General features: G+C 39.3%; 14 protein-coding genes, 2 long non-coding RNA genes and 1 other non-coding gene across 25 annotated transcripts in view; 11 read left to right on the top strand and 6 right to left on the bottom strand.

Moving 5' to 3' along the window:
• Positions 1–552, bottom strand: part of LOC120106212 (uncharacterized protein At4g14342) — an 18,677-nt gene extending 18,125 nt beyond the window's left edge. Inside the window, exon 1 of the mRNA XM_039119136.1 lies at positions 55–552. The gene's annotated coding sequence lies outside the window, so the exon portion shown is untranslated. The remainder of the gene's footprint in view (positions 1–54) is intronic.
• A 4,971-nt stretch (positions 553–5,523) lies between these two features.
• On the top strand, positions 5,524–6,929 carry LOC120106211. The gene is made up of 2 exons (XR_005508412.1): positions 5,524–5,781; positions 6,593–6,929. It is a non-coding gene; the product is annotated as an uncharacterized LOC120106211 (long non-coding RNA).
• A 3-nt stretch (positions 6,930–6,932) lies between these two features.
• LOC120106210 lies at positions 6,933–10,436 on the bottom strand. The gene is made up of 2 exons (XM_039119134.1): positions 9,915–10,436; positions 6,933–7,820 (listed from the first exon to the last, which is right to left on the bottom strand). Exons 1-2 carry the CDS (start codon positions 10,347–10,349, stop codon positions 7,764–7,766), a joined length of 492 nt encoding a protein of 163 aa, XP_038975062.1. The 5' UTR covers positions 10,350–10,436; the 3' UTR covers positions 6,933–7,763.
• A 2,847-nt stretch (positions 10,437–13,283) lies between these two features.
• Positions 13,284–18,353, bottom strand: LOC120106213 (two-component response regulator ORR24-like). Its single transcript, XM_039119141.1, has 2 exons — positions 17,653–18,353; positions 13,284–13,288 (listed from the first exon to the last, which is right to left on the bottom strand). Exons 1-2 carry the CDS (start codon positions 18,242–18,244, stop codon positions 13,284–13,286), a joined length of 597 nt encoding a protein of 198 aa, XP_038975069.1. The 5' UTR covers positions 18,245–18,353.
• An 823-nt stretch (positions 18,354–19,176) lies between these two features.
• Positions 19,177–21,142, bottom strand: LOC120106209 (two-component response regulator ORR24-like). The gene is made up of 3 exons (XM_039119133.1): positions 20,497–21,142; positions 20,022–20,174; positions 19,177–19,776 (listed from the first exon to the last, which is right to left on the bottom strand). The coding sequence occupies exons 1-3, from the start codon at positions 20,642–20,644 to the stop codon at positions 19,361–19,363; spliced, it is 717 nt and encodes a 238-aa protein (XP_038975061.1). The 5' UTR covers positions 20,645–21,142; the 3' UTR covers positions 19,177–19,360.
• A 9,253-nt stretch (positions 21,143–30,395) lies between these two features.
• On the top strand, positions 30,396–72,362 carry LOC103698126 (callose synthase 5-like). The gene is made up of 43 exons (XM_039119132.1): positions 30,396–30,501; positions 30,599–30,845; positions 30,961–31,061; positions 32,263–32,384; positions 32,480–32,576; positions 32,791–32,901; positions 33,049–33,177; positions 33,290–33,382; positions 36,852–36,943; positions 37,042–37,168; positions 37,276–37,413; positions 37,496–37,572; positions 37,661–37,704; positions 37,800–37,963; positions 38,040–38,145; positions 40,682–41,016; positions 50,358–50,410; positions 50,499–50,559; positions 50,671–50,752; positions 50,838–50,887; positions 51,015–51,101; positions 59,395–59,517; positions 59,619–59,713; positions 59,807–59,891; positions 59,971–60,131; positions 60,541–60,664; positions 60,818–60,912; positions 61,009–61,129; positions 61,204–61,355; positions 64,408–64,517; positions 64,639–64,764; positions 64,839–64,907; positions 64,990–65,179; positions 67,871–67,982; positions 68,107–68,226; positions 68,321–68,436; positions 68,736–68,819; positions 69,637–69,749; positions 69,863–70,092; positions 70,364–71,161; positions 71,276–71,326; positions 71,404–71,589; positions 71,866–72,362. Exons 2-43 carry the CDS (start codon positions 30,635–30,637, stop codon positions 72,094–72,096), a joined length of 5,772 nt encoding a protein of 1,923 aa, XP_038975060.1. The 5' UTR covers positions 30,396–30,501; positions 30,599–30,634; the 3' UTR covers positions 72,097–72,362.
• LOC113460919 lies at positions 64,836–64,917 on the top strand. Its single transcript, XR_003383699.1, has one exon. It is a non-coding gene; the product is annotated as a small nucleolar RNA J33 (small nucleolar RNA).
• Positions 72,363–76,061: 3,699 nt separating the features above from the next.
• Positions 76,062–83,046, top strand: LOC103695879 (succinate dehydrogenase assembly factor 1A, mitochondrial). Of its 4 annotated transcripts, none has more exons than XM_008777315.4 (4): positions 76,062–76,259; positions 76,412–76,471; positions 81,192–81,532; positions 82,205–83,046. In XM_008777315.4, exons 3-4 carry the CDS (start codon positions 81,278–81,280, stop codon positions 82,310–82,312), a joined length of 363 nt encoding a protein of 120 aa, XP_008775537.1. In that variant the 5' UTR covers positions 76,062–76,259; positions 76,412–76,471; positions 81,192–81,277; the 3' UTR covers positions 82,313–83,046. The 4 variants fall into 4 exon arrangements, with proteins under 4 accessions (XP_008775537.1, XP_026656496.1, XP_038975058.1 ...); XM_026800695.2 differs by having other exon boundaries at positions 81,192–81,536; XM_039119130.1 differs by lacking the exon at positions 76,412–76,471 and having other exon boundaries at positions 81,192–81,536.
• A 12,877-nt stretch (positions 83,047–95,923) lies between these two features.
• On the top strand, positions 95,924–97,675 carry LOC103695882 (zinc finger protein 3-like). The gene has a single exon (XM_008777319.4). It carries the CDS (start codon positions 96,192–96,194, stop codon positions 97,089–97,091), a length of 900 nt encoding a protein of 299 aa, XP_008775541.3. The 5' UTR covers positions 95,924–96,191; the 3' UTR covers positions 97,092–97,675.
• Positions 97,676–105,621: 7,946 nt separating this feature from the next.
• Positions 105,622–115,376, top strand: LOC103696389 (homogentisate geranylgeranyltransferase, chloroplastic-like). Its single transcript, XM_039119140.1, has 14 exons — positions 105,622–105,778; positions 105,916–105,960; positions 106,116–106,158; positions 108,465–108,687; positions 108,787–108,870; positions 108,965–109,039; positions 109,228–109,311; positions 109,539–109,628; positions 110,547–110,648; positions 110,780–110,875; positions 111,829–111,900; positions 111,996–112,091; positions 112,226–112,330; positions 115,053–115,376. Exons 1-14 carry the CDS (start codon positions 105,622–105,624, stop codon positions 115,098–115,100), a joined length of 1,320 nt encoding a protein of 439 aa, XP_038975068.1. The 3' UTR covers positions 115,101–115,376.
• Positions 115,377–118,689: 3,313 nt separating this feature from the next.
• LOC103696386 (60S ribosomal protein L39) lies at positions 118,690–119,488 on the top strand. Its single transcript, XM_008777998.4, has 3 exons — positions 118,690–118,816; positions 118,920–119,023; positions 119,150–119,488. The coding sequence occupies exons 1-3, from the start codon at positions 118,814–118,816 to the stop codon at positions 119,196–119,198; spliced, it is 156 nt and encodes a 51-aa protein (XP_008776220.1). The 5' UTR covers positions 118,690–118,813; the 3' UTR covers positions 119,199–119,488.
• Positions 119,489–120,829: 1,341 nt separating this feature from the next.
• LOC120106208 lies at positions 120,830–122,845 on the top strand. The gene is made up of 2 exons (XR_005508411.1): positions 120,830–122,323; positions 122,529–122,845. It is a non-coding gene; the product is annotated as an uncharacterized LOC120106208 (long non-coding RNA).
• Positions 122,846–123,870: 1,025 nt separating this feature from the next.
• LOC103696388 (ATPase 8, plasma membrane-type-like) lies at positions 123,871–130,210 on the top strand. Its single transcript, XM_008777999.4, has 14 exons — positions 123,871–124,533; positions 124,639–124,758; positions 124,860–124,958; positions 125,048–125,185; positions 125,274–125,588; positions 125,689–126,015; positions 126,630–126,749; positions 126,984–127,106; positions 127,208–127,622; positions 127,716–128,230; positions 128,322–128,495; positions 128,830–129,012; positions 129,125–129,312; positions 129,735–130,210. The coding sequence occupies exons 1-14, from the start codon at positions 124,486–124,488 to the stop codon at positions 129,829–129,831; spliced, it is 2,862 nt and encodes a 953-aa protein (XP_008776221.2). The 5' UTR covers positions 123,871–124,485; the 3' UTR covers positions 129,832–130,210.
• Positions 130,211–130,904: 694 nt separating this feature from the next.
• On the top strand, positions 130,905–136,718 carry LOC103696390 (WD repeat-containing protein 76). The gene is made up of 4 exons (XM_017840431.3): positions 130,905–131,672; positions 132,679–133,085; positions 133,908–134,006; positions 136,091–136,718. The coding sequence occupies exons 1-4, from the start codon at positions 130,995–130,997 to the stop codon at positions 136,299–136,301; spliced, it is 1,395 nt and encodes a 464-aa protein (XP_017695920.3). The 5' UTR covers positions 130,905–130,994; the 3' UTR covers positions 136,302–136,718.
• An 813-nt stretch (positions 136,719–137,531) lies between these two features.
• LOC103696391 (endoribonuclease Dicer homolog 4) lies at positions 137,532–215,862 on the bottom strand. The gene is given in 29 exon segments (XM_039119128.1): positions 137,532–138,142; positions 139,053–139,164; positions 139,287–139,647; positions 140,574–140,715; positions 141,620–141,731; positions 141,855–142,215; positions 144,176–144,505; positions 149,517–149,789; positions 149,935–150,399; positions 153,062–153,271; positions 153,423–153,628; positions 155,380–155,480; positions 159,987–160,423; positions 160,519–160,793; positions 160,892–161,157; positions 161,271–161,477; positions 161,595–161,755; positions 162,773–162,937; positions 162,939–162,966; positions 168,333–168,429; positions 184,572–184,680; positions 197,773–197,901; positions 197,991–198,134; positions 198,256–198,320; positions 204,919–204,991; positions 205,071–205,211; positions 211,113–211,223; positions 214,023–214,200; positions 214,402–215,862. Coding segments are annotated over 29 exon segments (5,475 nt in total). The 5' UTR covers positions 214,461–215,862; the 3' UTR covers positions 137,532–137,985.
• Positions 215,863–226,677: 10,815 nt separating this feature from the next.
• Positions 226,678–230,139, bottom strand: LOC120106206 (probable receptor-like protein kinase At1g80640). Of its 2 annotated transcripts, none has more exons than XM_039119127.1 (10): positions 229,721–230,139; positions 228,922–229,080; positions 228,559–228,809; positions 228,337–228,469; positions 228,185–228,248; positions 227,973–228,069; positions 227,759–227,861; positions 227,502–227,620; positions 227,304–227,393; positions 226,678–227,218 (listed from the first exon to the last, which is right to left on the bottom strand). In XM_039119127.1, exons 1-10 carry the CDS (start codon positions 229,914–229,916, stop codon positions 227,054–227,056), a joined length of 1,377 nt encoding a protein of 458 aa, XP_038975055.1. In that variant the 5' UTR covers positions 229,917–230,139; the 3' UTR covers positions 226,678–227,053. The 2 variants fall into 2 exon arrangements, with proteins under 2 accessions (XP_038975055.1, XP_038975054.1); XM_039119126.1 differs by having other exon boundaries at positions 228,916–229,080; positions 229,721–230,138.
• Positions 230,140–245,370: 15,231 nt separating this feature from the next.
• On the top strand, positions 245,371–286,083 carry LOC103711966 (DNA repair protein REV1). Of its 5 annotated transcripts, XR_005508410.1 has the most exons (24): positions 245,371–245,632; positions 245,769–245,916; positions 246,376–246,491; positions 246,575–246,651; positions 247,418–247,881; positions 253,082–253,219; positions 253,388–253,520; positions 253,612–253,700; positions 253,826–253,876; positions 254,256–254,459; positions 257,373–257,492; positions 260,771–260,863; positions 265,332–265,391; positions 265,503–265,589; positions 265,745–265,828; positions 266,181–266,253; positions 273,140–273,208; positions 276,671–276,772; positions 277,676–278,157; positions 279,216–279,251; positions 279,330–279,898; positions 280,242–280,302; positions 285,601–285,710; positions 285,820–286,083. XR_005508410.1 is itself a non-coding variant. In XM_039119124.1 (23 exons), exons 1-23 carry the CDS (start codon positions 245,466–245,468, stop codon positions 285,640–285,642), a joined length of 3,462 nt encoding a protein of 1,153 aa, XP_038975052.1. In that variant the 5' UTR covers positions 245,371–245,465; the 3' UTR covers positions 285,643–286,083. The 5 variants fall into 5 exon arrangements, 4 of the variants coding, with proteins under 4 accessions (XP_038975052.1, XP_038975051.1, XP_038975050.1 ...); XM_039119124.1 differs by having other exon boundaries at positions 257,373–257,452; positions 265,295–265,391; positions 285,601–286,083; XM_039119123.1 differs by having other exon boundaries at positions 279,333–279,898; positions 285,601–286,083.
• The last annotated feature ends 2,275 nt before the right edge of the window (positions 286,084–288,358 follow it).

The following is a 288,358-nucleotide window of genomic DNA, read 5'->3' as shown; positions in this document are numbered from 1 at the left end:
GGAACCGAAAAAAGATCACCCCAGCCGAAAGAAGAAAAGGTGGATCATTTTTACCTCGGTAGAGCAGAGGATCCGACCTCTTTAGGAGCAGTCGAGCAGAGATTCAACCTTGGTTCCCAGGACCCGTCGAGCCGCCGCGGTCACCGTCGATGGGGAGGCCGAAGTTGTCGGCACGGGGGAGGAGAGGGCGGAGGTGGAGGTCCGGAGGAGAGGACTCGGGAGGCGAAGAATCAGGAGGAGAGGAGAGGGGAGAGACTCGAGAGAGACTGAGGGAGGGAATAGAGCTCGGGCGGGGCACAAACCCTAACCCTAAGTCCCTAACTAAGGAGAAGTCGCGGACGGTGGAGTGTGGTCCTCGAGCCGCCGCGGTGGCCGTCGATGGAGAGGCCGAACTTATCCACACGGAGGAGGAGAGGGCGGAGGCGGTGGTCTGGAGGAGAGGGCTTGGGAGGCGAAGAATCGGGAGGAGAGGAGAGGGGACTAGGGAAGAAACTTGAGACTTGAGAGGCGACGGCAGCACAAACCCTAAATCCCCAAGGCCACGAACTCACGAAGTCGAGAAGTCGCGGGCGGTGGACGGGTTAAACGGGTCGCGCTGAAGTTGGGCCGACGCGGGAAGTTGGGCCGATGCAAATAAAACGGGCTGAAGCGGGTCTATCAGCCCAATAGCTAAACGGGTTAAACGGATTACACGGGTCAGACATCTGAAATCCATATCTGACCCAATTAATAAACGGATCAGACATTTAAAACCCGTATCCGACCCAAACCCATTTAGACCAAACCCAAACCTGTTTATGGCGGGTCGAACGCGGGTCGGATTGGCGGGTCAGGTCATATTTTGCCACCCCTAGTTATCCCTCCATCACACAATATTGTCTCCTGTGGATTTTCAATAGGCAAGCATTAACTTATTCAAGGCATCCAATTATCTACATTTCTCTGGGTCCCTCCTTCAAACCACGTAGTGCATTGCTTCTACTTTGGTTATAAACAGGGGCAACACCAAAGAATAATGGGTGTGTAAGTAGAATTGAAAAAGAGTACACTTTTTAACTGTAGTGGCCCCATATACTGGTGCAAACAATCCAGGCCAAGCTGCTCAGCTCGGCTCAGTATGTTGGAAGAGCTTCTTGAGCTTAGCTCGAGCTCGGGCTAAGCTTTGGATCAGCACGGTTCAGCCAAACTTTGAGCCGAGCTTTAACTTAGCGAAGCCTGATTTCTCTATTATTTTTCAAATCGAACCATTGTTCAAGCTCAGTTGTTTTGGAGCAGAGCTTCAAAAAAAGAATATATATATATATATATATATATATATATATATATATATATATATATATATATATATATATTTGAGCTTGGCTAGTTAATTTTTCGATCGGGTCAAGTTTGAACCAGCAAACCCTAGCACCCGATGTGTTGATAAATGAATCAACTTTGCTTCCCCAAACTTCCTTGGAGCAATGTTAATTGAAAATGTTAAAGACATCCATGCATGACTTATCGATGTTTATGCCTGCATGCGTATATCAAGGGTTGTGGAGTCAAATTAATGTAAGTCAAGATGCTAACTTAAAGCAAACCAGATATTATGGGATCAAAAGAACATGGCAGCAAGTGGCATGCACGATGCCACACCACGTGGCACATGTTCCAAACCTTGAGAGGCCCACAAAAGAAACAGTGTGAAGCTCCTGGCTGACTGCCACAACAAGCAAAGGCCCTGTTACGCCATTTGAGGGCCAAGGTATCACGAATCTTTGGCAGAGTTAATCCAAGCCAAGTTTGGGGAGTCACTCTTATCATTTCTTTGTATGGTTGCTTTCGTTCTTTTCTGGGGTACATGTATGGTTGCTTTCGTTCTTTTCTGCCTCCAAGCATTCTAAAAGTCAACATTGGCTGGCCTTCCGCTCCTCTGGAGTCCTAGCTTTTGGGGCAAACGTTCAGGAATAGTTATTTTCCTTTTGCTCAGCTCCATACAACTTAGATAGCATTGAGCCTCTTCACCTCACAAGTCCCATCTTTGCCATCTTCAATAGGATATTTCCTTTCCTATGAGAATAAGGAGCCAGCTTTTGGTGATCGTAGATCACTAGTTGTTGAAATATTTGCAGAAGAAGAGAAAAATAAGAGAGAGAAAGAAAAGTGATTTCATTTCTCTATTTCATTACATTCGATATATCTCGGGAGTTATATATACTTATGTATAGACTCCATATAAAAAAAATAATGTAGGCTGATATATAATCATAATAACAAAGAAAAATATTATGGGTGATACAGATTATTATGTGATCCCTAAAATCACTCGAAGAAAATCTTGCCAATAAAGAAAAATAATATAGGTTGATACATGATCATGCTAATAAAAAAAATAATAAGGATGATGCAGGTTGTTACGTGTCACTAAAATTATGCTAACATCCTCCCTCAAACTCGAAATGGTACTGTAGATGCAAATTTGAGTTTGAAAACTAGATTACGAATACATCCAGAAACTCAGGTACTAGATCAAGAGTTAAAGTAGCAGCTCAAAAACTGACGTGATAGACTCAGAGCTGACATAGCAACTCAAAAGCTGATGTGGTGGTACATCAAGAATTGATGTGGCAGAACATGAGCTATTATAGCAGCTCAGAAGCTGATGCAGCAGATTAGAAGTTGACATAACAACTCAGAAGATGATATGACAGACTGATGTGTCAAGCTGATGTGAGAATATAGAGAATTTGATATGGCAGAACAAAAACTAACATCGTAGCTTAAAAACTGATGTGGCAAATCAGAAAGCTAACATAACAAACTGATGTATTTGACAATACTAACGTAGCTCATTGATGTGGTAGACTAATGCGTCCACCAACATGACTGACTAACATAGCAAACTATTGTTTGTCGATGTCTCTAACTGACATGACATATTAATGTGTCTACCAATGTGGCTAATTAACTTGTTTGATGATGTGGCAATGAGAAGATACATGAAAGATGACAGTTGCAGTGAAGACAGAGCTCAGAGAGAAGGCAACCGAAGGTTGACGATCCTCGTAGACAAAGGCACTATGGAAAAGAAGCAAAAGACGTCGAACTTGATAGTGAAAGAACTGGAGGCAGCAAATAAAACTAGAGATGAAGAGAATGGGGTTGAGCAACGGTGAGGAGAAACGACTGAAGATCTGAAGCTGAGAAGAAAAGTAATGGAGATGAGCTACAGATCCATTAGAAAATAGAAGATCTTCGAGTATTAATCCACAAAAAATAGATGATATATAGATCTACTAAGGAGTATGAGATCTTTGAATGTTGATTCACTAGAAAATAGAAAATCTGCGAAAAAATAGAGAAGCTGCGAATCTACCAGAAATAAAAGATTTTGGGTGTTAATTTACGAGGAAACAGATATCAATAGATGGGTAATGGGGTCTTTAAAGCTTCTATACATCACAATGATGACCACAACAAAGACAGAAGAGATGGTGGCAGTAGATTAGGTGATCGATGGCTCTGATACTATTTTAAAATATTTATAAAAAATGAGAAAAACAAGAGAAAAAGAGAGAAAGAAAAGTAATTTTATTTTTCTATTTTATTACTTTCCGTACATCTCAAGGATTATATATATTCGTGTACAAAACTTCATATAAGGAAAATAATATAGGCTGATATATGATCACGCTAACAAAAAAAAAATATTATAGATGGTACAAGTTGTTATACGATCTCTAAAAACATTCTAACAAGATTTTGCTAATAAAAAAATAATATAAGTTGATACAGAATCATGCTAACAAAAAACAATAATATGGGCGATGTAGATTATTACATGATCGCTAAAATTATGCTAACACCAGTAATTCTTATCCCAGAATAATCTAATCCCCGATGATTTAAGATCATCGTGTTTAATATGCTATATTTCGGTGATTAAAGATTCCAGATATCCATGAGTAACATATTTAATATTTTGTAAAAATGCAAAATCATTGACCATATAATACTAAAACTATCTATTTGTATATTTCATATTAATACATTTCATAAAAATATATTTATTAGTCCTATAAATTATTAATCATATAAAAATATATTATTTTTATTATAGAATTAATATTTTCATTCATACTTATAATATATGGTCCCACTTAGTTATGTATGAATTTTACATGCATTATTGACAAATTAGGAGAAAAATAAAAAATATTGAACTACCAGAAAGTAGGGGTGGCAATCGGGTCGGGTCGGACATAAACGGGTCGGGTCAAATGTTAAACGGATCAGAAAAGTATAAATCTGAACCCGACCTGTTTATTAAACAGGTCATAAAGTACAAACCCGAACCCGACCTGTTTATTAAATAGGTAACCCGGTCCGACCCGTTTAACCTGTTTAATAAACAGATCAATTAAACATTTAAACGGGTCGGGTTTTCTTCTCTGACCCGTTTAACCAAATAGAGAGAGAGAGAGAGAGATGAGAGGCCAGGAGGGTGGGCTGGTCACCCTGTCGTCGATCTCGGCCGCCGATGGGGTTGCTTCTAGCGAGAGAGAGAGAGAGGTGGGGGATTCGACAAAGAGAGAGAAAGAGAGGTGGGGGTTCGACGGAGAGGTGAGACTGTGGTCTGTAGGAGGGTTCGACGGAGAGAGAGAGAGGTGGGACTGTGGGAGGGTTCGACAGAGGAGAGAGAGAGGTGGGACTGTGGGAGGGTTCGACGGAGAGAGAGAGAGAGGTGGGACTGTGGGAGGGTTCGACGGAGAGAGAGAGGTGGGACTGTGGTCTGTGCCTCTGTGGGAGGGTTCGACGGAGAGAGAGGGTGAGGCCGAGATCGACGACAACGGAGATGGAAAGATCGAGTTCGGCAAGGCAGTGATTCGAGAGCAAGGTCCGCCGCCACCGCCGCTGGAGCCATGGCCTTCTTTCCCATCTCTTCCTCTCTCCACTCCCTTGACGTGTGGTCCCTGATCTTCCGAGGACCTGAGCGAGGCGGTGACTCTGCGAGGGTCTTGAGGGAAGACGGGAGAGGAAGAGGGAAGCCTGAATCGGTGAATCCCAGATCGAGTGATCGATTCGTGCCCTCGCAGGCTCGCGGTGAAATCGGGCCGAAGGCCATGCAGGCCCATGCGGTCATGCGGCAGAAAGTTGGGCCGCCTTGAGCCTTTGTCTCTTGGCCCTTATCTACCATCAGCCCAATAGATTATACGGGTTAAACGGGTCGGACGTCTAAAATCCGTATCCGACCCAATTAATAAACAAGTTAAACAGGTCAACCTGTTTATGACCCGAACCTGTTTAGGTCAAACCCAAATCTGTTTATGGCGGGTTGAACCCAGATCGGGTTGGCGGGTTGGGTCATATTTTGCCCAGAAAGAGATCGACGGATGAAACCACAAACAAAAGTAATTAAATTTGCAAGAAGCCTCGAACCTGCACCAGTTTCCTCTACGGCATGGGGCTTAACCAACCGAGCCAGCGATCAAAGGGATCTTTTTGGTTTAAATAGTTTCCTAAATTATATTATAACAAAAATGAAATATCCGTCTTCCCCATCCTTTCCCCGCGACCCTCGCCCCTTTGTCGTCTCTCTACCTTTCCCTCGCCACCCTCCTTTCTCTCCTTGTCCTCTTTTCAACATGCAGTGTGCATGGCCATTAGAGACTTGAGGTGATTGGGAATGGAAAACCTCACAGCCAGCGAAATAGCCGGGTTTGGAGTCGGCGCGCTGCTGCTCTGCGCCACCATCGCCGCCCCTAGAGTGGATGCCTTCATCTCCTCCTCTCAAAGAAGGTCTCTCTTTCTCTCTCTCTAAAAGGAGTTCCCTTTCCATCTAATTGTACTTGTGAACATGATTTCTTGCATCCTTGTTGTCATGAAAAAGAGTAAATTTGCCCAACAAGTGCTGTAGGGCATGAATAAATGTTTGGCTTCCTGGTCCTATTTATGCACCTGCCTATCCATTTTACTATCGGTGTTCAGGCTTGCAAGCTAGGTGGGTTGGTTTGGGTTCTGGTACCATCCAATCCTGATTCATGTCTGAATTGAGTAGGAAATGACTCAGAGATCCAATAACATATCAGCTTTGCATTTTTGAGTTGGTTTGTTTACAGCTCGGGTCGCAGATCCAATTCAATTCATATTTTTGAGTTGTTCGAGATTGGAAATGGATTTGTTTACTGGTGATGAAGAAAATACCATTTACGGTGAAATGCTTTGTCTCCTCAGTATTAATGACCAATATAACCAAGTACCCTGTATATTGTTCTGATAGTGATTTCATGACCCATTGGCTTAATTTCATTTCTTTTTTTTGCTAAAAATTTCATTTTACTCATAAGTACATGTGGAAGCGGAACCACATAAGTAGGCAGCATTGATCTCAACAGTTGTTTGTTTACCTCATCTTTTCTATGTATACACTCTTCGATGCCTTTCAATATATTTGAAGCGGGAAAAGCACCACAAGTATTTGTGTGAGCAGCCATCTACTACATAGCTGCAGAAACCAGGCTACAAGTCTACAACTATACATGCATCATTAAATAAAGTTCTTTACTTAACATGTTTCCTTGATTTCCTATTTTGGAGTGCTTTTTTGCAGTTCTCTGGGAATGTGCAAGAGATGTGGTGATCTGAGGATGATAGCTTGCTCACAATGCAAAGGAGTGGGTTCGGTCAAAAAAGGAGGGCCCTTTGGTTTCAGCATGCTTTATGATTTTTTTGAGCCACCTGGAGATGGAAGTATGCCAAAACAGTTGATACCATGTAAGAAATGTCAATCTAACGGGCGCATGCAATGTCCTGATTGCTCCAGGTTTTCATTAATTTATCAACGGAGTGACCCTGAAAGCTAAGGTCTTCTTCTTGTTCCTCTTAGACTTGTGAACATCTACGCGTACTTTCTTCTCTCTAGAAAAAATGTTCTATGCTTTTTCGATGTATTACTAAGCTTAAACGTTTGTAGTTGAGCAACTCCATTTATGTTATGGTAAATTATGTCTAACACAATTTTTGGAAGTGGTAAAGTTCGACATACTGAGTATCGGTACGGTCGGTACCACATACTAGATCGGTACCAGTAGGATACAGTACGTCCGATACAGTATCTGGTACTGACTGGCACGACAAACCTTGGTCAGATTTGTATGCATATCTAAGGTCTCATTCAGCAAGAGGAAAAAGAAAAAGAGATTAGTGAATACATCAGAAAAAACAATGATATAACTAAGAAATATATTAGCTTTTTAATATTATAAAACTGAAAATGTATCGAGGTGTTTTGTCTTCTATATAAATATAACAAAGCACCACTTTCTTGGTGCTAAATTATTAATAAGTTATTTGCATCGAAAAACAATAAAAATTAAAAATCCCAATCTTGATTTCACAAGTTTTAATACTTTTAACTTGTTTATGTGTTCATCAAAATGTGCAGCATTAGTAAATTGATGCTTGCAAGATCTTAAAGAGCGGTGATACATACAAAAATGCAAATCTGAAATATATGGTGGTTTGTTAGCTACATATAGTTAGAATTAAAGCATTTAGCATCAAGAGTGACCAAAAGAAACATTGGCAAGCCATATAGAATATTATCATTTAAATGCTTAAAAAACAAAAATAAAAGTTTATTGTTGTCTGTTTTGCTAAAATTTTGTTATCAAAGTACATGTTTCATGCTCCAAAATTAGCTGAAGGAAACAAGAGACAAAGCACATCATGAAGTTTTGCAATACCTCCATCCTTGACCAAGATCCAAGAGCAAAAGAAGCTCATATATAATGTTGCATGCTGGACTTACTACTGGAAGCATTCGGCTCTCCATCAACCTTTAAAATAACAATCAAAAGTGTTCGTAAGTATCCGAGCCAACACATTTCAACTTGCTGAAATGTTAATATGGACACTTTGAATTAGGTGAGAGTCCAGGTATTTCTGGCTTGCCTTCTCAGGACCTAACCACAACTTGGGCCCAGAAAATAAAATAATCAAAATTATTTATGGTTAAGGGACCTATGCATGAATCTTTGCCCTAAACTATAGAAGAAATTTCTGAAACAACTGAGTTGAAAATTCAAAATGCATGATAAGGGCATCATCTACCAGTTGACAAAGTATGATAACAGAATATCTCAGAATGAAGAGCAGCATGTGTCTCTAATATATGCCATGAACAGTTCACATTCCATAAACTAACAATGAAACTTGAATGTCCTATAGATAATGAGAATAAATATATGATAAAAGAAAGATATTCCTCCATGCTTGACCTTTTTCAGGACATTTGCACATCACTCTCTCTCTCTCTCTCTCTCTCTCTCTCTCTCTCTCTTACAATAGATGCATGCTGAAAAAATAAAATGCAAGACAAGGTAATGTAACAGAATCTTTCTATAATATATATTCTTGTCCAATTATTGGTTCTCTGTCAACACAATTTTGATATTTCCAACCTTTCAGGAAAGAACAACAATTCTGCTTGTCTAATACCCCCACCAACAAATGCCCAAGAACAAAAACATGGAAACTGTATCCGTCAGCAAAATATAGTTCCCAATCCGTTTGGTTCACCAAAAAGTGTATCAATCTGGAAAACATTTTTTTCTATACTTCAAAGAAAACTGAACTTTCATCGCCACCGAGAACCTCTAGAAAATGAAATATAGAATCAAAGACCCTTTTTAAGAAAGAAAATAAGCACCTCTTCTTTATTTTTCATTTTCTTTTTCCTAATATTTAAAAACTTTTTTTCAGCCAATCATCCAAGCATGCCCTAAAAAAGATTTTTATTTTATTTTCTTTTTTTCCCCAGGCTTCCTTGCAACCAAAGATACCCATATATTAGGTTCTCCAATAATCTACATATCATACGCACAGCTGATCCTTGGACTACTACAAAGCTAATGAAAAACACATATCAGTAAGTACAACATAGTGAGTGCAACCAACCAAAGGCATCTTGAATTCACCATCCCTATCATACTTAGTTATCCACATGCACGACCATCAACTCATACCTATTAGCATGCATGTATTTGGAGTAATGAATTGTTAAACACAAAGTTGTTCAGGCATGGACATGGATATGAGAACTGGATCCAGATAGATAACCCAAAATCTGAGTCAACAAGAGGAAAAAAAAGGAGTTATGGGAATACTAAATGCACTGGAAAAAAAGTAATCTTAATTAATAAATAAGTATACGTTTAAATATAGTTTAAAAAATAAATTAGTTAAAGATATTGTATCAAATGTATTATTTGTTAAGGTCTTCCAACATTCGCGTTCCTTATCCATATTACCTAATTAGCTTAAGAATTTTAGGAAAATGATATTTTTGCAAAGTTATTTTTGTATCTGCATTCTTGACCAATCTCGAAAGTGAACAAAAGCTTACTTTTAACATTACTATACTGAATTTCAATATTTTTTTAAAAAAAGTTCTATACTGAATTGAAGTCATGGTTGGAGTCCAACTCTCCACTGATTTTTAAAGCTGCAATTAAAAAACTTATATGTAAGTATCCATATCTGACGCATACTCTATGTATGCTTCTAGCCCATAATCCTAAATTGACACTTATATGGTACTCTATGAATTATAGGAAATAACTTTGATTCTCAACATCAATAACAAAGGATACTTATTGAGAATTTGTATATATAGAACATTGCTTTTGCTGATGCAAAGCACTATTCATATTATGGAAAAAGATGAAACGATTAAAATTGTAAGAAAGGGATAAGAGATAGGAATTTGTACTTGAGAAAATCAAAGAACATCCAGCAATCATTTAAAATAGCTCCAGTTATCTACTCTTCCTATATTCAACCATGTTCAGAAGTTTTAACTCAGAGATAAGATATGGACTAATAGGTTTTTTTCTATGTAAAGGGGAAAAAAATTGACCATACATTCATACCGGCTTAATCATGGCATTCGCAAATCCATCATGGCTGCAATCAGTAGAATTAAAATCACACTGCGACTTTGTGATCTCCAATGCATCTTCATCCTTGTAAGTCAGCTGACCATTAGCTCTTGACTTATCGATACTGCAATCTTGTGCAAGGCCTGAAGAATCAAGCACCTTTTGTCCAATCACATCTGTATCCATCCTTTTGTTACCAATGCCATTGCTCAATATCCGATCATAAATAGGATTAAAGCTATGGTTCTGTTTGTCTGAGCTTCCAAAGTCTGAGAACTTTGGGTCTTTTTTAGCACCTATTGGAATAGGCATCATGCTCCCACCAAGGGAACCGACTTTGCCATGTACATCATTTCCTATCACTGAATCGTGCATGGGTGCCACTGTAACATGGATGGAAGGTTGACAACAAATATCACCATTCATATTTGAGATAATTGGAGAAACACGGCCTCCAATGTTGTTGGTAGAAGAACAGTTATTACTAAAAGGAGAACATATAGGCAAAGTGCTTGCACAAAGATCAGTTGATGAAAGAACATCTTGCCAAGTGTTGTAATACCCCTAAAAAAAAAAAAGAGAGAGAGAGAGGGGTGGACGGGCCGGCCCGAAAAGACCGGGCCCATCCACCATATACGATCGTGCCTAGGGCACGATCGTGGGAGAAGAAACAAAAAAAAAAGGGAGGCGGTGGCGTCCGGCGTGAGGTCGATCGCCGGAGGAGACGAGCACCGGAGAGGAGATCCGGCCGGCCGCAAAGCGACCTCTTCCCTTCGTGAAGACTCCTCACAAATCGGGCGAAGAAGCTTAGGGATCCGAAGGTCTTCCTCTCCGATTTTGTCGCCGGAAAGGCCGCCGGAGCACCTCCATCGGACCGAGGTAAGCGTGGCTTCTTCCTTGCGTTTCATTGCTTGGTTTTTGGGTCGTGTGGGAGGGGTTTTTGGCCGGTGAATCGTCGGAGAAGAGCCCGAAACAGGGTACCCCTGTTTCGGCCTCTTCTTTCAAGTTTTTGGCCGCCGCCGGCCGCCGGGATGGCCGAGATGCATGGCGGTGGGGCTGGTCGGGTTCGTATGAAGGTCGGAGAGGGTTTTCTAGGATGTGTATGTGATGAGGGAGGGTGGATCCGAGGTCCTCTTCCTCGGGATCCCATCCTCTCCTCCTCTTCCCCTCGTCGGATGGCCACCGGCGGCGACGACGGTGGCGGTCGTGGGCCACCGTGGCTGCTGTCGGGTGGGGGGGGAGCCAAGCCACCATCACGGTGGTTTTTCTGTGGATGAATGGAGGAAGGGGGAGGGGACCCTGTGTCAGTTTTGGGGGAAGAAGAAGAAGAAGGAGAAGAAACTTCTTCTTCTCTCCCTCTCTTGGTCGACCACCGTCGCCGGCGACTGCAACAGTGGCGGCCGGCGATGGTTCGGCCAGTGGTGATGTCGGGTTGGGGAAGGAGAGGGCACAGCCACCATGGTTGTTACCCTTGGATCAAAAAGGATTTGAGGGAGGGAGATGTATTTCCAACCATGAAGAGAGAGGGATCATCCCTTTCTTTTGGTCTCTTCACCGGGACCGGCCATCATCGCTGGTGTGGCAGCGGCCACGGCTGGCGACGACATAGACCGGTGGTACAGGGTGGGAGTCGGGCCACCCCGACTGCCCTAGATTTGAGGGATTGAGATGTTTGGGGACCTGGTGATGGACCCCATAGTAGATATGAATTATGGTTTAGAATATTTAAATATTAAATAATTTAGTTGTGATTTATAATTGATGTTGTAGAGGAAGAGTCGGCGGAGCCAGGAGGTTTGATCAGGGGACTCAGCACCCCAGCGCGTAGGTTGTGATTCGGACCGTATTTGAGTCAGTCTACAATTTCGGTAAGGATCCTTGTACGCCAATCCTGCATGATATAATATTTTTATACTTAGATATGTATGATATGCTATAATCCAGATAAATCGAAAATAGTTTTATACTAAATTATATTTTGATCGTGTTGGCTTGTGGTTGATATTATGATCGTATTCGCTTGTGGTTGGTATTATGATGGATGCATGCATGCGCATAACTTACACCTACATAATTGGACTGATGGATGTGGTGCACTAAACTAACTATGTGATATTGGTTGCCCCGTCACGGGCTGGAAACGTGACCGTGGTTAGTTTAAAGCCGGAAATAAATATAAAAGAATTGATGTGTGGATGTAAACTGGATTGTATGAAAAGGGACTTTGGGTTTATCTTGTTATTATGGCAGGCCCCGTCACAGGCTGAAAAATGTGGTACTTTGGTAGGCCCCCTCACAGGCTAGAAATGTGGAACTATAATGTGCAGGCCCCGCCACAGGCTAGAAATGTGGAACTATAATGTGCAGGCCCTGCCACAGGCTGAAAATGTGATAATTTGGTTGCCCCACCACAGGCTGAGAAATGTGACTGAGATTTGACCCAAAGTCGGAAAGATAATTAATCCGGATCAAGTTGATATAGAATGAAAAGAAAAAGCATTGAAAACATTAATGAAGATTTATGAGCTATCGTATGCTATATCATTCTTGCGTGGTTGGATTTTCATTGATATTTGACGTACATACTTATATTGATTATTTGAGCCTTTTGATAGCCGGTTTATGATTTCATGAAATGTACATCGATTTGTCGTGGTTTTCGAATTCATATTATTATTGTGTTGGTATGGATGTGTAGGGATTCTTACTGGGCTGTAAAGCTCACCCCCTTTTTCTTCTTTTTCTTTATCAGAGTTGCAGGATGCATAGTTTTGGATGGGATGGGCGCAGAGTGCGAACATCAGAGTCATTAGTTAGTCAGTTTATTTGTCCTTCTTTGATGTCGATGAACATTTGAAGATCTTGTAATTGAACTAATTTGTTTATTTGGATATGTCGGACTTGTCTATTTGAATTATTAAATTAATCGTGGATTTATTGGAATTTTGTTAAACATAGGCCTTGCATGATCTTTAGGGCACTGCTCTAGGGCTCATGCGGCCGGTCGCGTGCCGGACCCGGGTGCTGGGTTCGGAGCGTGACAGAGTGGTATCAGAGCTTAAGGTTAAGGTATCCTAGGGTTTATGTTCAGGTGAGTATCAGTGGAGAATTATGATCGAAAAACTATCAGAGATTTGGTTTATAATCACCTGAGATTGTAACAAGAATGATATTATAATCTAAGATTTAAGACCACTAGGGACTGTGGCCTTAGTGGCATTAAAGTTTGAGGTTTAAGATTATTGGAAAATGTGACCAGTTGGAATCTGAGCATATGTTTAAGATCACTAGGGATCGTGACAGAAATATATCATAGCTTAAGGTTATGACCACTTAGGACATGACAATTAAATTCAGTGCTTAAGCTGTAAGATCATTGGGCATTGTGATAAAATGTATGCATCGGTTTGGTTTTCGATGCATACGGAAGGATAGTATAAATTGTCTTTGATCATGATAAGAGAGGTTTGACCTAAGATAAGTGTAGGTCAACAATGGCATATCGAGTATACCATGTTCAGATATTATTTAAATGATTTGAAAGTTCAAATTTGATGGGAGTTTTAATGTGATCATACTTTTGGTTTTGCTGCTAATTATTAGAGTGGGATTTGTACGTTGATTTAGTTTTGGAGGAAGCTAAGAAGATTTCATAATATTGAAAGGAACGTTCTTCGAAGTTGAAAATGTATGTGGATTATATCTGGTGTTGGCATGTTGGATATTGCAAATAGGTCTATTTCCTATGGATGTATTTGATTATTTTGAGGCCATAGAGTATGCATATTGATGGGAGAATTCTAATTATTTGAATTCTCATGTTTGGATTGGGCTACTGGATTTTACTTATAATTGTAGAAGACTATTTGATGTGTTAATTTAAAACTCAAGCCTAGGTTTAAGATTTGAGTAGGGATCTTTTGTCATTGTTGAGGAAGCCACTAATAAATGTCATATTGAGTAGAGACTTCGGTCATGAGATGCTTACATGAATTATCATATATAGCATTACTGATGGATGTTAAGAATCTTGGTGAAGGAAGATCTGGAGATCGATCGAGTTAAATTCTAATCATAGTGTATTGGCTCAATGACTTCTAACCCATTGAGTTTGAGGTAAATTCTGTTGGAAGGAACATCAATGTAGATTTTTTTAATTAAATTGCAAAGGGAATACAAGAATTACCCCCTTTAAATTAAACGTAGATATTTTGGATTCTAAAAAGGTTGTGGAGATCACATAGTGACCTTAAACTTGACTAAAGGATCGGGGGTTAGTTATGGTATGTACACTCTATATAAATTGAGGACAAAAAGATCTAGAGGTTTTGCTCTAGTTCTACTTGGAAATTTGAAATTTGGAGTTTCTTAGTCTCAATGCAAAGTGATACTCTAATCAGAAATCATTTTATGACTTTAGAGAATTAAATGAATTAAATCAGAGTGTGCAGCGGAAGTGTGGTGGTTTGACTTATTTTGAAACTGGTTAAGATCATTAATATTTGATCTAAAAGGCATTACGATGGAATACTTGAGTTAGCTTCAGGAGAATGTTGTTGATTCTATGGATGATCTAAAGGTAGCTATATAATTTTCACCAGTGGATTCTTCTATTGTTGACAACTTTTGGAAGAATCTTGGGCATGTTAAATTTAGCATTTATGGTTGATGATTCCTTGGTTGGTCTAAGACTTGGAATGTTTTAACATGGATCTCTTATTTGTTGGAATGATATGGGAGAAAGAAAAGAAAAATGATTATAGAATATTAGGAGCATTTGATACTAAAGATTTCTCCTATTTCTGTCAAGCCAATTATGATCTCTGGGTAGAATTAAGAGAAATTAATTTCTTTGGGATATAATTATGGCATTTTAATCCAAGGTTGGGAGTTTGGAATTCTTTTGAAGGAGATCAAAAGAACTTACTATGTGTGGTAAATAGAAAGGATCAAGTTTTGAGATGATGTAATTTTTGTATGTCAAAATCTTGTGGGTAGGTACTCCGAGAGGGAGACTATTTGAAATCTCAGGGATGATATAATGGATGCAATTTTTTTTAAAAAATTTGAGGCTTCAAGTAAGTTAATTTCGAGGACGAAATTTTTTTTAAGGGGGAGAGTATGTAATACCCCTAAAAAAAAAAAAAAAAAGAGAGAGAGAGAGAGGGGTGGACGGGCCGGCCCGAAAAGACCGGGCCCATCCACCATATACGATCGTGCCTAGGGCACGATCGTGGGAGAAGAAACAAAAAAAAAAAGGGAGGCGGCGGCGTCCGGCGTGAGGTCGATCGCCGGAGGAGACGAGCACCGGAGAGGAGATCCGGCCGGCCGCAAAGCGACCTCTTCCCTTCGTGAAGACTCCTCACAAATCGGGCGAAGAAGCTTAGGGATCCGAAGGTCTTCCTCTCCGATTTTGTCGCCGGAAAGGCCGCCGGAGCACCCCCATCGGACCGAGGTAAGCGTGGCTTCTTCCTTGCGTTTCATTGCTTGGTTTTTGGGTCGTGTGGGAGGGGTTTTTGGCCGGTGAATCGTCGGAGAAGAGCCCGAAACAGGGTACCCCTGTTTCGGCCTCTTCTTTCAAGTTTTTGGCCGCCGCCGGCCGCCGGGATGGCCGAGATGCATGGCGGTGGGGCTGGTCGGGTTCGTATGAAGGTCGGAGAGGATTTTCTAGGATGTGTATGTGATGAGGGAGGGTGGATCCGAGGTCCTCTTCCTCGGGATCCCATCCTCTCCTCCTCTTCCCCTCGTCGGATGGCCACCGGCGACGACGACGGTGGCGGTCGTGGGCCACCGTGGCTGCTGTCGGGTGGGGGGGGAGCCAAGCCACCATCACGGTGGTTTTTCTGTGGATGAATGGAGGAAGGGGGAGGGGACCCTGTGTCAGTTTTGGGGGAAGAAGAAGAAGAAGGAGAAGAAACTTCTTCTTCTCTCCCTCTCTTGGTCGACCACCATCGCCGGCGACTGCAACAGTAGCGGCCGGCGATGGTTCGGCCAGTGGTGATGTCGGGTTGGGGAAGGAGAGGGCACAGCCACCATGGTTGTTGCCCTTGGATCAAAAAGGATTTGAGGGAGGGAGATGTATTTCCAACCATGAAGAGAGAGGGATCATCCCTTTCTTTTGGTCTCTTCACCGGGACCGGCCATCATCGCTGGTGTGGCAGCGGCCACGGCTGGCGACGACATAGACCGGTGGTACAGGGTGGGAGTCGGGCCACCCCGACTGCCCTAGATTTGAGGGATTGAGATGTTTGGGGACCTGGTGATGGACGCCATAGTAGATATGAATTATGGTTTAGAATATTTAAATATTAAATAATTTAGTTGTGATTTATAATTGATGTTGTAGAGGAAGAGTCGGCGGAGCCAGGAGGTTTGATCAGGGGACTCAGCACCCCAGCGCGTAGGTTGTGATTCGGACCGTATTTGAGTCAGTCTACAATTTCGGTAAGGATCCTTGTACGCCAATCCTGCATGATATAATATTTTTATACTTAGATATGTATGATATGCTATAATCCAGATAAATCGAAAATAGTTTTATACTAAATTATATTTTGATCGTGTTGGCTTGTGGTTGATATTATGATCGTATTCGCTTGTGGTTGGTATTATGATGGATGCATGCATGCGCATAACTTACACCTACATAATTGGACTGATGGATGTGGTGCACTAAACTAACTATGTGATATTGGTTGCCCCGTCACGGGCTGGAAACGTGACCGTGGTTAGTTTAAAGCCGGAAATAAATATAAAGGAATTGATGTGTGGATGTAAACTGGATTGTATGAAAAGGGACTTTGGGTTTATCTTGTTATTATGGCAGGCCCCGTCACAGGCTGAAAAATGTGGTACTTTGGTAGGCCCCCTCACAGGCTAGAAATGTGGAACTATAATGTGCAGGCCCCGCCACAGGCTGAAAATGTGATACTTTGGTAGGCCCCCTCACAAGCTAGAAATGTGGAACTATAATGTGCAGGCCCCGCCACAGGCTGAAAATGTGATACTTTGGTAGGCCCCCTCACAGGCTAGAAATGTGGAACTATAATGTGCAGGCCCCGCCACAGGCTGAAAATGTGATAATTTGGTTGCCCCACCACAGGCTGAGAAATGTGACTGAGATTTGACCCAAAGTCGGAAAGATAATTAATCCGGATCAAGTTAATATAGAATGAAAAGAAAAAGCATTGAAAACATTAATGAAGATTTATGAGCTATCGTATGCTATATCATTCTTGCGTGGTTGGATTTTCATTGATATTTGACGTACATACTTATATTGATTATTTGAGCCTTTTGATAGCCGGTTTATGATTTCATGAAATGTACATCGATTTGTCGTGGTTTTCGAATTCATATTATTATTGTGTTGGTATGGATGTGTAGGGATTCTTACTGGGCTGTAAAGCTCACCCCTTTTTCTTCTTTTTCTTTATCAGAGTTGCAGGATGCATAGTTTTGGATGGGATGGGCGCAGAGTGCGAACATCAGAGTCATTAGTTAGTCAGTTTATTTGTCCTTCTTTGATGTCGATGAACATTTGAAGATCTTGTAATTGAACTAATTTGTTTATTTGGATATGTCGGACTTGTCTATTTGAATTATTAAATTAATCGTGGATTTATTGGAATTTTGTTAAACATAGGCCTTGCATGATCTTTAGGGCACTGCTCTAGGGCTCATGCGGCCGGTCGCGTGCCGGACCCGGGTGCTGGGTTCGGGGCGTGACAAGTGTCATCACATCTAACAAGATCAGGAAAGTAAGAAGAGTCCCCAAAACAAAACTCAAAAGGGTCTGAGCTAGAGGAAGGCATTCTAACAGAAGAATAATTGCCCGATCCCCCAGCGTGTGTCTGCTCCTTATTTGCTTGTATTGACAAAGCATTGTTTGTCATATTAGCAAAAGTGCTGCTGAAAACACCATTGGCCAGTCCACTGCCAGATAAACCAGAAGGCAATATATTGTTTGCTTCCTGCACTACCTTGGGTTGTTGCAGCTGATCTGGTCCCATAGAAGTTGGCATCCCCTGAAGTGAATTTCCTTGATGGTTTCCAAGTAGACTAATGCCCTGAAGCTTCCTGAGATCATTAATAGGATAGCTTCTGTTGTTCTGGGTGCAGCCAAGTTGAACATTCTGAGAAGGTACCAACCCATGCATTCCAAATGCAGGTGAACTATTCATTTTACCAGGTAAACCATTTGGTTGAAAAGATGCAAGAGTTGGTAGCTGTCCAGATCCCCTCAGTGCATGAAAATTACTAAAACCATCCAATGAACTCATATTAATATAGGAGTTTCTACCTCCTAAAACGGTGGCCATGTGAGTTTGCTGGTTTGCCACAGTACCGAGCCTTTTCAGGTAGAGCCTGTACTTCTGCAATCACAAGATGGAAGATTCAGCCAATTAGCTTCAGAGCAAGAAAACACACATGTAACGAACAAATGATGCTAGGCAGGACAAGGATGTATTTATAAAAGGCAGCCTGATTTGATTGTCTTAAACATTAGCAGTTTACCCTTGCTTAAACTATGGCCTGCACCTTCTCTAACCTTTTAAAAGGAATTTATCAAATGGACAAGTAGATCCATTCACTAGAACTAATTATGAAGAAATTACCAAGTAGGTCCTCCCTATCCTTGTGCTAAAGTCTAAATCGGTTTTACCTGGACACTTACATCTAGCTCAAAAAATCTATGTCGGATACATATCCAAATCAGATATGTGTGAGATACTTAGACACCTACAAAATTCTCTGTTTATAGCTTTTAGAGATTTGTGGAGAGCTGGACTCATACCAACAACAAGTTAACTCTCCATTTTGACGTTAGAAGTGCGTAGGACAACAAATATATATGCGGAAAGACCTTACAGACAATATCTTCTAATTTAAAATTATAAATATATATTATTTAAGTAAAACTATCTTCTATCCTAAACATCCCCATATCTTCATTTTTTCCTCTTGCTGAGTCAGACAGTTGGATATGCGTACAAACTGGATTCCCATGTCCCTGCCTATGCAACACTGGTGTAAATGGCTTCCAATAAAAGTTGTTTTAGTGTTAAAATAGTTGTCTGGCAAATTGAAATTAAATATTCAAAATGACAAAATGCATCCTCAAATATTGTACCATATATTAGAGAAAGAATCATGTGCTAGCAGTTGACTGAAAATGAAAGCCTTGCCTGCAGATGGCTTGCAACATTTTCTCTTGTTAGCTTCTCAACATTCATGAGACTATCTTCTTGGGTACAGCCTCTGTTGTCAGAAATAACAAAAGGGGGCTTAGTACTAAAGAGGCAATGGCATTTAAAAAAGGATGGCGCTGATCCAAGCAAAAGGTTGACAAAGGCATTATAATGGAAACATAAGCTTTATGACAAAGGCATTATAATGGAAATACAAGCTTTATGCTTTCCCTTCTAACAAATGAACTACATTATCAATTGAAAGCTCTTACTGTCAACGCCCAATTGATTAACAGCAGCGACAAATTTGCGTTGCAACTCAACGGACCAAACGACTCTTGGCTTCTTCTGTGTTGAGGGATCTTCATTCCCATGCAGGTTTTCTTCAGAATCTAGTTCATCTTCTTCAGTCTGATCCTTCCTCTTCCTGTTAAGCTTACCACTACGATCACGAGGCCCCTGCACGCCTTCAGAATTAGGAAGTTGGGCCTTCAGACTACTCTCCCCTTCATTCTGATATCTTGAATCAAACTTTTTCCTCCTAACCACATGCTGCCAAATGTTCTTAAGCTCCTCAATCCGGATGGGCTTCAACAGATAGTCACAAGCACCATGAGTTATCCCCTTCATCACAGCTTTAGTATCGCCATTTGCAGACAGCACTGCATTGTAAATTAGCACAGTTCAGCGAATCTATCATTGGTTGCTTTTCAGATTACATGCAATAAGAAAAAAGCAAATAGTGGGTAAAGTAAGAATCTCGTTGAAAAATTCCAACATTACCATTCAGCGCTTTTGTAATTTCATATAATCTCAAGAACAATGTTATCTTTTAATCACAAAGTTAACGATCGAGGAATTCATTTTAATCAGGAAACTAGGAATCAGATTAGAACTTGGGACTTACTAATAACAGGGAGGTCCATTTCGAGGCCCACAAGCTCTAAAAGCTTGAAACCATCCATGTCTGGCATGTGGACATCACTGATAACCAGATCAAACTTGTCTTTGTTCTCCCTCAACATTTTCAAAGCGACGATTGCCTGACTGGCTGTTGTAACTGAAGAAAAACAACCCACGTCTCTTTAATAAGCCTCCACTACTTTTCTCAAAACAAAAACTTCAAAGAAACCCAATCCTTCTTCGACTCATACGGATATTCACATTGAAAATCAAAACTTTCGATGAGAATCATAGAAAGAACCGCCAAAAATATAACAAAAAGAAAAGTTCAGTGAAAGAAGCATGAGGGCAGTCTCAAATACCATCAAAAATTGAACTTTTTTTCCATAGCGAAAAAACTATATCAAGGAAATCGACCAACAGCTGTTATATAGAAAACCAAAAGGAAACAAAAGAAAACGGATTAAACGAGAACAAACCATCATAATGGCAGCGCAGGAGAAGATTCTCCAACAACTTGAGGCAAGTGGGATCATCATCGACGGCGAGAACACGCATGCCCGTGGGGAACTTGTCCGTGGTTTCCGCATCATTCCCCTTGCTTCTCCCGCTCTCTTCTACTGTCATTCTTCCACTCCAAAGAGAAGTCGAGGACCAGCGACCAAATCCGCGGCAGGTATCCAACACCTACCTAAGAACTCCCAAGGAACTCAAAACCACAATAGCCTTCTCAAATCCTATAACAGAACTGGTCAAAGAGAAAAGACCGGGAAAGAAGTCAGCAGTTGCTGAGAAAAATAGGAGGGAGAAAGGGAGCGGATTTGAAGGGATTCGGAGTAGAGTTGGTTTGGCAAATGGAAGGGTTGACAGAAGGAAATATTTGAGGGGTTAAGGGAGGAGGTTAAATGGGGAAAGGAGCAAGAGAGCTTCGGATTGGGTGGAATCATGCAGGGGACCCATTGCATGCACCCACGAAAATGGAAACTTTCCTTGTTTTATTTTAAGATTTATTTCTTAATTTTCTATGTGCTATCAATTAACAAGAGAAATAATTTCCAGAAAATCATGGAAAACTAGGGGAGCTACATGAGGAAAAAAAATGAAGGAGAGATAGGCTTTGTTCCTATTTAATAATTATTTAGCTTTTTTAAAACATCATTAGGCTATTTTTCTAATTTTTTCTTTTTAATAAAAGTTATATGCTCGTAGATACGGTGGTATGTGCCATTCACTCAATGCATCAATTAGAAAGGTGCAATGTCAATCTATCATGTATGTTCATCAACACGCATCTAACTAAGCTTAATGGAAAGCTTCTTCTACTATCTTTGCTGGTCATCTGATAAGTAGCAATAATATGGCGCATAAGCAATATATATAGCTATGATAGAAAAAATACTAGAAAAGAATATCAAATACTATGATTTTAGTTATTATAAAGAGTACGGTAGTAATTTGGTGGTAATTGTAAAAATGTTAAAAGGAGGGTTGAGTTATGAAGCAGTTTTGATCTTATTTGGAAAAGATGAGAGAGCACCTATGGGCTCGTTTGGTTCGCAGGAAACATTTTCTTTCCTAGGAACATGATTCCTGGGAAACAAATTCCTAGGAAGAGAATGCCTAGGAAAGTACTTTTGGCATGTTTGGTTGACCATGGGAAAGTGACAAATTTCCAATGTGCTTATGTTTGGTTGGCCATCCACTTTCCTAAGAAAGTTATATATAATTACTATTATGCCCTTAATAAAAATTAGGTTTTTAATGCCTCTTTAATGCTTCTTTAATGCTGAAGGGACTTTTTGGGAAAAAGTAAAAATGGAGTGATTCCCGCCTCATGGGAAAGTAACTTTCCCATGTTTCTCATGGGAAAGACTTTCCCATGAAATGTGGGAATCACATTCCCATGGGAATACAACTTTCCCTTCTCTCTCCTTTGAAAACTCCAACCAAACAAGAGGCATCTCATTACTTTCCCGTTGACCACACTTTCCCCCCTTCTTTTCCCGCGAACCAAACGAGCCCATATATTAGTCAAGGTGAGAAAGTTAGCAGGAGTAAGTAAAGTATTTTCAAGATAAATAGAAAGTATATATTTGGTATAAAAATTAGCAAAGAAAATCAAAAGAGAATATTTTTTGATTTCAAAACTGTTATTTTTATATATAATATAGATTATAGTATAGATACAAACAGGTATATATGCATGCATGCATGTATGTGCACATTATATTTCCTAGGAGTGTTCAGACATCCTTGTTCCATTTATAGGAAAGGCAGTAGGCTTGTGTTGGTTAACATTATGGAATAATAGACAAGAAAATTACTCGTAACTACTTTGTCTTTTCCCCCTGCCTTATATTGGCTCCCTCACATACACATATATAGTAATTTCATAGGAATCTCTTAAAATCTTTCTTCCTATTTTTAATGAAGACAATGTGCTTATTTTGATTTTTTTTTGATACATAGTTCTTATTTTAATTATCATTGGTAGATTGTTATACAAGAGGATATTTAATAACGATTTTGTCTTCTCGCTCGTCCACATTAGTTCTCCCTCAACATTGCTCCTCTTCCTTCATCTAAACCAAGATAAAGCTCTAACTTATTTAATTATTCTTGTATTTATTATTGGGTGTATAAGTGGAGGATTATTGACATCCCTAGGGTGTTGGGTGTAAGAAAAATTATAGATGGAGAGAAGGAAGAACTTATCAGTTGAGGCGTGATTTCACTGTCCTTAAGAATAGATCGCGCCCCTCGGAGATTGAATCTCGGTGTAGCAGGTAATGGCGGCCTATCCTCCAGGATACAACAACTGGATCACTCCAAGCGTACACTCGCAGATGCAGTGATACTGTCGAACAGCCCAGAACCGCACTCTTGGAATGACAACAGAGAAGAGTATCTCGGGAAGAAGAACAGAGAGGCAGAGGCTTTCGGGAACCAGAGGGAGGCCTGAGAGCCAGAGAGAGGAGAGATTTTTATTTGATAACTCTATCGGATCTGATGGGGTTTAAAAAAGAAATAAAGAGGCGTATTTAAAAGACACGTCGTTTTATGAAAGAGGTGTTTTTTAAAGACGCCCGTTTTATCAAGAGAGAACCAAAGAGGTGTTTTAAAGACGCGACGTTTTATTCAAAACAAAAACCTGACTCAAGCCCACACCCGCGGGGGGGGGGGTCCCCCCCTGCGCGTGATAATTGAGCGCGACGCGCCCGGCTAAACGTTTCCGGATCGGATTCGCCAATTTTGGCTTGGACCTCCATTGGGCTCATGCGCGCGTGGGCTACCTACTTTCTTTGCTTCACCAAGTTAGAAAGGCTGAATACTACATAAAGACCTTTTAAGTTTTATCTCTTTCCAATGTGGGACTAAAGGAAGTACACTAAACAAAAAGGCAAAAAGCAAAGAAGGGCAGAATTGGAATTTTAAAATATTCCAACATTGGGAAACCTACTATCATTTCCACAATTGCTACTTTTAATGTGAGTGTTGGAGAACTATAGCCTTCAATAAGATTATGGGTGAGGTGAGAAATTGATGGTGAGTTCTTTAAAAGGAGGTGGCCAATATTGTAAAGATCGGTATTAGTGGTAGTTAAAACAGTTGTTTTTATGGATTAAAAAAAATTTGCTAGTGTTTGAGCAGACAAAAGTGGGAAAGATTTCTTACTAAGCAAAATACGCATTCTTAACTCATTCCCTATTAGTCGAAGCTCTCAGAGTTAATTGGATAACTGACATTGATGTTGGAGCTCAAATTTGTTGGAGTTCACATGTTTGAATTCCATTTGTGCCAATTATTTTTAAGTAACTCATTTTGAATTTCAAGCTCAATCGTCATCTTTATTTGAATGCCAATCATAGCTCGCATTCAACTAGATCATAATTAATGCTACGTGCATGATTATTCATTCTTACATTGTTGTAATTTATGCATACAACACACATGATAAGTAGCATAGATGGCTATGATCTCCTAATACAATTATTATTATTATTTTTTGAATATGCACTCCTAGTTTGGGCATTGTATTTCTCTTGTCTCTCCCATGAGTAAGAATTAAAATTTAGAGGATATATTGATTTAACCTAATAGTAGATGTTAAAGGATGGTGCCTCTTGTAAATTCACATAAAGAGTGGGAAAGGCCAAAAGCAGACATTGAAATGGCCGTAGCACATTGGGTAGGATAAAATGGAGCTTGCTATTGAGATTTATTGCTTCAAAAAACATCCATACTATTGAAGAAAGAAATATTATCACTGTATATGATGAACTAAGAGAGGGAAAACTAATTGGAGGATAAAGATGCCTAACTAGATAATATATTATTATAGATATCCTCTTAGCCAGCTCTTCCACAACAACTGAGGTTTAGGGTGACACTAGAGCACAAGAAGAACAAATGACATTAGATGTGCAGGTTGTCATGTATAGATGTTGATAATATATTATACGCTTGTCTTTATTACATATTTTTTTCATAATATCATTTTCATGCCGTAAAATTCTCAAGAAGAACAAATGACATTAGATGTGCAGGTTGTCATGTATGGCACTTAGTCAAATGAAATCCCTTCACCTTATTTTGACAACATTAGCCTTTATTTCTTCCAAGACCCCTATATGTCATCGCCACCTAAGTCTTACCAAGTCCAAGCTCTAAATGATGCTTCCTCTTGGCTTGGCTCTTTGTGGTGTTTTATTGAGTTCCTTTCAAGACCGACCACTGGATGCTACAGGTATGTGCCTCACCTATTAAATTTTCAAGGCCCACTAAATTATTTTGGTGTAAAAGATGAAAGCCTTTAGGCACAATCAAGTATCAAATATCCAAATGCAAGTACAGATAACAGTATCAAAACATTTTGAAGGTACAAATTGAAAACTTTGATATGATAAAGAGGAAGAGAAAAGAAGTCAACAAGGTATTACCTTACCCCCTTTAAGGGTACTATAAAGAAGGACACGGGGTTCTTCAGATGAGAAAGAACGCACAGCACCTACATAAATTCCACTGAATCTAAACAGATACTGACAATTAAATTCTAATAATTTCAAGATTTCCTTCCATAATTTCCCATTTTAAAATGCAGCATTAAAGTTCACAGTCGTAGAATAATTGTTTCCATTTAGAGTGGTAATTAATTGTTAAACATGCTCATATCTATCCTAACTCCTGAACCACTTTTCTCATTTCCATAGCACGGCTAGTAAAAATTGTTCTCAGGATGGTCATACACATATTTTTCCCCACAGGACCTTTTTTTTATTGCTTCAATCCTTTTTATGTAATTATTAACTTATGCAGTGCTCTCACAAAACTGTTCATGGAATATAATTCCATGAATATTTTACTCCAAAGTTTGCTTCTTTAAACTGCTTGCACAGCTTTGCATGCTCCATTTTAATCAGGGGGTGGGTCAGATCCATGTACATCACTTTGCAAGATTATTATCAATCGCTTCTGCCTTAAATAAATCACTGATTACTTTCTCAAAGTGCCCAACCTTTTCCTTTTCCTCATTTTTAAATGCTGAAGCTTTCTATAAAGGCTACGGCAGTTATTATTCTCATGTTTAAAATATTTATTTTATATTTTAGATTCATGTGTACATGCATCTCAGCATGTATGTATTATTTTATTGCATGGATTAAGTTGAGCTACGAAAGGAAACATCTCAAAGGCTATAAAGCACCAAGAAATCCTACGTGCATCTACGAGGAGGATGAACTATGATGATATGTGCAAGATGTGTCGATTTAGAGACTTAGTGTGTGAAATGGGTGTTGAAACTGGTGGATCTAATTAGCAATTATCCATCTAATTCATAAAGTCAAGTATGTTTTAATATAAAATCAAGCAATAAAATAATTATAAACTGTTGTATCCATATTGATTGGTAGCAGTAATCTTGACATGGATGCAATAGATACTAGTCACAAAGTCGGGCATAGTAATTATACAATGATTAATTTCTTGAAAACAATCATTAACACTTTGAGTTAGTTTTGATTAAATCTTATGTATGTATAATACTCATTTCAAGGAGCTCGCATTATACTAGGAAAGAATATATAATACTAATTATTTGGCACATGTGTTGCACACAAAAGTTATAAAAAAATCAAAATATTAATTTGGTCGACATTATAAAATTATACATTACTAATTATTTGGCACATGTGTTGCACACAAAAGTTATAAAAAAAATCAAAATATTAATTTGGTCGACATTATAAAATTATACATTACTTTGCATTTGGATTTGCAAGTGTGCATTATTAACCTAAAACTTGCATGCAGCTCTAATATATCCGATTATTATGAGATATTCGTATAATGTTACAAATATTATAGTAAGTGCCATTTGCTCTTTTTGGATGATGGGTCAACATTATAAAATTATACATTATTTCACCTTTAATTATTTGGCACATGTGTTGCACACAAAAGTTATAAAAAAAATCAAAATATTAATTTGGTCGACATTATAAAATTATACATTACTTTGCATTTGGATTTGCAAGTGTGCATTATTAACCTAAAACCTGCATGCAGCTCTAATATATCCGATTATTATGAGATATTCGTATAATGTTACAAATATTACTAGTAAGTGTCATTTGCTCTTTTTGGATGATGGGTCAACATTATAAAATTATACATTATTTCACCTTTAATTATTTGGCACATGTATTGCACACAAAAGTTATAAAAAAATCAAAATATTAATTTGGTCGACATTATAAAATTATACATTACTTTGCATTTGGATTTGCAAGTGTGCATTATTAACCTAAAACTTGCATGCAGCTCTAGTATATCCGATTATTATGAGATATTCGTATAATGTTACAAATATTACTAGTAAGTGTCATTTGCTCTTTTTGGATGATGGGTCAACATTATAAAATTATACATTATTTCACCTTTGGATTTGCAAGCGTGTATTATTAACCTAAAACTTGCATGCAGCTCTAGTATATTTGATTATTATAAGATATTCGTATAACGTTACAAAATATTACTAGTAAGTGTCATTTTCTCTCTTTGGATGATGGGTGTACTCCAAAGGATCCCTTCCCTGTAACCTAGGTTGACCTTGATAGAGGGGTCTTGACCTCTTGGCAGCCAAGCAACATGTAAGCCCCTCCCCCCCACACCGATCACTACACAAAAAAAGAACATTACCGACTCTTATTTGCCGACGCTTATTCCAAGCGTCGGCAAATGACGATGCTTAAAAGCGTCGTCGCAACTTTTAACGACGCTTTTTAGCGTCATTAAATAACGACGCTTAAAAGCGTCGTCGGAAGCCAAAAAAATCACCTCATCTTCGTCCCACATCGGTGGATCTGAAAAAAAAAACTGTTTATATAGCCAAACCCAACCACTCTGCGCGGATGGAATGAAGGTACCGATCGGGGAGGTTGTTTGTATTTCTGAATAGAGGAGAAGATGCAGACCGCAAATGGTATTTTTTTTGGCAAATAGGAATTCGCGACGCTTTAAAGCGTCGTGAAAGAGCGACGCTTTAAAGCGTCGCTAAATTGGAATTAGCGACGCTTTTAAAAGCGTCGGGAAATATTTTTTCCACTGTAGCATAGGCGACGCTTTACCGACGCTTTGGAAAGCGTCGGGATGGTTTCTACCGACGCTTTAAAGCGTCGCTAATAGCCAAAAAAAGCGTGGACATCCCCTCCACCTCTCAAGCACTGGTGCATAAAAGAAGTCGGATCTCTAAAGCAATTGTTAGAAATTAGTCCACCCACCGATTTGCAGCTTTAGGGACCCACCCGATGGAATCATACGAGCCAAGAAGGTTCACATTGCTGGAAACGAGGCTTTTCTTTACCCTGCTTTTTAGCCACACTGGGACTGAGACACGGCCCAGACTCCTACGGGAGGCAGCAGTAGGGAATTTTCCGCAATGGGCGAAAGCCTGACGGAGCAATGCCGCGTGGAGGTAGAAGGCCCACGGGTCGTGAACTTCTTTTCTCGGAGAAGAAGCAATGACGGTATCTGAGGAATAAGCATCGGCTAACTCTGTGCCAGCAGCCGCGGTAAGACAGAGGATGCAAGCGTTTCTAATGTCCAAATTTCTTGTAGTGGATCCTTGTCATGCACCACTGGAATTGACCATCGTCAATCCTTACTAAGCTATCTGTATTCTAGCCTAGCTCGTATTTCATGATTTGACTACTGGAGAGTCCCATACTCCTTTACTGTGGAGCCAAGTTGACCTACGTAGAGGATCATGGATTGGCATGGTTGTGACCACCCCATGTGTAGATCTCCATCCAACCTTTGTCGAGCATCCATGAGATCCATCATTGATTATCCATGTCATATAATCTTTGCACTGATAAGATTTCTAAATCGCAATCTACCAGTTGAGTCACTTAGATTTGACTAACTTGGGTCCCTAGGCATTGCCACTTGTCCGGCCTCGTCCTTTTTTAATGCAAATCTCCTTTCATAGTCGGCCTTGATTTTACGTGGAGATGCAAACATCCAAACAAGAAGAAGCTAGCAAAGGATTTTATGCTCTGATCTCAAAATCAAGGTAAAATCCTAATCCTTTATTAAGGAAGAACGGGAAAATTATGGATAATTCGAATATTAGAACTTTAAAATTAGAGAATTAGCAATAATTTATTTATTTCTTATGTTGATGGTTAATGTGAACGAGTTGGGTCTATATTAATTTTAGATTAATTAGACATATTAGGTGTGGACTAGTAAACATTGTATCTGAGTTTGTCATCGGTAAAAGTAAGTAACCATTACATCCTATTTCTCTTGTTTTCTCATCAAAATAGGATAGAAAGTTAAAGGCTGGTTGGAGAAATACAAAGCATTCCACCTACTATTGCTGGAATTTAGAAGGATTGATGGTGAGTCCAAGTACCTTGAAACTTCAAGAACTTTTGATAATAGGTGTAATTGATAATTTGTAAATTTTGAAATTATAGGATTTGAACATTTGTGTTTTTGGGATTTAGAAACTCTATACCAGTAATTTGTTTCTTTATTTAATTATTTAGAAATTTTAGATTTTTTAATATTTTATTTAAGTTGAATATTTTTTTTGTTTATATAGGTGGCTATAGTTGACTTCGTGTTATCATAGGTCGTATCTCATTGTAGCGTAGCTATGTCTTCATGGTCTCTCTCTTGATATTATAAAAATCAACTCCATAATCATCAATAAGATATAATTCTTTTTAACCTTAAATGCATGCATCATCATGTAAAATATCATGAACAAAAGATCCTAGTACAAATACTAGTTGTTTTCAGGATCCTATCACAGTGGCAACAAAGCCCTAGCTTTGGTTCAAAGAAGTGGATTTGTATACTCATGACTAATTCAATACATCACAGTGCAATCACTCATTGTGTGTTTTATACAAAAAAAAACCTATTTTAAATTAGATTTTTTTTGCATGAATACCCTCCTAAATATCAAATTTTGCATAAATATTCTTCTAAATTAATATTTACATGTATACCCTCGTAAAATATTTGTTTTTCTATTCTACTATTTTTTTATCCTTATTTTTGCATATATACCTACGCCATCTAATGCCGTTAAAAATGAACGATTTCCAATTAAAATGACTAAAATATCCTTAATTGATAGATGTACAAAAATATTTATAAGGCAATCGCGATAGAGGACAAAAAAGTAATTTCATAATTTTACTTTATTTTTAATTAAAATAAATATGGTTTTTATTAATGGTATTAGAAGAACCGTTATATTAGGGATATTTGTGCAAAAATAGTGTTTTACAAGGGTACAAAAATAAATATAATAAGAGAAATTTTATGCAAATTTAAATTTTTAAAAAAATATTCATGCAAAAAAAGAAAAAAAACTTTTAATTAATATTCCTCAACGGCAATAAACACCCACGGCAGGAAATCCGCTAGGTGTTTCAGCTTTCAACGGTGCGGATTCACTCCATCAGATGAACCTCTTTATTGGTTGCACTAAAATAAGGGCACAAACGGCCAGCTGGTGCCATCTGGCATCGCGTCCTCGTACCTTGATTCACCCTTTTGGGCCCCTGCCGCGAATTTTGTTACACCCCGCTACTCGACGCGAGACACGTGTCCCGATCGTGGGACGGGGACCACCGACGTTACTCTCTTCTCTTTTTAACCCAGGTTGCCCCCCTTCATTTGCCCCTCCCCTATTTTACCCCTCTCTTGTCCATTTCCTCACCCCCCAACCCCCACCTCTCTCTCTCTCTCTCTCTCTCTCTCTCTCTCTGGGTCTCAGCTCCTGCTCAAGAATCGTCTCCAAGGTGGAGCTCATCGATTTATCCTTCTTTATTTGATATTAAAAGGAATAATTAGATCCTTTTTCTCTCAAATGAATAATCCTAGTTGTCTATGATCTCTCGATAAAATCTCTAGGCGAGCAGGTCGATCATCAGTGAAGCTTCCAAGAATTCAAGAGTCCGGTGAGTTAGGGTTTCCGGAGCTATTCTCGGACCGATCTTTCTTCATTTATAGTGTCTCACTGCTGATCTTTTGATATCGCTTCTATCCATGCATTAGGTTTCAAGAAGTAAAAAGGAGGCGGCGGCGGAGAGAATGGAGGCGTCGTCGTCGTCGGAGGCGGCGAGAGGTCCAGGGACAGAGTCGCAAGGGCTGACGAGGCGGCCGTCGCGGAACGCGGCGACGACGACGGTCCCGACGGAGGTGTTCTACAACGAGGTGGTGCCGCCGTCGCTTGCTGGGATCGTCCCCATCCTCCGCGTCGCTGCCGAGATCGAGCAAGAACGCCCTCGCGTCGCCTATCTTTGTGGGTACCCTTTCCAAGAGCTACGCGTTTTCTCTGGATTCTTGGCTTCATGAAATCTGGCTCATTGCGTTCTTTTTTGTTGGTTTTGTCTTTTCGTCTTCTTTGGTACGTGAAGGTCGTTACTATGCGTTTGAGAAGGCATACAGGCTCGACCCGAACTCGAGCGGACGTGGAGTTCGGCAGTTCAAGACCAATCTCCTCACAAGATTAGAGCGGGTGAGAACATCATCTTCTCTTTCTCCCTCTCAGAAATTTATTTTCTGAAATTTTAGAAGAAGGAAAAGTCTGGTTCAGCGGATGTCGCCTTTCTATTTTTTTCAGTTTGGCAAATCTTCTTTTAATTCCGCATTATTTTTATTGCCTTTTGTAATTTATATGATGATATTCGCACTCCTCCCTCTCTTTTTCTCTCCCTGTCTTCCCCAAATACATTCTAGTCCGCGGACGGCTTGCATGCATGATTGAGTTATTTCCCAGTTGGAGAGGCATTTTCTGGGTGTCCGCATGGAAATTTTTGTGCGGATATGAAATCTGCCGTCCACTGGCCTCTTGATCATTGCTGGAGTCCACATTGTTTGGCAGGGCTGCTGCGACTGGACGGACGAGATCATCTACAAAGGTAGAGTGGACGGTGTATCCACCTTCCGCATAGAAATTTCTATGCACGCCCCGGACCGCTCCACCAGCTCACCGGTGGACCTGGTCCACTAAAAATTTCCCTGGGTGTTTTGGTCATTTTGTAGAACGGAAGGTTCCATTCCTAAGTTCTGGTTCTTGAGGTGGGATCCGATCACCAACGCGGTGAGCTGACGCCTAGAGTTCCACTGAGGAGTGTCGAGTGTCTGGCGCTCGGCGTTCCGATCTGAGAAGCTTCCGATATCCTTCGTCGTTTTCTCTTCTTCTTCTTGCTGCCCGCATATAAATTATTTCTCCCGTAACTCTTCATTGTCGATATTACTAAGTGAACTTGTTGTAAGAAAATTAGGATTTTATTTTTTTACGGTTCTGTTATTTAAGAGAACCTCATGCGTATTATGTTTAAAGATTTTCCGGTTAAGAGGTGTTGCTAGAACTTGCTTTATCGCAATCTCGAGAACTTTCGTGTCTGATGTGCGTTAATTCTAGAGTACTTAACGTTGAAATCTGCAAATTTGGCATAAAGCATCTTGAGGTGATTTTGTTCATGTACTTAGAGGGTTCTTTGATATCATTCTAATGTCTGGAAACATTTTATTTTGGCTATAGACGAGGTATCTTTACCATAAGAATTTGCGTTAGATAGACTCAATAAATATGAAAAATAAGAACTACGGTATGCAGCGTGAACTTTCTACAACCAGTATTTGCGGCAATCACGAAATAATCATAAGTTCCTTAAATTTGGGCTGAATTAACCTAATCTGAATTCGTATTATAGGAAAATACGTCAACGCTTGCTAAAAGGGTAAAAAGAACAGATGCCAGAGAGATTGAGAGCTTTTATCAGCAATACTATGAACATTATGTCAGAGCTCTGGATAGAGGCGAACAAGGCGATAGGTAAGTGTGGCTTACAATGCTAACACTCTTAATGATGCTTGGGGTTTCTTTATTTTGATCAGATGTTTTATTGTGCGACCATTTCTTCTTTATAGATCTCAGCTTGGGAAAGCTTACCAGACCGCTGGGGTGCTTTTTGAAGTGCTCTGTGCAGTCAATAAGAATGAAAAGGTTGAAGAAGTGGCACCGGAGGTTAGAACTCTGACTGTCAGTATTGGTCACAAAGAGTGCTTGTCAATAGCATCTTTTGAATGCATGAACTTGTCTTCATATTGCTTTGCTATGTATCAGGCATCATAAGTAATGATGGAAAAATTTAAACCTTAAATGATTGTGTGCTATGGTTTTAGTTATTTCTGGTGATTTCTGGAAGTTTTGTGAAATTTAGTTCTTTGTGGTTGCGCAGATTATTGCTTCTGCTAAAGATGTTGAAGAAAAGAATGAGATCTATATGCCATATAACATTCTTCCCCTTGATGCTGCTGGTGCTTCACAGCCTATCATGCAATTTGAGGAGGTATTACATGTTACAAATTATCTGCCTCTTGCAGACTCCCTTGCTTGCCATTGGTTTTTTATATCCTTCAGCCATCTTCGTGATAGGTTCTCCTTTTCCAAGCACTAAACAAATTTATTTTATTTTTTATGATATTGACTTTAACAGATCAAAGCGGCTGTGTCTGCTCTGAGGAATACAAGAGGTTTGAGCTGGCCTACTTCATTTGAGCAGCAAAGGCAGAAACCAGGAGACTTAGATCTTCTTGATTGGTTGAGGGCGATGTTTGGGTTTCAGGTCTACTCTCTAATGAAAAAGAGTTCTTTCTGGAATACTTGTTTCTTGAAGAAGTTTTACATTGTTCTTGTTTGCTCTAAAACACACACTCTCTCTCTCTTGTTTTCATCAGAGAGATAACGTCAGGAACCAAAGGGAGAACTTAATCTTGTTGCTTGCTAATGTTCATATAAGACTGACGCCCAAGCCTGAACTTCTTAACAAAGTAGGTGATTTTCTTTCTTCTTAAAATTATTCTATTCATTTGAGCCCTATATCTTCTAGACATATGTGGGTTGTGATGCTTTTAGAATCTGAAAAAAAGAGAGACAAAATCCTCCTCTTTCATATAAAGTAATCTTCCGATGGCTCCTTTAAACCTTCACTAAGATTTATGGCTTGGTAACGGATTTCAATACTTCCGTGTTTCATTAGATGTCCTCAATACCAACTATCCTCATTATGAGCTGGATAATTATCTCTTATTTCTTTGTAGTTCAAGATTATTTAATTTATCCTGCAGATAATTGTGAGGCATAACTGGATTAGTTAATTAAAATTTTTTGCATTGCCATGGCACAACGGGCTAAGACTGACCTTACCTCATGGTTGAGCGCAACATTTGGACTGAGATATGGGCCAAACCTAGATAAGTAGTTACCAGTGAAATCTTATAACATGACCTCATAATTTGGTGATTTCTTTAGGCCTAAAGTTCTTTAATAGGAAAATCCATAGTTTGTTCCAAAATATGAATATGTGAAGTTAAATTGGCAGCTATATGATGTACTAAGTGACTTAAAGGCTTCTTCTGCATCAGCCAATTTTTGTATCTTGTTAATTCTTTCTAGCTATGTTTCAAATCATAAGGAATCCAGCAAAAATGATTAATATTATCACAAAAAGGTGAAAAACCTGAGCTTGACTCACATTAACTTTATTTTTGTACAAGTTTCACTTTCAAAGACCCAACCAACATTTATTTCACAATGGTCCCAGATTCTTGCTTGCAGCAGAAACTTCGTCTGGAATGAGGAGTTTGACGAGGCAATCAATGACAAAAATGTCATGCGATGGAAAAAGTTGACCAAAATACCCAGACAGAAACTATGTTTATTGCATCAAATGCCTAGTTACTGGAACATAGCCTACAGATTAGTAACTTGTAAGCTGTTAGATGACCATAATACTATATAATCATCCGTATGACTAGTATAGTTATTAGGAGTTATTTATTTGGCTTATGCTGAACTTATGTAGTAACTTTGTAATTAACACACATTAGTTTGTGTTGATGGACAATTACATAAAGGTGATGCCAAGATGACATGCAGCCACCATCAATCTGTGCGAGCATGTCAAAACAGTTTTGTCTAGGTAGTCACTTGTTCTGATAATACTGGCTTCATAAAGCAACTGAAGATTAGAAGAATAGCACAACGAAAATCATGCTAATAATAAAAGAAGTGATTTTCATGTTTTGGCCTTCCAGTATTACTTGATTGTGTGCTTTATGTAATCTGGCAAAGTTAACAGAGAAAAAAGAAAAAAAGGGATCAGATTTTTTTCTAAAGGACACAGACACGAGAATGATGGATTCATGTGAAGTTGATGTATGTAGAGCTTGAGAGGAGTCTTCTAGGATTTGTTTAATAAGATCAATGTCAAAGCAGTAGATTTTCCGATTGTTAGGTTAGAAGAAGTACTGGATACAGACATTTGCCATTATCATTCTATAAGTGAGACCTTGGTAGAAATCAATATTACAGGATTCATAATTATGACAAAAATAACCATAGTGCTTAAGCGTTGTTGATCCTCTCTCTTAGCTTACCTTGGCCAACAGACTGCCAATTGTGCAACTGCTGATGGCAGAAATGTGTTTTCTTATTTTTTTTGGTGAGAAAGGGTGGAAAAATCATCGGTATTATAATTATCCAAGTTCATATTTTTGGAGATGCACCATCCAAGAATTGAACTAAGAATCTCTGGTTGCTAAGTAGCGGAGTATGATCCCCAATTCAAAACAACGAAAATTTAGTCGAGGGCAATATTGTATTCACTTTTGTTCCACGTGATTTTAATGAGTTCACTATGAACTAATGATCTGATTTTTGTATTCTGAGAGAAATCTAAGCAGGGGCAATTTTTTCATGATATTTAGCTAGAGAGAAAGCTTTAAGATGGTTTTAAGGAATTCTCTTGACTATTATTGTTACACAGTATAGTTAATTAACCTATTAAGCCGGCAAAAGTGGTAAACTAACCTAAAAAATATTAATTAGTTGATGCTCAGGCAATTTTTTCAAGTGGCATTTTTCTTTGGTCAAGTCATAGGCCAGGCAATTTGTAACCTTTGTCAGTGGAGCTATATCTTGTCTTTATTCTCGTTCACATCTGGGAATTTAATAATGGAAGTTTTTTGCTCATGTTGATTGATTTGCAGAATTGGTTTCTGCAAATTTAGGCCATCACTATTCTAAATAATTTTGAAAGTTTGTGTTGCATAAGGGTTCATATCTCAGTGCCAAACTGTGTCTCTGTTTGCTCTTGGGATTATATGGCACCAGTATGAGACAGTTATGGTTAGGACAGTCCATAAACAATTATTAACAATATAAATAAAAAGAAAAAATAAGAAATTTGTGCCCAGACTGTGCTAACCATCCTGGTGTGTCCTAAGAGTTGGGATGCAACCAGGATGGTCGAGATGGTCAGGACATTCTGGTTCAAGAGAGAATCGGTGTCTTGCAGATGCTAGGGTACCATTTTCTTCTTAGAATGATGCGGGTAGTGGCAGGAGATGTCAAAACTTTTGGTTTTGGGATATGAATCCTTGGTGATGCATGGTTGTTCACACTTTATAAGCAGCAAAGGCAGTGGTTTCTCAGTCATCTTTCAACTGAGGAACTAAAACTTGTCTTCATCGTGTCAACTGACAACTTTGTTCCCATAGGTAGCACACTAAACTTCAAGATAAAAATATGTTGTTTGCCTGAAAGTGTTCTACTATTCTCATAATCACACTTCTAACGTTATTCATCTGTTGTTGTTTGCAGTATCATTAGGGACAAGCAAGCAAAGATTAGTCAATATCTTCTAAGTTTTAACTGAAGGATCTAGAATTGTACTTCATCAAGCATTTTGATCCTGCAACAAGAATAATAAACTATAAGTCATGGTCTCGGAAGCCATCAGAATAGGATGTTACGACCAATACCTTACCGCTTTGGTGTGAAATTGGCACCAACATAGGTGCTGGGATGCCAGAACTGTGTTCCAGTACATACTGGCCATATTAGTTTGGACTGATGCGCACCAGTGTGTAGGAGATTTTTTTTTCATTTGTTTTGAATGTATCAGTTTCAGTATATCTCCTCTATACTTGTACCATGCCTGTACTTTATCATTCCAATAGAAAAGTGATAGGGGGTTCATACCACTATTTATAACCTTGCTATAAGCTAAACATAATATGATTTCATTTCTAGTCTTCTTAGAATCCTACGTTCACAAACATGAAGCCATTTCTTGAGAAGTGTCTCGATAAATATTTTTATGGTATGTGGTCTGTAATATTGAAGTAAACAATTTAATTATAAATTTTATCTTCCTTTTCAATCACAACTCTGATGGATACTGCGCTTCATCGTCTTAACACTTCGATGTCTGCCAAATGTTTTCTTCTAATGAAGCTGGATGATAGAGCTGTTGATGCAGTCATGAATAAACTATTTAAAAACTACAAAACATGGTGCAGGTTTTTGGGGCATAAGCACAGTTTAAGGTAAGATCTGATGGACCAACACTTGCACTATTGTCACTTGTCAGTCATCCTTCAGGCCTTTGGTTGATTTTTATTTTATGAATAAATTATTGCTTCAGGCTCTGTCAAGGTCAACAAGAAGCACAACAGAGAAAGATCCTCTACATGGGTCTATATCTTCTAATCTGGGGTGAAGCTGCTAATGTTCGCTTTATGCCAGAATGTCTGTGTTATATTTTCCATAATGTAAGATCTTATGATTCTTTTTCTTTGCTCTAATATCTATGCATACTCTTGTTCCACATAAGGATCTATCCGTTTAGCCCTTATTGGAAGCTTCAAAATTCCTTCAGATGGCATTTGAACTTCATGGTCTCTTGGCTGGAAATGTCAGCATTGTCACAGGCGAAAACGTCAGACCTTCATATGGTGGGGATGATGAGGCATTCTTGAAAAAGATTATCACCCCATTGTATCATGTGATCGATAAGGTACTTATTTAAAGAAAGCATGCAATTACATTGGGACACTGTCAAAGGTTTAATTGAAATAATGGCTACATCGAATTCCTAGGAAGCCAAGAAAAGCAGAAATGGAAAAGCCACCCATTCGGTTTGGTGCAACTATGATGATCTAAATGAATACTTCTGGTCTGTAAGGGGTTTGACTTATCACCAAGTAAACTTCCAAACACAGTAGCTTGAGGCTTCTGTTGATTTTTGTCTGTATATTGTTCAGGTCAGATGATTGCTTTTCTTTGGGTTGGCCCATGCAAGTTGACGGTGAGTTTTTTGAGCAAACATATGAATCAAAGACCATAGTGCAGGTATCACATGAAATGTTGTTACTAGTAGTGACTATCTCCTTTTATGTGTAGATTTATACAGTTATCCTGCTACAAGTGACAAGCAGAGGGGAGAACGGTTTCAAAAAAAATCTGATAAAAGCACTGGTAAAATCAATTTTGCTGAGACTAGAACATTTTGGCACATCTTTCGAAGTTTTGATCGTTTATGGACCTGCCTTATACTAGCACTTCAGGTACAATTTTGTTTACTTAAGAATATTTGACCATTTTTGGCTCTAACAAATGGTCTAACATTTGAACTGTTTTCAGGCTATGGTTACCATCGCCTGGAGTGATTCTTCACCTTTTCAAAAGAATACCCTACATTCTATATCTAGTGTCTTTATCACAGCAGCCTTTTTACACCTTCTCCAGTGTATGAGCACTTTGCTTAACTTCTAGTTGTATCTAATGCATATACCATTTTCTGTTCTTTTCATTGCTAACGATTTTTTAACGATCAACAATACTGTGCTATTAACTATAACTATCTGATGGCTTCCTATGTTTACTTTGGATTGTTACATCTGCCCTAGTTGTGCTTTTGTCTGCACTTATATATAGTTTGACACCTAAATGTGGATACATTCTTGGTCTTGCACCATGATGCCTTACTATTGAACTATCATAGAAGAATGAATTCTAATAGATATTTTCTTTTTCTAGACACCATTTAAGGTTAATCATCTGGATATTTTTCAAGAGATAGCATAGGGCATAGATGGGAAGAAACCTTGTATTAAACGTCTGGATATGGTTATGTGCATGGTTTTAAACCCTGGTGGGATGATTGGTGTCCCTATGATCATGCCCAGATGTCCCGTCCCATTCTTGTGAGAAAATGGGAATTTGGGTGGGGATGGGACTCTAAAACCCATCCAAGCATGGAAAGAAGATGAAAGAGGATAGGAAGAAAGGGAGAAAAGAAAAAAGAAAGGAAAAATAGAAAGGAAAGAAAGATGAAGAAAAAGAAAATAAACGAAAGGAGAAGAAAAGGAAAGGAAGGAAAACAAAAGAAAATAAAAAAAAGGAAAAGAAACAAACAAAGAAAGAAAGAAAGGAAGGAAGAAGGGGAGAGAGATGTATGCTCGACTGAGACGGCCACCGGGATAGGGTGGGCCAGCAAGGTGTCCGATTCTATCGAAAGATTAGGAGGTGCCTGAAATTCAAAATCTTGGTTAGATGTTCATTTTCTGACAATTATCAATTTTCTAACTTGTCTTGTTGATGTTAAGTGATTTAAAGATGAGCAAAACAATTGCTGGAAAACAATAATATGTAATTACGTATTGTCATTAATTGATGAACTTGTATAGAATTTTCCTGATCTTATTTGGCTTATTTGTTATTGTTGTATATAGTTGCATAAGGCATGTAGAGTAATGCAAACCATATACTCAACAGTATATACAAGCAAGAAATGAAAACAATGTACCAGCTGTATTTGCATATCTTTACAGACCAATGTTTGTCCTATCGCCTCGAACCACCTAATACGGGGCATGCCATACCGTACCAGGTCAGAACTGGAACAAAAACACTATTTAGGTTTGTAAAGGGCCTGTACCAACCTGTACCATCCGATATTGCCTTGATAAAAAGTGAGTAAAAGAGATCGCGGTTTATCTCAGTACGAGTTGCATACCATACTATATTGATCCATACTTTACTGAATCAGTAACATACCATTATAGTACCCGATACCGAGATTGCAGATCTTATTGCAAACTCAACATGGAATATATGCTTAAGTTTTTCTTTGTATTTAAAACTTCAATTTTTGTGTTATATAAGATTTTACATAGAATTATCGTAAGAAAAAAATTTAAGCATTGATACCCCTTATCTTTTGAGAAAAAAAACTAAATAATATTTGCTAGTGCCGAACCAATACTAGGGGTCTTACCATCCGACAACCGCTCCGGTATGGTATTGGTATGTATCAAGGTCCGCCGTACTGATATCGGTCGGCGTATTGGTGGTGGGTGGTACCGGTACGGTACCGGTCCGTACCGGCCCCATATCGGTCCCGTTGAATGGCCGAGTTTTGGGAATCCGCATACCGATCTCGTATCGGCCCTTACCGGTTTCGTACTAGTCTCGTACCGGCCCGTACCGATCCTGTACCGGTTCTTCAATGATAAGCTCCCGGTATCGGATTCCACGTTGATCCGGTACCGATTCAGGACGGTACCAGTACGTACCGGCTGGTACGGCAGACCTTGACTATGTATTGTATCGAGCCGAGGCATATTGGAATTAAGAGAAGGGAGAGGGAGTGGGAGAGAGAGGGAGAAGGAGAGAGAGGGGGGGGAGGCATACCTTATCGATAGCAATGATGGTACCCTAACCCTAGACGCATCATCATTATTGCGAAACTCTAGCCCTAGTCAGTGTCATCATCGTGGAGCCGTCATTGCTTTGACATTGTTCTCATAGAGTATCGAGAGATGGAAGAGGCAATGTAAGATCGGGATAGGAGAATCAAGAAATAAGGTGAGCGAGGGTAAGGAGAATCAAGAGATTAGGAGAGAGGGAGAGAAGAATTGAGAGAGAAGGAGAGGAACAATCAGTCAAACTATTCTGGTAAACAATCAATCTGTTTCTAACCAACTGTTTCTAACCATTTGGTTTTCTGTATATTATTTTTCTAATAAACATTGCAGGAGATTTCTTTTCCAGAAACAAAAATTAGCCTCTTTTTTTGTTGCATGCTTGACATAATCTCATGAAAATTCTATGTTTCTAATGCTTGATATATGGTTAATGTGCTGACGCAGAATGCTCTGGTAGGTAGACTTCAGAACTTAATATACAAATTGCTTTGCTCTTTAAATTAGTAATCTTCGCTTTCTGGCATTGAAACACCTGACTACTTGGATTAAATTTTTCTTGTCCTATGTTGTTGGTAGGTGTTTTGGACCTTGTTTTGAACTTTCCAGGCTACTGTAGATGGAAATTTACTGATGCACTGAGAAATGTTCTCAAGATACTAGTTAGTCTTGCATGGACCATAGCCCTTCCTCTTTTCTATATTCAATCCTGGCCAGAAATCAGTATTCCAGTGAAATATCTGGATAAGTGGCTTCCTGAAGTGAAAGGCTTACGACCTTTATATGTCATGGCTGTCATGCTATACATGCTTCCAAATTTACTAGCAGGAATTTTGTTTATATTTCCAATGATTCGAGGATGGATAGAAAAGTCGGATTGGCATACCGTCAGGTTACTTCTATGGTGGTCTCAGGTACCATCTCGTCATCTCAAAGCTTGTTTTTATTATAATTGAAAAAATCTTCATAATAACTAATCAATGAAAGAAGTTCAGCTTGGTTCATATAGAATAGAAAATTAAAAAGATTATTCAGAAACAACATGCATTAAGTTTAGGATCGAGAATTGCTTGATGACTCCATTAATGTTTTCTATCAATGTTGCATTGGTGTCATTTTTCACCTTGCCAATAAAGAGTTGATTTCTTCCTTGAATAAATTAATTTTAAAAACGAATATCATAATCCACATAAATATGATGTCAAGATACAAGAATGGTCTGAATAGTTTAAACTCCTAATTATAGTTCTTTTCTCCTAAATGCTGTAGTTTGCATCTTGCTTGTCTCTAATATTTCTTTTTCATCATTCTGCTACCCTCCTGATCAAACATGCTCTTTGTACCAAATCCTAGCATTCCTCCTAATAGCATCCTTTTGTTTCGTATGAACAGGTTATTTTGAGTTGGTTCCTTGTGTGCCCTACAAGGCACAAGCCAAAAAATGTGCTTGATTGTAACCTTGGTCTTTCTTGGTTTATCATCTATCTTGGGCTTGCTCTGTATTGTTTCCACCTCCTATAGAATTGTTTTATATATGTTTACCCATCTATTTGACAATGATTAATGGTCTTGCCTAAGGACTAAAGAATGCATATTGTGTTCTTGCAGATTAACTGTTGCTACAATATGCATATCAATATATCATATTGTATATGCTTAAATTTGGCATACAGTAGCATTGAAAGATATGAAAATTTGTCAAAATATTTGCAATTAGCACACTAAATAGATTCTTTCTTGGATTTTTTGCACATAACCACTTTCTCTATAGCAAGGTTCGAATTATCGAGGTATGAGGATGTACCAACCAGGGTTGGATATGTTATGTCATAAGTTGAGGATTATATTGATAAATTATCAGTGGATGCACATGAATATGGTTGCTAAGCCCTTGGTATAGCCTTCTTTATGTTTTTTGGATTGACAATTTTTAGGTGTAAGGTTGGGTTCCAATATAAAACCTGAAAAACATTGATTTTGATCCTAGATTCATGCTCTAACACATAAACCCTTGTTATAGCCTTCTTTATGTTTTTTGGATTGACAATTTTTAGGTGTAAGGTTGGGTTCCAACCATGGTATGTTGAACCGGCCCGTACCGGCTGGTTCAGCACGTACTGTACCGGCCGATTTAGCACGTACTGTACCAACCGATTCAGCACGTACTGTACCGGTCCGGCCTCTGATTGGTACGGTACCGTAGTGAAAAATGGTTTCGGCTCCTCTAGAGCCGAAATCGATCGATACGGAGGCGTACGGGTGCGAACCGGATCGGTTCGCACCGGTACGGCTTGATTATGCCACAGCGCCGCGTGCTGTGGCCTATTTGACCACAATGCACAGCGTTGTGGGCAAGGTTCGCGGTACCGATCGTACCGACGTACCGGTCGGCTTCAGTAACGGTACGGTGCCGAACCGAGCCGAACCGATACCGTACCGATAGGGCACATTCAGCCTGGTTTCGACCCCATCGTCGTTTTTTTTTTTTGGAGTTCTTTCACTTTTGGATATTTTTTTGATGTTTTTATGTTTAGGTTTAAGGTTAAAACTAGATGATGCAACTTATTACTTCCAAATGATTCAAATAATGAGATGAAGAACATAAAATATTTTCAAATTAAGATACAATCAATTACATACATTTAAAGCACTCTCGGATATCTAAAATCGGATCGAGTAGCGATGCTTCTTGTCAATATCTGGATCATCAGCATAATATGGAGGCAGATCAACCCATCCCTTTAACCAAGCGGCATTGTAGTCTTGTATGCTCAATCCTCGAGGAATGCGCGTTGGGTCCAGGGGCGGCCCAATACATTTGGAGGCCTAAGGCGAATTCAGTAAATGGGACCTCTTTTTTTTAAATAATAAATTTTTTAATAAATATAAAATACTTAAAAAAATGTTATGGAAATAGATTGTTGTCAAGTACACTATTTCAACAAAGATGCATGAATCTAATAAAGGTGGACAAAAAGTCTCTTCAGTTTAATATAATTCTTGAATGAAAATATTAAAAAAAAATATTTTAAAAAAAAGGCCCATGAAACTGTTCTTGGCAATACTGTTTACCATGTGAAGCAAGAGCAGAATAGGAAAAGGTCATCCCATGGCGCTTCACGGTCAAAGAATTTGTTCAGAAAGGGACCTCTCTATAAGAGAAAGTAGGGTCATTATGGAAAATTCACTCCATCTAATTAATAAAAGTCCCATCCCACCATCTCCCCTTCAAGTGAGTACCCAAGCAGCCACTGCAACATCACGGCGCAGCAGCCATTCAACCCCCCCTCCCACCTTCTCTTTCTCTACCCTCCTTTTCTTTTGCTAAAGACCATCTCCCCCTTCAAGTGAGCACCAAAGCTGCAACTGCAACATCACAGCACAGCAGCCATTCAACCCCCTCCCTCCTTTTCTCTCTCTACCACCCAAGAGGGGAGAAGAAACCGAGAGGAGAAAATTAAAAGAATCTCCACCCTCCAAGAAGTCCATCTCCAATCACCCTATCTTTCTTCCTGATGGCCCAGCTGGATCAGGAGTAATGACTTGTGAGGGAAGGAAAACCAAGACCAAAACCAAAAAAGAGAAGGGATGAAAGATAAGAGTGGCTTCAGGCGTGTATCAAGCCAACCAAATCCCTCCTCTCTCTCTCTCTCTCCACCCAAAACAAAACTACTGTCCCCAACTTTCCCAATTGCCCCTCTGCAGGCCAGGAAACCCTCCACCTCCCTTCCATCAAGGGGGAAGACTCGTAGCCAGCTTCTGCTCCCGGAGGCCTTCCATTGGCCCGAGGCCTTAGGCGACCGCCTCGGTCGCCTAGGGCTCGGGCCGGCCCTGGTTGGGTCATAAGAACTCTCGGATCTCTCGCTGAAACTCTGGCTCTGAGAGGTGTCTTGATAAGGGGCCCATCCGAATATGCCGGCACCAAAATCCGACCCGTAAGACCCTCCGGGCAGCGCAGGGTAGTAGCCACCGGAAGATGACTCCGATGCATCATATCCATAGGCTGCCTGAGGCCGCGGATAATAGAAAAACTCGGAACTTGATACATCAATGGATCCGACTCCACATGGGAGGTCATCTGTAGCTGCATCCTGACCTCTTGAACGACCTCAAGGAGCTCTTCTTCGATATGTAATGGTATCCGACCGGCCTATATCAGATGACCTACTGTGGTCCATATCTTGTGTAGCATGCGTAAACTGAGACTCACCGGTGTATCGAAAACCTTCCTCCGACTGTCTCATAAGTAGTACCATACTGTCCTCCACTTCCTCCATGGTTAGTAGATCCATCACCACTAGAACCTTCATCACTGCTGGTCCAAGTCTCCTCCTTGACACTCTCCATTGGGGCCCTTTCCTTTCCTTTTGCTGGGATTGATGCCCTCCTGATCGAGTCGACTGGGTACTAGAGTGTCCTCGTCCTCGCATGAGAGGATCATCTCTTTGAATGGGAGCGTCGTACCAATCATACGGTGACTGGCTCCCCTCTAGCCACGTCATATCAGCTGTAGGAGTGCGTGAAATGTCGCACTCAGCCCATTGCTGTGGATCGACCATAACCTCGGTGGCTATAATGCTGGCTGGTCGTCGAGGCGATCCTGGCTCATCAAGCTCGGGCTCCTGCTGCTGGGCCGCAAGCCAGTCGAGCATAGGATTATCATCATCATTTGTAAAAGTTTTATAGATGGGATCTGCATACTTGAGCTCCACTTCCTCCTGAATGCATTTTAGCCTCAACCGCAGATTGTAGTGCACATAAACTAGGTCGTTGAGGCACTTTTGTGTCAAACGGTTCCTCTATTTGCTGTGGATGAGGCCGAAGGTGGACCAGTTGCGCTCACAGCCACTCGAGGAGACCGTTTGGGAGAGGATCCGGATAACTATCCGCTTAAGATTTTTTGCGGATCCGTCAAAATGAATCCACCATTCAGCTACAAAAATATTGAAGATAATTACATTTTACATATATGATGGCCTCATAGTTGAAGATAATTCAGATGCAAAAATGTCTTGCAGATTTGTAATGTACCTGGATTCATAGTTGTCTTGCTTACGACAGCTGGTCGCTGTCCAAAACTGTGGCTGCCCTCTTTAAATAATTTGGTCTGTAGAAAGAAGCTTGTTGTAGTATGTCAATAATATAAGATCCGATATATTTACATATGCTACTAAATCATAGTTACCTCTTCTATACATGATGCGGTGACTTCTGGATCAGGCTTCATTTTATAAATAACATTACGCAGAGCATGAAGAAGTTCATCATCCATACCAATTCCACTCTCGTACTGAAACCGGGGATTCAGATAGTATGCTGCACATAGATGACACCATCTTAGTATAATTATACAAATATATCAATCAGTATAATTATCAATATTATCGCTTATCTGCTAGATGCAATTTTCTACCCATTTGGGCTCCCCACTGCCGCTCAATGATGTCGATGTACTCCTGGGCATGGGCTACATCTGCCTCCATGATCTGAGCCTTTGCCTTCTCCATCATGTGATACAAAAAGCCCATCTGGGGATACCTCTCGCTATCCACGGCCCGCAACACTTTATATAATGGTTTGATAGCCTTGATTATCGCATTGGCCCGCTGCCAGAATGACTACCTGCTTACCAAGTCTTCCATCCTGCTTCCTTCAGTGCCGGCCTGGGCATATCTACTTTCCTGCCACTCGGAACTGACAAACATCTGACGTAGGGCTCCTTTCTTCTCGATAAGGCTATCAAGTGCAATGTAATTCGTAGCAAACCGTGTGACTCCTGGTCTAAGAATTTCTCCCTCTGCATACTTTCTCATTAATGAAAGAACCCAAGTATGGCTATAAATATACCTGGTGATGCGTTGGGCTATCTCCACCGTATGTTGTACCCTACGGATCTTTTCAATGTCCATCAGGATGAGGTCGATGCAATGTGCAGCACATGGGGTCCAGAAAATTTAGGGTCGCCGCTCCATCAAGACCTGCCCGGCCAACTTATATTGTGGCCCGTTATCAGTGACGACCTGCACGATATTCTCCTCTCCAATCTGTTCAATCACCTCCTCCATAAGTCTGAGGATGTATGAGGCGTTGTGCACCTTATCCGAAGCATCAACTGACTTGTGGAAGAAGGTCTTCGTATCACAGTATATCAGAAAGTTGATGATGGCCCGCTTTGTCGGACCGGTCCAACCATCACACATCAAAGTGAGCCCATATATGGGCCACTTGCTCTTATATGAGCCAATCCAATTCTGTAGCTCCTCCTTATTGTTGTCAAGAAGCTCAACGTAGATGTCCTTTGGGCCTGGAGGATCAACACCGGGACCGGCAAACTGTATGGCAGAAATGCCAGACTTGTAGTATGTATTGTCTGCAGCATTCGCTGGAATGTGGCTAAAGTGGAACCAGGATCCAATAGCTCGCCACATATCCTTCTTCTTCTCCTTCTTCCACATTGTGTCTACTCTTTGCTGCTTCGAATCTCTCCTGGGGAAGGCATGCAGATCTACATCATGGATTGACGCACCTGGTGGAATCCCTCCGGAAGACTACTTTCGGCCATCAAAACCACCCAGGATAGATGCAATCCGGCTACGTCCTCTGTCCTCGCCCTTCCTGACTGAGGTTGTCCTTTGAAACTTTGGATCTTGTCTGTTTCCACCAGAACCGGCGCCCGACTCGAAAAACGAGGGCCCAAATCGAGCCCGATGCCTTGCCACCTCCTCCTGCTGCCACCGATCATCCAGACAAGCCCGCATGGCAGCCTGAATCTGTGCCTCCTCCTCATCTGGACCCTCGACCTCCTGTGACTCCATCAAGTGATAGGAAGGTGCTTCTGCAGCTTGGCGTTCCACCTCCGCTGTCTGCTTGGCAGCCCTCTCCTTGGCTGCTTTGATCTCAGCGAGGTTTTTTCTCATCAGCTGACGGGTGCTCGGTGGGCACTCCGAGCATGCAGATATCTCACGAGAATTACCGGCTAAATGCTGCTTTAATCTGGTTACCCCTCCTCCTTGAAGCACTTGTGGCAATAATTGCACTGAAACTGGTATCGTTCACTGAGCATCTTTCCATGCTCCTAGCCAATATTATGCTCTTGGGGTTGCCCTCTCCTTGATGGCTCCATTCCTACGACCACATTAATTTGTTTCAATTTCTATTTTTTAATTAAAAATTAATTTTTAAATTTTTTAATTAAATTATAAATTATATAAATTCTGGAAAAACAAAAATTAATGTCACCATTAACATCGTCCATATATCGACGACATATAAAAAATTCAAGACGAAATAGAATTATTGAATCATTTCCTATTTTTTGGCAATTTTTGACTTATTTTTTTTAAGCAATTTAGATGAAATATTAAAAAAGCAATGTAGGGGAAAGAAATTTTACCTTATTTAGTTTTTGTTGGATTTTTCTTCAAGAAAAACGACGCTCTCCGACCCTTCTAATTTTTTTTCACGCCTTTGTCTTTGCCTTTGTCTTATTTTCCTCCTCCTTTCTCTCCTTTCCTTTACCTAAACTGGTGGATTTGGCTTTAGCATTCGGTCGGCTTTTATAGCCAACCGTTGAGGCACTGTGGCACTTTGAAAAGTGCCACATTTTGCCACAGTGCGGTACTTTCGAAGTGCCGCACAAAGTGGCACTTTGAAAGTGCCCCAGTGTGGCACTTTCAAAGTGCCACAGCGCTGGCACTAATTTTCAGCAGCGAACCGGCTCGGTTCGCACCGGTTCGAGCTCATACCGGTGCGAACCGCTCGGTTCGCATCGGTTTGAACATGTACCGGTGCGAACTGAGCCGGTTCGCACCGGTACGAAGCTCCAACTGAACGGTTCCGACTCATATTGGGTCGGAACCGTTTTATACCCCTGTACCGGACCGGTGCCAGTCGGTACCGGTCCGGTACGGGCTGAGCCGACCGGTACAGGTCGGTTCAGCAGACCATGGTTATGGGCCAAAGTGGCCGGCAGCGCACACGTGTTGTCTTCTCTTCCTCTCGCTCGTTCGGCCATAAAAGCCGAATGGTCTCGGCCTTCCCAAAATTGCTTCAGGAGGGAAAAAAATTGAGGAGGTGAGAGAACGTTTTTGTCTTTCTAAAAAAAATCCCGCGAAGGCTAATTAAGGTATGGTTTTCTTTCCTTTAATTTTTTTTTAAGGGGCTTAGAGAAAATAGCTCAAAAATTGTAAAATAAGAGAAAATCATGCCAAATTTTTCGATTGGGGCATAATTTTTTTATATGTTATAGATCTATGGAGGATGTGCATGTTGACATAAATATTTTTATTTTTCATATTTTTGTAAAATTATTTAAAAATTATTTTTAAAATTAAAATATAATAAAAATAAATAAAATGAAAAAATTTTGATCCTAGATTCATGCTCTAACACATAAATCGATGATCAATCAACATGTAATTCTTATTTGACAAAATTTTTCAGTGGTTATCTTTTCAATTAATCATAAATTTTCACTCGGATCATTGAAGAAATAAGGTGAAAAGGGAAAGAGTGAGACAATTTAACTAGATAGAATGATCAAAAATTGAAGTTTCTTCAAAAGTTGATCTCTCTAGGCAATCAACCCTTCTCCCTTGGTTCATCCCAAGGAATGCTGAACAGGCCTGGCCGACTCATCCCGTACCGAATCGGTCCGGTTCGACATTAAAAAACGGTACCGACTGGTACCGACCAGAACTGGCTTGTACCGGCCGAAACCAGCTAGGAACCGGTGTGAATCGATCGTTTCCCACTGATTCCAAATTTTTTTGGGCTTTTGGATGCGTGAACCAGGTTGAACCAGTGGTATCGGCTCGGTTCGGTCCGATTTGATACCGAACCGGTCTAGTGGTCGACCAGTACGCCTATCGGTACCAGTTCGGCGATCCTTGGTTCATCCCCGCCTTCAAATGGTAGTGAACAATTGTAAAAGCCAAAAGGGTTGTTTTAGTAATCTCACGGTACCACGTGGTTTAAAACCAATTTGGTCTTGGTTTGGTGCAAAGGGACCTCAATTTGCTCCAACCTCTCAATCTTGGGTCAGTTCTAGTAGTTCAGGTCATCAGGTATGGTTTGGATGGTCCTTTCCTGAATTCATGCCTCCTTATATTGCCAAGGGATCATTACAGTACTTATCAATGTGTACATGTTGTAAAGACTGATATTTTAAACCTTGCTTTGCTGTTGGATATCATATTTTATATTTGTTGATCAAGACCTCCCTCATCTCTGAAATTTCATTATAAGACCCCAGGTAAGCTTTCTATTAGCTATATTGTACTGCATTATTTCTGTTCCTCCCCTCACACAGCCCTTTAGATCTTCTAGCAAGATAGCTACACTGCTCCTCAACATTGTGGCCTCTGAATTTGATATAGAGTCAGGATTGCAGTTCTAACAATGGTGGTGGCAAGGAGCTTGAATATGATGATGACAAAGTCAAAAAGAGGCATAGAACGATAGGAAGAAACCCAATAAATATTCTATTGCAGCTGATATAAGGTTAACTTGCAGTCGTATTGGGGAATTTCCAAGAAAAGGAAGGTTTTGATCAGCAAATATGTAAAAGAGAGATCTTTTTATGAAATCTATCCATAGAGGAAGAGGTCATCCTTCTATGCAATTTGTCTATATAGGAAGGGTCATATGCAAAGAACGCAATTTTCATATATAACTATGCACATCTACATGCATGAACAAGCACAACGATATTATAAATCACTTTGAATCTTTCAGATGCCTCCTAGCTTTCTTTGGACAGTATTATTGAGAATCTGATATAGATGAGAAAGGGCAGAGAGAGAATGCCTTTTTCTCCTATGAATAGAAGAAAAATTATTCAAATTTCTGGGGAAAATGTGAAGGATAAGTTATTGCCTTTATGATGATGCATATGAGATCTGATAGTTTCCATCTTTGTCAGAACTTATTGGTTTGTTCAATAATAGCCTATTCCTCCTTAGGTGCTTAAAAAAATATTTCATGGTTGGATTTTTAAAAAAGACAAAGAATGAAAGAGGAGAACTAGAAAAGCCAAAGGGTGACTACTGGGAACACTAAGCTCAATTCCCCATTCACAACAATTAAGATGAACTTAAATTCTGCCTTTGTTGCATCATATACCATTGATGTCATGATTGTCTTTTCTTCTGCGTTCTCTAAATTCTTTTCTTCTTTAAATTCTGCCTTTTTGCTCTAAATATTTAGCTGTCTCAATAGCACTTGCTAAATGCATTGATGCACTATTAATTTGCAGCCACGAATTTATATTGGACGGGGCATGCATGAAAGTCAATTTGCCCTTTTCAAGTGAGTTTCTGTGGGAAATTAAATTCTTAATGTTATTATGAGTTTTTAATCTCTTTTCGGTTCTGCTATTGGCGTCTTTTCTTTTTAGGTATACTTTGTTCTGGATGTTGCTGTTGGGTTCCAAATTTGCATTCAGCTATTATGTCCAGGTAGTTTTTCCACCTTTTGAGCATACACTCCATTAGAGATCATTATGTTAAGCAGTTCTAAATTCACTGTTCATATTTTTTTTGCTTATTAAATGTCTTGTGTTCTTACAGATAAAACCTCTCGTCAAGCCAACAAAAGATATACTTAATGTTCATAATGTTCAGTATGCGTGGCATGAATTTTTCCCTAATGGTATCTGTATCTTTTTTTTCTAAAGTTGATTCAACTTCTCTCAGATTAGGAATTATTAATGGTACTGATTTTCTTATCCACACAGCTCAAAAGAACATTGGAGCTGTTATCTCACTCTGGGCCCCTGTGATCTTGGTAATTTCATGACTGCATCTACCTATTGAATTGTTATGGTATATCATCTTTGTTTTAGTTTTGATGGGAAAGCAATATGTCAACCCTCAATGAAGAAATGTATATGAGCTGCTCAAGATTTATGCAGGTTTATTTTATGGACACTCAAATATGGTATGCAGTATTCTCTACTTTGTATGGTGGTGTTTCTGGAGCACTCGGACGACTCGGTGAGGTAAAGAGAGATTGGAAAGTAATTATATTACCATAAGTAGAGTATCTGCTCGCACCTTTTAATTTTCACAAAATAGGTGAGCTTGAGGCTTTTAATTTTCCGTGTGTGAAGCATAATGTCCATTAAATCTGTAATCTGACGCTAGAAGCATTCTTCATATAAAAGACAATTGTCATCTGGTTCCTAACTTGCATGCTCTCTGCATGCATGAGTCATCTGGCAAATCTGAAAGAGGAGAAAGGATGTGCCATATTATAATTTTGTGACTTTGGAAAGTACATGAGGCAAGAAGCAGTAAGCTGTGCATCCGAATAGTAAACCAAGTGATGTGATCATTCATGCCCTAGTCTAAGTTACTCCCTCACCCATGATGTGATCTTCTTAAGGCCCATGGGTTGTTTGTAGAAAGCAGTAAAATCTCTTTAGAAGTTACTTACTTTAGCAGTGTTACACAAACTACTGCTGAAAAGCCACATAACTGGATGAAAATAATATGGGATATAGTTAGGTCCAACGTTCGTTGTATGCCCTGTACCGAGCATATCGTATCATATTGGTACCAAACCAAAGGCATATCGAGTCTTGGTATGGGGTCTGGTACCTAGATTGCAAAACTTGGTTAGGTCATTCTTCATATAAGGATGATCAGTAATAGTTGCTTTTTAGAGGGTATAGGTTGGAAATTGGATCAAGCATGGAAACTGTATGCTCGGACTTGACATACCTACTCCAAAAGTTTCCTCAAGCCAAGTCAACTTGATGGCTCATGTGAGGCATGTCTTTCGAGATAGGTGATACAAATTAAATATAGAAGAGTAATACAAACTAAATATAAAAATCAAATTAGAGTAGCAATAAAGAGCATCATTCAAAATAAACCATGCAAAAATCAGTTTGCTTAAGAAAGAATTTACATGGTTTTTCAATTAACATGTGATGCTATTTTTTAGTTGCAATATGATTCAATCATTCACAACCCTCAAGCGTTGTTGGGTGTAACCTATCATGTGACCACCATGTGATGGCTGATAGGCACCCTTGTTCCCAAAATTCCCCTAGTCCCTAATTACTGAGGGGGCCATTTTGGTGCTTAAAGGAAAGTGAACCACATGCCCCTCATGTGATCCTCTTCTCCAATTATGTCGTGTTCAACCTGAAGTGAGTAACCAGGACTTCGTCCCAAAGTGAGGAACCTTGAAGAAGTCCAGAACTAGATTGAGAAAGATAGAAGGGGATAGAAAGAGTCAACCCAAAGTAAAGAGATCATGCCATCATATCAAAGTTTTGGCAAAAGTCCCTGCCAAGGCTCCGACCTTTCTCTGCTCAACCCCTTCCTATACTTTATCTTTGGAAAGAGAGCTCCATTGAGGACCTTTTGGACTAGTGCTAACCTTGGACGAAACTTCTGTGGGTGCATGATGGATGATGTAAGGTGCTTGCTTGAACCCCATTGATTTTCCTTCCCTCATATCAATTTTGGCTGCAGACAAACAGAGTGTGGCTTTTTGAAGTGACATGATCCTCCAACCTCTCCATGTAGGACTCATCAACAAGGTAATCTAGAAGAACAGAAAGCTAGAGAATGAAATTGGGTCTGCGAAGCCAGAAATAAGTGTTTTGCATTGTTCTTTCTTGCTTCCTGGGTGATCACAGTGGCCTCTTGGCAATGGAGTGTGATAAGGGGAATTGGGATGCCAGAATGACTATCAAAGGCTTGTTTTAAGTAGCTTCATATGAGGAGGCAGTGGGAAATGCATCTCTTTAGTTCTTTGCAAAGTTTGTGATGCTGGGTTATAGTATTCGGTATGGGGCCTACCACACCATACCGTGCCAATAGGTTCTGAGACTTGGTACACCCTCTGTTTCAAGTGTCAATACTGAGGGGTATGTATCATATTGATAGCCGGTATAGAGTGTACCTACCGGTCGGGTACTGGTACAGTATCCGGTACCAAGTCTGCAAGCCTTGTTTATTTGACATGTGAGGTTATTCAAAATGTTAGGTTAGCTTAAATATTAGGCTGTTTGAAAATGTTGAATTGACAAAAGGAAATGTCTGGCTTGTTTTCAGGTTAAGTCAATGGACAGTGTATCAGTGAAATGAATTGAAATGGTGGCATCATTTTGGTGATAGTTTTGCCATAATTATGTTCACAATTTGAACTATGCTATTTATAAATCAGAGTCACACAATGTTATAGCATAGTTGTATTGTAATGAATCCAATTTTATACGGACAATATTATGCATCAACACTTGTAAGAACATGTGTTATCCTACAATGACATTTAGAGATTGCTCCTGTTCAAACAAAGAGAGACACTATGAGCTAAATTACAATCAAATTATAACCCCTGGTATAAATAAAGTAAACTAAATATTCCCTGTTATAAATAACTAACCTGAACTGAATTACAATGCATGTAATTCAAAGTTTCAAACCATTGCAAGTAATTCAGTGCAAGTATTTCAAACCTGACACTGGACTGAGATACCACTGGCCTGATCTGCATTATGTTGCAAATAATTACAATGCAAGTAATTCACATCAAAGATCTGTCGAACAGCATCCTATAATACACTCAATTAAGAACAAAATGTGGGCTCTTTCCAGCATCCAGCAATCCTGGGATGACATGATAGATGTAGAATTACTCCTTGACAGAGCCTGACATGAAATAGAACACCATCAGCTCCTGAACAATCCTGTTTCCACATCATCACGTGCTTTGTTTGAGGGCACTGCTACAAACAGATAGTGGGATTCCCACTGCCTGTTTCCACATCCTGTTTCCACATCCCAAAAACTACAAGAAGAAACACTCTTACAGACAGAGTACTTCATTCGCAGCTAGGTTTTCATCCTCACTTTTTCTTTTCAGGCAGCGAAACATATGATCTAACCTGGTTCTGATACATTGTAACAGATTTCAGGTCAAGGGAACATCAAAAAAGAATGAAAGATAGAATCTTAGAAGAAAAAGGGAGAAAAGAAAGAGAAGGGGAGAAGAGAGATGACATGAGACACAAGGAAGAAGGGACCACCCACCTCTATGTGGTGGGGCATCAATTTTTATTAAAACAAGGGGAGCTGGCCATAAATTTGGGCCTTAATGAAGGCCCAATAAGCATGGTCTTCCGAACTGGGACGTACCGTCCGTTTCAGACAATACCGAACCGACCTATTGGGGCCGGAACCAATCCTTTTCTGATCAAAACTAGCCGGAACCGGTCGGTTCTGATCGATTCGATATCGACTTGGTGCGGCCACTATGGCACGCAGTGGCATAGTTGGGGGCTTTAAAAGCCCCTTTAGCGGCGTTTGGGAAGGCCCGAGAAGGCCTTTCCAATGGTGATTCCATACAGAGCCAAGGCTAAATAAGGTGTGCTTTCTATTTCCTATCTTCTTTCTTTTTTTTGGAAGGCGGGGCTTGAAAAAATAGCTCAAAAATTACAAAATAAGAGGAGATCATACCAAATTTTTCGATTTGGGTTTGATTTTTTTATATGTTGTATATCTATGGATGATGTATACGTTGACATAAAAATTTTTAATTTTCAGATTATATATAATTTTTAAAAATTAAAAATTTATTTTTGGATTAAAAAGGATAAATTTTTTAAAAATAAATAAAAATAAAAAAATATAAAATTAGAAATGTATTTAGGGGCATGCAAGCTACTCTCTATAAAAATTTGGTGTACATTCATCAAATTTTAATGCGATCATGCGCATAGTAGCCTAGGCCTAAATTTGAAGAAAATTAAGAAATAAATAGTATTTGATACATGCCCGAGGGATTAAAAAAATATATATAGCATCCTTTATTGGATTGTACATAGATCTAAGCTAAAATTAATTTTTTAAAATATTAATATTTAAAAATTATTTCTAAATTTAAAAAATTAATAATTAATACCAAAAATTACGAAAAATTAGTAATATGTATTACATAATTTAGAAGTAATTTCTGATGTAAAAATCATAGTTTTCTAAAATTATGATATATAAATATTTTTAAAATTAAAATTTTTTAAAAATATATAAATAAATAAAAATAAAAGATAAGAGTATGAGATAAACTGGCGTACTTGATAAACCAGCAGGATGAAGCCATCAAGAAAAAGGACCCAGAGCGTGATATTGGCTTGGAGCATGGGCAAATGCTATTTGGTCGGCACCATTGGTAGTGCAACTGGTGTAACACAGAGTTTAAGAAAGAGGTAACCAGATTGAAGCAGCACTTAGCTGGTGGTTATCTCGACATATCTATGTGTCGCAAATGCCCACAAGAGGTTCAGCAGCTAATGAAGTTCTTTGCTGATTTCAGAGCAGTGAAGAAAAGTGCTACCAATAAAAATGCAAAGGTGGAACGCCGAGCGGCAGAGCCATCTTTCTATCACTTCAGAAAGTTAGAGAAACTGTCTTCTCCAGATGACGAGGAGACAAATCCAGGTTGCCATGCAGGCGAGCCTGTATGATCAATGGCAGCATGATAAGGTGATCAGGTATAGGGCTCGATTTGGGCCCTCGTATTATGAGTTGGGCTCCGGTTTTGTGAGTAGTAGGGCAAATCTAGAGTTCAGAAGGACCACCTCAGTCAGGCAAGCCATCAACAAAGGCGGTGGCTGGATTGCATCTATGCTGAGAGCTTTTGATAGCAAAAAAAAGTCATCCAGAGAGATTCCACCAGGAGCAGCAATCCATGATTTAGATCCACATGCTTTCTCTAGTAGAGATTCGAAGCAGCAGGGAGAAGCAGCAGGGGGTCACTCAATGCTAAAGAAGGATAAGAAGAATGATAAGTGGCGAGCTATTGGATCTTTATTCCACTTTAGACACATCTCATTGAATGTGACAGACAATACGTACTACAGGTCTGCCATATAGGTTGCCGGTCCCTATGTAGATATTGTAGGCCCGAAGGACATCTACGGTGAGCTTCTTGACAGTAATAAGGAGGATATAGAGAAATGGATTGCCTCCTACAAGAGCAAGTGGCCCACACATATGCTGACTGTGATGTGTGTGGTTGGACCGGTCCTACCAGGCGGAGTATCATCAAATTTCTGACATACTACGATACCAAGACTTTTTTCACAGGCCGGTTGATGCTTCTGATCACGTGCATGACACCGCGTACATCCTCAAACTTAATGAGAAAGTGATTGATCAGGTAGGAGAAGAGAATGTCATGCAAGTCATTACTAATAATGGGCCACAATATAAGGCCGTCGGGGAGGTCTTGTTGAAGCGGCGACCACATATTTTCTGGACCCCATGTGTTGCACATTGTATCGACCTCATGTTGATGGACATTGCTAAGGTTCATAGGGTGCAACAGACAGTGGAGACAGCCCAAACAATCACCAGATATATTTATAATCATACATGGATCCTTTCGCTAATGAGGAGATATGCAAAAAAAAGATTTTGAGATCAGAAGTCACACAATTTTTCACCAACTATGTTGCACTTGATAGCCTTTTTGAGAAGAAAGTAGCCCTATGCTAGAAGTTTGTCAGTCTCGAGTGCAGAAATGTAGATATGCCCAGCACAGCATTGAAGGGAGCACTATCGAAAATTTGGTGACGGGCCACTGCGGTAGTAAAGGCTATCAGACCATTGTATGAAGTGCTTTGGACCATGGATAGCAAGATGTATGGAGAGGGCAAAGTCTCAGATCATGGAGGCAGATCTAGCCCATGCCTAGGAGTACATCGACATCATTGAGCGGCGGTGGAACTACCAAATAGGTAGGGACTTGCATCTAGCAGGTAAGCAAGAACATTGAAAATTAGACTGCTCCTGTACTTGTATAATTTTACTAAGACGGTCTTCTCTATGTGCAGCATACTACCTAAATCCTCGGTTCTAGTACAACATAACTGGAATTGGTATGGATTACGAACTTTTGGCCGCTCTGCATAACGTCATTTATAAGATGGAGCCTGATCTAGAAATCGCGATCCTATATTTAGAATAGGTAACTTAATTTAAGGATATATGTAAATTAATTGATATCTTCTATTATTAACATAGTAGAACACGCTTCTTTTTCACAGACCAAATTATTTAGAGAGGGCAGCGACAGTTTTGGACTGCGGGCAGCTGTCGTGAGTAAAACAAGTATGAATCCATGTATATTACACATTAGGAGGACATTTACGTGGCGTTAAATGGTTACCTGATATGTTTCTATGGATCGGATCTGTACTATCTTATATCTATTTTTTTTAAATATTTTTGCAGCTGAATGATGGATTCATTTTGGGCTGTCTGCGAAAAATTTTAAGAGGGTAGCTATCTGGATCCTCTTCTAGACAGTCTCCTTAAGTGATTGTGAGCGCAACTGATCCACTTTCGTCCTCACCCACAGCAAGCTGAGGAACAGTGTGATACAAAAGCGCCTCAATGACCTTGTATAGGTTCACTACAGTATAAGGTTGAGGCTAAAGTGCATTCAGAAGAAAGTGGAGCTCAAGTATATAGATTCGATCCATAGTGCTTTCATTGATGATGAGGATGATCCTATGATAGGATGGCTTGTAGGCTAGCAGCAAGAGCCGGAGCTTGACGAGGCAGGATCGCCTCCACGATCAACCAGCTTCGTAGCCAACGAGACAAGGGTCGATGCAGGGCAATGGGCTAAGCGCAATATTCCACGCATTCCTACAAATAATCGGATACAACCACAGAGGAGCCAGTCACCACATGACTCCTTGTCCGAGATATCCTCTCAGAGATATGTTCGAGAGATGGTTAGATGAGGCCACTATGCTGCCTAGTCGACTCGGTCAGGAGGACGACATAGCCAGGCAGAGAGGCGCACAAAGAATAAGAAGGCAGCTATCCAGCACACTAAAAAAGAAAAACAAAAAGCACCTGCAGCCCCAATGGAGAGTGTTGAGGAGTCCTGGAGCAGCAACGATGACAGTTCTGGTGGTCATAGATCTGCTGGTCATGGAGAGAGTGGTGGATAGGAGACTATTGTTTACGAGATAGACACAAGATGGTCTTCAGTACACCGATGAGTCTCAATTTACACATGCTACACAGGATAGGAACCACGGTGGATGATCTAGTAGAGGCCGTGAGGATATGATTGCATATAGGAGACAGGCTCCTCGAGGTTATTCAGGAGGACATGATGCAGCTGCAGATTCTTCGCACGCGGAGTAGAATTTATAGACGTATCAGGTTCCGAGTCGGATATTCGCAACCACAGGCAGCCTATAACCCATACGGATACGGATATAGATATGGTGCATTTGAGATATCTTCCGAAGGCCACCACCATACGCAAGCCGGAGCATCTCACAGATCAGATTTTGTTGCTGGCGTATTCAAATGGGCCCTTCCATAGTCGTATTATTAGTCAGAGGATACCTCTCAGAGCCAAAGCTTCAGTGAGAGATCCGAAAGTGCTTATAATCCGGTGCGCGCTCCTTATGGGATGAGCATACAACACTATACTGCCGTTTGGTTAGAGGGCTGGGTTGATGTGCCTTCTGATTATACTGATGATTCAGATATCTACAAGAAGCATCGACACTCAATCTGATTTTAGATATCAGTATGTATGTTGGACTTTAAAAGTATGTAATTGATTGTATTTTGCTTGAAGGATATTTTATGTTGTTCATTTTATTATTTGTATCATTTTAAAGCAATAAGATACATCATCTAGGTTAAACCAGGATTATAGAAACATCAAAAAATATTAAAAAAAATAAGAAAACATCATAAAAACATCAAATTAGACTTAAATCAATAGAAAAAGTTCGAAAAGAGTGAGAACTCCAAAAAAAAAATTAAGGCATGCCGGTCCGTGTCTTGTTCTCTTCTTTCATATTTTACAGATTCAAGTTTGGTCTTTTTAAGTCATAAGCCACTCGGGTAGTGCAAAGCCCAAGTGGGCTTATCATTTTGGCATTATATCCAAGGGACAGGGTTTCTAAAGTTCTCAACAGCATTAGTTACCTCATAATGGATTATGCTACTGAATGCCTTCTTTCTTTACTTAAATAGTGAGGTTGCAGTATAATTGCACCATGCAGACAAACTTGATGTAGAGTAACAGAGATACATGTATGGTAAGTACAAAAGTAAGGATCACATCTAGGCTAATGATTCTGTAATTAGATCTATAGTGGGCAAGGACCTAATCGAACTCATGTCCCAAATTATAGCTAGTACTGTATCAGCAAAATATATACTTTAGAATTGTGATTTTGATTTGGCTATCTTGGCAGATTATTTAGTGTTTGCATCATTTCCTGTTCTCTGTAGATACGGACACTTGGCATGCTGAGATCACGATTCCACTCTTTACCTGGTGCCTTCAATGCATATTTGGTACCTTCTGAGAAGATGCGAGACAAGAAATTTTCGTTTTCAAAGCGCTTTGCAGAGGTTGGATCCTATCACCATAACATATGAGTATGCTTTTAAGTTTTAACAATGTTGTTCTGTGTCATTTTGTGTTTTTCTGTGCATGACTCCAAGTATTTCAGGTTGCACCAAGCAAGAGAACCGAGGCTGCAAAGTTTGCTCAGTTATGGAATGAAGTGATATGTAGTTTCCGTGAAGAAGACCTTATTAGTGATAGGTACGACATTCAACTGATTTTTCTAGTGTTTTCTGTCCTGCCTTTCATAACACTGTTCTGCAAAAGCTGAAATGGTATTTTTTGGTAACTTAGGGAACTGGATCTGTTGCTGGTTCCTTATATGTCAGATCCTAGCCTAGACATAATACAGTGGCCACTTTTTTTGCTTGCTGGCAAGGTCCCTATCAACAATTGTCTATGTGCCCTTCCTTTTCTTTCTAAATCATTCCAACCACTAATTCCTGATGTCTGTATAGATTTCAATCGCATTGGATATGGCAGCCCAATTTCGATCAAGGGATTTGGACCTCTGGAGACGTATCTGTGCTGATGAGTATATGAAATGTGCTGTGCTTGAGTGTTATGAATCTTTAAAACTTGTCCTTGACCTTCTAATAGTTGGTGAAAATGAAAAAAGGTTTGTTGCATTTCTTTTTGTATCAATGCATAGTTTATATGATTTTTTCTCTTGCTGGATGTCAAGATAAAAAATCTATACTGCTCAGCTTATAAGGATATTATGCTGATGTCAGTTTTGTTTTCTCCATCTGATCAAAATATATTCTAAAATCTAAGTTCTGACAGAGTCGATAATTATCATCCCATACTGCTCTAAGCTTATTCCTTTTAGTTTGGTTTGTATTCTCATTAGTTGAATAAAGCATGCCTTTTTTATCTACCTACATATACATCATTTTTTTGATAAAAGAAGTCTGATATATACTGTAATGGAAATTAGTTACATAAATGTCGACAAAAGAATTTCTCTTTTTCTTTGTCTTTTACTTGATGTACTTGTATTTCTAAGAGAATATCTGATGTCACAGGATCATTGGTATTATCTTCAAGGAAATTGAAGCTGACATTTCACGAAACACATTCCTTACCAATTTTAGAATGGGCCCTTTACCAACACTATGTAAAAAGTTTGTCGAGCTTGTAGAGATCTTGGTGAGTCTCTTTATCTTTTAATCCTCTGCAAGTCTGCAGCTTCCATTTCTTTTCCTGATCAATTGGGTTTCACAATCTTCTATTAGTCAAGGAACTGCTAATTGTTTTGTATTGTTAATTGGTTTTATTAATAGTTTTAGTTCAATGCTGTAGAAAGAAGGTCATGCATCAAAGCATCATATTGTCATAATATTGCTCCAAGACATGTTAGAAGTCGTTACGCGTGATATGATGGTGAATGAGATTCGGTATATGAACATAATATTTGCATCCCTGAATAATTTGAAATATGAGATTATGTATGCTTAGGCTTTATTTTTGGTGTCTTGCAACGTCCATTGTAGTGAGTTGGTTGACCTCGGCCATGGCAACAAAGATACATTCCCTGGAAGACAACTTTTTGCTGGTACAGGCTCAAAACCTGCTGTACTTTTTCCACCAGCAACACCACAATGGGAAGAACAGGTGCGTACCAGAGGAAACATTTTCAATTATGTTATGTTAGTACAACAAATAATTCACAAGCAACTTTATGGCAGATAAAACGCCTGTACCTTCTCTTGACGGTAAGAGAGTCTGCTGTCAATGTGCCTACAAACCTTGAGGCTTGCAGAAGAATCGCATTCTTCACAAATTCTTTATTTATGGACATGCCACATGCACCTCGGGTCCGCAAAATGCTCTCATTCAGGTTTGATAATCTATATTATCTCAATGGTAGTGGAAGTCCGAGAGCATGTCGGTACTAAGCTGTAGAAATGTGCAGCCCTGGTTGGCTAATTGGGGATTTTCCAATATGCGGCACCAAGAAAATTAAACGAATCTTCTGTTCATTTTCGCAATTCATCCTTAACAGAATATATAGAAGCCCCCTACAACTTAAAAGTGGTTATTGATGGTAATTGTACTATTCGATTATACATAAGGTGATGTAGTTAACTCTGTGGATTTGATATTTCTATAACTTTAAGAGAAATTTAAATTGAAGTAAAAGGGAAAAAAAGTTCATTCCAAGACACAGGAACTACAAGTTCCATATTGCTTTTCATAGCTCAGTTAGATCCTATTCAAAGACCCTACTATAGCTTACAATCAAGGATGTATCCTATTCAAACTTGTGGAGCTAGCTTTGGAAAGAATGCTATGGTATTTTTACACCATTAGAACACTGAAATATGCATGGTCTACAATGTACTCTCTACTATTATATAAAGCTAACTTGTAAGTGGACATTTAACTGGTTTGACATTTGACTTCGATGGGTAATTTTAAATATGCATATCTACAATTCACTTATCTCTATTAGTCTATAAAGAAAACTTTTAGTGGATGGAAGGTCCGTAGTACTGGAACCCACACCTGTGCTGGTAAGATGGCGGTACGGGATGGGACAGTACCATGTTGTGCCATTCCGGTGTGAACCGATAAAGGAAAACCAGCAAGGGAGGGAGAGAGGGAGAAGGAGAGAGAGGAAAAAAGAGAGAGGGGAGGGGAGGGGAGGGAGAGAGCAGGAGAGGGCAGTGGAGAGTGAGAGAGGCAGAGAGAGGGAGAGAGGGAGAAGGAAAGAGAGGAAAAGAAAGGGAGGGAGGGAGATAACTATGGTGAGCGGGAGAGAAGGAGGGCGAAGCCCTCTCTCCTCCGTGGTGCCGGAACAGGGGCGGAGACCTTGTTTCGAGACGACATAGGGTCTTCAGCCTCCTTATTTTTTTTTTGAAATTTTTTAATTGAAGTCAGCAGCGGCTACCGATTTCACTAAATTTTTTTTTTATTTTTTTAATTGAAGCCAGCAGTCTACTTCAATTTAAAAAATCAAAAAAAAGTGAAGTCGTTAGCTGCTGCTCACTTTACTTAAAAAATTTCAAAAAAATATATAATTGATTATGAAGGCTATTACGGTCTCGGTCCACCTCCGGTACTGCTTGGTACACTCCAAATCAGACAGTTCGGGGAGGTACCTCCAACCTTGAGTGGATGTTTAATTGATTGGACATTCAGTTTACTAAATGAACTAATGTTGGACTATCTTATTTGCTTCCTTCTTTATGTTAAGATAAACGAAAGAAAGTTTGGCAATAAATAGTAGGAGTACATCTACATCTAACATAAAAAATAAATTTTTAATGTTGAGATTAGAGCCATCCTTCTTGTGTGCATCCCGTGTGCACATAAGAAGTGCATCTCCATATGTAGATGATATAGCAATGCAATTTATACACAAAGTTGTATATTAGAATGGTAGTATTTGAAAAGAATAACGATGAACTTGTGTATGCAACTAGTCTATGAACCGAGGAACCTCCATCTCTTAACTTTAATGTGTGTCAAACCCCAAAATTGTCACAAAAATTATGAATCAACTATAATTTATATTTTATTGTATACATTTGCAAAGGGTGAGCCTTGGCACAATGGTGAGGGTGCTCCACCATGAACTAGATGTCATGGGTTTGAAACACGGAAGCAGTCCTTCTAAACACGGAGGTAAGGCTGCATTTGGTGGATTTACGATCTTGAACCTAAAGCTTTCATCTTCTTAATTATAGGGTATATTTAATTGGAAGACTTGGTATTCGCACATAAGATGTTGGAGTCTATTTTCTTGGATAAAATGCTAAACACAATTGTTTTTTTTCAACATATCATTACTTTATTATTCTTAATAGCAACTAGCAAGTTTTGATGAATTTCACAATGTTAGTTTCACTCTTAAATTGTCGAAGTTTGACATATAAAGAATCTATAGAAATAAGGTGTAATAACATTTCCTAGATTTTTTTCTTTTTTTTTCTTTTTTTTTTTCATTTTTCTTTTTGACCAAAACTTCAATACTTGGACTGAAACTTCCAAAACTGAACAGCCTGGCCCAAATCGAAACCAAAAAAAGTTTTCAAACCTTGATTTCAGGTTTTAACAATTCTGATAGTTTCAGCATTGTGCTTCGAGTTTCAGAGTTCTGGTAAAAATTAGAAACTCTTCTAAAAATAAAAAATAAATAAATGAAAGCAAATCATCGCCCATAATTTTATTTTGTTTTCAGTTATTTAGGATTTCAATGCTTTCAGACTGAAACTGAGTATACTGTATAAAATACCAAATATTGCTTAATCAGGTTTAAATTAATAAGATGAGTGTACCAGATATAAGATTAATTCCATAAATTACTCTCCAAAACAATAAAAGGTACTAGACATGCGCATTCATCTTTAGTTCTACATATTACTATGTTATTTATAACTTAAAGACATGTCAAGGTTGCATTTACCCATCATAGTAACAAAGCTTATATGATATTAACATAGATTAGATTAGTAGCCTTTGGTAAATGTGTGATTACATTGTTGAGTTTAAGAAAACATTAAACATACTTCTTAAAGAAAGATTAGATGGCAATTTTGCCAAAACTAACAAAAGGCAAAAATGTCAAGCAGTTTGTGATTGTTCTTGACTGAAACTGATCTATTTTGGCCGACAGTCCAAACTTAATTAAGACATTAAACATAAGAGAAAAGAGCAAAGAAAATAATTTAAGATGCCAAAATATGCCACCAGGATCATATTGGTTGTGTCAAAGAGTACCAGCTGATACTCTATGTAGATTTAGTGCACGATACAGTGACCATATCAACCATTGTTCACTACAGGTTCTGTGCTAAACATTTGAACTTCACTGCAGTAAGAGCAAGACAATATTTGTTAATTTTCTTTTGCAGTCATCATCTAATAAGTTAATATGACATTTGCAGTGTTATGACTCCATACTATAGTGAGGAGACTGTATATTCTAAAAGTGATCTTGAACTGGAGAATGAGGATGGTGTATCAATCATATTCTACCTGCAAAAAATCTTTCCAGGTTTTGTAATTTTCTTTCCCTTGGATATGTTAGATCATTACTGATATCACTACATTAAATTTTCAATTAATTCCTTATTCTGATTGGTTTTATTGTTGGGAGACTTTGATTAATATATTAGATGAATGGAACAATTTCATGGAGAGAATCGGTTGTAAAAGAGAGAACGAAGTTTGGGGAAATGAGGAGAATGTTTTGCAGCTTCGTCATTGGGCCTCCTTAAGAGGGCAAACACTCTGCAGAACTGGTGTGAATATTCATAATTCTAAAATGTTTTTAATGATTTTTTAGCTACTTTACACTGTGCCTTCATCGCTGCAGTTAGGGGAATGATGTACTACCGAAGAGCTTTGAAGCTACAGGCTTTTCTTGACATGGCTTCTGAAAGAGGTAATAATTCCTAATTAAATTTTTATGATGAATTAGACATACATCTCTTGAGATTTAATCTTACCATCTTTGATACTTGTAGAGATTTTAGAAGGATATAAAGTGGTTGCTGATCCAGCTGTGGAAGAAAAGAAGAGTCAGAGGTCTTTATCTGCTCAGCTTGAAGCTGTTGCAGACATGAAATTTACATATGTTGCGACATGCCAAAATTATGGCAATCAAAAACAGTCTGGAGATCGTCGCGCAACAGACATTCTGAACTTGATGGTTAAGTATGTCTTTCTCCTAATATCATCTAGACCATGGTATGTCGTACCGTACCAAACCGGACGGTACCAAACGTACCATACTGGTTCGGTGCCGGTACGGGTGATGTACCGATCCTCGGTATGCCAAAAAAACTCCATTCCATACCATACCGACACTATGCTAGCGTGGCACCGGTACAGGGTCTGGTACTAGTACGGCGAACCTTGATCTAGACTATGAATTTCTCCTATATGATTACAATCTTATACTCTTAACATTTGATATCCTTTTTTCATTTCTTTTCTTGTTTGATGAGATATCTACAGGATTCACTCTTTTTTTTTTTTAGATACTCAGCAAAAATCTGCAGTTATACTATTTCATATCATGTTGTCTATATTTAGATCATGTACTGCAATATGTTACCATAGGAATTTATTATTCATTAGTACAAACATTGATTATTTTAGTTGTCTTATACATAGTTAGCTAATATAGTCTTACTCTTTAGTTTGAAAGCTTTGTGTTGTATGTGACATTCTATGATTATTGAGGCTAGCTTTGCCATAATTTACATGACTTTTTCCAAGTATTTCATGATTAAGCAAATCTAATTCCTACTTTTGTTTGTATTCCTATTTCATGCATCTTTTTTTTTGTTCCTTAACCATTTTCAAATTCTCTCTTCTTCATTACTTTAGGTTAAGGAAGACAGAATTGTCCTGAACCACGCGATTCGAGGCATATCGAGCCGTATTGGTGGTGGACTGGGACGGTTCCGGCAATAAAATCAAGAAATTAGCAAGTGGTAAGAGAGGGAGAAGGCAAGAGAGGAAAAGAGAGAGGGGGGGAGGGGGAGAGAGAGGGAGAGAGAGTTGGAGAAGGCGGCAGTGAGCGGCGGCTGCTAGAATAGGGCTGAGAGAGGGCTTTTGAAGCCCTCTTTCCCCCTTGCGTCAGAACCGGGGCAAAAGAAAATAGGGGCTTCAACCCCTTTTTTTGATTTAAGTGAAGCATGCTGCCAACTTCACTTCAAAAATTCCAAAAAAAGAAAAAAAAAAGTAAAGTCGGTAGTGGTTGCCAACGTCACTTTAAAAAAATAGAAAAAAAGGTTCCGACGCACGGAGTAGAGAGGGCTTTGAAAGCCCTCTCTCTCCCATCCCTTGATCTTGTTCCAGCGGCTGCCACTCACCGCTGCCCTCTCCCTTCCTTCCTCTCTCTCTTTCCTTCTCCCTCTCACCCTCCTTCCGCCTCTCTCTCTCTCCCCGCCACGCTCTCCTGTTCTCTCCCTCCCTTCCTCTCTCTCTTCTTCCTCTCCACCTCTCTTGCCGGTTTTCCTGTTGATTTGCACCGGAATGGCACGGCATGAGGGCATAGCGTACCATACCACCGGCCTATTAGCACGGGTGCTAGTTCCGGTACTACGGACCTAGCTTTAGGTGTTTCCCATCTCTCTAATACAACTATTCTATATAAGAACAAGAACATCTCACTAAGATACTTTTCATAATAGGCACGGTTTTATTCATGTTTAATGCATGTTTCTCACCCTTCACTTGCTAGCATTTTTTTTTTGTTTAAATGATATTGACTGTTGCCCACTTATAAAACAGCATAAGCATGACTATTCACTTGATTACCTTTTTGCCTGGAAGGAGATATAAGGACATCATACAAATGAAAACCAGAATAGCAGGAAATGGAACTTTTAGCTTGTCCAGACAAGATACTGCCTAACTCCACAAGCTACACTATTGACCAATTTTTGCTTGACTTCATTTAGTACAGAATAAGGTTTTCAGCACTAAATTGTATTGGCATGTCTGGGGCATGTGCTACTATATTAGTACCAGGCAAGGATCGGCAAACCGGTACTAGTTTGGTGTCGGTTCATTACCAGTTCGTATCGGTACCTAACTGATGTCTTATCACAGCGTGCATGCTGTGGCACTAGAATTGGTGCGAACCGGTTAGCACCAGTTCCTAGCCGAATCGGACAAATCGTCCGGTACGCCTCTCGTATCGGCTAATACGGGCCAAACTGGTCGGCACCGGTACCGGTTCGGTACGTGCTAAACTGGCCGGTACGAGCCAGTTCAGCATACCTTGAGCTTTTCTATATTAATCCTTTGTAAACTGCAAATGTTACTTTGTCTTTCTCTTGAATCACATGATTGGTGCTTACTGACTTGTAGGTCAAATCTCACAGTTAGTTTGAGACAAATCATGCAATTTTATATAATGGCATATTGAATCTTGTTAAGGAAGATGTGTTTTCTTGAATCTAGACACCATTTGACATACAACCGGTGACATGCTAAATGGTATGACTGACTCCATGTCATGTTTAATTTATCTGTGTTTTTATGTATGTAAAGCAAGAATATTGAACAGAGAAAATCCTAATTTATTAGTTTCATTCGTTTTCATATAATATTATTCTAGTAAGATCTTAAACTGTATCATTTGGTCAATCAATGAAAAATAATTTACATTTACAGAAAACTAGAGTATAAATCTGGCTTATTTGAACCAAAATTGTGTGTTTTAGGTACTTTTATAACAATTTACCAATAATAAAATGAAATTAAAGGGGACAGAAGCACATTTTCTGTTTTAAAAAACAAGGGAACTGTACAACAATAAACTGCAGCAAATTTACAATTTTAGATGAGTTTTCTTTTCTGTAGAAACTAATTGCTGATCTTCTACTACAGTTATCCTTCTTTACGTGTAGCATATATTGATGAGGTTGAAGAAACACAAGGTGGAATGGTACAGAAAACCTATTATTCAGTACTAGTAAAAGCTGTTGATAATCTTGACCAGGTAATTATCCTTTGAGTTTTTCCCCTCTTTTCTTGTTTATAAAATTGTCATTCGAAGTTTAAACTATAGTGTCGCAATAATTAAGTCTAGCTATACTAAATGTTCTGTCTTTTCCTGTTAAAAGGAAATATATCGTATTAAGTTGCCAGGATCTGCAAAGATCGGTGAAGGAAAGCCGGAAAATCAGAACCATGCTATTATCTTCACTCGAGGAGAGGCTCTTCAGACCATTGATATGAACCAGGTAATGTAGATATGTCTAAATTTTCTAGAAACAGACTTGGAGCCACTATGACTAATGATTCTTATACTTTTTGCTTAATAAAAAAAATCTATAGGACAATTACTTAGAAGAGGCTCTTAAAATGCGTAACCTTTTGGAAGAATTCAATGAAGATCATGGAGTGCGTCAACCCACTATTCTGGGTGTACGAGAGCATATTTTTACAGGAAGGTAAGAATGATTTTCAGTAGCCATAAACAAGTTCGCCGAACTGGTACCGAGTCCGGTACGGGTCAATATCAGTTCGAACCGAGCCAAACCGGATGGAACCGTCCGGTTCCGTTCGATTCTGGCCAGTTCTGGCTAGCGGCAATCAGGCTCCGGCCCCCTAGGGGCTGGAACCGCTTTCTATTGCCGAACCGGCCGGTTCGGCTCGGTTCCGCCCACACTGGCTATAAATCAATTTCTTGCATTTGGGACAATAAGATTGGTTTATGTTCTCTAATATGTGAAATAAATCTGTTTTGTAGCGTGTCATCCTTGGCGTGGTTTATGTCAAATCAAGAAACAACGTTTGTGACTATTGGCCAAAGAGTCCTTGCAAACCCATTGAAGTGAGTTTCATTATATTTGTACTCACAATACATTACCTCATTAAGTTTAATGATATTCATGGCCAGTCAGATTATATATTTGTTCTAAAAAATTCTATGCAAATTTAAATCATGTATTTTAGATAATTCTAGGATAAACTTGGTACGAGGCACTTAGAATGATGGATTTAACCTTCTAACAAAACAATTACAAGTAATTCCACATAAGCATTCCTTATGTAACAAGGGCTAGCACATACTTTTTAATTGGTTTATCTCATGCATGTATCTGTCATTCTTTGGAGGTGCCACATCATCAGTGCCATGAGTGTACTTTAAAATCAGACCTTTTGGTACTGTAGCTAATTTGTTGTTGTAGCCTTGCCCAAATTTGGTCTGTTCAGTGTTATCTACCAAACAGGGTAGGCTAGTCAGGAGGCTGCAACTGCTCATTCTTCTAATGTCTAATTTCTGTTTAATTTATTCAAAAACAAGTTTAAAGCTTTTCTGTACACATAGACAATATTAATTCCATGTCAAGTAGATTTTTTTGATTGGAAATATATCCTGTGGATGCAGCCAATCTATCCATATTCATTGTTATAATGCCTGCTCTTCAAAAAACTTTGGTATGTTGTAGTTTATGATTTATATGTGGCATATTAATATTACTAGCTGTTGCTGCATGCTGTATGGTCTTACATGGTGCGCAAGTTGAACTGCTGACTGACCATATGAGTATTTTACTCGTGCAGAATGGAGAACCCTCAAAATTGTTTCTCCTTCAAAATTTATCAAAATTTGTCCTGATAGTTTTAATTTTCTTCGGTATGACCAGGGTTCGTTTTCATTATGGTCATCCAGATGTGTTTGATAGGATATTCCACATTACCAGGGGTGGCATTAGCAAGGCATCTCGGGGAATCAACCTGAGTGAGGACATTTTTGCTGGTAATTTCATGCATAAATTCTGAACTTCAGCAAAGATTTCCTTTCTGTCTAAAATCTTGTATTTTGTTTCCTCTTCCAGTTTTTAACCCTATCATTTTATAAAACTCTTCCAGGTTTTAACTCAATGCTAAGGCGCGGTAATGTCACCCATCATGAGTACATTCAAGTTGGGAAAGGTCGTGATGTAGGGCTTAATCAAATCACACTATTTGAAGCTAAAGTTGCCTGTGGTAACGGGGAACAAGTACTTAGCAGAGATATCTATCGTTTAGGCCATCGCTTTGACTTTTTTCGTATGCTGTCTTGTTACTTTACAACCGTGGGATTTTACTTCAGCTCATTGGTAAGCTCATTCTATTTCATTACCTGTCAAACTAGAATAATCCCTGGAGCAAATTTAATATTAGGGCATACTGAAAGATGAGATTATGGTAACCATAAATAGAACATCTATTATTTTACTCATAAAAAAATATGAGCAGAAAAAAACTGGCACAAGTAGGATGGGTTAGCCAAAAGCAGTTCAATTATGTAGTTGTAGGTAGCTTTGCTTCTTTTTTTTAACGCCAACTATATTTTCTAATGTTCGACTTTCTTACCTTAAATACATGCAGATGGTTGCCATTATCTTATATGTCTACTTGTATGGAAAACTTTACCTATCATTAAGCGGATTGGAAGAGGCATTTTTGAAGCAAGCAAGGATGAGAGGCAACAAATCCCTTGAGGCAGCCATGGCATCTCAATCCGTAGTTCAGTTAGGCTTATTAATGGCTTTACCGATGGTAATGGAGATTGGACTAGAAAGAGGATTCAGAACTGCCCTTGTTGATTTCGTTGTCATGCAGCTTCAGCTTTGTGCAGTTTTCTTCACATTCTCTCTTGGAACAAGGGCTCATTATTTTGGGAGAACCGTCTTGCATGGTGGTGCAAAATATAGAGCAACTGGGCGAGGATTTGTAGTTCGGCATGAAAGGTTTGCAGAGAATTACAGGATGTATTCTAGAAGTCACTTTGTGAAAGGGCTGGAGTTGATGATACTGCTGATAGTTTACCAGTTGTATGGGACAATGCCAAATGGCACAATTACCTATACGCTAGTCACATCATCAATGTGGTTCCTTGTGGTAAGTTGGTTGTTTGCACCATTCATTTTCAACCCATCTGGTTTTGAGTGGCAGAAGATAGTGGAAGACTGGGATGATTGGACAAAATGGATAGGGAGCAGGGGTGGCGTTGGTGTACCACCAAATAAAAGCTGGGAGTCCTGGTGGGTTGAAGAACAAGAGCACTTGCAGTACACAGGATTCTTGGGGCGATTTTGGGAGATTATTCTTTCTATGCGCTTCTTCCTCTTCCAGTATGGGATTGTCTATCACCTGAATGTGACCAATGGCAACAAAAGCATTCTAGTGAGTTTCACGCCTTTTGTATCAAGCCTTTTATTTATTTATTCCGTTTTGGTTACAGCTGCTGTTTGAGAAGAATACCAGCAAAAAGAAGGGCCTAATTTCTTTTGTGAGCAGGTGTATGCCCTGTCCTGGTTGGTGATAGTTGCAGTGATGATTATACTGAAGGTTGGTACTTTTCTGTAGAGGGTTTTTCATTCATAAATTTGATATTGCTTTTGCCCTAAATGAGTGTCTTTCTGCAGATGGAGTCCGTGGGCAGGAAGAAGTTTAGTGCAGACTTCCAACTTCTGTTCCGGTTGCTCAAGCTATTCCTGTTTGCTGGGTTTATTGGTGCACTAGTCATCCTCTTTGCTGTTCTTAATCTGACAGTGGGTGACATTTCCACCAGCATCCTTGCCTTCATGCCAACAGGATGGGCAGTGCTTCAGGTACTATTTTGCTTTTAAAAAAGGTTCACTTCATGCATTTACAAGTGGAAAGTTCAGGTCGGTCTTCTTTCTTTCTTTCTTTCTTTCTTTTTTGTAATATATTTTTCGGTCCTTACCTAGGAGTGAGTACCATGAGGTCCCAAATAGAAGCCTTCATATAGCATAATTTAACAAATTATTGCGGTGCGTCTGGAGATTTTTTTTTAAAAAAAAAAAAAATTTACGGAAGAGCTTTGCAACAAATTTCAAAATTTCATCCTGGAATCTCCGATGCAGATATCACAGGCATGCAAGCCGATTATAAAGACCCTTGGGTTGTGGGGCTCAGTCAAACCATTTGCTAGGGCATACGATTATGTGATGGGTCCTGTGATCTTTGCACCAGTGGCTGTGTTGGCATGGTTCCCATTTGTTTCGGAGTTCCAAACAAGGCTGCTTTTCAACCAAGCATTCAGCAGAGGCTTGCAGATTTCCCGCATTTTGGCTGGTGGGAAGAAACATGACTAAACAGCAACAAGCCTGGGAGGAAAGACGAGAGAGTAGTGCTGGAGGAACGGAGGTGGGTGGGGGGCTTGAGAGATTTGTCTGCTGTGCAATGGGCTGTGGTACTCCCTGTGTTTGGGATACTAACATGAGTCATTTGGCGATGGAGACTGTATTGTACCGCTAGCATCTCGATTCATCAATACTCGATCTAATCTGCCGGCAAAGCAGCTGACCTGTTTTCCTCGACTCCTATGAGAGTTAAAATAATGCATTCCTATATTCTCAAATGGGCATTTCTATGTTCAGAATTTGGGCCGCTGCATCTGGCTCCGATCACTACTTTCCACGTATCCAAAGAATAACATGGCTACAGCTCACAGGAACTCGAAGCCAACATTACATTTAGCTTTAAATCTATCTCTAATTTTATTATCTATTAAATGCAATTAAGTTCAAAGCGTCTAAATCCAAACATAAATACCAAACCCATAATTCTCAATATTTAGAAAATTGTTAACTAAAAATTCATAGTGAATTTAAAATGCTAAATTTTTTCTACAAAATTGCCAAGCTAGCTAGTGCGAACTCAAAGCTTGTACCATCTTTCATTCCTATCGATCTTATTTGTCTGAAAAGAGAAAAATAGAAATAGAGGTATGACACAGCTTAGTAAGTAAGTAAACCTTTCGCTATCTTACCGGATCAAGCATAAGTTTTTATGTGTATTAATAAATTATTTAAAGAATATAACTACCATAAAAAATATTTATAATAACAGTATAATCATAAATTAATTATGCTCATATGTATAAATCATGCAAATTATATAAATACAGCTCTCTAGTATCGACGCATAAATAAAATCATAAATTATGCTAATGGACGGTCCTGGCATCAAGGTAGTTTAAGAACTTTTTTCGAGGGTCACCTCGAGTTCGTAAATCGGGTCGATAGAGCCCTATACCGGGATCCATATATCTTCTAGAGATAGAAAGTAGAGAGAGAAGAAAGAAAGGAGAGAGGAGAGAGAAAGGATAGAGGTTCTCTTCTTCTCCAAAATGGGGGAGAGCCGATCTCTCCCTCTCCTCTCGGATCAGACGGTGACAGCCACCAAGGTGGCCCAACCCCTAGTGATGATGGCCATGATCGGACCTTCGGCTGCAACATTATCGTGATAGGGGTCGGCCGAAGGAGAAAAAGAAATCATCACGAACAATCCCTTAATCAACCTTTACTATGGTTGCTTTCCTCACCCACAACTGCAAGATTATGGGCTCCCTAAACTGCGGCGAAGCGCGGCCAGACTTGGTGGCCGACGATGGCGAACTCGGAAGAAGGGAGCCGAAACGTGGGTCTCCTATTTCGGAAGGTATTTTGGCAATTTGCCGGCTCAAATACAAGTGAAGGCCAAAACACAAAGGAAGAAAGAGGAGGAGATGGAAAACTCATACCTCGGTCCGGCGAGGCTTTCCGGCCGCTCTTGTCGGCGGCTCTTTCCAGCAACATCTATACCTAGAAGGTAGAAAGACAACCAAAGCCATGCAACCCCACGCAACATCCATCGGCCACGAAAGATGTAATACAAGATGGTCATCGACCAATCCTCCTATGCTCAGGCTACACGACTACCACAACAATAAAAACATGGTCAGGGGACTAGGAGCCAGCAGCCACAGGAGCGTGTAATATGGAACTTGTGGCTGAGGGCAGCCAACTAACAAGGTACGAAAAGGCCCCCAAGGGCTAGACTGCACTTGGATGGATACCAAGGCAGGTAGCAAAAATGCTGGGAAAACCGATGCCTCAAGTATATAGCCGCTTCCACATTATTAAGATTCATCGCTGCTAAGTTCTAGTCTTATTAAAATGTTTGATTTTCTAGTGTTGATCTATGTTAGATTAAGCTTCGGGTTAAATATACTAAAGTTTGTTTTTCAGCGAGAGATAAAATATTTTCGTGAAAGATAGCGAATGCTTTTAGCTTTTAGTGAGAAAAAGTGTGTGTTTTTATCTTCTAGCGAGAGAGTACGTAGGGAGAGTTTTCAAGAGGCATCTTTGTTAGATGAGCCGAACTCATTATTTTAATTTTTATTTTTTTTGAGTAAATATATTTTTTCTTTCAAACTTTTTTTTTTTTTTTACAACTTTGCTTGATCTAATTGATGCTTGTTGGATCCTAGACCAACACGTTTGATCTGCATCGAACCTTAGCCAAGTGACAAAGTAGGGCCTCTCTTGTTGGACCGCCCGCTAGTGAGCACTCTTCACAGCATCCCATAGGCATTTCAACAAGCATAATACGAGCACTAACAATTGGTAACTTAGCTAGAGAGTCTCAAGTTCAATTCTATATGGTATTTACAATCTCCTTACTTTCACTAGCCTATTAGTTTTTCAACATTTTGTATGCCTCTCCCAGTTTTTTATTTTTTTCATCTCACTTCTTATTTTCCCTGATTTCATTTGCTGACAAGGAAATGTGCTTCCAATCACGAGTGAGTTGCATAGAAATCGAAAAGGTTCCCTATATTGATGTAATTCAAAAATTTTTTTTTTTTCCATACATACCCTTCTAAATATCGAATTTTGTATGAATATCCTTCCAAAATTGATATTCGCATGTATACCCTTGTAAAACTCTGTTATTATACAGATGTCCGTAATATAACGGTTGCTCTAAAGATGTTAAGAAAAATCATATTTATATCAATTAAAAATAAAATAAAATTTTAAAATTATGCTATGGTCCTTCTTTTTCTGCTATCGGGATCGCAATCTATTTGCATGTCTACCTATTAAGGGTATTTTAGTCATTTTAATTTGAAACTGTTAATTTTTTAACATCGTTAGATAGGATAGGTACATATGCAAAAACAAAAATAAAAAAAGGGTAGAATGGTAAAACAAGTATTTTACTAGGGTATACATAAAAATATCAATTTTGAAAAGGTATTCATGCAAAATCCGATATTTAGGAGGTATTCATGCAAAAAAACTCTTCAAAAAATGATAATTGATGGACCAACATAAAGCCATAGTTCCAGTAAAAATGTCTTTAATTTGTAATTATCTGACCTAACTCTAATTCAATTATATAATCCGTTTTTGATTGCATGGACCTTATCTTCATGCTGCACAAATACTCGATCCAACCCAGTCCATTTTGCAGTCCTACTTCTTTTTCATCCTTCCGGATGAAATTTTACGTTACCTTGTGTTTCCCTCATCATGTTACGCGCTCTGAGAGTCTCATATAACTGATGAGAAATTATTGGATGGACTAGACCTAGCGGACCAATTCAATAGTCACTCGCCGCATTACCCTTCTTGTTTTTAAACAATTCAAGATCAAAATAAAGGTGAGAATTCATCTTATTATCCACTTACACATGCTTCAAGATTTGGATGGGTCCAGTCCATCTAGTAATACCTCCTACACAAGATGGTGCACTCGAACAATTCAAGATTTGGAGAAGGGATTTCGCAATCCAAGATGAGATGCATGATGATGAATGGGATCTACGGCTGATTACCACCGATACGGTGTGCCTGATGAAAGGTGTAATTTCTCGTTCGAGGTGCAAAACATCTAATTATTAGATGAACTAGGTCTGTTACCAAGTTGTATTTGAACAATTCAAGAAGATCAAATGAAACGTGATTGTTATATTATATTTAAACAATTCAGGATCAATGATGGGTACCTGTTATCCGCTATACATGTGCCCTAGGAATTGCGCCCTTGGATTTGTACCGGCCCATGAAGAAATTTTCCGTGCGAAACACGCACCGCATAAAATCGACCGGGGTGCCCAACACACGGTCATTTCTATCCGCATCGAACATTTTTCTGATGAGATGGGAGCCCAGTAGAGGCTTCTACGTGGGGGTGGGCTTGTCCCTTCCTCTCCCCTCTCCCCTCCCCCTTTTTATCTAAAAAAAAAAAAACGCACCGCATAGGACTAGAACTTGTACGAAGTCGGGAACCGAATCCAAATAAAAGGCCGCTCTTTCGGCCTTGGGCCGGCCTCTCTCGTTCGTCCCTCTTTTCTAGTGAACCCAGTTCTCGAGTCTCGGGACATTCTAATATTCTCTGTAACAGGAATAGATTTTGATTTTTTTTGATACCTTTACCTTCTTTCCTGTTTGGCGCTCTCTGGCTTTTGTAAGGCCGATCTGTCAAGGTATTCTTTTTATCTTCTCGTTGTTATTGATTTGATTTAGTTTAGAATTTTCCTTTGTTTCTTTTGCGATTGCTGATACAGACTCAACAAAGATTCCATGAATGGTTTCGGGTTTTGGGATTTAATATCTGCAATCATTACTTTGTCCGCAGGCTGCGTGCTGGATTAGTTTGGTTTTAGGTTTTTGCGAGTCGATTTCCGAGTTTGGTGTTGTGAGTTTCTTTATAATCTAATTCCTGTGGCTTTGTGCTTGGTATTCTAAATTTTTCCTTCATTCTATTCTTTTTCTTGATATTGTGAAAATTCTCGAGGACTTACAAAATGGCTCTGGACGCCTTTTGCTCATGCCGTGGGCTGAACCTTGTAAAAATTGGCTACAGCGTTCCACTATTATCCCCTAATCACGAATAGTGAAGGGATTGTTGATCTACAAATTTATCGGCATTGGATAGGTTAATATGTTATGCTGTGATTTTGTATTTCCCCCTAGGGGTGAACGCTGGCCGCATAAAAAAATAGTTTGATATATTAAATGTGGTGATGCTGGTGTATGGATTTATCTAGGTTCCCTATTTCTGAGTTAATTGCTTTCAATTTGAATGCCAATTATATAGGTTTGGACATTGTTTGTTTTTAATTTTATTTTGCTTTCGTTTTGTCAAACATATTTTAGTTGCTATCATGCTCTGCAAACCACTCCATCAGGAATCCTTCGTCATAATTCACAATTATCTTTGCAAACCCTTCACTGGAATGCGATATTAAATAGCTCATCTCATTGCCACTTGGACGATCTTCATTTCTGTGAAACTCTTATTTCACTTGTCATGTGAACTGTCATCCATTTTGGATTAAGGTTTATGCGGTCTCACACTCTCACCTAACCAAATGCCTCGCCACAAGTTATCTAAGAAAAGCCTTGGGTTCATCCATATGGCTATATGATATAAGGTCTTTATAGAGAGGCTTATACTTAAGGTGCGGCACCCATCTAGGACTTTTGCAACTATGCCTATTTAGTAGGAACTTGTTTTGAATATTTTTTGCAACTTCTATGTTTCCTCTGCATCACCTGAGTCCACTTCTGCTTCACATAACTAAGAGTGAGACTTGTATGTAGCATTTAGAGGTGCAACTAAGGTGTTAATCTTATACCTTATTTACTATTCTTAGCCATTTGACCTCGTCAATAAATGCATCAAGAATTAGACTTCTTATTTATAACATGTCATTTTTATTTCTCTGTTCTGAGAGATCCATGGTTTGATCTCTGCGTGATGCCCTTGTTTAAATTAAATTTCAAATGTGAATTTATTCTAAGAAAATGAATTCTTGTAACCTACTTGCTGAAAATCAATATGAGGATGCATTTTTTCCTTGTCCTTGATGGAAAACCAAAAGCCAAAGAAGAAATGTGGTAGAAGAGGGAGCAGAAGGCCAGTAACCTTATTATTATTAACTTCTAGTAAAAACCCATTATGCAGTCTTATCCCTTTGCATTTGAAACCTTGTAAGTCCAAAAACTAGATTTTTGTAGGTAGGAAGTGGCCAACTTTCATCCAAAATCAGGATTGGAACAAGAGAATCAGCCTTTGGTCTGTCTATAACCCTTGAAGAAAAGGTTGTGTGGCAACAAGATAAATATTTCTCGCATACTTTTGGTTTGATGGATTGATCTGGCCACCTGCTTGGGTTCCATTTACTTCATTTTCTGAGTTTAGGTAGATTGATTCATTCAAGCAGGTGTTCCCATCTCATGATTCCCTCCTCTCCTTATTTCCATCTTCTTCTCCTCAACCACTAGAAGGCCTTACAATTCAAGCAATCAAACACCCCTCTGCTAAGCTATTGAAACGATTTGTCTGGGGCATGCATTACTACAATTTCCTCTTCTCTTTCCATTTTCTCTCTTGACAGCCGCCTCAACATGGAGCCAATTTAAGCACTCAAACATCTTCCATGCTGAACTGTTTGTCTTATCTTGTTTGTTCTCAGCACTTTTCTGTCCGACTACTTTCCCATGTTAAAGAAATTTAATTGGCTTTGTTTTAGGTATGTTTCTTTCTTTGTGCACCATCTTTCCAAAGAGATTGGTTGGTTCCAAGGCATTGGCAAATGTGTCATCTCCATCTTTGCTCAGGGATGCAATTATTCTCTCTTGTCTGAGACTAGAAGTTCTATACTAGTGTGGGTGTACTTGCTGCATGTCTAATAGCTACTTGATTTTTAGAAAATATGCTGATTATGGATGTCTTCCATGTCTTTTAAGAAAGACAAGAGTGTTCTCGATGATATCTAAGATTCTCATAAAGTTAAGATTTACTTTACTAATTTTATAGAGGAAGGAGTGATCTCATTACACAATGAAATGCTTGGTGCCCGGGCATTTTGGTCATCACTATTTTAAATTGAGGTATAAATAAACATCCAATAGGCAAATGTGTGATTCCAAAGGGTGAATTTCATAAATAGCTGTGAGTGTTCCTTTGCCAAGCATTTTTATTTGCTACTGCTTTTGGTGTTATTTGAAGCATATTTCACCCTTCATCTTAAAGACTTTTCACCCTACTTTCTCAAAGTTTGCTAATTTTGGATAATTTTACCTTCAGTTGCATATGAATGCATGTTTGCCATCTTGTAATCAAGTGCCTTAGATGTACTCCGAACATGTAACCAACTCCATATGCAACACATGCTTACAAACTAGTTTATATAACAAAAGAAGGCAAATGTCTATTGGATGCCCCTCCCTTTTGTCATTTTTTTCTTTCATTCTTGGCCTAAATTGGACTCTTCAATTCTTATGTCAATCTTCTTCTACTATAGACATGCACCTTGACTTGTACTTTATTGGATCTCATACTACTCTATATTCTTTACAATGGTATCAAGAGTGATATCGGTATGTTACCGATTTGGCACAATAAGGTTGGTACAATACTAGACTCGCCGTGTACCGAGATATGCTTTGGAAACTTTTTTCTCACTCCTAGCCATAATGCCGCCCAAAAATGGGCTATATGAGGTGGTTCTGCATGGTATGATCCAGTATGTACTGGTTCGGACTAGTTCAGCTCCTATACCAACCGAACCTCAGAATTGGACTGGTACCTTACTAGTGTAGTATGATATGATCGGTATGTGGTTGTAGGGTTTTGTACACCAGACCTTAAGCAGCATATTATCAGGAATTACTATCAAAATTATAATTTTATCCATGGTTCCTGTTGCTTGTGACTTATATTATGTCCATGTTCTCTAACATGTTAACATACTTCTTATTACACTAGTCGTATCATGTCAATTAATTGGCCCATTTAATTTTTATTAACCGTGCTTTTACCAGATAAATATGACACCTTGTAGCAAATTCTTGTTGATCCCTCTTATCTTTCCATGTGCTTAGGATTCATGTCATGAGGCTAGATCAAGGGACCTATCCTTTAACCCTAAGGAAGCACCACAATAGGCAAATGAGGTAAGACATATGGAAATAAAATAGGTTAAGGACATGAATATCTTGCCCCTGGATGTAATCCACCTAGCTAACTTATTGACTTACATGATATAAAAGAGGGCAAAAGCCATATGCTAAACAGACTCCTGAGGCGAGGTATAAGACTTGAATCATATGGCATACATTTCATGGATATTTCCTTGTATAGGTAGCCAATTATAAATTTAAGAAAAAGAAAATCTATTGAAGAAAATGAAGGCAATGAATGAGCTTTGTGTTTTACTTTCATGACTCCATTAAACTTTTGTAAGGTTCTATCATTGCATGCTCCAGATGGTGATAAATTTTCAAACAAATATGAAAAATAATTCCGTGATTCAATATCAGTGTCTATGTAGAGCTTAGCATCTGAACTCACATGCATAAAATCAGATGAAAAAAAAATTAAAAGATCAATTTCTTTCCTTCCACATTTATGGAATTAACTAAAGCCTGATGTGTCTTCCTCCTCTAGAAGGCATAAAAATAGGTGCAAAGCAAACACACTATGTATGAGGTTGCAAACGATCTGAGATGCTCATGAGCAGCTCATGATCGGCTGGATCCAGGTTTGGCTTAGTTAGAAAATGAGCTGAGTTCAAACAGAACATGAGCTGGTTGCTGAAACAATAGGGAAGCTCGGTTCAGCTCAATAAAAGCTCAGCTCAAAACTTACACTTGCCAAGCTTGAACAGCTGAAGTCAAGCTCAGTTCGAGCTTGAGCAGCCTGCTACTCGGCACGGCTTGGATCATTTGTGCCCCTACCAATGTCAGCTTCTTTATATATGTAGCATCATCCACAAGCCTCAAGGCCTTTTTCAACGGGCCTGCATTTAGATGCTAGGTAGTCTGAGCCTCAAGCTTTCTTTTTAAGAAATCTTAGGCATGAAGGTTGTCTTCAGAAAAACCTAGTGAAAACTGCCAGATGATAGCTCAGTGTTGTGGTATCTTAGGATAAGTCCCTCCTTGCATGATTGCCGACATGTAGTGTATGTGGATGATGGTATAGTACAAAATGAAGCATTCTGGAGAGTATCCATGGGGAAGAGAAACGATTTTTTCATCCTAGTGTTCACTTTGAAGTAGCTCTATCTCATTGTAACCTTAAACTTGATTTGTACAAAGCTGAAGCTGCTTGTGGCACATATTAACACTACAACATGTAGCATAAAATGCTTCAGTTGGCTATAGATTGATATAAAGTGGCCTGTGGCTGCATTAGCTGCTTAGTGGATTGGTCTTCATAACATGCTAGTTGCCTTCAAATCACCTTTATTGTTTGATGTCCATGAAGAAGTTGCAGGGTGTATCTATTTGCAGTCCATGACATTAACATTAATTCTTATCCTATGAAGTGCTTACAGCATAATACAGTACAAATATTTTTGTGATTGTTGTTTGTAAAAATATTTTTGCTTCTTCTGTTATTTATGAAGAGTCTGAAAGAAATAAGCTGGGGAGTATACGACGAAGTATCTTCAGTTCTTCAGTAACAATAGAAAGAGACAGTCAAAGAGATGCAATGTCTTCCCATTCAAAGTTGTCTGGCATGCAAAAGCAGGTCTTGGGGCTATACAGAAGCTTTCTTCGAGTGGCACGTTTGAAGACCCCAGAAGAGCGTTGTAGAATTGAGTCAAAAATCTCAGATGAGTTCCGCCATAATGCAAAGAATGTTGATCGCAAGAATTTCCTTTACATTGAGTATTTGCTGCGACGGGGAAAGAAGCAGCTCGAGCAACTTAAGAGTCCTGATACTGTTGGATTATATGCCTTCAAAGTCAGTAAGGAAGAACAACAAATTCTCTCTTCTTTAATTTTCTGTTCTCTTTAGGGTATATTGGTATGTTTGGTTGCAAGGAAAATTATATGAATTGTTTTTGGAAAAAAATAGTTTTTCATTTTGTTTCTTAAGATAAAAAATTGACAAAAGGCTGCATTTGCTTTGGGCATAAAGCAGGCATAAGGCTTGGAATAAGCCTTATGCCTGTGAAACAATTTTTGAAAGCAGGCCTAACCAAGGAATGGTTATACCAGTTAAACTTGCTGATGCCAAGTAGAACCATTCCAAATGGAAGCTGTCATAAGCTATTTCTTTGCAGAAAGGCATCTTTTGTACCTACTTTTGTTTTTTTATGCGCAGAAAAGTCCTCATCCAAAAGTTGTTTCAAAATTGTAGCCAAACTGAAAATTAGAATAGCTCATGGCATGGCAGAACTTTTGCTATTTCCAATTCCTGAACCGAACACAGCCTTACAGATTAAAGATCCTGAAATCTATTCGGCCAGTTTTGATTTAACATTTCAAGTTTTCGCTATGTTATCGTTGCTTCTAACATGCATGGTTATTGTTTTTGTGACAACATAAAGCCATTGTACGAATAAGATGAATTGAAGATACATGAACTTGCTTTAAGATATTTCCTTATGTTCATCTCTTGCGTATTTGTCAGCTCACGACATCTGTCGCGACAAGTACCCAATCTAATGACCAGATCTCCGAGCCTGCATCTGATGAACCCCATGGTGACAAACCAGGCAACAGCTCTCCAGCAAGTTGATCTTGACAACATAATACATGCTACCTCTTAATAAACACATGGGACATGGAATTTGTCAGTTGCATTTCTGTGAGATGTTTAACTTGACAGATTCTCCAATTCATATCTGGCAGCAAATTATCAGAGTTGGACTGGTATTCATAAAAATGAGTTTTGTAGCCTGCATCACCAGAATGGGTGCCATGGAGCTTGCACAAATAAAAAGATGGTTGACCCACATTTGCATGGAGAGATGCAGATCCACTTCATGATAGGCCACTGTGAACTAACAAATGTAATTTCAGGAAATTTACCACTAGTTGAGATGAAACGCATGATTAATTGACCATAAATGTAGCAAATTCAGCATCCCAAAGCAAATGTGTTCTTTTATTCAGAGAAATGGCATTCTTTTACGCCACCAAATATTCACTTGCACCTCCTACCATTCAACCCTTATGTAAGCCAGGGGCATCTAAAAGCTTCCTTTTTGCTGCCCTCCAACTATTAATAGGGGCAGCTACTCCATTTAAACCAGCTGAATGAGATGGTAAAATTTGTTCCTCTGAGTCAGAGGATTATCTGGCATCTGGTATCTCCCAGTCAAATAATTTGTTGAACATTATACAGCTGTGCTTTCTTTTCCCTGATGTGTAACATGTATGATGCTATGTTCAAGACCATACCTGCACACATGCCTATGATCAGTGGACTTATATTACTGCTTCATAATGCATATGTCTTTATATATTTAATGAGACAATTTCTTGTGATTTTACATTGTATTACTGCTCAACAACCTCAAAGTCCTTGACGAACTGGATTGCGTGACTGATCCAAGCAGGCGCCCTGCCCATTGACATGGTCAGAACCAGGATCTTAGTGGTCTAAATGAATATACTCAAGGCTATTCATTTAATTATCCCCCAGTGATCATTGTTCTGAATTTGAAGTCTAGGATTTATCTATGGTGTTTTACTTGTGGAAACTAACAGAATGTCTACTTCAGCTCACCTCCCCAGCCATCTATGCTCCCAACCACTGCTGTCGTCACATTACATCTTTTGTGGTTGGCTCAAGATTCTTAGGTTGCCCCTGTTGAAGGATTCAAAAGTTTTGGCGAGTGGTGGTTTGAAGTCCTGTTGGTTGTTGTGTGCAGTGTCTGCACTGCCAAACAAATAGCTATTAATGGACGAGACCTTGGAGACTCAGACAAGAGGAACCGTACTTTGGTAAATGTGCAGTGTTCATAAGCCAGCAGCTTGAGGTCTGCGTATGTTGATGCACAGGGAATTTTATTGCCAATTTGCCAGTAAAGTGAGAAGACTGAGCAGTATCTGTAAAGCAAGTGTTGGTGGAAAAATGGACCACCCCACAAATATAATTATAGCACCCAAATCCATCAGCAAGCTCGAGCTCACCCTAAGTGATCGGGCTCTTCCGCTCTCGAGCTCATCCTAAGTGATCGGGCTCTTTCGCTCTCAAGCTCTTCCGCTCTCAAGCTCATCCTAAGTGATCGGGCTCTTCCGCTCTCGAGCTCATAGACCAGAAGGCCGAGACCAGAAGGCCGAGACCAGAGAGCCGAGACCAGAAGGCCGAGACCAGAAGGCCGAGCCCATGCCTTAGCCAAATATCCAATTTCCACCTAACCCTCTAAGGGACCTGACAACTCCACTATAACCTGCCACTATCTCCAAGCCATCAAGGCATAAGATCTTCGCAGGTATTCGGCACGACCTGCCATTAATGCACGAGACTCTCTCAAGTCTCCGATGCACTCAGTCATTTAATGAACACGGCCCAAGACGATCTCCGGATCACTGAACCATCAGAACGTATGGCTCTCCCTGACCGCCGGTTCATTCGGTAATAAATGCACTTACCATCCACGGACCCCAAGCCCACCACAGCCGGCGGTTCAACCACTCCAACAGGTCCGATCGACCGTGACAACTCCCTGATTCCGGTCTGATCCGGTCCCGTTCTCCACTACGCCATTAATGGGCCGAATCGTGCCCAATAATTACACAAGAGGACAAACCTCCTGTCACCTCCCAGGTAACAAAAATCCTTCTATAAAAGGAAACCTGGAGGGAAAGGAAAGGGGGCCCCAGAGAGAGAAAGAGAGAGAGAAAGAGAACCCTCCTGGACCAGATAGAAAGAAGTAAACAGCATTGACACAAGGGAGGGGACGATCCTCTTCATTTTTTCCTGATCTTATCCAAATACTCTCCGGCCTGCTCTCTCCACATATTCCCTTTCTAACTTAAGCATCGGAGGGCCGGCGCCGGAGAGCCCGGCCACCGGCTTTTTTGCAGGACAGGCCAGGACGCACTCTTCTCCGCTCTCTCATCCCCGCGGAGGACGCAGTCGGCCGGCGCACCGCCGTCCGCCCTCCCGGCAGCGGAGCTCCTCCTCCCCTGGTTTCGCGGCGGCCCCCGGGTCCAATTTCCAGTAACAGATGGCGCTAGAGGAAGGGCCCGAGTTCGCTGCCATGAAGCTAAGGAGCAAAGGGGCCTCCAACGCCTCTCGACGTCCTCCACCCAGTCCGGAGCGTTCCGTCCGAAACTCATCACCTCCGACCGAGTCAGTTCATCAAGTTCGGCCGGAGCAGTTCGATGCCCTGGTACAACAAGTGCAGGCCCTGGCTACCGCTGTCCAAAGCCTGCAACCCAGGGGCATCCCAATGGCACCGCCTCCTCCAGCTCCAGTTCAACCGGAGCCCCCTACAAGCGGGTTTCCCCTTCGAGTATCATGCTCCAAGTCCCAAACGCTCAGTCCAAAATTCACCATCAAGATCTCCGGTAGATCAAGTTCCACAAGTCCAACTCGAGCACTTCGATGCGCTTGTGCAGCAAGTCCAAGCGCTAGCTATTTGCAGCCCAAAGCCTGCAACAAGTGGAGGCCCCTCCTGTGCCGCCTCCACGGAATCATGTGAAGCAGAGGAAGAAACTTTCTCCTGACTCCCGAGCCATCTCGAATCAAGCATGGCTCCCGCTGCAACGACGTATGTGGGGGCAACCAGTGAGAAGTAGTAGTCCAAGTCTCACGTCAACGAGTTGGGGGGAAAGATAAATAAAAGCTGAGGTCTGGAGAAGGAAAGTTATGGAGCTTTAAAATGGGATTGTAAGCCTCTGTGACAAAGGGTACAGCCCCATTAAATCCCATTATCCTTCCAAGTCTTCTGTCTTCCGGCAGCAAGCAAGAAACCAGCATGTACTCCCTCCTTACGGGCGTAAGTCCTTGGGACGGCGCCCGCGACATTGCTCCCCTTTCAGAGCGTCGCCATCACTGAAGCCCCCGTCGAGCTCATGCAGACCGAGCTCAGAAACCCGAGCGCAAAACACCTAAAAAATCAAGCCAAAGAAGGCCGGTGCCGAACCAAGTCCTGAGGGACCTCGAAGCTCGAGAGCTATCAAAATATCTCCAAAAGGTACAGGACGCCACTTTGGCTTCAAATAAATTCAATATTTTATCTATTTTCAGGTTAGCCAACGAGCTTGGCTCGTGCTCCTACCCTGACCACGGTCAGGATGCCCCGAGACGTCGGGATGCCTCGATCCGTCGGGATGCCCCGAGACGTCGGGATGCCCCGGCTATAGGGACGCCCGAGATGTCGGGATATGAGTTAGCGGTCCTCTCTGACCGGACGAGCTCGGCTCGTGCTCCATCGGCTATGAGTTAGCGGTCCTCTCTGACCGGACGAGCTCGGCTCGTGCTCCATCGGCTTCCACCGTCGAGCTCGGCTCGTGCTCCCCGAATATGAGTTAGCGGTCCTCTCTGACCGGACGAGCTCGGCTCGTGCTCCATCGGCTATGAGTTAGCGGTCCTCTCTGACCGGACGAGCTCGGCTCGTGCTCCTACCCTGACCACGGTCAGGATGCCCCGAGACGTCGGGATGCCCCGATCCGTCGGGATGCCCCGAGACGTCGGGATGCCCCGGCTATAGGGAAGCTCGAGACGTCGAGATGAGTAGCGGTCCTCTCTGACCGGACGAGCTCGGCTCGTTCTCCATCGACTTCAACCAACGAGCTCGGTTCATTACCTATTCTTGGATTTCTCTGTCGACGCCCTCCAAAAACGGAGTCCGAGCAGAGAAGCGTCTTCAGTCGCCTCGGCGCCAGGACGCACACGGTACAAGGTACCCATGTATTTAATGTTTCTACATCATTTTATCTATTTCTCTGTCGACGCCCTCCAAGAACGGAGTCCGAGCAGAGAAGCGTCTTCAGTCGCCTCGGCGCCAGGATGCACACGGTACAAGGTACCCATTCATTTAATGTCTTTACATTATTTTATTCTTGGACTTTTCTCTGCCGACGTCCCCAAAGAACGGAGTCCGAGCAGAGAAGCGTCTTCAGTCGCCTCGGCGCAAGGACGCACACGGTACAAGGTACCCATTCATTTAATGTTTTTACATTCTTATTTATCTTTACTTGGATTCTTCTCTGCCGACGTCCCCAAAGAACGGACTCCGAGCAGAAAAAGCGTCTTCAGTCGCCTTGGTGTAAGAACGCTCACAGCACCAGGACGATCGATGACTGAACTACTTCCTTCGCCCGAGCCAAAAAGCAGCTCGGACTCGGAAGTCGGGGGGTAGTGTTGGTGGAAAAATGGACCACCCCACAAATATAATTATAGCACCCAAATCCATCAGCAAGCTCGAGCTCACCCTAAGTGATCGGGCTCTTCCGCTCTCGAGCTCATCCTAAGTGATCGGGCTCTTCCGCTCTCAAGCTCATCCTAAGTGATCGGGCTCTTCCGCTCTCGAGCTCATAGACCAGAGAGCCGAGACCAGAAGACCGAGACCAGAAGGCCGAGACCAGAGAGCCGAGACCAGAAGGCCGAGACCAGAGGGCCGAGACCAGAGAGCCGAGACCAGAGAGCCGAGACCAGAAGGCCGAGACCAGAGAGCCGAGACCAGAAGGCCGAGACCAGAAGGCCGAGCACAGCAGGCCGAGCCCATGCCTTAGCCAAATATCCAATTTCCACCTAACCCTCTAAGGGACCTGACAACTCCACTATAACCTGCCACTATCTCCAAGCCATCAAGGCATAAGATCTTCGCAGGTATTCGGCACGACCTGCCATTAATGCACGAGACTCTCTCAAGTCTCCGATGCACTCAGTCATTTAATGAACACGGCCCAAGACGATCTCCGGATCACTGAACCATCAGAACGTATGGCTCTCCCTGACCGCCGGTTCATTCGGTAATAAATGCACTTACCATCCACGGACCCCAGGCCCACCACAGCCGGCGGTTCAACCACTCCAACAGGTCCGATCGACCGTGACAACTCCCTGATTCCGGTCTGATCCGGTCCCGTTCTCCACTACGCCATAAATGGGCCAAATCGTGCCCAATTATTACAGACATGGACAAATCCCCCGGTTACCTCCCAGGTAACGTAATCCCCTCCTATAAAAGGGAACCTGGGAGAACCAAAGGGGGGGAGGAGAACAAAAGCGGAAACAGATCCCCGGGACTGAACCCGCCGGGAAGCACAGACGCAATTGAGGACATCATCCTCTTCGTCTTTTTTATCTTATCCAAATGTTCTTGCTGTCTTCTCCATATACTCTCTTCCCTGCTCTCTCCACATACTTGGCCCCCTCTGACTTAAGCATCGGAGGGCCGGCGCCGGAGAGCCCGGCCACCGGCTTTTTGCAGGACTTACACCCCTCCAGGAGGACGTCACCGGCCGGCGCGCCGCCGTCCGCCCTTCCGGTAGCGGAGCTCCTCCTCCCCCTGTCCTGGCTTCGTGGCAGCCCCCGGGTCCAATTTCCAGCAACAGCAAGTATCATCTCTTTGTTAGAAATTCTGATGCTACCATCTATTTAATGTGAAATAACAGTATAACCAGAGAAGTTTATTCAAGCTATAGCTTGTCATTTCAGCCAGCATTAGAGCTCTTCTAAAAGCGTTGCACAGACTTGGGAGATCATACAGTAAAGCACAGTGATCATTCCTCCAAGTTGAATGTTTCCATGGGTCTGTTGTATTGTGTTTGGTATCCCGGTATCCTCCATTGTATCTCCACATTTTGGATCAGTTAGTTTGAGGACTGTTGACTTGATAAGCTTTAATACCTCTTGCATTAATATTAGCTATAATTGCCAAGTCGAGCATCCGGGACTTGAATAAATGCTTGCGACTTGATCAAAGACCTTGTCTTCAGACAATTTCTTATTCATGGCAGACCAAAGAAGTATTAAAATCCAATTCTCAAACAGACTCGAATGTATCTACCCTCTAGATTTGGTTTTTAGTGTGCAAGTCCTTGTCGCGGGTCTTTAGAAGCCTGCATCAGTTGACCCCTTCGCCTCCATTATTCTTGTCTCCCAACTGAATGTGCCAATCCATGTAACATCTTATTCCCTAAGAATCCATTCTGAGACAGATGCAGCAACTGACTCACAATCTTCTATCAAAATACTTGATTATCTGCACAGGCTTTGAGGATGGCTCAGTGTTTATGACAAATCAATCAGGGAATATATAGCTCGCTTAGATGAGATTAAGGTCCATGCATGATTCCTGACAAGGATGAGCTCTGATAGCCAGTACATAAGGACCATTCCCCTTCAACTTGTCGAACCATTGTGTTGTCTTCGGTCCATTTTTTATGGTATGAACTTGCTGTTCTTGTTGTTGTTGTTGTTCAAATAAGTGATCATTGTGAGAGCGTCACTTGTTGTTGCCCTTTTCCAGGGCAGTTGGGAGCAAACTGAAGGAGATGCTAGGCAAGGAAGGGAATGCAGCTAGCATTCTTTCATGACTGATGCAGTGGCAAGGAACAGGACTCTACTGCATCTAAGAGTAACTTAGGATCAACTGGTGATTGCAGTCTCCTGGGGTCTTTTGGAAGGAAAAGAGTGCCCATATACTTTTGAAGAAGAATGCTTCTGTAGAAAGGACCCTTGTTCAATGTTCATACCTGTTCAATGACTGGTTCATCTTTTGTAATTCTAGGAAAGCGGATGGGTTGTGGTTGCTTCTTTTCTGGTTGTATAAGTCTTCTTGTGTTCCTTTATGGGCCAGTGGAAGGTTCTTTTCTATTATAAATTAAATGGTTTCCTTTCCCTTCTATTCAAAAAAAAGGAAAAAAAGAATCGAAATTTTTGCGAAGATAAAGATTAAGGACTGCAACATGCTATATATACCCTTTAACAAGGTATCATGAGTGAGCATGAAAAGAATGATGGTAATTCTCATATTTTCTTATTCTCCCAATGAAGTACCGGTGTATTAGTCCTTAGATTGTTTGGATTTGGTATACAAGAAAAAAAAGTTCTTATCCCGGACATACTCCAATTATTACTACCATCTCTGGTACCTAACAGATCTCTCTTTTGACTTATAATTCCTCGTATGCTTTGACTGGGAGAATGAGGTTACTCTTATCTATTGGTGGAGATGTGAAAGGTTAGGACTAGGTCAAGTCATATCTTGCTCTTGATAGGATGAGGAAATGACTCTAAGCATGATTGTTGACATAGTGATTAAGACCTGCACCTTCTCTTCCCAAGAGTCAGAAGCTGCTGTTCTTCATATCTACATCTTGTCTTAACTGTAATGTTCTCCGAGCAAGATACGTCGTACCGATCTGAATCAGATAGACGTACCGTAACATACCAGTTTGGTACCGGTATCCACTATGGATGGCGTACCGATGCTTGATACGTCAAAAAAAATTCCATACCATACTGTACTGATAGTATGCTAGTATGGCACCGATATGGGGTCCGGTACCAAGACGGCAAACCTTACCTCCGAGCATTAGTGGCCATAGCGACAATATTTCTTGAACTATTGAAAACTTCCTAAATTATTTTCTGAATTTTTTAATGTGTTGAATGCTATTTTTGAGCAATTATATTATTCAGACTATTCAAGAATTGTCCAATAATTCACAAGTTCTCCTGTGCTTTTTTCTCCATAAATAGGTGCCTTGGCATACGAACAATATCACATCTTTAGGATCTTAAATTATATGTCCAGATTTTTCCTCTTTTGGCAAATTCTCTGTATTTTTCCTGAATTTTCAATCCTTTATCCTTGTTGAATTGTTGCTGAACACCAAAATTTATGGCTATGCTTCCAGGTTGAACTCAAGTAGGATTAACATGTAACCCTGTCAAAATATGGTGTCTTAATTTCAGTGCCAAGCTTAAAATGACCTTTATCTACTTCATGGATGTTGATTTGTCGAAAGAAACATCCATGGTAGGCTGGGTCACAGATGCAGGCCTTATCAAGAGAACAGCTGTGGCTCAAGCTAACTCCATCCAAGCTTTGCATCATTGTTCAAGAGATTGACTGGTTGATTGATGGATATAAACATGTGATTTAAGGAAATGTTATGATGGAAACATATTGACTTCTTCATGGTTCATTTATATTACACATTGAATTTTTTCCGTGATTAAAAAACTGGAAAAGGACCATTCTCATGCTGATTGAATCCAAATGCAGAGGACTGAACTATGTGATGGTGATGGGGAAATGCAAGTGTAACACCAAATTATCAAAGGCCAAGTTTTCATAGGTTGAGACCAAATTCATGTTTCTCGATCTAAATGAGCTGCTTATATAAACCTACTTCAACTAGAACAAGACACGAAGAAAGTTATCAGCTGAGCTAAACTATATGATAACTCTGCGATTTTTCCAAATATGATACTAGAATGGGTCAGTACTGGAGACGGGATCAACACATTATTATATGGTCATTCAGTTTACTATGTAGTCATTTGGTAGCAATATGGCTTTTTCTCCACGTAGATCTTAGTTACTTTATGAATAAGTTTCGGCATCTTTATTACATTAAGTGCTTGTTTTCTGAGCTTTCATATCTTCTTCTTGTTGATACAATCATAATCATATCTTATTTAATCCAGATCTCCAAGTTTATCTAATTTGCTTTTAGTTGATGAAAGCAGCTCAGTGGAAAGAAAATAAATTATTGATGGCCTAGAATTCTAACGATGATCGTCCTTTTGTTTGTTTTGTCTTGTTGGAGCTCGCTTGCAAAGTCAGAAGTTCTAGCCTAGAAAAGGATTTACTGGAAGAGTTTTTTACATCAGCCATTTTGTGTCTCATAGCCTGAACATACTCTGCATAATATTTTCCTTATGTTTGCACCAAGCAATATAATATTACCCTACCATGTGTGATAGCACTGTTAACATTTTCAATGTCACTTCATGTCATTTCTATATCTGGCTTCTGCAATGGTCTGAATATTATCAAATTCTTATGTAATTGCAAACTGGATTAAGTTTTAGTTCATATATAATAAATTATGACAGATATTAGTTTAGTAGGTATAGGTTATACATTAAAGTAATGAGAGTGTCGTACGTACCCCGAGCTCATCATAATATATTTTATGTCTGGTAACACATCAATGAACAAAGGGGCTACCAGCATATTAGCCCAAACTGAAGTAGGATCATGTTTCTTCTCTACATAATTGCCTCCCAGTTCTTTGTTGCCCCCAAGAGATGGTAGATTTGTGATTAGGTATTGTTTGATCCTCGCACTTGTATATAAGTTAAATCTCCTCCCATTATTTTTGCTGATGTAGATGTGTATCATAACATCATGACAGCAATTGAAAAAAATAATCTTGTTATTGTTATTTTAATAAACTTAAATTAATCTCTATTTATATCAAAGTAGTACTGGGTAAGTGAAATGCATGTATCTAAGGGAGAACCCCTGGAACAGCAAGGAAAGCACATCATTGAGTTTCCATTGGATTATGGAAAAATTGGTTGGTAGTGTTGGAGTCCAATCTTTCATATGATATTACAATTCTAGAGCATATTCTAAATTAAATTCTAGAGATTCTTAAATCTTTCAAGACTTTGAATATGCAAGTCTTCTTAAATATTTTCTCTTTCTTCTTTTTTCCTTTTGATTGTATTGGGACTTTATGAAGGATAGTCCAGTCCTTAAGAAGGGTTAGAAAAAGCGTCCAGTCACAAAATGCTATCCAATTGGTAGAGGCAGCAAACTTTCAAATGGTGAACCAAGCTCTCACCCACCTCCTCTGTCCCTCTCTATTTGAGAAACAAATAAAAGAAGTGTGGCAACAAAAAAATGGATTCTTATTTACATCAACATAATTAAAAGAAAAAAAATCTTGTGTAACAATAAAAAATAATCATTGAATTATTGGTAGAACCATTGATTTTTGCTCCTAATATGCATGACAGATCAAAATTTTGATTTTTTTTTTCTATTCTAATAAACTTAAAATAAGTTTAAGAGTTTTGTTTAGCTACTTATATTTACATCTGCATCCATTTCTAGCATTTATTTTAAAGTTTCCTTATGTGCCTTGGCTTGCCACCCCTAAGATGTGTCCAAGAAGCAGAAATCAAATCCTTCATGGCAAAATGAGATAATAATGCAAAAAGAGAAAAACCAGAGACACCATCAAAGAACACCTATAGTTCTCACCTAATTTCCTGGAATCATCCCATGTTTTTTAATGATTTCTTCTTTTTGCACTGAATGTGTTGAACCACTCACTACAAGAGCCTATAGGATAGTTATTCTAGAAAGCAAGATGTTGCTAACTCAGGACCTCTAAAAGAACCAGCACCAAAGCATGCTTGTTTTGACTAAACTTTACTCATGTTAATCAAAAGCATCGCATTTGATCTGATTTAAACCCATCCAACATCTCCATTTTCCCTCTTCAGATACGTGGGAGCCAACAACTGGTTGAAAGAGCATAGGAATTGACTTCCTAAGTACATCTTCTTTTTTTTCTTTTCTCTTTCTTTAAAGAAAAATTCTGTTCTCAAGATTTCGATCTTATCATCTTAATACCCAACTGTTCTTCATGATGGTGACTAGTGGAATTAGTCTTTGGACTTGTTTTCAGTTGGTATTGTTGATCCCTTTATCATTCATATCTGCTGATTGGAACCTTTGCATTCCCACTTTCATCACCTTTTTTTGTTCCTTTTCTCCCACTAGCTAGCAATTCATGGTGGCCGATGTGGACATTGATCTCCCAATGGAATACGTGGCCTAACCCAAAGAGACAATCTCCCAGCAATGGATCTTCTTGCATGTTGACAGCTAAAAGTTAGGATTTTGTTGGCTCATTACACCATCCTTTGGAGTGGGGCTTGTTAAAAAGGGTGCTGTGATGGACCTCAGTATGTGATGACAGTTGAAAAGAACCTCATCTCAAAGAAGGGGGGAGGGGGAAAAGTTGCTTCATATAGCCATGGTAATAAGCCAACCAATCCAGAGGATCTAGTTACTGTAGGACATCACTTGATGGGGTGGAACTCCACACTAGATTTCCTACCTACTGTCGGCCATATGCCGGCCTCTTGGTTGTGACAAGCAGCAAGATCCTGTCTTGCCACCTGGATTGCTCTTATTGGCAGGCTTATCTTAGAGTGTCAGTAAGCCATTGGATGCTGTGAGAATGCATTCTAGTTTGTTCAAACCGGGCGGCTTAATGCATTCTGGCCTCAATCATTAATTCTATCTGTGGTGCAGTGCCCATGTATGCATGCATACATGCGCATTCTTTTAGGCTGAGACTGAGAGGTCATCAATAATAGAAGATTATGTTAACTAAAAAATTACTTTTCCTTCTTTTTTTTGGTCAAGAAAGTTTAACTTTTCTTTTCATTTTCTCTTGTTTAGGTATTTTAATTTGTTTTCTGCCAAATAGGTTTTCATGTTAATTCAAAGGCAATAATTAATATTCTCTCTCATTGTTCTTCATGTGCTCTCATGTGTATGCATCCTCATAAGATTCTCACTTAAGGGTTTCTTTGTGGGCTCTCATGCCTTCCTCTTAAAGGAATTTCTTGATATATAATATAGCACAAACTTGAGGAAGAGTTAATTATCAATAAATTGAGTGATGGTATTTTCATTTCTACTGCTTAAAAACAATGTATTGTGTGTGTGTTTTTTTTTTTATAATCACATTTTTTGGTAAGTTTAGACCAATCCTATGCATTATTTTTAATGAGAAAGGTTAAGTTAGCATGTTAGCTAATTTAAAATTTCCTAATGTGCGAAATCAATGGAAATTATGGATTGGTAAGAATAGAATTGAGAAAAACAGAGTATAGAATTGAATAAATAAATGAACTCTCATCATCATTGTTGTAACAACAATTTAATGACGAATTATCTCTGGATTCATGTGTAAATGTTAGAAAAGATAGTTCATTTATAATTCCACAAGTATAAATAAACGTGAAACATTACTGAATTGACTCTAAAGGGTGCTGTTCTAATATGTTCATGCTTTCGCAATGTCACAGTTCAAAATACATGCCAGTAAAGACAAATCACATCATGAATAATTAAACTATGGTCCACAATTAAATGTGGATCCCTCATGGTACCAAGAGGATGTGAGTTGGGAAGTCAGCAGTAGTTGTTCATTCACTATTCTGAAAGATGGAAGGGAATTAACACCTTGAAACTTCATACTATTACTTCAATTATGCAGTAAGACCAAGATATTTATACATAGGATCTTGTTATATATTAGATGACTTAGTTCAGATGCACCAAGGCACAGCTGTGGCATTATCTTTTGTCAAATAATAATAGTAGTAGTAATAATAATGGCACTATGTTCTCGAATACTAAAAACGTATGGTGACTGTATGGCATCTAATTAGCTACATGAATTGCACATATAATTAAGCAGGAAAAAAAGAGTAATACTTGTGACATGTATATTTCTTATAAGGTGATATATAACTTGTCGACACCGCCAACACCTACTATCAAGATCATGCATCTTTTGAGCATATCAATAACTAAACATGAGATTTATTTTTTTAATTTTTCTGCACAAAAGTGTTTCGGTGATTGATTAGAAAGCATAGTAGTTCGATTTCAACACGTACCAAAACCAAATAGATTCTAACCTAGGCTCAAAATCTAGATCTACCGATAAGGATTTGATCAAACTAATGTGATTCAAAATATTAATTTAACCCATTTAGGAGTTATACACGCTAAGATATGCGACCAAATTAAATATTTTACCTCGATCCGACTAAACTCAAATTCAAACCAACCCAACAACCGGCTGCAAATTCAAATAAACTCTAAATTTTACTCTTTTTTTTTCTTAGCACAATATAAAGACTCAGGATTTAAGAGATTCAGAAGCATTAATTTTTTCCCAATAAATACAGTCTTTATTAACGATATATGTCATATATCAGATGTATTTTTCCAATAAATACAGACTTGATCCCGTATCTCAAACATACCTTTCATACCACTTGACTCCACAAAGTTTTCGCACTTAACGACCACGCGGACACCTTCACTGTATGCAACGAATAAAATGTGCTCGTGGCCAAAATAAGCCAAAACCAGCAACCATTTACGTGAGCGGATCCCAACCCAAGATTTCTCGGGCCCCAAAACAGCAAACCATCACCCAGTAAATCCTCGCCATATCTATCTCCATATATGAAGGCCCCCACCAAGAACTGGCACGTGCGTAGTAGTTGGACAGCATGGGACCGAGTCAGTCCAACCTTTCTTACATTATGGTAAGACTTGAAACCCCACATAAATCACAGCCAATCTCATCTACTAGCATAACATATACTAAGATAAATGTCACCTTAGACACATATATTGTGGTGACTTTCCTAGTTTCCTTGTTCCAAAGATCCATATAATTTGGTACACAAGGAAAGTGGTAACGAGGAGAGAAAGAAGAGAGAAAGAGAGAAGGGAGAAAACTAGCTAAGAGATTAAAAGCTGTGCAAGTTTCCTTGTAAGAGCCTCCCTTGCCACCATTCTTTGTCCTCCTGATTTATGCGAAACCACGCGAATCATCTCGGTTGATAGCAATAAGATCCTTGCCATCTCATGCCTTCTCCCCCTCTTCTTATAAACAGAGGAGGGATCTCCAAGGGGCAAACACATCTATCTCCCATGCAAGCCAGCCTCATGTCGAACCACAGCAACATGGAGGAAGAGAAAGGGAGAGAGGAGAAGGAAGAAGAAGGAGATGGAGAGAGACAAGAGATCATGTTGGTGGATTTGGAATCCGATGATAAGGATGATGGGGAGGGATCGACGCCGGTGCCGCCAGTGCTCGAGCTTAATCTTTTGGAATCATTTGGTAGCTCGGTGGAGGCTGAGCAGCCGGCGGCGGTGCTGAAGAGTACGTCGGAGCCAAAAGTGTTCTCGTGCAACTACTGCCAGAGGAAGTTCTACAGCTCGCAGGCGCTCGGCGGCCACCAGAACGCGCACAAGCGCGAGCGCACCCTCGCCAAGCGCGTTGCCGGCAACCTCCAGGGAGGGTTCGTCGGCGACCATGCAGGCCGCGGCGGCGGCGGCGGAGGCGGAGGAGGAGGACCCCACTACCGCTTCCCGCCGAGCATGGCGTCGCTGCCCCTCCACGGGTCGTACCCCGGGAGCCCTCTCGGCATCCAGATGCACTCCATGGTCCACAAGCCGTACATCGGGACGACGACGACGATGACGACGACGACATCGATGGCCGCGGCCGGATTGCTCTATGGGAGGCAAGGGGCGTGGTCGAGGCCTCCATCGATCGTCAGCCGCCAGCCGGCGATTGGAAGGCTGTTAACCGAGGATTTTTATGGTGCCGCCAGAGCCCCGGCGGCGAGGTTCGATGAGTCAGCAGGACCGGCGGTTGGAGGTTTCCGGTGGACTGGTGGTGCCGGTGGCGCAGCCGGTGTCAATCATTTGAACGTTAGACAGGACGAGCTGCCCCAGCTTGACTTGTCTCTCAAGCTCTAGAGTATTTCTTTAGTACTTGGTAGCTTAATTACAAAGAGTAGCTTAATTACAAAGAGTCCCCTTGCAAGGTTGGGATCCTCTGCGGTGCATATTTTGGACTGCTAAAAAGTAATACATCTATGGATAGCTGCTACATCATCCATTTTTGGAATTGACGGTTGCTATTTATCTGTAGAATCAAACATGGTATATTTGGTCGCAAATACGTAGCAATCCATGTTAATCAACATCCATCCATTTTCAAGATGAATTATTTGGTAGCTAGCTATCCAAAACTATACAGTCCTCTACAGTACAAAATACACGCCGCCGAGAATTCAAGACATGGAACTTGTATGGAGTTTGGCTTCTCTTTCCATTGGTTTTCTCCCTTTTTATCCATCAATTGCCTTTTGATTTATGAGTAAATGGTGAGTTCTTGATGTTGAATTGGATGTCCCTTTACCTTTCGTTGGTCATTCTGAGACCAGGTTAGCAATCATAAAAGAATGTGAATTTATTGCATTTATCTATGTACCTTCTGTATTCTATATACCTTCTGTTGATCAATAATTTATATAAAATAATAGTCAAGTATCTAATAACTTTTGCTTGGTCAAGTTAATTCTTCGATAATTAAGAACTTGTATTACCTGATAACCAATATTTTTCAATAGAAACTTCATGCTAACCATCGAAGAGCTATTTCTACATCTAATATTCGCCTAAATTTATATCTCTTTTATGTTTACTCAACTCATATATTAAATTTTCCTTTGGATGCATGTGTAGTTATGGCAATATGTATGACATCCCTTACTTTTTTTAAAAAATACATTTTACTTAGGAACATCATCATGAAATATAGACTGGCTTATAGCACGAAATTGCATGTGATCTTGACTCTCTCTCTCTCTCTCTCTCTCTCTCTCTCTCGCGACTTACGCAAGCAATGATCTCTGTAAGTATAATTACCATGAAGTTTTTTCAACTTGTTGATGACAAGAGACTTGTTCTCTTTCTTAAATCAACAAACCAGTAGGAACTACATCTTAATTTCTGAATCTTATTATATATTTTTTTTCTAAATCTTAATTTCAATATTATTTGAAATTGTTTGATAAATTCATTCCCCACTTGATTTTTGTTTTTTTACCCCTTGTTTCTAGGTTGTTTTAACCCATTATGTGCGCATGATGATTTACTGGGAACACATATAAAGTTACATTGATCCTCTTATTGGTCTTATACCTCTCCGTTTCCCTTTTTTTTTTTCCTCCTTGGGGATATGATAGAGATGTGTTCACTAAAAACATGTGCACGTACAAAGGAAAGACAATATGCATATGCCCGTAATTGCGGGGATTCTGTAGAGCACTACGCCATAATTTTTATTCCAGAAGTCGGCAGGGGAACCAACGGGCCTGCAGGAAAATGCCGAGATAGGTTAGCACACGTGTTACACGCTTGCATGACAATTTTGTTCAGGCCAATCATAGCAGTTAGTTTTTATAAGCTTTCTTCATCAAGCGCTCATCTCGATGTACCGCTATAGAAACGAAAGGCTGTGATTATCGGCATGCATGACTATGACTGTCATAACTCAGGACCTCACCCAAAATGGCTAGTCGGAAAGTATTATTTGGGTTCCTTCATCTTGTATAAGTACTCAAGATCTATCCAGCGAATAACCGCTGTGGAACTAAACACACGCCCGCACGGGTCCTCACGTCTGGCTAAGAGTTCAAATCTATTCAAATCTAATCACAAACACCACGATCGGCTTATGGTCAGCCCCAATGAATTCGTGCTGCAGTGTTCCATAGTCCACATAGGCTATGGGCTGGGTCCACTTTAATACATTTGTCACAACCCAAGACCTCATCCAAAATAGCTAGCCGGAAGGTATTATTTAGGTTTTTTAATCTTGTATAAGTATCTAAAATCTATCTAGCGAATAACTGACGTAGGATTAAATACATGTCCGCACGGATCTTCACTGTGTGATGCATCTAGTCCAGAATATAATTTCTCCCAAGTTAATGCGGTAGTTGACAGGCAATGCTAGGCGGTTCGACTACAGATGGGGGGCAGATGAGGTCCAGCTGAAATTAAGTATAGTTTGTCGCGGTTTGGACTTTGATGACCGCTCTGTGTGTAATTGTCAAAGAATTGAGAGAAAGCTTATTGTGAGATCAAAGGCGCAAAACATTTTAGCATCTGTTTTCTTTTCGAGTGTGGTTGCTATTGGTCTCTAGGTCAATGTCAGGTCATAAAAGCTCGGAGGAAGGCCAAAGACAAGTACAAGAACTGAGGGAAAACAAGGAGTCTTTGCTTTCAAGCCAGGTAAGAGCATGGACTTGAAGGTGTGGGGAGGGGTTGACAATTTCCCAAGTGCGAATTGCGAACTTACTCAAACTTTCCCTTCACATCATATCTGGACTCAGCGAGGGAAGTTTCATGTCTACTTTGGCCAATGCCTTCAATGGGTACATGAAAAAATTAAAAAGAAAAAGTTGGAAGCACTATAGTTGTTGATCCTTTGTTTTCAAGTTTCAACCATTCTTTGTTGTATTTTAGTGAATTCACACAGTCAAAAAATCCAAATGATGGATAAGATCCATGTCAGTCATCCACCTGCACAGCCAAAAAAAAAAGGCCAGTGATGTGGATGAGTGCTTCTTATCGCTCACAATTGCCTGTTTGCGTACCACACCAAATATTATATGAAGTGGCTGTGATAACAGAGCTTTACATAAGCTTCTTAATGCAACCCCACCCAGAAGGAACTGGATGCCGTGAAAAGAAAATTCAGAAAATATATGAGAAGCCTTTCTTCCGGTGACAATCCACGCAGCATTTTTTTTTTTTTTTTTTTTTGCAGGTTTGCATCCAATGACACATTAGCCAACTTTCTTATTGAAGTCTCTTGGATTCCCTCCGAAATGAATAGGATCCAAAGAGAAGCAATCCGAGTGCACTTAATTATGTGGTGTTCTTTATTTTTTTATTAGATAGAGTAATCTAATACTTCAATTTATTACAGCATGTTGGTGGCAGATTAGGTCCACGGGCGACGATTGAAGATTTGCATGATGTAATGGATGTGGAAATAGATTTTGTGGGACCCAACATGCTTTGATGCAAAGAATAGTAACACTCTTTTAAGACCATGGAGCTTGTTGCTGTCCACAGAGAGAAGTCCAAGTAGTAGTTGGCATTCAAGTCTAAGAACCATGCTTCAGCAGGTACTGTAGATCCTCTAGTTTGCATAGAAAATTGCATTAAATGCTTGTTCTTTTCATGGAAATTTTCAGACATGCTTGAAACTTTTAGTTTTGCCTGGACTGAAAATTCTTTTGCTTGGCTCTCTATGGCTTCCTTTCCTCGGGGTCAACATCTTGAAGGAAGCAAACATGATTCAGTTTCACTCCATACGAGAGAAGATTTGGTCGAGAACGGGTATGGAAATCCCATCAAGTGGGAGAAGATTTGAGTCAAGAAAAATATAAAAATCATTTGGCTCTGGTTGGCAGATCGAGTCTACTAAGACCACAAAAAGAAAGGAACCCATCATTTTGGTCATAAGCAACGAGTTGGAGCGCAAACGGAGTGTAGCATTGGAGCATTGAGGCATCAATGCATCCATGGAGAGGCATTGCCAGCTTCCCTTATCCCCTGGCTCAAGATTGCAAATAGAATGCCTTTGCAAGGCCTTCCATAGAAAATAATTCAAATCTACAAATAATTATTATTTAAGCACTTGTAGAGCAAAACGAGCCAAACAAGATGTGAGATTACTTATTAGGTAACTAGGCAAACACTAGATTTGGGAGGACTCGTGCAGACATGTGCTTAGTTTTACATCAGCTCTGCACAGAGTAGATCTTCAGTACTTCTGCAAGACTAATGAACCCAAATAACACCTTTTGGCTAACTTTTTTGAATGAAGTCCAGATTTATGATAAATAGTATCGGAGTAGATTCGTCCAATAACCTATGTGAACTAGGGGACACTACAGCACGAATTCATGAGGGTTAACCATAGACCGATCGTCGTGCTTGTGATTAGATTTAAGAAAAATTTGGACTCTTAGCCTGGCGAGGATGCCAGGGCTTAAACAGGGAGAGTGAGTGAAAACCCGTGTGGGCATGTGTTCAATCCCACATCAGCTATATACTACATTAGCACAAGTACTTCTACGCCCTGTGGCTAGTCTTTTTGGGCGAGATATCGGCAAGAATAACAAAATAAGTTATGATTTTAAATTAAAACAGCAGATTGCAGTAGATTGGCCTTTTGAAGAGGCACAGCATGAACTTTCAGACCGAATTCCACTTAATTTTTTGGAAGTTCACCTGCTGGGATGTCAGCTACTTCTCGATCTTGTGGCTATAATTCTTCCAGCAAAAGTATGAGTCCTCCATTCTATCTTCCACCGCACAAATCTCCTTGGCTTCATTCCTGGGAATACAGAAAACAATCCTAACCCTTCATCAGTAACCCACATGTATTTTCACTATAATCCTTGCAAGGAAAACACCATCTGAATTACATCTGAAACTACTCTTTTTCTGTTTTTATTATTACTGTCATGTGATCCCTTGCAGCAAGACCACAAACAATGAAGGGGGTGCATAGTCTTAGCTCTTTAAACTCCTCATCATATGCCTATTTCAAGGTTAATATGGCATTTCTCAAGAATGAATACTGCAGCACCAAATTATAATTCTGTTATCGGCAGTAAAATAGGAGGCAGTGGGATTAACATCAGGTAGAAATGATCCAAAAACATGATGCAGTAGTATTCATTCATTGTAGTCACCTGAGCAGAATCCTGGAAAAGAAAGTTTTTACACACAAGTAGATTTAGTCTCCATCTTGTCAGTGCATCTCTGCGAAGTGCAGCAGGGAATGAAAGAAATGGTGCTTCTTCAAATTGTTCCTGGAGTGTTCTCACCTGACAACTTACAGACTTGACCTGAAAAAACTTGTGATTAAGTTGGATCATCTCAAGTCTTTCATCAAACTATTCTTCCAATAATATTCAAATGTATTATCCATGGACTGGTAACTGGACACATCCACAAAATATAAGACATCGGATCTACTGTTAGGAAATCAGTTTTGTCGAACTCTTTCAGTTACTAAATCTGTAGTTTAAGGAAGCCTGTTATAGTCGTCCAGAAGAGAGATGAGGATCCAGAGTAACTGTATGAAGCTAAGAAGACTAAGTTGGAAGCATTGGTTGGAGAAAATACTTATAGCTGTGGGATATTTGCTCTGAGAAACTAGTAGGCTGGGCCAATTTGGGATAAGTGAAGTAGAGAGAAGTGATATGTGCATTAGTTTTAAACTAGGCACTGGCAGTGGAAATAGGTTATAGGAATCTAAGTTGAAATCTTAACCTATGTGATTTCCATCAACATAAGACCAAATTAATTCTAGAGAGGCAATAAACTAAGGCTATCTTGATTTGGGAGTGATCGACTCTTCTGACTACCTGACAGCCTCCCAGTGCAGTTGTTTTCATCCAATCTGGGATGACAGAAATATACAGGGTAATGAGAGTACTAGAGCAAATTCTCAAAATCTTCTACTCTTTCAAGCACAGAGGTTTTGGTTCAAATTGTTATTGGATATTTTCAATTCCACTGGAAATCAAAATGCTTAACTGAGAGGTAATTTAGATAAGATGCAGACAGGATCGAACTTGAGCTGTTTGAATAAAAGCTTCCATATGTAATTCGAAAAGAAGGGAGCTGAAGTAGAGGATGCGATCGCGATCCTTTGTTCCCCCCTTCCATTGAGTCGATAAGGTCACAATAACCATGGCCGGTGGGGACTCTAGGTGTCCGACAAGGAGCAGCTGCTTGACTGTTTGGGTCACTCCTAACTGCCACCAGATTTGCGGTGCACCATGCTTATCTTTCTGTTAAGCGGAGTTCATCTTTCCAAAAGACTACCTTTAAATTCTCTCTTTTTCGGCAATTGATCACTCTCGAGCCTCCCTCCCTTCTTCTCCCTAATCTTCGGTGGTTGTCATGTCGCCATGATCGACCGCCATCGCCCGAGATCTTCTCTTTCTCTCTAGCTTCTTCGGTTGCCCTGTTCTTCTTTTCTTCCTTCGTTCCGAGCATCACCGCCACAAAACCACCGAAACCAGCTGTCTTCGGCCGAGCTCCAGTGGTTGCCACCACCCTTGGTAAGCCCCTCGCCTTCTTTATATGGTTATCCGGCAAGCAAACCCAAAACCGAGCCCAATTTCCTTTTGTGGGCCAAACCGAGACTTTCTTCTCCCCTCTCCTCACTGTGATCCTCCTTTGTTCTTCTCCTTTTTCTTCTCTTCTCTCTAGAAATGATGTCCACTTAGGTTGTTTCAGTCTCCTATTTTACTGGGTGTTGATTAACAGGCATGTCATTTAGATAGTTGTGTTCTTCTCGCACTACTCCTTTTGTAATGCTTAATTGCTATGCTCTTGTTTGTTAATAAAAATATTGGAGGAGGTTGATTCAGGTTTGGATTAGGAATGTAGTAATCGAAATGCAGTTCATATTTTAAAGATGGATTATATTTTTGAATCCAAGCCTATCCAAATAACAACAGTTTAGGTTGCATCAAATTAATTTTAGATCGGTTCCTGCTTCAATCCAATCCACTTGCAACCTAGTATGACCAAATTAACAACTCTAGAAAGTAAAAAATACAAGTGGAAAGTCATAATAAATTTTCTAAATTTTTGTGAACAATTAAGAATATAAATGCATGGAGAAAATATGAACAATGCTTCAAAAATAGGCATGGGATATTAATGAGGAATTGTCCATCTTTAAATATAAATGCATGCTTTTAAAAAATAACTATAGTTAGTTAAGGGTAAAGTAGTCAATGGACATTTTAAATGTTAACCTAATTAAAGTAAGATTAGATATGTTCATGTGTGAAACATGAGAGAAAGTTATCATTAAAAAGAAACATGAGAGGAAGAATATTTAGCCAAACTTCATTTATTTAGAAAATGAAGTTTCATAACAACCAAAAATATGTAGCTTTTACATTTCAGGAGCTAAACTTTTGAAAAGTATATACACAAGAATCCTCATGGGGATAAAATAGTAATATACATTGTAATGCTATATCTGGCAGTTTTTCCTCTTTTTTTTTTCTTGAATATGATACAAGCTGCAAGGTATATATACTAAAAGAGGGTGCCAACTAGATTGGTTGCGGCTAACTCTTGAATCTATATACACATCAATATAAGTATGTATCTATGCATGTATATATGTATGCGCATATATATATATATATATATATATATATATATATATATATATATATATATATATATATATATATATATATATATATATATATATATATATATATATATATATATATATATATGCATATATTGAGAAATTTTGTATTGTCACATTCTTCACTCTTGAAAGCATCTTACTCATGGTAAGTGAAAGGAACAGAGCAAGCAGTTCAAGCCACATGAAGCCAAAACAATCCTTGAAAATCCTCTTAGATTGAGCAACAACAATGAGAAGTTGATCTAGCATTAAAAAGATAAGACTAGCATTTTCCCCTGGAGATGGAAAATTCGTCCACCCGGTTTCATCAATTTGCAAATTCTTCCTCAGCTAGTTAAAAGAATGAAATTGGCTGATATCATGACAATACTAGGTAGTATAGATATCATTATGGGAGAAGTTGATCGTTGAAATGATAATTGATACGACAGAAGTACAAGCTATCAATTCTTTTTCTACATTGGAATCCATAAAAGAAATCTATGGACTCATATGGATGTTTGTATCCATTTTTACCCTTATATTTGGAATCATAATAGGGGTACTAGTAATTGTGTGGTTAGAAAGAGAAATATCTGCAACAATACAACAACGTATTGGGCCTGAATATGCTGGTCCGTTGGGAATTCTTCAAGCTCTAGCAGATGGGACTAAATTACTTTTTAAGGAGGACCTACTCCCATCTAGGGAAATTGAGTGATGGTGCGAATAAATTTTGGATTCTCATTGTTAATTACAATCCAGATATCATAAACATGTATGAGCTAAAAAAATAATTAGTTTGGGTGGTTCAAAATTATAAATCATATCAAATCTATACATCTAGATGGAGCCAAGCAAGACTCTGCTATAAAGCACAAAATATTTTATCTTTTTCGATAAATCAGAATATTTAAACCATTTGAGAATAAATATAAATAAAACATTAATAAAAATTAGAAAATAAAAAATTGAAAAATTAAGGAGGAAAACAGAGTTTATCGATTTTCTGGCCATGGCTTTTCATGCGATCCGTCCAAATGGCGTTTGGAAAGGCAAGTCCGGCTGACAGGCGCAACAAGGTCGACATGCACGAGGCTCGGCTGCCAGGTGATCAAATATGGCGAGTTGTGACATATAAAGTCTTTGTATTTATTTGGAAGCAAATAATTTGCTGACCTACGTATCACCTCCTTCTATTTTAAACTAGACGTCTCTCTCTCTATATTTATAACTATTTGCATTCCAATGCGCTGTAGTTCTCCCCTCTCCTTGCCGTGCTCCTCCTCTCTTCTTCTTCTTCTTCTTCTTCTTCTTCTTCTTCTTCTTCTTCTATCTCTAGAAATGCTGCCCAACCAGGCTGTTTCAGTCGCCCGTCTTACGAAGTGTTGTTTCCCGCTAAGAGGCAAGTCATTTAGTTAGTTGTGTTCTTCTCGCACTGTTCCTTTTGTAATCCTTCACTGCTATACCCTACTTATTTGTTGATTAAAAAAAAATGCTGAAGGAGACGTATGCACATTTTTTTATTGTTTTATGGTGTAGATGGGACAAGAGGAAGAGGGCCCATAAGGGGTAATGAAGGAAGAGGTAAGTAAGAGAGTGAGAGATCATGTGTTATTTCATATTAGTATATGTAACGTGGTCAGGATCGAAAGCCTAAGTTTGAAAATTTTCACTACTAAAAGCACAAAATTGAATGAGGCCATTGTGCTTGTTTTGATACTTGTATTCGTAATGTGCAGGTCGGATTTGGAAAATAGAGAACTTGGAAGTCCAAGGAACAAGGCAAGCAAGTCGTCTACTAATTTTAATCCAGTAGAATCACTTTGTAGGAATAAATTCATATTTGTGTTTGATGTTAATTTTCTTCCTCATCATTTGATTGATAAGTAGATAATATTGGTGATCAATGTGGAATTAAACATGATTATAGTACTCCAGGGCTGCCCATGAATGGGTGGGTGTGGGTCTTTGTGAAGCATGATCCGGAGTGCATCCTTTTGGATGATCAGTCTAAATCTTGAACAGATACTGATCCTATGATTCATATGGAAATAAGTCAGGTTGGATCTGCCCTTTTTTTTTGCCGGGGGGTTGGGGAGGTATCGTTATTATCTTGATTGGGACTTGTTTGAATCATTGACCAGGCTAGTCATCTCATAGTTTTTGTCAATTTAGATGCATTAGGGTTTGGATGGTATTAATATATTTTTGATCCATCGGATGCATAGAACATGTGCATTTAATTGCACGGTCAATTTTGGGTCAAATTATGGTTAAGCCCTGCTTTTTTAACAAAAAGGAGAGGGAGATCTGTATGTATTATTTCTACCCCTGTCCATGTATTGGGGGATGCACCGCTAGGGCAATGCCCAATTGAAGTTCTGGATTAATTAAGTCTATGAAATTTGTGTTATAGCAATTAGTATTGTCTCATCTTTCTCTTTCGGGCAAGATAGTGCAATTTCATCATTTTTTTAAAAAAGGTTTGAATGGACAACAACAAGGTACAGATTTAACATGATTTGCAGTTAGGCATAGTTTGTAGATTAGTAATGGAATGTTGGTTCTGCGCACTTCTGTTGCTCGGTCTTGGAGTTTAGGAGGTACCTGATCAAGGTATCTTGTACTAGTCCAGTAAAACACAATCAAGGCTGGACCTTACGATACCTATAAAGGCGCTTGGTGGGTCTACTTAAAGCAGAACGGCAAAAAATGGTTGCATATAACTTTCAGAAATGCTACTTAATTCGACATGGCCTTTTGTTTGATAAGTCATCTTGTCCTTCTATGATAGAAGGTCAGATCATCCATGTAATGTATTAATCAGTCAAGTTCAAATTTGCACATAAGACCACAAGCGCAGAGCAATCTTAAGTTATGATGCTCCATGACGATCTAGTTTAAGACATCTGTGACTTCCTGCAAGTTAATCAGCATCGGTATTCAAGTAATGGCTCCTACGCTCTCCATTTTTCATTCAAGACTTGGTATGGTTTTCTTTGTTTACTCCTTGCCTCGGGTTTCAAATTTCTGCACATGATTGTTGTACTGCTTCGTATCTTTTCTCATGAATGGTTCCAATCATACATGGTCAATAACAAATCTAGAAATTGGTTTTGTTCATAGACAAAATGTTATGATAACTCACTTATTTAATTACTTTTTAGCATAGAAAGTCAATATTTGTGCATAGGTATGTGGCATGCTGCCTGCTGAATCCATATAGGACTTGAAGTTTGTTAATTGTGAGTTTAGATGATGTAACATGGTTTTAGCTCTTCATGAAACTTTGAAGCCCATATAACTGGCAAACACTTTGGTGAAGAACAAAGATTTTTAAAGTTCAATATTGAATAAAAACTACATGTTTAAAGTTTGTTTTGTCTGCTAGATTTTCTAACGCAGTATTATCTGATAATGCAATATTATCTGAGAATTTACAATATTAAGAAACAAGCATTTTATAATTTGCTTAAACACAAGCAACAATAATGTATCAAAGTAGATTATTTGATGGAGCAAAGGAACTTAAGAAAAGTTGAGCGAGAGAGAGAGAGAGAGAGAGAGAGAGAGAGGAGATCCACCAAATTGAAGGAATTTGAGTTAGTTCAATCCAAGTTCTTCTTTCCACAAACATTTGTTAAGCTCAATTTATAGGTTGCTTGATCATGTATTGTTGCCTTCTTGTTCTTCTAAATTTGCATTAATTATGGATTGATCCTAGAGCCCCTTAGCTTGTCACATGTTACACTGCATAAGACTGACTTTCTTTGGGGTGGAAGCTACTCCTTGTGTTAAAATTTGTCTTATAACTTATACTACCTCAAAGAACCTTATTAGTCTTGCATATCTTATGTCATCATACTAGCTGAATTCATGGAAAATGACATTCATAGTTGACTCAAAAAGAAAAGGATAGAAGATTCGATAATTGTTCCAACTTGTTCTCCTAGTTGCATTCCTACTTGTTCGACTTAATTATTTCATGATGTTGAGTAATTTGAACTTTGTACATATCTTACAACATTTCAAGTGTAGTGCTTCAGTGTAATTGTATTGAACATATTTTATGACAAATGTCCTTTCAGATATAAATTCCATAAATTCAAAAATATAGTCTATGATCTAAAGCATAAAGAGAGGCCGTCAATCCATTATAGACTACTTACAAAAGGTTGTGTTTCTGCTGCTTCTGAGCATGCATATGTACCTGAACCTACGGCTAATCAGTCAGAAGGTCTATGGGCTGCTGTTTCTAAGAAGTTAGATGCTTTCTATCAGTTTTCTCGTCCCCACACAGTAATAGGCACCGTAAGTTATAGTCATTTTCTGTTCTTTATTAACTGTCCTTTGTGATTTTACTGATTAAGATCTCAAGAGGCAGTAAAGATAATACTTTTTGATCATCAGATCATAGGTATAGTATCAGTCTCTCTTCTTCCAGTACAGAGTATTGCTGATCTTTCTCCAACATACCTGATGGGGCTATTGAAGGTAACGTAAAGCATGTAATGGAGTTCAACAACAGCAAAGGAAACCGATCTCTTTTTTCTCTCACTTTTCTTGTTTTATATGTTTGTTGGTCCAGGCATTGGTTCCAGCTGTATGCATGAACATCTATGTTGTGGGCCTGAACCAGCTATTTGACATAGAAATAGATAAGGTTTGCAGCATATTTTTAATGATATGGTATTGCAATCATTTCAGAGTTACCTTATCGTCTTTCATTAATTGTGGTGCAACTGATGGATGTAGAACTGTGCCCATTATTACGATTAACCATTCTGTTCAATCTAATCCAAACATTGCATCAAGATTGCTCTTTAATGTGGGCTACCTGCTTTTTAACAGGTTAACAAACCTTGGCTGCCACTTGCTTCAGGCGAGTTCTCTTTGGGAACAGGAATTGCGCTGGTATTTGCCGCTGCTATCGTGGTATATGTTTCTGACATACACTTTGATTTTGCTTTCCCCCTTTTTGAGGCATAGAATCTGTTGGGTTGAAGTTCAAGAACAGGAGTAGCTTGCTTGAAGTTGTATCAGATAATAATATATCTGCATTAACTATTGTAGTAGATTTTGATGCATTCTTTTCCTCTGTAGCAGAACTTTATCTAGTTTTTGGATATGACATCATTTCTAATCCATTATTTTTTCAACAGAGCTTTACAATGGGGTTGAGGTCCAAGTCCCCTCCCCTATTAGGTGCCTTGCTCATCAGCTGTTTTCTTGGAAGTGCATATTCTATCAATGTAAGACCTCTCTGCACACTCTCTGATTTTATAAGTCAACTATAAAATTTACCAGAAGAAAAAATTCTCCTCATTTCTAAAGATTAATAGATGGCTCCATGATTTATGAACCTCAAATTGCTAGTACCTAAAAATTATGTGTACACATGTCTACTTTATCTTCTGTTGCAAGATAAATTTCTGGCACTGGTTTTCTCTCTCCCTGCCTCTTCCTTTCTCCTTTTTGGCCTTCAATTTAATTGATAAAATTACTGTGTTTCCATTTTAAAAAGTTTTTGAATGTTTAAAAAAAGCTAAGTTAGACATTAAGAAGTCGGTTGCTTGACAACATTTTTTGCTTGCCTAAGTTGAAGAACCATTCCATGCATTTTTGCACCTAAATACTAAGGAAAAGAAATACAATTATTCTACCATTAATTGGCATCACCATCCTTTTATCCATGCTTATACACATGCATTATGCATATGTTGTATATGTGCAAGCAGAAATATGTCCTGTTTTAGTTGATCATTCTTTATATATCACTGTAGAGATGCTTACAAAAATTATGCTATAAAATATGCATGAAATCCCAGAACTATTTAATTAAGATCTATAAGGGATGGACAGATAAGGTGGGAAATAGCAATTTTTTGATGCTTGCTCTTCTTATTTGTTACTAATGGTTGTCATGACCAGATACAATTGTCACTACCCACAACAGAATTTAACAGTTACTGCTTGTAATGACCTTATTATAGTTCATGAGTTATTAATGCAACTTATAGTATGAATCAGAGAAGAGAAGTTGTCTGTTTTAGTTTTGCAGTTGCTTTTTCTGCTGCAACAGTTTATAACTGCCATTTGTTTATGCTATGATGCCGATTTCAACTGCTCACCATTCATAAATCAGCATTCTTTTCATCTTGTTATTTCAGATTCCCTGGCTTAGATGGAAACAGCACGCCTTTCTTGCTGCATCTTGCATCCTGTGTGTGAGGGCCATCGTAGTCCAGTTGGCTTTTTTCATTCACATGCAGGTATTAAGATAATTATTTGGCATCTCAATGCTCTCTACACATATACGTTATTCTATATCAAATACAACCATATTATGTATTTGGTTTATTTCTTCATTTTATGAAATAATGACCTATGATTTATTCAACAGAGATATGTATTAGGAAGACCAATAGTGTTGACAAAATCAGTGATATTTGCAACAGCTTTCATGTGTTTCTTCTCAGCTGTTATTGCTCTGTTCAAGGTAAAGTGCTGGACCACTCCATGCTTTAAAAAAGTTATGGACATATATAATGGGATTTTAAGCTTTAGTTTTCTATAATTTCATGTTTGGAAATAAGAGTATTGAGTTGGCGTCCTTGAGTTCGAGCAGTTCTCATGGTTGGTTAAAGTAGTAAATGCTACCCTTTGTAGGAATAAAGTTGAGATTATGATCGGTTATCATTCCTTGGTTGGAACTATCTATACTGATTACTACTCCAGATAGATGACTCCAGATCACATGAGAGAAATTTTATATCTGCGTATGCATCTACTAGATTGAAAGAGTAATAATATCTAAAAGGCAAAGCAAGGAGATCCATTGAGACAAATATTTTATCAGAGAGAGAATAAATGGTTAAGGGCAGAACTTAATATAAGGTAGTGAGTCTTGAGGATTCCCATATTGGAAGTGGTAGGGACCCTTGTGGTGTTTGAGTACTAATGGATGCATCCACCTATCAACTCAAGTTTTTGAGTCGGACCTTATTAATGAGGCATAGAATAATAAGAAGATAAATATGTGTCCTGAGGAATCAACCTTAGACTATCCTTTCAGTCCTTTATCATGAAATAAAATTCATCCCTAATTTGCTAGGATCAGAAAATGGATAACATTAAATCAAAGTGGTTCTTTTTATCAAACTGCACCTTCCTCTGTCTTCTCGGCTCTTACCTAGTGTATGGCAACCTTGGAGGGCCATTCCTGAATGCTTTAGCTTAATTTATATATAAGAAGATAAATTTCCATGCTCACAAGCTGATCATCAAGGTTCGTTGCAAGGTCTGCGTTCTGGCCAATTCTGGCCTTTTTGTTGTTTGAAGAAAGCTTTTTCCCCAATTGATTAGCATGTTGGAAACTAAAAAAAAAAAATCTGAGATATAGGTCGTCAGACCATTTTAATATCTGTTGCAAACTAAAATGGCCATTGCCAGGATATACCTGATGTTGATGGAGACAGATATTTTGGCATCCAGTCCTTCAGCGTTCGCCTGGGCCCAGAAAAAGTGAGTGGAAACAATGCTCATGTCCTTGATCAACCTTGATATTGATTTTATACATATTGGACAGTGATCTGAGGTACTTTTGCTTCTAAAACCAGGTGTTTTGGTTTTGCATCAAGTTGTTGTTAACTGCATATGCTACAGCCATGTTGGTGGGAGCTTCTGCTTCAACCATATATGAGAAGATTGTAATTGTGGGTTATCTATTTCCTTAATGATTGCTGGATTGAATTTAGAGGCAGATGAATAGAAAATGCCGAAATTATTGCAATGGAAATCCAGCATGATGCTTGATATCAAAATTGATTTTTTTTTTTCCTGAGTTCAGGTGCTCGGCCATGGCTTACTTGCTTCCATTCTTTGGTTTCGGGCACAATCTATTGATCTTCAGGACAAGGCATCCATAACATCATTCTACATGTTCATTTGGAAGGTAAATAATTTAGTTGTTCCAATCATCCAATGAAATGCTTTAATTGCATCAGTTGCACAAATAAACAGTCATTATGCCAACCGCTGTTAACTCAGCTGGTTAGAACTCTTCTATCTAAATGAGGGGTCTCAGGCTCGAATCAGTGGTGGCAGATGACCACTGTGTTCTCAGAGGAAAAAAAAAAGAAAAAGAAAATTATTATAACAAATTTGTTACATAATTACTGGGATATCTAAATATAGCAGGCACGACTAGCAGATTGGATATTTTACATATAAGGCAAGGTTTGTATATAAGTTCTTACATATAATACAAGATTTCTATAAGAGCAGACATTTCAGAAATCGGAATGACATATGGTTTTGAAAATGTCTCCCAATTGACAGATTCTCTAAGAGAATTTGCAATGTATCTGAAATGTTAATCTGATGACTAAGGCCCTGTTGGCAGTAGAGCTGTTGGAAGTAAAGTTGTTTGAAGTAGAGCTGTTACAAAAAGCTATTTGCCGTTTGGTAACTATATTTTTAAAGTGTTGTGGCACTTTAACATATTTTTGACAAACAAACTGAGAAAATACTTTTATATGATAAAATTTCCATAAAAGACATTGCATAGTATTATACAATAGAGCATAATAAAATATAACATATATTAATACATAATATAAGATATAGTATAATATTACTGTAATATAAAATATTATTATTATAATATAGTAATATGACATTGCATAGCATAGCATAATGGTAATATAATTATTAGAGTAAATTAATTTTCTATAATATAACATAATTTAAAATTATTTAACATAACATATTAATATATTATGATATAATGTAATATATATTATATTTATAGTATAATACAATAATAAAGATATAAAATATTATAATTATTAGTATTAATTAATTTCTCATAATATAACATAATATTAAATTATTTAAAATAACATATTAATGTATTATGATATAAATATTTATTCATTGAAATGTATTTATTTATTATCTTATTTATTCATTCATTCATTCATTCATTTATATAAATATTTATTTATGCATTTATTTATTCTTTTATTTTATTTTATTTTATTTTATTTTTTTTCGTCTCTTTTTTTCTTTCCTTTTCTTCTTCTTTTTTCCTTTTCTTTTTCTTTTCTTTTTTCTTCTCTTCTTCTCCTTCCTTCCTCTCCCCCCTTCTCTGTTCTTCTCCTCCCGCGCGGTTGGCAATGCCGGAAGGGGGCCAGGCCGCGGCGGCCGCGACGGCCGCGGGAGGGGGCGGGCCATGGCCGGTGGCGCCTGCGGCAGTCTCGGCGGCCGCGGTTGGCCCCCCTGGGAAGGGTTCTCCTCCCGCGTGGGTGCGGCACTGCAGCGACGGGAGAGAGGGAGGGGGTGCGGCGACGAGGGAGAGGGAGGCACTGCAGCGGCGGGGGAGAGGGAGGGGGTGTGGTGATGGGGGAGAGGGAGGGGGAGGGAGGGGCTGCGGTGGTGAGGGAGGGAGGCGCCGCAGCGGGGTGGTGGGTGGTGGGGTGGAGGCGTGGGTGGGAGAGAAACAGGCGGTGAGATGAGGTTTTGGGGAGGAAATTTATTTTTAAAATGGGGGTATTTTGGTCAAAAATAGAGCTTTCCGACAAAACTGAAAACAACATTTTCGGAAAGCTCCAAATTGGAGCTTCTCCCTAAAAGCTGTTTTCAGCTTTCCACAAAAACCGAAACAGATTTCTGAAAATTTTACCAAACACCATTTTTTAACTAAAAGTACTTTTGGAGGGCCAGAAAGTGCTTTTTGGCCCTCCAAAAGCTCCCCCAAACAGGGCCTAAGTTACCGAGGAGAAAGCTTGATACATTGGAGACTCTTTTTTGGACCAAATGTTCTTAGGATAACCTTAGTACAAGATCGAAAAGTGGCTAATTTAGCTCAGTCGACGCTCCCCACCAATGAATGTTGGTGACTTCTGTTCCGATACTTTGAGAAATCGACCTCGGACATAGGATTTCAAACCTTGCCGGCGGAGAGGGGGGCCCACAAGCACCCGGCCCGCCCCTTCTTATTCTGTAAAGCCGACCTCGCTACCCGGCTCTAGTAAGACAGATAGATCCATCCATCTATCCGGATATACACAATTCGAAGTGAAAAAAAAAATATTTAAGAAACTTATTTTCTTCAAAAGAGTAGTGGAGTTTTCAAGTCAAGCGAGAAAGCAAGTGGATCAGAAAATTATCTCGTGCTAAAAGAGAATGATATGCTGTTATGATTTCATAGGAATGCCACAGAATTTTAGATTGTATAGCTCCTTGGCTGGTGATCACTAGTAAACCCTCCACAAAATTCACAGACAAGAAGAAATACCAGAAAGAGCCCAATTTGTTTGATAGGTGACATAACACTCTGTTATTTTCCCAGGAACAATTATATAAACAGTATACTTTGGGTAAAAATACTGTTCAATTCAATAAGATCAAGACTGAGAGAAACATGTTGGGGAAACAAAACTGAATTTTAATAACCATATGGGCAACAAGCCAGACTTTATGCGCAAACTGCTAACACTAAGCAACCACATGGTCAGGGACATCTTGGAGATAGTTACAAAACTAATTATGCATGAAATCATGGTGCTTGCTTTCTATTCTCTGTCTGTTGTATGTTAAGAAGCCTGCCAAACACCTTGACTTTGTTAATTTCAGATTGTGTACTAATGGCTTTTGCCACTTTGCTTCTGCAGCTATTTTATGCCGAGTATTTCCTTATCCCTTTCATGCACTCAGTATAAAGGAGAAGCCCAGCGTATGTTTGGTGATGGAGACCACGGAGGATTATCAATCATGTCAAAGAATTAGTTTCTTGCCCAGGAATTAGGAAAGTCTTCTATGTTTGCTTATTATATTGCAGCAATTCAAGCTGTTAAGACTACTAGCATGCTTCCTAACAAGCAGAAAACCTTCAGAACGATGAGTTTTGCAAAATTTTAATTACTTAATTCTTATCATCATCGTTGACTTTTGTAAATTCTCCAAGACAAGTTGTAACTGAGCTTTGTTCTTTACTGGTCTTCTTACATGCTGGATATCTATTGCCTTGATCATCAACTCTTTATTTAATTTTACTTCTCTAATGTGCTTTTATTATTAACCAATTGACATTAAAGATACTAGAACAAGGCTTTTCAGTAATCAATAAACAGACACTTCAGTCTTTTTAAAATATCGTTCTTTTGTACCATACTTAGGAATATCCTCCTCCTCCTCCTCCTCCTCCTCCTCTCTCTCTCTCTCTAACAAACTGTATGCCTTTCTTTTGTTACAAAAACAAGGATACTGTTAGTTACTAATACATATTTGACATATACAGTAATGGATGATCAATAAAATTGACACAGCTTCCACTTGAGTCATTGATGATTGTTAATATGGGGATAAATGTTTGTAAAGAGCCCTTCCAGTTCCTTTCAGATATCAAACTTTTGATTTATCTGCTTTCCTTTGTCAAAGCCTTAATAGCTCCTGAGCTAATCTTCAGTAAAAGATTCCTTCTTTCATGATTTATTTTTTATACTCATATGAGATTTTAGGTTTGAAAATAACAGCCATAATTTTGTTGATTTACCTACGCCCTTTTCCTTAACATGATGACCATGTTTCTGAGCTAACATCACCTCCAACACTGCAAAGGCTAAAGTATTTGTCCATATTTTTGAGCTAGTATTTTAATACTGCAGGCTTTGCCCTTTATTTTTCTTTTTTCATATTTTTGGGCCAAACCAGCATGACGTTCATTCCACTTGGGCAGTTTTTGGTTCAAGAATAAGGGAGTTATGGGAATTTAATTGCACACAACTTTTAGAAGACAACTATAAGTAATTTATGCCGGCCAAATACGCTTATGCCAAGCATAATTATTCCAAGTGAAAGACATCATGAGCTATTTCTAGTGTAAATCCATTATCCATGCCTTCCTCGTCTTTAATTTTATTGACAAAGGCATCCTCAACCAAAGGTTATTTTAGATAATGTAGGAAAACAAAAATGGGAATAACTTATTTTATAACTCTTATGATGCATATAACTTTTCCCAATTAAATCTTTCTGTTTCCCAAACCAAACACTGTCTTTATCCAATATACATGACTGATTGAATTCGTATACATCATTTTACCTAGTAAGATTTATATATATGAATGGATAAATGACATATAATAAGTCTATTTTACTTTTTTTTCAGAATATAATCTGTTTTGGAGGGTTAAGTGAGCAAAAAATTTTCCTAGAAATTTTGTGGGTATCCATGCACTAACTTATTTATTCTAGCATGAAGTAGTAGCATTTGGTGAGATGGAATGGAATAAAGAGGAAAAGATTAGTCATTCCCTGGCACATTTCCCTTTATCCAGCAAACAAACAGGCGTAAAAATATCTGGAAAAGAGTCTGTTCATGACAATCAAATGGTGGTTGTACTGGATATCTAAATTTGGATCCTGTCTTCTCAAGGATCTTGGAATTGCAACTCTCAATGGCTGAAATATGTATATATATACATCCATGCTATGGACAAACTTGAGCATAGACAGGGATATTTAAATATTTTTGAGGATTATAGGTATGAAATTTTAGCTAGAGACAAAAGAAGAGGCTACATGATACCATGTTGGTTAACAAAAGGATGGGATTGAGATAGAATCAATTCAATCTTGTAGAGAATTAAATTTTGATGCAATCTCCTTCGATGAGAACAGTATAAACAAAATGATGGATCCAAAGGTTGGGCTATAAATATTTAAATTGGCTGATTATCCGCACAACCAAATTATATATGCTAAATCCGAACCTAAAGCCAAATCCAATTTGAATCTAAACATACATGCTCAAAGTAGACATCGAAAGTAATTGTGTATCAAGATATTGGTTGTTGATGAGTATTTGCTAGACTAATTTCAAGTCTTAGTCATGAGGTGACGTGAAAGTACACAGATAGAAGTACACTAGAGGAAGAGGAAGGAGATCATTAATCTCTCATTTGTTATACCAATGACTTGTGCATCATCACTTCTTGCATTTACAATGATAATGTGACATGGATAAGGGATTTTTATGAGTGCAGGATCAAAAAGCCATGTAGGGAAATTTTTTCCTCGCCAAATTACAGCTTTCCCACAACACAAAAATCCTAGAAATAAGGTAGCCAACTGCTTAGTTTTGGTTGCTGAAGATTTTTTTTTATCTTAAGGAACTAGGATCTTCTAGGATCAAGTGAATCCACCATTTTCCAGACACGCCCTAATAGGGAATTAGAATTAGAAGTTATCTTCTAGTTAGCATAAGGAAATGACAAGATAAAATTTAAACATGTTTTATGTGAAGAAACACACGTATGATGATAGAGATTTCATAGAAAAGCATGTATGTGGAAGAGAATGGATGGCTATAATTGTTTGATCTTTTTAATGAAGAATCATCGTATTTTTTATCTAGCAAATAAGATATTTCTATTTTTTTTCATAAGAGAAGAGTCGAATTCATGTGGCTTACCCGTCAAAGTTTGGGGTAGTTAAAGAAATTGACATAATTATAAGGACTATATATATTATTATCTTTTTATTTTGAAACCCAAAAGGAAAAGCTAAAGGATGATTAATTTATAGTATTTCACATTGTATAGAGAAACTAGACTTTGACGCGTGCTATATAAGTGGAAGAAAGTTTGTGTGCTTGACTAAATCTATACCCAATCAAATAATTTATTGAACCAATTACTCGGATCCAAAACCTAATTGTGGCCTCTACTCAAAGACCATCAACTCATTGTGCCCCCCCTCTTTCTCTATACATATTTTTATTTTTATGACAAACTCACTTTTTTAATATTAGATTTATAAATAAATTATAAATTTTTTTTAAGATTAGGAGTAAATTATAATTAGACTCAATAGTTTGAAAAACTTATGTTTTTCCTGAGGTTTATTTTTATCCATCATTTTAACCGTAACTTAATAAAATGTTGGCTAAACCATTAATCCTAAATAGAACTCAAAATAATCTTAAGAGATATAACATCCGTCCTAGGACACAAGAAATATATGCATCCTTTTCCCCGCTCAAAGAAAAATTTAACTTTCCACATAAGATAAATGGTTTCACTAATGCTATTAATTTAACTTGATATAAGTGCAGGTTTTAGAAATTATTGTATGTAAGTATAATACAAGTAAATTTTTTGAGAGGGTTTTTATAATTTACTCTAGATTTACATAGCCTAATAGGTAAGCCCAAGGAGACCCAACCCAATTGATGGGCTGCGACCATTAAGCCGTTTTGGCTTGACCTAACCCACCCAGCCCATTCCCAGCTGACCTTGTGATCTCCAGGTTTTCCAAGCGGCGATCCCTTCTCTTCCTTCCTACCTATAAATAGCTAAAATCCCCATTGCCGGGTTTCTCCGTGCGCTTAGGGTTTCCGCCGCTGCCGTCGAGCTCAAAGCCAGCAGCCAGGATGGTATGCTCCTATCCCTCTTCTTCTCTCCTGCTTGCCATCGTTTCGCCTCCTTCGTTCCGATCCCTCGCGTAATCTTCTTATCTTCTATTCTTCTTTTTGGTAGCCGTCGCACAAGACCTTCAGGATCAAGAAGAAGCTGGCGAAGAAGATGAGGCAGAACCGCCCCATCCCCCACTGGATCCGCATGAGGACGGACAACACCATTAGGTGCTCCTCTTTCTCCTCCTCTCCTCTTCTAATTTGATTCTTTGATGATTTTCTTGATGAATCTTGTTCACCTGTTGCGCCGGTTATTTTAAAGTTGTTTCTTTTTCTTTTTTCCGTCTATCTCAGGTACAACGCCAAGCGCAGGCACTGGCGCCGCACGAAGCTAGGATTTTAAGGATACCCTATGTTGTGCTCATCTCTTGTTTGGAGATAAGGCTTCTATGTTGCTTAATTTCGTTCAGTGAGAGACATGTTAACTGCGAAATGAACCTTGGATAAGACGGGAATATTTTGAGATGTTAGGATTGGATTTGGCTCTGCCAAGCTTGGCTTTTATGTTCTGATGCTGATGATTAGGCATCATTATCTTGAGAAAGGATGTTAAACGTTTAATTTTTTTCTAATTTAGGTGTTGGGTTATTCTTCATGAAAGAGGATGGTAATCTGATTCAGTGATTCACAACATATGCGCTTTTTGTTCTTATTTTTTCTGCGTTTTGATACTCCTCATTGATGGGTGCTGGATCAGTTTGTAGATATTTTTGCTTGTATTGTTTATGGTCTTGTCTTGTCTGTTCGTTTATGGATTATTTTGATACTTCCTATGCTTTCTTCTTGTCTGTTATTTTGTAATGGCAAAAGGATCACCAGTTGCTGGGCTGTATAGTCAAGGGATCTGGGTTCTACTTTGTGTTGCACAAAATTAGATATAACACTAGTTTGATTAACCGTGAAAAGAATGTCCACTTGTAATTATGTGGTGAGGGATAGGATCCATACAGTGGTGTCTAGGTTTAATACAAAGTATAATGTGATCAGTTGCCCTCTTATTGTTTTTAGATATCTTCATATGCTCACTTTGTCATTGGTAATTTTCTAATCTCTGCCAATTCTAAGTGCATATTAAGATTCTGCCAATTTTGTGACGCATTATTGACTATGAGCTTCTTCTGTTCATTGAAGTATTCTAGAATGTGCAAAAGAAAATGACATAATATGACTAAAATGTTGTATTACTCGAACTAAAAGCATGTTTGAGTGAGTAACAATAGTTTTGAATTTTACCAGATTATTTGAGCTTTTTATTTTTTGTTGAGAGTAAAGTACTAAAAAGACACTCAATTTTCAATTGGCTTACTCAAATTTCAAATGGTTTATACTGCACTAATGGGCTCTTTAGTTGTCAGGTTTTACTAGATAGATTTATGGAAAAGTTAAAATGAAATGATTTTATAGAAATGCTTGTTTAGCCATGTTTTCTACATAACTGATTTTGTAAATTTAAGCGAGTCATAGAACAACCTGAAAAATGAGTTTGAGGAAAAACGAATTTGCTCCCTTTTTTTTATTAGATATGCTTTACAGAAATCAGGTTTAATGGCTGTCTGTTTTAAGAAACTGCACTGACAACCCAGCAGTCTTTAAGTGTCACACATTTTTTCCTCCATGTTTCCAGAAATGAGTTAACAATGGATATTTAGGATATGGATTATCTACCTGTGATATATGTTTTGACTGATCAGATGTGATTCATGGTCAAGGCAAAATCTGAGTAGTTGCTGATATGAAATTGTTTATCAATTAGGGAAATTAAGTCATAGATTTGATAAATGACATTAGGGGGAAAGCATTTGAAAATTGAATTCTCATCATTATTTATGTACTTTCAATAGACTATTCTAACTTAAAAATGAATTTTTGAAATCCAAGCATATTTGATAACTTCCATTTATCATGCAAAAGAATGATGAGAAATGTGGATACTCGTAGCTGAGATCATCATGTGTTTTTTGTTCTCTTTTTTTTTTTGAGGGGGTGGGGGTGGGGGTGGGGCTGGTGAAGAAGTTAAGGGTGAACATCTCTTACTATAGGTGTTGGAACACCAACATAGTAAGAGGTCATATTCATCAAACTGCAAGCATATTTAAGCAAGCAGTAGTTCTCATTTTGACAGGACAGTGGACCTTTTTATTTTGATTCAGAACAAAGAAAGAGAAATCAGCTTAAATATCAGCCAGGTTATCCTGCACCAAGGGGGCATTTAATTGTCAGGTTTTACTAGCTAGATTTATGCAAAGCTTAAAATTACGAAACACTTGCTTGGCTATGTTTTCAATATAACTAATTTCATATATTCAGGCAAGTCATAAAACTGGAAGAATGAGTTGCATGAAAAGTCTGTTTTTCGTAGAATCTGTCTTACAGAAAAATAGGTTTCATCTCTTCCAAGAAGCCGCAGACGATCAAACAACCCCAGTGGGTTGTCTTTTCACCCTTATTTTTCTTCAGAATTCCAGATAGGAGTTAACAATGGACATTTATGATTTTACATGAGTGTATTTACTGTTATTTGTTTTTGATTGATCAGATGTGACTTACAGTCAAGGACAAATCTGAATAGTTGCTGATATAAAATTGGAAGCACTTGAAAAGGGAATCCTCAGATATGATTTATGGATAAGATCTTGTTCGCTAGACTGTTCTAACATAAAAATGAATTGTTGAAAGTGGCCATATCTGTTATCTAGAGTCCAAAAATTAAGCAGTTAGGTTTGAAACATTGTGTGGCAACCATACTTTTATGGGGCCTATTTTGACTCGTAATGTTCACAAGCTGAGTTGAGGTTTTATTGTCTATTAGGAAGTTTTATTCTTACATCCTGACGGGGAATAGTTCAAGTATGATTTGGTTTCACCCTGTCCAAAATGTATATTGGATCAATCATCTTTTCTACAGTTGTTTTTTTTTTTGTTTCAGTGAAATGTACTAACGCCAATTAGAGAAAAAACTATGTGATCAATGAACTTATTCAGTTATTCCAAAAGCTGCCTGGCGTAAGACATCGATTTTTACCAATATCGTGTATCTAGTCATGGTCATCCCTTAGAGTGTCATTAATGATATAAAAAAAGAAATGAATTTTTGAGGAAAAAACCCTGAGAATCATGAATCAAAATTCGCCTAAAAATTAAAGACTGCTGATCTGATTTTAACAAAGGATTATATGAAGAGTTCTGTTTTCTTGGGTAGGAAGTTGATATATGTTTCCAAGCTGTATGTCTTCCATGAATGTTTTTGGATGAGGAGAGAGGGGATGGTGCATGGTTGTTGGTCAAATAATTCGTTTTGTATTCACTTTGCAATTGCAGTACCATTAAGACTTTTTTTTTATTGTCTTTACAGTGGAAACTGTATGACATGTACGTATGAGCTGATCTTTTGAGAAAACCTTGATTTGTGAAGGTACTCATTACTCAAGGTTCACGGGATGTTACCCCCCATTGATCTTCTTTTGCTTGGTAATTCCAATTTCATAAACCAATTTAGCTATTGTGTATGGCAATAACACCTATTAACTTTATCATGTGGGTTATTTGTTGGACTTCTGAACCCACATTCAGGTTACATTACAAAAGAATCGGTATGTTTTCAGAAGATGCGGATTTAGAACTAGAAATTGTTCCTGTGTTAATGTGTTTGTAGGTGCTTCTTATTGTTTTGCAGGCTCAGTTAATTTGTGGTAGATGATACCATGTTCTCTGCTTTCGTCGGACTTTGGCCCTGCCTCTGAAAAGGGCATATCAGAGTAAAATTTCATTTTAGTGGAGTATTTCTTCTGTTTGTGTTGGGGTACAGGGTCCTTTATAATCAACTATTAGGTGGTTTATAATGTGGGGGCTAATCTATCCATCAATGTAGGGCCTGTGGATTTTATTAGATGAATTAATGCTTGGAGAAAATGCTCTGCTTCATGTCTTTTGGGGAACTGTTGATGATTTTTGGAATCTGGATTTTATCAAGAAGTTACTTATACCGTCTTTTATATTTTATCTCTTCTTTGTCATTGTTCCCCTCCTTTGCTTTCTCCAATTCCAATGGGTTAAGATTGCATGGATGGTGAATCGTGTTGAGGAACATTATCTGTGTAATTAACACATTCATATGTGGTATTTATTACATAATACGGCAAATATGCCGAGGTTCAATCATAAGAGTATTTCCTGATATCTTGTGCATTATTTTACTGTGAGCTTCAGAAATATCACTTAAGTATGTCTTGATTTGTCTTGCTGGTGTTGCCATGATCATCTCATATATTATACAGGCATCCCGTTGTTGGCAAATTAGAACGCTGTAAAATGTTGAAGGTCTTTGGAACTGGAGTTTCAACGTAAGATAAATTTATGTTTATCCTGTTTAGAACTTGAGATAACACTAGAATAACCCTAAATTAATCCAACCTGACCTCCCTGATCTGGTTGTAATGACTCAGCAACTCAGTTATTAACTAAGTGATCATATGAAAAAAAAAATTCTTCTGAATAAATACAGCCAAATCATCAGCCTCGTTACAATAAGTGATCATCGTTGACCTGAACCAATATGCATATGAGCACCAAAATTGGAAAAAATAGTAAGGTTGGAAACAAATTATCAAAAAATATAAAAATATATTGTTTTCTCTTACAATTCATCAAAGAATTAAACCATCCAATAAAAAAAAATACTTTTAAAATCTGGGTCTGATAGGGTTACCGCGGCCATCCCTAATTAAGAGCCTTAATTCTATGCTCTTGTTTTATGTAAAAACACTTCTATATAATGAAGCAGCTGCATGTATTTTTTTTCTCTGTCTCACTCGTTTTCCCCATGAGTTTTATGTGAAATTTATGAGTATGTGTAGATATATAATGTGTAAGATGGGAGCCTACTACTTTAAATACAATGCAAATATATATATATATATATATATATATATATATATATATATATATATATATATATATATATATATATATATATATATTCAGTACAATGGCGGCTTACAGCTGACGGGGCCAACAAGGTTAGAAAACAAAAAGCTTCTCATCTTCGAAATATAGAGGAAATGACTTGAAATAAAACAAAGAATGTGCAGCTTCTCACGTTTTAACCCAGGAAAAGAACATTTCTCAAATGCATGGCACGTGGTCGAGTAGAAAACTCTAGTAACTAATAACCATGAAATGCAGATGCGGGAAGTCAAAACCAAGAGAGATTTTCCATGGGGGACCAGAAACTAAACACGGCAGCCGAAGTGCCGAACCAGCTCCTTAGCATCATAGGAAGGGAAACCCGTTTTTATTTGGCGGTTAGGAGGAGCTCAGCTATTTGACTATACCCGTAGGAATCGGCACTCGTCTCCTCCACACCAACCCGGAATTCTGGGCCTCCAGTCCACGACGTCACCCGCTTCCGCCGCTCCAAGGTAACGGACCGGGTTGAGCGCACCTCCCCCCTGAATCAAGAGAAGAACGAACCAACTCCCTCTTCCTCACCCTTCTCTTCCCCTTATTCTCCTCCTCCGTGAAGGTCTCATCCGAGCCAGCAAAGAGAAGAGAGAACAAAAGCACGGGCTCCTCCTCTCCCTTCTCCGCTTTCTTTTTTGTTTTCCCTTTTTCGACCACCGCCTTCTCCCTTAATGGCTGGCATCTCATTGGAAGAGATCAAAAATGAGAATGTCGATCTTGTGAGTTGATCATTTTATCTCTTGGTCGATCTTCCAATCTCTCATTGCTCAGGCACGTCGATCTCTCATAAAGTGACCTTTGAATTCTTCGTTTCTCTCCTTTAGGAGCGGATTCCGGTCAACGAAGTCTTCGAGCAGCTGAAATGCTCCAGGGACGGGCTCACCACTGCGGATGGGGAGCAGCGTCTCAAGATCTTTGGACCCAACAAGCTCGAGGAGAAAAAGGTCTTTTACTCAAATCATACTCAATCCAATGCTTTTTAATTCAATGGGGGGAATAGCTAGATTTTATATAAGCTCTCTTTTCCCGTTGGTCGCTGTAACAGGAGAGCAAATTCCTCAAGTTCTTGGGCTTCATGTGGAACCCACTCTCGTGGGTCATGGAGAGTGCTGCCATCATGGCCATCGCTCTTGCCAATGGAGGGGTATATATATGAAGTTCCATCTGCTGTTCGATTTCATTTATTGAAGGAACTACGAAGGTATGTTACGAATGCTTGTCATGAATCCGCAGGGTAAACCGCCCGACTGGCAAGACTTCGTTGGTATTGTTGTCCTCCTCATCATCAACTCCACCATCAGCTTTATCGAGGAGAACAATGCCGGCAATGCCGCCGCCGCCCTCATGGCTGGCCTTGCCCCAAAGACCAAGGTGAACAATGGCATCATCATATATCTTTTATGTGCTTCCACTACCTAGTTTATGCTGCTTAATTGGATCGGCCGTCGCTCGGTTGAAGGTGTTGAGAGATGGGAGGTGGTTGGAGGAAGAGGCGGCGATGCTTGTGCCGGGAGACATTATCAGCATCAAGCTTGGCGACATCATCCCAGCAGATGCACGCCTCCTGGATGGCGATCCTCTCAAGATTGATCAATCGGCTCTCACCGGAGAGTCCCTCCCTGTGACCAAGAACCCAGGTGATGAGATCTTCTCAGGCTCCACCTGCAAGCAGGGTGAGATTGAGGCTGTCGTCATTGCCACCGGCGTCCACACCTTCTTTGGCAAGGCAGCCCACCTTGTCGATAGCACCAACAATGTGGGCCACTTTCAGAAGGTCTCGAAGCCTAAGCTTCTCCTCTTCTTCCTCCTCCTCATCCTCATATCTCCTTATTAGCTGCACGCGGGTTTGATTGAATTCATGCTGCTTTGTTTAGGTTCTCACGGCGATTGGTAATTTCTGCATCTGTTCGATCGGAGTGGGGATGCTGGTGGAGATCATTGTCATGTACCCGATTCAGCACCGAAGGTATCGGGATGGGATTGACAACCTTCTGGTGCTCCTCATTGGTGGGATACCAATTGCTATGCCCACGGTGCTGTCAGTCACCATGGCAATCGGGTCACACCGGCTATCCGAGCAAGGGGCCATTACAAAGAGGATGACAGCAATTGAGGAGATGGCGGGGATGGACGTGCTGTGTAGTGACAAGACTGGGACTCTCACCCTCAACAAGCTCACTGTAGACAAGAACATGATTGAGGTACGATACTGCATGACTGGACTTGCGATGATAACTAACAAGCCTAATTCAATCTATTTGGTATGCTTTCTTTTCCATCTTGAAAAATCTTTTTGGGACTTGATTGTGGATCAAGGGATATGCCTCATGTTGGTGCAGGTTCTTTCTTGCAGAGTCTCCATCTTACTTTAGGTTTTAGTTTGCTTTTTCGTATTCCCTCACCATAGATAGGGCCAGGCTGAAATTATCTATATCAAGTTGCCACCAAATCAACCTGAACTAATGCATCTTACATGCTGCTTCTCATTTACCTTTTTTTCTCACCTCTCATGGTTGAACCAAACAAACACTGCATCACTTATTATATGTCATATGTTTTGTCTCTGAACACATACCAAAGGTCGAATATCTATTTACCATAAAATTCCATTTTACGTTGCATTAATTACGTAACACCTCATCTTTCTCATCTCTGTCGTGCTCATCTCTCTCAAGATGCCATGTTTAAATTTTTCATCTAATAAATATCCATATGTTACATAGAGGATCAAGGCACCTGCCTATAGTGATTGAATTCTCTCAAAGCTTAAGATCTAAGTCATCTTCACTGCTGCTTTATTATTGTTGTGTCGCAGATTTTTGTGAAAGACATTGACAAGGATATTGTGGTCCTATATGCTGCAAGGGCCTCCAGGGTTGAAAACCAGGATGCAATTGATGCCTCTGTTGTTGGAATGCTATCTGACCCTAAGGAGGTAAGCCACAAGCATCTATATTGTAATTATCAATCAACATTATCATCATCCAACCTTTCTGCATCAATGTGGGGTTGGTACAGAGCAAAGATCTAAGCTCAGAAGATCCTGAATGCCATTATGGTTCAAATCGTTTTGTTTCTGGCAGCAACCTCTCCAAGAATTTTAAGCATCACTTATTAGTGTTAATCTTTCCAACCTTCATGCACTTCTATGCTTTATGCGTGTACACAGGCTAGAGCTGGGATCCAGGAGGTGCATTTCCTTCCCTTCAATCCAGTGGACAAGCGCACAGCAATCACCTACATTGACTCTGCTGGTAAGTGGCACCGGATCAGCAAAGGTGCCCCTGAACAGGTACATACACACTAAGACCGCTAGTTGTTAGGTTCATCGGTTTTATAGTCACACATCTGGTTGCCATCCCATGATTGATATTTCCTTATTCATTTGCTCAGATTATTGAACTCTGCAACATGAGAGAGGATGCCAAGAAAAAGGTCCACATCATCATCGACAAGTTCGCTGACCGCGGCCTCCGGTCTCTGGGGGTAGCAAAGCAGGAGGTGCCTGAGGCAAACAAGGAGAGCCTTGGTCGACCATGGCAATTCATTGGCCTCCTCCCTCTCTTCGATCCGCCGAGGCATGATAGTGCAGAGACCATCCGCCGAGCACTTAACCTTGGGGTCAATGTGAAGATGATCACTGGTGACCAACTGGCGATTGCGAAGGAGACTGGGAGAAGGCTCGGCATGGGGACCAACATGTACCCCTCCTCCAGCCTTCTCGTAGAGAAGAAGGATGACATCACTGGTGGCATCCCCATTGATGAGCTCATCGAGAAGGCTGATGGGTTTGCCGGTGTCTTCCCAGGTAGAAACATGCAGCAATTGCAGTTACGTTAATAAGAAGAATCTTCCTAACAACACAGGCTAACAGAATTTGACATTCTTTGAATTATTGCAGAACATAAGTATGAGATTGTGAAGCGGCTGCAGGACCGGAAGCACATCTGCGGCATGACAGGTGATGGTGTGAATGATGCGCCTGCCCTGAAGAAGGCTGACATTGGCATTGCAGTTGCAGATGCCACTGACGCAGCTCGCGGTGCATCTGACATTGTGCTGACAGAGCCTGGTCTCAGTGTGATTGTTAGTGCAGTACTGACCAGCCGTGCCATCTTCCAGCGCATGAAGAACTACACCATTTATGCAGTCTCCATCACTATTCGTATTGTTCTTGGCTTCCTACTCGTTGCCCTCATATGGCAGTTCGATTTCTCACCCTTCATGGTTCTTGTCATTGCCATCCTAAATGATGGCACTATCATGACCATCTCCAAGGACCGTGTCAAGCCCTCCCCGGTCCCTGACTCTTGGAAGCTTCGTGAGATCTTCGCCACTGGGATCATTCTTGGCACCTATATGGCCCTCATGACGGTTCTCTTCTTCTGGATTGCACAAGAGACCGACCTCTTCTCCGTGAGTAGTAATTGCCAGCATTTACCTTTGTATTTATCAACTACGGCAAACTTCATATGAAACTTATGTATGCAACTTGTACCCTACTCAGAATGCCTTCAAAGTGAGGTCGATTAGAGACAACATCGGCCAGCTTACAGCGGCTCTGTACCTTCAAGTGAGTATAATAAGCCAAGCGCTTATCTTCGTCACCCGGGCAAGGAGCTGGTGCTTTGTCGAGCGCCCTGGTCTCTTGCTTGTTGGTGCTTTTGCGGTTGCCCAGTTGGTAAGCATCCTCTCGTCATCCTATGAATTCATTCTCTGCAAACAATAGTAATAACTGTAGGGTAGAAATAATGAATGATCATTCTTCCAGTAAAGTGAAGTAGGCTTTATAAATCATTCCTGTCATTCATGCGGTTAAAGAACGCATCCCCTGCTATTGCTAGTTTCTCCAAATCCTTTATTTAAACATCTCTCTATGTTATCTTAGGTTTTCTTTGCAAGCTCCCCTATTCCAAGAGAAGGGTTAAAAGGATCAAGATAGGGCAAATCTAACATTCTGACATTAATAGCGTGTTATATAGAACCCTCAGTGATCACACTCATGGCATTCGTAGGTGGCTACAGTCGTTGCGGTATATGCAAACTGGGCCTTCGCACAAATCCGTGGGATTGGATGGGGATGGGCAGGAGTCATATGGCTCTACAGCATCATCACCTTTGTCCCTCTTGACATCCTCAAGTTTATTATTCGCTATTCCTTGAGTGGTCAGGCTTGGGACAACCTTTTCCAGAACAAGGTAGTCCTTCTCCTCTCTTCTTTTTCTCGCATCAATTATCAAAGGATAAGATTAATGTGGAGGCTACATCGATTAATTTTTGTTGCTGATTGAAACTGGATTGGTATCGCAGACTGCATTCACTAACAAGCCAGATTATGGGAAGGGAGAACGGGAGGCACAATGGGCACTAGCTCAGCGAACCCTGCATGGTCTGCACCCACCAGAGAATTCAGGCAGTCTCTTTAATGAGAAGAATAACAACTACAGAGAGTTATCTGAGATTGCTGAGCAGGCAAAGAGGCGGGCTGAAGTTGCCAGGTAATTCATATGAAGTTAGGAAGCACTATCATTACTTCTAAGAATAATTCAAGCACTATCAGTTATTCATAAGGCCTGCAAGTTATTCATAACCATTCATATTTCATATTTTTTTCAAATTATTCAGAAAGGACATGACACTTATTCATGATACAACTTAGACTGATGACATCATATATCTTTGTCATTATCTCTATCCTACATGCTGTTTTTCATATACCAGGATTACATCTTTCCTTTTTATTTTTTTCCCTTTTTTAAACAAAAATCTATATAATTTTCTGAATTCTTTCTCAACCCCTAAATTTTTTTTCTTCGAAATGTCAAATTATATGTCCATGGATGTTATATTCCTTAGTGGTATGGGTTTGAGGAAGACATGAAGGTTAAGTGTATAATATACGAGAAATGTTTTCTTGCAGGCTTAGGGAGCTTCACACACTGAAGGGACATGTCGAGTCAGTAGTGAAACTCAAGGGACTAGACATTGAGACAATCCAACAGCATTATACAGTTTAAGGAAGATTTACTAGGTACTAAAAGAAGGATCGAAAGAGGAGATAATGTTTTTGGATTAATTTTTCTTTGTTTTCCATCTTAAATTTTGTTCCGAGGAAGGAATTTATAAAGAATGGATGTCGTAAGCAGCAATTTTGGAAGACGATTAACCAAAGGAATCAGATTGGGCTTGACTTGCTTTGCATACCAAAGGTGATTGAAGGAAAAAAAATGCAAGCTTGAAATTGGCTAAATTAATATAAAAAAATGCTGTGTATTCCTTTTATCGATATCATTTTTTTTCCCGATATCTTGCTGTGTACAAGAGAGGTTTTGCTAGTATGTATATGATCTTCATGCAAAAACATATTTGAAAGCTTATTCAAGATTCTTGTCCTCAGTTTTGCCCTCTTTTTTTTTTATTCTGAAAAGAAAGTTGTATCTTTTCCGTTCCCCCCCCCCCCCCCCCCCCTTCTCTCAATTCTTTCCACTCAGTGGTGGCAGTAACAAACATAGATGAATAGGCTATTCATGACCATCCTAGCCATGTCTAAACTTGCTATATAGTTCACCTAAAATTTGCCCTGACCATATTTTGTCTGCACTGCGTATGACGATCCAAATTTGCTGCATAGTAAGCAAAATTGTTCTTCCTTGCTAATGTGACAAACTAGTACTGTCTTGAAAGATTTTGTCAGTGGTGTCTTCTAGCCCTGTTACTTCATGAGACTAATCCTTTACTGAGTTTAGTGCACTAGAACTTCATGAGACTAATCACCTTCACTGAATTCACTGCATCTCTTAGGATGTTTGCTTCATCCAGTTATCAGCTATCCATTATTTATTGGGTCAACTACACAATATAAGAGATTAGGTCAGTAACACTGTATGCGCGGTTGTGCTCTTTATTCCCACTTCTCAAACGTTTGATGAAGGGTTAAAATAAAATTCCAACTTGGAAAGCACGGTCGATATTTAGATTTTGAACGTTGGTCTCGTTTGCCGCCAATTGGACAGCAAACTGACTCGAAAGTTTCATCCAACGTGGCGACCTCCTGCATTTCCCGCCATTATATATTCTTCCCGCCGTCCTCTCGAAGCCTCGCCCAACCGACCTCGCTTCCCCATTACCTCTCGCTCTCTCTCTCTCTCTCTCTCTCTCTCTCTCTCGGTCCTCTTCATCCATGGCGTCTGGAGCCCAAAACGATTACGAGCGCCGGAGGCTGGAGAACATCCGCCGGAACAGCGAGATGATGGCCTCCCTCCTGCTCCAGCGGAAGGCCGCCGACCTCTCGGCCTCCCTCAAGCGCCCCTCCTCCAAAACCCCTAAACCCTCCCCCGACCGCAAGAAATCCCGCCCCTCCCCCCAACCCCCCATCGTCATCCGCCGCTCTCTCCGTACCCGCGGCCTCCCTCCAGACCAATCCCCCCACCCCGAACCCTCCGACGTCGCTCCATCCCCTCCGGCGTCCGATGTCGCCGCCGCCAGGCGCGGCCCGCTCCTCGCCCGCGAGGTCTTCTTCCAGGGGCCCGGTTCGTCCGATCTCGGCTTTAAAGACGTTATCTTGGGGGCCTCCGGCAGGCCAAGTTCGGATCTTGGGAAGGAGGGAGGGCCGTTCGATCCGAGGTCGTCCCTGGTCCTGAGGCCGGAGAATGTTGGTAAGGTTCTGTCTGAACGGATATTGACTGTAAAATTCTTCCCCTTCGGAGATCGGACGGTGATTGCCGTCGGCAACAAACTAGGGCATGTTGGCTTTTGGGATGTGGATTATGGGGAAGGGGATGGAGATGGTGTCTATGTTTACGCTCCTCATTCGGCTCCTGTTTCGGGGATTTCGATCCATCCCTTCTCCCCAACAAAGGTACAGCCTCTTAATTCTTCCTCAAGATATCGATAGATATAGGTGTTTAACAGTTCAAAGAGGTGCAAAATTTCTATGTTTTGATCGATCATTTTCATCACGTGGAGACAGATTTCTCATCTTTAGAGATTTCCCCCTTTTAAAGTCATCTACAGTGCACAAGCTGGTTAACTTTCTTAATATATTACCATGATGGGTCGTTTCGCAGTTGTTGGATACTGTCAATTGCAGGAATACTCTAGCTAGCGTGGATCTGCACGAATTCTGCTTGGCATTAGGTTAAGACATTTCATCCTGAAAGCGAGATTTAATTGTTAGGAGTTCAGGACCTCTGGAAAACCTCGTGACATGGAATGGGAATATATAGCTAAAAGAAACCACGTTATCACAATTTTTATACATGCCTAATATGCTGTTTTGAATGATACTATTGTTTGTATAAAGGGGAAAGGATATGGGAACTACTTTCTGGACTGCTGCATCGGACCTTCCTTCAATTTTTTTGTATATTTTATTTGCTGATTCACACGGTTGTATTTTCACTAGATTGATGCAATAAATCTGGTTCTACCAAAAAAAAAAAAAAACTGCTGGTGGGGGAGAGGGGGGGGGGGGTGTGGAGAGGAGGAGGAAAGAGCTTCAAGATGTACCCATTTTATATATTTATGAAATTTTGTTGATTGGAATAAGCCAAAGAGGCTGGCTTATACTAGTTATTACTTTTCAACAGGAAATGAAACACATACAATGCCAAAAAAAGGGATTTGAAGTGAATGCCTTAATTTTATATAGCAAGCTGAGTCAAAATGTCTTCATGAATTTTGGTGTAAATTGGTTATTCATAAACTGCATGTTGTGTAACTCTCTCTCTCTCTCTCTCTCTCTCTCTCTCTCTCTCTCACACACACACACACACACACACATGCACACAGATATACACACAATGCAGTAGGTAAATCACATTTGTAAAATGAAATGGTTAAATGCTTGTGGCTTCCTTATGCAGGTTTTTACCTGCGGCTATGATGGATTCATTCGTTTGATGGACATCGGGAAGGAAACTTTCAATATGATCTATTCCAGTGATGCTCCTATTTACTCAATATGTCCACAGCCTAATGATAATAACTACTTGTATCTTGGTGAGGGATCAGGGGAGCTGAAGATGTGGGATCAGAGGGTGGGGAAAGTCTCAAGTTCTTGGGATTTGCATGAGCAACGGATTAATACAATAGACTTTCATCCAGAAAATTCAAACTTGGTAGCTACAAGTTCAACAGATGGGATGGCCTGCATATGGGACTTGAGAAGTATAAAGAATGATAGACCAGAAAGCTTGAAGAATGTTCAGCATCGCAGAGCTGTTCATTCTGCATATTTCTCACCCAGTGGGAGCTTCCTTGCAACAACAAGGTAAGTTTTATCCTGCATTGGTTTTGGAAATTGTTAGAATGCTTAAAATCTGTAGTATATTTTTCAATATGATTGTTTCTGGCGGCAGGTGGCTGAGAATCGATATGCCTGGTTAGTTAAATACCTCTAGATTTTATTGTTAAATCATAGATATGTTTATCTGAGACAGGAGTAGATAATATGTTATCATATATTTTTCTGCATCAATTATCCATGCTCATCTATAGCAATATTTCTTTATTCCTTTGTTTGTTGCAAGATAGCAATAGATAATCATGGATGCTTGTGACTATATACCAGATGTCCCATAATAATTTGGGCTTTCATTAATTAGAAAATGATCCACAGTATTGTTGAGTGTAATGTTATTCTTTTTGAATGATTGCTATTTATGTTAGCAGTTCTGATATCATCTCCTGTTACTTGCTAGGCACGTATATCTTGGAAACTTTTAATTATAAAAGTGTTATTATTCCTTTAATTTTCTTATTCTTCTATTTATGTTTTCTCAGAAAAAAGATCCTACTTTGTGTATAACATCAATGGCCCACATATTAATCAGAAATTGCTATCATATTTTACACTAGATCTAAGCTCTGCTTTTAATTTAGCTGCAAATATTAGTTATTTCTTGATCTCTTGTTCATGTCACAAATTTATAATTTTAATTTTGTACATTGGTACATTGTGCCTTCTCCTAGATGATACCAGTGAGTTTCACTTAAAAATGAATGTAATATGTCCCAAGAAATCATGCTTAACATTTTTTGCCTTCCAGTTCTTCCTTTGTTGTTATGGTTGCTCACTGATGCTTTTATGCAGTATTGATGATAGTGTTGGAATTCTGGGTGGCAACAACTTCGATGATCTAACACTGATTAGACATAACAATCAGACCGGTAGATGGTTATCATCATTCAGGTATGGCTATTTACATAATCTCTAAAATTATTGATATGATTTTTATTCGTGGGATTGCTTATAGGCTCCAACACCAATAAGTGACTGTAGAGCTTACTGAAGACAAGTTCCTTGGTAGATTTTACCATTATGATGGTCGTTTAGTATCATATGGCTCCTGGAGATGGTTCTCAAATCTATCTTGAACTTCCAGTCTGCAAATCAAACAAATGACTTCAGGATACTATGGTTCTATTGGTTTAGGGAGAATAGGTTCATTTTATTTAGGCACTTTTGGGTCAAACCTAGTGGGTTAATAGTTCTGTGATTATATGGCATATTACTTTTGTTTATTTCCTTTATACTGATCTTTAATGTATAAATTTAATGAAGGAAAACTTCAGAAGCAGTGACCTGCCTAAAATTTGGTAATCAACAATAACTGTCGAGTTTGTCCTCAACTATTTGGATTTTGGGGCAGGCTTTGGGAATCCTTATTTTTCAGTCATCAAATCAGGAAGATCCCTTTGTTTGTGCTTCTTTTAGTGATTGGGTTTCAATCTAGTGTAACTCTCATCATTTCACCATTCTGGTACCAACATAGTTGGTGTTATGTTCTTCCTGGGTTTAGTTGTATGCATACATGTGCGCACAAGCGCATGCTTATGCAGACACATACATATGTTTAACTTACTATAAGTGGCAGTTGCGTTTATCATGTCTAAGGCTTGTGTGGCAGGATCTTGTAAGATGCCTCGACTGTCTTGAATAAGTGTTCTTTCTGTTTGTACCCGCCACTTTAGTGTCCACTAGAGGATCCTTGTATATAGAATAAAGTCTCTGGGCAAAACAACTTTATGCTTGATATTTAGGATGGCAAATGTTAATGTACTAAGCAGAACGAGTGTTCATTTTATTCCATATTAATTTAAAATTCTAAAAGAATGAAATTCTTCACAGAGCGCAACAATATCTCTAAATTGAAATGGGTTTAACTGACGATATAGGAGACATCCAAGTATGGGAAATTCTCAGTCTATTTGCAATAATGCTTTATATATCTGTCTTGATCTTAGTGAAAATTTTTGAAGCCAGGTTGCATTCAAGCATGCACTGCGCAGATGCACAACGATGCACATGCGTGCACACATTTGGGTCGGTTGTTGATGATTGAGCTAACAAGGCTACAGCATTTGTAGAATTTGTTTGAACCTCCTCTTAGGGGTTGAACATCTTAATCTTCATTCACAGCGTCTATGTCGTAGTTTGTTAGGCCCCATTTAGAAGAGCTGTTGGTAGTAGAGCTCTTAGAAGTAGAGCTTTTGGAAGTAGAGCTTTTATAAAAGGTTGTTTGCTGTTTGGTAACTACATTTCTAAAGTGTTGTGCCACTTTAACATATATTTGGTAAATAAACTGAGAAAATACTTTTGGTATGATAAATTTATTAATACATAAATATATGATATAGTATAATATTATTGTAATGTAATATAATAATATAATAATATAGTAACATAATATTGTATACTATAGCATAATAATTTAATATATTATTAAATTATTTAACATAGCATATCAATGTATTATGATATAATATAATATAGTATTATATTTATAGTATAATACAATAATAAGGATATAAAATATTATAATTACTAGCATAAATTAATTTTTTATAATATAACAAATTTTCTAGCTAGATGATAAAATTGGTTAAACAATTATTAAAGGGAAATTTTGTGTAATTATATTTTATCACGGATATTTTGGTCAAAAAAATGGCTTTCCGACCGAGCTAAAAAATGATTTTTCAGAAAGCTCCAAAATAGAGATTCTTGCAAAAAGCTAAAATAGCTTTCCAAAATTTTTACCAAATATTCCTAATTCATTTAAAAGTATTTTTTGAGAGACAAAAAGTACTTTTTGGCCCTCCAAAAGCTCCCCCAAATGGAGCCTTAGTCATATAGATTTGACTTATGATTGATCCATCATTAAGTTAGAACTTGCTTAACTCTGCACTTGGATATGCTGGCCTTTTTGTGTCACTCTCTTAACTGCTATTCGTACATCACTATAATAGCTGACGGATTTTCTTCTGTTTCAGAGCAATCTGGGGATGGGATGACTCCTATTTGTTTTTAGGTAACATGAGAAGGGCCGTCGATGTTATCTCAATCAAAGAGAAAACGACCACACCTCTGGAAAGCGAGCACATGACTTCGATACCCTGCCGGTTTGCTGCACATTCATGTAAACGGGGGTCTCTGGCCTGTGCCACTGCTGGTGGTAAGATATACCTCTGGACGGGATCATAAATGCTTATCTGGGGCCTGTTCAAGCAAAAGAGCCAGTCCACTGTTTGTACTCTCATTTCCAAGTCGTAAAATGAAGATGGGGTTTAACTGTTAAAAGTGGTGCTGTTTGACCTGATGACTATTTTGTTAGTTCCAGTAGAAATCTGCTGGAATGTGAGTTGAAAGGCTTATGCATATTGTAACAGATAAAATTCTTCTCTTAGCTTATGTTAATTGAATATGTTCTGGTTGCGTTTAGGGCATCAGAATCTGGTTAACAAGGGTAACTTTTGGGTCCTGGGACCGTACTCAGCTGACATCTCTTCTGTTCAAATTAGCTCTCTTATGTTTCAAAGGGACTGTACTCAGCTGACACGACACCTCTTCTGTTCAAATTAGCTCTTATGTTCAAATCAACTCAAAACATATTGTCTCTAATCAGGTGACTGGGACATGATAAATTAAGCTTTTATCTGGCAAGGACTGTTGGATTACATTAGAAAATTCATTTTGTTTGGTAACGTCCTATTATTGCTCGTGCCTTGATCTTTCAGGATGTTTGGTGCTGATTATATTTTTTTTAAAAAAAGATCCATTTAAAATCTTGACTAAAAGCTAATCTTTTGACATTTGATGTTTGGTAATCACAAATTTCACATTGATGTAACCATCATTGATGAATGGGTTTATCATATTTAAAAGAAAGAATAACCAGAAAATAAGCTAGAAGTTAGTCTCCTAAGTTTTTCCAACTCTTCTTAATATCCCAATATCTTCTGTCATAAGGCCATCATACACCTATTCCTCTCTATTAGTCGTCCAGTGTAGCCTACCTAGCATGATTACGATTATTTCAAGAAGGTAATGGACAGATCATGGCGGGGATCTTGGTTTTCCTGAAATTATACAACATGTCCTCTATTTTCTCCAAAAACATCTAGAATAATCCTCATGATTAAATTAGAAATAGAGGTGGTTGAAAATTTTTCAGATTAAGTGGTTGCCCAACAAATATTTTTCAGATTAGCTCAAATAGTATGGCAAATTTTTGAGTTGATTGCAAATTTTAGCCTCAAATTCTCGAGATTAGCTGGTTTCTCTTTAGACGACATCCATTCCGTCAGATGGCTGATAGCATCATTCTATTTGATAATGCTCACTCTTTTATTGTTCAGCTTTAAGCGTGTAGGAAGCTTTGAGAAACAGGTATTTTCGTTCGTGGTGCAACTAGAACAGAACCATCTAGCAGCATAAGAAGAGTCGGCAGCCAGCTTGCAGTTGTTTCACAGAAATATAGTACATGCATTCTAATGACTTCCATTCCTAGGACATTTAACAGAGCTCAAACATTTGCCCTCGCAGAACAAGCATATCTAAAAGGGCAACCTCCAAAATTACAGTTTTAGTGTACTACAAATGAATACTCTTAAAAGGATCTTTTTTTTGTACACGTAGCTCTTGACAAGTTGTTTTAAATTATGGCGAACCCTGCTGTATTTTAATATACATAAAAGGCACAAAAAGAGCCTCATCTCATCTATGGTTGGCATTATGTACAACAATGATATGGAAACTGGAGCTGAAAAGCTGCATATTCATGGTTAGTTGGGCTGTGTGTTAGTCTAGTCATATTTTTGCTCCAAGAACAAGGGAAGAACAAAATGATTGTGAAAATGATGGTAAATGTTAACAAAAATGACAAGACTTAGGGCTTATTTACATATCCAAGTTGCTGGAGACACCACAAGGCGCCTTCTGCAGCATGATCTTCTGCGGCTCTCTTTCGTGGCTTTGCTTCACCAAAACACTCCAGGCGTGTTGGGGTAACTCCTTCAACTTCGACAGTAACCTTGTAAGTGAACCTGCACAGTTTCAGATCAGTGGCTGATTGATTTGTAGAGGCAGTCAGATATATGTTCCAGCACTGCTGTAAAAAACTATAGACAGGAAAAATGACAGAAACCCAACGCCAACAGGAGATGCCCAACGCTAAATTTGACATCACTGGCTCTAGAGAATATCTTTCTAAAGGATTCTAACTTCACACACACACACACACACTGATTGTAGAGGCAGTCAGATGTCTTCTAGCACACAGCCAAAAACTGAATCAAGTCATGGTAGAGAAAATAGAGGAAACCCAACATCAACAGTGGATACCCAATGCTAAATTTGACAACAGAGGCTCTACAGAATATATTCCTAATGGATCCAAAATTCACATACACGCACGCACAGAGAGAGAGAGAGAGAGAGAGAGAGAGAGAGAGAGAGAGAGAGGGAGGGACATTAACACACCAGTATAAGGACAGAAGCTTTAGTGATCAGCCTTTTCTTGCAAGTTGTCACTTTCTAATTGAAAAAGGCATAATTAATATTATCCTCAATGGAATCAAAATGCAATTAAGAGAGAGTCCAAAAAACTAATTAAGGGTGCTTTTGAGGGGGAGTTATTGCGAGAGCTAGGGTGGGGCTCCCAAGATAGCTGAGGATCTGATGAACCAGTGAGAATCTGCTTCTAAGACAAGGAAGCGAAAGAAGGCTGATGATGGTGGCAACGTTCAAAAGGGTACCAGATCTTATCAGCATAATAAAAAATTCTCTCTTCTATGGCAGGATTGGACTCCAGAATGTGCAGAATAATAACTACAAATGAGCAGCTTTTTTTCAGAAAAAAAGAGTCTATCCATTCTGAAAGCTATCATATATTATATAGAGAAGAGAAGAGCAGCTTTATTAGGAAATGACTGCAAGAATTACTATGGAGCTTACATCCTTTGGTGGCCTGGTCCTTCATCTTTGCAGCACTCAAATGAAGGACGTCTCCAATAGTTGGCAGCACAGATCTCAAGCAGCCTTGACTTCATTTTGCGACCCAAAGCACCTACAGGATAAAATTTAACATTAACAAAGATAGTTTTCTACATTAATGCTATACACGTATTCAGCATGTTCCAGTGGGGAAAAAAGAAAAATTCCAACACTACTACAATCCATGTAATATACCATCGATCTCCCTCTGATTATCAGCTGCTCCATCGGTCCAAACATGATGCGCTCTCACTGGATCATGTTGGCCTTTGCTTCTGTGACAAGCTTCACTGTTCTCAGCCTTAGGTCTTCCTTCTGCTCTTGATGGAATGGAAGATTTGTTAATGGAAAATGAAGAAGACTCTCCTGCCTCTTGGAGATCAAATATAGGTGGAGTCTCTTCTAACTCCTGAATTTGTAACTTCCCCAGTGGAATGGAATCAGCATTCTGTATTACTATGGGCTCTTCATTAAAGCCTATAAGTTCTGCTTTCTTCTTCCGAGTTGACTGCACAATTTCCTCCAGTGACTTACTTTTGTGCTTGTAACCAAGAGCCTGCACATTCACATCAATTGTTACAGCAGGTCATCCCAAAACGAAAGATATACAATCAGTGAATATAAATTTGATATTTCAGATTTCAGAAATTATGTAACATGTCCTCTTTTTCTCCAAAAACATCCAGAATAATCCTCATGATTAAATTAGAAATAGAGGTGGTTGAAAATTTTTCAGATTAAGTGGTTGCCGAACAAATATTTTTCAGATTAGCTCAAATAGTATGGCAAATTTTTGAGTTGATTGAAAATTTTAGCCTCAAATTCTTGAGATTAGCTGGTTTCTCCCAAGACGACATCTATTCCGTCAGACGGCTGATAGCATGGCTACCGCATCATTCTACTTGTTAATGCTCACTTTTCTAGTCTTTTATTGTTCAGCTTTAACCGTGTAGGAAGCTTTGAGAAACAGGTATTTTGGTTCGTGGTAGAACTAGAACAGAATATCTAGCAGCATAAGAAGGGTCGGTAGCCAGCTTGCAGCTGTTTCACAAAAATATAGTACATGCATTCTAATGACTTCCATTCCTATGTCATTTAACAGAGCTCAAACATTTGCACTCGCAGAACAAGCATATCCAAAAGGGCAACCTCCAAAATTACACTTTTAGTGTGCTACAAATGAGTACTCTTAAAAGGAACTTTTTTTTTGTACACATAGCTCTTGAAAAGTTGTTTTAAATTCTGGCAAACCCTGCTGTATTTTAATATACATAAGGCACAAAAAGAGCCTCATCTCATCTATGGTTGGCATTATGTACAACAATGATATGAAAACTGGAGCTGAAAAGCTGCATATTCATGGTTGGATGGGCTGTGTGTTAGTCTAGTCATATTTTTGCTCCAAGAACAAGGGAAGAACAAAATGATTGTGAAAATGATGGTAAATGTTAAGCATAATGACAATACTTAGGGCTTATTTACATATCCAAGTTGCTGGAGACACCACAAGGCCCCTTCTGCAGCATGATCTTCTGCGGCTCTCTTTCGTGGCTTTGCTTCACCAAAACACTCCAGGCGTGTTGGGGTAACTCCTTCAACTTCGACAGTAACCTTGTAAGTGAACCTGCACAGTTTCAGATCAGTGACTGATTGATTTGTAGAGGCAGTCAGATATATGTTCCAGCACTGCTGTAAAAAACTTAATCAGACAGGAAAAATGACAGAAACCCAACGCCAACAGTAGATGCCCAACGCTAAATTTGACATCACTGGCTCTAGAGAATATCTTTCTAAAGGATTCTAACTTCACACACACACACACACACACATTGATTGTAGAGGCAGTCAGATATGTCTTCTAGCACAGCCAAAAACTGAATCAAGTCATGGTAGAGAAAATAGAGGAAACCCAACATCAACAGTGGATACCCAATGGTAAATTTGACAACAGAGGCTCTACAGAGTATATTCCAAATGGATCCAAAATTCACATACACACACACGCGCACGCACACAGAGAGAGAGAGGGACATTAAAACACTAGTATAAGGACAGAAGCCTTTGTGATCAGCCTTATCTTGCAAGTTGTCCTTTATAGCCTGACTTTCTAATTGAAAAAGGCATAATTAAATATTATCCTCAATGGAATCAAAATGCAATTAAGAGAGAGTCCAAAAAACTAATTAAGGGTGTTTTTGAGGGGGAGTCATTGCGAGAGCAAGGGTGGAGCTCCCAAGATAGCTGAGGATCTGATGAACCAGTGAGAATCTGCTTCTAAGACAAGGAAGCGAAAGATGACTGATGATGGTGGCAATGTTCAAAAGGGTTCCAGATCTTATCAGAATAATAAAAAATTCTCTCTTCTATGGCAGGATTGGACTCCGGAATGTGCAGAATAATAAAAAGAAATGAGCAGCTTTTTTTCAGAAAAAAATAGTCTATCCATTCTGAAAGCTATCATATATTATATAGAAAAGAGAAGAGCAGCTTTATTAGGAAATGACTGCAAGAATTACTATGGAGCTTACATCCTTTGGTGGCTTGGTCCTTCATCTTTGCAGCACTCAAATGAAGGACGTCTCCAACAGTTGGCAACACAGATCTCAAGCAGCCTTGACTTCATTTTGCGACCCAAAGCACCTACAGGATAAAATTTAACATTAATAAAGATAGTTTTCTACATTAACGCTATACACATATTCAGCATGTTCCAGTGGGGAAAAAAAGAAAAATTCCAACACTACTACAATCCATGTAATATACCATTGATCTCCCTCTGATTCTCAGCTGCTCCATCGGTCCAAACATGATGCACTCTCATTGGATCATGTTGGCTTTTGTTTCTGTGACAAGCTTCACTGTTCTCAGCCTTAGGTCTTCCTTCTGCTCTTGACGGAATGGAAGATTTGTTAATGGAAAATGAAGAAGACTCTCCTGCCTCTTGGAGATCAAATATAGGTGGAGTCTCTTCTAACTCCTGAATTTGTAACTTCCCCAGTGGAATGGAACCAGCATTCTCTATTACCATGGGCTCTTCATTAAAGCCTATAAGTTCTGCTTTCTTCTTCCGAGTTGACTGCACAATTTCCTCCAGTGACTTCCTTTTGTGCTTGTAACCAAGAGCCTGCACATTCACATCAATTGTTACAGCAGGTCATCCCAAAACGAATCAGTGAACATAAATTTGACATTTCAGCTTACAGAAGTTTTTTTTTTTTTTTTTTGGTACAACAGCGGCTCACACCCTACGGGTGTGGATGCGGCCAACAAAATCCAAAAAAAGTTTTCTTTTGACATTTAAATAATAGTTCAGGATCAGGCTTCTGTGAATAGAGAAAGAATCAAACTCGAGAGACATGCTGTCTCATGATTCAAAGTCCACATCATGCCACAAGTCATATTTAATTTATTCACAAAAGAAGCTAAATTCGGAAACATATTATTGAGAATTTTTTATGACAATTACATATTACAATGACAACCCAGTTGGAAGCAAATAGAAAATGTCAAGCCAGGATTCTTCGGTGCAAAACTGATTCAAGTTAAAGGGAGCAAACACAAGGATTTTGAAGTCAGATAAAGAAAGGGTGTTGACAGTCATAGATGATGGTCTATAACCTATTTCAGGAATATTCTATTATACTGTATTGGCAGTTTATGGCAAAACCAATCGGAAACCTTGCAACCTTTGTAGGGTTGTTAGTTGACAGTTAGTGCAGTGAATTAGGAAATCGGACATGAAAACTTGTAAAGGTCGTAGACAGAGTAAGCTGGGTTGCAATTCACCTATAGGATTGTATTTGATGAGTTGCTCTTTTGTTTCATGAGTTCTTTTCTTCATTGTCAGGGCTTTATAGATGGCATCCACATTCATCGATTTATCTCATGACTCGCTATAATTTGATTGCTGCAACATTGACTATGAATTTTCTTTGATGATCTGCACTCAAATCAGTAAACACATAAATCTTTAACATCAATGGTGCTCATAAGATTTTTCTACTGGGATTTGACTTTATTTATCATTTGAAGCAAGCAGATCGATATGGACACATAAAGTGCACTTGAAGAGGAGCTGAGATCTGATTAAAGATCACTGTAGCCAGTAGAATATATGGTGTTCTCTTTCAGTGATTAGCAGTAGAAGTATATTTTTAACTAATAAGGAGGTTTCGAGCATGATAATGGCTTCCACCTTAGGAACTATTCTTTCCAGGAGAGAGATAGGAACTACTGTTTGCAGGAGAGAGAGAGAGAGAGAGTTGAGAGGTGGATGACACTGATGAAGCCTCTTAGACACAGCCATTACACAAAACACAGGCGGCTGTGATCGAGAGATTGGATCTCTCCAATTCTGCCCTAAACTATAGAAGATCACAACTCGAGATGCCCTAATTTTGTAAAAATATTTAAACAATTTCAGAGTCATAAGAACAATCTGTTATAAGAGACAATTATACAATCAGGAGATTCCCCAGCCGAGATCGGATTTCTGCTTGAATACGCAACAAAAGAGTCGTATATGAATGTCAGCACTTCTAGAATCCACATTGACAAATATCAGCAAAACATGTGATTTTTGTCCCTGCAGTACCTTCTATGCAAGATGAGTGTGGGATTATCAAGTCTTGCAACTTCAAATTGCATCTTCCCAGACTTACATGGATCTCCTATATAATTGTTTCCTTTCTCCCTAAATATGTAGGCATCAAATGTTTTGCCTTAATATGAGATTTTAAAAGCAACATCCAGTCACTGTCATGTCAGGAAGTCGCAAGTAGGTATACTTGCTCAGTTATATATGCTCAGGTTTGATCATAAGAGCAATTGGGCATGTTTACAGAATTTAGAGAACAATATAATTGCTTAAAGTTGTTAGATGATGACTTGTTGAAGTAATGTGGAAGACTGACAACTAGAACAAGATTGATAGACTATAGCAGCTTCAACAGTCCTAAGAGTTCAAACATCTAGCAGCTTCACATAGTCAAGATTCTAATGACAAGTATAGGGATATCAATAGGGATATCAGTTTTACATAAAATTAACAAAACCGGAAGGCTGGACAGCTCCAATAGGCTTACCTTCAGTTTAGAAAGTGCTTCTTGTGCAGCCATTCTTCTGGCAGCTTTCGAGTTTTGGTTAGTTGCAGTGCAAGTCAAAGGGTTACCTTTTGCATCCACTTCTACTTTGACAAGATAGCCTTCTTTTATTTTCATTGGATCTGGAAGTCTCAACTCAAAATCATAATATTGACAGAGTTCTCGGAGTTCTCTAACAGAGTTAAGCTGTAAGCTAGAAAAACTTAAGACCGGTTCCAAGAATGTGAGCATTAACCTCCAAACATGCTTTAAATTGAATCCTGTATCCAAAAGTACAGCACCTACACAAGATTCAATGATGTCACCAAGTACCTGTGTTGTTATGGTACAGAGCAGAAATAATCCATTAGTCCACTGTCCACATAGAAAGCATAAAATAGTTTTAGGACAGATAAAAGAATGAAGATGTTAAAGCAAAACCAGGAAAAAGCATAGTATAGAAAAGTGACAAGTTTGGGAAACAACTGCTCCTGTGGATCCATGCCTGAACAGTCTGATGCAAATGATTACTTCAGCTTAAATACATACTCACTTAATATTTGTTTATTAATATAATCTATCCACATATTTAGGATTAAAGGAGCCAAAATCTATCAGAAATAACAGGACGAAATGAGGACTGATCAATGCAGAGTACATGTGTAACCTAAAAACAAAGAGCCAGATGACAGAAAAATGGCTAGAATTTAACATGTTATACAATTAATTCCATACTTCCTAAGATGAACAATAAAGATTGGACCTCATGAATATAAAAATGGCAAGGGTGGAACTATAAAAGTGTGTGAAGGAAAAGATCATATGCTGCAGGAAAACAATACCATGAGTGTTCTACATACTATCTTAAACAAGGTATTATTGCTCAGCTTTGAGCATGTAATGCAAGTTTTGGTACATGAATGCCAACAAACAATAAATTTGCAATAGATCCCTTGTTCCCAAACAACAAGCAAAAAAAAAAAAGTTGATTCCTTAAAATTACAGCCACATGCTGATATCAAGTCCTTTCAGAAGGTGTGGAAACTTGGTAGGTAAATATAATGGTTGCCACCAAGGTTCGTTGAACCGGACAGAACCGTCTAGTTCCAGCAGGTTTCGGCCAGTTCTAGTCGATTCCAGTCACATCCAATTAGGTTCCGGCTCCTAGGGGGCCAGAATCATTTTCTATTAGAGAACTGACCCGGTCTCCGACCGGTCGGCTCAGTTCGAGCGGAACCGGCCGGTTCGGTTCGATTCAGCAATCATTGGTTGTCTTTATCTCATTCATAAAGAGCAGATTTCATCCTGAATCCATTTATTTTTTTGGTACCCAATCTGATCGTAATATCATAATAATAGGTAGAAATTGGATCAATTTTTATAGTCTATACAAGACTCCATAAGTGGAAGTGATAGAATTTTTTTCCAGGAATGTTTTATCAATTCATTTTCATTTGTACTTGTCGCAAATTCGAACTTGCGTCGAAAATGCTCTTCATTCCTCCGTCTCGTTTCCGTTCATACGTATGAACTCAGATTCATATGTCAGGTGCAGGAATGTGTCCAAGCATCGGATCCTTTTAATATCTAAAGATTTCTTCTTATAGAGCCAGATCCAAGTGCCATACCTCTGTCCGTTTCTAAATGTCAGATCTAGGGAATTTTGGATAAATTGAATGATCTAGGTAACACGTCGCCACTGAACCTGCCCAATCCACACAAAATACAAAGATCTGCACATTATCTATTATCTCTACTTTTGCCAAATGGGCCTAAGTTGAATAAAGATTGTTCTGCAGTGCCAAACTAGGACTAGAATAATTCAACAGGGTTCAACTGGACGAGGTCCCAGTGTTGGCGACCATGATGAGAACAAGAATCTTCTAATTGGTGACTTAGAAAAAGCATGTGCTCAAGAGAAAGTGATACAAATATAGAAAGAAGACAGAAATAGAACAGGGGCCTCTTTCAAGGTCTTAGAGAGGTACAGCTACAGGGAAGGAACTCTAAGAGGAGTCCAACTAAACAATAAAGGTCTAATCGCACACTTAATTTCAATTTCTAATTTATATGTTACTTTCACATTGATTTTCACGGTTCATTAGGATGGATCAATTATTAACTTCGGTAATGTAGCTTATTAAATTGACATGACTTCTACGTTCTCACGTGACTTTTTCATTAGTCATCTGACTTATAAATACCATGGAATTGATCTTTCAGCTTGTGTTAGATTAGAAGTCCGGTCATGGTAGGTCATGCAGAAACTTTCAGTTTTGCTTTCTTTGTTTTTTTTTCGATCAACAACCAGGCTAAGAAATTTGCCTTGGGACTGGCTTTTTTAAGTCTTCATATATACGTATAGATACATACATATACATATACATATATAAATACATATACATAAACACACACATACACACACATATATATATATAAAGAGTGAGAGAGATGGACTTGGCTACACTCGAGTGGATCACCACTTAGATTCAGTCAGGTTTAGATCAGACGATAGGTGCCTTACCAAGCCGTTGGATGTGATCTACTATCCCTCAACTGCTTACACAATAAAAATTAAGTGATTTGGAGACCCCCTAGCCTAGGCATCAAGTGGTCAAAAAAAAAAAACATGCATTGTTCGTGTTTAGACTGTCCAAATTTTTCACCACTTGATGCAAATGCTAGAGGTCTCCAACTAACATGATTTTTTGTGGAAGCAATTTAGAAATAGTAGACCACATCCAACGGCTCGGATCATCGATGTGGGATCCCCATCATCTGATCTAGACCTGATCAGATCTAAGTAGAGATCTACTCGAGTATAGCCAAGTCTATAACACTGCTGATAGACATGTTGATTCAAGAGTATGCATGAGATGTTTCTATTTTTCTTTTAATTTTTTATTTGTGGGCAAACACACTCCCATTCTTAGTTGATTTACCTTTTATCTTTTTTATCCTTAGAGATAAAGAGCAAGAGGGGGAGAATGAATACATACTCCTAAAAATAGCATTTGGCTCTTCGCCCGAGGCCATATCTAGGTGTTTTGATAACTTTAATCTTAGTAATGCTCGTAGCATACTACATACTTTCAAATTTTACCATATCTAAAATGTGTAGATCGATAACCAACTATTGTAGACCTTCTTGATGGCTTTAAACAAGATCCTAGTATAAAAATACTAAAATATTGCGGTGTTACAACTTTTAAAAATTATCATTCTAAAATAAATAGGTTGTTAACTAGTTCATCTCGAGATCTCCCATGTAATGGCTTTCAACATATAAGCATTTTAGGTGTCTTGCATTCCCTTCATTAGTCTCTTTAGCATTTGTATCTCGACACATCTATCAAATGTCTTTTTAATATAATATGCAAAAACAGATTGGACTGACAAATTATTCAGCATCTATCCTTTTCCTCTTTGTATGGGATTGATATCCAATCCCACTCGCTGGATAAGATTTAAGATAAAGTCTAGAGGTCTGATCTTAGCTTCAACTCAAAATGAAATAAATGTTTGGGTGTTTCTTACTGTAGTTTTAGTGGTTTCAGTAAAAAAATAGTGATTAGTTTCTCAAATAAATAAAAAAACAAAGTCAAAAATAATGAAAACTCTTTAGAAAAATATGCATCTGAAAGAAGCATTACAGCCAAATTGCCTATGAGCCAAAAAGATGGTAGGATTGGCATTCGCTAATGGCAACTATGGGCTGCTTATCTTTGTATGATGGCATATACAAACCCTTATCATTGTGTGACCACATATGTGAACACTCTTATGTAGGCCCATGTGAAACAGTTGGGTTACACATTGGTTTCAAGCACAGTGAAATATACTAAAATGTCAATATTTCGATTATGCTATAGTTATTGCGATTAAAAATTAAGTACTAAGTAATATAAACTAATTGCCAAACATTATTATGAGGAATACTACTATTATTTATAAAAATATGCAATCATTATACATAATATAAAAGGGCATCCCAAAGTATGAAGCTCCCTCCACTGATGGATTTAAGGAGGGTCAAATATATGCAGCCTCCCAGCATGCGGTGAGGCAATTTCTGTGGATCAAACCCATAACATCTAGGTCACCATGGAGCAATCTTACCATTGCTTCAAGGCCTACCTTCTATTACTGCACTTAATAAATTTTATTTATTTAAAATACTTAAAAATACTAATCACATGCAGCCGCATATGCAACCTGCAAAACATGTGGTATGCGGTCCCTTGACCAGCCAGATACCGCAACCACCTTTTCAAACATTTAGTCTTTTACATCAAAAAAATGAAGCCATGATTTGCACAGAAAATTACTAAAAGTCCATGTCATTAGTATTCATCTTCCACCTAATAGGATTCTAATCTTTCTTTACAAAAAGAAATCTAAAAACAAAAATTTATTGTGGGAATTAATCATCTTTAATCGATTAAACAGTTTGTACAACAATCATATGTATCAAATTTTTTATTTCAACCTTCCCAATTTTCAAAATGTTTTCCTTAGAAAAAGGAGAGTTAGCCATAAGAATAAACATCTTTATTTCTTACAATGTATTTGTTCCCCAAATGCTTTTTAAAATTTAAAAGACAACCATTTCTGATTTGGCTCAGTTGACATCAATCCAAAATGACCCAAATCAATAAGTCATGCTGGAAGTCAAGTTTAATTTTTTGCCATGATTATTCTATTATAGCCATTATTTAATTAAGGTCATCCAATATACAAATAGCTAGAAATCACAAAATTTATGCAAAAAATCATGCAGATATGGAAGCTAAAAACATTTCAAACTATTTCTTGTATCTTTCTCCTAATGCATCTTCCAGAATTTTTGCAATAGATTCGAATCAGTTTCAAGAACAACTTCGTATAAGTTCCTTTGCAATCATATTAAGGCCCTCCCATTTCTAAAGAATCCTTATAAGATCCAAGGTATAGCATATAGAGAATTGGATAGCATTTCAGGTAACATGTTCCTCTAGGTTCTCCCCTATAGCTGGTACGACTACCTAAATGTATTTTCATCTGACTGAGATAGTTCTGATTGGAGAATCAGATAATCTAAACGCTGAATTAACATAGAAGAAAGTTGGGGGGAAAAAGGGACTAAGAAAAAGACAGGAGGAAACATTTCTGGCATGTCTAATTATATTACATACAGGTTGCTTCCATATAATGCATAGTTGTTAAAATCATTCAGGTTTTGCAAGATTTTTTGTTTGAAAAATCTTTTTTATAAGATATCGATACTACATAAATAGCAATAAAAGAAAAAAAAACTCAGACTGACTATAAATAAACATAAAATCTCCAAGAAAAAGGGAAAAACCTTTGGACATGCTGGTTCCTCAAGCAAGTCCCTTTCTGATTCAGGTAACTGAATAAAACTCTCAAATTTGGTGACTGCCTCAGTGAGACTGTTTGAATCTTTTATAAGATATTTATGCAAAGATTGCCACACCGCTACATGTGCAAAGGAGTTATTGTTGACAGTTATCGATCTTAAGTCAGTTATTTGACCTGGCTTCAGATCTGGATAAGCAGAATAGAGATACGACGTTATCAAGTACTCCAAGACAGCATCTCCGAGAAACTCCAACTTCTGGTTAGAAAGCAGAAAGGCACAACAAGAACTATCATTGTGAGTTTGCCATGTTTGCAGCCTTTTTAAAATAAATTACCCAGAAAAATTACACATTAATTTTCATATGACAACATCGAATATGTTTCTCACTAGAAATACTAACCTGGTAGCATCCTCCCGAGTGCTTATTATAAGAAGGATGGACAAATGCTTGCATAAGAAGGCCCTTGTACTGAAATGTATGACCTAACAATTGCTCAAGCTTAGCAACATTTGTATCATCAATGAGCGACATATTGCTCTTGCTTAGTTCACAAGCTCTATAAACATATGAAACTTCAAAATCGACTTGAATCCCGATCCACCGAAGAAATGCAATTGCAGCTTTAAATCCACTCTCAACAAGAAATGCTCCAACAAGAGCTTCCACAACATCTGCAATGGTTTTCCTGTGCAGCCAATGATGGGATTTGGTGCATTTCACATTAGTGGCTTCTGCTCCATCTGTCTTAGTATTAGTTCCCCGTTGATGTATTGTTGATTCTGTGTCCACATTACACACAACTGTACATGGACGGCCTGGTGCAAAGAACTGAGCTGGATCAAACAATTCATCACGTATGTACACCTGAAAATAAAAAAAGGACAAGTTTCAAGATACGGATAGAAATCCAACTTTTGGCAAATCTTGATGCAGCATAGCATCCTTATATGAAAACCTAAAGGTTGCTTTTTCAAAATTATAGATTTCATAACACCAGCATCTAAGATCTGCAATAATCTAAAACTACACACTGTACAAGAAAGAATGCCTATAGCATGCTTTTAAAGAAGGTAAAATGCAAGTATGTAAACCTAACAGCAAGAAATACCTCATAAATATTGACAACAATGCATAAGAATTAAAAAATAATGACATAAAATTACCCAATCAGTAACAAAAACTTCACTAAAATGATATCCTAAAATACATGGGTGCGAGTTCAGAACAAAAAAAAAGTAGAGCATAAAGAAACCTACGGGGCCTTCAGTACCATGTGTGGCGTAACAATAACTTTCACGTAATCATAAAGCATAACAATAACTTTCAACAACTTTACCATGTGTGGCGGAACAGGGCAATACGACCAGCACCACACCATTCTGATGTGAAACTAGCACCAATATGGTTGCCAAGATGCCCAAACCCTGTGTACCAGTATGCACCAGCAGTACTCGTCGATATTGGTCCGTATTGGCACACAGATGGTACTATACCAACCGTACTAGTGCATGCCAACAGTTTTCATATTTTTGAAGCTGTTAGTTTCAATACATACCGTCAATATCAGTATCGTACTATTCTAATGGAAAAATGATGCAGGGTTCAATGCTAGTATTTAAAACCATGTCTAGAATAGTCTGAATTCTTTTAATAAGGTGACCCAGAGGTACATTTAGATATTCAGAAATGTCTGATTTTGTTAATTCTCCAATGAGATTAAGAAATGATTCAGTAGTCAAGATATGCTAAATAACATTTTTGCATAAAGAAATGATTCATTAATTATTTTATGATGCTTGTTTATAGTTGTAAATTCTCTATTATACATGCAAATCAAATGAGATCAAGCAGAGCAAAAAAAACCTGGTAGTTACCTCTAACTACCAAGTCTCTTTGTATGAAAATAAAAACTGCAAACACAGCATTTTGAAGTAAAGAGTAAAAAATATTCATAAATTTTCTAGAATAAAATGGCTCACAAATCCCCACATCTTTTATCCAGTTCTTCTGACATTAATAACAGTTAGTTGGATTTGTATAGTCAAGCATATAGGGAAAAGGTTTATTCCATTTGGTTCCATTATTTTATTCCTTCCAATAAATAATCTACATCACACTGATTTCTTATCCGTCTTCTTAATGCATACCCTAGCTGCAAGCTCTCTTTAAGTTTTGGTTGGAGAAAATGTGTAATTAACATGGATTAAGGAAACTTCTCAATTGTCATTTAGAGTTTATTTTCCTGCTACAAAACTAAAGGAGTATATAATGATGTTGACCTATTCTAGATCCCCAATCATCATCATTAATCATCATCATTTGAAGAACTGGATAGGTTATTAGGTTTTATCCCAGTTCATAGTCTTATGTGTATCCATTTTTTTTTAAACTGGAGATGCACAATTTTACATTTATGTCATTGTTTATATCATTCAACAGATAATATTAGTTACAATCTGCACTTTTAGGTCTATAGGTCCAATAACAAAGTTTCAGATGAAGCTGTTATTTGTACTTCAGGTAGGTTTCATAACATTAAAAGTTCCAGTTTAAGTTGTTAATGTGTGCTAGTAGGAATTACCAAACCATACCACATGATATGGAACATATTGAGGCATTGCTGCACCATACACAACCTATTTATCATTAACAAAATGTATCGACGTAATATTAGTCAACAACAAACCACAATATAGCATATCAATCAATAGGCTGTGATGTAGATCATCATATTGATATAAGTGATTTTGATGGGCCTAACGTTTGGAAATGGTAAGTTTGTTAACTCTGTGAGTACCATCTCCATTAAGAATATACCCTATGCATTTCCATAAAAAAGTACCTTTTTAATATTTAACAATATTGCTAGTGTTTGACAGGTTTATATAGAATCATGCTTGTATATCAGAAGCTTATACTTGTCATCTACTCATCAAACTAAAGCTATTGAAACTAATCCATATATATGAAAGAAAACAAAAAGGTTTACCACGCTTGTCAAGTGTCATCACCATATAGCAACATATGTAAATCATGTTGTGCTCTAACTGATAAAGGCACGATATGTGATTCTTTGGAGCTTGGTTTCCAATAATATTTATCAGAACCACAATGTAAAAGAGAATTCAAAGCATATTATGTGTTTGTGAGGACTACAAGCATATTTGAATCATTATCAAATTATCATTATAAGCCAGGGCAGAAGAGGATTAACTTAGTGCAGTTTGGAAGTAATATGGGATTATACTTTAAGACTTTAAAATGAAAAAAAAGCATGACAAAATTCTGATGAGCTCAAAAAGGAAGGGAGGAATAGTACAGCAGTTATAGACATTATTAAGATGTCACTATAATCCTTTCAGAACCTTCACTTCCATTCTAGATGATGACATTGGAAAACAAAAGCGAAAGCAGCTGTGCATTACTATAGCAAAAAAAATTTGAGCATATATATTATTTAGAGAAGATACTGACTTTACAGGATATGAATGAAAATTATGAAATATTCTATAGGAAGTAACTATACCTGTAAATTTTTTCTAATTGCTAGATCATAAAGATTCAAATTGTTCACAATACTAGAACGCCTCCTGGTCAATTGGCCTTCATCTAGGCCTTCATATGAAAGAAAACTGTGACGACCCACTACATACTTTAAGAAAGCATCGCCAAGAACTTCAAATCTCTCGAGAGAAAGGCGCTCCAAGCATTTCTCTGTAGTGAGCGCTTCAAGAATCTAAAAAAGTTTGTCGGGTTCAGAAAATGAGGCTTTGAAGTGCATACAACCAAAAACATTATAAAAGACTAAAATAATTTACTCATCAAATTAAAAATATACAAAGTAGTAGTGCAAAACCAATATTAACAAATGGAAAAGAAGGCTTTACACAGTCAGCTCGAACTTCAGAGGCTTCTGGGAAAGATGCTAGAAACACCTCCTTCAACTCAATAGCCACCAGTAAGTTTTCCAGACGATGCATCAAAGAAGGCAATAAAGACAAAGAACTGCCAATATCTTTTGAAAAACGAACTATTTTTAATGAACATAGTTCTGCAGGTAACTCCACAAAGTGCTCCACCATCTCACGGGCCTCTGCTTTTGCAAACAAAAGAAAATGTAGGCATTTATATGAAACCATTAGAAAAGGGGGGGTGGGGGTGGGAATCACAAATCGAGTAATAAGAAGACTAGAAGTAAGCATAGACTGGATAGGCCTCAATCACAACCAATTCACAATTTCCATGTATGAAACTTTTATATGCAGTCAAAAAAGTTGATTTAGAAATATATTCTTACAGGAATCACTAGGACTGGTTCAACACCCATGCCAGGCAAAGACCCAGTTGACGACTGAAATAAGTAGCAAAATTGTAATTGCCGATAGCCTAAAACCAAAAGATAAATTTGTTGGATGTACCTAACTGTTACCATTGAGCACAAAAGCTACGCTCATCAACCATGATCAATATGCATATAAAGTATAAACAATTACGTGTTCAGTTAAATCATAAATCAGATAACTGTATCTACAGGTCAAAATTGTTTGATTTTAACTACTCGATGCACAGATTACAGACCATATAAGCTGAAAAGCATTTGATTTTTGGACTATTAGGCATTTTAGTTTTTGCAAATTACAACCACTAAGATCCAATAGACTCACCTTTCATGCTTAGTGCCACAATATTTGTATACAAGATACATGATATAATGGCAGCCCTAGCACCCCTCAAACTAATAGCAAACTGCAGATAAGTTTCGCACGTTGGTGTGTTTTTGATAAGGATACCGAGCTAATGAAACAATCCCTACAAACCATGGTCGGCGGAACCATCCCGAACCGCCTGGTTTAGAGCATACCAAGTTGTATTGGCGGCGAACTAGAACGGTTCCCGCGACCAAAACAAAAAACCGGCGACGAAAGGGGAGAAGGAGAAGGAGAAGAGAGGAAAAGAGAGAAAGCAGGGGAGCGATGGAGAGGAGAAAAAGGAAGAGAGAGGGAGGGTCGTGGAGGGCCGTGGAGCCGCGCGGAGGGGCTGAGGAGGGGATCCGCCTCCAATTTTCCTGTTTCGAAGACAGGGATCTCGGAGGGAGCCTCAGAGGGGCTTGCCGACTTCACTTAAAAATTTCGAAAATTACAAGAGGCCCCCTCTAGAACCCCTATTTCGAATGAAACAGAAAATCCAAAGGCGGAGCCCCTCCTCCGCCCCTTCCACACAGCTCCTCGGCCTTCCGCCACCCTCCTCTCTCCCCCTTCTCTCTCTCTTATCCTCTCTCCCGTTCTCCCTCTACGGGCTTGACACAGAACGGCATGGGAACGTATCGACACGTGCCATCGTGCAACCGGTCCAGGACCCGATTCCAGCACAACAATCCCTGCTACAAACAAATATTGATGTTGCCAGAATTGAACAAGTACGAAGTATAAAAGCAATCTCTAAAGAATAGTTCCATACAACAAATGGTACACTTTCAGTCAAGATGGCAGTTGTACTATGTGTTGGTACAAGGGTGTACCGAGCCTCAACATTGTTATGGTACCATTCCAAAGTCAATATGGTACACCTGAATCGGCCAAGGGCACCCATATCATAGATGCTATACAGGTGTCAAAGCTGAGAGCACCAAAAATATTTCAAAGGAAGTATTTATCATACTTTATCAATAGAATCCATAATTTAACAGTTTCAGGAGTAGTTGAAGCTAAATATTGAGAAGCACTCAACATATGGAAGAAAATATGATGGGATGGTACTTTCTATGCAAACTGCAGAAACAAAAGGCTACAAATAAAATGAAACTAGTAAATAATAATGAACAACATGCCTCAAGGTGATTGTTACCTGTACTCTCTTGTAATCGATTATGGAGTAAGTTACGCAACGAAAAGAGTTGTTTGGCCTTCAAAAATGGTTGTTCTAAGTACGATAGCCTAATACGAAACCTGATATTAACAGCCATAGCAGTATTAGACAATATTCAGACTACTCTAATGCTACAAGAATAGTAGAAACATTAGAAGCGAATTTAAAAAAAGAAAAAAGAAAAAAAGGATTTACAATAGTGAGCAATTTAAACAATATAAAAGATACAAAGAATCTCATAATCCAATGACCCAAGGACACCATCATAAACATTAGCCTGTACGGCAAAAACACCACAGTTTCTCTCTTTATGCATTAAATGCGCCTGTTAGGTGGTCTATCCATTGTATCTATGAGCAACAATAACATCCAAGCTTATTCCCTCAAGACAACATCAGCTATGGAGGATAACACCAAATCAGATCACTTACACAAAGGATTTAAAATACACTAAAAGTAACATTTGTCATCCCATCAACTTTAAAAATACCCCGATTTACATAACTAGCATGTAAACAAAACTACCCAAAAAACAAATGAAAACATAATATACATATACATAGAAAAAGAAAAAGAATTCACAATCAAACATTACACAAAAACACAATACACCACCCTTATCGAACTTCCATACTTTCTAGGAAGGCTTATATATCTTTAAGACTAAGATTTCAACAAACCAAGACATACAAGAAACAAAAAATCATAGCTACTTAATGTTTGGGTCTCAAAATGTTCCTCCAAATTTATTTCCATTGAATGGAACATCAAAAAGAGGCTGCCTCTTTCTCTTTTTATGTGTGTGTATGATATGCACACAAATATATATATATATATATATATATATATATATATATGACTCTTAGTCTCTTACATTTATATTTGTCTCAAAGCTGAATGGAACTGCTTATATATTCTTTCATATTCTCCTTCATCAAGAATTTCCAACTTAATAGAAATTTTTGAGGATTCCCCAACAAGGTAGATTTCGCAACCAACCTGTTGGCATTTCTAGTTTCATGGCAGGCACCTATTTTTTAAGAATTATCCTGTGATTACTTGTGAATTGTGATAGTTTTGAAATAATGGATGGTAGCACATGTTTTCCTAGAAAGTGCAGTCAAGCTAATCTGTTTTACAATTAAGCAGTCCAATAGATCAATATGACGTGTAGCTCCTACATAAGAATTATCGAAAAGAAGGCCACTTAATTGGCTTAACACTTGTTCAATTTGATTTAGAGAATATCCATCCAGGTGCATATGCCAATCCATTCAGCTAAAACAACTCGCCCGCAATCCAAGAGAAGCTCATCCTGAAGTAATAGCACAAATTGATTTATCCGCTTGATGGTCTTGACAGCAAAATAGTTTAGAAGTTTCATCTTATTGACATCTTCATAACCAGAGATGTCTTAGAGAACCAAATCATTGGTGTAAACATGAGATGGATTGATTGCAGAATTATCATTCCTTTATGTTTTGCATCTCCCATAATCAAGACAGCCTTTATGTTTCCAACATTTTTGCATTCGTGCAGTTTTTTATCTTGCACAACCATGACCTGAATCATGAATACCTAAGGATTCCTCTCCTTCTCTATGCAACAGACACTTGATCAGCTAGGATAATAAACTCTACCCATTTCGCAAGTACAAATTGTTGGCAATTTGTGACTGTACTACAAAATTTACTATTATTGTAAAAAAATAGTGAAAATTAACTATAGTTAAAAGGGTCAATCTGAAATCTGATGCCAATATAATGCAGAAAATGGAGGTATGTTACTTTCTCTCCCAAAAAAGAAAAAAGGAAAACGTGCAGCACCAACAATGTACGATTAGTCTTAAGTTTTCATTCACTATTGTATCGAAATTGAAATTCACAATTAGTCTTTCCTATATTAAGTTTCACAATGAAAGACCAGTAGAAGCAAGCAAGATCCTTAGACAAAATAAGCATAATACATTCTAATCCTATTCCAGACCTTGATATGTTAACTAAACTAACCCGCTTTAGTAAGTACAAGATCTATGAAACATTCTGGCCACAGGGTTACCCCAAAATACATGCATAATAGGTTTTGAGAAAGACTTGTTGTAATTTGCTGCTATCTAAAATCTAGTGTACAAATGGAACCAATAAATTAGCTATAAATATAAACTTATTTCATATTCTCATTACATTCCCAAGTATATTTTAACCTTGAACGTACCATGAAAATAAACACACGAGCACCAATGCACAAAAACACATGTTTCATCTATTAGATAATCAGAAAGTAGCAAGTTCCATACACAATATGAATCTAGTAATTGTTGTGGCCAAGGTCTGCTGAATCGCCCAGTTCAAACAGTACCGAGCCGACCCAGTGCAAAACCGGACCGGTTCACCATTTCAATTTGGTTCCGGCTCCTACGGGCCAGAATTGGTCTTTTTCGGACCAGAACAGGCCGGTTCGATGCAATGAGGTTCTGAAAACATTTAGGCTAAACGGAAGGCTTTGTTGTTGATATATAATTAAATTTTAGATAATAGATTAAACAAACCAAAGGTAAAAGAATAGACATGAAAAAGAGAGAATAGAAGGAAGGAGATGAGAAGGGCCAAAACTGGCATAAAGAAATCCTTTCATCCTCTGAAAACATGTATAATTATTTTTTGATCCAACCCTAGTAGATCTTCATATAAACTTCATGACTTCTTCTAAAAGTAAACTACGATTCTAAAAATTAAGTAACAGGATCTACACCATACACAATTTCTTTCTTGAAAATGCAAATTTCATAAACTCACATAACTTTATATAGAAAGCAAGGTTTGAAATACTGAGCAGTTTAGACTTTAGAGTGTACCTCTTAATACATGCCATAGCAAAGCTTTCTTGGTACAAGGAGGTTCCTTTTGGCATATGGAGGCTCACTCTAAACAAAAACTATCTGAACCACCTCCGAACCACCAGAACAAATGGCGGATGAATCAAGAGTGGTTTTCCTTGAACTGACTTCGGACCGCTCTCAAACCAAGCAATACACCTCGCTAATGCTCAAGAAGTGGATTAAAAGGTAATCCTCTCTTGTTTTCCACCATTTTAAGGCGGAAAGAAGAGGAATAACCGAATAAGGGACAAGCTGCTACAAGGGCTTTCACACAGAATCGACCAATCTACAACTATTTTGGCAACAGTCATGCACAAATTCTACCAAAGTTTGATCAACAATCAAAATAATTGGAGTGTGCTCTGGTTCCACTCAGCCAAGGCCAAAAATTGTCATAAATTTTAAATTAATTATCTATTTTAGTTAATTAAGAAATATGTTAAATTGCTACACCAAAAAAAAGAGTATAAACATAATGTTAAAACTAAAATCACTAAAAAAAGAGAGCTTAAATTGCTACACCAAAAAATAAAGCAAATGACTAAAAACTTTGGAAAAATTTAAAATTGGTTTAAAAAAATATGGACAAGTAAGCTAATGCCAAGTATGTGATTATTGATGATCACAGTGCTCATTTGAATGATTGTGGGTAGAAGTAGCTATTATTGTTAGATGATGTTATAAATATATTCTTTCCATTCTTTACTTGCATTTTAATTGCTAATTTTAACATATATATCTTTTAAATGTATCTCAGATTGCAGACTATGCGACATTATATGATATGTATGCATGTTACTGACTTCAACACAACAAAAAACCATGACAAGGGCATTGAACTCAATACTCCTATATTATTTCCTGCAAAATCATAATATTTAGACAAGAAAACATAAATAGAGAGAACAAAAACCAAAACTAGAGTCTTGAGGCTGCAAAAGACCACATCAAGGGTGTTTGGAGTGTTTCCATGCATACTCATCGATCCCTTTTGTTGGTATAATCCTTGGTATGGTGAGTGCCCATTCTTGGTCGTTAGTCGTTACAGTATCTCCAATACTTAACATTTCAAACATTGATAGAGAGACGCTTAAATAGCAAACCAGCAAATCCTAGTGACTTTATGGCCTATCAATGGACCAAACCAAAATCGATCTAAAGTACGATTCTTGCACGCCAAACCTACTTAAAATAGGACTCTTACCTACTTTTATAATTACATAAAAACAAGTTCAGAAAATATGAACAACCCAGAGTCAACTAATTTCTATTTACCAACACATGATATGATCGAATTAATAAAACTACGAAAGTTTGTAATCTTTTCTAAATATACGTACATTTTTTTATATTGTCAACAATCTTTTAGGGTTAGTGTGTGTGAAATACCTGAGCATAAATTAATGGTTATCTTGCTTTTCCCCTTTCATATACATAATTTCAAGTTCTTGAGTTTGATATTATGACCCTTTGATTAGGTTTTTGCATTATCCAACATTCCCATAGATAAAAATGTCTTGTACCTCAACTATATTACTAATACAATTCTCTACCTCCTCTCCCAAAATAGAACCATCTAATTACCAAGATAGCTAAGTTCCTAAACGCAAAAAGCACAGTGGGTCTTTGAATAAAATCACGCATGCATCTAAATTTGTACATCCAAATCTACATGACTGCATATATAGGAAGCATGGTACTCATATACCTGTTCTCGTAGTATTCTGCATGGCTCATAGTTTTTGTACCCCCATGTTGGCTGCTGGCATTTGTTTCATGAAGAATGTCATCAACAAAGAAAAACAGATTGTTGTGGGGAGTGCAAACTAAGCTGTTCAAGACATCACATTTGTTGATTGGACCATTAAGTAGCTCTAAAGTATTATTCATGGGACAGGGACCCTTCTCACACAAATTTGTTATAGGGCCAAAGACCGGTGATGACAAGCAACAACTAATAGTTGTCCAATCAACAGTCATGTTTTCCCCATATCTTTGTTGCTTGACTGGAAGCAAGAGATAAAAGATTGATGAGCTATGTTGAGATGCATCATACGTTCCCAAAGGAACAAAGTCAGAAAAGAAGTCTGACCGGTCAAGGATGACCTTGAGGAACATTTCCTGGAAATTTTCTGCTAGCTTTATCTGCAAAAATTCTTTAATAATGTTAGACAAGATCTACATGTGAAGCAGGATGCATAATAGAATGAGATTGTTGACTAAGTCTAAAGATTTTTCACCTCCTCTTTGTTGAATGTTAACATCCCTAAAGGTTTAAACCCTGTCTTAACAATTCTACCATGAGCAAGATGCAAATCAACTTCCAATGATTCAGCTTCTTTAGGGAGAGGAGCTTTAACAAAAAGACCAAACATCCGATATTGTCTATCCTCCGGGATAGGAACAAATCTAATATAATAAGAAAACAGATTTATGTCATTATCAAGATTATTCCACGATATTTTAAGAGCAGCAGGAACTAGCATCTCATGAAGTTCTTCTCTTAGATTATCATCTGGAGAACACAAGAAAAATAAATAAATAAATAACTGATGTATTGAACACCTGTATAGTACTAAAATCTTGACAACTAAGTGAAACAAACAAGTGAACCTTCACTACTGACACACTCGGAATGATGCATTGTTGATTCTTTCTTCTTATCATCACCTAGACCTGGCAAAAGATAATCAGTTAAAGCACCTCGTTCATGAAGCTCCTTACATGCTTGAAGGCATGCGTTTCTCTTAGCTTCATCCTTCGAAGGATAGGGCAAACTTTCAACCTGACGAATAGGAGCATTTGGTGGAAGAATTATTCTGCAAATAGTCCCATTTATGTCATCTATGTAGAAGAACTCTGGTGCAGGAGTGAAATATCTACAGCAGAAACATAAATTTTATAAGTCACACTGAGAGGGATGCATGGACATGGAATTTACGTTCACAAGGTAATGAAGCCACAAAAAAAAAAAGACTGAGCAGCTACATACATATCACGAGGTAGCTTGGCACAATAATGATGAAGAAGGGAAACGCTGCAGGCAGTACTGATGGAGGCACCAGTGCTGCTAACTTTATATCTACCATCCTCCAAATAATCAAAGGTCTCACCAGATGTCCTGCAACCAATTTCTTTATTCATAATATCCTCCCCAGACATAAAATCATCCAGTAGTTTCTCTTCATGCTGGTTTCCTCTGAGAACAGAAATAATGGATTGAAGATGATCTGGTCAATACTTTCATTTTAAAACAAAAAACGTATAGAAATTCAAGTTCTCGAGCATTCAGACAACTTTTACATAAAGAGAGCACCTCTCCACCAGAAATACATATTCAGATGTTATCATCCGAGCGCGTCCTCTGGACTGTATGAAGCTGGCTACAGTTTCCGGCAGATCAAACCGCACTACAAGGCAGCAGGTTTGAATATCAAGTCCTTCTTCAGCTACATTAGTAGCAACTAGGAGATTCACCTGGCACATCAACAAAATGAAATAAGAAATCCTTCCAAGCAGATCAGGAAGGCATTCTTGTACAATCAAGCACACTCAGTGTTATTCACTTATTTGTGGAGTTCGATTATAGGTTCCCTCTGCTTGTTTTTTATATTGCATTTATTAAATTGACTACACACACAACACCTGAGAGGTCTTTGTTAAGCCTCAACATATTTTTCTGAATCACTGGCCAAAAAATCAGAGCCCTGACTAAATCAACAGAGAATCCAAAGCGGCATCTTCGTCATATTAAAAATAGCAAGGTCCGCCGTACCGGTACCGGTCGGCGTACCGGTGGCGTCCCGGACCGATACGAAACCGGTCCCGTATCGGTCTGTACCGGTGGCGTACCGGTCCGAACCGGTGGCGTACCGATCCGAACCGGTGGCGTACCGGTTCGAACCGGTCCCGTACCGGTTCTTCAACAATAAATTACCGGTACCGGATTTCACGCTGATCCGGTACCGGTCCCATGAAAAATAGTAAGTTGACCAATTGAAAAATAGATTACTCCAATATTACAGAAAACTTTCCCGGTTATTTATCTTAGCATAAGTCTATCAAAAATCATCAGAACAACAAAAATTTCATGTCCAATGTTCCTATCATTTAACCATAACATCCATACAATGAAAATAAAAGTATACAGTGACATGGTTTATATCATTAACATAATGATATAAAAATGTCATCACAGCCAAAGATTCCAAAGTTAACTTCGTCATCTTCATGATATATATTCTTCACTTCAGAGTGATACAAATCTTCCAGTTCAATGGGTAATTCAAAAATGTTCTGCCAGAAAAATAACTCAAAGATGAAAATGTTACAGAAAAGAAAATTAGCTACCACCCAGCATATGCTATTCTAGACAAACTTGAAAGAACATTCAATATGATGGAAGTCATATAATGGTGCATCTTTGGATAGTTTAGTTTTTAAGTAGTAATGGAATTATTACAAAACATTCCCAACAGGGTGTCATGACAGTACCTCACCAGAAGAAAATTTTTCAACAATGGCATTCAATTTCTTCCGTGACATGCTTTTCAATCCAGAGTGACATCCCACGAGGAACTCACATTTCCAATAATGAAGAGGCTTTATGTTCCTGAGGATATATGCTAATGATCTTGCAACCATAATTCTCTTCACAAAAAACTATACATTTCATGTTTTCTTGTAGCCTGTCAAGAAAAGAAAGCATATGTTGACACTCTAAAAATATATTACTCAGAACTGCAAAAAAGAAAACACAAATTCTTTCTTTAACTTGATGAGATTCTAAAATGAGCTATATAAAATTTCCTGCTCAAGTAAATATGGACATGAAACTATATATTTTCAAAGTCCACAGATCAGCTCCACTTATTTGCAAGAATGTCACATAAATATATGATGACTGATGGATTCATCGAAGTTGGATTGAAAATAGACTTGAAATTTTACGTGATCTTAATTAGCATATGAAGATCAAAAATGCTGCCATATTGTTAGAGAGTTTGCCACAACAGCTAACCTATCTAAAGTCTAAATGTGATTTGATCTCAAGATTATTGTAGAAATTATAAACCTACAAGAAAGGCATAGGTGCATGAAAAGTCTAGAATGTGCTTTTTGATCTTGAAAAAACAATAATATGCACAAACCTTACTTGTTCATAAACTTATCTTAGCTTATGAGTCATGACTGCTGCAGTGCACACGGTGCATTGCCTTTTAGAACAAAGAGAAGGAGAGCAAGATGGTGCCCACAAAAATTAGTATACATGTTGTTCTTATAAAATACAAGCCTAGCTGTGAATAAGCTACTAAATCATGGGAGTATAGAGCATGGTATGCTGAACCGGCCCGTACCGGCCGTTTAGCCCGTACCCTAATCGGTCCGGTACAGCCGTAGAAAATGGTTCCGGCTTCGTACCGGTGTCAACCAGACAAGTTTGCACTGGTACATCGTACATCCTTATACCGGTGCGAACCGGTCCAATTCGCACCGATTTGCTTTTCTGTTTTAAAGGCCGTGCGCTGTGGCCTTTTTGACCACAGCGCGCAGCGCTTTTTGAATTCGGCCCAACAGCGTGTGCGCTGTCCGATCAAATACCGAGCATCATCGGACTATAAAAGCCGACTAGCAAGGAAGCATCGCTAGAAACCAGCAGAGGAAGGGGAGGCGGATCCGGAGTGAACTAGCAGAGACGGCGTGAAAAAAAATTGAGGTGAGAGAACGTTGTTCTCCTTTCAAAAAAATCTAGCAAAGGCTAATTAAAGTATGGTTTATTTCTCCTACCTTTTTTCTTCAATATTTTTTTAAGGTGCTTAGAAAAACGAGGTCAAAAATTGCAAATAAAAAAAGGAGATCATGCCAAATTTTTCGATTTGGGCTTGATTTTTTTATACGTTGTAGATCTATGGATGATGTACATGTACTTGCATAATTTTATTAAGACGGTCTCGTCTATGTGCAACATACTACCTGAAGCTGGAATTGGTATGGATGACGAACTTCCGGAGGCTCTGCGTAATGTCATTTACAAGATGGAGCTTGATCCAGAAGTCGCGACGTCATGTCTAGAAGAGGTAACTATGATTTATTAGCATGTGTAAGTATACCGGCAACTTCTATTGTTAACATAGTACAACATGCTTCTTTTTCACAGACCAAATTATTTAGAGAGGGCAGCAATAGCTTTGAAAAGCAAGCAGTTGTCGTGAGCAAGACAACTATGAATCCAGGTACGTTACACATCAGAAAGACATTCACTTAGCGTTACATGGTTACTAATATGGCACCATCATATATGCAATTTTTTTCAATTTTTGCAGCTCAATGGTGGATTCATTTTGGCAGGTCCGCAAAAAATTTTAAGCGGATAGCTATCCGAATCTTCTCCCAGACGGTCTCCTCGAGTGACTGTGAGCGCAACTGGTCCACCTTTGCCCTCATCCACGGCAATCAAAGAAACCGTTTGACACAAAAGCGCCTCAACAACTTTATTTATATGCATTGCAATCTGCGATTGAAGCTAAAATGCATTCAAGAAGAAGTGGACCTCAAGTATGCAGATCCGATCAATAAGGCTTTCACAGATGATGACGATGATCCTATGCTCGGCTGGCTTGTGGGCCAGCAGCAGGAGCCCGAGCTTGACGAGCCAGGATTGCCTCCACGACCATCCGGCTTCATAGCCAGTGAGGCTAGGGTCGATCCAGAGCAATAGGCTGAGCGCAATATTCCATGCACTCCCACGGCTGATCAGCCACAACCAGAGGAGAGCTAGTCATCACATGACTGGTACGACACATCCTTTCAGAGAGATGATCGAGAGATGCTCAGACGAGGACGCTACGGTACCCAGTCGACTCGATCAGGAGGGTATGGTAGCCAGGCAGAAAGGGGCACAAGGGTAAGAAGGCACCTGCTCAACAAACGAAAAAAGAAAAACAAAGGGCCCTAATGGAGAGTGTCGAGGAGAAGACCTGAAGCAGCAGAGATGAAAATTGTAGTGGTGATGGATCTGCTAGCCATAAAGAAAGTGGAGGACAGTATGATATTATTTATAAGACACAACCGGAGGCGGGTCTTCGATATACCGGTGAGTTTCAATTTACGCATGCTACACAGGATAGGGACTACGGTAGGCCATCTGATAGAGCCCGCGAGGATACCATTGTATATAGAAGACGAGCTCCTCACAGTCATTCAGGAGGACAAGATGAAGCTGCAGATAACCTCGCATGTGGTGCGTCAAAATCATCTTCCAGTGGCTACTAAGGTATGCTGAAACTGTACCGGTCGGCGTACCGATGGCGAATTGGTTCGGCCGGGTTTCAACTATGCCACCATTTTTTGGGCTGCGGCAAGCACATGCACATGCAAAAATGCCACAGCATAGCTATAGTGGCATTAAATGCCACTGTAATGATATTGTAGCTGCACTATAATAAAACTATAGTTGCACCGTAATGACACTGTAGCAGCACTATAATGAAACTGTAGTTGCACCGTAATGGTATTGTAGCTGTTACATTAGCATTAAATGCCACTGTAATGATATTGTAGCTGCACTGTAATGATATTGTAGATGCACTTCGCTGTTCCAGTGGCATTAAATGCCAGTGTAATGATACTGTAGCTGCACTTTAATGATACTATACTTGCATGGTAGCTATGACAGTGGCATTTAATATCACTGTAGCACAGCTACAATGCTACAGTGGCATTAAATGCCGCAATGGACCGAACTCCGTGCTGGTTCGCACCGAGTCTTAGCCGAACAGGACGGAACCGATCCAGTTCGACCTTGTACCGGTGCACACTGGTATGCCATTCGTAACTGTTTTCCACCTCTGTTCCAGACCGGTCCAGTACAGGCTGAACCGGCCGGTACAGGCCGATTAAGCATACCATAGTGGCTACTATCCTACACAGCTCGAAGGGTCTCATGGGTCGATTTTGTTGCCGGCATTTTTGGATGGGCCCTTCCACAGCCATATTATTAGCAAGAGAATATCTCTCAGAGCCAGAACTTCAGCAAGAGATCCGAGAGTTCTTATAACCCGGCGTACATTCCTCAAGGATTGAACATATAAGACTACAACGCCACTTGGTTAGAAGGGTAGGTTGATCTACCTCCTTATTATGCCGATGGTCCGGATATTTACGAGAAGCATCGCCACTCAACCCGATTTTAGATATCCGAGAGTGCTTTAAATGTATGTACTTGATTGTATCTTAATTTGAAGATATTTTATGTTCTTCATTTTATGACTTGCATCATTTCAAAGTAATAAGATGCATCATCTAGCTTAAACCTCAAAACTCAACATAAAAATCAAAAAATCATGAAAAAAAATAAAAAAACCAACAAAAAAACATCAAATTTGACTTCATTTCATAGAAAAAGATCCAAAAGAGAGAAAACTCCCCCAAAAAAATGGTGTCGTAGCCAAAACCCGACCGAACAAGCCGAACCGGTTCGGGTCTCCACCGATACGCCGACCGGTACCAGTCGGTGTACCTTGGTGTGGAGCATCCCAAGCTATTTCCAGCTTACAAAGTTCTAAATCAATCATGAATAATACTTCTTTAAGTGCACCAATTCTAGATTAATTAATAAAGAAAGAACTGTCATAGAAAACTTTTGCAAACCAAAAACCTCATGCTTTCTCTTTCACAGCTTATAGAGTTAGGAAGGCATCTTAAATATGTGACAAGTATGGAAGCACTAGAGAGCTCACTTAAGAGGGAAAATCCGAAAAACAAAGTCTGTTTAGGAGAAGTAATTTCTTCATCATTAGGATCAAAAGCATTTGCATATAGTAAGAAGCTTATAAGATTGTGGTGACTTGGAGATTGTTTCATCTTAGCTATTACCCCATTAGTTTGGGGAATAATACTTGCATTTGTATATGTTCTAAGCAGACTTTAAATTAGGGTTTTTTAATTGATCCTTAAAGCTTGTAACTTAGTATTTGCCACAAGTATACATAACTTGTATATGTTAAAGTACTCTCATAAAAGCTGGAGTTGCAATCTTGATAAACATTGGATTTTTTCTTGAAACATATTTTTATACGTGAAACAAAGTATATGCACAGAAACATGAGTAAGGAATATATAATTTCAAGCATAACTCATTGATTCGGACACAGTGTCACACCATACATACATACTTGCACATACATACATACACGTTCACATGCATGCAAATGTTGTGTACACATGCGCACATGTTTTTATATATACATGCACATACATCATGTGCAAAAGTTTGTCTCTAACTATGGGGAACTTTTGAACTCATAAGTCTTTTTCAATCATACATGAATTTGTCATCCAAACTGATTTTGTCATATAAAATAACTACCTGTGATCATGATATAAAATTTAAAAATCATAAAAACAATATAACTCTGGACACAAAGAAATCTAACCATTCTGCAGTTACAAGATAGTTGGTTTTCATAATAATATAAATGGGTTTCTTGTCAAAGATCTAATCTGTTCATGATAATCTACAGATCCTAGTACACAGAACCAACATCCAAGAAATCAGGATATCAAACATAAATAGAATCAAACCAAATATCTCAAAACTAAAAACTATCCATTTTGTAATCTTTTTATTCAGTACTAGGAAAGTCCGCTGTGGTTGATTTCTGGTGATGATTCTTAATTTTGATGGCCTATGATGCAGCCGCACAGATAAATGAACACTCATGCATGCAGATGCGCATAACCATGCACACATGTACATAAACATGCACAAACTACAAAATTAAAATAAAAAATTAACAATTTTATTACAAAGCATATGATGGTGAAACATGTATTAAAGTGAAATATGGCTGCATGCTACTTTGTGTGGAATGCATGCTTTGCCTGCCAGTATGGCCCAAGCATTGGCGCACATGTCATATTCCATACCAGTGCCAAGATCGCAATGCGTTGGCATGCAATACCACAATATCCGAGCAAGAATGCAAAATACAAAAAATATCTATTTGAAGTACACCTACAATCCATAAAATTGATTAAAAAAAATCAGACTAACCTGTTACATGACAGAATTTCAATGAGAGCTAATAACTTTTTTGAGAAAAATGGTTCTTCTAGAGTCTCTAAAGTAATGGAGCTGCCCTCTGTATAATCTACAAATCAGAAGAACAATTTCTTGTCAGATGTGCTAGAGATTGAATGGAATATCAATAACTGATTATCTATATAGTGCACCCTACAGTTCAATCTAAATAAATAAAACTATTACCATCCACAAGACAATGACCTTTTTTTTCTTTCCCCAGGTGTGTGTTAAAACATCCAATTAGAGAAAAAAAAAAGCTTCACAAACTAGGGCAGAAAGCAAGTCAGATTATATCCGACCGTATCCGTTTCCGTATCCGATTCGGATCAGATTTGGATAGTATTTTTTCAATCCGATCGGATATAGATACAGATCCAGATAGTCAATTCAAAAATCTCCCGGATACGAATACAGATGCGGATACACCTAATTTTCCAAGATTTGGATCCGAATCTAGATATCCGTATAACAAGGATAAGTGAAAAGAAGTTTAAGTTCAATTAAATCCGGAAAGTAATTAAGTGATTAACCAAACCTAAACTAAAAGGAATTCAAATATCAGATGACCGTCACTTAAGATAGCAACCCGAATAAGAAATAACCGATTCCAATAAAATCCTTCGAATCACCTAGCACGCCTGAAAGCATGGAATGCCGTACCGGTCCGTACTGGCCGGTACGGGCCGGTACGTACCGGTCCGGCCGTGGACCGGTACCGGAACGGATTAAAAACCGGTATTTCCGGTTTTTTATCCGAACCGGCCGGTACGGGTGCGTACCGGCCGGTTCGGAGCCCGTACCGGCCGGTACGCACCTCGTACACCGGTACGATTTTTTTTTTTTTTTTAGAACCACAGCGCCGCGCGCTGTGGTTTTTGAAACCACCGCGTACCGGCCGGTACGGGACCGGTACCAGCCGGTACGTACCGGACCGGACCGGTACCGTACCGGTCCGGCCGGCCACCGGTACGCCGACCGGTACCGGTACGGCGGACCTTGCCTGAAAGGCTCAAACCTCTTGTTCATCCATTTCGTCCCTCTACTCTTCGTTCGTTGTCTTCAAGCAACTAGGATTTCAAAGATCCTGTCCACTTTCTAGTTTCCACCTGGCAATTGCAAACCAGTGACAGCCGTGAGATGCCTTAGAGGCGCCATAGATCCCATCGACTTCGGTGACGAGCAACTTTAGGGGGTATATCCTTTATGAAATTGTTTGTTTTTATTATTGATAAATGCTTGTCAAAATTATATTTTTTTTAATTGAATCTTTCTTTTAGGATCATGTCTTTATTGCTAGTTTTTATCATTGAATTTTGCTCAAATTTGATTAATATCCAAAAAAAGTATTTGATTTATATCCATATTCGGATAAAAAATATGGATATGTTAAATATCCGATTCGTAGCCATATCCGTTTATAACAAATATGGATATGCTTAATATTTGATTTGTATCCATATCCGTTTCGAAGAAATATGGATATTAATTTTGATATATGTTTATTATCTGTATCCGTATCCATATTCGTTGAAAAATATAAATAATGAATATATCAATATCCGATTTGTAACTGATCTGTTTTCAGCCCTATCACAAAGTCCCATATGCAAGAGGAAGAAATCCTTGATCCTAGCCATCTAGACCAAACTTTACTGTGGCTTTTCTGGTACTTTAATCTTTGTTAAGCCTTTACTTTGCAAAAGTCACATCCAAGAGTAAAACTAGAATGCGAGAGAAGTCCTAAACCCAACCATCTTCCTCAAGGTTTGGTCAACTAAAATGGTGTCATTATGGCTCTCCCTCTATATCTATCCAAAGGTTATGGAGTACAATCTCACCACCTCAAGGTTTGAAAATTTTCTTTTGGTTTTGATTTAGCCTTTGGCTGGCTCTATGGTGTTTCCATAGTTTCGGTAATTTTGAAAGTTTCACTATGAGATTCAGAGTTTCAATCAAAAATCAAAAAAATAATTAAAAAAGAAAATAAAGAAGTCAAGAAAATTTATAAGTATTATATATTATAGATTCTTTCTTTGTGTAGTTACGACAATCATAAGCAGAATTTAATACTATAGATAAGTGAAATCATCATGTACTATGAACACATATTCTTTACCTGAATTTCAGTTATTCGAAAATTTGTTATGTTTAACAATTTTGAACACTTTTTGGTGCCAAGAACATTCACTTTTTTCTTCAAATTTAGTAGCACTCACCAATATACTGAATTTAGGCATTCTCATATATTTGGAGTTAAGAGGTTGTTCAATAAAATGCACATAGTTATGGAATACTACATTTCTTTTGCATAAAGAAACTTATTTTTGTGAAATATATTGGACATAGTTGTTTAAAATAACCTTTGTAGAGTACTATATTAAAAGCCATTTGAGGAGCCTAGGTCCGTCAAAGATTACCAGTACCAAGATTTTCTATACCAACCCATACTGTCTAGTACATGGTCTGCCGTACCGGTCGGTACGGGCCGGTACCGGCTGGTACATACCGGTACCGAACCCTACCGGTACGGTACAGCTACATATTTCGGTACCGAACCGTACCGGTCCGTACGGGCCGGTACGCGTCGGGCCGACCGGTACCGACGCGTACCGGCCCGTACCGACTCGGTACCGGCCCGTACCGAACCGGTACCGGCCCGAACCGACCAGTCCGTACCGGCTCCAATTTTTTTTTGGTTTTTAGCCCCATCGGTACAGTACCGGTTCGGCTCGGTTTGATTCGGCACCGTACCGGTACCGATGCCCACCGGTACGTCGGTATTGTCGGTACCCGCGTACCTTGGTCTAGTACCAAGCAAATCATACCGACCAAAAAGGTATTGGTATGATACAAGGGCTCAATGTGATACAATACTGACACAATAGCATTATCTTGCCTCCAACAACATACCAAGTGTTAGTATGGGGTATAATGTAATCGCCCCGACTTGAATTGGTAAGCTATCAGTGAAAACTTTGATCATTATTAAGCATGCTCTCTTTAACTCAACAAAAAGAAAGAAAGCCACAAAAATTGCTATCATATAGTCTATATGACTAAATAAATAAAGAAATGACAACACTGCAATATGATAACAAGCAACAATAAGAAGCTTTTTAAATATATATATATATATATAGCTAGTTTCAGTCAATTTCAAATGAAACTGACCAAAATCATTGACACATGGACCGAAATTAAATTTCCGCCCATATGGATCATAAGTTAGGGACCAATTTCGATACTCTTGGCTGAATTCAATCAATTTCAACTAAATGGATCAATTTTGACAAAAAAATGAAGACCTTGCTCTCCATCAAACGCCATTTTGGACACCTTGATGAGACCCCCAACCCGCTGGGCCAAATTCCAAAAGGATCGGCCGAGGCCAACCTCGGCCAAGGCCAAGACTTGGGCCAAATACATTGCATGGAGGTTTGCCCAAGCCTTGGCGAACCTCACCAGCCGTCGGCTCAGCCCCGCGTAGGCCTTGCCCAGCGCCTGCGCGAGGTTCGGGGCCCTCAGCCACAACCACACCAACGCCTGGCCAACCGCACGCCCGCACGGACACAACCGTGCGCGGACCCCCGTGCACACACCCAGCAGTGCGCGAGCCTCTGCGCTGCGCAGAAGGCGCACGTGTTGAGAGCCCACGCAAGCAACACCGAGGAAGCGCCAAGCCGGGAGAGGACCATATGCCAACCGAAGGCCAAAGCGGCCACACCAACCAAAGAGGACATCGGACCATGAGGAGGACAACGGAGGGTCAAGCCAAGGCCCTTCATTCGGCCAAACACATTCATGGTCGGCCAACTACTTTGCTTGGAAAGCCTTGGCCAAGGCCAACTACTTTGCTTGGAAAGCCTTGGCCAAGCCCCTTCATTCGGCCAAACACATTCATGGTCGGCCGAGACCATGCTCGTGCCGCACACACCGCGCCCATGCATGCTAAGCCTCGGCTGAGCACGCCCAACCTAGCCGAGCCAACCGCGCGCCCAAGCCTCGGCTGAGCACGTCCAACCTTGGTAGAGCCCGCCGCGCGCAGAGCCCCGCCAGAAGCCTTGCCGCAGCCAAGTTCTGTCGCGGCCAACCTCGCCTGCTACAGTGCGGCGAGATTCAGCTGCAAAAACCTCACCAGCTACAGTAACCGCTAGCTAGCTAGCCCGCCTGTGCCAGTCAGCCCGCCTACTACAGTTAAGCGAGGTTCGGCCGACCGAACCTCACCAGCTACAGTGCCCCCGCACGCCCAAGTCCCAATCCCTCCCGACCCGGTCAACCGGGACCCGCGTCCCACAGGCCGCGCACCCAGCCCTAGTCCCTCCCGGACTACAACTCTATTTATAGGCTAAGCCCTAAACAAAACTAAATAACCCGCCTTGGATAAATATGGCAAATTGTCTTCCCACGGATCCAAGGCCTTTCCACCATCGATTGGCATGAGATCAATGGCTGAAAATCACCCAAGAAGAGGTCCTCCCGCAGCTGGTGTTGACTTGGTCTTTAGCCGTTGAAGGGTGGGCAATGGAGGGCTAAGATGCTCGGGTCCCGCGGACTGGGCGCACGGGAAGCGTGTCCCGGATGGCCGAGATGCGTCCCGATTGAGCTGGGAAAGTCCCAGTCCGGGAGGAACTGGGGCTGGGCGTGCGGCCTAAGCGCACGGGATGCATGTCCCAATTGATCGGGTCGCTCGTCCCGGCTAGGACTTGGGCGCGCGGCTGCCGGCTGGCGCGCAGGCGTGGGGCGGACCCGGGCGTGCTGCTGGATGCACGACTGGGCGTGCAGGCACTGTAGCCGGCTAGGTTCTTGCGGTCGAACCTCGCCGCACTGTAGCAGGCTGGTGCGCGCAGGCTGGCTGGCGGGTGGTGGGGTCTAGCGTCGATCATTCGCCAACCACACCGATGTGTTCCCCTTTGCTCCTTTGGCGTTGGCCCTTTGCTCCTTTAGCGTTGGCCCTTTGATGTTGTGCCTTGACCGAATTAAGTAACACCGGCTGATTTGGAACGATGGCACTTATGACTCCTAATTTCAAGTTCTACTTGGCTAAGAATGGAGGATGAATCCTTCCTTGGAACCTTAGGCAATCTCGACAATTGAAGACAACTCAATGAAGTGAAGAAGACAGCAATTGGTTGCTTTTGATTCCACTAATAGAGAGGAATTACAAATAATCTAAGGAGGGAATGGCGTCCCAATCTTAGCCTAATCTAAGGAGGGTTGATTAACCCAACCTTAGCCCAAGTCCCTTAGGACCGACCGAATTAGGCACTATGCCTACCCAAGCCTATGTGGCCGAACACACTTAAAAGTGGCTAATACAATGGCTGATAAAAGACCCCTAAACTCTCCTCACTTAGGCCTTTATATAGGCCTTTACATTGCATGGGAGAATGCCATGTGTTGCTGCAGTTTTATCTTCTTCATGGCTGGATAACTTGTTGGTAACCGCTGCAAACCTTGCTCTTGGGATGGCTGAGGAGATGGCATGGTTGCCATTTGGTTGTTGTTTGGTTTGGCTTGTAGTTCTTGGCATTGCCTTGGCTGTGGCTGTGGCCTGCAGATTGGCTGTGGCCTTGGCCGGAGGTTTCCTACTGTTAGCTGGCGCTGGACACTTGGGCACCGGGGACTTGGGCGCTAGGCGTCTGGGCGCTGGAGCGCTGGACACCGGGGCACGCCTGGTCGAGCGGGCCGCACTGATGGGGGCTCACGGTCCAAAGCCCCTCACCAAGCCCCTTTCCTTGCGCTCCTCGCGTGTGCCTTTGAAAACGATGATGATGGACCGATTGTAGGCAACGCCCGGTGGAATAACTCAAGAAGAGGATCAACAATGAAAGCAAACTTGGTTTATATTCCACTAACTTGAATAACGAAGAACAATAATAAAGAAAGCAAAAGAAATCTAGAAAGAGATTGAAGAGATCCCTTCCTAGCCCAATCTAGTGGAGATTGATGGATCTACCACTAGCCCAAGTCCTAGAACACAAGATCTAAGACCGAATTCGGCACAAACGCCGCCCAAGCCTTACGGCCGACATAACAACATGACTCTAGATGAACTCTTGATGCCTTTCAATGGTCTTTTACATCTCTTTTTATAGCCTAAGCCCCAGACAAAACATGGCACTTTGTCTTCACATGGATCCAAGGCTTTTCCACCGTTGATTGGCATGAGATGGATGGCTAAAGATCACCCAAGAAGGGCCCTCCCGCGGCTGAACTTTGGCTTGCTTTTTGGCCATTGGATGGAAAGGGATGGATGGTGGGATCTGCATGGGTTCCGCGGACCGGACGCACGGGACGCGTGTCCCGGTTGACCGGGTCGCGCGTCCCGGCTGGGCGTGTCCCAGTCCGGGCGGGACTGGGACTGGGCGCGCGCCAGGCTGGCGGGCGCGCACGGGCGCGCGCGTGGGCGCTGGCGCACGGGCGCGCGCGGTCGGCTGGGCGCTGGCGCAGGCGGGCGGGCGCGGGAGGGCGCGCGGGCGGGCGCGGGCGCGCGGGCGGGCGGGCGCGGGAGGGCGCGCGGGCGGGCGCGGGCGCGCGGGCGGGCGCGCGGGCGGCCACGGGCGGTCGGCCTGCTGGGCGCGCTGGCGGGCAGGCGCGCGCGCGCGGCTGGGCGCGGGCCTGGGCGCGCAGGGGCCTGGGCGTGCGCGGGCCTGGGCGCGAGCACTATAGCAGGCGAGCTTCGTCCTGCCGAACCTCGCCGCACTGTAGCTGGCTGCTGGCGGCCTGGCTGTGCGTGGGCACTGTAGCTGGCGAGGTTCTTGGCCAAGAACCTCGCCGCACTGTAGCAAGCGAGGTTGGCTGCGGCAGGATTTGGCTGCGGCTTGGCTTTGGCGGGGCGGTGCGCGCGGCGGGTTCGGCCAAGGTTGGGCATGCTTGGCCAAGGCTTGGGCATGCATGGGCACATGTTTGGCTTGGCCGAGGTTGGGCGTGCTCGGCCGCATGAAGGGGCTTGGCCAAGGCTTTCCAAGCAAAGTAGTTGGCCTTGGCTTGACCCCCCGTTGGCCTCCTTGTGGTCCGATGGCCCTCTTTGGTTGGCATGGCTACTTTGGCCCTTGGTGTGCGATTGTTGCTCCTCTTGCGGCGTGGCTTGCGGGGGTCCTCAACATTCCTCCTCCCTTGAAGAACATCCTTGCCCTCAAGGATGAAGTTAGGGTACCTCTGAGAGACCTCGTCATAGTCCTCCCACGTAGCATCTTCCTTGGGCAAGCCGCCCCACTGAATCAAGACTTGCCAGATTTTGCGTCGTTCTCGGCCTCGTCTCCATATGCGGTACTTGAGAGCTTCAACTGGTTGTAGAAGCAGTCGACCCTCTTCATTAAATGTGGGTAGGTCCGGTGCAACTAATGTCGGGTCACCAACCCTCTCTTTGAGCAACGACACATGGAAGACTGGATGCAGATGAGATGAGGCGGGTAACTCCAGTCGGTAGGCGACCTCTCCGATGCGTTCTATGATTCTGAACGGTCCGTAAAATTTTTGAGATAGCTTGTGGCTGAACTTGTCTTTTAATGATTTCTGTTGGTAGGGCTTCAGCTTTAGGTAGACAAACTGGCCAGGGTTGAAGACAACTTCTCGGCGACCTTGGTCGTAGTACCTTTTCATTCTTTCTTGTGCCTTCCGAAGCTCTCTTTTTACATTTGCTAGGACTTCGTCTCTTGCCAATAATTCTTGTTCAACTTCCTCACTTCGGGCTGTGCCCCTCTCATATGTAGTCAATAGTGGAGGGGGCCTCCCATACACAAGTTCAAAAGGACTCAATTTAATGGATGAGTGGTAGGAAGTATTATACCAAAATTCAGCCCAGGGTATGAAAGCTTCCCACCGTGATTGTTGCTCATGGCAGAAGCAGCGCAAGTATTGCCCCAAGGTCCTGTTGACTATCTCTGTTTGTCCGTCCGTCTGTGGGTGGTAAGAGGAACTGGCTTTCAGTTTGCTTCCTTGCAAGGTGAACAGCTCCTTCCAGAAAATACTCATGAAGACTCGATCTCGGTCGGTGACGATGCTCCTTGGTACTCCATGGAGTCAAACAATGGTCTCCACGAATGCATGTGCAGCTGACTTGGCTGTGTAAGGATGTTTAAGAGGTATGAAGTGTGCATACTTACTTAGCCGATCAACCACCACTAGGATCACTTCGTAGCCCTTGCTTGCTGGTAGACCCTCGATGAAGTCCATGGTCAGATCCTCCCATATCATGTTTGGGATGGGAAGTGGTTGCAGCAGTCCGGTGGGTGCCCGTGGATCGTATTTGGTCTTCTGGCATGTCTCGCACTCGGCCACCAAGGTTTTGACGTCGCGCTTCAACCCTTCCCAATAGAAAAAGTGCTTCACACGAAGATAGGTGCGAAGCCAACCTGAATGGCCACCTTCCTTGCTGTTGTGGAAGTGGTCTAAGATGTTTCTTCTCAAGTCGGGGACGTCGGAGACATAGACATTTCCCTTGTAAAAAATCAGACCATCGCGTACCTTAAATTCTGCAACACCCGTAGCCGCTGCATCTAGTTTCTCTTGGATTTCTTGTGCTCGGGCGTCAAGCTTTGATGCCTCACGAACTCGGTCCCAAATCCTCCAATCAACGCCGCTGATTGCTGCAAAATTCCGTGGCTCATTCATGTCTTCAGCCACCCACAACATCTGGTTGTTCTCCCTTCGCGACAACGCGTCAGCCACTTTGTTTTCTTTGCCGGGTTGATAGATGATGTCGTACTCAAAACCCAGCAACTTGACAAGAAATTTTTGCTGTTCGGGAGTCACTATCTTCTGTTGAAGTAGATGGCGAAGTGCTTGCTGGTCCGTGATGATGGTGAAGCGTCGGCCGAGAAGGTATGGCCTCCAAACCTTCACCGCATGTACAACCGCCAACAATTCTCTTGCGTAGGTGCTCCAAGCTTTCTTTCTTGGCCCTAATGCTTTGGAAATGAAGGCCAAGGGTCGTCGTTCCTGCACCAAAACAGCACCTATACCTTCGCCACTAGCGTCGGTGTAGACCTCGAACGGTTTGGAAAAGTCGGGCAAGGCAAGTACCGGTGTTTGTGTCATAGCTTCCTTGAGGTCTTTAAATGCCTTGCGTGCTTGAATGGTCCACATGAAACCTCCTTTCTTCAGCATGGTGGTCAGTGGCTTTGCAATCAGCCCATAATCCTTTACGAATCGTCGGTAGTAGCCTGTTAGCCCCAAAAATCCTCTTAGGGCCGTGATGTCCTTCGGCCATGGCCAATCGAGCATGGCCTGAATTTTTCGCTGATCCACACGAACTCCTTCAGCTGAAATTATGTGGCCCAAATACTCGAGCTCCACTTGTGCGAATGCACACTTTGAAGGCTTGATGTGAAAGTGGTGCTCCTCCAAGGTGTGTAGAACAATCTCCAAGTGCTCAAGGTGCTCGTCCATGGATCTGGAATATATCAAGATGTCATCAAAAAATACTAAGACAAACCTTCGCAAGTAGGGTCTGAAAATTTCGTTCATGGCCGCTTGGAATGTTGATGGCGCATTGCATAGACCGAATGGCATCACCAAGTACTCGTAGTGGCCGGAATGTGTCCTGAAGGCCGTCTTGTGCACATCCTCCTCTTTCATCCTGATTTGATGGTAGCCGGCTCGTAAGTCCAATTTGGTGAAGAACTTGGCACCATGCAATTCATCGAGCATCTCGTCCACCGTAGGGATCGGAAAACAGTCTTTGATGGTTGCTTCGTTAAGAGCTCGGTAGTCGGTGCAGAACCTCCATGAGCCATCCTTCTTTCTCACCAATAGAACAGGTGAGGAGAAGGGACTCGAGCTATGTCGGATCAGCCCCTGGCTAAGCATTTCATCAACTTGACACTCAATTTCCCCCTTTTGAAAGTGTGCGTACCTGTATGGTGGAACATTGACTGCAGCAGCCTCATCTTTCATCCGAATTGGATGATCAAAGTCTCGTTGTGGCGGGAGGGAAGTAGGCTTCTGGAGGACACTTTGATGAGCCTCTAACACCCTCCGGATTGGTGGTGGCAGCCCCTCAAGTGCTTGCTGCTGCTGCTGAATTTCTGCATCATCTTGGAGAGGACCTTCTTGGTTCGGGCTAGCCATAACAACGGCAAAGCAGCTAGCCCCTCCTTTGCAAAGTTTTTCTATCATGTTGGCCTCGCAAGGCCGTACTTCCTTGCTGCTCAAGGCCGTCCATGTCCTCTTTCTGCCACCGAGTTTAAACTCCATGGTCATTGCGTCGAAGTCGGTCACCACCCGGCCTAGACTACGTAACCATGCATTTCCCAAGACAATGTCTAAGCCGACTAATTGAAGTATATATAGGTCGGCTTTAACTCTCACCCCTTGTACATTCATCTTTACATTATTAACAATTTCAGCACATAGTAATTTTTCACCACTAGCAATTTTGACTTCAAACGGTGAGACCGATGTACCTTTGAGTCCAACCTTTCGTACGATTGCTGCGTTGATGAAATTGTGAGAAGAGCCGCTGTCCACTAACAAAGAGACTTCATGCTTGCCGATCCAAGCCATGAGCCTCATTGTGGAGGGTTTTGGTGCGCCGCAAAGTGCATTGAGTGACAATTCGGCATGCTGATTTTCTGCACATGGTTCGGTCTCTTCGGGGTGATCTTCCTCCTCGCTGCTGCTATCTAAATTTTCAGATGCAGTGGGCTCTTCGTCGCTGCTTGCATCAAGGACGTAGACTTGGCCGGTCTTACAACGATGCTCCCGGCTCCACTTTTCACCGCACTTGAAACATAGACCCTTTTTTATGTAATCTTGCAGCTCATCACGTGACAATTTCTTTACCTCCCTTTGCTGATTTTTGGAACCTGTTGAAGTTATCTCTTTGGATCTGAAATTTACCTTGGATGGTTGTGGTTTGGTGAGCTTGCTGATGGCACCATCCTTGGTTGGACGTCGTTCCGGGTTGTAGCTTTGGTCTAAGATCTCCGCCATGCGCATCGCCTCTTGTAGCCGCGTTGGTTGTTTGAGTTTGATCTCCTTGGCTAGCCATGGTTTGAGGCCGTCGATGAAGGTACCAAGCAAGGCTTCGTCGGACCATCCGCTGACCATAGTTTGTAATTGCCGGAACTCATCGATGTAGGTCTGGACTTTGCCTTCCTGTTTAAGTTTTGCAAGTTGACCATGGTGATTAACAACGGGGGATGGTCCCCATTGTTTCATGAATTTGTCCATAAAGGCCGTCCACCCCAACCTTCTCCCTTCTTTCTCATACAAGGCCCGAATCCACCTCCACCATCGGCTAGCCCTACCCTCTAAGTGGAAACTGGCTAAGGTCACCCGATCAGCCCGTGGGATGTCATAAACGTCGAAGTACTGATCCGCCTTGTCAAGCCACTCATACGGGTCTCCTCCACCAAACTTTGGGAAGTCAATTTTGGGTTTCCTAAGCCCTTCTTCTCTAGGCCGTGGACCCCTATAGTCATCATCTCCAAAGTCATTACCCCGCATGTTTCTTCCTCTCCTTGCCATGGGTTCTCTTCGGCCATGAGGCCTTTGAGCATGGAAGGGGCGATCTTCGGGTTCACTATCGGCCTCATCACGATTGTTATGGCCATTACTAACCCGCTCATCATCAAGCCACCTCTCAAACACTAAGCCTTCGGCTTCTATCCTTCCTCCCAATCGCCCATGGTGCCTAATGCCATGATCTGCATGATGTGTACCCTGAACACTAATGGCATCGCTCTCATACCTTGCCTGGCCCTGCCGTGCGGCATGCGACCTAGGCACTTCTTCTTGCACCTTCTTATTTTCCCTTTCTAGCATCCTCCTTTCCAACCTCTCCATGTTGGCATTGTTTTCCCTCCTTATTTCAGCCATATTTGCAGCCATAGTATTGGACAAAGTTTCCAATGCCCGGTTAAGATTGGCCGAACTAACTTCAAGGGCTTCTAACCTCCTATCTTGGTTATCATAATGGGGGGACTCCTCCTTTTAACCCTCTGTTTTAGGACTCTAAAACCTTGAGACAACAGCCCCTCAAACTCCCAAAAATCCGAACTCAACGATCTCCAAAACTTGCTGCACAAAAAATTTCTGGGTTGCAGAAAGTTTCTGCAGCAGTCTACTGACTTCAGCCGCCAATATCTCCCTCAAAACAGAACCAAATCAACACGTGAGGATGCCTATTACAGTGAATAATAAGCTCTGAAACTCTCCACCAAAACTCAAAATCAAAGCTTCAGAACCCTGTTCTTAACACCCCAAGCAAACACCTAGTTGCAGAATTTTTCTGCAACACAGAAACTTCACCAACCAGTCCCCAATCCTCCTGCGGTTGTCACCCAATGGATGAACCAACCCACCTGACGTGTACACCACTCAATCAGCCTCCGACAGGGGTTTTACAATAATAAAAACAGAAATTAATCATCCCCCAATCGAATACAAATTCAAGCCCAATATAGGATGCAGAATTTCTATGAACTTCCCCAACAACTATGATCTGAATTTTAACTTTAGATCAAACAGAATATGCAACGTAAATTCAGATCTGGAAGATTGGTATTCAAGCGTTACCTCCTTGAAAGGATCTCTCAATGAAAGCACCAAATTGATGGGGGCTCACGGTCCAAAGCCCCTCACCAAGCCCCTTTCCTTGCGCTCCTCGCGTGTGCCTTTGAAAACGATGATGATGGACCGATTGTAGGCAACGCCCGGTGGAATAACTCAAGAAGAGGATCAACAATGAAAGCAAACTTGGTTTATATTCCACTAACTTGAATAACGAAGAACAATAATAAAGAAAGCAAAAGAAATCTAGAAAGAGATTGAAGAGATCCCTTCCTAGCCCAATCTAGTGGAGATTGATGGATCTACCACTAGCCCAAGTCCTAGAACACAAGATCTAAGACCGAATTCGGCACAAACGCCGCCCAAGCCTTACGGCCGACATAACAACATGACTCTAGATGAACTCTTGATGCCTTTCAATGGTCTTTTACATCTCTTTTTATAGCCTAAGCCCTAGACAAAACATGGCACTTTGTCTTCACATGGATCCAAGGCTTTTCCACCGTTGATTGGCATGAGGTGGCTAAAGATCACCCAAGAAGGGCCCTCCCACGGCTGAACTTTGGCTTGCTTTTTGGCCATTGGATGGAAAGGGATGGAGGGTGGGATCTGCATGGGTTCCGCGGACCGGACGCACGGGACGCGTGTCCCGGTTGACCGGGTCGCGCGTCCCGGCTGGGCGTGTCCCAGTCCGGGCGGGACTGGGACTGGGCGCGCGCCAGGCTGGCGGGCGCGCACGGGCGCGCGCGTGGGCGCTGGCGCACGGGCGCGCGCGGTCGGCTGGGCGCGAGCGCGCGGGCGGACGCGCAGGCTGGCGCGCGGGCTGGCGCGCGGGCGGCCGCGGGCGGTCGGCCTGCTGGGCGCGCTGGCGGGCAGGCGCGCGCGCGCGGCTGGGCGCGGGCCTGGGCGCGCGGGCGCGGCTGGGCGCGGGCCTGGGCGCGGGCACTGTAGCAGGCGAGGTTCGTCCTGCCGAACCTCGCCGCACTGTAGCGGGCTGCTGGCGGCCTGGCTGTGCGTGGGCACTGTAGCTGGCGAGGTTCTTGGCCAAGAACCTCGCCGCACTGTAGCAAGCGAGGTTGGCTGCGGCAGGATTTGGCTGCGGCTTGGCTTTGGCGGGGCGGTGCGCGCGGCGGGTTCGGCCAAGGTTGGGCATGCTTGGCCAAGGCTTGGGCATGCATGGGCACATGTTTGGCTTGGCCGAGGTTGGGCGTGCTCGGCCGCATGAAGGGGCTTGGCCAAGGCTTTCCAAGCAAAGTAGTTGGCCTTGGCTTGACCCCCCGTTGGCCTCCTTGTGGTCCGATGGCCCTCTTTGGTTGGCATGGCTACTTTGGCCCTCAGTTGGTGTGCAATTGTTGCTCCTCTTGCGGCGTGGCTTGCGGGGGTCCTAAACACGCACTCCCGCTCCTTGGCGCGTGTGCGCGCGCCGGCCTGCCATGATGGCACCAAGGCCGGGGCCTGAGGCGCCCTGACCGCGCGCGCGGGGGCTGCTTGCTGCGCGCCTCTTCCAGGCATGGGCGTGCGGTCTGCTGGCCACGCGCCTGGTCCTTGTGCGCGCGCTCGGTCTGTTGACTGCGCGCCTGAACCTGGTATGTGCACTCGGTCTGCTAGTTGTGCTCCTGCTCCATGCGTGGGCGCGCGGTCTGGTGGTCGTGCGCCTGTTGCAGCCCGCGCACCTGTTGCCTTCATGCGCGCTCGGTCTTCTGGCCGAGCTGAGTGCCAAACGATCTGAATGATTAGCGCCAAGCCGAACATGAGGTTTGGCTTGGCACTTAAACAAGGAAAATTGGCTAACCATAATTGACACCAAGTGGGCACTTGGCGAGGTTGGGCTTGACTTGGCCTCCGCCTTGGCTCCTTGTTGATGCAAGTCTTCCATGGTTTGGCCGCCAATAAGGGCAAAATTTGAAGGGACCTCACCAGCAGGCTGGCTGGCGCGTGATCACTGTAGCTGGCGAGGTTCTTATGGCCGAACCTCGCCGCACTGTAGCAGGTGAGGTTGGCAGCGGCAGGACTTGGCTACGGCATGGTTTTGCCGGGGCTGCGCGCGCAGCGGGCTCGGCCAAGGTTGGGCATGCTTGGCCGAGGCTTGGGCACACAGTTGGCTCAGCCAAGGTTGGGCATGCTCGGCCGAGGCTTGGCATGTATGGGCGCGGTGTGTGCGGCACGGGCATGGCCTCGGCCGACCATGGATGTGCTTGGTCGAATGAAAAGGCTTGGCTAAGGCTTTCCAAGCAAAGTAGTTGGCCTTAGCTTGACCCTCCGTTGGCCTCCTCGTGGTCCGATGGCCCTCCTTGGTTGGCATGGCTACTTTCGCCTTCGGTTGACGCATTGTCGTTGCTCCTCTTGAGGCGTGGCTTGCGGGGGTCCTCAAAACCCCGCCCCACACGGTTCCGTGCACTGGGGAATCACGCGCGGGCACGGTTCCCCGCGCTGTGAAGCGCCGCACGAGCGTTTACCCCGCTCGCGCGCTTCCCCAACCCGCACGAGGCAACGCGCGCACGCGGGCTTATTAATGCCACAGAGTGGCATTTAATGATGCCACTCTATGGCATTTATCCCGCGGGCCCGCGCACTGGGGAACCGCGCCCACGCACGATTCCCCGCACAATTAAGCATCGCGCGGGCGTTTCTCTTGCCCGCACAATTCCCTGGCCCGCACGATTCACCAGCCCGTGTGGGGCAGCGCGCCCACGCGGGCTCCTTAATGCCACTCTGTGGCATTTATCCCACGCGTCCGCGCGCGGACGTGAAAACCGAAAGATAGAAAAAAAATACTTACCAATTCATACCAAACTAGTTCTAGTACAAACCGAACCATACCGGTCCAGTAGTCTACTGGTACGGCAGACCTTGGTCATCTTTTCATCCCCCACATCTTGATTCTTTTTCTTGGCCGAGCACCATCATTGGAGTAGCATAGGCAAGGTTCCAAAGGCAGCAAGAAATAGCGCGTTACCCGCCCTAAAAACGATCCCGCAACCATCATCAACAACTCCCTCGACTGAACCTTGGCGCGGGGTTTGGGATTGCAATACCCTGCGGGCCAACACACCCCCACCCACCCCCCTCTCCAACCAAAAAAAAAAACAGAAATTATTCTCTCCCTAAATTGTCTCCCCATAAAGTATGGATCTTGTCCAATCAGCTCTTGCTCTCTAACTTCTATCTGATTGGATCTTAACACCACATTCTCTAATGGGCAGTGAGTTTTTGGCAACCATTTGATCATAAAACACCACTTTTTTCTTTTATATGCTTTATGTTCATTTTGCATGCATGTTTGCTAGTTAGACACACATAGCCATGCATGTGTGTACACACAGAATACGTAAATCCCTTCTTCATATGAGGTGAGGATATGATGTAATACAACATTTTAAATTCATTAATATGATAAAGACAAGCAAAAAAGGACTGCAACCAATTCTAGAGATAGTGGTTGATAAGCTTTTTTCCGTTGACTCTAATATTACCTTTTGTTATATTTAAAAACGCTTGTAAAATGAAGCCAGATATACTAAAGAATGCATGTCATGCAATCTTGCAAACTTCGTGTAGAGAAAATATTCAATCACTTAAATTGAACAAGCAATATAATGCGAGGGAAAAAAACAAATGTGATACATTTCACTAAATCATTATACTGCAACAACTAAAAATGCTTACCATAAAGCATACTATATAATAACTCACCACTTAAAACAGAGATTGCCTTGCTTAAATATTGGTCTGAAAGGCACTTGTCATTGTTATTGTTGTCTGCCTCGCTCTCTATTGCATCAATCCCATCAGCGGCTACAGCCTTCAACACATTAATCAAGAAAAAAAATTCACCTAAACTTGGGAAGATACATCAGATCCTATAAAACATTAACTGAAGGCATGCAAAGGCAGGTAGAGACGACGCAGATAGGCACATGGTATGTTGGCAGGGGTATACATGTCTGCGCATCAAAACATACCTCTGCAATTCCTTGAAATATATAAAAGACTTAGAAGTCATTCACATAATATTTGTAGTAAATTAGAATTTCACCATACAAACAACTAAAGGAAGTGTCATAACGTCATGTACCAAACAGAGTGATGATTCCCCACATCAAGAGAGTGCACCTTTCTTTCACTTTACTAGTCATCATTACTTGAACGAAAATATAAAAATTAAATTATTAAGCTCAGAAGGTTTGCTTTGGAGATCATAATATGAAAAGCAAGGAAAAAACTGCAAAGAAACAGACTTGAATTAATTGATCTCAGATTAACAGTGATGTTAAAATTCATAATTTCCATTCTCTAAACATTTTTATTCATGTCTGTTACCATGATCATGACAAGTTGAGAAACTCAAGACTCAACCAATATTTCAAATGTTATGGTCTTCAGTACTCTTCACTCTTCATCCTAGGGGTTGTTAACATGTACATAAATCAATATCAATGACAACTAACTCCCAATTACTTCAAATACTTTTACATATTAGAGATGAAATATCAATGACAACTAACTCCCAATTACTTTTACATATTAGAGATGAAATAACCTTAGTCACCAGAAGGGGGTGCAAGTGCAAGAGCAAACTAGAGAATGGGTGCAGGAAATTGGGTTTCTTAAAAAAAATTTTAATAAAGTATGTGCATGAACAAGTTTCCAAGTGCTACAGGCCAACTCGGTTATATTAGAGGATGACTCGGCCACCGTGATCAGCTGGATCTAGGGTGGCCCCGATGGTAGTGGAGGGGGACACCTCCTGCTTCGGGATATTTGGGCTATGGTGAGTGATGGTGTGGCCTTTCAAGCCATTCATCTATTCAGAGAGGCTGACGGAACCGCGAATTGGGTGGCTTTTTCTGTGGCTTGTCACTCCGAGGGTACCCTGTGGGTCGGAGAGGGGGAGTTGCCCAAAGCACTCCGAGATTTATTGTTTTCTAACTTTATTGGGTGTATCCGTACTCGGACTGTATGAAATGCCCGCAGATTCTGTCACTAAGGAAATAAAACATGCACCATGGTTACATATCCCATCACAAGACAAAATTATACCTGTACTATCTGTATAGAAAATAATTACCCCATAAAAAACTATGCAACAAAAACACGCACATCCATCATCATACATTGTCAAAGTTTACAATTTAAACATGCGCAAATAGAGTTAAAATGTGGAAAAAAGCAAAGAAGGTGAAAATAACACTAATATTAAATCCTAGAGACTAAAGGCTTAATAGTTTAGGTCAAGGTTCGCTATACCGATACGTACCGCCCCATGCTAAGTGTACCGTACAATGTCGTACGAACTAAGACTCAGTATGGAAGGCATACCAAGTCTTGATATGCTGAACTGACCACTACTGATGCCGGACCGCAGGGAGGGAAAGGAGAAGAGAGAAGGAGAGAGGAGGAAGGAGAGAGAAAAAGAACTAGGCTTAGCCCGTGCCCAGGGTTTCACACCAAAGCTAAAGAAAGGGAACCAAATTTTTATTCATAGCATACCTGTTGCCCAAGGTGACAAGCCAAGAGGGGGGGGTGAATTGGTTTCTTCTAAATTTTGATGCTTTAAACGTTTTCTTAATTAAGTGCGGTGGATGCTTTCTTAAGCTATTTGAGTGAGTTAAACTAACGCAAGAGTAGAAGATGATGCAAGAGTAAATGAAAACACAAGCACAACACAAACACAACAATATATAGTGGTTCGGTGCTCTCCTTAGCACCTACGTCCACTCCCCAAGCGTCCCCTTGGGAATTCACTATAATCTCGCGGATTACAGTTGGATTGTTTTCCGGGCTCACAATCCAAAAACCTTTGTTGGTTTTACGGGCTCACCAACGAACCTATACACTTTGGTTTTCCGGGTTCACCAAAAACCTTTGTTGGTTTTGCGGGCTCACCAACTAACCTTTACACTTTGGTTTTCCGGGTTCACCAAAAACCTTTGTTGGTTTTGCGGGCTCACCAACGAACCTTTACAAAGTGTTTAATTAACAAAAGGAAAGATTCAAACTCCTAAATGAGCATATGAAACAATATAAGCTACAAGGAAGAGTTAGAAAGTATTTATCGCTTTGAAGTCGCTTTGCTCTTCTTTGTCAAGGATGCTTCACTCTTTAAAGGGGATGGAGCTCTTGATGCCTCTTTGAATCTGCTCAATCCCTTTCTTTGATTCTTGAATGAAGCTCTTGATGAAGAAGATTAGGACACTTTTGTATTCTTGGGTACTCTTTGATATTCAACTCAAAAGTTGTTCTCTCTGATGAATAGTGCCCCTTTAAATAGCTTCCCACCTTCTTTGGTCAAGCCCCAATGGTTAGATTCAAAAACTAGCCGTTACTGACCTTGGGAAGGACAAAAAGTACATCTGCAGAACTAGCCGTTACTGTTCAGCCCGTGTTTGGGTCGGCTCAACCTGTCCTTGGGTCGACCCAACCTTCACTTGGGTCGACTCAAACATTCCTTGGGTCGACCCTCTCAGAAACCACAGAAACCTCAATTTCAGCCTTCCTTCCCATGGGTCGACCCAACCATTCTTTGGGTCGACTCAAAGTTCACTTGGGTCGACTCAACTTCTTCTTGGGTCGACCCTCTCAGTAATTCCAGAGAACCATTTTCTTTCTGTCTTTCTGTCTTGCCTTTGGGTCGACCCTCTCAGGGTTTGGGTCGACTCAAGATTGGGTCGACTCAACCACTGTGTGGGTCGACCCTCTCAGTAAATCCAGAGAGCATTCTTCTGTTGTGTTTTGAGGTTCTTTGGAGGTTGGGTCGACTCATGCTTACCTTGGGTCGACCCAACTCACTGTTCATTTGTGCCATTTTTGCAGGAGTGTGCCAGATGACTTCTTGATGTGCCGGGGTCGACCCAATCAACCTATGGGTCGACTCAAACCACACTTTGCTGCATTCTCAAGGTTAGATTCATCCAAATGAACAATGCCATTTATCCATTTTCAATTAAACAAATATACTGAGAGTAATGAACTTATAAATGAAGTATCAATTTAACTTATAGCATGCTCTAGATAATTGCTTGTTAATCATCAAAATAACACTATCATCCTCAATCTCCCCCTTTTTGATGATTACAAAATAAAGAGTATAAGCCTATTGATACTTGTCTTTAAAATCAGTTTATAAAAGGGATTAAACTGCTGAATTTCAGCTTTTCATATATACTTGTGAAATCTCCCCCTATATCATTTAAATGTTGCCAATTTGACTCTTTGAATTGCTCCCCCTTTCATTTATAATTCATTAGCGATGAAACTTCAAGAATTTGAGATAATATGAGTTTCAGGCTATGTATCGGGGTGCGAGAGGTGCGTGCCAAATTCTGAATTTTGATGGAAATTTTTGATTTAGTCAATTTCATTGTTACAAATTGCTCCCCCTTAGATGTATAAGCTTTCTTATATGATTTTCAATTTGTTTGCCCATTTATTTCTCTTTTCTTTACATAACTTTTATCTTTATTTCTCCCCTTTTTGTTATATTTCTTTACTTCTCCCAAAATTAATACTCTTTCTTTACTTCTTAAATAAAATACTCTTTCTTTACTTAAATTGAATACTCTTTCTTTTCTTAATACTCTTTCTTTTCTTAAATACTCTTTCTTTTCTTCTCCCCCTTTTTGTTATCATCAAAAAAAAAATATATATGGGAAAAGATGCAATAAATAATAAACTTCAAACTTCATTGATCAAAATAGGAACATTTTCATACATTCATGTCAAAAACAAAAACAAATACAATGTTCCTTAATCAAGATTTAAAGATACATAAGATAAAAACAAGATACATAGGAGAAAAGCAAGATACATGTGAGACCTAGATATCTAGCCTAGGCTCTAAACATAGACGCTAAGATCAGCCTAGGGGGAATCTAATGGCTGGGATCTAGTCCTCATCCTCCTAGCATACGTGGCGAGGGGAGGTCGAGCCTGGTGAGACTGTGTCTGGCGTGGAGCACGACGAGCTGGATGACTCTGTGCCGATATCTCTGACTCAGCAGCCTGTGGCACAGATGGTCCATGTGTCTCTCTCTCTCTCCGGAGTGCTCCAATCTGCTGCCTCAGATCACTGATCTCAGCAGATATGACATCCAACCGGGCGTCCAATCGGCTCGTCAGCCCGTCAGTGATAGTCCTCGCCTGAGCTGACATGAGCTCAGTCATCCTGCTCCAGAAGTCATCCGTATCTGTCGGAGGAACGGATGACGATGGTCCAGCCTCGGAGGGTGCAGTAGGATGATCCATATGCTCCTCATCCTCATCCTCTGGTGCATCTCCCTCTGGTGCCTCACCCTGAATGCCTGCACCTGTGTGAATCCACTGCCCGTTCACTTTCTCATATCCCATGCGTTATAAGTGTCCGTGCAGTGTACGTGTCAGTGTGATGCAGACTCTTGGATGCCTCCTCCTCGAGAGGTAAACCGTGCTGTCTAAATATCAAGGTGAGTATCATACCATAAGGTAGTGATACCCTGTTGCTGCACATTACCTTCCTCATCTGTCTCAATATCATAGCCGGAAGATTTAGGGGCATCCCTCGAATCATACACTCCATCACTGCTAGATCTCGCTCAGTGATGAGATCGAATCTCCCGGTCTTTGGAAACAAAATCCTATTGATCATATTGAGCAGTAATCTCATTTCTGCGGAAAGAGAACTAGCTATTACCTTTGTGGAGAAATCGAAGTTCTCATTTTCCATAATCAATTGTAGAGCTCTCATTTTGTTTTCTGGCCTTTCCGGAGTGGCTCCTATGCAGGGTAGATGAAGTAGCTCACTCAAGCTCTCCTCGGATACTCTGATTCGAACCCCTCTAACTTCTGAAACAAGCCCTCCCATACCAGTCTTGAGGAAGGCATAGAACTCTTGTACCAACCCGGGGTAGATGACCACATCTAGGGAGCAAAGATACTCCCAACCTTGTCTTTGGATCCATTCCCAAATCCGAAACCCTTCTTGATTGAAAAACTCCGAATGGATCCTTCTCCCGGTAGTAACCGGCCTCCCCGCAAATCTTGCAAGGATCACTGAGGGGGAAGGAGGAGGAGGGACCTCCGCACGTGCCTCACGTCTTGGAGACACGGGAGATGGCTCGGTAGGTTGCCTTTCCTCCCGTTGGATCCGAGTCACTCTTCCGGATCTCTTGGCCACGGCTCGTTTGGGTCTCATTTCTCCAAGATCTTTAGGAAATCTACTGTTTGGAGGAGTTTAGTGGAGATTGGAGAGTGGGGAGTAGGTTTTTCGGAAGAAGACAAAGGCCAAATAGTGCCCTAGATGTGCTCTCGGGCCCCCTTTTAACAGTGGGGTCCCGACGTTGGGTCGACTCAAGATTTTTCTTGGGTCGACCCAAGTGCAGAAATTTTCTTTTCTCTTCCTTTTTGCTTCTAAAAAGTTTTCCTTGCTTCCAATCCTTATAAACTCTTTATGGAACAATGATACATGAGTAAGAAATCTATAGATAACAAATTTGACTCATGTTTCATGGGATTTTTGAAATTAGAGGAATGTATCATGAGACTACTATCTCCCTTTTATATTTCTTTAATAAAAAGGATCACATATGCCTAATTCCCTCCTGAGCATACAGAATCTATCTTCACTCAATGGTTTGGTAAATATGTCGGCCAATTGTTTTTCCGTGCATATATGCTCAATACATACATTTCCATTTTGCACATGATCCCTAATAAAATGGTACCTTATTTCTATGTGTTTGGCTTTAGAGTGCTGAACTGGATTTTTAGTGAGATTGATAGCACTAGTATTATCACACTTAATAGGAATATTATCTAGTTTGACTCCATAGTCCTCTAGTTGTTGCTTGAGCCATAATACTTGAGCACAACAACTACCAGCAGCTATGTATTCAGCTTCAGCTGTGGACAATGCCACTGAGTTCTGCTTCTTACTAAACCATGATACTAAGTTATTTCCTAAGAATTGACATGTGCCACTTGTGCTCTTCCTATCTAACTTGCATCCAGCAAAGTCAGCATCTGAATATGCAAGCAAATCTAGACAGGAGTCTCTCGAGTACCATAATCCAATGGTGGTAGTTCCTCTTAAGTATCTAAGGATTCTCTTAACAGCACTTAAATGTGACTCCTTAGGATCCGATTGGTATCTAGCACATATCCCTACACTAAATACAATGTCGGGTCTACTAGTAGTAAGATAGAGCAAGGATCCAATTAGTCCTCTATAGAGCTTAGTATCAACACTTTTTCCTTTTTCATCTTTGTCTAGCTTACTAGTAGGATTCATTGGAGTGCCAATTCCCTTATGATTTTCATTCCCAAACTTCTTCAGTATTTCCTTTGTATACTTAGTTTGATGAATGAAAATGCCTTCTTTGGTTTGTTTGATTTGTAATCCTAGAAAGAAGCTTAGTTCTCCCATCAAACTCATCTCAAATTCTCCATGCATTAAATCAGCGAATTCTTTGCATAGAGTATCATTAGTGGCACCAAAGATTATGTCATCTACATATATTTGCACCACTAATAGATTTTTGTCCTTTCTTTTGATGAATAAAGTTTTATCTACATTTCCTCTACAAAAATCATTTTCAAGCAGAAATTTACTTAGTCGATCATACCAAGCCCTAGGTGCTTGCTTTAATCCATATAATGCCTTATGTAGTTTAAACACATGATTTGGCAATTCATGATTTTCAAATCCTGGAGGTTGTTCTACATATACTTCCTCCTCAATAATACCATTTAAGAATGCACTCTTCACATCCATTTGATATAATTTAAAATCCATGAAACATGCAAATGCCAGAAGCAATCTAATAGCCTCTAATCTAGCTACAGGAGCAAATGTCTCATCAAAATCTATTCCTTCTTCTTGATTGTATCCCTTAGCTACAAGTCTAGCCTTATTCCTTATAACTAATCCATTTTCATCTAATTTATTTCTAAATACCCATTTTGTTCCAATTACTGAATTATGCTTTGATCTTTCAGTTAATGTCCATACATTACTTCTTTTAAATTGATTTAATTCCTCTTGCATGGCATTTATCCAGTTAGTATCTTTTTCAGCCTCTTCATAAGTTTTAGGTTCTAATTGTGAAACAAAAGCAAGATAATCATTTAAATTTCTAAGAGATGATCGAGTTCTTACCCCTTGAGATGGATCACCAATGATTAAATCTTTAGGATGTCCATGTGCATACCTCCATTCTTTTGGCACGTCTTGGGGTTGTGGTGGCACGCAATCATCTCCCTTATCTTGATTTGGCACGTCATCAATTTTCAACTTTTCAAAGTCGATAATTCCTGTATCATCATCAATAGTATTTTGTTTCCTAGCAGACTCACTATCAGACTCATCAAATATAATATTGACTGACTCTTCTACTACTAAGGTTCTTTTGTTGAATACTCTGTATGCCTTGCTAGATGTGGAGTATCCTAAGAAGATACCTTCATCTGACTTGGCATCAAATTTACTTAAGTCCTCCTTGCCATTATTTAAGATAAAACATCTACATCCAAACACTTTAAAATATTTTGCAGTTGGTTTCTTATTCTTCCAAAGTTCATAAGGAGTTTTCTTAGTTATAGGTCGTATTAAAACTCGATTTAGAATATGGCAAGAGGTGTTTATAGCTTCAGCCCAAAAGTACTTTGGAAGATTTGACTCGCACAACATTGTGCGTGCCATTTCTGCCAATGTCCTATTTTTCCTTTCAACAACCCCATTTTGTTGAGGCGTTCTAGGTGCTGAAAATTGATGTGATATTCCATTTTTAGTGCAAAATTCCTCGAAGTGTTGATTTTCAAATTCAGTACCATGATCACTTCGAATGGCTACTAAGGTGAGTTTCTTTTCATTTATGATTTTATTATATAGTTTCAAAAATTCTGAGAATGCTTCATTCTTATGTGCCAAAAAAGAAACCCATGTATACCTTGAAAAATCATCAACAATAACTAGTCCATATTTCTTTCCTCCTAGACTTGTAGTTCTAGTAGGTCCAAATAAATCCATGTGTATGAGTTCAAATGGTCTAGTTGTTGATACTACGTTTTTCGATTTGAAAGATGACTTAGTTTGTTTTCCCAATGAACATGGTCCACATATTTTGTCCTTTTCAAAAATCAATTTTGGCACATCCTTTATTAATTCCTTCTTAACTAGTTTTGATATTAATTCCATACTAGCATGTCCTAATCTTCGATGCCAAAGCCAACTAGTTTCAATTTTCTTTTCTTCATTAGTAATTAAGCATAAACCATTTTTCTTGCCTAACTCATGAAGATCTACTAAGTAAATATTCCTTTGCCTTTGTCCTACAAGTACAATGCTATTATCTTTAGGATTTGTGATTATGCATACAGATGCTTCAAATGTAACTTTAAATCCTTTATCACAAAATTGACTTATGCTAAGAAGGTTATGTTTCAAACCCTTAACTAATAAAACATTTTCTATAAAAATAGATGGAGCAATGAAAATTTTACCCTTTCCAATGATATACCCTTTACCATTGTCTCCATAGGTCACTACTCCACCTTTCTTTGGTTCCAAGGTGACAAATTGATCTTCGTCACCGGTCATGTGTCTTGAACAGCCACTATCTAGATACCATCGTTTTTCCATTTTATCAGCTGCAAGACACACCTGCAATCAAGATCAAGAAGAACCTTTAGGTACCCAAGCTAAGTTGGGTCCTTTAGGGTTAGTACTCCATGTTCCTTTTGGAACCCAAACTTTCTTGAATTTTATCTTTTGATTATTACTTGATCTGTTTTGACTAGACTTTCTAAAATTACATTCATATGCTCTATGTCCTATCTTATTACAACAATAACAAGTAATAATTTCCCTTTTTGCTTTTACAAAAATATTCTTTAAGAGTTTTTGTTTCCTATTTGTTCTATACCCTAAACCGGCCTTATCATATACAGCTTTTTGGCTATCAAGAATCAAGTTTAATTTGGTAGAACTAAGAGTAAATCTATCTACCAAAGACTTATATTTTTCAGCATCTTCTTTTAGCTTGACATTTTCAGCAATTAGATTTTTGGTTTCATTTTCAAGTTTCCTACTTAATGTTTCATAGTTATGAGACAGTTTTATCTTATCTTTAATGAGAGATTGATTTTCTTCTTTTAGAGCTTTATTTTTATTAATTACTTTCTTATGTTCTTCCATGAGTTCTAAGAATGCATCATGCAATTCATCAACAGTAAAATCACAGTCAAGTTCAGAATCTACCTCATCGTCATTGGCCATATAACATATTTGGGCCGTGTCTTGATGATCTTCGTCCTCCGAACTTGATTCCTCACTTTCACTCCAATCGGCCATAAAATTCTTCTTTTTCAACTTTCTTGCCATCCTCTTCAAATCTGGGCAATCTATCTTATAATGCCCGGGTTTGTTACACTCATAGCAAATGGGAGTCTCCTTTTCTTTTTCCTTATCCTTAACCTTTTCTTTGCTTGAGTTACCTTTAAGAAAGGGTTTCTTTTTATGGAACTTATTCTTACCTCTCATGAATCTTCTGAATTTTCTCCCAAGCACTGCCATCCCTTCTTCATCAATATCTTCATCATCATCTGAATCTTCCGATTCAGTTTGTTGTCTAGGGGTGGTAGTCTTTAGGGCAATGGGTTTTCTTCTCTTGACCTCATCTTCTGAATTTTGCCTCATTGTCAACTCATGGGTCATGAGAGATCCTAGGAGCTCCTCTAACTGCAGTGTGTTGAGGTCCTTTGCCTCTTGAATAGCGGTTACCTTGGCCTCCCAATTTCTTGGTAGAGACCTGAGAATTTTACGCACCAAATCAGAGTTAGAATAAGACTTTCCTAAACTTTTAAGCCCATTTATAATATCAGTAAAACGAGTAAACATATCAGTTATGGACTCAGTAGATTCCATTTTAAACAGTTCATACTTGTGTACTAATATGTTTATCTTGGACTCCTTAACTTGATTGGTCCCTTCATGTGTGACCTCAAGTCTATCCCAAATTTCTTTGGCGGTGGTGCAAGTGGATATTCTATTAAATTCATTTACATCTAAAGAGCAGTAAAGTGTATTTACAGCTTTTGCATTTAACTGTGCTAATCTTCTATCACTTTCATTCCAATCCATTTCTGGTTTGGGTATGATAGTGCCATCTATGTTAAGTGTGGGTATGTGAGGTCCTCTAGTGATGATTTGCCACAGTTCATAGTCCGAAGCTTGAATGAATATCCTCATTCTAGCTTTCCAATATGTGTAGTTTGTGCCATTAAATAGAGGTGGTCTATTTGTGGATTGCCCCTCACTCATTGCACATCCCACTTGGGTTGTCATGATCTTTAACTCTTGATTGTTAGATCAATGAGCACTATTAGAGCACCTTGCTCTGATACCACTTGTTGCCCAAGGTGACAAGCCAAGAGGGGGGGGGGTGAATTGGTTTCTTCTAAATTTTGATGCTTTAAACGTTTTCTTAATTAAGTGCGGTGGATGCTTTCTTAAGCTATTTGAGTGAGTTAAACTAACGCAAGAGTAGAAGATGATGCAAGAGTAAATGAAAACACAAGCACAACACAAACACAACAATATATAGTGGTTCGGTGCTCTCCTTAGCACCTACGTCCACTCCCCAAGCGTCCCCTTGGGAATTCACTATAATCTCGCGGATTACAGTTGGATTGTTTTCCGGGCTCACAATCCAAAAACCTTTGTTGGTTTTACGGGCTCACCAACGAACCTATACACTTTGGTTTTTCGGGTTCACCAAAAACCTTTGTTGGTTTTGCGGGCTCACCAACTAGCCTTTACACTTTGGTTTTCCGGGTTCACCAAAAACCTTTGTTGGTTTTGCGGGCTCACCAACGAACCTTTACAAAGTGTTTAATTAACAAAAGGAAAGATTCAAACTCCTAAATGAGCATATGAAACAATATAAGCTACAAGGAAGAGTTAGAAAGTATTTATCGCTTTGAAGTCGCTTTGCTCTTCTTTGTCAAGGATGCTTCACTCTTTAAAGGGGATGGAGCTCTTGATGCCTCTTTGAATCTGCTCAATCCCTTTCTTTGATTCTTGAATGAAGCTCTTGATGAAGAAGATTAGGGCACTTTTGTATTCTTGGGTACTCTTTGATATTCAACTCAAAAGTTGTTCTCTCTGATGAATAGTGCCCCTTTAAATAGCTTCCCACCTTCTTTGGTCAAGCCCCAATGGTTAGAATTCAAAAACTAGCCGTTACTGACCTTGGGAAGGACAAAAAGTACATCTGCAGAACTAGCCGTTACTGTTCAGCCCGTGTTTGGGTCGGCTCAACCTGTCCTTGGGTCGACCCAACCTTCACTTGGGTCGACTCAAACATTCCTTGGGTCGACCCTCTCAGAAACCACAGAAACCTCAATTTCAGCCTTCCTTCCCATGGGTCGACCCAACCATTCTTTGGGTCGACTCAAAGTTCACTTGGGTCGACTCAACTTCTTCTTGGGTCGACCCTCTCAGTAATTCCAGAGAACCATTTTCTTTCTGTCTTTCTGTCTTGCCTTTGGGTCGACCCTCTCAGGGTTTGGGTCGACTCAAGCTTGGGTCGACTCAACCACTGTTTGGGTCGACCCTCTCAATAAATCCAGAGAGCATTCTTCTGTTGTGTTTTGAGGTTCTTTGGAGGTTGGGTCGACTCATGCTTACCTTGGGTCGACCCAACTCACTGTTCATTTGTGCCATTTTTGCAGGAGTGTGCCAGATGACTTCTTGATGTGCCGGGGTCGACCCAATCAACCTATGAGTCGACTCAAACCACACTTTGCTGCATTCTCAAGGTTAGATTCATCCAAATGAACAATGCCATTTATCCATTTTCAATTAAACAAATATACTGAGAGTAATGAACTTATAAATGAAGTATCAATTTAACTTATAGCATGCTCTAGATAATTGCTTGTTAATCATCAAAATAACACTATCATCCTCAATACCCATACAAATGTATGGTCCAACATATATATATATAAGACCCAAAATGCAAAAAAAAACCCTACAGAGAAGCTAATCTCACAAAGACCCTCAAAGATAACAAAATACCTAAATAAGCCCAAAGGCTATCAAATAACAAATTGCCTAAATAAGCCCAAAAGCTATCACATGACAAAATACCTAAATAAGCCCAAAAGGCTATCAAAATAAAATCACTCTAACCACAATGAAACTGGCTGGACCATCGTCCTGCGGCAATTGTAAATCCGAGTGATGGGTAATCTGGTACTGGTGCCCGCACCAACTATACTAAGCATACATGCGTTGTATCAGCATGGTACTGGTATGGAGTCCAATACCAATTGTCGAACCTTGCTCTAGACATTGAAGACTAAAGAACACCCCTCAAGATAGTATCTACGGATGCCCAAAAGAAATGTTTGATTTTCCAAGGGTCAATGGTTTATTGAAGACCAACGATGCACTTCTTTGTCAAACAAATAATTGAAAAACCCATAAATTTTTTTTTTTGTTGGAAAAACCATCCAACAAAAAATGGTCATTAAAAATACCACAAGGTGACTCATGGGCATGGTGGAAGAGAGAGTTTTATCATGATCCTACTGGAAACATGTGGTAGGTAGTTGTATCATTCAAAATAAGGCTTTGAATCTCAAAGTCAAAACCCAAGATGATGGACTTGTACTCTAAAACCAGAAGTGTACACTGTAGAAATGTGACAATTTTGATAGCTTAAGTTTGATAACTCATGAGAATACCACAATCCACAAATATAAACACATTGAACAACTATACAAAATCATCTCTGATACATAAAAAATGAACATGAAAAGACATGAATTTTAAAAGTACAAAAGAAACTCTGATGTACTGCAAGTTGTAAAACATAACTCATAGGCAGTGTTGAGAGTAAATAAATAAACTCACTTGTCTTGCCCCACAAAGACCAATGTTTTCCAAACAGAAAACCAAATTATCATGCAACCTGCAAAGACCCTTTATATTCTTCTGGAGATTGTTGAAATCATGTACCTTCTCTCTTATCATTGAGATACACTACTCACAACACAAAGATATAAAAATAAGTGATGCCTACTTTGAACAAAAAGAAGTTACTTCATGAACATGCATACTTAAAAATTCACCTGGAGTTTTAACTCCTCAAGCTTTTTCCTGGAAGTTCTTATAAGGCTAGAAGCACTATGATCAACGGGATCGTAGAAGTAAACCTTTATATTCGGAGAACCAACTACCTTTTGAAGTTCTAGAGTATCCTCAACAGAGCACACCTATAAAATCAAGGGAGAAAATGAGGCAAAGTGGCAAACTATTATGGGACGAAAGAAAGAAATAAGCAAAGAAAACTTTGTCCAAATCCTATCTCAATTTATGGTGGTATTCTGAACATACCTTGGCATCAAGTAATATTTCAAGACTGTTGATGTATTTGGTACAGTTCGATTGACTGGACCCACCTGGAAATTGCTTAGATGTTTAAATGCAAGAGAAGACATCTAAAAAGGCTCATATATTTAGAAAATAACAAGCACTTCCATTTTAGGCAGGACAAAAGATAAAAATGAAGATAACTGGAAAAAGGAAATTGTTCTGGATGAGACACAATCTTCATTACCAGTCAGCATTCAAACCTTCTCCTATCACATATTCATTAGTGGTGAGTGGAAAATTACAAAATAACAACATATAAGACCAAGCTATTTGACAATGCTTTTAATTTGAGCTTCAGAAATGAATTCATTTTCAGAATTCTTCCCAATAAAATAACAAGCATGCCTAAAGGTTGTATATACAAAAATTAAAAAAGTATAATATATAACTTTCCTAGAAAAAATAGAGAGAAACTGTAGATGACCACAAGTAACAAAAAAACACTGTAGTTCTCGTATGTTATAACTTGAATAACAACATAAGCAACAAAAACCTAGTCCTGCTAAGATGTCATCAGATAAAAAGAACAACTCAAAACATAAGGATTCCAAAAACAGATTCATTCACTTATACCAGTGGCAAAGTCCACTATGAAAAAAGAAGCCTCTTCATAATCATATTACTATACACCACATCAATTCATGTGATCTTAGGCCTAGAGCTCCACCCTTTTGCTTTGACTTGCAACTACATCCCTCTCCTATTAGGTGCCGCCTTCTCAATGATTTGTTTAACAGGGTCAAACCATCTGAAATTTACCTTCTATTTGGTAGGCTTTCTAAAGCCTTCCTTTAATCTCCTCACTATTAACCTTAGTATTCCAAATTATCATGCATCTGCCTCAATATTTTATTCTCAACTTTGTTCAACCCTTGCATGTGCACTTCCTTTATTGCCAAGCATTGTGATTTATATGGCATACCTGGCCATACATTCATATCCTTAAGCAATTTACACAAAACAATAAGAACACCCTATTGGTGAGATTCTGAAGCTTCCTATACCTGCCCTTGGCCTTCCCAAGTTTACCATGCACCTACACAACATTTTAACCTCCACTTTGTTCAGCCCATGAATGTGTGCTTTCTTTATAGACAAACACATTGATTTATACAGGATAAATGGCCTAACATCTATATACTTGGAAATTTACATGAAATATTAACAAAATCCAATCACAAATTTGGCCAAGCTATCTAAATGGAAAAAAACAGTCTCATGGAAGTTAAGGAGAGTATTTGTTCTTACACATACATGATAAATCACTTAGTACCAGATACACAAAAAATTTGTCCTTATGATACTCATCGAAGATGCAAAAAAAAAAAAAAAAATATGAACCAGTCAGTACATAGGATTGTCCTTATGTTTTACCCTTGTCTCTCTTTACCTTTTTTTCTCTCTTTTAGTTTTGTATTAGCTTGGAATCTGGCACCTATAGCTAGGCAAACCTTATTATCATCATGGTCTCAGATCAATGCTCTTATGGTGATTCATGAAGGACCTTGCAAATGATTTCTCTCTCTCCATTCATTTTTCCCCCTTCATTTTTCTTCAGGAGAAGATAAAACGATGGCACCTAAAGTGTGTTAAAAATAGCTTGTTTCAAGTCAAGCTGACCATTAAAATGGACAATGACAATAAGATAACCAGGAACCAACTATCATATGTCTGAATATTTCAATGATCGAGAAAGTTGAATTGTAGCTCTAAGAATACATTCATACATGAACAGCTATATTGTCTTTCATTCTCAAACACGATGAAGAATTTGGATTGTCAATGCTAAATTATGAACCAATCTCATCATTCAAGTCAAGCATGATGAAAAACATTAAGGGAGCAGCCTGCATGGCCAAGGGGAAACAAAGAATGTTAGGATGGTCAGATGTAGGTTTTAAATGGGAAACTGCAGTATAATTATGTACCATAACATATCATTCTAAAATCCAAATCAATCAGTACCAAAGCAACACATATATAGCCAGATCACATTAAAAAAGAAATCCTATTTAGTGCCAATAAGCAGCCGGCTAAATATGTATTGTAGGGACTGCATGCTCTGACTGGGCACTGCAATGTTCGTAGAAAGTTCTTTATATCATGACATGAAAGCACCATCATCATGTGTCAACTCCTAGGGCATCCAGCATGTGCCATGTTTTCCTATTCAAGTAAGATATATCCCTCAAAATGTAATTGTTCAACATCCACTTTTTTGACACCTTAAGTATCGGTACAGCCTATTACATTTAAACTAATTTTATGAGTGATTCTGTTAAAGGGGGAAAAGAATATAGTGAGATCATTAAGCAAGCAAAAAAATATGGTGCACAAGGCTGCACATTTGTTCCCTTGAAAATACCACATTTATATGGACTAAAAAGGCAGCCTACCTAGCAATATGGGGCCACATCTTTGGCTTAATTAGCATTTTGTGACTGCACATGCAATCATGCGGCCAAATATGTGTCCTACTTATGTGGGCCTATGTGGATAAAGCATGTTCAAAGTTCAAACTAATGGTTACGGCAGATGTGGGTTTCAATTATGTTATGACTACCAATATTAGCATTAAGTATGAATAATAGGCACCAATTTTCAGTTATTACTGTTGTTACTTTTGATACTAATTATCCAAGAAATATTGACTATTGTTATTTTTTTTCACTCAAAATATTCTATTTATTTTCATATAGTGAAAATACACAAACTGCATATGCAGCCCATGCATTATGCAGTTCCTTGACTTCCCGAATACCGCAAAGGCGCAAACCTTTTATAACACTTATTGGTAAGTCATTGATGATGAACTTATTCATCAAGAAACTTGGATATTTCTCACATATGTTCTTAATAAAAAAAACTCCTATGCAATTCCTTGGTTTGTAATTAAGAAAAATTTAAAAATTTAGCAAATACCAGTACACAATAATCCATTTAGTACTAGTTGCACCATCTAGATCCAGAGCATCCTAATGAATGACATATTTGTTTAAATGGTTTATAATAGTACTTGTGATATTTCATGCTTCTAAGACCATTTAAACAATATTCCACATGAAAGTAAATCATGACCTTTTGTGTTTCTTAAAAACCATTAACTATTCAATATAGCTGTGGGGCCAAAAACAGATTAGTTATCATCTGACCATATCCTCTTCTTGGACATGGACGTGTATATCTATATAGACCTGGCTAAATTTGATTTTTTTTATATTTTCCTGATATTTTTCGGAGAAATGGTCAGAGTTTGAACCCTACACCTCATGGAGGACAAGCCTTAGGGATGAGGTGCCAACCAACTAGGCTTATATTTTTCCTGACATCACATACAAACAGATAATAATGATTATTCGGAAACGAAAACAAAATGGGACATAGGCTTCAAAGGAGAAAATTCAATGTTGAAGATTGAGAAATGCAAATCTAATCTGTTTTATGTGGTCTGCAAGGCATAGAGTGCCTATGTACAAAAGCTGTCGAAAGCCTCTTGCGGCCTTGCCTATGCATCAAGAGCTCTCTTATATAGTTACAGTGGCAGGATAATGTGCGTTGAGTCATTGACTTTGGGTGACTTAATGCATCACCAACTGGTCTCTAACATATGTGATTTTGTGATTTCCACAAAACATTATAAACCTTGCAGATCACATCAAAAAGTCTAGGTTTGCAATTTTTAATCCTTCATGATGAGTTTTGTTATGGGCATCTAAATTCCTCTCTTTACACCATATTTGTATTATAATTGCATCCTATAGATACATAAATACATATTTATATTTAGCCACACAAAATATCCTAATGGTATATCTTAGATTCACTTCTAGTTTCAAAGACTGAGATTTCTAATAAATTTACTTATTTATCCCATTATATTTATGTTTTTATTTAACACATTTGTGTATGTTTGAAACACAGATGGATATTGTGAATATTTGATTTTATAACAATTATTTTGCTTACAGAGAATGTAGAAATCATATTTGACTCCTATCTTTTTATATTTCAAAAAAACAAAACTGACTAAAAGACCAGTCTATATCAATATTAATTTAGAAGAGCTATAAATATATTTTGGTAGTCCTATAGATATATGTATTCACTAACTAGAAATGGATATGACTATGGATATAATCTACTATATGACTATTTGACCAATAACTGATCCGTTACCAGCCACAAGGACTGCCCTTGCTTCTCTCTTTTTTCCCAATACATGATGTAATACTAGCTCATTAAATAATTTGATCCTGCAGATTCACAACACATGTTTATTCTAAGAATGGGTTTAATAGTTTTTTTCCTTTCAAATTTATGGTTTGCTTTTAAATGCAGAGAAGTCAAAAACATTCACAAGAATATAAATTCGCATGCAAATGTGTTGATCATTCACACAGATAAGTGTCTGCGCAAGTTTTTTATGCGATGTCACAAGTACAAAAGAGTCATGTTGGGTACTCTGTGATGGTTCCGATCCAAGCATACCTCAATGCACATTAACTATTAGCAATATTGGCTAGTTTCCAAGCAGCCCTACATCCATAAAAACAGCCATCACTCAGGATTATTCACCTGTCCTGGTAACCTTACCATGTTCTCTCATTGTCTACTAATTCCAAGTCCAACAATTTCTATGAGGTTCTTCATCAATATCTTAAATTGCTGTGATAGCCTACACATCTCTTCGGCCAATTAATCTTCCAAATCAAGGTACAAACCATGGTCTGCTGAACCAACCTGTACCGGTCGGTTCAGCCCGTACCGGACCGGTACCGGGGTATAAAACGGTTCCGACCCAAACTGGGTCAGAATCGATTGGTTCTGTACCTGGACCGATACAGGGGTATAAAACGATTCCGACCCAAACTGGGGCATTTGACGCGTCCGCGGACGCGCGCGGATGCATTTTTTTTAATTGGGAAACGCGCGCGGACGCGCGAGCGGAGCGCGCGACCGCGCGCGTTTCCCCGCGTAGGAAACGCGCCCGAGCGCGGTTCCCCGCGCGGGGCACCGTGCCCACACGGGCTGGCAGCCCGCGTGGGGGCATTAAATGCCACAGAGTGGCATTAAATGCCACTCTGTGGGACGCGCGCGGACGCGTTTTGTTTTTTTTTTTTTTTTAATTTCCGCGCACGCGGCCACTCGGTACCGGTTCCAAGCCGGTACCGAACCGGAACCGTACCAGTGCCGGTGCTCACCGGTACGCCGGTACAATCGGTCCTGCGAATCTTGGTACAAACTTTGTTCCAAATTTAGCGACCTTCAAATTCACTAGTTTCAGCAAATCCAGAAGTTCCAACTCTAGTTTTGAAAACTTTAGACATTGTATAAAAGTTTGCTGTGTCATATCCAGCCTCTTGGGTGTATGGTGTTGTTACCTTAATTCTAAAGCACCTAAAGAATAATGATTTAAATTTTCAAAACTCATATTTCAGATCACTACAATATCCTTTTTTTGAAGAAAATTTAAGTGCTATATATCATTTTGTTATTTGACGAAAATTGAACACGTTATAATCATTATGGTTATGAGATTTAAGCTCTTGCATAGGTCTAAACTATATTAAAATTTACCTTTTTTTTTAGTTACACTGCAATACAAATTACAAAACTTCTTGAAACTTACAAAATCTAGATGAAAGCAAAACATTTCTGCCTTTGAAGTTTGCTGAAACTTCCAATCATGTTCCAACTATATTAGCACCTCCCTTACTGACAAAGCTTGATTAGGAATTGAACACCAAATTACAATAGTTAACTACGTCAGCCAAAAAAACTCAAAACTCTTCAGAGTTCAGACTCTAATTCAGTCCACAAAACTGAACCAAGATATAAAAGTGATCAGATCTGCAGGTTAAGGTCAATCTTAAGGAAATTTCTCCGTCTGAATCCTCCAACTTTCCAAATGATTGAAATATTCTGAAAGAACTGATTGCTGTATTAGAAGACTCTCTTTATCCTTAAAACTGTGGTGCTTGCAAAAAGCTTGTCAAATTGAAACCTGACCCTCAAGGTAGAACTGCTGAATCATAGATGGCCTGTTTAGGCAAGATTTCTTAACACTAGGATTTGCAGGCTCTAAAAATAACAAATGGAAATTGCACCTTAACATCATAATTATAAACGGAAAAGGATTGGTTTACAAATGATAACAATCAAGGTCCGCAATTTCGGTACCGGATACCGTATCGGCATCTTATCAGTTCAGTACCATACGGTACACTTCTGTGCCTAGCTCTCTTACTCATTTTCTCAATTTTTGACTCAGTATGGACCGGTACGCACCATGGTATGCCTCGGTACAGGTGGTACGGATCTTGTACTGACTTGAATGTATGTTTTGTACTGGTTTTCTTTCAGTACAGGGCGTACCCGATTACGGATCTTGTACTGACTTGAATGTGTGTTTCGTACCGATTTTCTCGTGGTACGATATGCCCCATACTAGGTGGTACGGAAGACCTTAATAACAATATATCAGAAAAATGATTTCATTTCAAAATATCATATAGGCTAGTAAAAGGCCTTACTAATAACTAAGAGTGAGATGCACCAATAAAAACATTAAAACAAAGAAAAAGAAACATCAAAGACTTAGACATGTATACGTAGTCCAATTACCTTTTCCAATGATTGGAGATGCAGTCATGCCAAAAATACGAGGAGATTTGACAGTGTCAGTCTTGTAGAACTCCTAGAGAATCATCGAAGGAAAATGTTATAATCTAGATATTCTGGTGCATAAAATAGTTGTCCATTAATAGTACAAACACCTTCATTATTTGTGCATATGGATGCTTTTTTTTTGCTTGTGCATGATGACACTCGTCAAAAATTAAAAGTGCAATTCGGTCCATCTTGATGAAACAATGTCGCAAATTGTGCAGCAATAATTGTGGGGTCATAACAAGCACCTGTAGTGAAGAAAGCATAGATATGTCAGTTACCACAAAATGGTCATACCAAATTATAATTTTTCTTTTTTTTTTGGTGCCGAAGGGGAGGGGGTCTGAACACACAATCATATCATAATCAGTGGTTTCTATTTGTAACACATCAAATCATCAAACTACCCAAATAATTTTCCTTCCACTCAAAAAATAAACAATAATAAGTGAGTTTTATAACTTTCCACAATCAACAGATATTAGGTTTCAAAAGTTGCCCTAAAAAGAAATTGTTCGTGAATAAGGATCCACAAAGCCGATCCCAAATGGTTGGGATTAAACATAATGGTTATACTTATGATAATGTAACCAATAGATCATTAGGTTGGTTAGGTTCCAATAACCAAGACATTCATACTTAAAACTCAAATTCTTCATTGAAAAAGATTGGTGTGACTCATGTGATTCACACGAAGATCTTTATGATTCTTTTTTTTTTTTTTTGGTATGTGTGTGCGTCAGTACATTGGATTTTCTGTTGCAAAGCAATTTAAAGAAAATTTAAAATCCCTCTGTCAATTAGAAATAGATAACTGCCATTTTACCAAATTATAAATATGTAAACTGTATTTGGAGGTCGGGCATATCATTAAGCTCATAAGACACAAGCGTATGGAAGTTGAACTAGTTAGCCATTAGTTGTTCATAAAGGATACCTCCACTTCACTGCTCTGTCATCATTATCTAAAGCAGAGAGAAGGCATCACTCATAATGATGATCTTTTCTTTACTAATTAACACTCATGATTATTGCAGATTTTTTACAAAGTAGGGTCGAATGTCAATATTTGAGCTTCCGCAGGAACATCCAGAGAACATTGTGTGCATATAGACGCCCCAGAAAGGTGCCATGGAGTTCATCACTAGATTATCTTTTCACCTACTTTGTCCAGCTAAGCTACTAATTAAAATATTTAATTATTTAATTTAGATTCCATGTAAAAAATGACTGAGATTGTAAAGATAAAAATTGGAAAACATTTTAAAGATGACTAAAAAATGTAGATGTAAAACAAAGCAAAATTACAATTCTCTCCCTATCTGCCTATAATATGCAGCCATAAAATAACATGCACCATGTCGAGATTGGCTGTAGCCACTTTTTTCACATGAACACAACGTTGATTAAACATGTCTGTTTGAATGGTAACACTAAATGAAATTTAAGACCCCACTATGCCCCACCCCTCCCTGAAAAAATATATATATTATTTTTGCGGAAAAAAAAATAGAAATTCTCAGATATCATCTTTACCATTGCAGACATCTATGGCAGTCTACAACTTCACATGCAAGATAGCATTCTTTTCTTTAGCGAAAAGGAAAAGAAAACAATTTGTTTTAGACCTCGCAAGTTTAGAATACTGTTATAACCAAGGTTTGTCGTATCGACCAATATCGATGAGTACTGACATGTACTGGTACTGAAGCGGTATACGGTACAGGGAGCGTACCAACCCTTGGTATGCAGAACCGGATACCATACTAGATATACCGATGCTATAAGAGATGGTACCATCATCGAAGCCGAGCTCGACTTTATTTGCCACTCAGGCACGACCATCATCATCTTGGCCGTTGTCTTCTACTCAGCCAAATCAGCGTGGACGACGTACTGCGCAGAGAAGTGCTCGCCCTCGTCCTCCCTCCCCTAGAGGATGATTTTGTATTAGCTGCATAGTGTATTTTATGTTGATTGTATGCATTTTATGTTTTTAACACTATGTATCTCTTTACTGTAGATGTACTTTCAGAACATCTTTTATGTATTCAAATTTACAGTGAATGAAAAAGCATATCCTTTTGTCTCATTTACTATGCTTCTTGTATGTTTTGACTCCTTGATACTTCACCTTTTTGCTACGATGACAAAAAGGGGGAGAAAATATGATATATTGTAAGTAAAGGGAATCACTAAACAAGAAAACATTTAAGCAAAATCGTCAGATTTTCCCTTCTATAATTAGGAACCTAAGTTCAAGTTTAGAACACTAAAAGAAAATCCAGAAAACTTGAACAAAGTTCAAACAAAATTGAATGCACATGTTGAGGAGGAGAATCTGAAATTCTAAGAAAGCAAACTCATTAAAGACAAATAAGCCAAACAATTGATTGCATGATTTGAAGGCTTATATAATTCCAAATGAAAGGAGGAGCTTTAATTTCAGAGTTTACTGACTCATACCTTTCAATTTTGGATATACTAAATGACTAAACATTTTAATTCATTTCAAAACTTTACCTTGAATCATTCCTTGAATGAGTAATTCACTTTACAAATACTCAATGTTTTGTCATCATCAAAAAGGGGGAGATTGTGGAGTGATTGAGTATTCCCTAATTGATTTTGATGAGCTCAAAGCATTTGAGTATGTCTATGTTGTTCTAATGAATTCAATCTAGTGTTTCAGGTAAATCTTTATGAATTTCTGTCTAAGTGCCTTGAGCTTTGGTTCAGACTATTTTGATTAAGTATTGAACTCTATTTGAACCAAAGTCTGCATCACGAGTCGACCCCAGGATACTTGAAGTTTCTGGCACAAGCTCTAGTCGACTCCGACTGAGAACAGACAGAAAGACGGAACGATGGATTTTCGACCCTGAGAACGAGTTGACTCCAAGAGATTGCGAGTCGACTATGGTGCTTGGCGAGTCGACTTCAGATAGTCCCGAGTCGACTCCACTGAGAACAGATAGAAAGACAGAACGTTGGATTTTCAACCCTGAGAACGAGTCGACTCCAAAAGGTTGCGAGTCAACCCCGGTGCTTGGAGAGTCGACTCCAGATGGTCTCGAGTCGACTCCCAGAAGAAGACAGTGAAAACGGCAGAGAGTCAGTTTCGGAGATCCTGTGAACGAGTCGACTCCAGGTGTTCCAAAGTTGACTCCCAAGTTAGTCGAGTCGACTCCAGCAAGGCCCGAGTCGACTCCGAGGCAGATTAGTTCAAAACGACGGAGAATCAATTTTTCGATCTCTGAGAGCGAGATGTCTTCCGAAGATCTCGAGTCGCCTCTCAAGTCAGCCGAGCTGACTTGTTTCCAAGTTAACCCGAGTCGACTCGAGGAAGAAAAGTAGAAAATGGGTTCTCTGGATTCCTGAGAATGAGCCGACCCCTAAGTGCCCTAGTCGTCTCCAGCTGTTGGGGAGTCGACTCCAGGACAAGGCATGCACTTTAATTCAAATTTGGAGCAGTGGCCGAGTCGTCTCTAGTATAGCGCGAGTCGACTCCAGTAATAGCCGAATCGATCCCAGATCGCGCGAGTCGACTCCGATCCCAACGGATACATTATCCGATTGTGCAACTCTCTAACGGCTATTTTTCAAAGGGGATCACATAAATAGCTAGAGTGAACAGTAGTAGACAACAAGAGAATTATTCCATTTGAGCATTAAAGGTTTTCAACCACCAAAAGCATCTTAAGAGCGAATCCAAGCAAAAGGTGGAAGTGTGCATTCAACTCAAACCAAAAAGGCTTCCTTCGCATTCAAAGCTCTACCGACTGTTCCCCATCCTCCGACTCATTCAAGAGGAGACTCAGAAATCGAGAAGCCCCACTTCCTCATCTCAAATTTGTTTGAGGGCTTCTAACTCAATCTTGTTTATATTGTTTCATATTTGCTTTTCAGAAGCTCCTTGTGAACTTTAAACTCTTGGTTTTTGTACTTGATTCAATCAGGGGATTGAATCAAGGATTGTAAGGTTTGTTGGTGAGCCAAAGATAAAACCAACGATGTAAGGTTGTGGTTGGTCAACCGGAAAAAACCAACTAGGTTTGATTGTCACCCCGGGAAAATAATCGTTTGGTTCTAGTCGGTGAGCCTGTCAAAACTGACCGAGTTCGTTGTGATCTCGTGAAAACAACAAGTTTGGTTGTGAGCTTGCAAAACAACCGGCTGTAATCCTAGGGATTATAGGAAACTCCCAAGTGCGGCTTGGGGAGTGGACGTAGGAGCAAGTGTTGGCTCCGAACCACTATAAACCTCTCTGTGTTTGTATTGGTCTGTCTCTTTCTTTCTCTTCACTCATTGCATCTAGTGATCTAACTAATCCACTTGCAATAGATTTAGTTAATCACTCACCTAATTTTTAATTGGTCAATATTTAATCAAAACCCAATTCACCCCCCCCCCTCTTGGGTTGTCTCCTTGGGCAACAAAAATGTTAACTAGAAAAGACATAATGTGACCGCTTTAGTTAAAAACTATGCAGTATGAACCATATACAAATATTCCTTAACCATTAAAGAACTCCGAAAGGCAAATCAGAGCATAGGATTGACAAGTTCGTAAAGCATAAATAACATGACATAGTGGCAAATTCATTATGGAAGCGTTATGTAGATCAATTGCAGCTAAAACTAGAGAAGACAACTTAGCGCTCCTATAAACTGAGTCGAGCCAAACTTTGGGCTGGTCAAGCTCGGTCGTAAGCAATGTGTTCAAGCTAGATTGAAGCTCAAGCTCGGTATCAAGTTAAGCCTAAGCTTCCATTTTTGCAAGCTCGCCAACCTTTGTTTTTAAATAGCTTATCAGCCTAGCCCTAAAATGGAGCTTGATCTTGCCTTCTTTGCTAAAAAACAAGCATTAACATTTAGGGGGCAAAAAACATCGATAAGTCCACATCGAGTTGAGCCAAGTATTCATGAACCCACTTGGATGATTTACATATATCTTTGAGCTCTATCTACAAAAATGAGGAACAAAAGCTTTGGAACCATAGACTATTAGACACGCAAAGAAGGCCTGATGTCTCTAGGACTAAGTTTATGGAAAGTATGTTGAGGCATGATTAAGTCCAATGGCATTTTTACAAAATCAAACATTCAAGGCGTTGCAGCAATCAATCCTATGAGCTGTTTACCTAGTAAATTTGTTTATCACATAAGCTAACCCACCTCCAACATTGGATAATAATAGTTTTCCAGGATATTCATTCAAGTATAACCAATAAGTAATATCCTACGCCTAAAAATGAATTACATTAATATATAATTACTTTAGTGTTTTTTAACTGGAGAAATAAAAAGTATATGTTAGGTCCTATGGCTCATCATTTAATATCACTTATTATTCAACACCACACAATATTTTATATTTGTATATGTCAATTACCTTCCTCCACTATCCTCCATTGATTGTCATTAAATGTTCCCATGTTGGAACTCTAGAGTCCACCAATCTAGTCCAAAGCATCTTGGACCACATTTTTTTTCTTCTTGCTCCCTACTGTAAAAATCCAAAACTAATAACTATGTAATCTAGTTAGAGTGGTCTCACATGGTAGCACATTGGTCCTCACATAATTTGTTAAATCATTTTATTTTAATGGTATATTGCAAGAACTCATATCCTCCAAGCTATTGTGCCACCAGACCCTTGTACTTTAAGATTTTAGGTAACTAAGACAACGAATACTCTCACTCTGGTTCAACAACATGTTTAAATTATATCCAATGTGAATCCTTCTGATACAGCAAATATGAAGCAAGTAATTTCACAACAAAAATGTTCATGCATCAACTAACACTAATAAAAATGTAAGCTATCAATCTACCAGACGTCATAATTTGTTTAAATAATAATCACCTTAACATAGCACATAGTATGAAGCTCATGAAAACCCATCATCCAAATATAGATGTTGGTAAAGAAATCCAAATCAGTGATTTTAAAAATTATTTTTCTATTCATAGTTGATGCAACAATAAAAGATTTTGGTATGATTTATATTCAAGCTCATCTTTTAATGATGAGAGCCATCTCCGAGTGATCATCTATATAAGAAGCACTTAACATAAAAATAAATATATTGGGCTCTAATTTTGAGAGAAAGGAAAAATAAAAATAGTGACATAACATCAGCTTACTTCGCATTGGTCTATTGCCCTATTCCATTCATCATGATCCTTCAAATGCCTGAGGCCACCATAGTAGCATCGAACTTTAAAGTCAGTGGAGTTCTCAATGACCACGGCTTGCTACAAAAAAAAAAAAAATATGATGTTAGCTTTCCCAAAAATATCCATGCTGGTTAAGCTTAAATTGTATTAAGTTGAATGATATGCTCTTATTGTTCTACATATAGTATCAAGATTGCACCTCCAACCAAAAAACCAAACATTTTAAAATTTCTCTATGGACCAATTCATCAAGTTATGTTCAATCACATATTCAAGTAATATAATATGGAGATTAAAATATACGATCAGTTTCTGAAGAAGATGATTAAGTTGATTGTACATGGTTATGAAGAACAATAACAGATCCATAAGGTAATAAATTAGGCATCATCAAATTGGCATGATCATGTACTTATACAATAGTTCTTCTGGTGTCCAAGCTTGGATGTTGTTCCTTCCAAATTTACCAGGTGGACCTCAATGAAGTCATGGGTCAAGTCTTGAGTCCAAAAGAGGAAAAAAGAACTAATTTTCCAACCAGCTATGGTCCAAGTTTAGAAAACTGGACAGACACAAATAAACCCCTCCTGAGCTAATTATACCTAATAGAAGTAGTTTTAGGAATCAAGTATGGTTCACAAAAATTCAGTCTAAAGTTAGACCCAAAGGACTAAAGTGCCCGGTTATACTAAATTGTGTCAATGATGCATGCTATTTTTGCAAGTCATCAACATAGCGTAGTACATACCTCCACTGTAACATGTGCACAAGCTTGTTTTGATGCACATATTAGCCTGTGTTGATGCGCATCACTTTGCTACACATTGGCACAAGCCCATTCTTTGTGGTACAGGATCGTAACCTAATTTATTGCTTTAAATACGTAACTATCCATCTTGAATAACCTCTGTTTCAACTCTAGATGGTCTACGACTCTTCCCTGTTCACTTTTCTAAATACAAGGATTTGAAGCCTTGATCTATAATCAAGCCAAATAATGATAACAAATAATTTTTATATACCAGACTATAGGTTAAAAATTCATCCATGTAATATAAGCTTCCCATAATACTATTAGTATTCAAGCATCCCATTGCACCAATAGTAAATGAAAAAAAGGGCACCCCCCAATGCATTAGGCTCCCACCACTACGAGGTTTAGAGAGGGTCGGATGTATGCAGCCTTTCCCCTGCGTTAGAGAGGTTGTTTCCATGTTTTGAAACCATCACACCCAAGTCAAATGTATTGCACCAATAGCACATGTATAACACTTGAAATATGTGCTTATACACAAATGTTGCTTCTTATTCCCTCGTAGTTTTATACCAAATTTCAACATTATTTTCTCTTGATGTGTGTCAAAATGTAATGTAAAGCTAATTTTATGAAACATTACAAAGTTGTACAATGCACAAGTTAAACTAATGATATATCATATTTCTACGACGAATCTCATCCTCATTTTTTTATAGATCAATGAAAATTTATATTTATTTGTTTAAACCAGGTGTACAAACAATATAAAGCAATTAAAATGGCTCTATTTTTAAGAAAGTTCCATGAAGGATAATATTATAGTCTGCCCATTGTGAATCTTTTTAAAAACTCGGATGCTTCAAAGCCAGTGATCCCAAGTGTTGACACGATATGAATGATATGCATGTTGCGTCAACCCAACCCCTGATTGATATGGGACACTCTAATTATTGGTTTTATACATGCTACATTCTGTTGCTTTCTTTCAGTAATAACTAGTAGATTTTTATGAATCATGACTTTTTCATGGTGGCATTGGAAGTTACAAAACACTCCAAGTAATGTACTGCACATAAGGAAGCAATCAGCAAGCAAAACTAGGATGATTATAGATAATAGGATAATATTTGTTTCCAGAAAACAATATTTAAAGTACCTAGAAGGAGGATGGACTTGCTATAAACCGGAAGATGAAAACTTAGATAGCTTATCTAGGCATGCTAAACAACTGAACTCCGTGCCACTTTGTGCCATGTGTCAAGATGTTATGGAACATGGGATGTACCAGCGATCAAGGCTAGCACTATCATGGCATGTGACAATTGAAACCTAGCTTATATTTCCATATACTCAAGAATTAATAACATATATTTTACCTTTAAACATAAAAATTTAAATGTATATTATATATAAGTTTAAGTAAATTATATATTTATACCTTTAAATATTATCTATTTAACCATTAAAAAGAAAAAAAGATATTGGTTGTTAAGATTGTTCAATATACATGTACTCCTTCAAACTTTCCAACAAACTTAAGGATATTGGCAAAATAGTATTTTGCGAAGTTGTTTTGATACCTACACCCTTAACAAATCTTAAAAAAACAACTACCCCCTTCGAAGATCAAATCAAAGAGTCAAACTCATTGTTGGAACTTGGAAGAGTTCAACTCACTCATGGTTGGACAAGTTCAAAGCTCTTCCAATCTTTAAAAGTGGCTACCTAAGAACTTCATAAGTATCCAAGTATCTGGTGTGTATTTGAGTCAGATATATATCCCAATAACATGCTAATAAAAAACTTTATGGCATTACATGTACACATGGAAAACAGACTAACAGAGTTTTCAGTACGGTTTCAAGAATACCAAAGTTCCAACAACTAATATCTCAACGCCATCAACTCTGAGTATGTTGCGATGGATAATAAGTTCCAATCAACAGTATCAGAAACTAACACCTCTATAGAAAACGTCAAAAATTCGCAAAACCATCATAACACAAACACGACAACTACTAGCAAATCCTCAGAGTTATTCAGAGGGAACTGGCGTTCCCATGACTAAAAGAATAAAAGCTGTCAACCAAATGACCAATAATGCACAAAAAAGCACACACCTGCCGAACGAGGGGGACGGTTGGAGCAAGAAACACGCATACATCCTTGCTCGGCTTCCTGAGGAGATGTCCGAGCTCGTACATGAGCAGCACCGCGATGTGGGTCTTCCCGCACCCCGTCCCCAGATACACAATGATGTTCTCCTCCACAGCCTTCTTGCATAGCTCCAACTGGTACCTAGAAATCAATAAAAAAAAATCCATAAACCCATTAAAACCCCCGATGAAATCAATAAAACCAGAAGAAGAGGACACAAATCCACAGAAAGACCCTAAAAGATCAAGAAAACAGGAAAAGGCCTAAATATTCACGGAAAAAAAAGAATCGAGAGAGATGATCGCGGGAAAATCCAGTGGGCATCGGAGTGAAATGGCTTACTCTCTTGCGATGGTTCTCGGATCTTTGACTTGAGGAGGAGCTTCCGATCTCCCGTCCATGGCGACGCTTCCGACAATTCTTCTCCTCCAAGAAAAACAGGGGAGCACGAAAGAACGAAGGAGAGGAGGGAATATAAAGAAGAAAAAGGACTAGGAGGACGTGGGCGCACGCTTCTAGTACCAATCTAAAGAAGAAAAAGGAGCGAAAACCGTACGCTTTCGTTTTCGTCGCCAGAGATTCTTTAGAATCGCTTCCGGCTTAAGTAAGCGAATTTACTCGGGAAGACAGAGGGGTCGGTCAATGGAGTAATGCCGCCTATCAAGTTAGCTGCGCATAGTTATTTCTATGGAAATGTAACGTCGGCCGTCGGATTAAAAAGTGAAAGGGTGGAGATGCTCCGCATAAAAATTATGTAGGAAAATAAAAAAAGCCGTCAGCGGCTGACGGGTAGGAGCAGGTTGGGTTTTGTCTGAAATGACGAACGTGAAACGGGATACTACTAGTATCGCCATTTTGCCGCAGTACTCTGTAAGGTTACCTCTGCGTATCCCCGGCCGTCCGATTTAGTGTAGACGGCTTTGATTTATCCACAGGCAACCGGTTGAAGCCGGTCATGCGCGTACCCCCACCACTCACCGGTCCTCCAAGAGTCCGCAATGCCTCAAGGACTTCTTGGACTCCGAACACTACGCCGATGACTCCCCCGAATGGGACGAGTTCAGCGACCCCGGGCCCGCCTCCGCTTCGAACAACGACCACGCCCCGGCTTTTGGCGCCGATCCTCGAGCCCTCCTCTTGCAAGGCCCTCTGCCTCTCGGCGTCCGCGCCATGATCTCCGTCGCCTCCTCCTGCGACCCCGCCGCCATGGATTCCGCAGCCTCCGACCTCGAGGCCGTCGTCTCCGCCGGCCACGCCAACGCCCAGTCCGCCCTCGCCTTGCTCTGCGACACCGGCCTCGCCCGCCCACAGAGCCGCCCCAAGTCCTACCTCTACCACCACTTCGCCGCCGAGGCCGGCAACACGCAGTCCAAGATGAGCCCAAAAATCGAGGTCTGCCTGAATCAGCTTAGAAACCCTAGCTGCGATAGCTATGTAGAGAGCCTGCCACCCCGTATGAGGCTGCCCTAAACCCCGCTCCAAGACTTGTCACAAATCACCGCCGATTTTGCTATCATTTTTCCGGTTTTGCCATTGATTTCTTTGCCTATTGGCGTCCGTGTTCCTCGCAATTTCGCCCCCATCGGAGCCTCGCCGGAGCCAGGTACCATCGCCGCCACCTCGCCCGACCTCGCCCTTCACTGGGCCACCTGTGCCGGCCAGAATCGCGGCCGGATTTCCAACCGTGCGTCAACCCTACTTTTGACCGCTTCCGCCTCCCCTGTTTTGGTTCCTAGAAGCTTGCGTTTGGCATGGATAGGTCCGAATCATATGGGTTCGACCTAACCTATTTATGAAGGAGACCAAATTCAGATTTAAAATCCTGGCTTATGTAATCTATTTTGATCTATTTAATAGTTAGATCGGTTCCCAAATCAATGGACAATTTAATAATTAGCATATTTAATATCCACATAATCTATTTAAAAATTATTTAATTTATTTAAGATCTGTTTAATATGTTTAATCTAATTAACTCATTCGCTAATAAATTATGTCGGATTGCATTACTTGTTTCATAAAAAAGTTAGAATTTATTTGGTTTTGATTTTTGACCTATTTAATCAATGAGTTAAGTTTAGATTGACAATTCGATCATAGGTAATCTGACCTGACTCATTTGCCACTATATTAATTCTTAGCTTCTATTGTTTATACATGCATGTTGGCTATGCATGTACAAATATGACATGCACACATGCATAAGAAGACCGACTTGTGTTCAATGTGTTTGAATACTTATAAACTCTAAAGTCTTCTGAACTCTTTCATAAGATCTTAATATTGCATCTTTTATCCCTTTGACGTGTCTTCTGATCTTCACCAACGCAAGCCATGCACACACAGTTTGATACCCTCGCATCTTTTATTTTCAGAAATAATTTCTTTTAATTATTTCAAAACTCGTAAGATAATTGATCTTTTCTATTGATCAGCTGTTAGACATCCTACAAAAGATTCGCCTTTTAAGTCCAAATCTTTTCCCAGACAAGAACAAAGGAAGGAGACCAATCTACAATACAATTATCCAGATCTATATTCTTTGATAAAGAAAGATTTTCCATGGTTAGCTTGGAGCTTTACTCATAGCAAATGGAAGCCAATCATTTCTACCAACTCAAGGATGCCTCAAATCAATGATCTATGGAGTGCCATGCATGATCTCCTCATGTGCTATTTTCTTATACGTCATGTTTCTATATCAGGACACATACCTACGCTCCATTTGGCCCATGGGCTTAGAACTGGAGTTTAACCGAATCAAGAAGAAAATAAATCGAAAATGCTGCATTTTCAGTGGCAACTTTTAGGCAACTGAGAAATTATATGGGATCCAGCTACGAGTGCGTTATATCTTTCTGAGGTGAAAGATGGTTACGCATGGGCAAGATGAACAGAAGCACAAACATGGCCGTCCGAGAAATAACAGAGCTTTGAGAGAAAGCAGATGTGTAGGAAGGATTAGAGGTGGAGCTAGTAATCTGGATAATATGATCCAGAATGGGGTCAGCCAGAGAACGATTCAATATCCTTCTTGCTTTATCCCTATATATGTTACCTCACATGTTTGCTGACTCTATTCTCCTCGTGTTGGTGAATATAATGTTCTAACGTCTAGTTCATAATGTCTCAATTTTACTGTTGCACCGATGCCCGCCCTCTTATCTCAAAACTTTATAGGTTGTAGAAATTGATCCTTTTGCAAGCAAGAAGTATTATGCATTGAGAACAAATTCGAAGCGGCCAATTACATTCTCTTCCCCTTACAGAATGTTGCTATATCATTTGCGTATTGGAGGCTTTTAACTGCACTTTCTGAAAGAGTAGATGCCCTACAAGCCAATCGCAATATGTATTGTGAAGGATTTTCTTTTGATTTTCCAAATCATGTACATGACATTTAATATAAATAAAGGCATTGTGTTTCATCATATGCTGTTGATTATATTTGTGATGAACCCCTTAGATTAAGGCAATGATTTTGAGGCTATGATGAGATCATACTAGTGAGACCTAAAATCCTAAAACCCTAATCTTAAATATTCTCGCTCATTGGTACATTGAGTCGGGGATCAATGTTTACCGGAAAGACTGGCACATCTTATGTATGCTCGATGCGGAGGGTGATTGATCTCACAATCACTTGTGTGAAGATACTAATACAAAGATGTGGGTGCTCATTAGAGAAATGAGTTCACTGAATTGACCTACAAAGAGAAATCTTATGAAGTTTTACTTACATGTCAAAAGATGATTTTCTTAGTGGGAGTTGTGCAACTGATCCTTTGACCTGAGATCACCATAGTATCTTGTGCACATAAATCCATATTTTGGTTTCCACTCATTCATGACAATAAGTTATGTACGAGGTTTTCTGGATATGGTGGATTGTGTACGAAGGTTATGAGTAGGTCAACAAGAAATTAATCACTTCTAGTAAGAGAAGATCGCATTCTATTTATTCTAATCATATGATAATTCAGGAAGCCTTTGATCAAAGCACAATGAAAATTAGAAAGAGTTTCTAATATTTCATTATTTGAATTATCATTAGAAGATTGAAAAATATATGAATATGAAATTGAGTTTGACATATATTCATACTCATATACATATTCGGGATGCAGTTTGTTTAAAGGATTGAATTGCACGGTAACTTGCCACTGAAGGGTATTTTTGGTATTTCAACCAAATTCTATATTTTTCGGATAGACATGACACGTTGCTAGACGTCAATCTTATCTTATAGGTTTGATCGAATTAAAGAGTTTAATCGATCACCAATTAGAAAGGATTCTAATTATTAAGTTCGGGTTCGCGCAGTTTAGACTTAAATCGATTAGAAGAGTTCTAATCAAGTTGGGTCAACTCGCACTCACACCTATTGCTGGCTAAGTATGGAACCCAATGGGTCACACACAAGAAAACTTATTAAGGGTCTAATTGGATTAGATCATGTTTGCAAGATAGACATCCTAGCAGGTGTTACAAACCCTTAGCTCTTGATTCGAATTGGATTCGAATCCGATTCTTAATTGATCTAATTTGATTAGATCATGTTCTAATATGGGTTAGCCAAGAGTTGGCACCTAATTGGCTTGGTTTGAGTCTAATTGGATTAGATTTAATAAATCATTCAATCTAGACCGTTAGATCTTGATCTACCATTGGATGAAGACATAATGGAGAGTTGGTTTAACCCAATTGGATTGGGTTAGATGATGGCTATCATAATTGACCATTGGATCTTAATCCCACCATTGGATGAAGACATAATGGGTCAAGTGAATGGCGCCTTGCATTGGAGCCCTTAGATCATCATCATGAAAGATCAAGAGGTGAGGCGTGATGGACATGTGATTAGCATGTGATGTTGACTTGGTCAAAATATGGCACCACATGAAAGGACATATCATTTGATACACCTCCTCACTTGATCTGCATCTCCTCTTATTTGATATGGCCCTTTAGATGATGCCCTTTCATGAGAGGATGTGTGGATGGGATGCATCCCTTGGAGATGCATCCCTACACCTATTATAAATAGGCTAGCACTTCATGGGTTTCATCATTCCAACTCCACCCCACTCCTCTCTTCTTTCTTTCTAGCATTGCTTCTAGTGTGTCCTAAGCCAAGACAAGATGGTCTTCTTTAGGACAAAAGGATTAGAAGTGATTTTAGAAGGTTAAAGAAAAATAGAAAGAAAGGAAAGCAAGCCATTAGAGTTCTTTAGAAGAATTCTGCATTAAGTATCAAAGTCTTTGGAGCTTAAGACTTAAATCAAGTTTTCGTGTGGATCAACATTGGAGGGTGAACACTTGGGCACCTAGTGAAAATTCTGCACATTGGATTAGCGTTAGAGGTATTCTTCTATTTTTGCATTTATATTATATTATTTGATTGCTTCCATTAAGGTGATCTTGGCTTATAAGGGTTTTATGTTAAGGAACTTTATCAAGAAATTTTTAAAATTCCTAACTTCCGCTGCCCATTATAGCGTGCTAGAACCCTTCACTTTCATCTCCTCAGGTCCTGTACTTTATTAAGAATTTTGTCTAGAGCATCAACCGCCATGACAGATTACAAAGCCGGATCACCTTATTTGAGACCTCTACTAAAGAGCATGCTTCTACTTCTCCTGTAACAACCGAGGACCTCCCCCAAAAAGACTAGCTGAAAGGTATTATTTGGGTTTCTTAGTCCTGTATAAGTACCTAAGATTTTCTCGACGAATAACCGATGGGAGACTAAACACACGCTCGCACGAGTCCTCATATACTTCCTCTATTTAAGTCCTGTCGTCCTCGTCAGGCTAAGGATTCAAATCCATTCAAATATAATCACATGTACAATGATAGGCCCGTGGTCAGCCTCCATTAACGCGTGTTGCAGTGTCCTCTGGTCCGCATAGGCTATGGACTGAGTTCGCTCTGATACCATTTGTACCAATCTAAAATTTCATCCAAAATGGCTAGCCGGAAGGTATTTGGGTTCTCTAGTCCTCACACCTCCCATTCACTAAAACATCAGAGTCACCCTGTAGAGTGGCAGAAATTCACCCTGGCCAAATCCTACCAAATCCCCTAGCTTCCAAAGAATCCAAAATGAAGTTCCAGTTCAGAGCATCATAAGCCTTTAGGAAATTCCAATTTGAGGTCAAACATTCTCAACCTTTGATTTATGACATTGATGGATGATTTCCTGTGCTGCCATTCAGCAATTACTCTCTCTCTCTCTCTCTCTCTCTCTCTGTGTGTGTGTGTGTGTGTGTGTGTGTGTGTGTGTGTGTGATGAAAGCTGTTTGCTCATTACTCACCAAGTGATCAATCACAGTTAAAAGTCTATTATTGCCGGAATTTTAGTGAAAATCTTACAAATCCCGTTCAAGAGTCTAATGGGTCTAAAGCTCCAGGACCCTGAGGATCATCTTTCTTCGGCAGCAACACTGGGTGCCAAATTGAAAAAGGTATATTAACCCTCACCTTTGAACCATGTATGACTTGATCTTTGTTGTTAATATGTTCCTCAGCCTTAGCCAGAAAGCGTAACTCATTTTTAGCCCTCTCTCGACTTTCTCTGATCACTAGCTAGCGGGGTAGATTCTTCTATAACATCCATTACATGTATTTCAGCTAGGCATGCAGTTTTTCTGGCTTGCAGGTCGCCTGATCTGTCACCATTACACTGCTCAAGGGACTGCTGCATGCCGTGGAAGTCCTCAACTTAATCCACTGTTCCAAGTCTCCTTCACAAAGCCGTGGAAGTCCTCAAATATGTTGTGCCACGTCTCATATCGAATAAGTTTAAAGCTACTTCAGGTTTGGGACATTACTTTGACCCAGCAGCATAGATTTACTTCGCCGGAGACATTTTTGAGACAGCTGAGAGACTCTGCTCGGAGATCTGACATAGCAAAGAGGGGAGTGGCATGGGCATATGTGGCATATCACATATGGCTAGACAGAAATGCGAGAATCTTCGAGAGCAGAGGATTCTATTCAAGATCAGTAGTGGACAAAGCCTTGGCACATGCATACGAGCTGGTGAGCGCTGCAGTTGTGAGTTCACCTGGAGGCGACAGGGACATCTGGGGTTCCTCTTTTCCTACAGCGTCTAGGTACGCGACAATACCGATGGTATCTTGGGAGCCCCCACCCCTTGGTTTCCTCAAGGTGAATTTTGATGGTAGCATCTCAGAGGGCGGTAGCAGATGTGGTGTGGGCTATGTGATCAGAGACCACGACTGCAGATTGATTGCGGCTGGAGGTCGGCGTATCTTTGATGAGTCTATCCCAGTGGCAGAGTTGCGAGCGGCATGGGAGGGCCTCGTTCAGGCCAGAGTGCACCTGGGCGCTCGGCGGGTCCTACTTGAGGGAGATTCGACTACAGTGATCGACTGGATTCGGAGTGGGCGTGTTAGGCCAGATCTGCACCCTCTTGTCTATGATATCTGCCATCTTGTGGGAGAGTTGGACTCCTTCAGAGCCACGCATGTCTTTCGAAAGGCGAACAGTGCGGCGGACTAGGTCACCTCATTCGCTGCACACCATTTTGGAGCCATGCTATGGAGGGGATTGGAGCGAGTGCCGGTGGCACTAGAGCATGTTTTGCTTTCTGACTATTCAGGGCATTCTCACGGTTTGTAATGGGATGCCGGTACACCAAAAAAAAAAAAAAAAACTACTGCCTGGGTTGAGAGATGCTACAAAATTTAGAAACAGGGGAGTGTGATCAGAGATTGGATTGGACATATTCATTTACCTAGACAGGAGAAATTTAGTAAGGAATTCATTTGCACTTACTGCCCTTTCCCTTGTATTGAGACAAGATATGGGGTTGAGAGGCCACCGCAGCTTGCAGTCCCTCCATGTAAGTAGGCGATGTGAAGCTCAAAACTTCACCAACGCACTCTTTTGGAGTTTGAATCATAAAGCAAGCAAGCAAGAGGAGTTCAGATTGATCAGAAATAGAGCTTGTTTGCAGCACTTTATAATGCAAAATATGCACCATAGAGGATTCCGACATAAATAAAAATTAGATTTAATTTACTTTTTCAGTCCTGGTTGATATGAAACCCGGACTCGAGTGAATTCCTCAAGGGTCATCTAACTGACCTTGGTGGGAGGATCCAGTCTCATCCTTACAACATTCTCCAATGTATAAAGCTCCACTTTCTTATGAGCAATAAAACAAGGTTAAACTAGATGCATTGCAATGGTCTCGAGAATAAACGAGAATGAATTTATACCACTCTCCTTGGAAAACAATTTTATCTTTTTTTTTTCTTCTGATAAACAACAATGGACTAAGTAACAAGGGTACCTTGGTGAAGGTGAGATCTGATTACAATTCAATTGGTACACCTACCAAAGATTTTATCAATTTGGTAAGCTGACATCTTCAATTGTATCCAAGTCAAACTAGGTGACCTGGATCGATATGGGGGTTGATCGGCGAAAACAAACTCAGATACTCAAACAATCATTGTCGGTAGACAAATTCATGGTAACACTGGAAAAAAAATCCATAATATAAATTATTAATTTTTCCCCATGATGACGATGTAACTTGCAAAAGAAAGCTTTTTTTTTTTTTTCTAAAAAGGGGTATTTCATATATTACGTGAATGAATACACCCAGTAGAATCAGCAAAAACAAAGTCACACAACGCTCTAGAAAATTCGCCCTTCCCTGCCCATAGGGTGTCTTCTGAGTGGCACGCCAAATACGCCGCCACCCAGTCCGCTACCCCGTTGGTCTCTCTAGCCTGAAAGACCACTCCATCACTCACGGTATCCCAAATATCTCGAAGTAAGGGATGTACCTCTCCCTCTCCGCTCAAGCCTTTTTGGACCAAACTAATCACAGTGGCTGAGTCACTGAGAAAGCTACTTCTACTGCTATATTTTCCTCCTATCAAATTAAATATACCAACTACCCACAATATGGTAACGTATGAAATAAATAAATACTACAGCGCATGGCCTCATGCATGCATGCAACACACCATCCTTATCAAACAGTTACTTTCGTTCCCGTGATTGTATTTATTTGAGTCCACCCACCATATGATTCATAGCCATCAAGCGTGTCATTTTCTCTACTGTCTAGGGTTGCCTTGTTCTACACATCTCACCAACTTGGCACCTGCCCTAACAGCAAAATGACTGATGGCTGGATATCCGGAAGAAAAGGACGTATCAACGTAGTATCCTTGGACCCACCTAAGTTGGGAAGTTGCTGGTGGTGAGATGGAAACCTAGATATCTCATCCAAATGTAAGCAGAAAGAATTAATCATAAACTAGGAAACATTTAAAAAAATTATGTTGCCTTTGCTCCATTTGTGAGGTGACTTTTGATTGAAAGTTCTGAAATGACCAGTTATTCTAAGCTATCATTTTAGCTCCCAACCTATGTTACCAAAGGCTATGTGAAATTGCAGAACATTCAGCTTCTTATGTAAGGATTAAAATGCATCCAAAAATAACCAAAGAGTAGCATCTTTTTATCAACAAGTCAAAACATTCATGCTGCAGAGAGAAATTACTAAGAGTTCCATAGAGCTAGTCTTTAGCACCAAACATCTGTCCTCCAAAAACATTGCTTCCACAGTTAAGAATCTGACTATTTAGTAACTCCTCGAAACACATATGTGCTTAACTTTAGGGCATCAGCTACATAGCCACCATTAAAGACACATATCAAGAAAGCCATATCCCATCTGATTCAGTCCATGAATCTTTCTTCTGCATCCAATGCCATCAACGACTGTAGCACAGCGAAAATAAGTTTTTCCTCATGCATCCTCCGACTTCCATCCACGCCTTTCAAAAGTCTCTCCTAATTAAAACTTCTATAAACATACCACGTTAATTGGTTCCATGTTGCCACTTTCACTGATAAACTACAAACCCTGTATAGCTCAACTTTAAGATGAAGGCAATATTGCTACATCTGTTGTCATCATCATTATTTTTTAGTGTCACTGGCACCATCACAAGAGAATTTTCTTTGTGCTTTATAATTTTCTTTTTCTGTTCTTGTCTGAAGCTCTGCCTCCTTGAACCGAAAAAATTGGCTGGAAAACTTAAACAGGATCTCTCACTTCATATGGTATTCCCAGTAAAAGTGCATTCGATAATATTTGTTGGAATAGTCTCCAGACATTCTCTACAACTAAGAGACTCATATATTCATCCCTCCTCTGATTTATCAATTGTCACATCAGTTCACAGATAATCGCCCCGAAAGAATGCATTTCAGATGAACTCTCTGAATTTATTCAAACATCTAAAATAAGTGCATTCTAGAATACTAACTGAGTTCTTGAAATATGACTGTGCACATGTAAGCTGGCATTGGAATTTGAACCAACAACAGAATCTATTCCAGTTCTCATTCTGCACATAATTCACTTTGACATAAAACACTATCATCACAAAAAAAAACAGACAAAACATTATCATTTTCACTTTAATTTATTGTCAATGAAGCAGTGGACAACTCTTTATTATGATCATCATAAGTACACCTGACGTTCTTTAAGAGATATGTAAAATTCTGGCGCATAGTGTGAGATCTGAGTAATATAAAGACAACTCCAAGAACGTAAATTTTGAAAAAATGTGAACTAAAACAAGAAGTATGCTCTCAATTCAGGGCCTTGAGAAGATCCTCCTTACCTATTTTACTATAATGGCACTGCACATTAGGGACATCTAGCACAGAATGTAATGATATTTATCAAGTGACATAATTCAACATATGCAAGAACGGATGTGATTGAGGTAGAAACCTCGAAACTTCAGAAGAAATCAAAAGCTATCCTGCAGTTTGTCAACATTTGAGGACCTCTTCCTTTCATCTTCTACAGAAATCCTTTTACAGAATGAAATCTGTATAACATTGTGAGTTCGTGATTCATGTCCACAATCTTCCCCAGATACCTTGAAGAGTATGCCAAGAAATCACAGCCATGGGAGCAACAGACTTACTTTCCAATTACCGCATAGACATGTTTGACCATACATGGTAAAACTATTGATAAGCCAAAAATGAGCTTAGATCTGCTGTTGCTACCAGATGAGTTTATTATATTTCCAGAAGCCAGTCTAGGTTAACAGAAAACCTAACTAGCCACTAAAATTCTACTGAATGTCAAGCAGGCCTTCTCCTGGCCAAGTTGCCATAGCTAGAAATTCAGCATCAAGTTCAAGCAGGCCTCTTTGAGGTTGCCCCCGCAAAGTTTTAAATCCTGTGGGATAGGGGTATCCCGGTTTCTCTATGAACAGGGCGCCCTACTGTCTCGCCCCATCGGTGGTAATCGTGGTCATGCATCCCGATAAATATCCTCTATCCCTCCTCCCTTCTTCTTTTCTTTCTTTCCTTCCTTCCATTCTTTTTTCTTCTACCTACCTTTCTTTCCTCTCCTTTTTCTTTCTTTTTCTTATCCCTTCCTCTATTTCTTTTTTCCTTTTTCTTCTTCTTTCTCCTTCCTTTCTTCCTTCTTCCCTTTCTTTCTTTCTTTTCTTCTCCCTTTCTTTCTTCCCTTTTTCTTCTTCTTTCACTTCTCCCTTTTCTTCATATTTCCTTCTTGTCTTTCTTTCCTCTTTCTTTTTCTCTTCCTGCATGGATAGGTTTCAAGTCTCGACCCTGTCCCGCTCCTGTTTTCTCATAGGAACAGGATGGGACAGCCGGGACACCCCCATCCTACGGAGATTCAAAACCTTGCCTCCCAAAGACTTGTATGCCGACCAATAAGATGAAGTCCATAATTCCTCTCATAGCCATCAAAATCTCTTTTCAAAATTCAGGACTTCTAGATATCCAGTTAATTTTGTAAAATAACTTCTGATAGCATGCAGTACCTAAGCAATGACCTAGTGAGGTCACTTAGTTGCTGCAAATTTGCAGCAGCAGGTACTTCTTGCTAAAGCACGCTATTGAGGTTAAAAGGTATAGAACTAGCATAACATCTGAGAATACACTTACATTTCGTTTTTTATACTGGAAGAACAATATCTTTCAAACTTCCTTTGCTTCATATTTTACAAGTCAATTACAAATTTGATAGATCACGAGTATCAAATTAATTCAGTTCAAAACTGATAAGTCATGCTGGTGCCTAGGCATGATGAGTCTCAGAACAATCTAGAAATATGGAACCTTAGAATGGTTTTGGAATACGCTACAAAAGTCCAATTCTGTCTATCCACCAGGAAAGCATCCGTTTATAAAAAACCAGCAATTTTTTAACAAAGCTGTTGTGATACTTCAGTTTCCAGGTTTTGAGGGTGAGTCAATGAGTAGCGGCTGGTGGAGTTCAGAACTAACACCTAGCAGTGTCATTCATTTCACAATGTCTGTCACTAACCAAGCAGATTGAACTCATTCTTTATTTCACAGGAGTGCAGCCATATAGATCCAAAAAACAAAAAGCTGATTACTTATTATGATATCAAGAGATTCTGCTAATATAAAATCGAACAAAACAAAGATTAGACTAAACACAGGAGCACAGGAAGTAGAGTTCAGGTGAATTTTTTTGGACAGCACTTAGGTTAAAAAGCTCACTGAGTGGTTGTCCATTAATACCAGGAGTTTCACATGTTTTAATTGAAAATTATTTCTCATGAACTTCAGAATTAAGAACTCCAAGTGAAGAAGTTAAGTTTCTTCAAAATTATCTGCAAAATGATGTCAGACTAACTCATATCTGTACAAGCAAATTTTCTTCCCAAGTGCAAAAAAGCAACCTGAGTTGATCTTTACAACAGTGATGGAGGGAATGAGATTTTTCCTTCAAGTGAACCAGCCCCCATTTAGTGAACCAAAATGGAAAATGGAAGAAGTGGCTGCAAATGACTAGGGCCATATTGTAGGCAAGAAATGGGGCAGATATGAGTAAATTAACCTACGCGTCAATAATTGTAGACCTCGGTACTCCTTGCAGGCTTGCAACACTCATCAAGTATGTCACCCACGTGTATGCTTAGTGAGAAGAAGACTTATGGCTTGCACGAGGAGATGGCTCTGCAATTCTCAATGTCCCTCCAAGTTCTGTGGGCACCAGAGGAACGAGCGAGTGAAGTACATCAGTTATCAATGGCCTATAACTTGGTTCTGGCTGGACACACAGCACGGCAACGGCAGCAACCTGCACAATGACGTGATCGTTCTGGTTGGCAAGGACCGAAGTTTGTACTTACATAGATAAATAAGACTAGGTTCAGATAACAAACCTGGTATAAGTGTTTCAAATCCATTGTATTCCTAATCACCGGGTCCACTATGTTTGGAAGCTTTGTTCTGTCCGTGAGCTGGGGCATGGCCTACAGACAAGAAAATCTATGTCAAAAAATTGCTACGTTCATATTTGAGATCGGATACACTTAATGGTCCAATTGAAAATTGGGGATAGGCAACATTAAACCCAATACCCATGTGACAATAGATTGGCATTGAGATGGTGCCATTTTTTCAACCGGTTTCCTTCCCATCAGAAGCTCTAGCAGAACTACTCCAAATGCATAAACATCACTTTTCTCAGTAAGCTTGCCTGAAAATTCAGCAATGCATAAAACATGTGACTTTAATCCAAAGAAAACCAGCTGCGCTGCATATATATATATAACAATTTAAATTCAGATTGGTCGGAGGAGAGAGAGAGAAACAGGATAAGAGGGATCTAGTATACCATCTAATAAGTACTCGGGAGCCACATAACCCAGAGTGCCCGAAAGCTTGACACTGCCTTTGTTATGGTTTCCACCAGTCACAGCAAGGCCAAAATCTGAAATCTGGACCCAAAGGCAATTCAAGAAAAGAGAATGAGAACTTGACTTTCTAACCAAGGAAGAGGAGAACATTGATTTGAAAACGATAAAAAGACAAAAAATATTTGCAGATACCTTGGCATTAAACTCTGAATCTAGAAGTATATTGGATGATTTTAGATCTCTATGAATCACAGGTGGATTGCAGTGCTCGTGGAGATATTCCAACCCTCTGTGTTGCATCAAAGTTATAACAGCAAAAGAGGCAACTGTAGTAGCTAAATAACTGTTAAAACTAAAAACTAAAAACCATAACCGGACAAGTGAAAGTCATTTAACATGTAAACCTTGCTGTATCAAGTGCAATTTTCATGCGAATGTGCCAAGTTAAAGCTGACCCATGAGATGGCCCTACAAAAGTAGTAAAAAGAGAAAATAAGCCAAAATTCAAGCTTTCTTGCTTCATTTCGCTAGAAGGGAAAGATAACTACAAGAATACCATGCAACTGTGTTTCCAGAGATCCATTTTGCATCAAGTCATAAACAAGAAGCCTTGTTTCTCCATGAATACAGTAACCCAAAAGGGAAACTATATTTGGATGCCGGATTCTTCCGAGCAAATCCAGCTCATTCTGATCATAAGAAAAGGGAAAACTTGAAAGCAATGACATTAATCACAGGGAAGACAGAAACAGGCATGACTTGGATCTACAGATCTCACCTCAAACTCTCTTTCACAATCCTGGCCACCACCATCCAATTTCTTCACTGCAGCAAGAAGTCCCCCCTCAAAGCAAGCTTTATATACACACCCAAATCCTCCTTCTCCCAAGATATTGCTCTCACTGAATTTATTAGTTGACGATTCTAGCAATGAATACTCAACCATAGCCCACAATCCTTTCTTGCCAGTCATCTTCAACGAATTAAACTTGCTCAAGATTGGACCTAGTGTGAGCCCTCTAGCACCATCTACAATGTTTAATATTTTTGACATGTTAAGTTCGAATGAAACATAAAAGCACAATTTGGAGAATCATGACGGCAGATCCAAATGAAAGGCAAGAAGAGAATAAACCTGAACTTTGAATATTCTTTGAATCGAGAGTTTGGCGATTTCTTCGCCAAAAGAGACAGGCCCAACATGTTGATACAATGATCGCAGCCACGGCAACAGAGGCCAGAACGATTGCAATAATCAATTCTTTGTGCAAATGGTTGTGACGTACTATGATCTGCATCCCTGCATTCAGAAGATCACATGATAGATGGACTTCAGCAATGCTCCGAGAAAGAAGGAAAAAAAGTGCTGTTGTTTCCGAAGTATGTGATTATTCTATTTTCATCTTTAAAAAAACAAATCTTGGATCACTCGAGAAAATATAGAGCTTCAAAGAAAAAGAAAATCAAAACAAAATGCAAAACAAGTCACTATGAAAAAAAAAAAGAAACAGTTAAGAAGATGATCAAAGGGGGAAAAACTGTTCCTTCCTGATGGCTTCCAAAAAGCTGCGATCTTTGAAATAGTACGATCTAAAAACACTGGATTTAGAGAAAAAACAAGCAGCCTTTTTTTCCCTTAAACTTGCTGGCATTCTTTAGCCTTAAAAGAGAAGTTGCTCGTGGAGCAGCCATGGAATCAAAAAGCCATCTTTGCAACGCTCCACAGGATTAAAATAAAAAGGAGCGGCCTTTCTCCCCTAAACCAGCCAAACATGCTACCCAAAAAGACATGTTCAAAATGATGCCAAAACTTCAAGAAAATTTTAAAAAAAATACACTAAAAACAGGCAAAGATTCACAAGATGTGATAGTGTGGAAAGCTTAGAAATTTTGAATCCCCCAAAAGAAAACAGCGAAAAAACAGAGAGATCAGCGAGCACCTGCTAGATTATTCCCTATAGGAGATGGTGCCAGAGATGAAGGAGGTACAGAAATGGGTTGGATTTGAGGGGAGTGAAGGGGGGAGATGAAGGGAGAGAGCATGGGGGAGCCTCTGCCATGGGTTACAGCTGGGAAGAGCAAGGAGGAGTAGACCAGAATGCATGGAAGTAGAAGAGGTGATGGTGGCCTCTTCATGTCTCCGCCCCCCGCCGATAAAAAAGACAGCAAGAAAATTTAGGAAATCTCCAAAACCAGTTGAGGATATCAAGAGACCAAAGTGCGGAGGGAATCCAAATGATGAAACATAGCAACAGCCCAGTTTAAATCGCTTTGGTTTTTTCTGTTTTGAATTCCTCTCTCTCTCTCACATACACCTGGCCTTTTGAGTTGGATCTTTTGAGGCTTGTTTTCTTGGCTTTCTAAATGGCTCTTTTCCCTTTTTTTAAATAAAGGTGGGACAGGGACCTGGTGCACGGAAAACAGGAGACCACTTTTTATCTCCGTGGGGCCCAGATAAAGATGCAATCATGTGGCGGTTACCAAAGGCAAGTGGAAGATTGGGCGGGGGAGACATACGTACAAAATTATTAGACCATAATTTTATTAAGCAAATCATAAAAATTCACTAAATTTTATTTTTATTATATTTATATTTAAAAAAGAAGAGAGAATACATGCATTTTCGGGGTAATGGTGAGTATATCACTTAAAATTATTTAATTATTTTTAAAAAAATCTGATATAGCATTTAAATCTCAATTAAAATTAATAATTTGACAACATTATGTTAAATTATAAATTAAACGAAGGCTACCGCACACGCCTTCCTAACTTTTTCGGATTCCAAGAGATGTAGAAAGATGGTGGATACATGGTTTCAAGCTCAATTGTGGGTGTTTCTCTCTTTAGAAAGCTGAACAAATAGATTTAAATAAATATAAAATCAAAATAAATGTTAAAAAAGTAATTATAATTTTTTTAAAAATATTGAATATAAATATAATTCACCTATGAAGAACTTTTGTGATTTATTTTATTTTATTTTTTTAAATTGCAGTTCGACTAATATGAGTTCACAATATGAGCTGAAATGTTATCCTAATACTTCTTTGGAGTGATGACCAGGGAGGAGTATTCTAATTATTAGGTCGTATTTTTAGGTATGCATTATAACTTAACAATAATATGGGTTTAGATAGCCACATCCTGATATGGATATCAATCCTATTTATTGTGCTAGGTAACGGATACAAAGAAGGATTAATGACAGCTGTCCAGGATATTGGACAAACAAGCTTTTAGTAGTATATCTTGAGTCATGAGTGACATTGCATCTGCCACCCATTTTTCTTCTATAATTGGATTTTCCATCATAGGGTGCCAAAAAAAGAGGATATAAGATCACCTGAATTTGTATTTGTTTTTTTTTTTTGTTGCGATAATATCTGTATTCTTTCTTATGATGCATGTAGGGATTCTTTTTTTTTGTAGATGTATGTCTAGTTCCAAATTTAGTCCTTTTAAATCTTCAGCTTATGTTCCTATTAGGCCACATCCCTGAGATATTAGAAAAAAGCTATCACTACTGGGAATCAAATGCAATTAGTGCCACGTATCTCCATTCAAAAATTTTCAAACACTAGCACTCATATTTTCTGATAGGAGAAAAAATGAATCGTCCAACTCACAACTAAAAGGCTGCCCAGTTTCAGCCCAGAATTGTAAGCAAAAAAAGAAATGATCAAATGCATTTACTGAAACATGTGAAAATATTTGTCTCAATTTGGGACTGGCAGCACCAGCCCTTCTTCAATCCGTGATCTAGATTTTAGGTGTCCCCTAAAATTAAAGATACATCTCTTTTTCTTTTTCTTTTTCTTTTTTTTTATAACTTTGATGTATTATATAATTCTTATATAGATACATCTATAAAAATTAGAGTACAATATATCCCTGGTAGACCCAATCAAGCAATGTTGGCTTTCTTACAAACCTATGCTGCTTCAAAAAAAAAACTTGTCTAGATAAATTGGCAATAATTTTCGACTATTTCTTTGCTTCAATTGATAATTTGAAGACTTGCGCATATCCAGCTACCCTTAAAAAATTTCTAAACATATTGTGGATCTCCTATTAATAAACATTGACCAACCCATTGCATCCATGACACCATACATGAAGAGACAAGCTGCATCATGATGATGATCATAAGTCAAACCATCAACGTTGGATCCCTAGCTTGTGCAGAAATTCCTATCTAAATAAACCATATATTTTTTATCCATTTGTTATCCTGGGGTTGGAGCTTGAAGGATTAAATTGCACTCACTCTTGACCACCAAAATTTGCACTCATTTGGCACCAAGGAAACGTCACTTCCTCCATTAGAAAAAAAAAAAAAAAATGTTGGCTCCAAGGCACAACACAACACGGGCTGCTGTCCCTCACGCAACATTGGTCACCAAGTTGTCGGTGCTAACTCGGAATGCGACGCTCTCGACCATGGCTCAAAGAAGCGGCTGGAAAAGCCAACAGAGCCGTAGACTCGGTTGCTGCTTATGTGGTCAATTTTTTTTTTTTTTTTTTTTTTTTGGGTACATCAGCGAGTCACACATGACGAGTGTGAAGATGGCCAACAAAATCAGAAAACAAAATGCTGCGCAGAGGCGTAGGCACAGCCGCGTGGTCTATCCAAAAAAAGCCTTCCGAGTGATGAGCCGCGAAGGAAGCAACCCAATCTGCCGCACCGTTCGCCTCCCGATATACGTGCGAGGCTTGGTAGGAGACAACTTCCCCCAAAGCTCTGCGGATATCGTGGAGCAGTGGCCGGTCCTCAACTGAGCACCCTTCTTTCCGGATCCACCGGATCACCGTGGTCGAGTCCCCTTCAAGAAGGATGCGACCCACACCTAGAACCCGCCTCGCATAGGAGACACTCTTCCAGGCCGCCTGAAGCTCCGCGGTCACCACGGTGGCCAATTACTTTGAAAGCACTTTGTAGGTTGTGGAGAAAGAGTTATTTTGCGTACTTTAGAATTTATTATTTTTTAATTTTATTGGATGTATTCGTACTTATACCGTATGACATATCTATTTTAAGGAAAAACGCAGCTCGGAACGTGAGGAGTAGGAGAGGAGTGCAGGACGACAATAATCACAGCCATCCATATTACAGGCGCACGTGGAAAGGTTAGGTTCGCACGACCGGGGTTCTAGAATGTGGACCCACAGCACCATTTAAGCCCCCAAGGAGTTTCCAGTTCAAAACAAACCGACAAGGGTTATCACCCAGTGGTGGTAAAATATTAGGAAGCAGATGCTAATAGCCTGAGTTGATTATCTAATACTCATAAAGAATCTTCCAACACTATAATAAGAAATTTTACAAATCACATCTAATATTTTTGTCGAAATGATATATAGTTTTTTTTTCTTTCTATCACTATTTACAAATTAATCCAAAAAATATCGATCATGTTTTACGATGAATCATCACCGATCACCCTAAGATTTGTATAGATGGATGAATGATGGAGTCCGAAATGGTTTTAGATCGGTACGATAAGTGATCCAATGATAGAGTCTGAATGTATCCATCTCTGACTGGTAGTTAGTGTGGCAGAGAAAGTCACTTGGACTTGTTATTGATGATGTATTTTCCCGTCCTAGCTTCACCAAATTTTGGCCATTTTTTCTCTTCTTCCTTGAGTAGTTAAACCATAAAATAGAGGGAGATTGAAAATGTAGTTCACTATTTGATCCCCTTCAATCAACGATACATAGTTCAGCCCAATCAAATCCATGACTTAGATGGTTAGTTTTTGGATGAGATTTGGTTTAAGAACGCACGTACACATAACCAATTTTGATTGAATTGGCCGACCTAGGTCAAATTTGATTCAATTAAAGCCAGTCACCCTTATAAATAGATGCAACAATATTGCTCGCAAGACAATTATTTTAGTGTACTCAAATCCAAAACAATTGCCAAGTGATTGATTCACGTGTGGCCCACAAGCGCTCTGCGTACCGTGCATGCAAAGCTGGAATCCTAATACTTGAAATATTAGAGAGATAAACGCCACCTTAGTCCCATGGAATAACAATGTATTTCCTCGTGACACCGCCAACTTGAGAGGAAACTTACAATGTTGACTGTTTGCTTTAGTTTACTCAAGACCCAACATTTTCAAAGAGACTTAGGCTGGACCCCATGAGGGAACTATTTTAATTATAGGGGGCCAAAGGCAATTTGTCACCTTTAATTTCAAGTTCACACTAGCACGTATATAGCTATGGTACATGCTTGAGATTCTGCTAGTGATAGATGTATGATCATGGATGCATGCATGTGATGTTACTGTGTCTCGCTTGACTTCATCATGTTAGGCACACCAATCAGCATCTGAGATCACGTTTAGGTTTAAGTAGGTGCCGGGTCCAAAAGCAATTGTTTGCGTTTCTTTCTCTCTCTCTGTTGTTTTTTTTTGAGAAATAAGTGCTTGTAAAATTTTCTGAATCTTTTTTTGTTCCAGGCTACAAGAATACAGCGTCTCTCCATACCAATTGGTTTCATGGCCCAGCTTTATTTATTGAGCACATGATCATCCTCCCATATGTGGGTCAGACTTGTTAAGACTAGTGAAACAGAAGGAGAAAAGGAAAAAGGGGGAGGGGGGGGATTTGCTTTAAATACCAGTAACAAAATTCACATCATTTTTTATTGAAAGTATACTCATCAAAATAGAGAATTTAGTAATTTATAATGACCTAAAATCTTGCTTAATTTATAATATTATTTGAATTTTTTGGCCTTATACAAATATCCAAGATCTTTTAAGTACATAATTAATCTGGTACTAAATATACCCTAGACAAGTTCTCACATACTTTTCTCATTTGAGTTCTAATATCCTCGCTAAGTTAACCGTCTAACTCCATCAAATCCTAAAATTTAATCACAAATATCATAATTGGCTTATGATTTCATACTGCATCATCTTTCAGTCTACAAAGATCATGGACAGATTTGCTCTGATATCTTTTATAATAATCTAGGATCTTATCCAGAAAAGGCTTAGTCAGAAGATATTATTTGAATTTTTTTACTTGGTATGGATAATGAAGAGCTTCCCAGGAAACAATCTTTCTGGAACTAAAAATATGCATGCATGAGTCCTCACATGCCATCCATATGCACTAATATGATCAATATGCATCAGCATATTAGATTTTGGTATCCCAGCATCCATATTGATATTGTTTTGTATTCATCGAGTAACATTCGGGTAATCTTTCAATTCATATTTGATGTTTTTCTAATATAAAAACATATCTAAAAGTTTTCTTCGAAATAATATCCATTCGATAATATGAACTTCCTGAAAAAAACATAGTATAAAGAATTCAGTCTTAGGGTGAGGACAAGGACCTCCCACAAGTGCAAGCGCTCGGTTGGGGATGGAGGTGCTCACCATCCAACCGAGATAAAATTAGGTGGTTTGAGATTTTTCTTTTGGTGCACTCAACAAATCAATTGTCTTTTCTTTTCATTAGATAGATTTTTCTTTTGGTTTGAAGCATGCATACTCCAAATATTTAGCTCTCTCATCTATTGATCTACATGAGACCCGAGAACTCAATCATCAGGAGAAATTTCAAGTATAAAAGTAGTGATTTCAATATAGTATCATAAAATATATAAATAAATCTATCTCATTCTATCAGCTTAAACTTTTAGAAAAAATGGTGATTTCAACAACTAATGAATAATTGAAGTATGGCCAACATGGGAACTGCCGGTTAAGTTTTACTAAATTTTTAAGATATTGGAAGCATAAGAATTTTCTAAGTTCAAACATAAAAAGATATGATGCAAAGAATACTAGCGGGAGCAGTTGAGTAGTTGCTATCAAGTAGGTCGGACAAGTGTTTTGACCCTGCTTATGGATGCGTTGTGTGTTTGTGCTGGCCCAGCCGCCACGTCAAGGTGAAGGTGATTTTTTTTTTTTTTTGGCTAAGATGAAAAATTTACACTATTCTAGGCTTCTAGTATAAATTCATCAAAAAAATAAAATAAAAAAAATATTGTATCCTAGAAGACTCCTAGAGCAAATGTCAAGTTGGTTTAGAGCATATATAATCCAAGTAGCGAGCACGAAGGATGCCACCTAGTCTGCAGCCCTATTAACTCTATGATCGATATACCTCGCAGCGAAGGAGATGCTCCATCTCACCAGACTCCAAATATATTGTACGGAAAGGTGCGCACTGACCTTTGGCCTACCTCTTGATCCAACCAATTATCGTAGCAAGGTGAAGGAGTTGTATCATTGTATGTGAGTATGTTGGCCAAGACTTCGATTTCCCAACAACAAAATCCAAAAGGTTCAGAGGTCTCTCTCTTTTGACATTGATGCAAATGATGTGCTGGATTTCGGGCATCACTTCATATTGTTTTGGGCCAGACTGTCGGACAACTTTTGTTTAAAAGTTGCCGATGCCAGCCATTTGCACAAATATATTCTTTCTATCTCATTGTTTGGGAAGTGATCCATGTCATTTGAAGGCTTGAAGCAGAATCATTTTGATATTTAATCTTGTCAAAGTTTTTCTTCTTTTCTTTTTTCCAGTTTTCACTATTTACATAACTTTAATCTTTAATCTGGTCAGAGCGGAAATCATTTTGATCTTTAATCTCCGGCCATGACGGCCCCCACTAGTTTGTGATTATGGCTTGCTAATTGAGTACTAGTAATATGACTCGAATTGGTTGTTCTCTCTTGCTTCTCTTTCTTCAAAATCTTATTACAATTGACTTCGAATTGAACACAGCAAGAGGGTGTACAAAATGCACAAGACCGACCGGACAGGGAAAAAGAAGAACAGCTAATAAATAAGCAGGATGGGAGAGGAGTTAAACCAGCAGCTTGTCAGGCAGTGGGAGGAACTTTCTTGACGATTTCGTTGCTGAGGGCGGCGATCTGCGGGTCCATTGCCTTGATGATATCCTCCTTCTGGGGTGCCTCCTTGAGCTCGGCCTCTACCCGCTTCCGCCCCTGGGGGGTTTCACTAGAAGCGCTTCCACTGTATGCGTCTAAGCGGGGAGCATCCGGTTCTCATATTTAATCAACGCCCGCACGTTTCGAATCTGGACCACACCGGTGAAAACAAAGCCTTGTTTCATCTATGCTACCACCTTGGTGGCCCTCTTGGCCAATGTCTCAATCTTTGCAGCCCAATGGGTTGGGCTTTGGGCAGACCCGGTCTAGGATAAATTCATGTGGAACGAAGGATATCTATTTTTAGTCCATCATGACCCAATCGTGTTATGTATAAATATATTTAAATGAATTTAGATTTTTAGCTCGATGAGACTATCAAAAAGTTAGATAGAGATGTGGTAGAACTCGTATTAGTATATGTTTAGTCCCATATCAGATACTAGATAGATCTTAGATACTCGTGCAAGACTAAAAAATTCTAGTAATATCTTTACATATCTTTCTTTAGACTTGTAAGGTCGCATTTACTAATCTTACACGTCTTCTAACACCTTTTTGTTTTCGTCTTTTTTTTTTTTTTGAAAACAGCAATTCATATAGCTCTAGCGTAAATACATTCTGCCAAGTTAGAAGAAAGTAAAAAGTACAATAAGGACAGAAGCTCTACTATGGATGTCCAAAGTAGCTCCTCGGAATGCCGTGCAATATAAGAGGTGACCCAGTCTGCTGCCCTGTTCACCTCTCAGAAGACATGTGCTGCCCCGAACTCATCCATCTCCATAACCAACCTGCGAGTCTCACGAATAAGAGGATGACCATCTACATACCTGTCCGCACATCGGATCCAATCGAGCATTATAGATGAATCCCCCTTGAGGTGCACCCGCTCAGCACCGAGCACCCGCCTCGCATAGGATATGTCCTCGTCCTTCTTCTCTGCCATCCTCTATAGCTATGTTGTTGAAAAAATTAAATGTGCATGCAGCTTTTTTGGCTGCATGTGCGTTTGCTGCTGGGAATTACGTGAGCCAGTGCCCGTTTAATTACCCTCGACGCATCCGCGGAAGGCGCAGACGCGTCTGCAAAAGGACTCATATGTCTCTGCATTAAAACCCTATATATACCCCACAATTTCATCCTATTCGGGACACGAAAAATTAGAAAAAAATATCAAAAAAATTCTGAAGAAAAGTTATTTCTCTTAGCCACTTCTGATTTTTATTTTTGCAATAATTTTCAATTTATTTTATTTTTTGTTGTTTCATTCTTCGCTGGATTTGCAAGTCCGATCAGATTTGATTTAGCTTCTTCCAAGACGTACCGAAAAAGAAGTTTATGGTCGTCGTATCTCTGAGGAGGATTGCCGGGATACCCGTACATGGGGGCAAACACATCTTTGGGACAGTGTCTACGCGCTTCGACCTGCCTTCAATAAGGCTATTTCTTCTAACTTTTATTTTAAATTTAATATTAGTAGATCTGTAGGATTTGCAGTTTTGTGATTTAAATTTATTTAATGAATAGATTTATTTTATGCTAGAATAGATTTCTTTTGTGATCAAATAGATTTATTTTGATACCGAAATATATATATTATTTCTTTTAAGAATTTTTGTTAATTGTAATTATAGATTTATTTGCTTAGTTAGATGATATATTGCTAACAATCCAAAGAAGTGCTTGGTTTATTTTTATTTTTTTGTTAGTAATATATAATTCAGTAAATCATTCTAAAAAGGTAATAATTTGTTTAACCTCCAAGAGGTTTATCATACCTCCATTTGGACTCCTCAAGGAGTAATTTTCAGATCCTATTCAAACGAAAAATTTTGAAATTGGTTAATACATAATAATTAATTCATTGAATTGACTTATTAGATCTCAAATCAATTATTCTAATAAGGTAATAAATCATTCTAATATATAATTCATTGAATTGATAAATTAAATCTTAATTACCATAATTGATTTGCTATCACAAAATTAATAATCAATTATTCTAATAAGATAATAAATTTTATAATTCATTGAATTGATATTTTAGATCTCAATTAAAATAATTGATTTGTTACCACAAAATTAGTAATTAATTATTCTAATAAGGTAATAAATTTTATAATTCATTGAATTGATATTTTAGATCTCAATTATAATAATTGATTTGCTACCACAAAATTAGTAATCAATTATTCTAATAAGATAATAAATATTATAATTTATTGAATTGATATTTTAGATCTTAATTATAATAATTGATTTGCTGGCACAAAATTTGTAATCAATTATTCTAATAAGGTAATAAATCATTCTAATATATAATTCATTGAATTGACAAATTAAATCTCAATTACAACAATTGATTTTCTAGCACAAAATTAGTAATCAATTATTCTAATAAGGTAATAAATCTTATAATTCATTGAATTGTTATATTAGATCTCAATTACAATAATTATTTTGCTAGCACTAAATTAGTAATCAATTATTACTGACTCGGAAAATTCAAACGAAAAATCTGAAAATTGGTTAATCCATAATAACAAATTTCAGTTTGGACTTAGGCTTTTCTAAAAATTGAATTTGTGTGATTTCTAGTGACTATATCCACTAACTAATAGTGTTAAAGAAAAGCTTGTCAAAAAAGCATACGTACCTAAGAAAGGCTGGTACTTAAGTGAGCCTACCACCACCACCAATTTGGAACTGATCTGGCTATTAGTTTTTGGATATATCAATTAGACATCCAAAGTTCAATATAAATATTAGTGCAATCTATTGACATAAACTTTTTGCCTACAATCAGGTTTCTGACTCTTTTCTATAACCTTGAACCTATGGCCTCAAACATTAGTGACCACCTTAGTGCTAAACCTAAAAAATTTGATGAGCATAACTTTACGAGGTGGCAGAACCAAATGCGGTTCTGGCTCACCACATTAGGGTTGATCACAGCCATAGGTGAGAGCACCAGTGAAGTTGATAACGAGTTCAACCTAACTACTTCACGATATGCTACTCGCCAAAACCAAACTGAAATTCATCCTCCTCCCACACTAAACCTTCTGCCGCCACCAGTACACCCTCTAGGACACCTGTTAAGATAGACTATCATTGCATTCATAGATTAGTGATGTTTGTGACTTTGGTAGAACTTCCAGGGTAGGTAACAGATACTTTGTGACCTTTATAGATGACCTATCCAAGTTCTGTTACATCTACCTAATTAAAACCAAAGATGAGGTGCTCAGCAAATTTAAGATTTTTAAGATCGTAGCTGAGAACCAAAAGAAAAAGAAAATTAAAATCCTTAGATCAGATCGGGGAGGTGAATATACATCTAATGATATAACTCAATTTGTGAAGATCATGAAATCATTCATGAAGTGACGGCTTCCTATTCTCCCCAATCAAATGGAGTAGCGGAAAGAAAGAATAAGACTTTAATGGATATGGTTAACTTCATGCTTATAAACTCAGGAGTACTAGATAATTTGTGGAGCGAAGTTCTAGTTTCAGCTTGCTATATCCTCAATAGGATTTTCTCTAAAAATAATGATCTAACCCCATATGAAGTTAGGAAACATAAAAAACCTAATCTTAGCTATTTGAAAGTGTGGGGGTGCTTGACAAAAGTGAAAATACCTAATTTTAAGAGAAAGAAAATAGGGCCTAAAATAATGGATGCCATATTCATAGGATATGCAACCAATAGTAATGCCAATAGATTTTTGGTGATTAATTCAGAAGAAAGTGATATTAGTAACAACACTATCATAGAAACTAGAGATGCAACATATTTTGAAAATACTTTTCACTTAGAACTAGAGTAGATAGTGGTATCTAGTAGCTCTAGTAGAATAAGGATAAGAGAAATAGACGTAGAAGCAGAACCTAGGAGGAGTAAGAGATGCAGAGTAGAGAAAACATTTGGAGATGACTTCTATCCCTTTTTTATAAAGAACTCTCTAACTACTTTTGAGGATGCAATAAAATCCTTAGATTCACCTGCTTGGAGAGAAGCTGTAGACAATGAGATGCAGTCAATTATTCAAAATAATACATGGGTATTGACTGATCTTCCTTCTGGCTGTAAAACTATAGAGTGCAAATGGATCTTTAAGAAGAAACTTAGGCCTGATGACTCTGTAGATAAATTTAAGACTAGATTAGTTGCCAAGAGTTTTACTCATAGACCTGAGGTAGATTTTTTTGATGTCTATGCACTTGTAGCTAGGATTACGACTATTAGGGTTTTTATAGCATTAGCCTCCATCCATAGATTAGTAACTCATCAGATGGATGTTAAAATAGCTTTTCCAAATGGAGACTTAAATGAAAAAATTTATATGGACCGGCTAGAGGGATTTATAATCTCAGGCCAAGAAAATAAAGTTTGCATACTAGTTAGATCTCTCTATTGTCTTAAACAAGCACCCAAACAATGACACTTGAAATTTGATGAAATTATACTAACATTTGGATTTGAAATCAATAGTACAGACGAAGGTGTATACCATAAGAGAGTTGAAAATAAATTTGTGATCTTGTGCCTTTATGTAGACGACATACTGATCTTTGGGACAGATCTTCAGATAGTTGATGAAGTAAAGTAATTCTTAAGACATAAGTTTGATATGAAAGACTTGGGACAAGCTGACTTAATTTTAAATACCAAAATAATTAGAAGTGCAAATAAAATTGAGTTATCTCAAAGTCATTATGTAGACAAGATTCTCAATAAATTTAATTATTTCGATTGTCAGCCTGTCTCAACTCCCTTTAATCCTTCTACATACCTCAAGAAGAACTTAGGAATTCCTATCCTTCAAAGCCTATGTGCTCAAATCATAGGCTCACTAGGATTCCTTGCAAACTACACCAAGCCAGACATAGTATATGCTGTATATAGATTTAGTTGATATACTACTAATCCAAATAGAGATCACTGGACAGCATTAGAGAGGATTCTTAGGTATCTTAAGCGTACCAAATCCTATAGTTTGCACTTTAGTGGGTTTCTTACTATTCTAGAAGGCTATAGTGATGCCAACTGGATCAGTGATACCTTAGATGTTAAATCCATCACAGGATATATATTTCTCCTAGGAGGTGCTGCTGTGTCTTGGAAATCAACCAAACAAACCTTGATATCTAGGAGTACAATGGAGTTTGAACTGATAGCTTTAGACACCACTAGCACGGAGGCTGAGTGGCTCAGAGATCTACATATAGACCTTTCTGTAGATGAGTCACCTTTACCACATATTTTCTTACATTGTGACTATAAATATGAAATAGATAAGTGCAACCAAGAAAATGCCAATGTAAAAATGAACAAGCACTTAAAAGTGCGTCATAAATCATTAAGATATAAATTGAAAAATAACGTTATTGCTTTAAATTTTGTAAAATCAGAAAATAATTTGGCTGATCAGTTTACAAAAGGTTTGTCTAGAACAGTAGTTCTAGAGTCATCGAGGGGGATAGGGCTTAGCCCATAAAGATAGATCAACAAGGTGGGAACCCAACCTTAAAAGGTTCAATGGGTAGGAACAAATCAGAATGTGACTAAGAGAAGTACTCTTTTATGTTTTCCTTATCCCTATGGCGCTAGTGCTCATAAAAGCAAGCGGTAGGATGAGTTTGTTTGTATAACTCTTAATGAGTCCGAGACCCAAGAGGCATAAGCTTCATTGCTAGCTTCTTTATTAAGACTCATCTATATGTGCAGTCGTGAGACCGCAATTATGAAAAATGGGCAATTCCCTAAAAAGCACATGAGAGATACATGCGCATGGTCATATTAGCGCACCCCGCTTAGAACCCAGATCGGACTATATTATGTGTGCTATCGATTTAATCTGAGCCATGGACTGATGTTTAAGGTTAAGACCACCTTGGCTCCATAGATGTAATCAACTTGAGCCATGGACCGATTTAAATCGAGAATAGCATTACCAAAATGATAACCTAATATTTCAACTTGGCTAAGCCAAGCTCTTAAAAAAGATTGATAATGTGACTCGATTTTTTTTTAACTTATCAATTCAAGTGAACCATAAAAGACTTGATAAATTTCCACTGAGTTTTAATTTTTTAATAGATTTTTTGAATATATATTCTTCTAAATATGAGAAATTATATGAATATCCGTGTAAAGTTGCTATTTACATGTATACTCTTACAACTTTTTTTTGTTGCATATCTACCCATAAAGATATTTCAGTCATTTTAATTTTAAGCCGTTTATTTTTTAACGATATTAAATGATATAAGTATATATATATATATAAAATATAAGTATAAATAATAATTTTATGAAAATATTTATATAATTTGGTATATTTAGGAGATATACATGTAAAAAATATATATAAATAAATAGTTTCTATGGTACGGGAACGAAAAATGTTCTGGACAAGCCGGGTAAGCGAAGTCGGTAGGTCGGTTTATTAAGTATTGGGTACGGAAACGAAAACTTTCCAAAATCCTCTTCGATTCTTTTGCGGGGGGTTCTATATACGCCCCCCCATTGCTAAGGACACCCCCCAAAAACCAAAAAAAAAATACCCAAACTAACCTTTAGTGTAATTACCATATTGCCCTTGAAATTTTCTCAGTACACCCCCCCTTCCTCCTCCTCCGTTTCGTTTTGAAAAGCAAAAAAACACCCCTCAAACCCCCCTTAAACCCCTCGATCCATTTACATCGTTTAGGCGATCTTTGAAGGAGATTTAAGCCCCATTCGAAGCATGGACAAGCAACTAGTGATTTGGGACGAAGAATCGGCCGCAAAGGTACGTGTTCCACCTTGTTTCGAAATTTTTTTTTTTCACGGTTCGTGCTCCGTTCGGCACTAGATCGCCGAACAAAAGGCTTCTGTTCGGCTGAACAGTGCCGAACAGAAGCCTTCTGTTCGGCAACCCTCAACCGAACAGAAGCCTTCTGTTCGGCTGCACAGTGCCGAACAGAAGGCTTCTGTCCGGCACTGTGCAGCCGAACAGAAGGGTTCTGTCCGGCTCTGTGCAGCCGAACAGAAGCCTTCTGTTCGTCACTGTGCAGCCGAACAGAAGGCTTCTGGTGCCAAATCGCGTGCCGTGCTGAATTTTGTGCCGAACAGATCCTCTGATTCATTAATTCTTGGTGATAAATTATTTTATATGTAGGGCTATGCTACAACCGAATCGAGTATAATTGGATCAGAATTTGTACTGGATTACACAAGCGAATTTACAACTTACGAGGTATTATAATGTATTGTGCAATTTTGTATTAGTTTAGCGAGCTATTTTTACAACTGTGTACTTACATAAATTGTTTAATGTATAGATCTTCAAGAGTAGAGAGGACTTGTGTAATTGGTGTCGTGAAGCTGGGAGGCGAAATGGTTTTGTTGTTGTAATCAAATCATCCGATGCAGGTACCATTTCTAAGAAACCCAGAATTACGTTAGGTTGTGAGAGGGGTGGGACGTACCGAACCAAAAAAGAAAAGCGAATAAAGACTGCCTGTGGGACAAAGAAGTGTGGATGCTACATGATTGGGTTTTGTGATAAATAATTCAATGTTACTTCAATTGCATACATAAATGATAATTCAAAAGTATACGACTCGTAAACTCAAGACATAACTCAATAATAGACTTTACCTAAAACTATGCCGCAGTTCTTAGTTTTTGTTTTTAGTTTTTGTTCGTTAACTAATGTTGTGGTTTTATTATTTGATAGAGCATTTGATATGAGATAATCATTCCAAGATCAAGAATGACATCGATGAAGGTAACAAGATCATCATATTTGGATGCACCATGTTAATGCTATATGATAATGATTCTAAATTATCCCTACTTCTCAAATTACTATCTAATATAGTAATGAAAAACTTGTCCTTGATGTTGGGTATCCAATTCACCCTAAGGACGTGATCTAGGCTAAAATTTGGGAATAAAAATAATCCTTAGTCTAGCAACAGAAAAAAAAAAAAATTTGGATTCGGCCCCATGGGGACCAAGATACATTGGGTCGGCCCCATGGGGCCGAACCAATGTATTTTGGTCGGCCCCATGGGGCCGACCCAATTGCAGCGGGTCGGCCCTATGGGGCCGAACCGAAGGCACTGGTTCAAAGAACCAGTGCCGAATGATTTGGGGAGGCGGGGGGGGGGGGGGGGGAGCTACCTCGAGGTGGTCGTGGAGGCGCCGGCGAGGTGCTCGTTGCTCGGGAGATGGCCGGGGAGGTGGTTCCGGGAGAAGCCGGCGAGGTGGTCGGAGATCGGGAGAATGCCGGCGACGAGAGGGAGAAGGGGGAACGGGGGGGTTTTGGGCGTTGGCGAGGTGCTTTGGGCGGAACAGTTCAAAGGGAGACGGAGGGGGTTTGGCCGCCGGCGAGGTGCTTGAGGCGAGGTTTTTTGGGCGGAAGGGAGAAGCCGGCGGGTGTTTTGGAGGGGAAGAGCGGGGTGGGGGGGTTTGGGGGGTGTAGAGAGCAATTTAGGTGAGGGGGTGGGGAGGGTGGGGGGTAATTTAGGAATTTTTAATTTTTTAGGGGTGTCCTTAGCAAATGGGGGGTGTAGAGAGTATTTAATTTTTTTTTAATTTTTGCGGGGTGTCCTGAGCAATAGGGGGGGTGTATATAGAACCACCCTTCTTTTGCCCGCTCTTTTTTCTTGTCCTTCTTGTTCCTTCTTCGGGAAGGCGATCCCGTTCCCCTCTCGGCCTCTCCCCCGCCCCCCAAAAATTCTCACCATGGCCTTCGAATCTCCCTCTCACACCGCCGCCTCCTCCTCCTCGTCGGCCTCTGGCAACGCCAAAAAGAGGAAAACCATGTCCGACTCCTCCGGCCCTTTTCCCCGAGTCAGAAACCCTCGGAACTCTCTCCGCCCCAAAAATTCCCCCTTCGCCGATTTCGGAAGGTGCCTTCCCTTCTCCTAATTCCTCTCTCTTGTTCCAAACTTCCATGGTCTCTCTCTCTCTCTGTTTTTTTTTGGTACAATCTCTCTTTCTTTTTCTCCGTCGTCATCTTTCCGTTGTGGATGATTTTTGCGACAGTTATATGGTGGAGAAGAATAAGAAGCTGCGAGAACAATTCGATTCGGCGGCTTCCACTTCATCCCTTCAAGATTCCGGTGATGGGAAGAAGGGCATCTTCCATGGGGTTTCTATTTTCGTCGATGGATTCACTGTTCCCTCCAGTCAGGTCTTTCCTTCTCCCCTTTCCGTTTTCTTTAAACGTGCAGTTTAATTTGATCCCATGCGAGGATAAAGTAATCTCAATTTTTATTCGATTCAAGGTGAATCATAACCTTCTAGCTCTTCAGATAATGAAGAATACCCAGAAACAAAGCCTCCTTTCATTCGTAGCAGGTAGCATGCCTATATGGCCTCCAGCAATGGCTATCATTTGTACAACAATTGCAGATCTGCAGTGACCACTTATACGTAAATAATATCACATTTTGTCCACTTAAAACCACAACACTCCTTGACTCACCACCACTGACCCGTCAAATCTTCTTCTTCTTTTTTTTGGGTGGGGCTGGGGGGTGGGTGGGGTGGGGTTTGTAATTCTAGTAATTTCTAATAAATGCACGTAATAGTTTGTTCAGCACTATTTGGAGACCGGGCACTGACTTTGATTGGGGTTACTGGTTGTCAGGAACTAAAGGCATATATGCTGAAGCATGGTGGGCGGTTTGAGAATTACTTCTCAACGCATACAGTGACTCATATCATTTGCAGTCACCTTCCTGATAGTAAAATGAGGAACTTCAGGTATTAAGAACTCTGATGGTTAAATCTGCTTCATGTTGTTCATTTCCTTTCTTGATGCTTAACTTATAATTTTTTAATTTCAGGGCATTTAGCCGAGGTCTCCCTGTTGTGAAACCTGCATGGGTGATGGATTGTGTGGCAGCTAATAAACTTTTGAGTTGTAAATATTTTTTAATCCTCTTTAAAATGCATCCATCTCTTAAGTATCTCTTGCCATGCAGCTCTACATTTGATTCTCTCTCTATATCTATCTCTGAGATCATTTAAGCGAAAAGATTGGGGCTATTCATTTTTTTCTAAGACATGTTGAAGTCATCGTTTTGTATTTGTTTTTGGCATTTTGCAGTGTATGTTCATGGTCATGAGTTCTAGTATTTTTTTTTCTTTTTCCAAATCTTGTGATGAGGGTAGTCACTTGCCTTTAGTGGCTTCCAATTTTTTCCATTTTCTTCATGGATAGAAATAGGAAGGACCTGAATATTTATATGCTCGGTCCGGGGAACATGATACTAAGATTGAATTGATACCACCAGCCCATGGTCATGTCTATAATCTTGCTTATGATGGTATATGTTCTTTTTGAGATCTATATTACATAATGCTGTCGGTGTTGCATTATTATGTTTATGTGGATATGTGGTTCAAGCATGTTAGCAACCTGAAAATGGTTATTACCATTGCATATGATTAGGTTTAGTACATATGAGTTTGGTGTATGTATCCAGAACCCGCTGCATCTATTATGCAGACAATGCAATTTTGTTGGGCGTGTGGATGTGTTAGTGCATGAGTAAGGACGTTAAGCTGGAGTACATGTGCTATTAGATCTTTTTGCCATACGATTTAAAATACCATGTCTCACCCTAAGATGATTCAAAATTAGTTTCACTATGTTTTGGCTAATGACTTTTCTCTCTTCTTTTAAGGGGTTCCTTACCAACTAGAGGAGCTTGTGAATAAAACCTCTAAACAACAGAAGCTTTCTTCTTTCTTTTCTCACAAAGGCATCCTGAGTTTGAAAAATGCTGAAACTCCTGTAAATCAGAATGTGAAATTTGATGCTGAAGGCTCATTATCGAAGGACGAGGGACCTAAGGACACAGTATTATCTGCAGAGGACCAAGTTTCCGAATGTAGAACGCTAGGTAGCAATGTGCATGACAAAACCTGTGAAGAGATAAGTACAGAGGCAAAATTTACTGATCTGGAAGATGAGCACAGTGTTGTCCAAGCATCTGATACAAGTGTGCATAGACCTTCGTACATGGATAGTAGCAGTTGCATGTATAGCAAAAATTGTAAGGAAGCTTCAGATATAAAATGTGCAAGAGCTTCCAATCAATCACACTCAACTCTCACAGATCCAAATTTTGTTGAGAATTATTTCAGGGTAATATGATAAAAGTAATATTTCTTCTTATATGATTATTGTCTTTTTATTTCTGCTTTTCCTAGATATTATTTTTGATAATTCGCTCTCATAATAGAGATGCCTCTGTTTCTTCGTCAATGCTTTCATAGACTCATAGTCCTAATTTCAACATGGATTGCATTGATGGGACATTCATTCATATGTTCTAGGTGGTGACATATGCGTCCATATGGTTTGGCAATCCTCTTTAAAAGTAGTGTTGAACTTTCCTGATATTTTCTACTACTTCCCTGCCTCTGCTGTGTATCAGACTTATCTAATTTCAAATCTGTCATCTCGGATAACTTAATTAATTTGCTCATCATAATCAGAGACATCTTGAACTGTAAAAGAGGGGCCTTTGAGAAATATCCAGAGCTTCACCTTATAGTGTGGTAGCTGCTCTGCGAATCTTGTGGCATGTGAATGACAAATCAGTTCTTACTGGCCATGTGGTACAAATATTAATTAAAATCTAATAGAGAGGTGCAGTCATTTTTCCTGAGAACTGAATTTTAATGATGAAATATTCGTGCTAACCAATGTTGAGTAGATATCTGTAAGCTGCTCAATATTTTGCAGAGAGGTGAATGATATTTGTTTATGTCAAATTCCAGATTCCTAGAAGTAGGAGGTTGCATTATTTTTCATATTGTAGATCAGGCTATACTTGTCTGGACATTGAATACTACTTTAACATTTACTTCAATCTTTCCAATAAATTCTGCTTAATTTTGAAATATGTTAGCAATGCATTGATAAAGCTGGTCCTGCAGTTATATATGAAGAAGTTATGAGTAAGAAGGCATGCACTCTAGGGCTGCAGTCTGACTGTCTGAGCTAGGTTAAACTTTTGAATATTATCTTTTTAACCTCGTAAAATGAGTTTTTTGTTTACTGATGTGATCAACGTACTCAGACATGTAAAGATATGTTTTCCAGTGTCTATATGAGAGACACTAATTTCTGTCTGTGATGCATACAAGATAGAATTGTAGTCTAGCATTACCAGGATCTTTTGAATTTGTTCCTTGACTCATTAATATTTTTTAACTTAATATACTGAAAAATTTGGAAGGCCATGATCTAAATGCTCTTATGCATGATAAAAGTTGAGGTTGGCTAATATATGGTAAACAGTTACAGCAGTAGGCAGAAGTTCCACCTGCCCAGTGCTGAATTATTGGCTTATTGCTTTTGATTCGATCTAAGTAGCAAAAGAAATTGATTATTTAGGAAAATTTTCAACCCAACAATTTACCACTGACCATGTCTTACCATATAATAAGATATGGAAAAAACTGTCAATATTTTGTATAGTTTGAGATGTTGATCGGTTAAGATTGAGGTAAGATGTGGAAGAAACTGCCAATATTTTGTATAGTTTTAGATACTGATCAGTTGAGATTGAGTCAAGATGTGGAAGAAACTGCCAATATATTGTATAGTTTGAGATGTTGATCATTTTTGTGGATCTAAGATTAGGTTAGCTTTAAACGGTCCATCCAATTGCTGATCAATTCCTTTGTCCTTAGAATTCAATAACTTATGTATGCTCGTTCTAGCCTTTTAACAAAATGTTAGTTTATGCTTAGTGCATATTATAAAATCTGTTGATGGATGGTTAGGGATTGAATGGAATATGACAACTATATAGGACTTGCAGTGTCTTTCTAAGGGTTCTCTATTTCTCAAGTACTTAATTTTTATTCCTCTAAAAAGAGTACTTTCATCTTTGTTTTTCGTTCCTTTTTCTTTTCCAATTCTCCATTATTCAAAGTTCGAAACATTAGAGAGAGGAGTTCCCTTGAGCGGAGATCTCAAGGAAGCAGTGATCCCAATAAACTCTTGCCAAACAAGCTTTAAATTATTACTAGCTAGATGAGCTAGCCAATCAACAATATGTTTGATTTTAAAACATTTCATCTTTTTCTCCTTATCACTTGTGTGCCTTAATAAGATGCATCCATGCCAAGATGATTATTTCAATTTTTGAGATTTGTCCTCAGAATATAACTGCCTGTACATGTGTATCCTTTAACCATTCTTTGATAAGCATGTCAATTGCTTGTCAAAAATGTTTAAAGCTTCAGAATCTAGGGCGTAGAAATTGTGGCAGTTTCTGTGTAAGCAAGCTTAGATTCAGGCCTTACATGCTCTCCTCCAACGACTGAGTTGTGATCACATTTCCATGATTTGTTCAGAAAACAGCATGGAACAATTACTCTCGGTGGATTAGTTGCAATTCCATGTGTTCGCCTCTGTTCCTTAGGTATTTGATGTCATAAATGTCCTATAGCTTTAGAAGTTCTTATTTTGGTTATAATGAACTAATCCAGTGCTTTCAGAGTTCAACAACTCAATAGCAAAGCTCAGGGCTTTCTTTACATTTAGCTGATAATACTGATTGGGCAATGTTGTCAAAGGCATGCCCAAGGCGCCACTTCATGCCTTGTATCGTGGCAATGTGCCTTGACAACTTCTGCAGTTGCTGCTGCTGCTGCTATGTTTCTGTCTGTCAGAAATAGGGGACAGAACTGATCATCCCATTGCCTTCTCCTTGACAGACCATATCCCTTCGTATATGCATAAATCTCAACTGTATTCATTTGTCTTGATTAATTGATAATATTAAATATGTTTAATATTATGTATTCGTTATTATTTTTGTTTATATTTTTGCACCTCTTTATACCAAGATGTGTGCCTTGTGGCTAGGCTTGGCATCTTAGTGTGCCTTGAACATTTGACAATTTTGACTAGGAATTGTGTTTTGATTTATCCCTTTTGCACTTTGATCCTCAAAATATAAATGCAATTCCCTATGTTATACCTGCTTGTTCCCCTCTTTGTCTAGATGCTTTCTGGGGCTAGCAAAATCTTGCTGGCTTCATACCCAGTTTTATGAGCTTAGACTATGTTGGTGACTTATAGGATAGTTCTTTTGAGGATGATAGTGGTATTTTGATGATTAATACAATAATTAAGAGTATGTTACAAGTTAATTCGATACATCATTAATAAGTCTGTCACTCTCGATACATTAGTATAATGAGATTAAGATGTATTTCAATGATTATTAATGAGATAAAATTTGTGATAGGAAAGGGATAGTGAATTCTAAATTCTAATTTGGCAAAGTTTCAAGTGAAACATACTCTTAAGTGGACAATAGTAATTTTCATTGTTTAGAGTATGTAGCACTACCATGACATATATTCAAAATTGTTTAAAGGTTATTTCATTGATTATATGGATGAATCTAACCTTAAGTTGTAGCAAAGTGTGCATTGAGTCGACCCCAAGATTGATTGAGTCGACCCCGGCACATCAAGAAACCATCTGGCACACTCCTGCAAAAATGGCACGGATGAACAATACTTGGGTCGACCCAAGAAAAGGATGAGTCGACCCAATCCTCAAGCCTCAAGAAAACAGTTCTCTGGAAACCCTGAGAGGGTCGACCCAAATGAAACTTGAGTCGACCCAAACTTGAGTCGACCCCAAGTTAACATGAGTCGACCCAAAGGCAATGACATTCAAAAATAGGTTCTTTGGAAACCCTGAGAGGGTCGACCCAAGTGGAAGTTGAGTCGACCCAACTGAACCTTGAGTCGACCCAAAAAGGTGTTGAGTCGACCCAAGTGAAGGAAGGCTGAAATGCAAGGTTCTGTGGTTCTGAGAGGGTCGACCCCAGTAAAAGTTGAGTCGACCCAAGTGAAAGTTGGGTCGACCCCAGTAAAAGTTGAGTCGACCCAAGCACGGGCAGAAGCATAACGGCTAGTTCTGCAGAAGTACTTTTTGATCTCCCAACAGTGAGTAACGGCTAGTTTTTGAATTCTAACCATTGGGGCTTATCCAATGGATGAAGGAAACTATTTAAAGTGATACTATACATTAGAGGAAACATCTTTAGCAAAATATCAAAGCTTACACAAGAAAGACAAGTGCCCTAATCTTCTTCATCCAAGTGCTTTATTCAAGAGTCAAAAGGAAGTGGTTGAGCAGATTCCAAGAGATATTAAGAGCTCCATCCACCCTTGAAGAGTGAAGCATTCTTGACAAAGAAGAGAGAAGTCTCATCAAGCGATAACTATTCTCTAAACTCTTCTTTGTAGCTTATATATGTTATATTTGCTCATCTAGGAGCTTCAACTTTCTTCTTTCTTTTTATTAATCATCTTGTAAAGGTTTGTTGGTGAGCCCGCAAAACCAACGGTGTAGGTTTATTGGTGAACCCGTAAAATCAATTGTGAAGGTTCGTTGGTGAGCCCGTAAAACCAACATAGGTTCTTGGTGATCCCGGAAAACCAAAGTTTTAAGGTTTTTGGATTGTGAGCCCGAAAAACAATTCAACTGTAATCCGCGGAATTATAGTGAATTCCCAAGGGGTCGCTTGGGGAGTGGACGTAGGTGCTTAGGAGAGCACCGAACCACTATACTGCTTGTGTGTTTGTATTGTGCATTGTTCTAATTTCACTAACTCATCAATTGACTAAAGTAAGATAGCTAAAAATTAAGGAAAACCAATTCACCCCCCCCCCCTCTTGGCTTGTCACCTTGGGCAACATCTTTACTCGCTAATTAGCTTTCTAGGTTTTGTGACAGGTTCTTGTCTTTCCCAAAATTGTCTTGGTTTGGAATTTGGCATCCATTTTGTGGGTTGAGGTCAAGTTTAGATTTAATTGTAAAATATCTTAAACCTTTTGGACCATACTTTGATCTCTTAAGTCAACTTATGGGAGATGGGTTGATGGTTTTACAATTTTAGCTGATAATTATATGGTTATTTAAGGCTTGTCATTGAGGCACAAGCAAACACTCATGCATGCAGGCATGCATATGGGCAAGTAGTTTCTAAAACTTATAATGCTTTGTTCGGAGACATTTTAATAGATCATATTCAATGGTTTCATTTTATATCTGCCACTCCGAATTCAACATTGGGTGTAAAAGTTTCCTTTTCTATTCTTTTTGCATTATAGATCTACCTTGTGTATCTGCATGTGCCTGTGCATGCATGCATGCATGCGAGTGTATGCCTGTGCGTATGTATGCATGGGTTTGTGAATGCATGACACTGTTTGCATGCGTAATGTGTTTGCAATTAATCTCTGAATTTTGTCATATAACTGCAGCGATTGTTGAGTAGTTTCAGCTTAAGCATTTGGTGCTGCAGAACTCTAGGCTGCATTTTATTGGAACCTGGAGGAATCGGTATCGCAAACGCTTTTCCAATATGCTGAGTGAAGTTAAAGGCGGCAAAGCTAATATTAACTCTGACATGCAAAAACATGCTATTATCCATATAGACATGGTAATCTGCTTTTTATCACTTTTGGGACATTTCATACATCACTTGTATATTGACTAATATTAGGTTTTTGAAATTTGTTTTGGATTCTTACCTCTGATGTTATTGTGCCTAGTGATGTCTTGAGCTATTTCGCTTTTATCCTGAAACATCCCCTTCCTTTTTTTATAGGACTGTTTCTTTGTGTCGGTGATCATTAGAAACTATCCTGAGTTGATTGACAAGCCTGTAGCGGTATGCCATTCAGACAATCCCAAAGGAACAGCAGAAATATCCTCTGCAAATTATCCTGCGCGAGACTATGGTGCCTAATTTGTTGCCAAATTACTTGCTAGAGATATGACTTCAACCATCATGGATTATGATGCCCATGTAATGTATGTGTTGGCTTTCAGGTGTGAGAGCTGGGATGTTTGTGAGAGATGCCAAGGCTCGCTGTCCTCACCTTGTCATTGTTCCTTACGACTTTGAGGCCTATGAGGAGGTAATGATTTAACAATTTTGATGCTGTTGTCATCTAATACATATTCTTCATTATATTGAAGCCGCATTATCATCAGATATTTTTTGTTATGCTTGCTTTAATGCTCTTATTTTGATTTGCTGCAGGTGGCTGACCAGTTTTATAGCATATTGCATAAGCATTGCAACAAAGTTCAGGTTTGTGATGCCACTCCAAATTAATTTACTCATCTAAGGCTTATAAGCGTTGTCTTAATAATCATGATATCACATGTAGGTGTTTGAAAGCTAAGATAAACCATAACCATGGCTACCTAGCCTTATCCCAGATATCTTTGGGTTGTTTTTATGGACCCTCATGCAGCAACCATTCCTATTTAGCATTATGAATATCCATCTCGTAGTCTGACATGTTTCTTACCAACTAGCTGTCACCATAACATCGATCCCACCTTTTCTATCAAAGCTTTAGACCAGCACTGTTGCTTTGCTTCTGTATATGCAAGCTAAGATGTAAGTAAGTATTTTTCATTATTATTTTTGGCTTTTTTGCTGGTAATCTGCTGGAAAAATGCAGGCACTAAGCTGTGATGAAGCGTTTCTAGATGTTACAGAATGTGGAAATAATAATCCTGAGCAAATAGCATCAATGATTAGGATGGAGATTGCTGGGACAACAAGGTGTACAGCAAGTGCGGGGATTGCTGAAAACTTACTCCTGGCTCGTCTTGCTACCAGATCAGCTAAACCAAATGGTCAATGTTTCATCCCATCTGAGAAGGTACGATTTTGCCTGCATGATAAATTAACTATTGAGTCATAAATTTTAAAAGTGATCCACATCGTTAGGATAATAAAACGAATTATATTCTTAAAATCGAAATGCTTTATATAATAATCATCAATGAATCATAAAATAATCTTCAAACAAATTCAAATATTTTATAGTCAATTATAAATTTTCATTTTCTAAGATCCTCAGCCTCGCTATTATGTTAAAAAGTTATTGTAAAATGAAAACTTAACTTATCGATTTGTTTATTAGGAAAAAAACAGAAATCCATGCGTTCATACATAACAAATTGCTTATGAACTAAATATAATAAAGAATTTTTGTCAAAGATCTCTAAAAAAGCCAGAATTTTCAGTCAATCTTCTATCGTATTGCAGCTATTACATGTTTCCCATTCTTAAAATCGAAGTTACAGAATGTTCTAGGGGAAAAAAATTAAATACATGATGTATCAAAGATAGTTGGTTGCCTTGGTTCTTGATCTACAAATGCTGATGTTAAGAGGGCTGGTTCTTTGTTGCTTCTTGAAAAGAAGAATGAGAGAGGAAAGAAAGAAAAGGAAAAGAAGAGGTGTGAATTGACTCATTGGTTTTCAGTTTAACCATCCCAATTAGAAACTCAAACCAGGGACCGTCCTATGCATTGCCTGTTTGAATTCAGTAAACTGCAGATCCTGAGAAGTCTGTGTTATGGGACTATTTGTTTCTAACTATGAATCAGACTGTCAGGTCAAAATTTTAATTCATCCAATTGTCTTGAGTAGAAGGATCCAATGTTTGAGTGCATAACCAATTCTAAAATTAGCGATCAAGATGCCTATCTCACTAGGATTAGAATTGTTGCCAATCTGAAGGTCGGCCAATCCAAATCCGAATCTTCAAGTTTTTTCCATAGGCTCAGATTTTCCGGGGAGCTGGATGGGCATGTTCTTAAAACACTAAATCCGGGGGTTAGGAATGTAATTTGGAAGTGCAGTTTGAACATCTAAGATTAACTCAATAAGGATCAAAGGTCCAGATTGCTTCTGGACAGAAATTATTGGTTTATATATAGGGTAGTTTGACAGTTTTTTGCATTTGATATTTAAAAAATTTCTTGCAGTTTTCTAAACAAAATGCATGAAAATGTAGAAACATTATCAAAGATTTAAAACTTTACAACATACTTCAAAGTTACATGCAAAATACCTGGTTTATTTTTCTCTACTTTCTATACTTGTCCTTGTGTTCATTTTTTATTTTTTGGCACATAATGCTGAAACCATAATTAAAAAATACCAAGACTGCCAAAATGAAACTCATTTGACTTAGCCAAAACTGATTTAAAAAATAAGTTCTCAAAGGTCCAATGAAATGATCCAATAGAATGGTATAACGTCATAGAGCATGCGTGGTAGATATTGTTGGTTCAAAAGGAAAGACTATTTGATTGACAACTGTTATTCATCGAACATGGAAATATAACACAGTGCATGCAATGCATACGGCTAATTCAAGATGAAGGAGTATATGATGGTGCATGATTTGCAAGGAAAGGATATTTGGTATATGAATGCCATTCACCAGCTCTGTTATATGTGTGTTGATAAATGCACTCAACCTTTTGTTTGATATATTCATATTTTCTCTTTGAATATTGATATTATGGTATCTGCCTGGCCTTTTGAAACTTCTCACAGACATTTGCATTTGAAGTGTATCACTTGAATGGTCATCTTGCCACATAATTTTTCAGAAATTTTTGTATTCTTAATTTAATAACCATTTCTCAGATGATAAAGTTATAAGGATTGTGCATGCTTATGTCCTTAATGTTTTCATTGTGAGAACCAACTTGGGCGGTTTTTTCTGAGGCTTGTTCTTGCTTATTTGGTTCACTTAGTGAACAATCATGTTTTGGTATCCTGCAATGTTCTACAGACAAACACATTATTTAATAATAAATAGTTTCCATTTTTTTGGAAACTAGAGAAGATAGCTTTGAGAATGAGAAAATAGTTTTCAGTTTTCTTATCCTCTTAATGCCCTTGGGTATAATGGTATAAATAAGAGTATCTCCTGAGCCAGTAGTACCAGAAGAACTTTAGAATTATGCAAGACAAATAAGAACATGTCATGGTCTTCAGAACTCAATGAGATTGAAAAAAGTGAACTTTATGCAATTGTTGTACTTACAAGAATTCAGTAAGTTGTAAAATGTTCTGTAGCACTGGTGCTTGAGAGATCTGATGGTAGGTGAACACCAAAAACCTAGGCAAACTAGTCTTGGCATATCATAAGGGACAAAATTGGCTTGATCCCATGGATGATGAGGCAGAATTTCTAATCCTAAAGCTGTTGTGGTTATCCGTGGAGGCTGCAGGTCCATGTCTTCTTTCACTAATGTTATTTGGACATGATTATATTTGACTCTATATATCAAGTTCTGCATGTGCTAATTATCTTAAATCATAACTCCATGAACTCTGCCAATATTACCAACATTTGGAAACTGAATTTTAGTATATTCGATAGTCATTATGGTTCATGGATTTGAAGTGTTAGTTTTATTTTTATGCTAACGTAAATAAAACTAATCAGTCAATTTTTGAATTGCTGTGATGAACTTTTTAATAGTGCGACAATCATCATATATTTTGTCATCATCAATCTGTGCATCTGAAGATTAAATTGGCAGTAGCCTTTTTCTATCTTACCTTCAATGTTTATGTAATTTTTTTATCTAAGTGTTCTTATGCGACCATGGTTAATGTAATCTAATTTCTAGTTTTGTGTCACCGGTTGCTGCTTGTTGCCATATTATAGATTACCATTTTGTATTGACTATTTCAAGGTGAGATAACATCCGCTTTGGTCAGTGGACTCTTTTCTCACATGATGTGGTCATACTGCTTGGATTTAGGTTGATGACTATTTAAACGGTCTTCCTGTCAAGGCACTTCCAGGCATTGGGCATGCTCTAGAAGAGAAGCTGAAAAGCAGGCAAGTTCAGACTTGTGGCCAGCTGCGCATGGTTTCGAAGGTTCTTTACATTATCTAACAATGATCTTTTTGCATTTGAGGGTTATTTCTTAAGCAATTCCTTACATGTGTGAGAAATATTTTCGTAATTGTTATATTACATTTTTGGTCATCTATTATTTGACATGAAATGCTGACTTACTGATTGCAAATCATATGATATCCAGTCTTTCACTAGATTCTATAAGTATTAAGAATGTTTTCAAAAGTGGAGTGGTTCTTAAACTACTAGGATGGATGGATGTTCTAATTGAAATGCTGTTGGGCTTCTGGTTCGACTTGATTCCTATGTTACAACCGCATGATGTCATAAGGATTAGAGAAAATCCAGAAGTTAATCGATCATATGAGTACACATGCATGATCTTTCTTTGCCATGTTTGCCGTTTATTTTTCACCTATTTTTTGTAAACTTTCTTATGGATTTTTATACACAATTTTGTCTCGTGCTTCATCTGATCATAGTATGTAGTTGATCATCTGCCCTTTCGACCCCCTTTCCCTGTGTTATTTTTTGTCCAGTGATAGTTCTTTCTTGTCCTCTTTCTCGTTAGATATTTGTTAACATTGCAAATTGCTGAAAATTGAATTTGAAAAATTAACGTGAAGAACTAAAGATAACAGTTATTATTATTATTAAAATTTTGGGCTTAGTGGCTATAATTAGCGATTGGTACGCCTAAATTTCAGTTTGGTTAAGAGAGGATGTCTCCAGTTGATGCACAATTCGGCTGTTAACTAGTAAAAGAAATTAAACCTTTTACAATCAAAATAGTCATCTTTGTAGCAAACCATCTTTCTCATCTAACCAGGTGGATTATAGATGAGCAGGATGATTCAATATATTTTTGAGATATTATTCAAGTTTCTGCTCTTTAAGAACTGCTGAGTGATCTAGTTGCAAACTTGCAGCTGTCCTTGGTGGGATCATGAGATCTAATCTGGTTTTCTGAAGATGTTAGCCTGTTTGTTGTGTCAATTAAAAACTGTATTCTCTTCTTACTCCAAAAGAAGTCTTCTCAGAGATCCATCATTGTGTGACACCATATGCATGGTTAGGAGAAATGGGTTCTTGTTTATCTCCTTCCAATATCACTCTTTATCTTTACTTTATCCATCTACCATACACAAGTAATCATGAATGTTTTATGACTTGGCCATCAATTCTCAGCAGAAAATATCAAAAAAAAAATTTAAAAGGAAAGTACTTAAATTATCAGCATATCTTATTCTAAGGCAGATTGCTTGCTTTGCATAGATTTCGTCACTGCATCATCTTTGTAAGATCTGGCTTTGTTTTCCATCAATTATATCATTACAACCTTATGTTGCTGATGAGCAAGGCTCGAAATATCAAGGGTGCAAGGGCGTTCCAACTAGGGTGGGTATGGTCCACATTATGCTGAGGATCATGCCGACAGGGGGTATAGATGGTGTTTATAAATATGGCCAGCACACCCTTGATGTGGCCTCTTTTGGGTTATTTTCAAACTTACAGAATTTCTGGGTGTAGGTTTAGGGTTGCAGAAATCATTGATTTCGATCCTGGATTCATACTCTTAATGCATGAATCCAATGATCAGACAATATTTAATCCTCATTTGGAGAAATTTTCACTTGATTTTTCAACTAAGCACAAAATTCAACTCAATTTTTTTAAAAAAGTAAGGAAAAAAAGGAGGGAAAGGATTTACATAGAATGATTTTCTTGCCCCAAAATCAAAAAACAAGCTTCAAGCCTGCAGTTCAATATCATTCATTAGACAGTCTTTCTTTTCCACCTCGCGTTGTTCCCACCTTCAAATGGAAAACATTTTCAAAGGGGTTGTTTTAGCCATCCCAAGTGGTATCAGATGTAATTGCTCAGTTTTGGACCAGTTCAACTCAGTTTTGATCTGAATTGACCTTGATCTGCCCCTAAACTGATTTTTACTTGTACAGCTCAGGGGTTGACATTACATTACAATGGGTACATACTACACAGTCTGCACCGACCAGTCAAACTTTGGTGACAAGTCATGGACCATTGCATAATTGCGCCATTGAATTGCTTCTGTAGTTTTTTATGACAATAGCCTGTGTCATTGCTAATCAATTGTCGGATTATGTGAACAAATGATTTAAGTTAGGAACAAATCATCATATTGCCAACATTTTATTACAATCATCTAATAAACGTGGATTCTTCTTTCAGTGGTGATTCTCCGTGATCTTCATTCGTTCATTTAAAATGAAATATTCCATTTTCAAGTTAATGGCAAGATCTTCGATAGATTGGACTTTGATTATAGGATTCTCGACTTTTAAATGATTAATGTTCAGTTTCATTGACTCTATTCACTCAGAGTGCATCCTTCACCTCCTTGCTTAAAATGATACCCTTCACTACACATGTGACTTTTGCCGCGAGGCGGACCATGGGAGGAGCAAGTGTTTCTTTTGCTTAGTCAAACCAGTAAGCTCTTCAAAGTTTTCATCTACCTATTAGAGTTTTCATACCTCCAATTTGACATGGGGAGTTATATTTCAAACTCACTAATATATTGCTCAAAAATCCTAGTTGTTATTCATTTTGTTAGGTTTTTTTAATGATTTACATTTAGTACTAAGCAGTGGAGATAATTAATGATCTCAAATCGATATTTTGATGCCAATTAATCTTATTTGCTCTGGATGATCGAATGTCGGGAGGTTTGAATCGATTTCATCTAGATCTAAGAAGTAGATGTGGAACCACACTGGCATAGGGTCGGTACGCTATGGTTCGCTGTATCGAATCCCGTACCAGTGCCACACTAGCATAGTGTTGGTACGGTACGGTACGGATTTTTTTGGCGTACCGAGGGTCGGTATGCTATCCGTACCGGTATCAGTACCGAACTGGTATGGTACGGTACGTCCGATACTGTCTGGTTCGGTATGGTACGGCATACCATGTGGAGAGGATTCTGATCGAGCTGATAGCCGAAGGTAGGAGTGATTCCTAAAACAGATTTAAGCTGGCATCAAATTTGGAGATACAATATGCTCAAGGAGAAAAGAGCACAAGCCGTTTATTCTTTCATTCATCTCAATCCATATGAATCTAATTTGATGAACCAACGAAAAACATGGCCTATCGTTGTTACTGTGATAATAAAGTTTTTTTTTTCTCTATCTGTTCTTTTCTTTTCTGCACACAACTATATATGTATAATTTTTAATTCCTTATATCTGGAGTCTGCATCTATATGTGTTCTTTCTAAAAGAAATAAGTTGTCTACATTTCATCTTTTGTAGGAAGCCCTTCACAAGGACTTTGGTACAAAAATTGGTGATATGCTGTGGAATTACTGTCGAGGAATTGATAACCGAATGGTTGAAGTTGTTCAGGTTTGTTGGAAGGATCTCATTATATGTTTTGTGTTGTCCCATCTGTGCTACTAGATGAATATGCATAGTGAAGTATTCTGTTTTACCAGTCAGCATGCTTTACTTTTATCTTTGATGGAAATTCATTCGCTTCTATATACTTTAATTTGGTTTCTCTGTTGAAAATTTTTGTCCAGTAGTCTGATGGTATCTCTCTTCTTGTAGAATAGTAGTTTCTACAGTTTTTGAAGTTGAGTTGATTGCTATATCAGATGAAATATGTATCTTTATATCATTACGTTGATATTATGTGTCTAATAAAACAACTATATCATTAAGATGCTTCTAAAAGTTGAAGGTTCTTATTTCAAAATAGTTGTCTTGCATTAGTTTGTTGTTTACAGTCTCTTTATTCACTTGTTTATTTATAATTCTTGCTGCTTGTTTGTAGAAAACTGCAACAACCCTTGTGCAAATGCAGTATGTGTCAAAGTGATGAATGCTGATGTGGGGTCGGAACCCCGACACCAGCCCGCACACCGGGCGAGCAGGGAAAGCATCCGCGTCCTCCCCAAGGTATTGTCCGCTCTGGGATTGCCGCTTCGGGTCTGCGGGAGGTCGCCCAGGGCCGTGGCCCAATGACAGTCCCGAGCCCTGACGGCGCGGGGGTCCGCGGAGGTTGCCCCCTACCCTCACGGTTCTGTCCTACAAAAGGGCCCTCGGTGAGAAGAGGTGTTTGCACCCCCCATTTAAGGCACAGACCTTTCCGCTGATTACCCGATGTGGGACTAAACTGGGAACCCCATCCCACAACACAGCCCCCCCAGCGGGAAGGTCTGTGCGTGACCGGGGCCCTTCCTCTAGCGCCATCTGATGTGGGGTCGGAACCCCGACACCAGCCCGCACACCGGGCGAGCAGGGAAAGCATCCGCGTCCTCCCCGAGGTATTGTCCGCTCTGGGATTGCCGCTTCGGGTCTGCGGGAGGTCGCCCAGGGCCGTGGCCCAATGACAGTCCCGAGCCCTGACGGCGCGGGGGTCCGCGGAGGTTGCCCCCTACCCTTACGGTTCTGTCCTACAAAAGGGCCCTCGGTGAGAAGAGGTGTTTGCACCCCCCATTTAAGGCACAGACCTTTCCGCTGATTACTCGATGTGGGACTAAACTGGGAACCCCATCCCACAACACAGCCCCCCCAGCGGGAAGGTCTGTGCGTGACCGGGGCCCTTCCTCTAGCGCCATCTGATGTGGGGTCGGAACTCCGACACCAGCCCGCACACCGGGCGAGCAGGGAAAGCATCCGCGTCCTCCCCGAGGTATTGTCCGCTCTGGGATTGCCGCTTCGGGTCTGCGGGAGGTCGCCCAGGGCCGTGGCCCAATGACAGTCCCGAGCCCTGACGGCGCGGGGGTCCGCGGAGGTTGCCCCCTACCCTCACGGTTTTGTCCTACAAAAAGGCCCTCGGTGAGAAGAGGTGTTTGCACCCCCCATTTAAGGCACAGACCTTTCCGCTGATTACCCGATGTGGGACTAAACTGGGAACCCCATCCCACAACAAATGCTTTTGTAAAGCACCCTCAATCATTTAAGTCTGATTGTTGTAATTGAGGTTCGCCATTTTGATGCCGGATCTTGTGCCAGTACCATGCTGGTACTTGGTTTGGTGCTCGTATGATATAGTACACTCGATACAAGATGATATGCACTGGTTCGGGGAACCATGGTTGTAATGTTAACCATAATCTAAAATTAATGTTGCTTCTTTTGTGTGGTCTGATTTATGATATTTATCGTTGTCAGTTCTGATCAAGATTCTTTACAGTCCATACATTGTTTAACTTAGGTTTTTTGCTCCTTCTTCTTTCACATTTTTACTTCTTGGCATGAATGGGGTCATGCTCTCATTTTTGCTGATCCTTCGGTAAAAACCTGAGCCCTCTTCCTAATTGGCCCTATTGGCTTCATTATATATGCCTCTATTTCTTATCACTTAAGTTATTTAGTTGCGACTTTCTAATTCAACATTTAACTTTTTACTCTTTTGTTACCTAGTTTTACCTGACACTAATTTGGACATTCGAATTTAGGCAATGTACAAATGCACATACATTGCATCTTTATGATTGCTTAGCATGATAATCTATACAACTTCACCTATATTACATGTATATTTTTATTAGTTTTTGAAGTCTCAAATGCATACTATGATTATGCAGACCTTTTAAGCACGTTTCTTCTCCATCCAAACTCCTGATTGGGTGCAGACTGCAGAGCCAAGTAGAGATCAGGGGTGGGTTTAACTTCCTTTACTCCCATTCCTTCACAGCCCAACTCCTTCAAAGTTTAAAACTGGCTGCTCGCCTCACAAGTTCCCAAAGAGTGCAATAACAAGAGGCCCTCAGTGTATTTGATGAATTCAGATCTCTTCTATTTTTGATCTCAATCTGTTATCTCCAAATTTGAATACTTAGTGAACCGTTGAAACACTCAGCTCTACAGTCCATCCTTGATATAGGAGCACCAAATATTAGTGAGATTATGGTCATGGATGTCTTTTATTGAGGTTGTATCGATTAAATAGCTCTTCCAATATTGAAGATTTTAAATAGTCTAATTTTCTCGGGGTGATGAGGCCATGTCATTACAACCTCTTCCTCTTTTTCTTATCTCATCCATGTTAATATTAGTACACCTCTCTCCCTCTTTCTCTTTATCTACATTATCAATCAACCATCAAAGGTGCTCAGATCGGGTGGGATGGTCTTACGGCCCCATTTCATGTTACACCTAAATTTTATTGATTTCAACAATTTTGTAATTTAGACTTAACATCTATCAAGTTGAGCTGGTCTTAGGCCAAGTTATGGACCCGTATTGAGGAAGTAGATGTGGCGGAAGTCCAGCTTGACCCAATGCTGTGCTAACTTTTGAAATCTAAGCATAAATTGATGGGAATATATCAGACTCAAAGAATCTCAGCAAATCTAGACAGAAACTTGGGATTTCATGGTATTTATGTTGAACACCAAAGATAGGAGGGAGAGCAAAGGGTTGGGCCAGTGGCAAAGGGAGGGTTAGATCTTTGTTAGGGGTTGGGCCCAACTAGTCATCTCATAGTGATCCCCCCCCCAAAAAAAAGGAAAATCAGTGTGGCAACATGGCAGCTGAAGGTGGCGACCACAAGATACACAGTAGTGATGGGTAATAAGGCATGCAAGTTCAGCACACTTGGAGCATAGAAAGAGACAAGGAGAGTTGTAATTTGCACCCTTGGTTGCCAACATGTATGTGTACTAGAAAATAGGAATGGAGGCAATGGGAGGCACAAGAAATAGAAGAGTGAGAGAGGGAGAGTGCAAGAATCTGGGAGGAGGGTTAAAGGGGAAGAGATCAATTAGAGGTAGGCCATTTGGGGTCAGGGTTATGTCAGGTTTAGGGTTTCATGATGAGTAGATAAAATATGCTAGACATCACTTTAATGAAGTTTTTTTTTTTTTTAAATTGAGTTATATAGCATGTATATCTTTTTCTCAGCATAGGTTCATCTCGAAACACTATTATATTTAGGAACAAGGTTTAAAGTATCAATGTTGGTACAGGATGATTCTATGTGCCAGCACGTCAAAAGTAAGGGTATTACACACGCCAATATGATATCCATATAGGGATACATGTACTTAATCCTTGTTTAGGACTGAGATTTTAAGCCTGGCCTGATCCAATAGGTCAAAAATCTAAACCTAAGCCTGCCCAAACATCGTTCAAGTGGGTCAGGTGGGAAATGCCTGTATATCTCTCATTATTCCTTCTAAATTTCAGAACCATGCATTTATCACCCGGCCCTTCTAAGATACACTCATTCACTCTTTGTTTTTGTGTCACAATAAGAAATATATCCTATTTCAAGAAAGCTACCATTTTAAGGCTTTCTAGTTATTATTTTAAGCACGAGCAACAAGGGCATCTTACAAGAACATTTAAAGATAATTGCTTAGCTGTCAAGATGATATTTTAGGATTTATTATAATTTATTTAGTGAATTATATATTTATTAACTGAAAGTTTTCATTGCCCCTCCCTCTCTTCCCCACTCCCCCTCAAATGAAAAGGAGAAAAAAAGAAATCTGATGGAGCATTCTTGACTCTTTCCCTGCTCCTAATCCTTTTAGGATTGCCTTCATCGCTTGCTATGTCCTAAATTTAGTCTGAAAAATCTGTAGCTTTTAACATATATCAACCTTTATCCCTCTTGGTGTAGCAGTGATGAATGGACATTGTCCAAATGTTGCTCTACGTGGTCTATGTTTGGCTCATTGCATTTTTTTTGATAGCTGCCAGTTACTTAAAAAGTATGAAGTTCATTTATTACTGAAAATTTTTGATTGATATAGTGCTTTCATTCCTTCTCTGTTTTTGTGGCCGTTTTTCAGTCTGATAATATTTATTTATTTTTACCAGCTTCTTGTCTTTTCATGCATATACATGCCATTTACAGGAAACAAAGTCTATTGGTGCTGAAGTAAACTGGGGAGTTAGGTTCGACGGCTTTACAGATGTGAGTGTTCTGCAGAAGCCAAAGATTATTTTTTCTATATATATTAAGTTTATATTTCTTTTATATTTACTAATATTCTGCATTTTATAATTTTTCTTTTGGCTATTTCAGTGTGAAAATTTTCTTATGAATCTTTGCAAGGAGGTCTCACTGCGGTTGCAGGGATGTGGAGTGCAAGGACGTGCCATCACTGTGAAGGTATTTGCCAAAATTATTCTTCCTTTCAAATTTTGTCTATCACTTTTTCGCATTTTTATACCAAAATAGATGTGCTCAAGAAAGGCTCAGGGATTTCTAACTTCTGATAGATGATACATGTCAACACGAAATATTTTTTTGATGCATTTCTTTAGGTGAGAAAGCGGAAGAAAGGGGCTGAAGAACCATTAAAGTTCATGGGATGCGGGGACTGTGAAACTATGAGTCGGTCCATGACGGTAATTGTTAATACTGATGAAGGAATTGTCCCTTTTTTATTGCTTCTTTTTTTTGTTCATGCATGTGTACTTGTGCAACTGTGTACGTGCATGTTGTTTGTGTGCTATATTTGATATAGTGTGTCAGAAATTCGGGAGAAGAGAGAAAGCAAGAAGAGTTGCGATTTAGCGCATTTGCAATCTATCATATGCATGAATTTATTTGTTATATATTAGTAAATACAACGTATTAGTTTGTCTTTGTGCATGTACCGGCACACTTCACACTTAAGAACACATTTATACCACAATGGAGCTTTCTTTTGGAAAGAAGCTATTTATTCTTGTTAGACTCATTACTCTTTTTTTGCAGATTCCTGTTCCCACTGATAATGTGGTTTCGCTTCAGAGGATAACCAAACAAATTTTTGCATCGTTTCATATTGGTATGTCTAGCACTGAGGATTTTTTTTTCAGAATTGTGATTTTTCATTTGCTTTAAGTAAGGCGAATATCCATATTATATCAAATTAGTGATATATCCTTGCATCTAGTTATCAAACCTTGCCTTTTTTTTTTAGATTTGTATGAGACCGGCTTTAATATTAGAAGATATGTCAACGTTTTGAGCAAGGTCCGCCGTACCGGGTCCGGTAGGCATACCGCTTGCCTACCGGACCGGTACGGGCCGGTTCGTACCGTGCTCCGGGCGGTACGAACCGGGAAGCTCTTCTCCGCCGGAACCGGGGAAGAAGAAGAGAACCAGAGAGAGCGCGGGGAAGAGAGGGAGAGAGCCCACCTTCGGCCGCCATCGGAGAGCCGCGGAGGGGCGTCGGAGGCCGGTGGGGGGCGGCGGAGGCCGGTGGGGCCCGCAGAGGCAAACCGGCGGGGGGCCGCGGCCTCCGCAGCGCCCCCGCGGGCTCCCCCGTCCCCCGCCGGGCTCCGCCGCCCCCACCGGCCTCCGACGCCCCTCCGCGGCTCTCCGATGGCGGCCGAAGGTGGGCTCCCTCCCTCTCTTCCCCGCGCTTTCTCTTTTTCTCCTCGACTTCTTCGTCTCCGGCAAGAAACCGGCCTGTACCGGTTTCCACGGCTTCGCCGTACCGGTAGCTGGCCGGACCAGTTTGTACCGGCCCGTACCGGCCGGTACGGGCCGGTTCGGCATACACTGGTTTTGAGACTTTATGCTGATTGTCTCTCAATTTTGCGACAAATCTTTCTACATGGATATCCAAGTTTTAGCATGGGAACTTCAAGCAAGGGAGGGAGTGCATGGAACCAAGAATTTAGGTATCATATGTGATGCCAAGGTTGGCTAGGGGTTGGCTTAGCTTGTGTCAACACGTAGAATGGCTCTGCATGTTGCGATTCATAGGCTAGTTGCAATGTCACGATTTGGTATGCGTGAGCATGAGCATTTTTATTTTTACCTTCTTAAATTGGCTATTTAAACTTATTTCTATTTTTTTTAAGATTGTTTTGTGCATTACATGATAATTTGAAGCTATATATTGTCCTACAATCAATAATGAAAGTATGTATGCATGTTAAATACTGTGTAGCATGTTGTTTAAGCTAATATGACATCCCAATTATGGTAACTATAATATAATTATAGCAAAAGTCAATGTTTTAAGACTAGGTAGGTCTACTGGATTGACCCACCCGACCTGCAACTACAACCTGTAAGTCTTCATGGGTCGGTTTAACCTCAAGCTCAGGTGAGTCACCAACCGAGGTTATTGACTCGGTCAACTTGTTGTTTTGACGTGATTCTTAACCTCTCCGAGTCTCGACTCTAAGATATCGAAAGAAGGGCTTTTTTAGGGCACATTCTCTAGTCTCCTCTCCAATCTGTAGCGATGTAGAATTCTGGCCGTTAAAATCGGTTGGCCAGCCCACATTATACCAGTCCAATCTCCCAAGTCCTCCCTCCCTCCCTAGGTCTCCATCAAGTCTGCCTTTGACTTGGAGTCCTCCCTCCCTTTCATCAATTGGTCAGTACTCGAAATGCCTCCTCGCTAAATCACTCGATTCGATGACCGAGCAGGAGGACTCCAACAATGAGGGAATGGGATGGATGTTGGCTAGAGGGTTTGCTTCACTAGCTAATTCTTGATCCGGATCTTGCTAATGTTGATGGTGGGGAAAGGAGGTTGTTCTGGTGGAGGGGGAGAGAGGATGTTATGAAGGTAGGTTTAGAGTCTACTGCCCTCCATGTGGGAGTTTGAAGTTGCCACCACTTTTGAGGTTGAGTGCTACTGAGGTCGTGATGGGTCATCACTGGGTGAGCAAGGGAGGGATTGGTGGTTGGATCAAAGGACGGATTGGTGGTGGATGGATCAAAGGAAGGACGGATGGTGGATGGAGAGGGCTTGGTTAGGGTTCGGGATTGGGAAAAAAGTGAGAAAAAGAACAAACGAATTCAGAGAGGGGGAGTGGGAAGGTTTTATTAATTTATGGGTGAATGTGTTGGCCCATGGTTGACTGGGGGTTGACTTGCTGATCTGCGACCTGGACACCAAAATGGTTTGATATTCAAGCCAAGTTTCAGACACTTTATATTTTATAACTATAGAATTATAATAGCTTATCTATGACTGAAAAGTAACTATAGTATTAACTATTGTGTAATTTTGTAATGACTAATATAACCATATAAAAACTATAGTATAATAAAAACTGTATTAAAACTATAGTATTAGAACTATAGTGTAGCTTTGGTGCAACTACATCACTTCTACCATACTATGGTATAATATTATAGCTATCTCATATCCATAACTATGTTATAACATGAAATATGAGACACCTCTTAACTTTCTATAGCCATCAAAACAGTCTCCTAGTCTATCTTTAAAGCAATAAAATTCTTAAAATATCAAGGAAGCATTTTAAATTTTTTTGTGTTGGTTCAAGTCATCTAGATTGCAGTTCAATGTGGGGATTTATGTTTAGACACCATTCCCATTTTATTCTTTGCAGGTACCTCGGCAAATGTATACCTCGTGCTGGTCTAGGCTAGTGCATGCTAGGTGGCATGGACCTTAGTAACACAAATCTTCTGCATAGGGTGTTGCAACGACTTCAGAATCTCCTTGGAAACTCGTTCTGCACGTGCTTTCCCACATCCGCACTCACACCCGAGTCTGCACCCACACTTGTACCTCTACCTACTTTTGGTAGGTAAGGCTTGGAAACCTTGCTTATTGTTTACATAAGCTTATGCAATCATGGAAGAACCTGTCTTACCTTTTGGGTAACTACCCTATTTGCCAAGTAGCCTATGCTATGAGTGTTGGCATAGTCCTTGCATCAAATAGAGTAAACACCATAAACCATAATAAGCCCTTTATTTTTTGGTCTATTCTACATTACCCGCCAAAGTCCAAACAATTATTTTTTGCTCTAGACTAAGGCTTTGTTTCATTCCTGAATAATCTGGTATAAGCTTGAATAAGGTCCACTTATCCACATTTGTTCTGCCGAACAACTTTTTTGGCACCATAATGAGGCAGAACGAGGGAGGGGTATTTTTGGTATTTCAGAACATCTGAAAAGCAATTTTTAGGTACTTATTCCTCCTTAACCCAAAGAAAAAATTGTTTTGAATCTATAGTTTTGTCTGCTTGAAGGAATTCAGAGTACCATAGGTTGTTTGTTTATTTCAAACATCTGTGGAGTACCAAAAGGAAGTTGATCAGAGGGGCAAATGGGGGATTTTAAAAAATGCTACTCCCTTATTCCTCTTAACTTGGGAAATGTGCTCTCATAAAATGGTAGAACAGTTCAATTCCCAATTTATCTCTTTTTGCACCAAATTATTTTTTATTCCGCTTAACGAGTCAAAGTATTTCCACAGTTAAAATGGAGCTTCTGGGTTTTGCTAAGTATGACCTGTACACACAGGTAGTGGGCCATCCCTATGTTTTGCAATGAAAATTAGGGTTCTTTTTTTCTCATCCCCACTATCCGTTGATTATGAATTTTCACTAATTGATGAGTACTTGCCTCCAGAAGAAGGATTCATTTGACGTGGGATGTGGATGCATTCCTGCATGGAATTTTTTTAAATTCAGCTCTGAAATCGATATCGGTTCTCACAACATTATCAGATTCAAACATTAACCTTTTTTTACAGAAGAGAATCAGAGCGATCCTAAATCTAAATTTCGCTTGATTCCTCTATCTTATCTTTCTATAGATCTTCCAACTTGTGTTGTATTTATTATTGCCTTTTTTTTAGCAAAAGCATTAATGGCTATTAGAAGGGTAGTTCTATAGATGCATATGTTGACCATGTATAGTGGAATTGCATCTAGTTTCCATGTTACATTTAAGAGATCCTAGCAAGTTCCGCACTGGTTGATGTTTGATATGATCCACCGTTTTCTTTAAAGATGAAACAAGTAGTTTAAAAACTTCATATTGTATTGGCTTGCCAGTCTGAGATGCAAAATGAAAATATTTCTTCTATATACGGTGAAACTAGAAAAATGAAAGTGATGAATGTTGAATCCAAGCTTGAGTACAGTAAGCAATCAAATTTAAGAGCTGATTAAGATGGTTTACTGATGATATTGAATTTCATGGATGTCCCTACTATATAGAGGATTGGAGGTATATGTGGTCTCAAAATTAATGGATGACTTTGGTGAAGTTGGAAGCGGATGCAATTTCTTTAAGAAGGATATAGGTTTTAGATTGGAAACCATAAAATAGAAGCCCAAACAATTGAAATAGGTGTAGTTATGGGTTTAGCAAAATAAATTCTGCTATTCATACTACATATGAAGGGAATTTATTTACTATAAGCAAGGACCAAGGCAAGGTCTACATACTGGCTCGTACCACCTTGTACTGGTGAGGCACCATTATGGTATCGCGGTTTGGTTTAGTCTATAAGCCAAACCAGTCCATATAGATTTGGAAAGAACGGAACTGCCCATACCATCCAATACTGACTCATACCACCTGGTTTTGGTCATTATCATGGTTGGATTGGAGGCATACGAGGTCTCAAAATTAATGCATGACTTTGGTGAAGTTGGAAGCGGATGCAATTTCTTTAAGAAGGATATAGGTTTTAGATTGGAAACCATAAAATAGAAGCCCAGACAATTGAAATAGGTGTAGTTATGGGTTTAGCAAAATAAATTCTGCTATTCATACTACATATGAAGGGAATTTATTTACTATAAGCAAGGACCAAGGCAAGGTCTACGTACTGGCTCGTACCACCTTGTACTGGTGAGGCACCGTTATGGTATCGCGGTTTGGTTTAGTCTATAAGCCAAACCAGTCCATTTAGATTTGGAAAGAACGGAACTGCCCATACCATCCAATACTGACTCATACCACCTGGTTTTGGTCATTACAATGGTTGGGATTTAGAAAACAAGTATTGAAAGTTTGTGTTGGTATGGGGTGCATACTATGCTGTGCCAACCAAACTGTTCCAAATTGTTAATGTACCAATACGGTTCCCAATACCGGTTTTATGGTCCTTGGGCCAAGGTGTCACAGCCGTTTTGATTGACGAGGCCTGGCAGGTGCTGCAGCATGTTGGTCTACAACAGCCATGCCATGCTAGGTGTGTGCTGACCAAGGTTAGTATTAGTACCAGGCACTGTACTAGCAAAGTACCGAGTTGGTATGTTACGGACACATAGTATATTGGGTTGTGTCAGTCAGTGACTGTTACACCCATATTCAAATTTTTATTTTATAATTTTATTATTTTTTATGATTTTCTAGGGCATGTTTGGAATTGTTTATTGTTTTTGTGTTTTTGTTTCCCTAGAACTAAGTGAAATACCACATTGAGCTTGTTGTTGGAGATAGCATTTGCACTGAAGTTTGCTTCTATTTCACTTTTTTGAAAGAAATAAGTATCTGCCGCTAGAAGCTCTAAAGGCTTTACAAAGAAAGGGTTTATCTTCATCATATGTATTTGTTCAGTCTAGTTTCTTCCTTGATTTTTGGAAAAAAATTGAAAACACAGAGCAGTATCAAATGAGCACTTAGGTTCTGGTGGCCTTAAACACACCCAAAATATAAGTAAAAACTGCTAAAAAAGACAACAAGTGCATGCATCTCCCCCCCAGCATGCTGCTATTTTTTGTTCTCAACTATCCTAATTATTTTTAATTTCATTTTACCCAAAAATACATTTTTTAATGAAACAATAAGTGGTAAAAAAGCTTTCTTCACCAATGCATAGATCATGGTAAGATATACAATGTATAAAGAAACATGCCAAACCACAAAATTTTGGCACAATTTCCTCTTTTTTTAATTTTGGGCCACTTTCTGCATGAAAAACGATAAGTAGTTGAAGAGTGGAGATCTGTTTGTGGCTTGAAACAGGATGTAGTGGTGGGGGATCCCCTTACTAGCTAACTCTGTCCCTCAAATCCCTCTCCCTCCGAAGTCAAGGAGGGAACAAAGGATAAAAATGGTTGGGAGACTGTTTGTCTCATACATCTGACAGGATGCAGGAGAGCCGGCTGGTGTCAGTCGTTACCAGTCTAGTTCTGCCACAGAACTAGATCGCATTTTGTGCTGGTTCCTGGCTGGGTCGGCACAATACAGCTTGGTTAGGGCTGGTCTAGCCACATGCCTAGCATCAGACACATGCCCGTGGGCACCGGTGCTTGCTCCTCAATCTTTGACTGCGAGTATGCTTGATCAAAATTTCACCTACCTAGTCTTTTCATTTAAAATTATAAGAAAGCATTATTAGTAATAATAATAATTTATCACTATTCTAAGTGGCATTTTTCCAAGGAAAAAATGTTCAATAAATGTTTGCATATGTAGGCCAAAACATGTCAATGCATTGTATAGCATATACATGTAAAATATGGCTCAATATTACTACATGGGTTAGTTGCGCAGGCTACTTTTTGAAGCAAGAGTGATGGCTTTATTGCAAAGTATGCAATCTAATTTGTTTTTTTGGGCTACTTTAAATGTGACCTCTGAACATAAATTTGAATGATAATAATACACTTTGCTAGCCTTACTTTGGCATCTTTTATAGCATATGCCTTAGCTTCCTTTTTTTAATTCTTTTGTTTCAACTATTACCTACCAGAATTTGCTACCTTTGAGTTTTTCTTTATCTTGTAGTTAATTTGTAGTTTTCCTTTCAAAAGCATTGTTAGCTTGAGCTGGTATCTTGTCTTTGGCTTTCTTGCTTTCTCTCTATGATTATATATTTATTTCAGATCATTGATGTGCTGAAGAGAAAAATATGATGCATATATAAGTAGTTGGCTTATGCTTTTTGTTTCTGTTTTATATGCACTGCTTAAGTATTTTCTCATTCAGATGTCAAGGAAATTCGTGGCATTGGCTTGCAAATATCAAAGCTTGAGAGTGTAGACATATCAAGACAAGGTATTGTGCAAGTATAATGCTTTTTGATCTTATCATATGTTTACAAAATATTATTGCAAATTCTTGATATAATCGTGTTTTTACAGTTTCAGAAAAGGAGGATATTTGGAAGCCTATCTGCTATATTTGCAGCTTCTAGACTAATCATTCTAATATCATATCCTGTAGCTATGTTTTAATCTGAGGAGCTGTCTCAACGATTCTTTTCCTTTTTTGATACTATAGGCAATCTCAGAACCTTATCACCTGTTATTTTGTCATTTATAGATAAAAAAAATGTGGGTCAACAAAGGGGGACATGCACCTTTGCCTTTAGTTGATCCCAATTAATAGTCGATAGCCTCACCGGCCAATAAATGAGAAAATGAATGAAATTGAAGCAGTACGTAAAGTTTGAACTGGAATAATAAAAAAAGAAGCATTGGACCTTGTCCTGATTGGACCGGATTGAGTTCGATTGACCGTCCTTCTTGTCTAACCTTTTCAGAAGCCTTGAAATTTGTCAACTTCAAATTTTCAGCAGAATGACACAACTTTTGAGATTTTAGTAAGCTTAAATTTGCTTTTAAAGACCTCTTTTTGGCAATATACATTGACTGCTAAGAGATATTATTGCAGCATGTGCTTTGGAGTTTCATGGTCTATTCAGCTCCATTGTAATTGCATCCTATAAGAAATAGAAAACATTTATCAAGAGCAGTATCGATGAAGCTAGCCCCTATTCTTTGGACATCATAACAGTAAGAATAGAGATTGTCCTGTCTTAAACAGGGAATCAAAATTTGTGATTATTGTCGAGAATCCAGAATTTCCAGTTCCAACTTGCAATATTGGTTCAGTTCTCTAACCTAGAAGTTTGATAAAACTCGTTATTAGCCTGCAAATGTCAAGCATCTTTTCTTCTTAGTTACTTCTTAAAAGCTATTGCTGTTTTCATGATATTCAACTATTTTGTAACCAAGCCTTCTCCATCTTTTTCTTTGAATCATTACACAAAGGGAAAATAGCCTTTAGCTTATTGATCAGGCTCCAACAGTTATTCTAAATCAATAATCATTCACAATTGATCATTTATTTGTTTTAGCATTATGATTCTTCAATATACCTTTCCTACTATATAGTGACTTGTAAGTTCCTTGGGTAAAAAGGACAAGTTGTTTGGTATGAAGAAATCTTTTGTTTTACTAGTGGTAAACTTCCGCAAGTGATTCCTTTCATTTGCTAAAGTTTCATGCCAATTGCAAGCTCGCAAGTACTTATATCTTTTAGTTTTTTTAGTTACACTTCTTGAGTTTTTTAGTTTGAAAGCGCTATAAGGTACCTAATATTGGACCTAAAAAGGGTGGGGGTTATTATTTCAAGCATAAGGTAGTAATGGCATATGCAAGGTATGCCGTACTGGTACCAGTTCGAACCGGTTCCTAACTGGTCTGTTGCCTATAGTCGCGTGGTTCCTAGCGCTCGTGGGCGTGCATACCGTACCGTACCGGTCAGAGGCCGGACCGGTACGGTACGTGCTGAACTGGCCGGTACGGGCCGGTGGGCATATGTAACATATTGTCTTTTGATTGCTCTGTGAGCTATTTTTCCAAATTATGTGATGCACTCAGGTATTACCTTATGAACTATAAATCACGACAAAAAAATATTATGATTTAGAGAAGTGCTAAAATATTCCATTCAAAAGAGGGTACATTCAGCTGCTACTTCTATTATCTAGGCATCCATGCAACATCGCAATGAAAAGACATAAAAAAGGGAAAAATCTCAACAGCAATGGAACTATTAAGTCATGACAAATATATTGTAAAGGTGTAGTTTTTAGCAACATCTATTAACCATAATGCATATGACACGAGTTGGCATTTGGTGGAACAAGGTTGGGTACTGTTTTTTTGTATGTGTGTTCTGAATCCAAATCTGAGCCGGTAAGAGCAGAGAGAGCAGAGATCTGATTTCAGGACCCAAACCTAACCCGATAGCTTATTGAATCTATTTTTCAGATGCAAACCCTACATTTTGGGCCAGTTTTGGATGGGGTTTAGTTAACCCCCCCCCCCCCCCCCCCCCCCCCCCCCCCCCCCCCCCCTTCTTTTCCTTCCCAAAACAAACACACTTGCACACAGACACATTACGTACATTCATCTACAGACGTCCACACACATGTATGCATGCGATCTGCTTTTCTTGTTATAAACATTGGCGCTAGATCTTAGTTTGAGAGTTCGATAGAGCTGTAATAGTGGGATCCATTCATCCATCATCCATGTGTATATGTATATGCACATGCGCGTGTGAATGTGCCCATTTTGATCCCATAACTTATTCCAGCCAAAACTCTGAAACTGCTACAAACTTCATTCCATCAATCCATCCATGTATGTGTATATGTATATGCACATTCGTGTTTGCACGTGCGCATTTTGGCCCCATAACTCATTCCATTAAAAACTCTAAAACTGAACCAGTACTAGGTTGAGGCTTAAAGCTGAAACTGAAACTTTGGTTTGGAGTGTACACACATGCATGAGCGCGTGCAAACTTGTATGCATATATGCTTATGTGCATGTATGTGTGTGCATGTATTTTGGCCCCACAACACATTCTATCCAAAACTTCAAAACCAATATTGTTTTGGTTGGAACCAAAATCTGAAACTGAAACTTTTGGTTTTGGTGTTTTGAGTAAACCCTTGGAGAAATTTTCTGGCCCTTTTTAGGTAAACAAAAAAATATTACTAGTCCATTAATGCTGATTGATGTTTGGCCCTCTGCTAAAACAGTTGGAATCTATCATAATATTTGATTCATTTGTCCTGGATAGAAGGTGCTTTATAACATCTCTAGTGTCATAAACAATTGATTCTGGACTCCAGGAAGCCTTAGAATCCTAATATCTGGACGCAACCTCTATGACTGACTTTAATTCCAAAGTATTTATGTTTGCATGTATGTCTGTATATATTGTGACTTCAGAGTTCAGACTTAAGTCCTGTGTCAATGGCAGTATCATAACATGTAATAACTGTGGCAGCTTCTCATGAAAATGATAATTCCTTCATCCAATGTCCAATTCGAGTACTTAAAATAAGTTTTCGGTCTGTGCAGGTTTTGACATTGAAATCCAAACTATGCCTTTTATGGTCTAACAATTTCTTAGGTGCTGCAAATTGAGGGCAGACTACTCATGAAAATTAAAAGCCACACATGCTAATTTGGTCTAGTTTTGCCTTGGGTGCTGTTTGTTCAAGAAATCAATAAGCTCAAACTTCGCATCATATTCTATTGGTTTGAGCTAGTTCTGTGCCTTTTTTATTTTCCTGCTTTTTATTGAATAAAAAAGTTGGTCCAAATAAGCACACATTATTTATTTTATTTTATTTTATTCTTTGGGGGGTGGGTTGTTATGCTGATTTTGTCAATAATTGCTCTTCTTGTTACTGCTGATTCACTGCCTTTGAAGGGCACGAGGAGAATACACTTGAATCATGGCTCACATCTTCATCTGAAAAGATCAAAACACAATGCAAAAGAATCCCCTCTTCAGTCAAACAGGACACTGGAGGTAAATGGCAGTCACTTAACTCATGGAGCATGTCATTTCACATAAATGATTTTGTTTATGTTAATAGGAGTATATGCTCAAAATTTTACAGTCATTTTTGTTGTCTTTTTCATCTTCTTTTATTTGGAGTTTTCCTATATGTGTGTATAGAGTTCATCTGCTATCTTTGGTCTCAATCCTACCATCCAAAATCATTGATGGACACTTCATATAGGAGGACATTGATTATTACATACATCAGAAAAAACTATTTTGAAACAAAAAATCATCTATTTTGGAGATTATTTGCCTATGCATCAAGTGGTCTAAAAATATACTGTTTTAATGGCTCGATATGATGTTTTGCATGATTGATAGTTAGGAAGCATCCGGAACTTTTGAATTTTGGTACATACATGTTTTATGATATGTAGACCATGATCAAGGGTGTTGATTTTTTGATTTGCATGACTTATGATATAGTTTGCCACACATACACTATCACAACTATTGCTGATTGTGCTTATTTGATGTATGGGTAGGAGGTTTCCAAAAGACGTGGTTTTTGGTCCATTGATAGTTTTTATGATTCGCTATTTAGAATGTACATTGTTGATAATGAGTTGGTAGGTTTGAGGCCTCAATCCTTCCGAAGGGAGAGTAGGCTGACCAAGATTTGTCGTCTTGGTATCGGATCCTGTAATGGTGCTACACTAGCACTGTCAGTATGGTATGATACGGTACGAAATTTTTTCGGCGTACTGAGTGTCAGTACACCACCCATACTAGGTGCAGATACCGAACTGGTACGGTATGGTATACCCTACATTGCCTGGTTCGAGCCGGTACACGAGGCCGACTATATGTGTGTGGTTTTTCTTCCTGATCTAGGGCAGTTGATAAATTATTTTTGTTTTGTCACAGAGGTATTGGTGGCTGATGCGGAATGCCAATCAAAGTGCAGAAATTATGAGCATTCGAAGTCAATTTATACTAATGGGACACGTTCTTGTCCATCAGAAATAAATCTTGGCAGTTCTAGATCTCATGAAAATAGAACTTCAACATTGCCACCATTATGCTATCTTGATATAGATGTTGTAAAGAGTCTCCCTCAGGAAATAATTTCAGAAATGAATGATATGTACAAGGGAGAGTTATGTGCTTTTTTGGAGAAACATGAAGAGGACGGCAGAGGAAATGCCCATTTGTCTACCAAATCCACAGCAGAAGAAAATGATACCATTTCGGCAGCAAGTTATCAAAGAGTAAATTGTGATACCAGCAGAGACATGACTGTTGGACATAGTGACCCTGTAAAACTGAATTCAAGTGCAAGAAATGAAGGCAAACAGCCATTATGTTATCCTGCTGTTTCCATGTCTAATCTTGCATTTGAAAGTAAGGTCAGTCCTTTGGCCTAATGGAATTGCATAGTTTGTTAATATAGGTAAAATTTTTGTTTTATCTTTAATTTTTCCCCTTATATCATTTTAAAAAAAACATTATTGGATTTAATTTCACTCTGCAAATATGTCACCTATCTTATCCGCTTTTTGTAACAATGTTGGATCAGTTTCCAGCGGTCTGTACTCACTTTGTTGCTTATCCCGGATGATATATCTAGCATCAAAACTCTCTCATTTTTTATGGAGAAAGAAGGGCAAATTATTTTTCCTGGTTCACGCGTAGCAACTTTTGTCCTTGATCTAGGTTACTGACAATTGAATTTGTAAATCTCTTCTGATTAAACCATTTGAGATTTGAAAGCTCTTCAAGTATTTTGCCAGCTTCGTTTCACTCCAACTTTGCTTTATTTTTTTATTTGGATTTTACATTATTTAATAATTGTACATATAATCACTTTTTGTTTGATGTAATCATGATTGATACCTCTCAATAGAAGCTATTTAGAATCTGTTCAACTTTTATATTGTGTTTTTTAAGTTTCATTTGGGAATTTATGCTAAATCTTAATTCTATTTCTGTAAGTTACGTGATTAAGCCACAGTATGAAAATTTTTTCTAGACTAGAATTCTTGTGGGGTTTTAATGTTAGAAAATTCTTAACATGTCTTCTTTAAACTTTGCCTAATATGTTTCTAGCTGGAACCTACTTTCATTTTTATGGAATTTCTGGATTTTACTTTCGTAAAATCTTGATACTTATTTAGCATGTTCTTTTTACAAAGAAACTATCTTGATCTGGATTTCTGCTTTTTCGTTTTGTGCATTTAGTCACTAGTGTCTGCCACCACAGAGGCATTTTTGGCTGGTTATTCAATCTTCAGAAACTACTTGTTATTTTTTACGATGATAGAGACAATGTACATTAGTTTTGTTTGAAAATGCATGCATTAAAATGTACACAGTATGCTGTATCGGTGGTCATAACTTATTAATGGGTTACCATCACGTGATACTTTATTCCATCATAATCTCTGCTTTTGTTTAATTTCACCAGGTTTTAAATCCAGAAGCGAATGAATTTACCGCAGGGGTATGTCTCTTCTGTTTTAGAATTTCTATATTTTCATTATACATATATATGACACATTATTGAATTGGCTATTTCTAGAAGAGTATGACAAGGACACCTTGCAAAGTTCAGTCAGCACATGCTTCATGCTCAAGATCTGATGATTTACAGATGAGAACGACAAATCTGATAGATTTGATGCCTAATTCTTTAACTCAGGCAGATGCTTCGGTTCTAGAACAGTTACCTGAAGATTTGAAGGCTGATATTATTGAGTCACTTCCTGCACACAGAGCAGTAAATTCTGTGGGAAATGATCCTATTGGTTTTGTTCGTGCATTCCCGAACAATGTAGGAGTTCAGAATTTAGAATATCCGAAGACCCATCTTTGGTTAGAAAGTCCTCCAAAATGGGTTGTGATGTTCCAGACTAGCAATTGTTTGATTTTGAACATTATTGCTGAACTGTATACCAAATCCAGGGCAAATGGCCTTCTATCTTCCACTTTCCAGTCCATGTTTTCTTTCCTTCCTTTAACATCTGAATCGTGCAGTGAGGAGTGGGATGAAACACTTTCCAGCTTGTGTGAACTTCTTACACAATATGTCAATTTAAAGATTGAATCAGATATTGAGGAGCTCTACAATTGCTTTTGTTTTCTGAAAAGGTATATTCACGGTGATCATTACTTCTCTTTTGGTGCCTACCAATTAACATTATTCTCTGAGTATGAATCATTTACAATGCTTGGATTTTCTTTATTGAACTATCTTCTCCGGCAGGAGCTATGATCAGCTGTTTCCCTTTGCTTGTCTTCATATAATTTTTTAAGTTTCCTATGTCAACATCTTTTTCTTGTTTTCATATGGCTGGTTGAAACTAAGCTTTTAAATCCAGTGGGACAGGGCTGTCTTGGTTCAAACCAACCCATCCTGATTTGATGCCTATTAATATTAAAAAAGCTATCAAGTTTTCCCTCTCTTCTGATTAGACGTTATTGTTTGATGCAGGTGTTCTTCAATGTCGAATTTGTTGTTAGAAGTATACAGTAATGTACTTCCTCTGCTTCAGGTATTGTTCAGAAGTTTCAACTTTCTATGATTGTAGTATAAAGTGAGTTTAAGTACACTTTATCAAATGGTGTTAAGATTCTAGATGTATTCATGACGGTGTTTTTAGTTTGCTATGCTATTAGGCCTCTTTTTCACTTCTTTGCATCTATCTGTTGCTTGGCATATCATTTGAACACCACTACTCTTCTCACTAAGGTTTATAATACAGTTAAAGTCTCCTATAATTAACCAAGGTTCATTCTGTGTAGGCATGATATTGAGGAGCTCAATCCAAAGCTCCTGCTGTTTATCCTTTTGAGGGTACATGTATAAGAAAGTAGCAAACCAGAAAATACCATTACCAACTGAAATTTGACAATGGATGAAACGGGGATGAGTCCTAAGGATACAAAGATCAATGTGGGACTTCCACAACAGGAGAAGCTGATCTACCTATTTATTAGCGATACCGAAGCCAAGCCGCCGCCTATACGCGAAGGGACGAAAGCCCGGCAAAGGTTAGACCTGATGGGAAAAAGTACGAGATACCCTAAGTACAGATAAATCCCGAACACAGTTGAACACCAACCCTAGTACATGAATAATGATAGCCTCAAGCTTCAACTGGATAAAGGACTAGCTCCGGTAATGCTATTGGTACGGAGGGATCTACTACTGGTTTTTTGGCCTTTCTTGGAGCCTGTATGTGACATTATGGTATAACAGCCTTTGACATATCACTTGGCCTTGATGAGAGTAATAAAACCAAGTTCATTATATAGGTAGAAGGGACTGCAGAGTCTGCTATGGTGACTCTGTCCCTATATCATCTCCATCCCTGCTTCGTCTTTCAGTTCCCTTTTTTCTTTTCCTCTTACTGTGTATTACTTCTCGTTTCCTTCGGCATTTATATTCTATATCCTCTTTATTTTACTTTAGTTAGTCATCAATTAAAGGTTTGTTATTGTTTGTTTATTGGTTAGATTTTACAGACAGATCTGGTGCTATCATGTGCGTTTAAATCGGTACATAGCATCCATAGCATCTGAGCGCCAATGCTCATCTTTCTATAATATGTCATGCCTCTATTGTTCCTGTTCCTATCAATTTTTTGTTTGTTGTTTTTACCTGATTGCTTCATTCTTCTTTTCATTTTGTTCCTATGAGATCAACATGGATATCACTTTTGGTTTATTCAAGTCATTAGTGCTGTCATGAAATGGATACGGTCCTGTACCCGCTCACAATCCAGCTAAGATTCAAGCTGCCAAGTATTGTATCTTTACCAAGAATAGAAACTGCCTGGCAGCTCCAGCTGTTTGCATATGCTTGTTGCAGAAATCTCCATGAGATTCATATGCTCCTTGAAATGTGGAAATCAGTACCTTTTTGTACTACACCCATGTCTCCTATTTCTGTGATATTTATGTTTCTCTTAGTGATCCCTTGGTTCTCATCCACTAGCCAATGCATGCCCTTGAATCACGTCAGTGCTTCAGGTGCTTATTAATATAAAAGCTCTGTATATTTTAAATTAATGAAATCATATTGGACAAGGACAATGAACTTCTAAAGCATGTATAATCCTTGTAAGTTATTGCCATGAAGAAGACTGTAGTTAATGAAGTCGTATTTCCTCCATTTGAAATTCTTAAACATTCCAGAAAATTTTATATTTGATTGGTAGTATATTGTAATCACCAAAAACTTAATTTCTTTATAATATGGTACGGTTCTTGGACATGTATCAGAATTGTACCAACATGTTTGTGCTGTGCAATACTAGTTTTAGCCCAATTATCCTACTGAGACATGTTTCAAATCTGCAGTCAGGAAATGTTGCACCCTTGTTTCACTCGCTGTGTTACTTTTGTCTGCAAATTATGCCCCAGCTTATGGATTTGTAGTAATTTCCTAGATGTTTTAAAAGACCACCAAGCACTATAAAATTAATTATCCAGTAGATAGGAAAAGACTATTGTAAACTGTGTAGATGCAAACCTCTTGGCTATTAGATGTATCTATATTCTTCTCTCTGCCTTTTGGAGATGCAATGTGGACTACATTTTGGAGGGCCCTATGGTAGAACCAGTTACTTCCTAGAAAAACAACCTACACACACACACACACAGAGAGAGAGAGAGAGAGAGAGAGAGAGAGAGAGAGAGAGATAGAGAGAGAGAGAGGTGATCCCCAGGTAGCAGGACTTATGACACCTAGCAGAAAACTGAGTTTTGTTCATGTTGATTTTTGACCAAACCGAGTTCCAAGTAATATAAATGCTTGTCCCTAATCTTGAACGGATTTGGGTTCTCTTCTGTGCTGACAGGTTATCTCCTAAGTCAAATGGTAAATGGAGCTGTTCCTCATCTTGATCAAGCACCTGTATCTATTCTGGATTTTTTCAGCCAACTATCATGTGCTTCTCCCTCTTAGGCCCTGTTTGGGGGAGCTGTTGGCAGTAGAGCTGTTGGAAGTAGAGCTGTTAGAAGTAGAGCTGTTGGAAGTAGAGCTTTTATAAAAAGCTGTTTGCTGTTTGGTAACTACATTTCTAAAGTGCTGTGGCACTTTAACATTTGTTTGGTAAACAAACTGAGAAAGTATTTTTGTACGACAAAATGACCATAAAGGACATTACTAGTATTATACAATAGAGCATAATAAAATATAATATATATTAATACATAAATATATGATATAGTATAATATTAATGTAATGTAACATAATATTATTATAATATAGTACTATAACATTGTATACTATAGGATAATAATTTAATATAATATTAAATTATTTAACATAACATAATATTATATTATATTATATTTATAGTATAATACAATAATAAATGTATAAAATATTATAATTATTAGTATAAATTAATTTTTTACTCTTTTGATGACCATTTATTTCTCTAACAAATTTTCTAACTAGGTGAAAAAATTGGTTAAATAATTACTAATATTTTTATTTATTTATTTATTATTTTATTTCATTGAAATATATTTATTTATTATTTTATTTATTTATTTATTCGTTCATTTATATACATATTTATTTATTTATTTATTTTTCTTTTTTTTCTTTTTCTTTCCTTTTCTTTTTTTTTCTTCTCTTTTTTTTCTTTCCTTTTCTTCTTTTTTTTTCTTTTCTTTTTTCTTCTCTTCTTCTCCTTCCTTCCTCTCTTTCCTTCTCCTTTCTTCTTCTCCCGCGAAGCCGGCGGCGCCGGAAGGGGGGCCGGGCCGCGGCGGCCGCGGGAGGGGGGCCGGGATGGCGGGCCGCGGCGGCCGCGGGAGGAGGGGGGCTCGGGAGGGGGCCGGGACAGCGGGCCCCGACGGCCGCGGGGGAGGGGGGCTCGGGAGGGGGCCGGGACGGCGGGCCCCGACGACCGCGGAGGGAGGGGGGCTCGGGAGGGGGCCAGGACGGCGTGCCGCGGCGACCGCGGGGGAGGGGGGCTCGGGAGGGGGCTGGGACGGCGGGCCCCGACGACCGCGGGGGGAGCGGGGCTCGGGAGGGGGCCGAGACGGCGTGCCGCGGCGACCGCGGGGGAGGGGGGCCTCGGAGGGGGCCGGGACGGCGTGCCGCGGCGACCGCGGGGGAGGGGGGGCCTCGGGAGGGGGCCGGGACGGCGGGCCGGCCGGGGAGGCAGCGGCCATGGCGGCCCCTTCCTCCCCTTCCTTTTTTTTTTGGCTGTGTGGTGGGTCGCAGCGGCGGGGGGCTCGGGTGGGGGCTGGGGGGCGCGGCCACGGGTGGCCGGCGTGGTGGCTGCCTCCCAAAAAAAAAAACAAAAGGAGGGCCGGCGACATTGAGGAGAAGGAGATAGAGAGGGAGAGAGAGAGGGGGGGTGGTGAGAGAGAAAGAGGCGGTGCGATTGAGATTTTTGGGAGGAAAAAGAAACTTTTAAATGGGGGTATTTTGGTCGAAAATACAGCTTCCCGACAAAGCTGAAAACAGTGTTTTCGGAAAGCTCCAAAATTGAGCTTCTGCCAAAAAGCTGTTTTCAGCTTCCCGCAAAAGCTGAAACAGCTTCTTGTAAATTTTACCAAACACATTTTTTTACCTAAAAGTACTTTTGGAGGGCCAGAAAGTGCTTTTTGGCCCTCCAAAAGCTCCCCCAAACAGGGCCTTAGTCTATTATGACCATCTCACATGATAGATTATAGCAGCAATAATCTCCTTTTTTTAATTTTTTTCTTGTTGCAAGCTCATGCAAAATAAAGAAGAAATAAGAGGAAAGGAAATCTATGTTTGAGATGAAACTGAGCACATTAAAATTGGTATCAGGTACCTGATCAACTTTCTGCAAGTACTTGTTAAAATATTCGGACGTATTTTTTTCTTTCTTCTCCTTCTGTAATCACAATTTTTTTTTTTTGTGTGTGTGTGTGTGTGTGTTGGGGCCGGCGGGGAGGGGGAGGGGTGTTGGAGAGAGGGCCTAGATATAGCAGTCTTTCGAATGGCCATTTGGAGCTCTCAAATTGGTACACTTAATGAACAAAAAAGACATTGTTCGCATACCTCTGCTTGCAATATTGCAGTCCAATACCCAGTAATAACTTTGATAGCATCCACAGAATTCCATTTTCAAGCACCTTAGCATTGATCTTATAGTTCTGTGGTGCTGTAATTGTCCTCAATTTTTTAATTAAGGCGGTTTATGTCATAGCTAGAAAAACCTAATTGATTTCCTTGGATAATCTTGCCAGCCCTCAAAATGCTTATAGTATCTTGACAGAAGTAATGTTTAGCATCCCAGCAAGCTGGATACAATGTAGAGAATCTATCTGGATGAGTATCATTTTGGTTGACAGAGCACTTTGTTAATCTCAGTGTATAACCTTCCTCAGTTAAAATTCTCTTGAACAAATAACTGATTCAGCCAATCAGTGGTAATCATTGGGAATTTTTTTCCTGAAAATAGACCTAAAACCCTCCTTGATATCCTACTGCTCCTGGCTATAGAATCATCTCTTTTAAAGACATTTGATATGAGCTAGCGAAAATTATTAAGCCATAAATTTTAAACTTTCAATGAGATTTTTTTTTCTAATCAGGAAAACTTATGTGATATATAAACATTATTGTGCAACGTTAGTTTTTACGTGCCTTTTTCAGTTCATTATTAGACATTATTTTGGTTTTAATTTGATATCTAGCTTAATACAGACTCTGCAACATTTTGTCTAGTGGTTGCTGAATGCATTTCCTAAATATTGCCCCTTTTTTCCTTTCTATTGAACTGATTTTTGGCATGTGGATGCTCCATTTAGCAAATTTGATAAATTTAACTTCATCTGATGTTACTTCTAATATCAGGCTTCTGTGAGTGAGAATTATGGAGGAATATTGAAGCTTTAAGCTAATGGTACATCAGCCTATGTTGTTCCACAAGTATATACCAGTCTTAACAGCTGTAGCTGGGAGAAGTGAGTCATGCAGAATGTTACAATTGCTTGTGTTTTCCCCCATTATCTCTGATAGTGTTAAAAGTGAGCGATATGCTGGAAATTTTGACATTTGGCCGATAAATGTTAGGATGACATGAAACTTGAGAAATACCCATCACTAATCTCCACTCTGATGAGGATTCGTCACATAGGGAGGCCGATCCTGCAGGCGCCTGGACTGTTACTTCTCATGTAAATAAATTAGTGGCTATTGAGTTTTTTTTTTTTTTTTCCTTTTTTTCTTTTTGTCCTTCGGCGGATGCAGAGGCTAATGCGTTTATAGAGTGCCAATTGTTCCTGTTCTGTTTGTCATATAACTATTCTTTTATGATTATGTTAAGTATGTTCCACATAATATTGCTTGATACAAGACGGTTGTTTATCTTCATTTTTATTTTGTTTCATAGATATCTGTGAGGTAATATTTCCTGGTGAAACTAAAAGCTGCTTCTTTTATTTAATAGGAAAAAAAAAGTTTCGAGTTGTGCAATTTTATGGCATAAACGTGAGAAAGGGCCACGCAAAATATTATAAAGAACAAGAGTTTGCCAAAAAAACTTCCCATACTTGTAAACAAAAAAGTTGATTGGTTTTCAAACATAGGAGATGGACATCATCTTCTATGCATATATATATATATATATATATATATATATATATATATTTGTTTTTAGGTGGGTGGAGCGGTTATAAAGTCTTTGTTAAGTTGGAATTTCTATTCGGAGTGTCAAAGCCGCACGATTTTTGCGGAGGGGCTTACTCGGTCTTCCGCCTAAAAGTATAAAGGATCGAAGCACCATAAACTAATTTAGTCAAATTTACGGCTTTTCCTAAAAAAATAAATCTTTGGCTTTTGAGTAGTTTCATTCCTTTTGGACTTCATTTCCATGAGATTTGTAGATGATTGCTTGCTAACTACAAGGGCGTATTTGGTAGAAAAAGATTTCGTTTCGGGGAAATGTGGTTGCATTAAGTTTTAAGAAATCTCGGCAGAGAACTAACACGTCATGGAGAGAGTGCAACAAGCACAGAAGTTTACTAGCGAGCTGTGCCATTGCCGCGGTGGGAGAGGGAGGTCTTGAGACAACCTCAAATTCATACACACAGAAAAAACCTGAAGAGCCTGCTTCTCAGCTTGTTTCAGCTCATTTGCGTCCCTGCCTCTTCCCGGTCGCTAGCTCTTCAAAAATTAGGGCTCACCACTGAAATAACAATAACAAAAACTAGTAGAAGCCGCAGCATTAGGAGTTACTAACTCAGTAATCGAATTTGGAAATAAAAGGATAAGCGTATCCCTTATTTACAGTTCTATGGCATGGAAAATTGGGAAGCCGAAAAATGAATATCTTGATACCTCAACCCAACATTATACTATCCAATAAATATATCCCAAACATTTCCACTACATTAGGATTCTTATCCAACCCAATGTTACACGATTCACAATATCTAACCCAACTATACTAAAATCTAAATTTAGCTAAAGATGGTCTTAGCATGGGAAATATAGAGAACTGATTGCATTAGGTTAGGCTTTCCTCAACTTGGATACAACCTGCTTGAGCAGCCACTACTGACTCCTGACGTTTAGCAAAATAAAACTGAAACGAGACTGAATTGGGCCAATAATTTCCACCATTGTCATTATAATAAAGAAATAACAGTGTTGGGTGAGATGTTCGTTACTGAGGGGATATCCGTATTATTGGAATTTTGTCTGCTGTAATACGTATAATTGCAGCCTTGCGGATTAGAAAAATAAGAAAAACATTAATATATCTGTATTATTTGAAAAGAATCACAAAAATAATTCCATTCTTTGATTTAATAAAGGAAAACGTACGTGTCACTCGTAAGACATTTGATGTTACATGCAAATGATAAATCTTGCTGACTTGTAAGCTTGCACCCAAAGTTAAATAGCTGCTTAGTTTAGGCGTCCCATATCAGAAAGACTTCTTTGATGGGAATTTGTCATTTGACTTGGTAAGCGCCAAAATTTTTTGGGAGCAAGACGTTATTATAAGGTTGTTGGGAAGTCGCATGATCCAAAACTTCTAAACTTTCCCAAAGGGAGTTGTTGTGGAAGAGTTGTTGATCTGTTATCATACAATTAATATATAGCAGTTGGTGGCTCTAGTCAGGCCACCATAGCTAAAGATTAGATGAAAAAGAATCTATAGCAAAGACTCCTTGTGCTGTACATATAGATGTTGAATTAGTGCAGATTATATTTATTTCAATTTTCTCTTTTCTTCCTTTTATTACACAATCTATTTAAAAACAATTGATGATCATGCTTGTAAATCTCAATTTTCTAGACATCAAGCTAGGGCCAAAAAAATTTGGAGAGCTAGTAGATATGGTGTAAGTTGGTGCAGATGGCATGCGGATCATTAGATGCAAAACAAAGTGCATGCACTCCTTCAAAATTTCTTATAGATTTACTTGATGCAGGCAATTTATCTGTAGTTGCTTTTAGAACCTATATAAGATGGGAAGTCGCACCGGATTTGTGGGGTCAGTTCCTATCTTCATCTTTTTATTTTTTATGAATGGTTTGGATGCATAAAACTCCAAGCATTTTAAAATTATTATCGAGTGAGTCAAATATATGGTAGTTGAGA

The sequence above is a fragment of the Phoenix dactylifera genome, unplaced genomic scaffold (genome assembly GCF_009389715.1).
Source record: "Phoenix dactylifera cultivar Barhee BC4 unplaced genomic scaffold, palm_55x_up_171113_PBpolish2nd_filt_p 000490F, whole genome shotgun sequence".
Lineage (NCBI taxonomy): Eukaryota > Viridiplantae > Streptophyta > Magnoliopsida > Arecales > Arecaceae > Phoenix > Phoenix dactylifera.
This window is presented reverse-complemented; position numbering and strand designations above follow the sequence as displayed.

What these genes read in the sequence shown, in the direction of transcription:
- LOC120106210 (XM_039119134.1), bottom strand. Translation starts at nt 10,349, where the DNA reads ATGAATGGTGATATTTGTTGTCAACCTTCCATCCATGTTACAGTGGCA. An exon ending in CGAATGCCATGATTAAGCCG is followed by an intron (nt 7,821 to 9,914) that starts GTATGAATGTAT and finishes GTTATTTTAAAG; the next exon opens with GTTGATGGAGAGCCGAATGC.
- LOC120106213 (XM_039119141.1), bottom strand. Translation starts at nt 18,244, where the DNA reads ATGGCCACCGTTTTAGGAGGTAGAAACTCCTATATTAATATGAGTTCA.
- LOC120106209 (XM_039119133.1), bottom strand. Translation starts at nt 20,644, where the DNA reads ATGACAGTAGAAGAGAGCGGGAGAAGCAAGGGGAATGATGCGGAAACC. An exon ending in CCTGCGCTGCCATTATGATG is followed by an intron (nt 20,175 to 20,496) that starts GTTTGTTCTCGT and finishes GTTTTTCTTCAG; the next exon opens with TTACAACAGCCAGTCAGGCA. An exon ending in AATGGACCTCCCTGTTATTA is followed by an intron (nt 19,777 to 20,021) that starts GTAAGTCCCAAG and finishes TTTACAATGCAG; the next exon opens with TGCTGTCTGCAAATGGCGAT.
- LOC103698126 (XM_039119132.1), top strand. Translation starts at nt 30,635, where the DNA reads ATGGAGGCGTCGTCGTCGTCGGAGGCGGCGAGAGGTCCAGGGACAGAG. An exon ending in AGCCTGAACTTCTTAACAAA is followed by an intron (nt 33,383 to 36,851) that starts GTAGGTGATTTT and finishes CTTCTAATGAAG; the next exon opens with CTGGATGATAGAGCTGTTGA. An exon ending in GTTGGTGAAAATGAAAAAAG is followed by an intron (nt 60,132 to 60,540) that starts GTTTGTTGCATT and finishes CTGATGTCACAG; the next exon opens with GATCATTGGTATTATCTTCA.
- LOC103695879 (XM_008777315.4), top strand. Translation starts at nt 81,278, where the DNA reads ATGTCTTCCCATTCAAAGTTGTCTGGCATGCAAAAGCAGGTCTTGGGG. An exon ending in TTGGATTATATGCCTTCAAA is followed by an intron (nt 81,533 to 82,204) that starts GTCAGTAAGGAA and finishes CGTATTTGTCAG; the next exon opens with CTCACGACATCTGTCGCGAC.
- LOC103695882 (XM_008777319.4), top strand. Translation starts at nt 96,192, where the DNA reads ATGCCTTCTCCCCCTCTTCTTATAAACAGAGGAGGGATCTCCAAGGGG.
- LOC103696389 (XM_039119140.1), top strand. Translation starts at nt 105,622, where the DNA reads ATGCGCTGTAGTTCTCCCCTCTCCTTGCCGTGCTCCTCCTCTCTTCTT. An exon ending in ACCTGATGGGGCTATTGAAG is followed by an intron (nt 108,871 to 108,964) that starts GTAACGTAAAGC and finishes TTGTTGGTCCAG; the next exon opens with GCATTGGTTCCAGCTGTATG. An exon ending in CTTTTTTCATTCACATGCAG is followed by an intron (nt 110,649 to 110,779) that starts GTATTAAGATAA and finishes TTTATTCAACAG; the next exon opens with AGATATGTATTAGGAAGACC.
- LOC103696386 (XM_008777998.4), top strand. An exon ending in AGGACGGACAACACCATTAG is followed by an intron (nt 119,024 to 119,149) that starts GTGCTCCTCTTT and finishes CGTCTATCTCAG; the next exon opens with GTACAACGCCAAGCGCAGGC.
- LOC103696388 (XM_008777999.4), top strand. Translation starts at nt 124,486, where the DNA reads ATGGCTGGCATCTCATTGGAAGAGATCAAAAATGAGAATGTCGATCTT. An exon ending in GCAAAGGTGCCCCTGAACAG is followed by an intron (nt 127,107 to 127,207) that starts GTACATACACAC and finishes TCATTTGCTCAG; the next exon opens with ATTATTGAACTCTGCAACAT. An exon ending in ACAACCTTTTCCAGAACAAG is followed by an intron (nt 129,013 to 129,124) that starts GTAGTCCTTCTC and finishes TTGGTATCGCAG; the next exon opens with ACTGCATTCACTAACAAGCC.
- LOC103696390 (XM_017840431.3), top strand. Translation starts at nt 130,995, where the DNA reads ATGGCGTCTGGAGCCCAAAACGATTACGAGCGCCGGAGGCTGGAGAAC. An exon ending in ATCCCTTCTCCCCAACAAAG is followed by an intron (nt 131,673 to 132,678) that starts GTACAGCCTCTT and finishes TTCCTTATGCAG; the next exon opens with GTTTTTACCTGCGGCTATGA. An exon ending in AGCTTCCTTGCAACAACAAG is followed by an intron (nt 133,086 to 133,907) that starts GTAAGTTTTATC and finishes GCTTTTATGCAG; the next exon opens with TATTGATGATAGTGTTGGAA.
- LOC120106206 (XM_039119126.1), bottom strand. Translation starts at nt 229,916, where the DNA reads ATGAAGAGGCCACCATCACCTCTTCTACTTCCATGCATTCTGGTCTAC. An exon ending in ATTGCACTTGATACAGCAAG is followed by an intron (nt 228,070 to 228,184) that starts GTTTACATGTTA and finishes GATGCAACACAG; the next exon opens with AGGGTTGGAATATCTCCACG. An exon ending in GCCAATCTATTGTCACATGG is followed by an intron (nt 227,394 to 227,501) that starts GTATTGGGTTTA and finishes TCTTGTCTGTAG; the next exon opens with GCCATGCCCCAGCTCACGGA.
- LOC103711966 (XM_039119122.1), top strand. Translation starts at nt 245,466, where the DNA reads ATGGCCTTCGAATCTCCCTCTCACACCGCCGCCTCCTCCTCCTCGTCG. An exon ending in ACTTTGAGGCCTATGAGGAG is followed by an intron (nt 253,701 to 253,825) that starts GTAATGATTTAA and finishes GATTTGCTGCAG; the next exon opens with GTGGCTGACCAGTTTTATAG. An exon ending in ATCTTGCATTTGAAAGTAAG is followed by an intron (nt 278,158 to 279,215) that starts GTCAGTCCTTTG and finishes TAATTTCACCAG; the next exon opens with GTTTTAAATCCAGAAGCGAA.